The following is a 288358-nucleotide window of genomic DNA, read 5'->3' as shown; positions in this document are numbered from 1 at the left end:
TTTTTCAAGTTCCTCTCGTGGCCCTCAGGGGACACTTTTAATTTCCTCCATATAGGTCTGCCATGATCATTGTTTAATCCTAGAAAATCTATTTTTCTTGATGCTGCTAGGAACAGGATATTTTCTTTCATTATAATTTCTAATTCTTGTTGGTACAAAACAAAGCTATTTATTTTTGGATGTTTCTTTTTAACTGGTCATCCTTTCCTGATTAAAAATAAAATTTTTAAGAAAGATTTGTTCCCATGTGAAGACTCTGCCATATTCATTTTCCTCTCAGGGTATTCCATCAGGGTGAATCTGATGATACTTGATCCATTTTGGCATTAACCTGAGAGTTTTCCACACCTTTCTTCTTATTAGGATTCTTCTTCACTATGGACACTCTAATGCTAAGTTGGAAGCAAACGTGAAGGCTTTCCAACACACATTACCCAAGTGTGGACTGTTATTAGGATTTTCCTTCACTATGGACACTCTGATGCTGACTAAGTTGGAAGCTAAACCTAAAGGCTTTCCCACACACATTACACATATAGGGTTTCTTCCAAGTGTGGACTGTCTGATGTATAATACAGTCAGAACTAAAACTGAACCCTTTCCCACACTCCACACATCTGAAGGGCTTCTCCCCAGTGTGGCTTCTCTGATGTCGAATTAAATGGGCATTAACATGGAAGGCTTTTCCACACTCCTTACATTGAAAGGGCTTCTCTCCAGTATGGATTCTCTGATGCACAATATAGTCAGAACTACAGCTGAATGCCTTCTCACACTCCATACATTTGAAAGGCTTCTCCCCAGTGTGTATTCTCTGATGCCTGGTTAGTTTGGCATTGATACTGAAGGCTTTTCCACATTCCTTGCATTGATAGGGCTTTTCTCCAGTATGGATCCGGTGATGATCAAATAGGTTTCTTTTAGAAGTAAAGCATTTTCCACATTCATTACATTCAAAAGGTTTCTCCCCGGTGTGAATTCTCTGATGCTGGATTAGTTTTGCATTAACGTTGAAGGCCTTTCCACACTCATTGCACTCGTAGGGCTTCTCCCCAGTATGGATTCTTAGATGCTGCCGAAGCTGGGAGTTGCACCTAAAGGCTTTCCCACATTCACTACACTCATAGGGTTTCTCACCTGTGTGGATTCTCTGGTGCTGAATTAATTTCCCTTTGACACTGAAAGCTTTTCCACATTCAGTGCACTCATAGGGTTTCTCACCGGTGTGGATTCTCTGATGCTGTATTAATTTTGCATTAACATTGAAGGCCTTTCCACACTCTTTACACTGATAGGGCTTCTCTCCAGTGTGGATGTTCTGATGCTGCCTAAGCTGGGAGCTGCACCTGAAGCCTTTTCCACACTCATTACATGCATAAGGTTTCTCTCCAGTATGGATTCTCTGATGTTGAATTAATTTTGCATTAACATTGAAAGCTTTCCCACAGTCATTACACTCATAAGGTTTCTCCCCAGTGTGGACTCTCTGATGTGTAATATATGCAGAACTACAGCTGAAGCCACTTCCACACTCCTTGCACTGATAGGGCTTCTCTCCCGTATGGATTCTCTGATGCCTACTTAGACTCCCATTAACACTGAAGGCCTTCCCACACACCTTACACTGATAGGGCTTCTCCCCACTATGGATTGCCTGATGTGTGATATAATGCGAACTGTAGGTGAAGCTTTTCCCACACTCCACACATTTGAAGGGCTTCTCTCCACTATGAAGTCTTTGATGCCAAATTAATTTTTCATTAACACTGAAGGCTTTGCCACACTCTATACCCTGATAAGGCTTCTCCTCAGTGTGGGTTTCTTGACGCTGAACTGACTGAGCGTCACACCTAAAGTTTTCCACTAATTCTTCACATTTGAAAGGTCTTCCCACAGAATCAATTATTTCATGCTTAATAAGTTTTGTGTCAAAGCTGAAGGCTTTCCCCAGTTCTGTCCACTCAAGGGGCTGCTCACCAGTGGAGATAGTGTAACACTGATAGAAGTTTGGACTTTGACGTAAGAAACAATCCTCCACGGGGCTTGCATCATCTTTCACTGTTCCATCCATGACACTGCTCTTTTCTTTCTTCATATTTTCTGCTGAGTAGATTTCTTGTTGTTTCTCTAGAACGTAGGCTTCTGAGAAGTCTGTTTCCTGGGAAAATTCCCTTTGAAGTTCAAGTGATGTATAAACTGTTTCTTCACACATTTCCTTTGTCAAATTATTGTCAGTCTGAATATCCACTATAAAAAACAGAAAACATAAAATTTAATAACCATGTTAAAAAAAACAACTGTGCTATAAAGGATCATAATCAAGGGGCTCCTTAAAATCACTAGACTAAGTCAAAGAACCTAAGGCTTACCCATAAGGTGGAATAAATAATATGTAGCTGGTAAAAGAATAAAAACAATAAAATAAATCCATACATGCTGACATCAAGAGATATCGAAGATATAATATTAAATGGAAAAACAAGTTGAGAATGGTATGTAGGTTCCATCTGTGTAAAGAAAAAAAGAGCAGACACATTTATATATCTGTATATGTCTAGAAAACTTCTGGAAGAATACATAAGAAACTGAACAACCGGAATAGGAAGTTTGGTAGACTTATTTTTCCACTTTAACACTTTCTATACTGTTTTGAGTATGTGTCAGTATTATAAATTTTAAACTAATGATTAAAAAAGATTATCACTCTCACTCTAAGGCAAGGCCATTATAAAGGACATAATCAATAACATGAAGGTTAAAAATGACGGCAGCAGAATAAAACTCTAGGTCTTGTCCACCAGATCAGCATTCTTTCCATCACATCATGCTTTTCTACACTCTGAAGTTTCTTTTTAGTTGTCCCTATGGCACTGAGTTCCTTATTAATAAAAATAGAAAATGCTTAAGAAGCAAAAGGTACAGGATCCAACAATATGTGGCAACACTGGGGATGACAAATGTCAGCAGCACCAGGAAGAAAAGGGAAAGAATTTTGTTTCCTTCCTTAGAACTTCAACTCCAGGCTTTCCAAAATTCCTCCTTCTACTTCCTTTTTTCTCTACTTCAGAAGGCTGTATTTAAGGCCCACTTGATCCCATCCCTTCCCACCCTCCTCCAGAATACTTCTGCATTATCCTTGCCTTTTCCTCCACCTCTTCCCTCAATCCTAAAATTGATCATTCCCTAAAATTCTTTCTATAATCCCAACAGTCTTTAGAACTACTGATCTCTGCATTTGTTCCCAAATTTCTCAAAAGGTTGGCCCAAATATGATGCCTCTATTTTTTCATCTTTCATCTCTCCTTAACCACAAGTAATATGCCTCCTGCCTCAATATTTCACTTTAATTCCCCTCAATAAACCCAAGTGGTCTGGGCAAGCATTTTCATTCAAAATAATATCAGTCTTTTCCCAATTAAAAAATAACACTCATCTGTTACTGAATGTTTGTTCTCCCTCTAAATTCATATGTTGAAATCCTAATCCCCAATGTGATTGTATCAGGAGATGGGGCCTATATTGGAACATTCATGAATGGGAGTAGCGCCTTTATAAAAGAGATACCTGGAGAGCTCCCTTCCCTTCTGTGTGAGGACACTGTGAGAAGATGGCTGTCTATTAACCAGGAAGCAGGCCTTTGCCAAGAACACTGAATCTTAGAAAACTCAAAGAATTAAGCCACTTCAAAGTCACATGACTAGAAAGTAGCACAGTCAGGACTGGACTTCAGGAAAGTCTACTCTAAAGACTATGCCTTTAACCACTTTAACCATGTCTGCTTTTCGTTCCTTTTTTTTTGAGACAGGGTCTCACTCTGTTGCCTGAGCTGGAATGCAGCAGCATCATCACAGCTCACTGCAAACTCAAGCTCCTGGGTTCAAGTGATCCTCCCACCTCAGCCTCCTGAGTAGCTGGGACTGCAGGTGTGCATCACCGCGCCCAGTTCATTTTTCTATTTTTTACAGAGATGGGGTCTCATTATGCTGCCCAGGCTCACTTCTCCTTTTCTATGTGAAACGGCTGTTAATTCTGTATCCTCCACATTAAGTGGACAATGCTTAGAAAAAAGCAAGGGCCCCCAAAATTACTGAATCCATTAATTTTGTCTGGGAAAGGCAGGATTCCAAAATTAGGATTGAAAAGAGTTAGAATGAGGCATTTAAAGAAAGATCTCTTCTTCGAATTAGACACAGAAAACTGCAAAGATAGAAAGGACTGTACCTATCTCTATAAATCAACAAAACTTATTCAAACTTTACTCTGTGTGTCTGGTCAATAAATATGACATGTTTACATGTTGCTGAAGTTGGCCTTCTTCCCAAAGAGCTAAACTTTCCAATGGAGTGGGCAGTATGTTCCTTCCTTACCAGTCCAGAGGCCCTGGGGACCTGTTCCTATTCCAGCGGCCAGCAGAGATGGGCCCCCCAGCTCACCTCCTTCCTCCAGTTGTGAGATCACAGCAGGTTTGAGAAGTGGAAATCCTGGTTTAGGGGAAGTAAACAGGACAGATAAATGAATAATCTTCTGCAGGTCAGTTCCTAAGTCTCTTCTCAGATCCTCTCAGCAATAGGGAGGAAAGGTAAGAGCCCCAGCGGTCCTAGGCTGAAGGACCATGGGAAAGTGTTGGGGGGCTTGGGAAGTGTGAAAGGGTATAGGGGTGCTTGAGAAAGGCCCAGACTACGGGTCCAGGACCTCATGCAGGGCAGGCAGGGAGATTCTGCACAAAAGGTTACTATTAGATTGGTGCAAAAGTAATGGCAGTTTTAGCATCGTTGAAATTTGCTGTTTGATATTGGAATACATTCTTTTTTTTTTTTTTATTGAGACAGAGTCTCACTCTGTTGCCCAGGCTAGGGTGAGTGCCATGGCGTCAGCTTAGCTCACAGCAACCTCAAACTCCTGAGCTCAAGTGATCCTCCTGTCTCAGCCTCCCGAGTAGCTGGGACTACAGGCATGCACCACCATGCCCGGCTAATTTTTTCTATATATATTTTTAGCTGTCCATATAATTTCTTTCTATTTTTAGTAGAGATGGGGTCTCGCTCTTGCTCAGGCTGGTCTCGAACTCCTGAGCTCAAACGATCCGCCCACCTCGGCCTCCCAGAGTGCTAGGATTACAGGCGTGAGCCACCACGCCCGGCCTGGAATACATTCTTAAATAAATGTAGTTATGTTATACATCATTTTAATGTGCATTTCTCACTTTATGTTTTTTTGCTAATAACCTATTACTTGCTGTTTATTTTATATTTATTTTAGACTATGGAAATGATGTTAGACAAAAAGCAAATTAAAGCAATTTTCTTATTTGAGTTCAAGTCGTAAAGCAGCACAGACAACTCACAATATCAGCAACGCATTTGGCCCAGGAACTGCTAACCAAGGTACAGTGCAGTGGTGGTTCAAAAAGTTTTGCAAAGGAGACGAGGGTCTTGAAGATGAGGAGCACAGTGGCCAGCCGTTGGACGTTGACAACGACCAACTGAGAGCAACCATTGAAACTGATCCTCTTACAATTACATGAGAAATTGCCGAAGAACTGAAGGTCAAAACAAATAAAGATGTGTTTGAGCCTAGTTACAATGATTTCAAATTCAGTCTCAAAACGCAATTACTTTTGCACCAAACTAATACTTTTTGATCTTGGCCTGAAATATTCAGAGTCTACTGAGATCCTTAAAAAGACTCAAGATACAGGCGAGGTGATGGGGGGACCTGAAGATGCTACTGTGGAACAGGAAGTTACTGTATTCCACTCTGTGTCCAAAACACAGCTTCCGGAGGGTGGATCGAAAGTGCACACCAGTTCCAGCAAAGTCCTTTATAGGCCCACAAAGGGTGTGGGGTTTGTCTTTCCCAGCAACCCGTAAGTCTAGGGGATTAGAATAGCCCTGGGGTTGCTACTCAGTAAAGGATTACCCAAAGATCCCACCTGCAACCTGTAGGGGAGAAGGAAGCCGGGAACCCCAAATGGCAGAGTCTGGGTCCCAGGGGGAGAGAGACCTTACCCAGGGAGGCCACATTCCCATAATTCTCCAGCATCACATCCCTGTACAAGGCCCTCTGTGCAGGGGATAGGCCATCCCATTCCGTCTGAGTGAAGTACACAGCCACATCCTCGAAGGTCACCGACTTCTGAAACAACAGGTTCCTGCTGCCCTAGGGCCAATTCCATGGCTCAGGCCCTAAGTGGGGGGCAGAGGGCAGTATAAGGGTTTGGGAGGGAGCTCGTGAGAGCACAAAATTAATAACAAGGGAAAGACTTGAGAAAAAGCACCAGGAAAGTAAACCACAGAATATCCGACTTCTCCCACAGCAGAGAAACCTCATGCCTTATCTTTTACACTTATAAAAGATAACATTAAGGCGGGCTGAAAGAAAAAAAAAAAATTTCCATAAGCAAATTCTCCTAAAGCCACCCTGCTCTTTTCAATAGGCCACTCCCTCACTAGCAGACTCAGGACCCATCCATGAGCAGCCCCCACGTCATCCCCTTGAGGTCCTGGCTCTCCTGTGCCTGACCTCAGCTCCATTCCACTCTCCATACCTCACCTTCATCCTTACACCTCAAGCCACCTGCTAAGAACAGTCATGGCTTCTGTCTCAGCCGGCCCCCATCTGCCACCTGGTGTCCATCACAGGCCCACCAACAAGGGGCTGTGCGACACCTGTTTGAGCACCTCCAGCCAAGGGACTCAGTGCTGCCCAGGCTGGGGGGTTCTCCCTGAAAACCCACCATTTTTTGTTACCCTCTCCTATTCAAGCCTCATCCTTTCCAACAGCTCCCAAGACCTCACTGCTTCTCCAAGAAGGCTTGGGAAAGAAGGGAGACCAGCCCTCCCAATGGCTGGCCACTCTGCCATGCTTTTGGTTTCTCCTTTTTGTGTCATTAAGCTTTGGGATCAGCACAAGCTCTGCCACTCAGGGTTGATGCTGGGCAGCCACGGCCTCTGGATGGCTCACCTCTGCCCACTTTAGCCTTCCACGAAGACCCAGGGGAATCACTGGCAGGGACCTGCCTCTCAACTCCTCTCTGCCAGGACTTGTTTTCCTTGATGCTGCAGATCTCCACCCGTCAACAATTCTGGTCCAGCCTCTAAGTGTTTCTGTCCTCTTTGTGTGGCCTTAGATAGGTCGAGTAACTTCTCTGCACAAAATTAAATGCCTTCACTGCATGCCAACACCCTTTTCCCCAGTAAGTTGGCACTTCCTCCTGAACCTGCACCTCAGCGATGTCAGCACCATCCTCACAGGAAACCTGTTAGAAACCTGGGGCCCATTCTTGACTTCCCCTGTCCCTTATGCCTAGCCCTAATCCTTGACTCTCTTTGTCCTAAAGATTCTTGTCTTAAGCATTACTTGCATTGGATCCCTCCTCTTCAACAGCTACTTTCCTTAATGAAGCCCACATCACCTGGACCAGTGGGATTCCTTCTCAAGTGCTCACCTTGCTTTTGAATCTTCCCTAAAAATTATTCCATACATTGCAAATCTAACCAACTTAACATCACTGATTTCACAGTTGTCTTATGGCCAAGCAGTTACGAATCTCACGATAACTCTGTGACCTTGAGCGGGTTACTCTGCTACCCTTTGCCTTCATTTCTTTTTGGTAGAAAGTACAACACAGCACCTATCAAAGAGGGCGGCTGTCAGGACCGAACGATCATGCAAAGGGCTTAGTGTGGGGCCTGCAGCATAGGAAGCCTCAAACTGTGTTACTATGACTATGATTGTTCCCAACCTGTAGTCCATGGAGGTCCATGGATGAGCTTCAGGGGGTCCATGAAGTCCCTGAAAAGTGTATGGAAAATTTGGTTTGCAGGTTTCTTTTTCTGGGGGAGAGGATGGAGAGCTTTTATCAGACACCTGAAGTCTGAGGCACTGTACCCCAAGCCCTGAAAGCCTCACGAGGACAATGAGATACTCTGTCCCACAGGATTCCTTGTCTGTCCCTTCCCTTGACTCCACTCACCACCATCTTCCCCCTGCCGCTGAATTAGAGGCACAGCCATCCCTCTCTTTGATCTGGTCCTGCCACTCCTCTCCCCTGCACCGCCACCACTGAGACTCCCAGTCCTCTGCAATTCTCCTCCATTCACATCTGGGCACAGAGCATCCTATATGCACAGTTTCCACGTCCCCACTGCCCCGGAGCCCTGTGCTGGGGGTACACCTGCACAGAGGTGTGCAGAAGACCACCTGCTGCCTCCTACTCAGCACCACGCTGGTCTCTGCCGCCCTGCCTCCATGCCACCTCCTTCCCACACGTTCCAGCCCAGCAGGTGGATGCAGCTTTCAGCCCAAGGCTCAGCAGCCCCTCTTCTCACTTCTCAGTCGGAAACTGCTCAGAGCAAGAGCTGAAGGACCCACAGCTCACCTGGGGCCAGGCTGTCAGGAGCATGGCTGCCATCACCTGGTCTCCCCTTCAGAGCAGGGTTGGAGCTGAGGAGAAACAGAGAGAGGGACAAGTGTGAGGCAAGCCACCCCTACCAGGAGCAGCACAGCCCTCACAGATGTGAGACACAGGTAGCCTGCATCCGAGCAGGCATGTGAACAGGAGCTGCCACAGGAAGAAGAGTGTGATGTGTTCACTGGCTTGGTGCCTAGGACTCCTTCCGGTTGACAGTGATGTTCACTGCCAGGAACCCTATGGATTCACAATTCTGACACATATCATACAAAGAGTGTATATAAAACGTATGCAGAGCCTGAAGGACAATGAAACAAAGAGTCATGTATCAGTGATTCAGTTCAAGAGATAGGACATTACCAAGATCTTTTACTTCTCTTACTCTAAACAAGCATCGCCCTCGATGACACTGCATGAGAAGCTCGGCTGGCTGGGCTGCAGCCCCAGCACGCAGGCCTGGGAGTCAGGCCCCAGGGAGGGAGGCAGTGCCTGGAGAAGAGGGCAGCTGCTCCCCGACATCCTGCCCGGTTCCTGCAGAGCCCTGGACATTCTCAAGAATTCTAGTGCCTCTGAAGAGATCTTGGGAGGTCAGCCTCTGCACGGTCCAGGCTTACCCTGAGGAAGCTGGGCTGGAAGTGCTGCCTTTCATACTTTCCAGCCTCTGACAGCAAATAAGCCAAGGCTTGGACTTTTGCCTCAGCCCCTGAGAGAAGAGATCCTGACAGTATCTAGAGTCCCATGACCCAGCGCCTGTTGTTCATTATATTCAAGAACACATGGACTGGTTATTTTCTGAGTTTTATTGTTACTAAAGTCAGTCTTGAAATTTTACATTTTTCTAAAACCTAAGTGGGAGCTAAACTATGGCTACACAAGGGCACACAGAGTGGTATAACAGGCATTGGAGACTCACAAGAGAGAGGCTGGGAGGGGGTGAAGGATGAAAAACTACCTATGGGGTACAATGTACACCACTTGGGTGATGGGTACACCAAAAGCCCAGCCTCCACTACTATAGAAAATACATATGTAACAGAATTCAACTTGTACCTCCCCAAATTAAAAAAAAATAGAAAATTATTTAATCTTTAAAATTACATCATCCAAGTGCATTTAGAATAAAAAAATTAAATGGTATAGAACATGAAAAAAATTATGCAGGTTCACATGGCTTTATTCATTAAGAAACATATATATGTATTATAAATCTATAGAAAATCAGAAGACAGACACAAAATGATAAAATCATTGCCTGGCATTAGGGTATGGTTTTTTTAAGTTTTAATATTCTATTTTTATTATTTAAAATTTAGAGAATAAATAGTAACATTACTGTTGAAATTAAAAAAGAAGAAATTTTACATTTTCCTAAAATATCCATTTCTTCCAGGATTTCAACTTTACCAGTAAAGAGCTGTGGAAAACACTGGTTCATGATTCTTTTCATTTCTTCCCTCTCTGGAACTACTTTGCTGTTCCCACTTCTTCTTTTGAACATATGCACTTTCCAGACCTTTTCCCCAGGGTTAGTGTTATGGACTAAATTTTATATACCCCCCAAATTCATATATTGAAGCTCTAACCCCCAATGTGACTGTATTCAGAGATAGGGCTTGTGAGGAGGTAATAAAGTTAAATGAAGTCCGAAGGGTGAGGCCCTAAACCAACAGGGCTGGTGCCTTTATAAGAGGAAGAGACACTGGAACGCATGCTCACACCCACTCACTCTGCCACTCTCCACCCTGTGAGGACACAATGAGAAGGCTGCCACCTGTAAGCCAAGAAGACAGCCCTGGCAGGAACTGAAATCAGCAGCACCTTGACCTTGGACTCCAGTTTTCGGAACTGTGAGAAATAAATACGTTCTGTTTAAGCCACCCAGTCTATGGTATTTTGTCATGGGCTGCCAATAAATCCCAAGCAGACTAATATACATAGGCGGAGCAGTAGTTTATTTACTAATCTTTTAATGTGGTTTTCTTTTATTTTCAAAGAACCAGCTTTTCCATTTATTAAGTAATACTACTTTCTTCTATTTGTTTTTAATTCACTAATTCTGCTTTATTAGGTTGTTCCTTTAGCTCTGTAAGGGACAGTTTAAGCCTCACTCCAAATCCTCTTGTCCCATCCTCAGTCCAGTTTTATAAAGGCTTTGACCAACTTTGGGAAGCTTCAACTTACCAACATCTCTGCAAAAACCTACACCACATGCCTGGTTCTTGCCCTGGGGCTTCTCTGGTGTCCCGTATGGGACACCTGTGGACACCTGCTGGGTCCTAAAGTGCAAGGGAGTTAACAACTGCAGGGCCACCCTCCACCAATAGGGGACAGAAGCTAAGGGATAAATGTTAAATGTTCCCTCCCCACCCCACCCCTGTTAGTCCCCAGGTGGGCAGCCTTGAGACTCCAAGGCTCCTCAAAGACCCTGCAAGACAGAGTACCATCATCAAAGACCCTCGGAGACAGAGCCGGTTGAGGGCTGAGCCTAACAACACATCCTTGTACTGGCTGTCCCTCCTTCTCTGTTTCGCTCCCCTTGTCCTTCACGCTGCTCCTGTAACCACACTCCTAAGGAAATTCCTATGCACAAATCTTAGTTCAATGTTCTGCTTTTGGGGGAAGTTAGACTATAAAAGGTTTTTTTCCTACCTTCTTGAAGTTGCATCATTTATTCATTTATTTTCATTCTTTGCCTTGGCAATTAAAGCTTGTAAGGCCATAAATTTTCCTCTGAATATGCTACTAGACACAATCCAGGAGTTTTTATATTTCACGTCTTAATTGCTATTTTATAGCCAGTCAGCAACTCTGTTTTGTCTCTGATTTAACACTTGTTTAGGACAGTGTGTTGGTGCTCATTTCTTCTCTGTTGATAAGTTCTGGCTTTAGTGCAAGATGTTTAAATAACCTGATGTATTAAGTTCTACTTTATAGATTTTTCACGTTATTTTGTGGCTAAGTATCTATTTAAAAAAATATTATGTAGTGTTTACAAAGAAAACTTATTCTACAATGACAGTATAATTCTACTTGAATCTAATAAATCAATTCTACAAATTACATTATAAAGATTTTCTACATAATCCTTGATTATTTTTACCTAATTAAACCAAGACAGCCAGTGAAGAGCTAACACTCAGAAAACACTGAGCCCAGGTACATGATGAGAAAGTCCTTTCAGTTCTTTAAGAAATGAATAATTTTAGGGCCAGGCATGGTGGCTTTTATCTGTAATCCCAGCACTTTCGGTGGCCAAAGAGGGAGGACTGCTTGAAGCTAGGAATTTGAGACCAGCCTCAGCAGCATCGAGAGATCCTACCTCTACAAAAAATAGAAAAATTGGCCAGGTGTGGTATCCTCAGTCTATAGTCCTAAGCTACTCAGGAGGCTGAGGTAGGAGGATGGCTTGAGCCCAGGAGTCTGAGGTTGCAGTGAGCTATGATGACGCTACTGCACTCTAGTCCAGGCAAGAGTAAGACCCTGTCTCAAAAAAAAAAAAGAATAATCCTATAACACCATTTAAACTGTAGCACAGCACAGCAAAGTAAGTTTCCCAGTTCCTTTAATGATGCCAGTGCAATCTTAATACAAAAACCATAGACCAGTCTCATTTATGAATAGTGATGCAAAAATTCTAAATGTTAAGGAATAGACTCCAGTAGTTCATTAAAGTAATGTATCATGACTAAGTAGATCATCCCATGAATTCAAGTAAAGCTCAATATTACTATACAAATTAGTATCTTTTCCACATTAATAAATCAAAGAAAGATAAACATATTATCCATCTCAACAGATGCCAAAGGTGTCTGAAATAATTCAACATTCATGCCTAATTTTAAACACTCAGGCTAGGCGCGGTGGCAGTGGTTTGTGCCTGTAATCCCAGCACTTTGGGAGTCCAAGGCAGGAGGATTGCTTGAGTCCAGGAGTTTGAGATCAGGCTGGGCAATACTGCCAGACCCCGTCTCTACAAAAACTAACTAAATAAATAAACACACCTGAGAGAAACTCTCATATATAGGAGATATGTGCAAAAATATTCGTTATCGGCTGTATTTAAATAGCAAAAAACTGGAAACAACCCACAGATCCACTGAGAATACATCAATAAATTTTTATAGTTTTTACAATGGAACATCACCCAGCAGCTACACACAACATAAATGAATTTAGGAATATCATATGGAATTATGTCAATCCCAGATGATTAAACACAATGATGCCATTTATATGAAGCTCAAAAACAAAAAAGTTAAACATTGTTTACAGATATATGCATACGTTATACAAATCCTTTTAAAAAATAGTAAGGCTATGATTAACACCAAATTCAAGATAGTAGTTACCTTTAGGGGTGGGAGGCTGGGAGTTGGGTTGAGGAGAAGCACAGTACTGGCAATGTTCTCTTTCTTAATTGGGTGGTGTGTTCACGGGTGCTCATTTATATATATATGTAACATATAAACATATATATTTAATACACACACACACACACACAAACCAGCCAGGAGTGAAGGTGAGGACCCAAAATGGAATACTAACAACAGCAAAGGAGCCTCACTATACTACAACTGAATAACATAACCATACTGAAGTGGTGGGAAGGAAAAGAACTAAGTAATTTTGGAAAACAACATTTTTACTGAACACTATAAGGCTAAAGACAAAAAGACTTGTAATAGAATACTGTAGGCTAGGTAGTAAATTTGTTTTGCAAGGGGTTGAATTAGCAATGCTTAAACTATTTTACGTGTATTCAAGAACTGTGCAAATTCGTAATTACACTGCAGATGTCGTTTCCAAGTAACTGTCACCCTACAGCCCAAGAGGAGTAGGGCCGAGTTACCTTTTGGGACTGGCAACACAGTAGGAGACAGTGGCCACCAAAAGCCAGGCTTCTTCTGCTCCCGGGGGACTGGCAGGGGATCTGCTTTTCCTGCGCTCCCGGTCGGTCCTGATTCATGACCTTATGTCGCGAGACTGGGAGCCCACAGTCCAAACCTGAGATGCAAGACCTCAAAGTGTCAAAAAACTTGTGGTATCACCTCAGGCTGCTTCACTCCCGCAAATCTTCATCCCCTGGCTGCACCGACTTATCTTCCCCGAACAGATCAAGTAGTAAATACTGGGGGCCTCGTGGCTCTGACAGCAACACAGGCTTTGCATTCCACGGGAGGAAAGATATTGGGACTCCAAGACCAAAGCGGGAGCCGAGGAGGGCGGAAGAGGACCCCGGGCCGCCGCCGTGCTCCCTTCCCCCAGCCCAGGCCTCCCAGCAGCGGAGTCCACAGGAGACCCAGCTCCACCCAGACTGCAGGCGCGCCTAAACCGCGCCCAGAGCCTTGGGGCCGGGCACCGCCCACGAGGCCCGCAGGCCAGCACTCACCTTCGCAGCCCGCGGCTCCGCGGCGCTGCCGGAAATGCGTCACCAGGCCGAGTCCGCGCCTTTCTAGGAGCAGGGTCGCCCCTCTCTATGGTGCTCTCGCCGGCCCGCTGCGGCCGCAGCCCTGTCTTTCAGAGCTTTGCTCCCTTGGCCCTTCTCCCTCTGGTTTGGCCCGTGAGGGTCGTTACTCCTCCGGGGATTGGAGCAGGCAAGAATCAGCGTCGAGCACGGGGCCCAGCCTGGGGAGGCGCGCCAAGAATCTGAGTCTTGGTAAAGCTGCAGGGCAACTATGTTTGGAAGTCTCCGGACTGGACCAGTGGTTCTCACGCTGCCTGACCCAGATCCAGTGCCCCTTCCTTTAGTTCTTTTTCGTTCACTTTTTCTTTTTCGAGACAGAGTCTCACTGTGTCACCCCAGGCCGGAGGGCAGTGACACGATCATAGCTCACTGCAACCTCAAACTCCTGGGCTCAAACGATTCTCCTGTCTCAGCCTCCCAAGTAGCTGGACACACCACGTCCTGCTCCATTGCCCCCCTTTTCTAGCAAATATTCTGTAATGTCCACTTAATTCTCCTGACCTGAAACTCATAAATAATGGCCTAGAAAATAATAATATAAAGAATCTACATTTTAAACACTAATGTTATGCCTTAAGTGTAATGAAGGAGAAATAAAAGGAGCACAATTTATAATTAAAAAGCACATACTTCAATATGCAAATGTTTGGCCATGACTGCTGTAGGAGACCTAATGAAGTGGTCTGATATTTGTCTTTACACACAAAATTTGCCTGAATTGCCACAGCCACAAGCTGTGACTTATATTGGTGTTTCAAAAATCACAAAAGTGTGATCCAGAATGGTAAGCACTTTTGGATGAAGTTCTGAATGAAACACAGGACATTCTACTGATTATATACTAGTTATAGTCCTGGGACATCAGTGTATGTTAAAACTGTGCAAAAATACATTGTGTTTATCTAGAACAGTTTTAGCTTCTAGGTTCAACTAATTTACAAACAGGGTTTTCATTTACATGAATGTCCAGCAAGACACTTGAAAGTCTGAAAATGTTTTCGACAGGTGGGACTATCCTGTGCAGTGCAGGACTTGTGGCGCTCCTCGCTCCCATCCATAATGCTAGCAGTAATGCCACCACCACCACCAAATGTAACAAAGTACCTCCCATAATTTCCAAAATGAGCCCTGGTGGAGGGGAGACAGTACTAAAAGTCACTGGATTGGACCACCCTTACATTCCCACCCTCAACCCTGATCGTGTAGCCCTTTCTTCCTTCCAGCTCTGATCCCTCCAATGCTGCTGCACTGGAAGTTGGTGGTTGGCCCAACTCACCTCTCCAGCCTTTTATCACTCCCATTCTTTCCCCTCCCGATTTCAGCCCCACTTGCTGAAATGCTGTTCTCTAAACATACAATACCCTCTCCTTCCTCTGACCCTCCATTTGACTGTTACCGGAAGCGTCAGCTCAAATCCTATTTCCTGTGGGAAGCCAGCCTTCCCTGACCACCCAGAATAAGGCGGGTCCCCCATTTATGTGCCATCACGGCATTTCTCAGGACTTGGAACACCTGTACCTATTTAATGGTGATATTTTATTTAAATATCTAGGTCTTCTCCGGTAGCTCCAGAGAGCAGAGACTATTAATATACCTATCTTGTTCAACGCTGTTATCCTCAGCTAGAGCACAAAACTGAGCACAAAGAAGAGGAGCAATAAATGTTTGTTGCTGGCATGGTCCAAAGGCTCCAGCCCCAACTCCTAGGTAGAACCCTACTTTACTTTTATACCACTGGGGGTAGGATATGTCTTATACCTGGGATCATGGCATTGACCATGGCCAGCAGCCCTTCTCTGCCTAGCCCTGACCCTGATCCTCACTGTTTTCTAAAACAAGCACTTTATGTGGCTGCTCTCATTCGGATAGAGAAATAGTCCCTGTGATTGGGCAGAGTGGGATTACACTGCTCTTACCAATAAGTGCTAGTTGTCACTTCTTTCTAGACTCAGACGTCAGACCTCTAGGTAGGAGTGAGGGCTTATTGAAAGAAATAGGAAGGAATTAGGAGATCACACCATCACATAAATGCTGGCCACAAATAGTTGGATCACAAATAAGTTGCTTTATTTTACAGGTAAGAAAATAAGGCCCCCTAAAAACCCACAAAACTCCTACTCCTAAGAGTGCTCGGACAGACACAAACCGAGTTACAAAAGCTCTATGGTAGGTCTGGAGAGGCAGAGACCTCTAGTTGTCTGTCAACCTCTGTTCTTCCATTCTTATATGGTATCAGAATCTCTAGCAAGGCACAGGACAGCCTGGGGAAAAGGCACACATTTCCTAGCACTCTTTAAAGCAAAGTGTAGCCAGGTGACCCTGGCAAACGGGCTGTAAGAAAATGCGATGTTGTGTCCATAAAGACAAGGGACATGCCCTCCTTGGCCCCAGACCTCCATCAGCTGGGTGGAATGTTGACCAGCGTGAGCCTCTTGGACCATGTGGATGAAGGTGTGTCTCCTGACGATGACAGAGCAGCTAAACAGAGTCACGGAGCTGCTATATCAGCCCCAGACTGCTTACCTCCAGATGATACACAAGCAAGAGATAAACTTTCATCAGATTTAAACCACATTTATTTGGGTTCTTTAAATTAATTCCCAAGCCCATAGCCTAACTAATCCCAACAAAAATGAGGAAAGATGAAAAATCACAGAACACAATAGTTAAAAATTTAAGCTGGCTTTTATATTTCAGCATTATGCAAGTCCATCTTCATGGTGGGCCTGCAGCCATGATGCCTCAGTTTCCTCCTGCTCAGCTCGAAGACTTCTCCTGTACCCTCTGTCCCTACAGTCCCAAGGCCTCCCTAAAACCCCTCCTACCTGACCACCAGGGAAAACTGATAATCTTCTCACATTAAAATATCTTTTTTGGCATTTCCAGTTTTAATATAACAGAGTAAAGATGGTTTTACCTGGTTCTTCTCTTAAAAATTGTGATGAAACAGTAAGAGTCTGGTTGGGATTCACGCTAGGTGTTCAAGGATTCTTCACTATTATTAAAGTTTTCTTCAGTTATTGATATTGTGAATTATATTAACAGAGCATTCAGTCTACTATGTGAAGAATTATACTAGAGTACAGAGAGATCGTATTTGCAAAGCAAGCAAGCATATATAGGAATAAGTTTTAATAATGTTTAAGACATATATTAAGAAAATTTTTAATACTCAGGAACTAAACCAATGAAAAAAGCCTGTAAAAATGGAAGGGCATGGGTAATCTTTCAGTAGAAGGGTATTTTTCTTGATTTAATCAATGAGTCCAGTGCTATACCAAATAAAGCCCCAGAAGGAAAGTGTACCCAGGGACCAAAAACTAGCAAGAAACTAAAACCAGAGGGATTGGTCTGGCCTGAGGTACTGAGCTAATGCTTTGGGCAATGTGAGTTGGGCTGGTGGAGATCTGTAAGTCTGGATATCTGAGGAAGCTGAACTGTAATATTCAGGAGGCCAGCAGGAAGACAAGAGCGGGAATGGAGACTTCTCTCTTACACACATACATCCACCAAAATGCCTGGACCCATGAAAGGATAAATCAGAAAAAAATTCTCATGAGCAAATAGATGTAACAAAGAGGGTTGTGGTCCTTGCCTCAGTTTTGAAGTGGCAGGGGGAATGCTCCTAAGGACTTATAATCATAGTTTGTATCACTGCGTGCAGAGTTTAAATGAATACTACCTACTTGGACCAGTAACTCATAATCCAAGAAATTAAATTAAAAACTAATCTAGATAGACTTCTGAAATAGTCACTACAGAATTAGCAGATTATGACATTTAAAAATCTGCATCCTGTATGTTCAAAAGTTAAGTGGAGCCATGGAAGATATTTAAAAAGACCCAAATCAAACTTCTAGACATGAAAATCTGTAATGTACAAGGAAAAGTACACTGGATGGAATTTAGATAAGACATTGCAGATAAAAAAGATTAGTGAATTTAAGGACATATCAATAGAAACTATCCAAAAAGAAACAAAGAGGAAAAAACTAAAAATAAGTGTACAGGACCAGGCATGGTGACTCACGCCTGTAATCCCAACACTTTGGGAGGGCAAGGTGGGAGGATTGCTTCAGGACAGGAATTCAAAGCTATAATGAGCTATGATCACACCACTTAATTTTTCTGAAACTTCCTTCATTTATCTGAAAATGAGGTGATATTACATAGTTGTTGTAAATACTATACATATTGTTTCACTTAAAGTACAAACAACAAGGACTGCGATTCAGTAGTTACTTAAGTAATGTTAATTTTTTCCTCCTCTACCTTATTTGTGGATCTGAGCATCCTTCTGTATTTGTCAACAGGAAATAATTAATGCATAAGTTTGTAGATGTGACATTATCATAACTAGGAGAGAGAGCTATAGTGCCAAACTCCCCCAAAGTTTGATGTGCATAACCTCATGGAAACTTGCTAACAGCAACCAAGTTCAGAAGCTTTTTACCACAGAGAAATCAGACCCAATCCACTGTATGTTTCTGAAAGGAGGTTTTCTGAAAAGAGGTTAACAGTTGAGGGTTAGCAAGTAAGGAGAGCGTATGGAAAAGAATCAAGCCTTTCTCCAAATGAATACAACATACCTTCTTTCTTGCATGTGTTGCCTAACAGTTTGCTTCTTATATGTGCCTAGGAAGAGCCCTGAATATTCTTCCTTATACAGTACAATCAGGCATTAGATATTTTCCCTTAATTTGAAGGATTTGGGCCTCCAGAATAAGACAACGGTACTGGGTACCAATCCTACAGAGCCCCCAATCCTACAGAGCTCCCCCCAAGGGAGCCCAATTTTTAGATCTGATAATGAAGTCTCCTACAACTGTGGTCCCCAACCCTCAGGCTGCAGACCATTGCCAGTCCTGTTAGGAACCGGACTGCACAGCAGGAGGTGAGCAGCAGGCAGGCAAGCGAAGCTTCATCTGTATTTATAGCCACTCCCCATTGCTCACATCACTGCATAATCTCTGCCTCCTGTCAGATCAGGGGTGGCATTAGATTCTCATAGGAATGTGAACCCCATTGTAAACTGCATATGCAAGGGACCTAGGTTATGCACTCCTTATGACAATCTAATGCCTGATGATCTGAGGGGGAGCTGAGGTGGTGATGCTAGTGCTGGGGAGTGGCTGCAAATACAGATTATCATTAGCAGAGAGGTTTGCCTGCACAATAAATGAAATGTGCTTGAATCATCCCGCACCCATTCCCCCTTTCCACCCCCTACCTCCCTGCCCATGGAAAAATTGTCTTCCATGAAACCGGTTCCTGGTGCCAAAAAGGTTGGGGACCACCGCCCTAGAATAAAGAGAAAGGATCCCAACCCCCATCTTGTCATAAAGTCCCAGGAAATTAGCAATGCCCACCGCAACGTGTGTTTATTACGCTGGCGTTCAAGTAAAAGGGACTACAACAGAAAACAGGGCTACTGTGGTGCTGTCCAACGTGCTAGCTCTACGTCATTCGGGTGTCCATGGAGCTCTCCAAGGTCCTGGCTCTGGCTTCAGAACCCTTGTTCTCCAACCCGTTGCTGGTCCCTCTGATTATATTTTAAGCCTCATCTCCAGATACTTGTCTCATCCTCCCTCTCCCTTTGAACTCGTTGGCCAGAACCTGACGCATCTCACCTAGCCACCCTGTTCCTGCTTCTCTTTGCCTGTCACCCTGCCTCAAACTCCAGAGAATTCTAAGGATGAGAATTTTTTTTTGTGGACACAAATGGCCAAGAGAGGCTCTTCTAGAAAGCTTTCTTGCATCTTAAAGATTTCTATAAACATGAGTTATTGGCTTTGAAAATTTAAAAAGACAGGGACTAGATATTGTTCTTGTTGGTAACAATAAATTACCTCAACTCAATTTAAGCATAATGAAAGTATAGTAAGATTGGAAACTTCATTATGTTCCAATTGCTTTATTTAAGCACATTACACTCCCTTCCTGAGTTACCTTGCATGCAGGTCTTCTGAGCTATAAAAACATCTTTCATCTGAATTGAACTTTACTATTAGACACTTTTGTGTTTATTATGTTTTTTTCTTCACATCAGCCTGAGAAAGGTGCAGAGATATTATATCTATTTTATAGATAATGAAAAACAAAACTTACAGGTTGCAGCCTTTCTCTGAAAGACCTCAGGGGAGCCAGCTCACTGACTCAGGTATTTGATAAGAAGACACCCATTTTCAGGTGGTGTTGAAGAATAGATGTTTAACTTCCCAATGCTACACAGCTATCAAGGGTGGGGGAACCTAAGAACTGGATCCCCTGCCTCATCTATAGACATATGCTACCTCCCCCACAACAGCTATACTGGGACACTGTACTAGACAGATTTTACTACTTTAGTTCAACTCAGGCTTCCCCTTACAATGCCAATCCCCCAACTACCTCTGTGAAGCTGAGCACAGTCCTTGTCTTGTCTTGTTCCTCTTCTCCACCCCTAATGAGCTTGTTTCCCGCAACAACCCTGCTTCTGTTGCCAAGACACAAACTTTACATCCCACCTCTACAGGGCATACTATATATTGGTTAGAACATGAGCTCTGGACCCAGGCTGCCTGCGTGTGAATCCCTACTACACTTACTATGTCCTTGGACAACCTAATTAATTGGTTTCCTCAACTGTAACATGGAGCTAAGTACATCCCCTTCTTCATAGAGTTGTACTGAGTAAATGTGTGTCGTGATTAGGAAAGTGTCTGGCATATGGTAACTGTCCCCCCCAAAATTACTGCTGTTATAATTTACCAAAGGGCAGTTGTAGCTGATGAAACATGTGAAACTAACAGTTCCCCACCACAGTTACTTTAATTAGTTTCTTTTCTGGGTGACTTTTAGATTTTCTTCCCTCAAAACGATACCCCTAGAAATAACCCAAATGCTCATCAATAGTAAGCAACTTATGTAGCAGAATACTATATCATCACTAGCAGTGATAATGAATCTATACTGATGATTCCATTGCATAACAGTACAAAAACAGGCAAAATAATTTATGGTGACAGAAGTCAGAATAGAGATTATGATGAGAAGTAGTGACTGGAATGGAATACAGGGAGACATGAGGTGCTGGTATGTTCTATTTCTCTATCTTGGCAATTGTAAGACTATGTTCTTTGTAAAAATTCATGTTGTACAACTATGACTCATGCATTTTTGTGTATGTTATACTTCAATTAAAAAACGTCTACTTCAGCGACTATCCCAGCCTATTATTCATTGGTCAGTGCAAGCACCTGATACAGCTGCTCACCCAACTGCTGGCAACTAAAGAAGAGGTGGTGAAGCCCCCCAGGCGCTACACTCTGGGGCAGGTAGTTTGGAATTGGGTAGGGTGACTCCAACAGTGGCTGGCAGCAGAAAGACACATAGGAAAAGAGGGTGCAGATTATATTCATCACCCAAACAAAAGGGCTAGCTCTGTTTCCCTACCAAGATGTCTCTGCAGTATCCCTTCTGATTGAGAACCACAGCATTTCCTTGGCCCACTAACCAGATCAAAGAGCAGAGTGGGCATGTTATTGTAGGCATTAAGCTGGCAAATATTAATACCAGGCTATAATACGTACAACAGCCTGACATTTGTCAGCTTAATGCCTACAACAGCACCCATTCAAAATAAAAACTGGGTATAAACAGAAAATGAAAGCTTTAAGAGTGAAAGGTTTCAGTTTCATAGTTAAGACTTTTCTTGAGAATGGATTCACTGATGCAGACAGTTTTATAGTGACATCAAGATTTCTGTTATAGAGCTTAAGTTAGAATTCCTATTCACTGGTGGTGTTCTGATGTAGACTGCACTCTCCAGTGTTGCAATGTGTTTCCTAGTCTCATTACAATCACGGCGTCTGGGAGCTACCATGGCTATAGCTAAAGACTTTCCACATATTATACACACAAGACATTTCTCCACCATCAGGAATGTTATCCCTCAAGACTTTTCAAATAATTGTTACACCAATAATGCTCTGTATAAGTCAAAATGCTGTTCCAAGGGAAGAAAACCTAATTTAAACTTGCCTAAGCAAAAAACAAAACAAAAACGAAAGTGGAATTTATTGGCTACTGAAATCCAAAAACCCACATGTATTTCTAGCTTCAGACATGATTTAATGTAGCTGTTCAAACAATGTCTTCAACATTTGATTGCTCTTCAACTCTCAGGTATCTTTTGCTGTGCTGACTTTATTCTCAGCCTCTGTGAAAATCTAGGAGGTCTTCTCAGCTTTAAAACCAATGGAACAAAAAAGAAAAGGAGTATTTCTTCCTATTAGCTCTTGTTCTTGCCAAGTCCTGGGACTGTTACCAGACCACCTTAGGTCACCTACCGACATCTGAACCAGTAACTATGGCTTGAGGGAAGGATCTGAGGCTGAGCCTGGTCTGTGTCACACATTCTACTCCTGAGTGGAAGACAGAATCTAAAAAGAAACTGAGTGTACTATTATTACCAGTAAAAAGGAGTAAAAAATTCTGGAAGGCCAAAACGACCAATGTCTAGCATAGGCTTCTCTCCAGAATGGACATGCTCAAGATGACCTAGCTGGGAAGAAGTCCGAAAGGCTTTTGTGTACTTGCTACGCTCATAGGATTTCTCTCCAGTATGGATTTTTTGATGCTGAAGAAGATTTCTTTTGCTAGTGAAGACTTTTCCACACTCACCACATATATAGGAAGACTTTTGAATATGAATTCTTAGGTGTCTTTTTAATTGTTCTTGAGTTCTGAAGGCTTTTCCACAATCTACACAGTCAAATGGTTTCTCCTCGCTGTGAATCCTCTGGTGCCGAGTTAGTTTTGTATGAAAATTGAAGGCTTGTCCACATACTTTACAAGAATAAGGCTTTTCCCCTGTGTGAATACGCTGATGTTGGCTAAGATGGGAAGTCCTTCCGAAGCATTTGCCACACTCATTACACTCATAGGGTTTCTCTCCAGTGTGGATTTTCTGATGCCGAATTAGTGGTGAATTACCAACAAAAGCTTTTCCACACTCGTTACACTCATAAGGTTTCTCCCCAGTGTGGATTCTCTGATGTATGACAAACTCAGAACTACTGGTGAAACTGTTTCCACACTCGGCACAGTGATAGGGTCTGTCCCCGCTGTGGATTCTCTGATGCCTGATCAGATTTGCGTTGTCATTAAAGGCTCTCCCACACTCCTCACACTGATAGGGTTTCTCTCCAGTGTGGATCCTCTGGTGCCGAATTAATGAAGAATTGCCGTTAAAGGCTTTTCCACACTCATTACATTCAAAGGGTTTCTCCCCAGTATGGATTCTCTGGTGTCTAACATAGTAAGAAAAATAGCTGAAGCATTTTCCACATTCCTCACATCTGAAAGGTTTCCTTGCACAGTGGATTCTTGGAACCTTTCCTCGAATATTTTTCACTACGGGGATTTTTTGGTGCTTCTCCTCTTCGCATGTTTCTGGGAAGTCAGTTCTCTTAGGGACACTCTTCTTCAGCCCACATGACATCATCATATCATCTCTTTCTTCAGAAACTCCTTGTGTTGACACGGACTCACGGTCAATATTGGTCTCAGCACCTTACATAAGAAATAGAAAACACAAATGCCACAGGAGAATTATAGTAAAAACAACAGAACATCAAAAATTAGGTGGCTTTGAAAGACATGATTCCAATCTCCACATTAGTCTGCTGAGAAGATAAGGCTGCCAATATGAAAACGCCAAACATCACATAGGCAGAGCACAGCCAAGGCGGAACAGGCTATCAGTGTGCACAGCACATATCAGATTGCTTCCTAAGCTTTTCCACTCTAATATTAATCTGAATGCCTTCTGGTCATCCCTGGTATGATCTAGTATCTTTTGAACTTACAGGCCTACAAGACACCAAAGACAACACAGGCTTTAAGAAAAAGTAGTGACACTGGGGCTGGCAAGACTCAGAGGAAGGAAAACAAAGAGTCAGAAAGCAAAGGCAATGGATGAACTGTTGTTCTTTTTAAAAACTGATACCCTGCAGATGTCACAAAAGATTGAACACACTGAGCATTAAGGGCACTAGGTTGTGGCAAAACAGAGAGAAAGAAAGTCACAGCGGTGCTTAGAGGACATCACCACCAATATGCTACATGATTACCTAGTCCAGAGGTTCTTAACTGCAGTCCACAGATAGACTACAATTAAGGAGACAGGGAAATACCCTAAAACTGCTGGCAACTGCCACATCTTGGCATCAGACTCTCAAAGTCTGAACCTCAAACATGCAGAGAAACTAATGTCCTAGACTCCCTGCCTATTTGGAAAGGGAAGAACTTGTTTACTTAGACACACCAAGAGTACAGAGTATTCTTTCTTATATTAGCAGAAAGGAGTCAAGCAGCAGCCCATATAATGGATTTTGTGTTCCCAAAGATTGTATGACACTTGAACTAAGTTAAACACTTTATATAAAATCTATTTTATGTATAATGTTGGACTAACTTTGTTTTAACATTATTTGGATTACTGGGACTCATCTGCTGGTTAATGAAGTTCATCCTATGCATGTGAGTTAAACGAGCAAAGGCCCTCAGAAGGAGAGTGTTGGGAAAGGAGAGATCTGAGACTGAAGTAAAACACAGTAACCAACAGTCTGAAAAAGAATGATCACAGAATTGAGAACCTGGTGGCCTGTTCTCACATCCCTCCCTCTCTAGCTACTAGTTTATGCAAATATTATAAAATCAGGACCAAGTAACCCCAAAACTCTCTATTTTCCCTGCGGTCCCATACTCTGCCATTCATCTTGATCAGGATCCCTGCGGCAGATCGTCCAAGCAACCAACATTCCCTATACCCCAGCTGAGCCCCCACCTCCCTAGTTCTCTAGTCACTGTGACCTCCTTCCTGCTGAAAGAAACCAAGGCTGCCCAGGTGCAGGGCCCTGGACTTCTTTCTCTTCGATTTCCATACCCTCCCATCCCAAACTGCCCTCTCAAGTCTCACATTTTCTCAACACCTCCTCCCACATCCTCTGACATACCACCCTAGCAGCTGTACCTTCTCTTTCTTCATCTTCAAGCTCCTTTAGATCCTCAAATCCACTGGAGCTTAGTGATCACCCCATCATATCCAATTTTTTCTTAGTGTTTTTCAAACTGCCTAGCCATTAGTCATAAACTGATAAAGTGTGCCACTACTGTTGTAAAACAATTTTTGAAATGAAATACGCTAGCCTACATTAGAACAGAATATAATAGAAAATATCCACACACACTGCAAGAGTAAGGGTAAATTTTGGTTCTGGAGACCCTTTTCAAAGTACATATGACTGCACAGGGTTTTGCTGCAAAACAATGCCTACTCAGGGTCATAATGAAAAAATTGAAAAAAATTTGCTGCTGTGTCTACTATATTTTCTTTCATTCCTAAACTTATCAAAATAAGAGGCTAAAGGGCTGCTCCAACTTTGCCATCTTTCATTTACTTGCTCCCTGCAAACCACCTGCATGAAACTCCTGTCTCTGCCTTCGGTTTCACTGTTCACTCTCGGTGGCCCTCCTCTCTTCCCTTTCTCACTGAAATTAAATATCCCTTCATATTAAAGATTCAGGCCTCTTGTTTTTTTTTTAAATCTCTGGGGGTCATTTCAACCCAACTCTGGTAGAGTACCCTTTCAGACCCAACCTTTATCTTGGACTCTCCACCACCTTCTCAGTGGCCTGCTCCAGTCATCCACTCACTGCACACCCTGTGCTCATACGAATTATAAAAGCTCCAACCATGTCAAGACTTCCCAGTATTATCTGACTCAAATCACCTCTTTTATGGCCAATCTTGGTAAGATCTGGTCAATTTTACCTCCATACTTTCCTTCCCAGTCCCAATAGCACTCAAGACTTTTAGCTTTTTATATCTGTCTCCATAATTTGTATCTTCCAGAGCTTCTTACACAAAGCTTGGCACATGTTAAGTGCTCAAAAACTGTTCTTGAATAAATCTGTCCCATCCAAGGAAGGAGGACCACTGGGGTAGGCAATATTGAAACTCACAAAGGATGGATTCAAGATTGCAGATGAGATGTACATGCAGATGAGTGGTTACACGTTGATAAAAGATTGGTGGGAAAGTTTCATATTTTACATATTAGGAGAAATCATCTATTATATTTAAATCCTGCCCAGCATGACTCTTTTTAAAATACAATGCTCCAGGGCCGGGCATGGTGGCTCATGCCTGTAATCCAGCACTTCTGGATGCCAAAGTGAGAGAATCACTTGAGACCAGGAGTTCAAGACCAGCCTGGGCAACACAGTGAGACCCCCATCTCTACAAAATATTTAAAAATTAGCCAAGCGTGGTGGCACACACCTGTAGTCCTAGCTACTTGGGAAGCTGAGACAGGAGAATCAATACCCAGGAGTTCAAGGTTGCAGTAAGCTATGATTGTGCCACTATACTCCAGCCTGGGCAACAGGGCAACACTGTATCTCCGGAATAAAAAAAAAAAAAAATACAGTGCTCCATAAAACTCTACACTTGTTGGTTCTAAACCGGACTCACCTTTATAGATGTCCCTGGTCCTCTCTGTAAGGGGTTCATCCTGTGCCTCCAGGCCCCAAGGCAAATCCCCTCCCTCCAGAAGTGAGACCAGTGCAGGTTTGGGAACTCGGAATCCTAGAAAGGGTAAGAAAATGATAACCTCTCAGTCCTGTATCTGCTGTGTCAAAAGAAGGAAAACCCCAGGAGTCTCAGAAAGCATAAGACCCATAGAGGATGGCTCAGGACTGGAAAAGGCCAAAGAGATTTTTATCAATAGGAAACTGAGCATTTGTGACCTCTTTCTAAAAACCACTTAAGCGTAGATAAATTAGTGAGATTCTGCAAGGCATGTGCAAACACAGGGAAGGGCTCACACTCTTACCAGGGGACAGCAAGTCCCTTCACTGGGACCAAACTGACCCAAGACCTCTCCCTACCCTGCAATCTCTGAAGTTGGTCATTGGGCCTCAGCCTTCGAGCCACGCAGTGGAGGATATCAGAGACAACCCCGCCTTCTCCAACCGCACCCCCAGCCTATAAAAGCAAGGTAACAGGAAAGTACAGATCTGAGTCACAGAAAGAAAATGACCTTACCCACAATAGTCAAGTTCTCATAATTCTCCAGCATCACACTTCTGTACAGGGCCCTCTGGGTGGGAGAAAGGCCAGCCCATTCTGTCTGGGTGAAGTGCACAGCCACGTCCTCGAAGGTCACCACCTCCTAAAACAACAGGTTCCTGCTGCCCCAGAGCCAATCCTCTGGCTCCAGGCCAGAGTGTGGGGGAGAGGGGACAGTACTGAGGGCCCAAGGGAGGGTCCTGTGAGGGGTCAGTAATGAGAAAGGTGAAAGAACTGAATATTAGATCATTACATGACTACTACTACAACCAAAAGTCTGGAACTTCTCTACCAGAAGAGCTAACATTAGGACACAAAACTTACCATAAAACATGATTTAACATTTTTGAAAACCCCGGAAAAAAGTCTCCCATTAGTTAAACTACATACAGCAAAATTTCTTTGATTCTGCAAATACTTTTGTCTTTCATTGTTGCACCTAAAAGTGGACAATTAGCTTCAAGTGGCCTCTCAGGACCCACCTGCTCCCACTTTGCTGCTGTTTAAGTCCCAGACAATCCATCTGTCCCACAAGTGCTCAATCTGCCCCAAATGTCACTCCCACATAATAACTGATTCGTGGTTTGTCCTGATAACCTGTCTCATCCAACCCCATCCGATGCCTGAAAAAGGGGCTGTGCTGCCTGTGCTCAAGAACATCCAGCAGAGGCAACTCGGCCACCTGAGGCAGTCCATTCTGCTTCCTGATGGGTCTTCCTAGGAGAAAATGCTTCTGACATCATATTGTTGCCACTGAGTAGCTCTTGTAGGGGCTTATCTTTTTTTTGAAACAGAATCTTGCTCTGTTGCCAGGCTAAAGTGCAGTGGTGTCGCCATAGCTCACTGCAACCGCCAACTCCTGGGCTCGAACGATTCTCCTGCCTCAGCCTCACAAGTAGCTGGACTACAGGTGTGTACCACCACACCTGGCCTATTTTTCAATTTTTAGTAAAGGGGGGTGGGGTCTTGCTCTTGCACAGGCTGGTCTCGACCTCCTGACCTCAAGCAACCCTCCTGCTTTGGCCTCCCAGAGTGCTAGGACTACAGGTGTGAGCCAACGTGTTTTATACCTTCAAGACAATTGGTAACAGCTTCTGCCAATCAAGCCTCATGCTTTTTCAATAGCCACTCCTTCCCCTCCCTGATAGCCCCAACACTTCCTTCCCAGAAAGTTCTAGCATCTGGTTTAGAGTCTCTATTCACTCCTCAGACTTTCATATCAAACTTGGTTACCTGGCTGGGCGCGGTGGCTCACGCCTGTAATCCTAGCACTCTGGGAGGCCGAGGTGGGCGGATCGTTTGAGCTTAGGAGTTCGAGACCAGCCTGAGCAAGAGCGAGACCCCACCTCTACCAAAAATAGAAAGAAATTATATGGACAGCTAAAAATATATATAGAAAAAATTAGCCGGGCATGGTGGCGCAAGCCTGTAGTCCCAGCTACTCGGGAGGCTGAGACAGGAGGATCGCTTGAGCTCAGGAGTTTGAGGTTGCTGTGAGCTAGGCTGACGCCACGGCACTCACTCTAGCCTGGGCAACAGAGTGAGACTCTGTCTCAAAAAAAAAAAAAAAAAAACTTGGTTACCTGAAAGCCTCAGTGAATATCCTCCCACCTTCTGATGCCTCAATGATTCCACACATCTCCACTCGCCCCTCATCCCAGCACTGCCTCAGCCTCTGGATGACCCAACACCAAACTAATCTTCCCCCAAACTGGCTCCCTTTGTAATTCATATAAATTAATTGACACAGTGAGTGACAATTTCCCCCCCTTCTCAGTAATATCAATTTCAGCCCAGTCTCCAATGCCAGAAACTTGAGATTCATCTTAGACCATCTCACACCTGACACTGCTCATTGCTGATGAACAGTCATTTAATCAAGTCCTGCCAATTTTATCATCTAAATATTTCTGGAATCTGATTCTTCTTCACCAGTACAATCAGTACACTAGTTCAACAGCTGGGTACACTTAAAACAGCTCCAATTCCAGGCTTATCCCACACTGAATCCATCCTCTGCCCAGGTGACAACCTGATCTGGTCAACTCCTGAATGAATCACCACTAAAAGGAACAGTGGTTCTCAAAGTATGGTCCCTGACCACCACCAGTAACTGCTGCACTGCTAGGAACTTGTGAGAAAGGCAAATTCTCAGGACCCACCCTGAGAGCAATCTATGCTTTGATAAGCCCTCCAGGTGATTTTCATGCACACTAAAGGTCGAGAACCCTGGATTAGAAGATAAAATGCAAGCTCAGAAAACTGAGCTATATCAGGTGACACATACAAAGTGACGGTAGATGCATGACTATGCATAGAGAAACTATTAGTATCTGGGAAGCTCTGCAAGCAAAATCCCAGAGAAGGAATGACAAATCTTCAATGGGGGTAATATAAGATTGGACAAGTGGAAGAAATAACAGAGAAAAACAGCAAGATTTGGCTTGTCTGACAATGGTATCAAGGGAGAACGGAGTCAACAATTACTCAGCAATCTAGAAACTGAATGATCAGGACTGTGATATAGTGATGTCAGTGACTTGTAGAAAATCAGAAGACAGTCAGAGCCAAAAGGAAGATGACTTAGCAGTGAGATAGTCAGGTAGAGAAACTTGACAGGTGTTGAGAAATCTGGGATTGGGACTTGGGATATGGTTTGCGGATGCTAAGTTACTGGATGAGTAAGTCTCAGAAAGAAAGAAATGATAAAGCAACACCCAGCAACTCATCAGTCTTAAAAAGTGAAATATATTTAAGAAATAAATTTCCCTGTCCCCAAAATGCAAAGTACTTATGTTCACTTTACACGTGAAGCCAATTAAGATGCAAAGAGGTCAAGGTCACCATGCCACTGAGGTTTAATGGTATCCCTAACTTCAGGTGCCCTGGCTTAATGTAGGTTTTCCTATCGCAGCCAACTGCCTTGCACAGCCAGCAGTACGGACCTCAAGAAGAATACATGTTCCCTGATTCTGAAGCCCAAACTTCTTTCTTTTGGAGGACAAATGGCATAGGCCCCCTTTTTCTTGTCTGCTTCCTGTCATCCCTTTGCCACCACTTTCCAAGAACCTTGTGACCTTGTTGATCTCGATTACTCCCACCCTTAAGAGTTCCTACATCACCAGCCTGAGTCCCTCATCCTCACAAATCTCTCTGTGGCTAGGAGCTACTGAACCTGGGGACCTTCCAACCCACAGAGATCCTCAGCACACAGGAGGCTGTACTTCTGCTTCTAGGATACTCTCTCCTGCCTCCATCTTCACTGGCCCTGACGTCTGGCTGCTCAGCTCCTCACCATCAGCTCTTTCCCCAGCACCTGATCCTACTGGGGGGAGTCAATAGTGGTCTTCCTACTGCTTTGGTTCTAAGACCTGCCAGTGTCACCTCCGTCATCCCCCATTTTCTTCCAATCAGATCTCTGTAAGGCTGACCTGAGGGATCCACAGCTCACCTGGTGTCGGGCTTTCATGGGCATGGCTGCCATCACATGGGTTCCCTCTTAAGAGGCAGGAGCTGAAGAAAGGAAACAAAGAGAACCAAAGTGAGTCCCAACCAGTAAAAGGGTCTCCCTTAAACCAACAAACTCTCAAATAGTAGCAGCAGCAACCACTTGCTAAATGCCCACTGGGTAAGTGGTGTATAAATATTTGCTCTTTTAATCCACACCATACCATGAGGTTTGTAGTTCTGAGGAAACAGATTTTGAAAGGATAAGTAACTTGCCCTAGGTCACCAAAGCCTGTACTCATCAACATCAGGCAAAACAAAGAGTAAAACAAGCAAAAGACACCAAAAAACTTGCAGTAAAACCTAACAAGAGGAATCTCAGACCCTTATTTTTAAAAACAAAATTTTATTGAGAAACATAAAAGGTTAAAAATTAGAAAGTATCATGTTTTTGGATGAAAAATACACATTCTCTTATTCAGTTCTCACAATGATCTTCTGAACCTTTTCTTTTTCCCAAACGAGAGAACAAGGCAAAGAGATTAATTTTCTCTACCAAGATCACTCAGCTGATAAATGGATGAACTTGGATTCCACACCAGATGTGTCAGACTCCAAAGGCCTTGCTTATAATAACTACACTAAATTGCTTCCAGTTGTACCCAACAGGATTTATTTTAGAACTGGCAAAGTGATTTTAAGGTTGATATGGAAGAATAGATAAGAATATCCAAGGAAATTCAGAAAAAGAGTCTTAAGAGTTCCAATCAATGGTGTCCAGTCAAAAACAAACAAACAAAAACAAAGAATCTTAGAGTAAATCTTCCTTTACTTGGACCTGGGGGCAGGCATCTCTTTTGTTCATTGTCCCAATCTAGGACCCAGTGATAATCAGAAACAGATCAGCAAATGACCTGAAAGGCCACCTCAACATGCCAAAACATCTGGGTTATTACTTATCATCCCCTACAGACACTTTGTATTCTTGTTAAACAGTGATGTTCTACAAAAAGCCAGCAATCTTCCCTAAGAGACTCAATGCATGACTCAGTTTCCTGCAAGCCTCATCTTACGCCACCCTCCTCCTTTCTCATAGTTTAGCCACACTGGCTTTCTTTCAGTTTCCTCTACTATGTTAATTCAGGATCTCCATGCTTGCTGTTTCTTCTGTATGAACTACTCTTCTCCAACCTCAAAACCTTTGTAACTGATATTCTCTGTCTGTCATACTCTCCAGTAACCTGTCCACCCTTCACCTTCAGATCACGATCTGTCTCTACAAACCAGGTCAAGTTCCCATTAACACACTCCACTAGCACTTTATTCCTTTTCCTATATGCCACTTATCCCAGTTTGAGACTATACATTGATTTGTGCTTTCTCCATTCAACAGACATTTCTCACATACGTATTTCATGAAAAGCCATGTTTGAGACACAGGAGTGCGGTGGAGAGAGACAAAAAGGCATGATCCCTTCCCCCATGGAGCTTAGTCTAAATGAAAGACACACATTAATCAAAGATTCTCACAAATAACTTTAAGATCACAACTGTGATTAGTGCCAGGGGGGAAACTATCCTAAATGGGAAGGCTTAAGAATATAAATTAGATTAAAAAGGAAACCTTTATAAACATAACAGCATGTGCAAAAGTATGTTCTAGAAGGGAAGGATCAAGAAGGCTGTAGTAGCACAGCCAAGGGGGGTGTGCTGCAAGATGATGCTTTATAAGTCACAGAGTCAAAGCCACACCTTGCGCACGTCAAGGACTTAGTCTTCCACCTACAAGCAATAGGTCATGAAGATGTGAACCGAAATGATCAGATGTGACTAAAATGAGACTTTCCCATTAAGCTCAAAGCTGCCGGGGGCGGGGCCCGCGCCCGCTCATTCCCAGCAGCATCTCCGGAACTTAGAGCAGAAACTGGCGCTTGGCCGCTCAGGAACTAGTTGTTGGCCCGATGAGAAGGGCTTTCCGGCAGACTCGGGCACACAGGGCGTCTCGTTCCACCCAGCAGCCCACATTCTCAGCCTCCATTTTCCAAATCGTCCGGGGCGGAGGAGAACGAAGGCGCCCGAGGGGGAGCGGGACTGGCCCATAAACTGCTTCCGCTGCCCGGACCCGGAGGCGCCGCCTGCCTCGCTCCACCAGGGCCTCAGAGATGAAGCCGAAAGCCTTCTCTAGAGGACAAACGCCCGAGCCTAAGGACTCCCAGGAAACAAACCCCACCACTCACCTCAGGAAAAGCGAAAAGCGCGGCGTGACCGGAAGTGCGTCACTACATCGGCCTTGCGCCCCGCGCGTGCTTCCTCTCTAGGATGCCAGAGCGCTCCTCTCAGTGGTTCTCTGGCTTTGCTTGCCGAAGCATGGGTTTTTTTTTTTTTGTTTTTTTTTTTTTTTTGAGACAGAGTCTCACTTTGTTGCCCAGGCTAGAGTGAGTGCCGTGGCGTCAGCCTAGCTCACAGCAACCTCAAACTCCTGGGCTCAAGCGATCCTCCTGTCTCAGCCTCCCGAGTAGCTGGGACTACAGGCATGCGCCACTATGCCCGGCTAATTTTTCTATATATATATTTTTAGTTGTCCATATAATTTTTTTCTATTTTTAGTAGAGACGGGGTCTCGCTCTTGCTCAGGCTGGGGCATGGGTTTTTAAGCCGGGATTCTCAGAGACTCTAAACGGAAAATAAAGTATGTCATTCTTTTCGCTAATCTCTAATTGAAAGTCAGCATTTCCTTCAACTGAGTTTGCACAATTGCTGTACCTGTGACTTTGTCACCAGTAGAAATCATGTATTTTCATATCATATTACAGTTGATGCAGATCTCAAAATATGGCTGGTCTGATCACTAATTTGAAATTATCATAGTTGTTATTGAGCCCACCTTTAGATCTTGTCATTTCGTTTTATCACATTGGTAAGAATGCACTTCTATTTCTGTATCACAAATTCGTTTTTTAAAATTATTTAACTGTGTTTCAATTGGTTTTGAAGGGGTCCACAGTTGTCACCAGACTACCAAAGTGGTCTTTGGGCAAAAAACTTGCCCTCCTTAGAGGTAAAGATCCAGGCACAGTAAGAAAAGACCAGGACTGAAGAGGGATATATTAAGGAACTATTTAGGAAGTGAAAACAGTGGACGTTAAAAAAAATGAATATGAGGGAGCCCGAGCAATCTATGATAGCCATGAAGTTTGAATGACCTGATAAAGATGCTATTAGCTGAGATCAGGAATTCAGGAAGAGAAGCTTGTTTCAGGCAAGAAGGTTACAGAATTTGGTTTTAGAAATTCTGAATATACACACACACCCCTGCTTTATTAAAATTTAATTCACATATCATACAATTCATCCATTTAAAGTGTAAAGTTCAATAGGCTTTAGTATATTCACAGATTTGTGCAATCATCACACAATGAATTTTAGAACATTTTCATCATCCCCAAAAGATACCTCATAACCATCAGCAGTCACTCCTTATATTCCCTGTGGTAAGCAGAAAGGTGTTTCCCTTATAGATGTCTATGTACTGATTTCTGGAACATGAGAGTATGTTTGGTTACATGACAAAGAGAAATTGGGGTTTCAGATGGAATTACAGTTGCTAATCAGCTCACTTTAAGGAGAGTATCCTTGATTATCCAGGTGGGTCCAGTGTAGTCATTAGAGTTCTTAAAAGTGAAAGGGGGAAGGGGGAATTGAAAGAGATGGCAGCACAGGAAGGACACTGTCTTGGCCCAATGTTGCTGGCTTTGAAGATGGAGGAACAGGCCATGAACCAAGGAAAGTGGGTGGCCTCTAGAAGCTGGAAAAGGCAAGAAAATACATTCTCTCCTTAGCCCAGACCTTTAATTTAACCCAGTGAGATCCACTTTGGACTTCTGACCTCCAGAATTAAGAGATAATAAATTTGTGTTGTTTTAAGCCACTGTTTGTGGCAATGTGTTACAGTAGCAATAGAAAATTAATACACACACACACTCTCCCCCCAGACCTAGACAACTACTAATATAGTATACTTTCTTACTTTATGGATTTGTAATGTCGGTAGGAAATTATATAAAAATACCAGAGGTGAGAGCACACAGGAAAATTCAGTATTAATCTGAAACTTTGGTTTCAATTATATGTAGAAGTGTACATATTGGATTATGACAGAAAATGTATTACTTACTATAGGTTATAGTAAAAACAGTTTGCAAAACACTGCATTAAAGCTACTATTAACAGTCTTTCCTTTCACTCCTAAACCTCACCAAAGAAGGGTCTGCGCAGGCACATTGGCCCATGCCTGTAACATTAACACTTTGGGAAGTGAATGTGGGAGGATCGCTTGAGCCCAGGAGCTCGAGACCAGCCAGAGCAAGAGCAAGACCCTGTCTCTACAAAAAATAGAAAAATAAACCAGGGATGGCGGTGCACACCTGTAGTCCCAGCTACTTGGGAGGCTGAGGCAGGAGGATCACTTGAGCCCAGAAGTTTGAGGCTGCAGTGAGTTGTGATGACGCCACTGCACTCTAGCCTGGACAACAGAGTGAGATCCTGTCTCTAAAAACAAAACAAAACAAAAAGAAAGGACTCCAAGTGCTGCCTCAATATATGTTCACTCATCTAACCCCTCAGCTGCGTTATTTGCCACGGCACACCATCTTCCTTGAAAATCTTTCCGCACACAGCTCCATTTCACTCTCTAGTTATCACTATTTCCTCCTCCTCCCCCTCTCCTTAACCCTAAGTATTCCATAAGATTCTATTCCCCATCCTCTTCGCTTCTCTATTCAGGGGACATTTCAGCTACATAGAGTCTTTTATACAGAGCAGGGTTTCTCAACCTCAGCTCTAGGGACATTTGGGGCCAGATAATTCTTCACTGTGGGGAGATGTCCTGTGCACTGCAGGATGCTCAGCACCATCCCTGATAAAGTAGCATCCCCTTCCCCCATCTGGATAACCAAAAATATCTCCCTGGGGGCAGAACTGTTCTCGACTGAGAACCACTGACATAGAGGATGCCCAGGTATACAGGGTGACCACAGTCTGGAAACATAGGTAATATTTCTTAATAGATTGAAGATGTGTTTGACACCATTATGTATGTTTGCCTATGTATCCAGACTTTTTGACACCCTGTAAAATTCCAGACTTGAGGCACCCTAACATTACAGCAGTGTATTCTCAACAGCCTGCTATACCCAGGGAGTTCTGTGTCCCAAAAAAACCTCATCTTCACCATAAAAGCTGTTCTTAAATCATGACCTGCCTTTGTTATCAGACTCATTTACACTTTTACTGTTGAGCTTTGTCAAGGCCACACCACACTCCTCACAATCCTTTCCAGCTCTGTATTACCCAGTGCCCACCCTTGTGCAGACCTCCAGTTATTAACTGCAACATACACACAATGGGACAGGGTCTTATGCCTTCATGTTCTCCTCAGTCCAATCAAACCACACACCATGTAAACATCACAGGCCTGCACCATGATACAGTGGCAAGGTCACTGCTCCTGCTCCGTGCTGTGTGTCGTCTGCTCTCTCATTCATTTCCTGTTCCCACGCCATGAGTTCCCTAGGACAGAACGCTTCATGTCTGCCGTAGCTGTGTTCTAGATTTTCCACCTGCACTGACAATTCTTATGCATGCTTGGCTAGGTAAGGGTGCTAAAGAGCATGCTCTGTAGTAGAGCAGGGCTGTCCTAAAGAAATACAATGTGACCCTTAAATGCTATGGCATTTTAAGTTTTCTAGTAGCTACATTAAAAAAAATTAAAATGGTGACATTAATGTTAATATATTTTACTTAACCCAATATATCCAAAATAGTATAATTTACCATTTCAACAGGTAATCCATATAAAAATTATTGAGATAATTAATGAGATCATTTATATTTTTGTACTAAGTCTTCAAAAGCCGGCGTGCATTTTATACTTACTACACATCTCAATTTGAGCCAGCCTCACTTCTAGTACTGAACAGTTTAACGGGCACACATAGCTGGTGGCTACTCTATTAACAGCAGAGAAGTAGAGAAAATCAAGTCCTGCTTAGGCTTTCAGTCCTAAGACTTATGCTTTTGAACACTTACTAGGAAAGACAGGAGAAGGAATGCTTGCAGTGGGTCCCAGAAACATCCATTTTTTAATAGGTCCCTGTGATTCCCGTACACATTAAACCATAATGCTTTTCATAATGATATACGTGATACATATAATAGATGTGTAGTAGTTTCTCATTGTGGCTTTAAATCGCATTCCCCTGATGGCTAATGAAGTCGAACATCTTTTCATGTGCTTATTTGCCATCTGGTGGAAAGAAGTTGAATCAGTGAGGAGTGGACCACAATTCAGAGACCAAGAGTAAGGCGTCCAGGAAACAACCGGGACCACGTGGAGCCTGTGGTGTTTGCAATTTTATCATAAATTCTTCTTTCCTGACACATCAACTGCTCCCAGGCAGAGGTGACCCATTTCGGGCTCCACCCAATGGTAGAATTATCAGGTGTGATGTTCCTGATGAAAGAGAAAAGTGTGCAAAGGAACGAGGACGTCTTTCGGGGATGGACGATGCGATACACTAAGATGAGGACAAGCTGCACCTTAGAAAGGAAAACCAGCCACGCGCCTGATGGACTTTCCACCTTCCTTTGAAGAAGGCCGTTGTCTCTCTGGGCAGCAGTTTTCTATAAAATGAACCAGTGAGATAAAATACCATTCAAGACATCTTTAATCCCCTCTACTGTAACTTCAAGGGTTTGCCACTACTCCTGGAATCTAAATCAACATTCAAGGCCTTTCAGAATTTTGCCCTTGCTCCCCTCTAAATGATTGCTTTCATAAGCAATGTTCTCAAACCATGGATGTACTGTGTATTCATTAGCTACATCTTTCCCAAACGCTTCGTTGATATTTTGAGCTTTGTGCACTGTACTAATTCCATGATGGAACTCATATTTGAAAATCACATGAATTTTTGACTTATCCATGGTTTCACAAAAATTGCTCTATAAAAAAATTCAAAAGATAATCACAAGCCAAACTGTGCATTTGAAAGAATGAGGATGTACCTTCACAATAAAAATAAAACAAGTTTCAGAGTGAAATGTCAGAGATATTAACTGTCAAACTCAGTACTTAAGGAAATCAGACATAGTTAATAACCTAAATACTTGGTTTCTCCATGTACTTAGTAGGGTTGAATGACAATTTTAGAGAAAGAACTCCTTGGATGACTACTTGTAATATCATCTTCCTGCAAACCATTGAAGCATCCTTGTAATAAATTCTGACCATGGGTTGGTTTTAAATATGGAGGAGAAACAATTTAACAAGCTTTCTTATTTTTCAAGGAAAATGATACAATGACCATCAAGAACATCATCATGAGATCATCATCTGCCTGCTCATTTCTGCAGGCTAAACACCAAATAGGAGGAAGAGCCTTTGTTCTATTCACTTGCAGAGATTCCATTACATACCGTTCCCCTCCAAATTTCAGACCAAAGTGCCACCTTGGTTTTTAGTTCTTTGTTTTGAGCTTCAAATACATTAGCATTTTCTTTTAGAATTTCAAGTTTTTTATCTTGTTCTTTTACATTTCTTTTTCATCCTCCCATCTTGTGCAGATTTGGATGCTGGAAATAAACCACAAACTGCAAGAGAGATTGGCTCCTTGAAGATACTAGCAGTACCTGTGGAGTGAGCATGTGTGGAATCCGATTTGGGTTCCAGTGGCTTGTTTTCTAAAGACACTGTTTCTAGCACTGTTCTCTTCCCCCTTCTCATTCAGCACAAAGCTTTCCAATTCCATTGACTGATTGTGTCTTTGTTCAAGCTTTTCACCAACTTGATTGATTTTTTCAACATATCATTTCAATCTGTTTTCCCCCAAGCCTGTTGCCTTGGAGTAGTTAATTAACTGTCCTCCTGCTTTTTCTGATTTTACTTGCTTGTCTTTGATGGTGTTCTGAGCTACTTTTCTCTTGAGACTGTTCATTCCTGAGGTCTTTCCCTTTCATTTTCTTCACAAGCAGATCCAAAGTTTGCATCTAGTTTGGGTTTTGCAATGTTATGTCCTAATTCATCTTAAACATTTGATTTTGTGTCTTTTCTAATGTATCTTGAATCTTTTTTACATATTTGGTTTCTTTAATAACGTAAGCTGATATGGTCTCATACTAGGCAAAATTATCTTATTTGTTGGGAAAAATTATATGATCCCTATTAGTGCTGTCATTGTTGAATCAGACCATATTCTGACATCAAGAGGGGGAAAATTAACAGTTTTCAACCACTTGAAGAACTGACCCGGTCCTGAATATTAAACAGCATTCCTGAGCGACAACTACATTTACATAGCACAATGATGACATCTAGTGTCAGATGAATAAATTTCAGATAGCTCTGCAATTTACCTGAAATTTAAGGGTAGGATCTTAGTGCCTCAGGATCCTCACCTCAATTTCCTGCAGGGCCAAGATTTTTTTCTTCCAATTTGTAATTTGCCTTTTAATTTCCTTAAAAACTGCTCTTTAATTATTTACATTATTGAGATAAAACTAATGTACAATAGACTGGACTTTTTTAGAGCATACAATTTGATGAGTTTTGACCAGCAGAGAACTAAATAGACAAAACCTTATCCTCATAGAGCTTACATTCTTTATGGCCAAAGTTGTGTCACATGGCTACTGCTAACAGCAGAGGAATCTGGAAGGCAAGTTTTTCACTTTCTTGCTTCTATAGCAGGAACAAGATGGGAAGGGTGTTGGGTGAGTCAACCTACAGTTCCTGCCACAGTGAGACAGAGAGGCACGTACTCAAAATGTGTGAATCCTTATATATAACAGTTAGGTTTAAAATATGTTTCAGAAGTTTGGCGTGCTTGTTCTTTAAGACAGCCCTGTTTTTTATTATTATATTATTAACTTACATATCTTCTTGATGACATATAAATAGATCTTCTAGCACAGGACCTTAGTCCACACGCAACTTCCAGCCAATGGTAGATATTACCTTGCCACCAATAATGTAACCCTGTGGTCTTCTAGTGGTGTTTAGATCTTTCATTAGTTCAGGTCCCTTGTTTGCCTTAAAGGCTCTCTATAAACTACAAGCTCAGCTGGCTTTGCTAGGGTCTCAAGTTGTTCACAGGCTTTGCTTTCCAAACTGTCCTGATGGAAAGCAACAGATGCAAACTAGATAGGATGAGTGAATCTGCTCATCTGGCTCAGAATATATCCATTCTTTTTTTTTATTTCAGCATATTATGGGGGTACAAAAGTTTACATTATGTATATTGCCCTTGTCCCCCTCCCCCCAAATCAGAGCTTCAATGTCCATCCCCTAGACGGTGCGCATCGCACTCATTATGTATGTATACAACCATCCCCTCCCCCCTACATCTGCCCGACACCCGATTAATGTTATTCCTGAATGTGCTCTTAGGTGATGATCAGTGAAACCAATTTGATGGTGAGTACATGTGGTGCTTATTTTTCCATTCTTGGGATACTTCACTTAGTAAAATGGGTTCCAGCTCTATCCAGGAAAATACAAGAGGTGCTATATCACCATTGTTTCTTATAGCTGAGTGGTACTCCATGGTATACATATACCACATTTTATTAATCCACTCATGTACTGATGGGCACCTGGGTTGTTTCCACATCTTTGCAATTGTGAATTGTGCTGCTATAAACATTCGAGTGTAGATGTCTTTATTATAGAATGTCTTTTGTTCTTTTGGGTAGATGCCCAATAAATGGGCTTGCTGGATCAAATGGTAGGTCTACTGGTATCTGTTTAAGGTATCTCCATTTTTCTTCCAAGTCCTGGATTATTTTGTGATTTCTTTGTGTTGGTTATCCGTTTTTTTCTTTCATATTGTTGAGTTTTGTTACGATCCATGTTTGAAATTCTTCTGTCATTTTAGTGTTCTGAATTTGGTTAATGTCCATTGCTAGAGAGCTGGTGTTCCCCTTTGGGGGTGTGCTTTCCATTTGATTCTTCATACTTCCAGAGTTCTTTTGCTGATTCCTTCCCATCTGGATCAGCTGTTGCTTCTTACCTTTAGACTTTCGTTTGGATGATGACACACCCTGTTTAGTCTCTGAGCCAGTAGGTGGTGTTTGTGGGTGAGATTCGACCAACACCCTATATGATGAGTCAGTAGATGCAGTAAAAGGGTGTGCAGAATGACCTCCCTCTCAGAAGGTGGCGCTTTCTGGGAGGAGCAGGCTGCAGTGTTGTTTTTGGGTCCTGTAACCAGCTCTTGTTCCTCTGGAGAGACACTCTAGTGCCTCACGTGGTGGGTGGGGCCCTGGGACTTCCAGATGTGTCCTTATTCTGCACCTCAGTGGGGGCAGATCGGGGAGTGAGTCTGGGCAGAGCTGGGTTGGGTGAGCCTGCCCTCAAGCTCCGCAAATGCTATTAGCAGGAGTCAAAGTTCTGTTCTTTGCCTATAGGCAAAGCTGCCAAGGAGGGGCTAGAATGGCAGCGCTCAGCAGAAAAGTCTGAGTGTGGGGGTGGGGCTGTCTGAGATCTACAGTCTAGAGCAGGCCTTGCTCCTTTCCACCCTTCCCTATTCCACAGTTTCTCCCGGGCCTCGGCCAGCAGGCAGGACCTCAAGCCAGTGGATCTACCCTGGCTGTCATGCAGGCCAGGAGGTTCCCTGCCCAGGATCGCAGCCTGGGCTGGGCGCACAGCCTCCCCGTGAGAGAAGGGTTGCCCCTCAAGCATGCTGATCTGCCCCTGAGGGCACACACACTCAGTAGGGTTGTTCACAAATATCCCTTCTGTGCCCCAGGGCAATGCAATCAAGACCTGAGTGTATGGGATCTGGTCTGCAGGCCTGTCCCCTGGGCCCTGGAGATCAGTCCCTGACCCTTCCAGGGAGAGGAGTGCTGGTCTCAAGTCACCCACAGGGTGCCCAAGCTGGATCGATGTCTCTGCGGCTCGGGATTTGCCCCGCTCTCCTGGAGTCACCAGGCAAGCAGCACCTGGGAGGGCTGGTGGGTAGGGAGCTCACAATCTGAGTACCCCTCAGTCTGCTGTAGGTTCTCAAAAGGAGAGGTCCCATTCCCTGCAGATGCCTCCGGGTGGTGGCTAAATTGTCTCTCTCGGCAGCCGCTGTTAGGGAGAGAAGGGAGAATGAAGCAATATGGCGTCTGCCGATGGGCTCAGGTCTGCGGACCGGGAGGTGCCCCGAGGGAGCTGGGAGCCTGGTGCCCTGTCTGCAAGAGGCACACGGCTGACTGGCAGCAGGCGTCTCTGGGATGGAGTGGGCAGGTCTATTCGCTCAGCAGCCCACCTGCAGTCCAAAACCCAAGGGCGGGGAAATGGAGCTGCTCCACCTACCCTTGTTGCTGGTCTCCGAGCCTCTCGGGGGCCTTTCTCCTTCCAGTTCTCCTCCGCAACGTCTTCCTGTGGAGTCTCCTGTAGTTTCAGGCACCTTTCCTTCCGACCCTCGTCTGATCTATGTTTGTCTGCCTGTTTATTTTTTTTTCACTTTCTTCTAAAATCTGTCTTTCTTGCGGAGACACTCTGGCTGGCGGTTTTTCTCGTCCACCATCTTCTTGAAGGATTTTTAAGTGCTATTCATCCATTGCTACTGCTGGGCTCCTCGAATATATCCATTCTTACTCAACCAATATTAAATCACACTTTATGAAAACCCATTCCAAAATTCCAGGGACTTTCCACCTGGGTACACATCCCAAGGGAAACTCCATCAGAGCACTGGTTCTCAAACTTCACTTCACATTGGGATTGCCTGGGAAGTTTTTTTTTTTTGTTTGTTTGTTTTAATATAATGCCTAGGTCCCACCCCCAAGAATAGTGATTCTTAACTGGGTGATTTGCCCCATCCCCCAGGTAACACTTGCATATGCCTTTTAGTTGGTACAACTGGGAAGGGTAGAGCCCAGAGATGCTGTTAAACAACCCACAATGCACAGGACAGCCTCCCATACCAAAAAATTATCTGGTCCCAATGTCTACATTGCCAAGGTTGAGAAAACCTGTCCAAAGTTTCAACTCTCAGCATGGGTTGAGCCTGGGCATGGGATTTTTAAAAGCTTCCCAGGTGATCCTACTATGCAGCAAACTTTGAGAATCACTGCTAGAGACCTGTTGCTAGAGGATATTCAAATATGTGACTAAATTCCTTTTAACCCTGTGCCATTGGGCTTGAACTTAAAATTTTCCATATCTTCTCGTTTTTGCTTTGTAGTTAGTTTGGGAGTTGGGGATGGCTGGAAGGAGGAAGAGTTAGTTGCTTTTGTGAGAAAGCCTAGGTTTCCCACAATGTGCCAGAATGGACAACTCCACAAATATAAGTTTTGCTGCTTATTATTCACCTTAGGAATTGGACTCCCTGGTACAGTTCAGGAGGATCATTAATCACAGTCAAACAAACACATCCTGTGGGACAGGTCACTTGGAGTTACATATGGGAGAAGCTCCTCCTTTGCAAGTAAACACTCCCTGATGTGTGGGAAGGTGACAGTCTCTCCCTTCACGGGACCCCCAGGAAGGGTCACTGCAGTTGCAAAACTCCAGGGGGTACCATTCACAAAGAACGCAATGTGAACGATGTTCTCTGGCTCTGTGGCCCCAAAAGTAAATTTTGAACTCACCAGAATAACTAGACTTTTAAATCAGTCCCTTTTAAATATTTTTGCCACATGAAAATATCCAACTAGCTCTACATATTTACTCTGACATTTATATTCTCTCAGATAATGTAAAGGAAAATATATTTACATCCATATAATATATGTATAAATATGTGTATTTATATACACTATTTAAAAATTTTAATGTAAATGGTCTCATATACACCAACTTACAACTTGCTTTTTTCATTTAACCTCCTATGTTACCCACTTTACATGTTTAGATATATATTAATAGATATGCTATTCACTTAACAGCTTAAGAATATTACATTTCATGGAATTTGATTATCTTAAAGATCAGTTGCTTATTAAATATGAGTGGATTGAACACAGGCATTTCCTGACCCCTTAACATGACATTAAAAGTACAAAAAGGATGCAAATCCACAAGGACAAGAGAAGGAGAAAGGAGATGAAAACAGATGAGAGATGTCAACACAGTTTGTGAAGATGGAAAGGGATGGAGAATCGCTAACCAGAGAAAGCCTTGCAGGAGAGTGGGCTGGGGAGGAGGGTGGCTGGGACGGTGGTATTATCATACCAGGAATCAAGATGATTCACCCAGTGGAAAGGCTCATGAATTGGGTAGACAGATGTATAAGGAACAATTGGACTCACAGATCCCATTCCCACATGCAAAGCCTAGAGATCTCTTTTCCCAAACTCTGCAACACAGGAGGTTTATTTTCTGGGGGGGAGGAAATAGCAGAGGGACAGAATGAGACAGTGGATTTAAAACAAAGAGACAAAAGTCTGTATAATGAACAGAGATACATCAAAAATCCTCACCACTCCAGCCCCATTCTCCCACCTGGCTCTCAAAACACTATCAAGCAGACTTATACCTTCCACACAGGAGCCTTTAGAGGCAGTGAGTAACCCCAGATAAACCTAGAAGACATCTCAGGTAAGAGTTCATCAGCAAAATATTGGATAGTCCCATGAATTCTTGTTTACTACAGAGGATTGGATGTGATTCTAAGGTCCCAAACATAGCCATGCCTACAGGTAGTGCAAATGTAGTAGAAATAACAAGGGGATAGAGGGAAATTTCTTGAAATAATGATCAAGAATATAGGAGACACTTAATGTTAAAACCGGAGATCCAAGGTGCACAGTGATAGGAGGTAATGGGGAACTGCTGGAGAATGTTGGACTGAGATGGACAGGCATGAGCGAGGAGCAGGAGCAGCACTGGGACATGTACTTCTCAATGCCCACCAGGGAGGCAGAGTCCTCATGGGACAGAGCATCAACAGTGAGCAACCCCAGTTAGCAAACATCACGTGTGTACCTGCCTTGTGCCAGATTCTGTGTTAGGGAACATGTAAGGATATAGGACTAAGATACTGATCAATGACCTAGCAGTATATCTGAGGAGACTGCCCAGCACAGTACTCCCTGTTCTCCTAGAGTCCCAAGACTCTCCTCTTGTCACTTTCACAGCTCCCTGCCAGCCACAACTTCATTTGCCCAGAGGCTTCCTCATTCCCTCCCTTTCCTCCAGCCAGACGCTGAAGCACCTTTCCCAGAGCACTCCCACCAAAGAATATCAGTGAGAACTGCAGCTGAAGAGCCCTTCTGGTTGTCATGTCAAACCAATGAATCATTATGGAACGTGCTTACTATGTGCAAGGGGCTCAGTTTGGCATTCAAATTTCATCATAGGGGCTTGAAATCTTGGCATTTATAATAATGTCAAAACAAAAGAGGGCTAATTTACCAGGTAGGAGAAAAATGGGATGATTTTGCTCTTTAAGTTGTAATATCAGTCTCTCATGACACCCCACCAAGAGGGAAAGAAAGGGTTTGTTTTGTTTTGTTTTAATTTTTAGTTCTGCACTTCTAGAAAGGGAAAGTGTTCCTCAGACAAACTCTCCTGAAGCCTTGGGGTCACAGCATGATGCTGCTGGAGAACAGTGGGGTAGTTTGGGCAAGATCTTCCCAGTGGCTTTGACTCAGAGCCATGGTCTGCAAACATTTTTGCTTTCATACCTCCTAAAATATTAATAGTTTTGTAAAAACTAGGTAGTCATGGCTATCAAGCACATGAAAAGATGCTCAATATCATTAGTCATTAGGGAAATGCAAATCAAAACCACAATGAGATACCACTTCATACCCACTAGGTTAGCCATAATTTAACCAAAAAAGGAAGATAACAAGAGTTGTGGAGGATGTAGAGAAGTTAGAGCCCTTGTACATTACTGGTGGAAATGTAAAACCATGCAGTTACTGTGGGAAAGTTTGGCAGTTCCTCCAAAAGTTAAACATAGAATTATCAGCAATTCCACTATTAGATATACAGTAGTCCTCCCTTATCCTCAGGGAATACATTCCAAGACCCACAGTGGATGCCTAAAACAGCACATAGTACAAAACAGTATATATACTATGTTTTTTCCTATACATACATACCTATGATAAAGTTTAATTTATAAATTAGACACAGTAAGAGATTAACGATAACTAATAATAAAATAGAACAATTATAATAATATGCCAGCATCACTACTCTTGTTCTTTCAGGCCATTATTAAGTCAAATAAGGGTTACTTGAACACAAGCTCTGTGATACTCCAACAGCCGATCTGATAACCAAGAAGGCTGCTAAATGGCTAACAGGCAGGTAGCATCTACAGTGTGGATAGGGACAAAGGGTGAGTCACATCCTGGGCAGGACAGGGTGGGATGGTGAGAGATTTCATCACGCTACACAGAATGACATACAATTGAAAACCTATTAATTATTTACTTCTGGAATTTTCATTTAATATTTTAGGGCCACAGTTGACAGAAGATAACTGAAATCACAGAAAGGGGGTCTACTGTATGCCCAAAAGAACTGAAAACAGGTATTCAAACAAATAATTCATACACAAATGTCTGCAGAAGCACTCATCACCATAGCCAACAGATAGAAACAACCCAAATGTCCATCAGCTGATGAATGAATACACACAATGTGGTATATTCATACAATTGAATATTATTCAGCCATTAAAAGGAATGAAGTACTGATACATGCTATATCATGCATGAGCCTTGAAAACATTATGCCAAGTGAGAGATGCCAGGCACCTGATTCCGTTTCTATGAAACACCCAGAATAAGTAAATCCACAGAAACAGAAAACAGACAAGTGGTTGCTAGGGTCTGAGGTGAGGGGAGGATGCAGAGTGACCATTTAATGGGTACAGAACTTCCTTCTGAGGTGATAAAAATGTCTTGGCAACAGATAGATGTGATGGTTACACAACATTGTGAATGAATGAACTAAATGTCACTGAATTGAATACATCGAAATGGTTAATGGTTAATTTTACGTTATGTGAATTTTACTCAATAAAAACTCCAATAAAGAAAAAAAAAGTAGATCTCCTACAGGTTTTTAGCTAATATTTGACATTGTTAACATAAGTGTAAATAGTTGCAAAGGATGTAGTTTAAAATAAAACTATTACATCAGTCTTTTAAATATAATCATATAATCTTAATGTCCCAGTACTTTGATACTGGTCTCCTATTCTAAAAAATACATAAGCTTTTTAACTGTCAGATATTTTATATCATTCCTTTTCCTCCCTGAAATTATGTTTCCATTACACTTGCCCACAAAGTTTTATCCTTGTGTAATTTTTTAGGTTTGAAAGTCTTTTTGCAATTACCTTATCATGTACAAAATATGTATATAATTTAAATTTAAAACTTCCTGATACCAAAGACTCCAAATATTAAAAACTTGATGTGGATTGGATTGTTATAATTGGTATTAGTATACAACTGATCAAAATAGCATTACCATTACAAATTTTGATAAATAAGATAAACAATTATTAAACACAAAAATAAAAATGTTTGTTAAAGAAAAAAATTGTTAAAAATAGAAATCTCTTAATAGGTTAGATGGGGCTTTTTTTTTCCTGCTTGTTCATCCATTCATGGATAAATACTACTGCTCGATAGAATAAGATAGTTCAGCATCAACTCTATTGCTTGATTTTGTTTCTAGAGATACAAGCACTGTCTACATAAACAAGTAGATGAGAATGGAGAGTTTTGTTGTAACAATGTTAAGTCACTCAGTCCTTTCAAGATTTAAGCCCCAAATCACACAGTGGTTAATCATCAAAAAAATTATCTTTAGTGATCTATCAGCTGATGACTAGATTAGGTACTACTTCAATGCATTAATTTATTATTTAGGTTTGTTTTTATTTATCCTTACAGTATTATTGAAAATGTCAAGTCTGCACAAACACAGAAAGAGGATAAAAAATGAGTCCCCGTGTGCCCATCACCAGCTTCAACAATTTTATCACCCCACGGCCAGTTTTGTTTCACTTCCACCCTTCCCCACTAGCTGCTCTCCACCCCCTGTCACTTCATCGCCATTGGATTATTTTGAAGCAAATCCCAGGTTATCACATCACTTCATCTGCAAATACCTCTGTATATATCTCTAAAAAATAAGGATGCTTTTTGAGCATAACTATCAACCAGTGCACCTAAAAAATATAAGTCATTCAATATCTAGCCAATGTGCAGATTTCCTCCGATTGTCTCAGGCATGTTTTTCTTTTGGTTTGGTTTAGATTTTAGGGTTGTTTTTTTTAAAACTCAAAATCCTAACAAGGTCCACGAGTTGTACTTGTCTGATACTGTTCTTAAGTTTCTTTTAATCTGCAGATTCTTCCTCCCTATGTTTCTTTCCCCTTGCAATTGATTTGTTAAAAACCTGGGTCATTTGTCCTGTAGAGTTTTCCACATTCTGAATTTTGCTAATTGCTTCTCCTTGGCCTGCTTCAACATGTTCCTCTGACTCTTGTATTTTCTAAAAATTGCTATGTAGATCTCAAGGTTTGGTCAGATTCAAATGTTATACCTTGGCAAGAATCCTTCGAAGGTGGCGTGTGTACTTCCTATTTAATTAGAGGTACATAAAGTCTGTGTGTCTTTTTGTGATGGGATTGATCAGTGGGTTCAGTGTTGTCAGCTGAATCAGCTCATTGTGAAGTTCACTATCAGGTTTTCATCTAATAGTTTTAGCAGCCATTAATGATCACTGCCTGGATCCATCATTTCATTAAGAGTTCCTCCTTCAATTTTGGTGAAAATAAATATCTGGAAACCTGTAAAAGAATTTGCTGCCTAGTTAGTAGAGTCATTCATTCCTTAATTTCTGAAAATTAGCATAGTCCAAAAATTTCAAAAATACCATTATCATGCTAAATAATTATGAATTTTGAGACTTATCATGTAATTATAATCAATTATATCTGTTATTCTTTCACTGAAGATACCCCTTGTTTAATTTGATATATTCAGAAAATATTGAAAAATCAAAATATTAACATCAAAACACATCACCAATTCAATATTTTTTCAATAAAAATATTTATCTTGGCCCATGTTTTAAATACATTTTTAGTAAAAGCCTTGGAGATTTATCTCATTTCATCTATGAAAAATACCCACCATATAACCTAATTGGTAACTCAGATCCTCATTTTCAAACCAATCAAAGTAATCAGAGTTAATTTCTGACTTGTAAAATTCAAATTAAAAAATAAAAATAAGCAAATAAAATTCAAATAAATGTGTGTCTTAGTCCATTTGTGTTGCTATAAAGGAATACCTGAGGCTAGATAATTTATAAAGAAAAGGGTTTATTTGGCTCACAGTTCTACAGACTGTACAAGAAGCTTGGTGCCAGCATGTGCATCTAGTGAAGGCCTCAGACTGCTTCCACTCATGGTGGAAGGTGAAGCAGAGCTGGTGTGTGCAGAAATCACATAGAGAGAGAGGAGGCAAGAGAGAGGGGGGCCAGGCTCTTTTTAACAATCAGATCTCTCGGGAACTAGTAAAGTAAGAACTCACTCAATACAGCCAGGATGGCACCAACCCATTCATAAGGGATCCGTCCCATTCCACGACCTAAACACCTCCCATTAGGCCCCACTTCCAACACTGGGGATCAAATATCAACATATTTGTAGGGGTCAAACAAACCAAATGATAGCAATGTGTTAATAGGTATTTTTGAGGAATACTATAAAAATTACTGAGAAATAAATTATGGAACACATCTTGTAAGATACATTACTAAAAACAGACAAGATTCAAATAACGTAGCTCTTATATGATTAATTTATTCACATTTAGAATAATTTATAAAAACAAGATAATTATGTGACCTGCCATCACTTAATTATAACACTCCAATGTAATGTGCAGCTAACATAACAAGTTACTTACAAAGTAAGAAATAGGATGGGAGTAGGTTTAGAATGTGGTGTTCCTAAAAAAAACCAATATGGCAGGAGATATGATATTCCTTTGATATATGTGTGTTATCAAAATCAGATATTCAGCTTTTGACAATAAATAAAATGATGTATAAATATCAGAATCAACTTTACTAATTTTGCTAGACATCTTGTTTGAACTTTTCCTGTAAAAGAGAAAGGCATATATTGCACTAATTGGTCCAGCACTTGCATCATTAAACATTTTATAAGAAAAAAAATGAGGATTGACTGATTTTGGAATAAATATATCATGATTTGATAAAACTACCTTATTAACTACTTTATTGATCAATGCATTGAAAATCTGAAAGGAATCTCATAAAATTTTTCTTCAAGAGTTTATCCAGTATATCATGAATAATCTGTTAGTCCCAGAACACATTCCAGTTTCCTTGAAAAGAAATGGCATTGTCAACTTCTACCCTTTTGCAAGTACTTCTCTTTCCACAGAAGAGTCTTAAGAATGTACTGAATGGAATGGTTTACTTTAAATATGTAATGGGAAATACATCTTTGGGATTTGATGTTTGCCTTGCTTTCAAGAGGCTCTTGGTAGGAGAAAAGCTTTCTTCAACAACAAACTAGAGATGGAACAGGAGAAGTAACTTCTACTCCACTATCCTACTCTATAATATCCAATTCAGAATTTCCCTTTGCAGGCCAATTCCTTCTAATAGGAAAATGTACAAGACAGTTGAAGACAAATGGTAGGTGTAGGTAAGGATTTTTTTCCTCCTCCTTTGATTAATTATTAAAGGAGCCTTTTCAGAAATCCATATTTCAAAAAGTCCCTTGTTTGGTGCCCCAGAGGTTTTGACTCCCTGGAGCAATTCTGGGCAGGTTAAGAGTGTTCACTCCCTTTGTAAAGCAAGAGAAGGGCAGATTATGAATGGGCTTGCCAAAGCAGAACCTGTGTTCAGAAGACCACACATGAAGTTGAGGATCTGGGACTGGATTCTCATAGAACTGTCCGTGCTGCTGTTCCCACTCTGAAGACCACTGACTGCTGACCTCTAGCTTTGAGGATATTTCCTCAAAGGGCTGGGAAAAGACAGATGCAGCAGGCTGGACCACTGACTTGCTTAACATCTGAGAATATTCTTTAGTCTTCTTGTTCTAACCTGGAAAGTGCAACCAATACCTAGCTTTCTGGTTCCTTCTCATGGTATTGTGAGAATTAAGCATGACAAATGGTTAATAATATTACTTTGGTTTTGAATAGTACTTTCAACTTACCAAAGACTTTGCTGCCTGGATCTTGTGTTTCCCTCTTACCTTTGTGTGACAGATGTGAGTCATGGAGACTCAAGGCAAGACTTACCAAAGATCACACAGCAAGTAAGTGACCTGGCTGTAAATAACACCTACATTTACCCCCTTTCTCCAAATGTACCAGCATGGGAAAATACCAAGAAAACAGCAAAGCGTTCAGTAATTAAACACTAGCAAATAAATAGAAAGTATGAAGTATACCCAACATGCATACTATATATATAAAATAGTATTATATTTCTAAGTTTATAGTACTATATGTCTAAGTTTATAGCACACATTTTATAAAAATCTTTTTCCTAAAGTAATGGAGGCCAATTAATATTCTTAGTCTATTCCACCAAACTGTGACTAAGACATCTGAAGGGGAAAAAAAAAAGACCTGAAGTTCCTAATGGCAGTCTCCACCCTAAACTGCACATTCATTCCCTCTGTCCCTTGATCTATGACATGATTTCTACTTCTGTATCCACCCTGCAAGGTGATCCTCCTCTGAAAGGAGTGCTGCCAGCTAAACAAGAAAGTTCTTAAAAATAAGTACATTTCAGGAAATAGTTTGGTTTTGCTTCACTTGGAGCAAATAATTTTTTTTTTTTTTTTTTTTTTTGAAGCAGAGTCCCGCTCTGTCACCCTGGCTAGAGTGCCATGGCATCAGCCCAGCTCACAGCAACCTCAAACTCCTGGGCTCAAGCAATCCTTCTGCCTCAGTCTCCCGAGTCACTGGGACTACAGGTATGCGCCACCATGCCCGGCTAATTTTTTTTCTATATATATTTTTAGCTGTCCAAATCATTTATTTCTATTTTTTGTTAGTAGAGACAGGGTGTCACTCTTGCTCAGGCTGGTCTCGAACTCCTGACCTCGAACGATCTGCCCGCTTCGGCCTCCCAGAGTGCTAGGATTACAGGCGTGAGCCACCGCACCAGGCCGAAATTTTTAATTTGATTTAATTTTTGCCTAGTGATACAAAAGCTATTATAAAAGTTAAGTTTCCCTCCTATTCCTTTTCTCCTGCCACCCAGTTCCAAACCCCAGAGGTAATCAAAGAGAAATAATTTAAAATATAAACTATCTTGTAATTCTGTACTCACCAAGGACAAGATGAAATAAACCATTTGGGGGACCCATCCATAGTCTAGGAAGGGTTTAGATATTGTAAAAACCTTTGTTCTCTAACACTAAGAATAGAAAGTTGGGAGGAAGATCTATTCAAGGGTCAAGGTAAAAAGTGACACGTCACAAAAGCATAAAAGAGGGTGGCAGCCACAGGAATGGAATAATGAGTCTGGGAGTACTGAATCATAACTGGGAGCTATGTGTGAGCCCAAGACAGGAACGGGTGTTTCCAGAAGTTCACAGAGCAGTTAAGACATAATAAACCTAGGTAACCAAGACCAGTCAAGACCAGGCATGAAGACAGACCCCAGGGCTGCCCCTCCTTCTGGAGCTAATCCAGAGACTAAGAGTGATCAGTTACATATGATCTAAACTGCTCAAGAGAACTCTTAAATATCAGAGCTGGGAGGGAACTTAGATACTATCTAATCCACCTATTCTCAAGCATTTTGGTTGCAGGGCCCCTTCATACTCTGAAAGATACTAAGAACCCCACAGAGTTTTTGTTTATATGGGATTCTTTCTACCAATATTTACCATATTAGAAATTTAAACTAATATCTTAAAAATATTAATTCATTTTTTTAATATTAATTTATTTAAAAATAACAATAATCAACACATTACATGTTAAAATAAATGTTTTATAGGAAAAAAACTATTATCTAAAACAAAAAAATAAGTGAAATGATTGGCATTATTTTGCATTTTTGAAAATCTCTTTAATGTCTGGCTTCATAGAAGACAGCTGGATTCTCCTTTCTGCTTCTACATTCAAGGTGATAACACATGACACGTTGCCTTGGGAAAACCACTGCACACACATGAGAATCAAGAAGGTAAACAATGTCCTAGTACTATGATGAAAATGGTTTTGTACCTTCAGACTCCCTGAAAGCGTCTTAAAGGACCCAGTGGTTCCTGGACCACACTTTGAGAATTCTGGATCTGATATAATTTAGGGTTGCATTTTCCTAAAATGCCACTTATTAGTAATGTGACCTTGGGAGAGTTACCTAACCTCTCTAAGCCTCACATTCCTCAACTGCCACGTAGGACTAATACTAGAAGGCCCCTTTTATGACCATGTGGGTTCCTATAAATGTAGACATCCTCACAGTCACCTAAAAATATTAATATAAGTGAGGTGATACCTGTAATTGTTTAATACAGTGCTTGGCCCAAAGTAATCACTCAAACAATGGCTCTTCCTACTAGTATTTTTAATATCTATTATTACTACCTACTAGGCACTGTGCCAGGCACCACATGGGTCATATAACAACACGTAAGATGGCCTGAGCTGGTTAATGGTAGAGGAGATAAGACAAATACACACCTACAGAACAAAACAGATTTTTTCTGGAATGATGCAAAAGAGGGAGAGGTCACATCCATGCAGTCATTCAACAAATATTAATCTATTGCCTACTGTGTGCCAGGAGCAGCAGTGAGGAGGAGGCCAAGATAGCGGGGCCACATGAGTGAGGAATAGCAGATGTAAGGGGAGCAGGAAGAGCTGGGCTGCGGCGTGGCCAAATCACACAGGGCTCTGCATGCCCCTGTGCTTGGGGATATAAGGAAATACATTATGAGAAGGTGACATTTGAGTCAGAGCTTGAGAATGGGTACGATGTGGGATGGAGTGGACATACACATTCTTTTACACACTCATTCAACAAACATTTTATTTTTCTGCCAAGTTGGCTACGTGAACAAAGGATTCCTACTTCCCAAGAAGATATTTTTGCATTTAACTGTTTTTATTACATAAGAAATACATGCTTACTTTTTTAAAAAATTAGAAAATACAGGTGAGCAAAAATGAGAAGATAAAAACCACCCATGATCCTCCTGTCCAGAGAGAACCACTTTAGTGCTACGATTAGGATGAGGTGAGTGAGGCAATTTTGTATTTCTTTCAGGTGCAAAACACAGGGGGGTGCAGTATGCAAAAAATTTCAGTAATAAAGATAAATAACATTTTCATGTTATGTTTTCTAAAAATCAAAATTGTTGCAAACAATCCATGATGACACAATGCCTAAATTTTAAGTAAAAGCAAAATCCAGCCCTACACCTGCCCTGCTCAATCTCGCTCACCTCAACCTAGCCATGGCCTGACCGGGCCGGTTATTTCCCGTGGGCCCTTCTCCCCGCTCCCAACCCCAGATCCATTCTCTGCCCTTGTCTGGGTCCTGGGAGGCTGAGCCCCAGCACTGCCCCTGTGGGCTTCTCTTCCCCCTGGATTCAGTCACTAGGAAGCCCGTGTAGGAAATCAGAGGGTGGGAGGAGAGAGGTTTGGGGGCGTTTCCTTCCCCTCGCCCTTCACCTCACCTGAGTTCGGGCAGCTCCTTCCCCGTCCCTCTCCCACAGCCCTGGTGCCCACAGAGCTTCCCCTTCCTCCCTCAGGCCTTGGGGTGCTAGACCCTGGGTGCCTCCCCTTCTCTCCTTGGTTTCTTTAATGCTGCTTACACTTCTGTAAACTGTCACTTTTGACCCCACCCCTAAATTCCAACTCAGAGTGCCTTCTGTTTCTTACGGGAACCCTGACTGTGACAACCATTGTCAACATTTTGGGTCTAAGGGCGTGGGAAGGAACATTGTCACCACTTACAAGGAAACACACCTGGGGTTCAGAGGTGGAGGCCCCCTCCTGCCCCACCGCTCACGACTCCCCCGCCGTCCCGGGGGTTGGTGGGCGGAGGACGTGGCGAGGAAGGTGGATCTCCTTGGAGTAAGAAAGGCAAAGTCCAGGGCGGAGGAAGTGTGAGAAAAGGAGGACAGCGAGGAGCAGAAGGGGAGCACCCACATGAGAAACGCAACCGCACTCTGCAGGGCGGGGCCGGGGTCACGATCACGGGGGCAGGGCGCACCGCGGGGATCCACACTGCGCCGCCTAGTGAACGCCTTGAGGGGCCGCACCGCATCCCCAAGCCGCCCCCCCTGCCCCCACCGACAGCTGCGGGAGGGCTGTGAAACCTCCCCTCCCAAACATTTTAAAGAAAAAAATTAAGTGGGGAGGGTTTGAGGCGCTGCTCCTTTATCTTTTGCTTAGATTTTACAAGACTGTAGAATTTTCCTCTTTGTGTTTAGAGTATCTCCCCTTGGATCTGACATTAACTGAGCACTTACTGTGTGCCAGACATTGGTGCAGGGGACACAAAGGGAAGTTTGGAGGAGACAGGACTGAGCACAGGGAGGAGGGAAGGGTGCACAGAAAGGCTCTGCACAGGGTTTAGAAAGCCGAATTGTTGTGAAATGGAATGGGGTTGGGATGGCGAGGAGAACATTCTAGAAGAAACAGCAGGTATAAAGACACCGAGTGTGAAAAGACATGCTCTGTCACTAACATGACATAAGAGTTTGGATGAAGTTATTTATCCTTCCTGACTCTAAGCTCCTCTTGAGTAAAAAGAAATAGTGATGCCAGTGAAGCAATGGGCATCCAACTGGCAGATTATGAAAACACACTTCAAGGGAAAACTGACATCCTCACACCCAAAAGGTAAATGCTACCCTAACTCAGGTGAGCTGTGTTCTTGGAAAGGCGACTTAGAACAGTTTATCCCAATGTTGATTCTGGGTTTGGCTACACGAGTCTCATTTATTCTTACTTCTAACCTCCAACCCTGGCTATAATTACTTTTTCATAGAACTGGACCACCAGGAGCCAGGGTATCAAAAGCAAAACAAAAGAAAGTGAGGACCACCCAATATCTAGAGAAAACAAATAATTCATGGACTCCCAATGGGCAACAGATTAAATGACTATCAGGAAGAGAATATCAACCCTTATCATGTTAAAATGATTCCTTGGGCATTTGCACCTAGCATAAATCTAGACTTTAAGGAGACAAGCGAATTTCAAATAAATGGGTACATCATCTGCATAGTAGTATTTTAGTGTTATTTGACAAGACTACTAAATGTGTTTCTGCAAAAACCATCCCACCATACTGCTAGATTCTAGCAGCTAGATTGACCCAACACTTCATTTATTATGTCATTCCCTTGCTCAAAAGTCATAACTATTCCCTGCTGAGTAAAAGACAATGTTAAAATGCCCAAACCTTACACTCATGGACTTCCATAATTGAGCTCGATCCTGCCCTCCACTCTCAGTCTTTTTTCACTATTTCTCTTCAGAAACCCTCTTTTTCAGCAAAAGTAGTTTTCTCAGTACCCCAAAACATGCCATACCATGTGACCTCTGACCTTTCATAAAGATAATATTCTCACTGTCCCACCCACATACTTGACTAGGTTACTAGATATGATATTTTTCTTCTGAAGACTCCTAGTGGAAATTCTATTTTTTATATTAATGCAAATAATGTTTTTTTAAAGCAATGTAAGTTTCTTGACATTATTTAGGAAATAGCAGTTACAATGGTTTAGTATTGTGTGTACTGAAGATAATAGGAAGAATATCAAGTCTGAGTCATACTTACGTATTTACACTCTACCCTTTAAAATGCACTTGCGGGATTTAGATTATCTTTGATCTATACAACATAATAAAATATAAAATCAATTGCCTACCGTTTAAAAAAACGACCATTATACTCAAGGTGGTAAAGCACTTTAACCTGTGACGACAGTTTACTTTATGTTACTGCTTCACATAACTTACTGAACCAGGTTTTCCGTGGGTGTGTTCATTTGATTACACTGTTCGGTTATGGGGAATTTGCACCTGTTGTGCACAAAGCTGTAAGTTCCTTTCTAAAGGTTGAACAAAGGTTCATTCATTCATTCCTTTCATAGGCTTCCACTGAGCACTTCTATGTGCCAGGCACTGTGCTGGGTGCTGGATATTCACAGAAAAAGGTGAATATATTATACATAAATAAAAGGTGGCTCTCTCCCAACATTAGTTGAGACAGGGCTAAGATTACCCACATTACAGTCATATGGCCCCTGTCACTCTCCAACCCTACTTCTGGGACAGTTCTCCATGATCTCAATATCCTGATAGATGATCCTTCTAAAACATCCAGGTCTCAAATCCTTGACCCCCTCACTTCCAGATAGCTTGTTCTCCACCTTAGCTCAGCTACACCCCTTGTGTCCCTGTTTCTCCTCTTATCCAGCTTAGATTCCATAGTCCATTATTATGATCACTCCTTTGAGTAGTCTCCTTGGTTCCTTTGCCCCTCTAACACCTCACTGTACTTTTCTTAAAAAAAAAAAAAAAAAAAAAAAGCACAAGCCTTACTTAAATCTAATCTTAACCTGTGCCTTTGCAAGTGCAGCAGTGGAACATGGCTGGAAAAAATCACACACCTATGCTAACTGCTCTCACTTCAAATCTATAACCACTCCCCTTGAAAAGACCTTCAACGTCACTCATTGATCTGAATTACCCCAGCACAGTCACTAACCCATTCTCACAGATGGCCATTCCATACCATCCTCTCTCTCTTCACACTTCCCATAACACCTCCCCCATCCTCAGACTTTGCTAACAACCTTGTCCCCTAGCTCACTAGGATAATAAAAGCAATAAGAAGAGAATTTCCACAAATCCCCAGCACATCATCTCCCTACCTCCCTGCATCTGTGCTCATATACACTGCCTTCCCTCCAATTAAAATAGTTGTGCACTCCGATTTTGGACCAACTCCTCCATTACCATCAAGAGTTGGCCACCCTCCTGGTCTCTAATTCCTTTCTTCTCATCAGATTTTCATCCCATGACTCCACAGAATGCCCTCTTGTCAAGATCATTAATGATATCCATGTTGCTGTATCCAATGGTCAATATGCAGTCTCTGTCCTTCTTAATCTCTCTGAAGATTTGGGCACAGTATACTGCACCTTTCTCCTTGAAACCCTTTCTTTTCTTGGCTTCCAGGATACCACCTCTATGTTGATGACTCAAATGTCTATCTTCAGCCTCAACCTCTCTTCGAACTCTAGATTTATATACCCAACTGCCTGCCTCGAAGTCCAATAGGCATCTTAAACTTGACACGTCCAAAATTAAACTCCTGATTTCTCTCCTGAAACCTAATTCTTCCCATTTCAGAAAATGGCACCATATCCTTGAGTCAGCCTTAACTCCTCTGTTACTAACATCCCCACATCTGATCCACCTGTAAATTATTTGACTGTACCGCTAAAATGTATGTTTTAACACATATTTTAGAATCCACTACCTTCTCCACTGCTACCACCCTGATCCAAGCTACCTTGGTCTCCTGCCCAGCCTGAGCTCCCAGCTTCTGCCCTGATGCTCTTTTCGTTTATTCCCCTCACAGTATCCAGAATGATCTTTTAGAATATAAGTCATTCCTATATTCATACCCTCCAATAGCTTCCCATTTTTCCCTAAGAGCCAAACTCCCCTAATATAGAAAGCACTGCTACCCAATTTGTCCCACCCACCTGCTGTTAGCCCTCACACTCTCTTTTATTTCTCTCCCCCCTTAGTCTGGCCAGTCACACTGTTTTCCTTGTGATTCCTGGCTTAGCATCTCAGCACTTGCTGTTCTCTGCCTGGAATGGTCTTTCCTCAGACATTTTCTTCATTTTCTTGCCCTCACCTCCTTCAGGTCCTTGCCCAAATATTACTTTCCCTGGGCTCTCTATCTAAAATTAGAACCCTCATCCCCAGCTTCAATCTCTACTGTCTTCTCTCCTTATTTTTCTTCATACCACTTTCCATCATCTGATACACTACACGGTTTATGTGTCTGTCCCCCACCCAACAGAATGCAGGCTCCACAAAGGCAGAGAATTTGGTCTCTTTTGCCCACTGCTGTTTTCAGGGCCTAAAGCAGAGCCTGGTGGGTAACGGGCACCCGACAAGTATCTTTGGAATTCATTTCATGAAGGAGATCATGATGAGGAGTAGAGAGACACCAGCTCTTCAAAGATGCTTAATGGCATGTCGACGAATTTGTACTTTGTCTATAATCAGTTCCACTGTGGTATTTTCATCAGGGAAGTGATAAGGATCAGATCATACTAGATACATCATTCTAGCAGCAGGAGAAAGTGAAGGATGGAGGAGGTAGGACTAGAGATAAGGGAATAGTTTAGGAGAATTTGTTGGCAGAAATTCAAGCAAGAAACATTGAAAACCAGAGCAAAGACAATAGCTGTTGATATAAAGAGAAGGGGACAAATTTGACAGCTATTTAGAGGTAAAATACATAGACATGGGTGATCACCAGAAGACATACTGGTGCTTCGACTTTTATCTCTCTGCACAACTTTTATATCTCTGCTCATCAGAAGAAGAGAAATCTCTCTTCTCTCTACCAGAAACAGGAGGGGAAGAAGGGCCACAGAATTGAAATCAAGACAGGCAAGCACCACAGGTTCTTGTCATTTGTACCAATGCTGATGCCTTCCAGGACTCAGCTGAAGGTAATCAGCAAAGATTATCCCAGAACTCAACTAACTCCCTGTCTGTGCTCTCTTCCAAGGCCTGGGAAATGAGCCAGCAGCTGAGTTAGAAAAAAGTATTATTATTCAATAATAATTATCACTTTTTAACTCTTATTATTGTCATAATATTATATTAGGGGTTTATAGATATTAATCCTAACATTCACCCCAAAGCTATAAGGTAGATATTGTTACCCTTATTTTACACTGATGTTCTAGGACTCAAAGAGGTGAAGTGAGTTGCCCAGCTAGATCTCTGACTTGAAAGGCTGTAGCTTCTATACTACACCACAGTTTACATTTATTCATGTGCACCTATTGTTTAGACCCATGACAACCAGCTACTTAGCTCAGAGTGGGCATGTGATTTGCCCAAAGACACACAGCTAGGAATAAATCATAATCTTTAATGATGACTTATTTCTTTTTTTATTTTTTTTAATTTTTTTATTTCAAGATATTATGAGGGTACATTTTATGTCTTTGCCTCACCCAAGTGAGGTTTAGAGGCTTGCCCTTCCCCTCTACAATGCACACAGTGTCCATTAGTTGTGAGTTTACCCCCCCCAACCCCCTAATCCCTGGAGACTATTACTACCGTGTGAGCACCATAGTGTTGATCAGTTAGTGCCAATTTGATGGCGAGTATATGTGGAGGCTATTCCTCCGTATTTCTTTTTTTCTTTAGGGGGATTTTTCCACCACACCCCAAACACACACCAGTGCATTTATGTCCTCCCAGAAAATATTTATTTCCTCCTGCAAGAAGGGTGAAGATGTTGACTATGACACAGAGGCTGAGAAATGTTATCTCAGTAGAGCCAGGGTGGGGCGAGCAGGCAGGTGCAATGCAGAAATAACTTTGACATTTTCGCCTCAGACAAGAGAATAAGATTTAAGAGTCAGGTTTAAGATCTTGTGAGCATTCTAGTTATAACTGTCATGAGATTTCCCCATCAATCTCATCTCCTAGTTCTCCAAGGGTCTCTTTTTTTCCCCCACTCTGCCCTACGGGAGTTGACCTTCACAGCTGTCTTCCAGAAGTCCACATTCCAGAATATCTCCTGGTCAGGGAGGGATCACTTCCTCCTTTGCTTCTCCTGCCCACTGCGAGTAGTCTCCACACCCCTGGATTCTCCTGGGTGTAAGTGCTGCTAATGTCGCATCTTCCTGGGAGCGAGTGCTTTCTCAAGCCTGTCTTTGCAAGGTGGATCTTTTTTTTGTTTTGTTTTTGTTTTTGACAAAAAGGGGAGGACAGCGAAATATGTTCTGAGTAGAGACAGTTATGCAAAATCAAGTAGGAGGAGGGAGCCAAGAGGGAAGTTGGTGCGTCAGAGGAGAAAAGTGCAGCCGGGCTAGCAGTGAGCCTCTTAACAGCAGCAGGGAAGCCTAAGCCATAACAAGGTAAGAAGAGAATTTCTCTGTGTACACCTCCAGTGAAGAGCATTATCCTGAGGCTGCTGGAGCAAGAGTATCAGATAACCTCTGACAGCTAAGCTGGGGGTTTCCATGGCAGAGGGGTTATTGGAGGGGAGAGGAATCAGATCACCTGGGGAATCTTTGAGGGAAAACACAAGCTTATCAGCAGCATCCCCTAACCCATTTCTTTTTCTTTTTTTTTTTTTTTGAGACAGACTCTCACTCTGTTGCTTAGGCTAGAGTGCCGTGGCGTCAGCCTAGCTCACAGCAACCTCAAACTCCTGGGCTCAAGCAATCCTCCTGCCTCAGCCTCCCAAGTAGTTGGGACTACAGGCATGTGCCACCATGCCCAGCTAATTTTTCTATATATATTTTTAGCTGTCCATATAATTTCTTTCTATTTTTAGTAGAGACAGGGTCTTGCTCTTGCTCAAGCTGGTCTCGAACTCCTGAGCTCAAATGATCCACCGGCCTCGGCCTCCCAGAGTGCTAGGATTACAGGCGTGAGCCACCGCGCCCAGCCACGGCTCCATTTCTGAATGGGTCCGAAAGAGCCTGGAACACGGATAGGACTGTACTGATGTATATTTTATAGACAGTCCCTGGTGCATCTGATTTGTTCAGATCCTGGCCTGGGAGCTCAAGTCTCTGTATTTGCTGCAGCTTCTCCTCTGTTCTTTGTTGAGGGGTGGAAGACAGGAGTTGCAATGAGCTGCAGATTTTCTCTAGCTCAGGTGAGGTGTAGTGTGATCACTGAAAACTCTCAGACTTGGGACCTAATCCAGGCAAGGCTGTTATACCCAATGTGTCAATCAATTAAAGCTCTGAAAAATGAAGGAATGGCTCATCACAGTCCTAAATATCTAATTGGATAGTTTTCATGACTGCCCCTAAAAAGGCCTCGAAAAGTGTGGAACACCACGCAGATGTAAAATATGATTAAGTTATGGAGTCAACATATCAGCTAAGGTAGAGGAGATCTCTATCTTGTTTGCCCTTGGATAAGTCTGGACTTTTAAGTAGAACTGAAATTCTTTTATATGTGTAAGATAAAAATAATATTTTGCACTATCTTCCTTTCTGGGTCAACAAGGGTACCTCCCACAGTAAAAAAAAAACACTTTACAAAAGTTTGTTCACATGGCATTTGTTGATTGATGTTTCTTGAGCATCTACTATGAGGCAGGCACTGTCCTTGGCACTAGAGACACAGCACTGGCAAGGACCCTGGCCCAGTCCTTCTGGTGCTCTCAGTCCAGTTAGAGTTTGTTATGTGGACACCTTTGCCCAGGTGCTTTACTCTCCAGGTTTCCCAGGTCTATGGGCCATTCGTGAGGATGCTGGTTTCCCCAACCCAGCTCCGCATCTCTCTGTGCAAGATATCTTTTGTCATCTCTAATTTCTGGTTGCAGGGTCACAATCTCACTGGGAAATCTAAGTTAAGAATGTTCTGAGTGGCTGGAATCCAGGCTTCTTAAATTGATATGTTTGGTTTTTTCTCAGCATTTCCCGTTTTGTTTCTAAAAGGCTGCACAGTACCAATTTGGGAGACACCTACAATTCAGCCCTCTGTAAGCAGGACACTGCACAAGGTCACCCATCCTGGTGCCTTGGTGATCCCTGTGCCTAACATAGGCTCTCCCTTATCACCACCTCTTTGGTGATGTTTTCAAGATCCTCAGGTTCTCATTACTCTTCAGTAATGGACTGTTCTTTGTGCTCTAAGACAATACTACTTACCCATCACTGGGGGTAAGTATTTTAAGTTATTTTGGGGGATGGTGAAGATGGGATTTGCTGAGGGGTTTTGTTTTGTTTTGTTTGCTTTTGCTTTGTCTACCTAGTAACTGGTAACTGAGCTAATTAGAGGAAGATAGCCTGTTACCCAGCAATAGGGCTTTTATTTCTTTTTAACAAATATTTTCTAAAAATCATTTTCATAGCCTTCCCCCATCCAGTTTTAATTAATACATGCTCAATGCAGAAACTATTTTTTGAAGGTTAACTGTACCACACTGCATCAAACCTAAGCCTCTGACTTTATTAACAGCTTGCTCCCCGCAACTGAGACAGTATTGGTTATGTGCTCAATCCTCAAGAGAAGCACCTCAATTTTAATAACTGATGCTAAAGCTTGTCCCGGTGCATTTTAGAAAAGGATAAGTTTCAGATTCTTGCAGGTGCTCATTTGGTTATCTGCTTTCTAGCAATGACTATGCCTCTTCCTACATGCAATTACTTACTGACTTATTCATTTATTCAAGAGGTGTTTAATGAGCACTGATCACATGTAGAATGGTTATGTACTTGTCAGCAAGATATGAAATAGCCATTCCCTAAGTTGTAGCAGCCCAGTGGGAAGAGACATTCAAATACAGCTGTTTACTATAGAGTGGGGTGTTAATGGAAAGTCTGGGGAACAAATAAATCCTGGGAGGAAGGGAAATAAATTTGTTAGGGAAGAAGGTGACCCGTGAACAGAGTCTTGAAGGAGGAGTGGCAGTCTTGCAAATGTCTCAGGGCTTTTAAATAACAAGGCAAGTCTGAAAGAACTGAAAGTGAGGTCTGGAGCCTGAGGTGCTTAAAAAGGAAGGGACTGACACAAAATCAAAGACCAGACCATGAAGGACAATTGGTGCAAGGCCTGGGGATTTTGATTTGATACTGCGTATGTTGGAAAGTTATTGGAGGATTTTAAGCAGAGGAGGGATAAATTTGTGCTAAGATAGATTTGGGCAGCAGTGAATGGTAGAGAGACGCTGGGAGAGAGAAGAGAAAGGCTACTGTCAAAGGCCATGCTGGATAGGAACAACTGGGAGTTCTGGCAATAGGAGAGTGGGATTCAAGGATGCAATGGGAAGGGTCTCCTTCAATCGAGCACACTGGTGACTCACATCACCTCCCTTCTGCCAGGGCCTCAAGAGACTCTGCCTCTACTACTGATTATAGTCTTTGCAGAGATAAGCTTTGCCCAAGACACACCCTAAAGTATTCCCTATATGGTCAGCCCCATCACGTGTTGCCTAGTCCAGGAAGTGCTACATCCCAGTGGCAAGGGATAGGACTTGCTTTATAAGAGCATACTTTTTCTAGCTGGGGAAAGTACTCATGGAAAGAAAAAGAAGCCAGAGGGTTTCCATAGGAATTCCTGAGCACTGTGGACAGCTAAAGCCTGAGAACAACTTGGGACAGATTTAGGAGGCCCAGCTCCAGCTCAGGGAGGGAATGGGCTTGAGGCCAGAAGCAGTTGGCAGGCTAGGAGGGCACAGAGCCATGGAGACCTGCACAGGACGCAGAATTGGCTGAAAGCCAGATGGAGGGAGGAAAGGAGGGTGGGGGGAACTTTGAAAGGTCTACTTTCCTAATCCCTAGGAAATGTTAGCTTTTTCCTGAAGTGATTATAGGCCCTGTTTATAAAATTCGCCAGTTTCCTTATAATCGTACACAGGTTAAGTTCTTCTCTTATTTTCCTGTCTCTTTTGCTCCATTGCTTCCTACCTTTGTTCCCAACTTTTTCTCGTATTTGCATTGCCCTTAGGAGAAGTTCTCTTGCCTAACTCATCTCTTCAGTCTTTGAGGGAGGGTTGGGGGATATCCTTGGGCCATTATCAAGAATAGCCTAGTTTCTAATCATTTCCTCTTGGACTCAAATTTTAAGAACTAGGATCATATCTTAGCTGATCCTGTTCTAATCTACAGAGCCAAGACTACAAGGCAGGAATTACCACACATTGACGTTTCCCTGCCACACAGTGAAGTGGTTCTTGGCCAAGAAAGAGAGATGATCCTTACTGTATCTTTTTGGCACATCCAGAGGAAAAGCTTTGTTGTTACAAATGGAAGAGAAGGGGTTTTTCTGCCACTGCCACCCAAGGTTTGGCTTGAGTCATGATATACTTCCCAGAAGGTTCAGGGGACTTCCAAAGAAAGCCCACGAGCTGGCAAAGCATGCTCTACCTTCTCAGGAAGAAAGCTATCAGCTCTGAGAGTCACATTTGTGGCTGCCCAATTTCTCCTCTGAAATCCACTCTCTAATACCTCTGGAGCTCTGGACGTAGAGAATGGTTTGTGACCAGTATGGAGGCTGCCTGGGCAACAGATACCAAAGTTACATACGCACACACTCTTGGACTCAGCAATTCCACTGGGCATTTATCTTACATACATGTGCAATTGTGTGTGAACGTGAAGGTCATTACTGAAGTCTACGAAATGGCGAAAGATTGGAAACAACCCAAAAGCCTATCAATGAGAAAACTGGTTAAATGAATTGTGGTATATCGATACAATAATTCCATGAAGTAAAAAGAAATGAGGAAATGCTTTATGTACTGCCCTGGACAGCTACCCAAGACACAGTGACAGGTTAAAAAAAAAAAAAAAAAAAAAAGCAAAGTTGCAACATGGTATGGATAAATTGCTATTTTTTGTGTTTTAACAGGGAAAAAGTTAAGAATGCATATATATTTGAATTTTCTTGTGTATGCATAAAGCATAAAACAACTGAAAGGACACATAAAAAATGAACTCAGTTGCTATCTGGGACAAGTTGAGAAATGGGCAGAGGGAGGACAGGTGTTGAAGGTAGACTTTTCACTGTATGCTGAAGACAAAACACCAGCTAGTAGATAAATACTGGCTGTTAGTAAATAGAGAAGAAGTTACTGATTTAGCAGCTAGAGAAATCCTTAGGTTTTCTCCTGGAAAAAATTCTGTGACTCCTTTAAAGACAGGTCATTTACCCTGTTTACAAAGAGCTCTGTAAGTTTTCTCACTTCTGACTACAGGCCCTTCGCAGACACAACTGCTTGTCATAAGATTTACCCTTCCCTGTCATAGATGTTAAAGACCTGGGATGTGTAAGTCTGGGCTGCAGGCTGGCAAACACCCCTCCATTTTCCTCCCTGCATGTGGAATCTTAGGAAAGCCTTATTTTATTTTATTTTGCTTTTATTTGTTTATTTATTTATTTATTATTTTTGAGACAGGGTCTTGCTCTGTTGCCTAGCCTGGAATGCAGTGGCATCTATAGCTCACTGCAGCCTCAAACTCATGGGCTGAAGTGATCCTCCTGCCTCAGCCTTCCAAGTAGCTGGGACTACAGTTGTGTGCCACCGCACCTGGCTAACTTTTCTATTTTTTGTAGAGATGGGGTCTCACTCTTGCTCAGGCCAGTCTCAAACTCCTGGTATCAAGCGATCTTCCCACCTCTCCCTCCCAAAGTGCTAGGATTACAGGTGTGAGCCACTGCACCTGGCCTAAAAGCCTTATTTTAAATTCCGAGTCTATAGATACTTTTCAAAACAATTTGAACCATGTGACTATTAAAAACTTTTTGAACCATGTGACTATTAAAAATGTTGTACTTGGGTACATAGTAATATATAAATTAACATCTTGCCACTATTAATATTTAGACTATGTGTAATAGCTATTATATCTCTCAACAGTTATGCCAGGAAGTCACCCAAAATGATTCAAAGTCATGTGAGAAGGAGGGTTAACATTTATCTTGGAATAATACTGTAGCATAGCACTGGGAACTGTAGTCTTTCCACACGAAGCAAGTCCTGACTGTGAAGGGAGTAAGTTCCGGGTTGCCACCAGTCAGTATGAGCCTTAGTGTGGATTACAAAGTGGAACACCTTTCTCTAGATATTTAACATATAACAACTGGAAAACCACCTTAATATACCTATTTTATTGGGCCAAGATACTTTACTGTCACCTACAGAATTTTTTTTTATAATAAATTTCTAGGCCGGGCGTGGTGGCTCACGCCTGTAATCCTAGCACTCTGGGAGGCCGAGGTGGGCGGATCGTTTGAGCTCAGGAGTTCGAGACCAGCCTGAGCAAGAGCGAGACCCCATCTCTACTAAAAATAGAAAGAAATTATATGGACAGCTAAAAATATATATAGAAAAAATTAGCCGGGCATGGGGGTGCATGCCTGTAGTCCCAACTACTCGGGAGGCTGAGACAGGAGGATCGCTTGAGCTCAGGAGTTTGAGGTTGCTGTGAGCTAGGCTGACGCCACGGCACTCACTCTAGCCTGGGCAACAGAGTGAGACTCTGTCTCAAAAAAAAAAATAAATAAATAAATAAAATAAATTTCTAAATTCTTGATGAGATGCCATTCCCTAGGGTTGTGCTATACACAACCTGCCCAACCATACTGAGCAGCCCTGAGTAGGTTGTGTGCAGTGGCCAAGCATTCCTCAAGCAGCAGCACAGTAGCCAACAGGCCACAAGTGTCACTACTGATAGTGATGTTGCTCTGAGGCCTGAAACTCTTAGGTCGGCTTGCCACCCTTGCGTAGAGTCGGCAGGTAGGGAGACAATGATTCAGCTCAAATAGATTCCAGTTGTTTGTGACCTACACAGACACAGGCCAGCACTGGATCAGCTCCCCATGTTCCTAGTCCCACAGGATGGGACCAAATCAGAGGACACCAGACGATAGGTGCCATGAGACAATGACTCTGCCACTGGCTGTGTTTTTTAGCCTGCAGCCCTACCCTTGCGGGACTGAAGTGGAAAGTCCTGTGCTTAATTGCAAAGGGGGAGGGGATAAGAAATGGCTTTGAGGTAGTCTCCTTCAAGATGGGGGGTGCTATGAGCAATGGCCTTGAGGCAGTTCCTCACTAGGTAGCTTATCTACCTTAGTTTCTGGAGGAATCACAAGGCATTCGACGGAGACCTGGACCAGACTGAGGTTAAGCTTTGCCCACATGGCCCAAGTGCATTCATGCTCATCACCAGGGTGCCATGGTGAAGCTAGTTCCCCTATATTGATTAAATACAGCTGAATCCAATGGACAAGAAAGACCAGGAGGGAAGGAAGAATGAAAGCCCCTAAAATCAATAGAGCTTATGGACACCCTAACTATAAGGGACGGGAATTGATTTGGAGAGGGATGTGTGCAGTTAGTTGCAGGAATGTTCTGACCTTCTATCTTATTCCTTGGTGGGGGTCAGGGGGAAGGTGGCTTTGTCTAGAAAGAGAATGGAAGGCAGACACTACAACAGCAGCCTAACTCAGCCTCTTCTGCTTGTTCCTTAAAGGTTGTCTACTTTGGCACAATGACATTTCCCAAAAAAGCAAGGCTACTGCTGCTCCTGCTTTTCCAGATAGTGATCTTCGCTCTGTTCTTCCATATGTACAGCCACAGTATCAGCCACAGTGTCAGCCCCCTGCCCAGGAAGGAGGTGTCTAAGCAAATGCATGTGCTGGTCCTGTCTTCATGGCGCTCTGGCTCTTCTTTTGTGGGGCAGCTTTTTGGGCAGCACCCAGATGTCTTCTACCTGATGGAGCCTGCCTGGCACGTGTGGATGTCCTTCAGAGACAGCACTGCCCGGAGACTGCACATGGCTGTGCGGGACCTGATACGGTCAGTCTTTCTGTGTGACATGAGTGTCTTTGATGCCTACATGAAACCTGGTCCCCGGAAACAGTCCAGCCTCTTCCAGTGGGATGACAGCCGAGCCCTGTGTTCTCCGCCTGCCTGCGATGCCTTCCCACGGAACAAGATCATCTCCCAGGCTCACTGCAAACCCCTGTGCTTTCGACAGCCGTTTGAGGTGGTGGATAAGGCCTGCCACTCCTACAGCCATGTGGTGCTCAAGGAGGTGCGCTTCTTTGACCTGAATTCCCTCTACCCGCTGCTGACAGATCCTTCCCTCAAGCTACACATCGTGCACCTGGTCCGGGACCCCCGGGCTGTGTTCAGTTCCCGAGAACGAACTGAGGGAGAACTCATGATTGACAGCCGCATTGTGCTGGGGCAGAGTAGGTACACACTCAAGAGGGAGGACCAGCCCTACCACATAATGCAGGTCATCTGCCAAAGCCAGCTGAAGATCTACAAGGCCATCCAGTCCTTGCCCAAAGCCCTGCAGCAACGCTACCTGCTCATGCGCTATGAGGACCTTGCCCGGGACCCTCTGACCCAGACGTCCCGAATGTATGAATACGCCGGGTTGAAATTCTTTCCCCATCTCCAGACCTGGGTGCACAATATCACCCGAGGCAAGGGCATGGGTCAGCATGCCTTCCACACAAATGCCAGGAATGCCCTCAATGTCTCCCAGGCTTGGCGCTGGACTTTGCCTTTCGAAAAGGTTTCTAGACTTCAAAAAATCTGTGGTGATACTATGAATTTGCTGGGCTACCACCAGGTCAGCTCTGAACAAGAGCAGAGAAACCTGTCACTGGATCTTCTGTCTACCTGGACCATGTTTGAGCAAAACTACTCAGCCTCATCCACCCTCTTTGAATGAGGTCCCAGCCTCATCCACCTTCTCTGAATGCTTCTGAGCCTTTACTTTGTCTCCGCTGAGCATGAGTTGTGCCCACACACACTCAAGCAGAAGAATCTTTGTGTCTATACTCGGGCCTAGGAAAGAGACTCAGGAACCTCATGTGGGCAGCACATCCCAGTAATGTGACAGGGGTACTGCCTTTCTCCTCTTTTTGAGTTCCGATCTGTGCCTACTCGGGAGACTTTGTGGCCTGGAGGCCCGTTGGGCCCCAAGCAGTATCAGTGGAGTAAATCCATAAACCTCCCTGTCCACATCTCGCCCAGTGGAAAAGTGAAGAGACAGTAAAAATCAGGGAAATGAGTCTTTCTCCAAAGAGCTCCCCAGCACATTCCACAGAGATGTGAACTCTGAGCCCTCAGGGTTCCCAGTGGCTTTAAGGAAGGAAGCGGACACAGGGCTGGGTGCTTACCTGTGAGCCTGCCCGTTACAGCTATGGGTTATCATGAACAAACATGAAACAAAATCTCTGGACAGCAGAACAAGCTTTTAAGATGATGGGCCTGATTTGAAAATCATTTCCCCTCAGCATTTTCCTATCACATAGAAGACTTTGACCTCTGAAGCTGCTATCCATTAATATTAAAATTCCAAAATAAGATTCTGTTTGGAATGTCCCCTTTTGTGATTTCTCATTACTAGAAGTAAACACTCATGGGATCCAAACCTAAGAACTCATACAATCATCTTTATGGATTTTGTTTATACCTTTGCTATTATCTGTTATCTGCATATAAAAAAAATTGCTAAGACAATGTTTGGTATCAGGTGATGAACTGTCTATATCCTCTTAAGAATTGGTAGAAAGAAAACCAGCAACTGAACCATTTCTTTGTTGTGTGAGGCGTAATTTGTAATAATGCCGTATGTATCACCCTAGGGTCTGGGTAGAGCTCTTGTACTCTGAGCCCTCAGCCAGGGGACCTCAGTTCTAGTGTGACTGGTGCTATTTACCTCCTAATCACCTCCCTTACTAAGAAAAGTTGTTTCTCCCAGTCTTGGCAGGAGCCCCTCACTTACAGCTCCAGAGTGTAGGATCTCCCAGGCAATTGCTTCTACTGACTTTCCAAAACAGTGTGACAGTAAAATTTCCCCAGCATTGAAAACAAGGCCAGAGCAGCAGATGACGGTGTGACCAAGGGAACAGTGAGTGATAGACTCGACCATCTCTGCCCCTGCCTGAATTGTTTTAACGTTAGCAACCTCCTTAGAAACCATCTCTATGTGATGCCTGCTTGTCATTCTTCAAAATAAGAAAAGAGACTAGCCACATGGAAGTCTCGGGATCTTATTTAGGAGCCACTTTACAACAGGTTTAAGTTTCCTATATTCCAAGTCCCAGAAGTCCAAGGAAGCCCAGCATCCAGGAACTGCACTTTTAAAGGGGAGCCTGTCTGTGTTCTCCAACAGAATAGCCACTAGCCACCAGTAGCTGTTTAGAGTTAAATTAATTAAAATTAAATAAAAATTCAGTTCCTCAGTCACACTAGTCACGTTCCAAGTGCTCAGTGGCCACGTGTGCCTGGCAGCTACTGTACAGGATGGCACAGAGATAGATCCTTCCCAGGACTGCAAAAGTTCTATTGGACAGCTCTGGTCTAATTCATTTTTATTTGTGTAACGTCTTATCCCTACCTTCAACCCACCCCCACCCCCACCCCAAAAAGTTTAAATAATATATAACAATATTATTGTGGCATTTTTATATGACGTAAGACTGTGTAGTATAAAATCATGCTATATGACCTTTTTAAAAATCTGACCCAGTGTTGAACAAGACTTCAGTGAACAATGGCACAGTTTTTGACAAGTGATGTGTTCAGGTGGCTGGCACTGGGATTCAGGATGAGTGACAGTACACTCAATTGTGGGATATGGGGAGTTGGGGAACTGAGAACCAATGCAGAAGATGGTGTTCTGCTAGACATCCTTTCTGATTTGGAGACATCTGTTCCATCCCCAAGCCCCAGCAACAGAAAGGCATTTCTTTGCTTCCTTAGCCTCTTTAGTTGCAAAGGGTGGAAGAATATGTTTAAACTTAGATTATGGATGAATGTGATCTAAATTTCTCAGGGCTAATGAGCTCTCTCAAGTCTAGAGTAAACATAGCCTGAAATGCCTAATTGCAGGTCAGCAATCGATGCCTTTACAAAAAGCCAAACTGGGAACTACTCCAAGCCCGACAGTTTTGGAAGGGTGCAAAGAAAGGGGTCTCAAAATTTCAAAATAAATTTTTTGGAGGGTCAGAAAGGAATATTTTTGAAACAAAGGGGCTTCAGCTGTAATTTAACTGTGTTTCTATTTATAGTTACCATGTGGCTTCACTTTGTATATAATGAGAGAAAATGCTAAGTTTTTGATACATTTCAATTAAAACTGTATTCTTTTTCAACTTATGAATAGTTGTTAGGGAGAGGTAGAATCGACTTCTGATAATTTTGCACAAAAATGTGCCATCATTGTATTTTCTGTAATATGTTTCTCAAAAAATAGTTTCTAATTTACTATGTGATTTAAATCCAAGTTAAATATAAATTAATTTCACTATGTATATAATCATGACTCTTTTGACTTACTTCCACAGACCAATAAAGCAAAATTAAAAATGAACGTTGTGAGTGCCCCAGGCCAATTAACAATAAGCCTCTGATAGGCATTAGTCGAGGATCCCCAGTACTTTGGCCCTTCTGTGGAGGACTGTGCCCCTCTTCTGCTTAAATGTCCCTGGTCATTCAGAGAAAGGTTAGTTTTTAGATGCAGTATTGAGGAAAATGAGGAACCAAGACCAGAGTAAGGAGATTGGACTCTAGCATGCAGCTAAAGGGTGTCTTCATTCATTCCACACGTTTAACGGGCATCTACTATATGCCAAGGAATGTTGTAGGTGCTACGGATACAGCTGTGACTACAACAGCAAAGCCCCTCCTTTCATACAAAAGACATTTTAGTCTGTCGGGAGGGAGGAGCAAACAATGAACAAACATATGTCAGATGCTCACTGCTATTAATATAAGGAAGAATAAAGCAGAGGAAGGGGCTTGGGGGTGAAGGAGGGTGCTGTTCCACAGAGGTGACAAGAGATGTCTTGCCTGAGAAAGGGAGACTGGAGCAGAGACCCTTGAAGTAAGGCAGCATGCCATGCAAACATTTTTATATTTTAATTGCTAAATATTGCATGTATTTCTCTGGAGACATTTTTGATTATCACAGCTGGGGAGTAGAGGGTGTGATGCTACTAGCACCTAAACATCCTACGATTCACAGGACAGTTTCCTACAACAAAGAATTCTCTGGTCCGAAATGTCAGTAGTGCGGCTATTGAGAAACCCTACTCTACATCAACCAGGGATAAGGGTAAAGAGTTGGTGATTCAGATGGATTTCTCTTCCATCTCGTTCAGTCTCCTTCAAGTGGGTGTGCCACCAGCCCAAATGTCCTGAATGGGGAGATGTCATAACCAGGGCTTTTTGGGTGTCCACTCTTTCGGTAGCCATCTGGAGAGGAGAGTGGCAGAGTAGATGTTATCAAAACACAGAGCTGCATACCAGGAGGTGAAGAGAGAGCAGCGTGAGGACAGGAAATGAAGTGCAACCAGCCCTCCTGGGACCAGTCCCCCACTGGTCACTCTGTGCCTTCCCTGGGCATGGCCTGTGGCCACCCTAATTCAGGCACCTGGGCCAGAAGAGAAAAGGGTTTAAAAGGGCAAAACATGGTCATTTAGGACTTCAGGTAAAATGGGCAGAACAAATGAAGCCTGAAGCAATTGTGCTGGACAAACATGCCTGACGTGTCTGGGAACAGGGGGATCATTCATGAATGTCAGAAAGCTCTGTAGGCACCACAGGATCTAAGTCAGTGTTTCTCAACCTTTGTTTCATCATCACTGCCCACCACATTGCCACTCCAGCGAGCCTTTTGAGACATTTTTTTTCCCTAATCACCACCACCACCCCGTGAAATTTTAAGATCACAAATACACCGTCATTTGTTTATGTACGATGGCGCTTTGGAGGACTATAAACCATTGTAATATCTAAGGGCTTTTGCCCACCAAGAACCAAGTTTGACCCCTCAGTGGTAATGTTACCTCCACAGAGAACGAATGAGTTACTCCATTGTCCCTAATAGTTTTAGCCCCTTTCTCAGGCCCTCTTTTCTCCTCAACTTGTCTTTTCATTTTATCATCCCCTCAAACTATGTTCCTTGCTCGACAATAATTAAATGTGATTAAGTAAATCACACATATGACAACAATTTTTAAACTGTAAAGGCCTAAGAAAATGTTGGTTATTATTAGTAGTAAAAAAAAAAAAAAAAAAAAACTGTACAAGTCAGTCTGATTGCTGCCCTCCCCCACCCCCACCCCAACCCCACTACCCCAACCCTAACGGTTGGGATGGTCATTGGCCCTGCTTTCCTGGCCAGATTTCGAGCTGGCTTATTGTGGTACTGGCAGAACAATAAGGAAGCTAGTTTATTGTTTGCTTTTTAAGTTAGTGGCAGGAATTGATAAGTGCAGTTGGCGCATGGGGCTACCCTTCGTAAGGAACGAGGTGCATTTCAGAGTTAGTTATTGCTCCACTCTAAATTGGCGTGGATTTAAATGGCTAACTATAGACAATGTAAAAACGCCAAAAGAGAAGGAAAAAAGGGCCCTGTCCTTTATGATTCATCGTAAACTAAACTATGAGACCTTAACAGGTGGAACACACACATGCGCACACATGAAACAATCTGGATGCAAATAAGCTTGAAAAAGTTGATCATATTAAATTTAACTGAGGTTTCTAAATGTAAGACCCTCAGAACCTCAAGTGTGTTCGTGTCCATATTAAGAAAGGAGTAGAGTGTATAGTGGTTCTCCCAAACTTATTGGACCAGGGAAGGTATGGGGATTTTTTTTTTCTCAATATACCTGTTAAAATCTGTCAGGACAGTGTTTTGAGAAAGAGCAGTGTGGGAAATGCAGAACCAGCTCTGGCTAACAACAAAAATTGAGTTCCATGTTGCTCAGCAATCGTAAACCTGGATGGACCTCACACCCTGCTTTCTCCTCACCTGCTCCCAAGCCCTGGCAGGCCAGTGCTGAATGGGGAAGGTCACACACGAGGGAAGCTTATTTCATGTGGAATTTATGGTCACACATTTCGATGTATGAATCCCCTCAGTCCTCACCTGCAACCCTTTCCCTCTCTCCACAGAATTCCCCATCTTCTGACCACATACCTTCCTGTCCTTCCCAGAGAAAAGTCAAGCCATCAGATGTGAACTTCTCGACTTCCCAGTGCCCAATGTCTAAATCCCCTTCACACCTGTCTGCCCTGTCTGTCGTGCTCTGGTGTCGATGTCGTCCCATCTCCCATTGAAGGGCCAGTCCCGCGGTCAGAGCTTTGCATTGCATCCCCTCCCACCTTCTCAAGAACTGCACGTTTTTATTATTCACTTCCTCTCTCCAAACTTAACTTCTCTTCAACTAAATCCTTCTCTTTGGCTTTTTAACTTATTCAGTTCTCTCTCTTCTTGAAGAAACTCTCTCATTCCCATATCTTTATCCAACCACCAGGCTGTCCCTCCTCACCTTCACAGCTGGGCTGCTCTAAAGAGTCATCTGCATGCATTGGCTGTGTTTTCTCACCTTCGTCTTCCTCCTCAACCCACTCCAATCTGGCTTTCACCCCCATCTCTCCACTGAACCAGCTCTAGCTAACAACTAAAATTGACTTCTATGTTGCTCACTCACTCCGACAAACATTTCCCAGTTTTCACTTTGCCTGAACTCTCAGCAAGAATTGACCAACAATTATGGACAACTTTCTCCTTGAAACGCTACATCCCGGTTTCCCTCCTACTTCGCTGGCCACTCTCAGTTTTTTGTAGAATAGTCTCCTCTACCTACCTATTAAATGTTGGAGTTCCTCAAGCTCAGGCACAGATCTTTTTCCTCACCATATGCTTTCTCTCTAGACTACCTCATCCAGCCCCGCAATTTCAAACACCACTTATATGTAGATGACCTGCAAATGTATATCTCCAGCTCAGACATCTCTGAGTTCCAGATCTGCATATCCAATCCCTGATTTGACACCTCAGAAGACCCCCAGATTCAGTGTCCAAACACTTCACTCATGATTTTCCTCTCCTCCACCCCAGTCCATGCCAAACTTCCTTATCTATTCTGGGTCTCTTTCCCACCTTTCCACCTGTTGCCATATCAAAAACCTGGATTTTGCCCTTGACTTCTTCCACCAGCAACTGTAGGTCCTACCTGGTTGGAGTTTCTTCAGTTCATCTGCATCTCTTTTCCCCCAACCTCTTCTTCCCTGCTTTGTTCATGCCACCATCATCTCTTTCCTGAATGATGGACTGGTCTTCTTGCCTCCAACCTACCCACTTCAATCCAGTATCTACCCTATATTAAAAATTCAGGCCGGGCGCGGTGGCTCATGCCTGTAATCCTAGCACTCTGGGAGGCCGAGGTGGGTGGATCGTTTGAGCTCAGGAGTTCGAGACCAGCCTGAGCAAGAGCGAGACCCCATCTCTACTAAAAAAATAGAAAGAAATGATATGGACAGCTAAAAATATATATTTAGAAAAAATTAGCCGGGCATGGTGGTGCATGCCTGTAGTCCCAGCTACTCGGGAGGCTGAGACAGGAGGATCGCTTGAGCTCAGGAGTTTGAGGTTGCTGTGAGCTAGGCTGACGCCACGGCACTCATTCTAGCCTGGGCAACAGAGTGAGACTCTGTCTCAAAAAAAAAAAAAAAAAAAAAATTCAGACAGTTCAAATTTCTTCATGTAGTTTAGAAGCCTTTCATGATCTGACACTGGTGTCCCTTGCTTATCATCCCCTCTTAGACTCTTCTTTCCACCCACCTCATATTTGTAGTTTCACCAAGATACCACACATACATCTTCCTTTGGATCTTAGATCATGCTATTTCTCCAACCTGAAATACCCTACTCTGCCTCACACTAACTTCTCTGGCTCATTTTTTGATCCCTCAGGTCTAAACTAAAACATCTCTGGAAGCTTTTCCTGGCTTGACCTCCCAACACTTTGTTGGATGCCACTGCTGAGTTTTCCACTGTCATAGCATTCACCATACTGTAATAAACTGACCAATTTACATGTTCTTTGACTGAACTCTGTGAGGAAAGGACTGTGTTATTCACTGTGGTATAATCAACTCCTAGCACAGTTCCTGGCACATGGTAGGCACTCAATAAATATTTGTTCAATGAAGGAATACCTTGATCTCATCGCATTATATGTAAAGGGTTCATTCTTTTTATAATATTTAGCTGGGGGGGGGGGAGGCACATTTAACCAATCACAGAACCTTCTATTCTGAGAAACACAGTGACACATTTAAAGATCCAGATAAAACAGAGCCAACATTTAAAAGTTTCCTGTTTAAGAGAAATAAGGGAAGTTGAATCTTAAAGCCATAGCTCAGAAGTGCTGGGTCAAGTGGGGTGGCAAGTGGGGAGGGGTAATATAGAGGTTCAAAAAACTAAGTTGGCTTGTATTTTTAATAGTAATATTACTGAAGCAAGCAAGGCTGCAGATTATGCTGGTTCTCTGAAGAGCTGCCTATCTGCATACCATGTAGCATATGAACTAATCAATTGCCACCTACAAGCATTTGGCAAATATGTGCTGACTTATTCCTTTATAATCTGGTTTTTGGCCAAATTTCCAATAAGAAAGTTTCTGGTTTATATTTTATTGCCTCTCCACTCTCATAATGGCAAAGTATGGTTAAAGGAATGGTTTGGAGGAATAGAGTAATCTTTGATTCTTTCTCTCACCTTCCACATTCTATCCATCAGCAAGTCCTATCAGCCCAAATTCCAAACTATACCCTGAATCAGACCACCTCTCACCATCTCTACTGCTACAGTGTTAATCCAAACCAACTTCAAATGTCACCTGAACTTCTACAAGAGCCTCTTAACTGGTTTCCTGCCTGTTCTCACCTGCCCCTCCCCCCCATAGTTCACCTTCCATTTACTATTCAGAAGCTCTTTTCCAGGCAGGGGACTAGATTAGGGCTCCTTTCCAAAAGCTAGTCCGCACCCTTGTATTGCAGAGCTCTATCTAGGAACAGAAGGCTGAGAATATTGAGTCCCAACTGCCTTCCCCCTAGCTCACTCGTAGGTTCCATGGCAGGAGGAGCAAGCTGAAAAGACTAGGGGCTGCCATGTACATCCAGCGCTCCATCTGTGGAGCAAGGCAGGTGTGCCACTTCAGAAGTGGACCACAGTCCCTGCCCCCCCCACCACTCTGGCACAGTGGCACAGAGATTCTGTCCAGGAGGAGAGGGAGGCCATAAGAACAGAGAGCTCAATGGCTCTTTCTAAGGGGACTCACTTTATTTGAGAGGAAATGTGGGGAATTTCATGACTAAGTAAATCTTCATAACCTTGGGTTAGGAAAATGGTTCTTAGATATTACACCAAAATAATAAAAATTAAAAGCTTTTATGTTTCCAAGGACACTTTCAAGGAAGTGAAAAGACAACCCACAGAACTGAGAAAATATTTGCAAATCGTATATCCAATAAGGAACTTGTAGCCTGAATATATAAAGAACTGTTACAATGCAATAATAAAAAGACACATAACCCAATTTAAAAATGGGAAAAGAATATGAATAGACATTTCTCCAAAGAAGATATACAAATGGCCAACATGCACATGAAAAGACGCTCAATGTAATTAGTCATTAGGGAAATGCATATCAAAACCACAATGAGATAACCACTAGGATAGTTGAAATAAAAAAAGACGTTTAATAAGTGTTTGGCAGTTTCTCAAAAGGTTAAACATAGAATTACCATATCACATAGCAACTCCACCCCTAGGTATATTCCTAAGAGAAATGAAAACATCTATTCATACAGTGTTGTTCATGAATGTTCACAGCAACATTATTCATAATAGCCAAAAAGTGGAAACAACTCAAATGTTCACCAACTGATAAATGGATAAACAAAATGTAGTACATCTATACGATGTAATATGATTCTGCCATTTAAAAAGATGAAGTACTGATACATGCTACAACATGCATAAACTCTAAAAACATTATGCTAGATGAAAAAACCTAGCCACGAAAGACCACATATTGTTTGTATCCATTTATATGAAATGTCCAGAATAGGAAAATTCATAGAGACAGAAAATAGACTAGTGATTGCCTAGAGCTTGGGGTAAGAGCAGGAGTTAGGGTGCAAAGTGACTGCTAATAATAATAAACAAATATATTAGGTAACTCCCTGGCCAAAGCAGGACTGAGGTTGTACAGGGCAAGGAGAAGAGAAGGTTTGTGGCTACGGTGTTGTCCCAATTTGCAATTTTCGTTATCTGTAACTACTGCTGCCAAACATTGAAGTTGAAATGAGTGGGATATGTTGAGTTTTGCATTCCTCTTTCTTGTGATTGTTAGTGAGATCTTATTTTCGCAGCTGTTAAAACAGTTCTTTCAAGAGCTATCTAATGCCATTTGAAGATCAGGGAAAGGGGAGATTTTAAAAAGAAACAGGAAAGAGGAGAGACAGGAGAGAGAGAGACAAAAGGAAAAGAGGTAAAGATTGAAGCAAGGGAAACTCCAGTCTGTTCTAATTCTTTTACAATTCTTTATAGCACGACTCAGTACTTGAAATTACCTTAGTTACTTGTTTGCATGTTTATTTTGTTTCTCCTACCACTAGAATGTTTCCATCTTATTGTCCACATAGTACATGTACAATAAATATTTGATGGCTGACTGGCCAAATTCCGCACCAACATGATAACTCTAAGATTAAAGCATGAGCAAACTGTTTGAAACTTTCCAACCATTCCTCCCATTTCATAGGACTACAACTAACTTCCAAAGCAGTGATGTGCCTAGGCATCCAGCTCCTCGGATGCTTGCTAGAGTTACAAATTCCTGGGCATCACCTCCCTAGATTGGTTTCTGTGTACTTTTAACGACCATGTGCCTGCCTGGACAACTAAATATGGGGGGGAAAAAGGTAAGAACAAAGTCTATGATAGTCTGGACAGTGCTTCGGATGCATGGAACTAGACACTGGGACTGTTGATTACACAGGAGAAATGGGAACTAACCTACCACAGCTTTTTACATGGTTTCAAGTTTGTCCTTTTTTTTTTTAATTCAAGCTTGCTTTTTTTCCTTCCCAGGTGCAGGAGTGGAGTCTTTGTGCTTAGTTACTTCTGCAGCTGCTACAGGTTAGAACCAAAGGTCAAAGAATTTAAGTGCTAGAAGGGACTTCTGGTATTATTAACCTGTTTCTTCTTGTCAGATGTGTCCTTCTTATCAGATATATGCAAAATATCAAGGTTTCACTTTCCATGAACACTGTGCTACTCAGAGCATGTTCTGCAGACCAGCATCGCTGGCATTACCTAGCAGCTTTGCAGTGAATTCTTATAATTTTATGTTGCCTCGGCACCCATTTTAAATATAAGGTGGACTTTCTCACACCAGAAGCAGGGCTCAGTCACCCAAGATAACTGTTTCCTCTTCTCTGCCTTCTCCCAGTTCCTCAAGGTGGTCCCTCCAGATATCTGCCCTGTACAACTGCCGCCTGGTGACCGCCTCCCTATGGGACAGCTGGATACAACCTCCTTGACTGGCCCCACTGACACCACATGCTGCATGGACTGTGAAGAGATGCCATAGTGACCACCTCTCAGCCACAGTGTGACCCCAGGGAACTCATGTCTGCCTACTCTAAACACACCAGTTAGAACTCCCCAAGGGAAACCTTCTTAGGTAATACCCTAGACACCAATAAAAGCTTCGGCCCACAGGTCCCTTGTTCGCTCACGCGCGCGTTCTCTCTCTCCCCCCCTCCCTGCTGGTTGCATACATGTCCAGGACAATTCCCTGCTTCCCGCTGGCCCTGTAAGGCATGCCACCCTCTTCCCTGTAGGATCTGTAAGTAAGTAAAACTGCTTCTGTTATTTCATGTGTTTGGTTGCGCTGTCTCCTCTGTGTCTCCCCTGACCAACACACCTAAACCTAACTCTCCTCCTGGCCAGGGCTCTCCTGGACAGTGGCTATCTTGGTAGGAATAAACTGGACACAGGCCAGACAAGAAAGAGCCACAATGACGTCTGTCAGTATAAACAAACTTCCTGTGAGAGGGACATCTGGTCATTGGGCAGACACTTAGGCATTAGGCCACATGCCAGGACAAAGAAGCATCCTGTAAAAGGCACACTGTAAACTTCCGCAACCACCTCCCCTGGAGCCCTGTCAGGGCAGGGCTGGAGTTTATACCCACTCCCCAGGGAGACCCCAAGACCAAATTAGAGGAAAATCACAATAAGCCTGTTGGGAAATGAAGAATTTCAGATCCACTCCAGAACTATGGAATCAGAATTTGCAGTTTCACGTGACCCCCAGGTGATCTATGTGCAGTTTGAGCCAAACTACAATAATTTCTGGATTACTAAACTACTGCCTAATATCCCCAACAACATGCATCTATCACTGGCACTCATCTGCCAAATTGGACCAGCGGAATGAGCAGAACTCATAAGTAAAATGTTTTCCCAAATGCCCCCTGTAGAATTCAGGAACTTGTATGTTAGGAAAAAGAAGAGGAGCTCAAAGCATAGAACTCGAAAGTAATGAATATGGTTTGGTTATTAGATGACATTAAGGCATTATTTTTAATTTTGTTAGGTGTTAAAATTGCATTATGGTTGTATATAAAAACATAAAAAAATTAAAGTTTTGTTAATGATGCATACAAAAGTATTTATGGGTGAAATTCTATGAGATCTTGGATTTGTTTAAAATATACCAGAAAAAAAAGAAGGCCAGGAACAGTGGCTCATGCCTGTAATCCCAGAATTTGAGGAGGCCAAGGCAGGAGGATCGTTTGAGGCCAGGAATTTGAGACCAGCATGGGCAACATAGCAAGACTCCATCTCTACAAAACAAGTAAAAAATTAACCGGGCATGGTGGCAAACACCTATAGTCCCAGCTACTCAAGAGGCTGAGGCAGGAGGCTGAGTCTGGAGGATGCTCAAGGTTGCATGGAGCTGTGCTCGCACCACTGCAGTCAAACCTGGGTGACAGAGTGAGACCCTGTCTCTTAAAAAAAAAATGCTGGTAATTGTTGTTACTGGATGATGATACCTTCAGATTCATTATACTACTCTATTTTTGCGTATACTTGAAAGTTTTTATAATGAAATATTTTTTTAAGTAGTCTGAAGTCAATGATAACTACTGGTTCCACCAAGAGGCTCTTGTGGTGGGAAAGTGTAGTCGGGAACCTGTGTACCCAGCTCTGTGACTCCACCTTAACCCAGTGAGTGAATCAGCAACGCCAATCATGGGATAAACTGGTATCGGGTGCCCTCTGGTGGAATGCATTGGGAAGTACACCTTGTCATTGATATCTTTTTGGCCAAAAATGTTTAACCTGAATCTAATCAGGGGGCAACAGTCAAAGGTTGAAAGTGGGACATTCCACCAGGTGACTAGTCTGGACTCTTCAAAACTGTCAATATCATGAAAGCCAACAAGTTTTTTAAAAGTCAGGTAAACTGTGTTTAAATTAAAGGAGACTAAAGATATATGACATGGAAATGCAATGGGTGAATTTTGGATCCTAGATTCAGAAAAGAAAGACTGAAAAGGACTATTGAGGAAACAATTAGGAAATTTGAAAATGGACAGTGAATTAGATGATATGTTTGAAAGAACAGTAAAAAAAAAAAACCACAATAAATCCCTTAGGAGGTAAGTGGTAACCCTCTTTTAGAGACAGGAAAGCCAAGGTTGGAAGAGGTAAAGGGGCTAAGAAGCCACAGCTGGTAAACGGCAGAACCAAAATGGGCCCAGATCCGTCTGCGTCCAGAGCATGAGCTCTTTGCTGGTGGATGGTTCTTCCTCTGCAGAACACCCAGGAAGCAAGAGATGGGGCTGTGGTCTGCAGTGTCTCCAAGGCGATGGCAGTGGCTAAGGGTGGTAAAGAGGCACCCTCACTGTTGTCACAGCATCTTCAGTCATTCATTCATGCAAAATTAATTGCTGGGTGACAATGAGAGGCAAGAACAGGCAGTCCCTGGGCACAGGGAGTTTATAGTCTAGTGAAGGAAACAGACATTAATCGAATGTTGGAACCACTCAAAGGAATATGTACGTACAATAGCAAAGTAAGATAAAAACCAATAAAGAAAAGGAAGTAGACCAAAGCAAAAGGTCAGCAGAAGATTTCCCCGAGTTGCACTTTGAAGAATGAATAGGAGTTAACGATACAGGCGGAGTGTCTGCAAAGGCAGGAGGCAGCACAGCCTTACGGTAGGAAAGCCCCAAGAGCTGGCAGGTGCGTGGCGCAGGATGAGAATGGAAGAAAGAGGGCAGGGCCTGATCATGTAGGAACTTGGGGGCCACACTAGGGATTTTGGTCCATATAAAAAGATACATGAAGTTACTAGAGGGTCAAAGTGGGTCACAAAATCAGATTTGAGGTTTTAAAAAAAATCACTTTGTCTACAATGCTGAGAAGATGGCTCCATTGTGGGTGAGCAGAATGGATGCGGTTAGATCAGTTAATTGAGGTAGCCAGTGGTAACTTGGATTAGAGTCTGCAGTGCAAATAGAAGGGGCCAGATCCAAGGGATTTTTGTGAGGATTTGATATGGTGGAATGCAGGAGAAGGGGGTGTTAAAGATGCTTCTTAGGTTTCTAGCTTGTACAATTAGATGGAGAGGCCATTTCCCGAGACAAGGAACATTCAATGGGAGAACACCAGATTAGGCAGATAGGAATGAGATCTTGGAAATGATGAATTTGAGACCTCCAAATGAAGATGGGAGAAGGCAGTTGGATGCGCAAGTCTGAAGTTCAGAAGAGAGGTCCAGGCCAGCCACGGTGGCTTGTGCCTGTAATCCTAGCACTTTGGGAGGCCACGGCAGGAGGACTGCTTGAGCCCAGGAGTTCAAGACTGAGCAACATATTAAGTCCCTGTCTCTACAAAAAATGGAAAAATTGGCCAGCCATGGTGGTGCATGCCTGTAGTACTAGCTACTCAGGAGGCTGAGGCAGGAGGATTGCTTGAGCTCAGGAGTCTGAGGTTATAGTGAGCTATGATCATGCTACTACCTGAGCGACAAAGCAAGACCCTGTCTCAAAAAAAAAAAAAAAAGAGAGAGAGAGGTCTAGACTAGAGATGCACATTTGGGAGTCATCAACTCATGGTTACTGAAGAATGGTTAAGACGGCATCAGAAAGGGAGACATTTCATGGATGGGAACCTTTGGGACTCAATGATTCTTAAAGAGAAGGCAGCAGTTGATGCAGAAACACTAGAAATGAGCAGTGGAGGGGTTGAGTGAGGAGACAGAGGGAGAAGTGGTAAACCGGGGGAGAGCCTAGTGTCATTCTTACTGCTTCTTGCACTGCATTTCCCCCAGCAGCAGTGCCATCCCCACTAGTGTTGGAGGATGGCTCATGCTCTCACCTGGCGGGTGCTCTCCCTCTCCCTCCAGGCAGGCCTCTGCTGGGCAGCCTCCACATCTGCTGTCACTGCTTCTTGGGCAAGCTGCTCTGCCCTTGGGCTTCTCTCCTGGTGTTCTCCAAAGCTACAAAACAAAGTATACCATAATGGATTTATTAAGCAATTATCTGTTAACCAATCCTTTAATGGTGGGCAAAAATTATGGTATAACCATATCACAGAATACTATATAACTGAAGGGAGAGGTAGGAGGAGGGGGCAGAAGTTCTTTATATATTCTAGATGTTAATCCCTTATCAGATGTATATTTGCAAATATTTTCTCCCATTCCATAGGTTGGGTTTTCATTTTGTTGATCGTATCCTTTGATGCACAAAAGTTTTTAAGTTTAATGTAGTCCCATTTGTCTATTTTTGCTTTTGTTCCCTGTGCTTTTAGTATCATATCCAAGAAATCACTGCCAAATGTGTCATGAAGCTTTTCTCCTATGTTTTCTTCTAGGATTTTTATGGTTTGGGGTCTTATGTTTAAGGCTTTAATCTATTTTGAGTTAATTTTTTATATTGTGTAAAATAAGGGTCCAACTTTATTCTTTTGCATATGGATATCTACTTTTCCCAAAACCATTTGTTGAAGACATTGTCCTTTCCCCATTGAGTGGTCTTGGTACCCTTGTCAAAGACCATTTGACAATATGTATGAGGGTTTATTTCTGGGCTATTCCAGTCCATTGGTCCATTTGTCTGTCTTTATGCTAGTACCACACTGTTCTGATTACTGTGGCTTTGTAATGTCTTTTGAAATCAGAAAGTGTGGCACCTTCAACTTTCTTCTTCCTTTTCAAAATTATTTTGGCTGATTAGGGTTCCTTGAGATTCCATATGAATTTCAGGATGATTTTTTTCTATTTTGTAAAAAATGCCCTTGCTATTTTGACAGGGATTGTGTTGAATCTGTGGATTGCTTAGGGTAGCATGGACATCATTACAACATTAAGTTTTCCAATCCATGAGTGTGGGATGTCTTTCCATTTATTTTTGTCTTCTGTAATTTCTTTCAGCAATGTTTTATAGTTTTCATTGTACAAAGTTTTCCCTCTTTGATTAGGTTTATTTCTAAGTATTTTATTCTTTTTGATGCCATTGTAAATGGAATTGTTTCTTAATTTTATTTTTGGATCATTCATTGAGAGTATATAGAAAAATAACTGATTTTTGCATACCGATTTTATATCCTACAACTCTGCTGAATTCAGTTATTAGTTCTAATGAGTTTTGTGTGTGGAATCTTTAGGGTTTTTTACATATAAGATCATGTCATTTGTGAACAGAGATAATTTTACTTCTTCCTTCCAAACTCAGATGCCTTTTATTTCTTTTTCCTAATTGCTGTAGTTACCACTTCCAATACTATGTTGAATAGAAGTGGTGAGAGTGGGCATGTTTCTGATCTTAACAGAAAAGCTTTCAGTCTTTCACCATTGAGTATGATGTTAGATGTTGGCTTTCCATAGATGGCCTTTATTATGTTGAGGCAGTTTCCTTCTATTCCTAGTTTGTTGAGAGTTTCTATCACAAAAGGCTGCCAAATCTTGTCAACTAATTTTTCTGCAACAGTTAAGATGATCATGTGGTTTTTGTACTTCATTCTGTTCATGTGGTATATTGATTTTTATATGTTGAACCATCCTTGTATCTCAGAAATAGACCCCACTTGGTCATGGTGAATGATCCTTTGAATGTACCGTTGAATTTCATTTGCTAGTACCATGCTAATCTTTTTTGTATTGTTCCAGTTTTAATACATGTACTGGCAAAAGAAGCACACTTGTGGATTTACTTTTTAAATGGGACATCATGTAAAAATACATAGAATTTTGGTTATCAAATAATGAGCAAGAATTCTTTCCTGTGTTTAAACATTGACAAAAATTACGACACACACGTTAGTTTTTCTGCTGATTGTTTTCTTTGAAATACTGGGCATTGCCTCCTACATAATATACTTCAATCTGAAATGTCAGCATTGACTGCCTCCTCGGAAAGTGCTGTGAAACAATTTCGCCTATAGAGAGCATTTGGATTTGCACAGTAATGTGCAGAGCATGTAGAGTGACAAAGATTCTGTCCTTGACCAAACTCTAGCCAGGCTTCTCTGAGCTGTTTCTTGACTCGGCCTCAACATATCTGAACAAAATACTAATAGTTTCTAACAGCAAAAGTCCATATCCGTAGAATGACCCTAACCCCCTTAAAGTGCCTGCCTGAAAAGGCTCAGGCAGCCAAAGGAATTCACTGTTTGTTCCAGCCAGCACCTGAAGATGGATCCTTGCTTCCCAGCCCCTGAGGGAGGGTAGAAGGCTAACTTCCACAAGCACCACTTAACAAACCCAGATGGGTTTCACAAGGACCAACCCCTCTTTCCACTTTTTGTAAATTTTCACTTCCCTGACTCTAGTAAGCACTCCCTCACCCGTCTTCCTAATCCCTCCTTCTCCCTTTAAAAGGCTGTGTCACCTCTGTACAAAGTCGTGTGCAGTTTGTGCTGAACTCTTCCCTATCCCAATAGTATATTACCGATTAAAATCTGTCCTTACCACTTTAGTGTCTGGCTGTATCTTTGACAAGCGCGTAGGGAGAGGCGGGTTCAATTTTTTTGTTGTTGGCTGAGTAGAGATCCTAACGGCAGGCACTCAGGACCGTGAGGGACACGATTCTCTGGAGAAGAGTTCCAGGGACAGGCATACTATTGGGAACTGACACCAGCTAAAGGGATTTTCTGCTCGGCTTCACAACTCATCGGACTTGCCAGGACTGGCCTAGAGCTGGGAAAGGATTAACAGGTGTTTACAATGCCCAGGGCTGATCTGTGAACTTCCTGGGAGCCTTCCACTAGATACGGCCCAAATCCAGGCCAAAGGAGGAAAAGAAACTCGAAACCGGGAGCGAGTCTGGGAGATGACGCTGAGGGAAGAAACAAAATGGAATTCCTGAAGAAAAAGCTGGAGCCACGAGATGGACAGTCTCTCCGGTGCCTTCAGATTCGGCGCCTGGAAGCCCGCGTCCGCGCATGTGCAGCCCGCGCATACGCATGGGCCCTGAGCAGCGCAGCCCACCGCGCATCCGCGCCCGCGCAGCTGGGCGTCTCCCGGAGTCCGGGAGCTGAGGGATGCTGTGGGCTACAGTCCGACGTTCTGTGGCATCACATCGCGTCTGCGATAGTCACCAGTTACCCGGTAGGCGGTGCTCCGACATAGAAAGACGGGTGAATTCGCAGCGTTGAGCCCTCGCCTCCGACTTTTTTATGTGTTCTTTTTGTTATCTCAAGACGCTCAGACACCACCATCCGCAAAGCAGTTGGCAGTTGTCTCTCTCTTAGGAATTTTAAGTTTGTTTGGAAGCGGTCCCCGGCCGGGGGTTCCTTTTTATCTGGAGACACCCGGGACGTGATGGACACCTCAAAAATATCATGCCTCCTATGACCTCCATAGGGGGCAGAATTGTAAAGTTTAGTGGAAGCTGATTTTAAAAAAGGAAAAGTTCAGAAACAGACGCTTGCATGTGCACAGAATAATCTTGAAGTCCCAACCAGCAACTGATAACTGATTCCCTCAGGAGAGAAGAAACTGGGTGCTGAAGGGCAGGGATGAGAAAGGAGGGTGATGTTTGGTTCTGTCGTTTGAAATTTGTCCAGTGCACGCGTATTATTTTTTAAAAGTTTGTTCATTTGCCTAATTTATCAAAATGTAGATACCAAGGAAATTTGGAAACTTAAAAGATCTGAGTAGAATTCTGTCATGTGTGAAGCTAAAACGTCTTAGCTTAAACCACCAAGTATTCCTGTTTACTTCTGGATGGAAATCTTTGGGGGCTTGGATGGAAGAAAAGGAAAAGAGGAGCCAGACATTTTTGGAAAATTATCAGCAGTGGTAACATACAGGAAACTGAAATCTTTATCATCTCAATGACTGTACATTCATTTTGGATTTGCTGAGGAAAATTAAAAAGTAAATTATAGTGTCAGCTCACTGAACTCAAACTTAGACTGGAAGGGGACATTTGTTGTTTATTTTTGTAAAGGAAATTATTTGGGCGTGATTCACAGGGTTGAGACCTAAAGTTCCTCTCCTCAGTAAGGAGAACTTCCTTTGGTGAGGAATCTTCGGACTGATTATGGTGTGTTCCTGTCCCCAACCTTGCAAGATAACTTCAGGCTCCCTCCTCTAAGGGAGGTGATAAGAAAAAATTAAACAGGCAACTGGGCCGAGGAGGATTTGCACACAAAAAGCTCATGTTGAAAGAGGGTCTGGGATACCCTTCATTTGCTGGGTCAAGCTGAACCAGTGCACCTTTGTTCCCTAGTGAGTGGTAGTGGATCTAGGCAAAGGCAGGAATTTGGAACTAGAGGCTGGGGATCCAAAAAAGTTGGAAGTGTAAAGACAAAGGCCAGAGGTGGTAATTTGTTGCCTCTGAGTTTGCCTTGTTTGTAAGTAGGAAGTCAGAAGTTGAGCTCCCAAATAAAATATTTTAGGAATTGTGGTTCTTAAGTAACTCCAAATGTCAGAACATTTACAGAGAAATAAATGAAACCGAGTGGGTAATGCAGCAGTCACACTGAGCAGCGCCTGGGGATAGAAATTCCCCTGCAGAGGAGAAAAAAACACATCACAGAAGAGCATACTTAGTAAAATTTATTTAAAAAAAAAAAAAAGAAGAAAAACAATAATTTATGCCCTTGGCAAAATAAAGGACCTTGTCAGTATAAATGTTTCTTAGAAAACATATGAAAAGATAATATATTAATAAATCAATATTAACATTACAGCAAAAATAATGATTCTGTAATAGTGAGGATATTTCTGGCCCTTACACAGCAGTCTTTCTGGAAGGTTCTCTGATTCCTCCTTTTTCTAATACAGACGTGCCCTCACTTTAAGGAAGCCTGATGCACACAAATCTAAATTTAGGAAGTTGATCAGTTAAAGGATATTTATTTGTATCACAAAATAATTCTTTACAAAAACATCAGCAAAAAGGTTTCTGTCAGGGATCCTTCAAATAGCAACTTTGCCTAATATGTTTAGAATATAATTAACCAAGTATGTGTGTCCCCAACTTCTTTCCAGTTATAATTCCATTGCATAAAGTGAGGTGTACCTGAAGCGAGGCAGTAACAGAGCTGGGCTTCAGAGCTGACTGGAGAGAGTGTGTTCTTACTTAGCGTATGAGGAAATGGTGGAGGGTACAAGTTCTCTCAATCTTTTGCTTCTCTCATTCTGAGCTCTTGTTTTTCTTGTCTCAACTGCTTTCTGGTAAACTTTGTTCACCTGGTACTCTCAGGAAAAAAGGAGGAAATCACATGGGAGGGGGGCAGATTAATGAATTAGTGAGTCACTCCAGCAGAGCAAAGGGAGGAGAATCTTGGATTGAGCATGTATGTGGACATCACGGGAAAAGCAGGTGCAATCCTGAATACTTGACACGGTGCTGTTGAGGCCCCTCTCCCAGTAGGGCCACCTGACTCCCTGAGGAACAGCAAGGCACAATCCAGCCCTCCCCAGGTGGGACACATCCTCCGGAGAATGGATGAGGGCCTATTTATCACACTCCTCCTGGCTCCCTTCAGCGCAGTGGTAATGCTGCTCACAGAACTCCTGGATCCGGCTGCAAGCCTCCAACATCATCACCTCGGGGACTGTGATTACCACTCGGAAAAAATTCATGTACTCGAAGCACTGCAAAAATAAGAGCCTGTTATGTTCAGAGCAATTGAATCTACTAAGACCACCCTAAAATGGCCAGGGGTCTAATCGGCAAGAAGCAGTGATGCCATTTTGTCAGGGCCATCAGTTCATTCATTCCCCATCACTGTGGTGCTAAGTTAGTAACTGAGTTAACTCATCTTAAAAGGGACTTGTGGGACAAGCTTGATTTCCTCCCACCTAGAATGTTTGTTTACAACTCTTCTTCCCCGTATGCGTGGGATAATGATGGGAGAGAAACAAATTTTAAATAGAGGCCATGAGACCTATCAGTTTGAATCTTATCAAATGAGAATACGCTTTGTTGGAGGAGAGAAAGTCAAGCTAAAAACCAGGTAAGAGAGAACTCCCAGGGCTATAGAAACTGTTGAGACTGTCCTGAGAGAGACACAAGCACTCACTGTTGATGGGAGGCAGTGGACGGATTGCTCAGCAAGTAACTTCTCTGTGAACTCCACATCATTCTCAAATTCTGGGAAGTGTTCCATCTCAATTCCAACCTATACCAATAATAGGAGGGAGAGGCATACTGATCAGAAGGAGAGGAAACAGCCAGTTTCCTATGCTAAAAATTAAGGTATGGTCTACTTTAAGAGATACCTTGGAACTCTACCACCAATAACTAAGAGTGCTCTAGCACTTATGAACTCATGGAATTTTTCTCAGGGAAGAGAGGATATATTTATATTAATATTTTAGTTTATTGAAGAGTTCCTTCCTGGATGCCAAGAAATTAAAGCTGGAAATACAATGCCAGGGTTTCTCAAAAGAGACACTATTAGCAGTAGGGCCAGGCAATTCTTTATTGCATGGGACTGCCCCCACCCCCCGACCCATTGCAGGATACTTAGCATTCCTGGCCCACAAAATGGCAATGGCACCCACAAGTCATTCTGAAAACAAAACTCCCTAGGGAAACAGTATCACTCCTAATTGAGAACTATAATGGTATGGAAGGCCTTTTATTTATGTCTTATATATTTCCTGTATCTACATATTAAATGATTCTCTGTACTGAAGAATTAAGTCATTTTAAGAGTTTTATGAGCACCAAGGTTAAATTCAGAATAGGACAGTTCCTAACCTGGCTCAGCATCCTAGCCGGTTGTCTTTCTTAATGGTGGCAGTCCTACTGACTGGCTTCCCTTTGCTCTATAACATGCATAGATCTAGTGCCTGCCATCCACACACTTACCATGAGGTACATGGCCCCAAAAGGGCGGACTGGCCGGAGTCCGGGAATGGCAGCCAGTGCCCCATAGCAGAGATCAGCATTGGACTACAAGAGGAGGCAGAGAGAAATCAAGGATCAAAATTTAAGTAAAAGCAATACCGGAATCTTCATTTTCTGAGGGTTCCCATGTATACATGTTAAAATAAATTTGATGACTTTTCTCTTATTTAAAGAAAAGAAAGAAAGTAAAAGAAATACCAAGTTGTCAAAAATAGGTTGAAGGCCAGGAACCTAGTTTTGATCTTCTGGCACAAGGAGTCAACAAGAAAAAGCTCCATCACTTGAAGTTTTTGGCCAGGAGCAGAGTGAATTGCCAGAAGTGAGAGTAATGTATGGGTGGATAGTTACACTGATGATACCTCCTGATATGGAAGCCCCATGTTGGAACAGTGCTCCAGAAATTAGAACCAATTATTCCTAATTCCACTGGTGGCATTCTCGAACTCCCAGACTCCCCAAGTGGAAGGCCGCACATGGGCTGCCCTTACCTTGAGGAAGCTTAGAGTGTTGTGGTAGAACTCTGGGGGGGTGCGACGCAGGATGCTCTTCAGAGCTCCCTGGACAATGGTACAGGGTCCCAGTATCCGCTGACTCAGCTTCACCAGCCCAGCTCGGATCTAAAATTCACCCAAGAAATATTTAGTTTTTCTTAAGCATCCCTATTTGGGGGATTCTTGCTCTGACCTTTCTTTCTATCAGATTTTTAATCTTGGGAAGTAATGGTGCCTAGTGGCCTTCTTTGACTACCTGGGTTTATAGCCTAGCTCTGCCACACATCTGCTGTGTGACTGCCAAGAAGAAAAAAGTTGGGGGATAAGCCTACCTTGTCACTCAAAAGGAAATGCATACCCTAAATTACACCAACTATTTTGCCACGTTATTCTCACCTCACTGCCAAAAATGTCTCTTCGGTCATGGATGAGAATCCAGCCCAACCTCCAGCCTGGAACCAGCCAGCGCTTGGCCAGGCCTCCACAGGACAGGATGGGGACATTGTTGCTGAGGTTGGCCAGTGGTTCATATTTGCAATCCGCAAACACCTGAGGAGAAGAGGTGCTGGTTGCCTTCTTGTTTACTTCCCTCTGGAATCCCAAATCCCACACCTCCTTTTCCTTATATCACTAGGGACGGGGCCCCAGGTTAATGGCTCATTCCTACCCTAAAGCATGATTGGGATTCTAAGAGGCTTCAGGGGGCATTATCCAAAGACATTTAATTTGGTGTCTGGTCTAGATTAAAGGAAACCTACAGTGAGGAAACTGACCCTTGCACAGTAATATGGATAACTCCAAGAAGCTGGCTCTGTGAAATCAGTGACTATTAAAGTTACATATTTAAAAATAAAAAATGGGCCCCCAATTCCTTATCCGAAATTCCTGGCCCCAGATGTGTTGCAGAATGCAGAATGGTTTGGACTTTAGAAAGGCCATGTAGCACATTTACCATACTTTATGTAACACCCCCAGAGCAGTCTAGGGTGGTACCCATAATCAAGAATATTAACATTTCTGCCACTTCCCCTATAGTCTTAACAAATATATAGATCCATAAGTGGGATATATAAAATCTACAGATAACTTTATGTCACGTCAAATCAGGTTTTGCAACCAAATGAATTCCAAGAATCTTTGGACTTCCAGAGTGCTTTGCAAAGTGTTTTGGAAAACTGGCTAAGCAGTTTATATTTGTTAAAATTGCGGTGATGCTGATTTGCTGTACTGAAAGGAGTTATTCTGATTATTCTGGTTTCTATCTCTAAATATCCCATAAAATAATTTATAGGATTGAGAATATCATAGTGATATATCCAGACCAAGACTCACCATGTCTCCATAGATCTCATCAGCTAAGATGGGGACACACTGCCTTGCAGCCACTGAAAATAAGAGAAACATGCTGAAACTATTTTCCATGCGAATTGCCTTATCACCTAATATTCACCTGGTCTTCTTGTGCTTTGTATTTCCTGTTTGTGTGTTTTGTCTTCCTCTTTAAGAACTGTAAATTCTTCTGATAATCTGGCTGGGCGTGGTGGCTCACGCCTGTAATCCCAGCACTCTGGGAGGCCAAGGCAGGAGGATTGTTTGAGCTCAGGAGTTCGAGACCAGCCTGAGCAAAAGCAAGACTCCGTCTCTACTAAAAATAGAAAGAAATTAGTTGGACAACTAAAAATACATAGAAAACAAAATTAGCCAGGCATGGTGGCACATGCCTGTAATCCCAGCTGCTCAGGAGGCTGAGGCAGTAGGATTGCTTAATCCCAGGAGTTTGAGGTTGCTGTGAGGTAGGCTGACCCCACAGCACTCTAGCCTGGGCAACAGAGTGAGACTCTGCCTCAAAAAGAAAAAAAAAAACAAACAACAAAAAAACCACACCAAAAATTAAAAAAAAAAAAAATTCTTCCAATAATCTTCCAGGACACAGAGCCTAAATTTGCCATTTAATTAACTAGATAATTCAACCTTCTCCTTCTGGGAGTGGTGAAAAGGCAAGTATTTCTTCTTTTTCTCCTTCATTTAGGCAAGTCCTACCACTATTATGGCGCACTATTGACTGGAGATGCCGGTGGAATCCCTCTACCTCCATCACATGCTTGGAACTTAGGGAAGGGCTTTTTTTGTTGTTGTTGTCATTCCACGAAAGAGCTAAAGGATTCTGTCCCCATCTCCTCCTCTGAAGTCTGCCACACTTACCTTCTAGAATCTTCTGAAGATGACTTTTACTGAACACTGACCCACAGGGGTTTGATGGATTATTGACAACGAGACAAGCTGTCTTTTCATCAATCAGAGATTCCAGATGTTTCAGGTCAATTTCCCAAGACTTCTCTGGCTAAGGAGGAAGAAAGAGTGAGGCTAAGACAATTCTGAAACGTTTAGGGGAAATACTCACTTAACCCAAGAATGCAATGTAAATAATAAAATGTGTCTTTGACCTCAGCCACCCACTTTCAGACCTTCCTCTCCAGAGGTAGTGGTCATACATTTTTACAGGGTAGTAACTGAGCACTTGAGTCTAAAATGAAAAAGTTATTTACCAACAAGTTGTAGAGTTTGACCTCAATTCCCATAGATTCAGCCAAAGTCCTGTAGAGAGAGAAACCCGGTCTCGGAGCCAAGATGTTTTGCCCTGGGTTGGCCAGCACAGCTAAACAAAGTTCAACAGCCTGACTGCAGCCACTTGTCAGAATGACATCCTGTGAAGAAAATAAAAGGTTAATTTCATTAGAGGTTCCAACAGCAACAGGAGAAAAGAACTTGTTGGATGGATGAGTTGGGGACAATAATGAACTTACTTTAACAAGTTCTAAGTAAAATAATAGGGACTGCACTAAGCCAAATCCGAAGGAAATTAATACGTGCATATATGTCCATATCTAACTTGTTAAAAACTGTTGGCCTCTTAATAAACAAATCACTTTTAAAAGGACAGATTGGCCATGATTCATCAAACTTCCATGAGAGACCCTACTGACCTTGGACTTTTTTCACTTGGTTATTTATTTACTTTTGGCCAGAGATTTGAAGCCTGTCTCTTCTCTGAAATACATCTCTTATGTTAGAAAATAAAGGACACCTCTTATGTTAGAAAATAAATAACACCTCTAATGTTAGAAAATGTTGACCCCACACAGTAGACTATAGAGGAAAGGGCGTCATTTAAACTTGGAACTGCTATCAATCCAATATGCCATGCTACCTCTATCTTTCTGTCTGAATGACCTTAAGGTGAATGAGAAAAGCTACAAATAAGAAAAGAACCTGTTGGTAAAATTTAAAAATTTAATGGTTTGGTGTTTGTGAATTATTCTCAAATGATCCTTTGCAGGCAATCAAATATAGGTAATTTCTGGGTTCTTTGAGCCTCCTTCAGACAGACACCATGGAAGTTGTAGGTGATGTCATTATCATACCATAATGACATTAAATATAATCACTGATCAGTGACCCCCAACGGTATTAGAAGTCTTCAAATTGCTAAAGGGGAATTATCCTCCACTTTTTCTCCCTTGAAACTCTTACTCCTTGTGGAACAGAAACAAGGAAAAGGGCTATAGTTTGCCCTAAATTGCTTCAGAGCTGGTACCTTGTATAAGGCTCACCTTAGCTTCTAGGGGTGCCTCAGGGCAGTGGTAATAAGAAGCTATCTCCTCTCGACTGGCAAGGTAGCCTGAAAGAAGAGTAGAAAGTGGAAGGTGGAGTTTTCATTCCTCAACTGACAGCTGTGCCCCAGAGGGTCAACGTGGGCTTCAGTCTGCCTTCCGCCCCTGCTCAGAGGACATTCTATTTAGTTTAGCTCTCAGCCACTGTAGATAAAGGAGATTCACTTTTTATTTTACAATTTTAGTATAAACTCAAATGTATAAACAGTAAGAAGAAAGACCTCCCCAAGCTATAAAATACTCTGCACTGTCTTGACTACTGTGATTATGTTTTATTCTATGTAAAATAAAGGATCTAGATTATTTCTAAATCTCTTTTAAGGACTGTATTTTTTGAAAAGTTATAATCAATGCATTTGATACATGTGGTCTAGTTTTTTACATTATATAACATTCCTATAAGTATTTTTGTAAAAATTTTTTCTTTTGAATTATTTTCCTGTGCAGTATTTCCAAATGTTGGTTTACAAGCTTGAAGTGTTGGCACTTTCATGCCCATTATAATGTTTTTAAAAACTTTTGTCCAGAAAAACAAGTTAGCAAAGCTAGAGACACTACTTCGTAATGTTTGTTAACAGATATGAATGGATCTCTTGAAATTACGTAAATCAGCACTTCCTTAATTGTTAATGAGAAAGAACACTTTTCTAGACATATTTCCTTTGGCATAAAAATGTTTAGATCCTTTGAACATTTGTGAAATGGAGACTTGGTTTTGCTTTTTCAGGTTGAATTAGTTCCCTAATATTTTGGATATTAAAATCATTACAAACATTTTTTATAATCTAACTTTTGGTCATGATTTTGGTTTTTATTGTATGAAACTTTATAAAATGTAAGCAATCACCCTAAAAGCCGTGTCCCTGATATCTCTTTGAAGTGTTTTTAAAATACGATTTTAGCATGAAACTGAGTTTTTATTCTGCATTAAGAATATGTCTCTATGTACACATATACACAAGGGGGAAAAAATGTGCAACACTGAAACAAAGTTCAAAGAATCACTTATTTTGCCAAGATCTTTAGGGTAGAAATTTTTAATAGAAGAAAATAATTAAAGCTAAATAGGAGTAATTTCTATCAGAAACAACCTTTTATCCTTCAATATGATAGCCCGTTAGCTAGCCTCCTGGCTCAGCTTCCCAAGTAGCTGGGACTACAGGTTTTTCACCTCTTCATCTTAAACAGCTACAATTACATTTCAAAATGATCAGAATGTAATGAAGATAAGCCTTAAATAAATAGAGAAGAAATAAAGCAAACAAGCTGTTTACAAAGAGCAATAAGTAAATTAATTTAGGACCTAGAGGACCCAGTAAGCAAGCAGCTCCAGCCAGACTCAAGTCCTTCATACTAGAATTTGTAAGGATAGGATAGGAGCATTGTTTAAGAAATAGGTATATTTGGGAGCCTTAAGGGGAAGTGCCAGTATGCCAAAGGAAGCCAGGAAAGAAGTTGGACTTTGATGTCTTATGATTAAGCCTCCTGAGACTCCTTTCCCAAAACCCAAAGTGCCATTTAATCTTAGCCTCTCCTTAGGAATTATGCATCAGGAAAGTGAACAGAATTGCTAGAAGTTTAGTCCCATTATAAGAACACTAAAGATTTGGAAGCCACCAGGTATATAGAGTCTCACCAATGGAAGAACTTACCAATGGCTGGGCCATAACCATTATATTTCCCTGAGTCCAGGGCATCTTTCATTGCTTGAGTAACTTCAGGGTCTGCAGGCAGGTTTCCAAACACAGTTGGATCCCCTTTTCATGGGAGGAAAAGAACAAAAAGAACCACCAAGAGGTTACCCTCCAATATCCAGCACTAGACTCACCCTCCACTCCCATCTTCTCCAACCAGCCCGGGAGGATGGGAGTGGCATGGGGACAATGACAGCCCTTCAGTCTTGTGTCCCCAACTCACCAATTGACAGAGAAATCATGGTTTTGTTTGGATTTGGCTTCACCTTCATGCTGTCTACAATGGCCCGGATGGGATTAAAAGTTTTGTTGGACATGTCTGATGGCCTCACGCACCATCTGGCCTTCCTGCTTTTCATTTTTTCTGACACGGAGCTTCTCCCGCTGAAGTTGACATGCACATCTCGAACTGAGGGGAGGTTGCCGTTGCCGTTGCCGTTGCCGTTCATCTGAATCACATATGGGTCCATCATTAGCAAAGCCTACAGAGCAAAGAAGGAGGTCTCCATGATGTTGGGAACAGGGCGCTATGCTACATTTGGACCTAAACATCAAGGTGACTTCAGTAGGTATCTCTTCCACACTCTTCCTTTCTTCCCCGCCCCTACTTTCTCTTGTAAAGTAGCTTTACTATGAATGAGGGGAATTTTAAGACTTTTTGCTGAGATGAAAAGTAAAGCAAGAACCAAATCCACTCTACAATGTTAGCAGAGCGCATTCATTTGAGTCCTTATCTATGGTAAGTAGGATTGGCTATGAGCAACTGTGATCCCTGTTAAAGCTTAACCATGCTCTAAGTGAAACCAAGGAGAAATAACATGAAAATCATTAAAACAATCAAAGCATAGCTGCTCCCTCCTTTCCATGCTGACCCTCTCCAAGAAAGAGTCTCCCTAATGCTTCAGCATTCTGCGTCTTGCTCTCTGCAGAGAACTGGGAAGAACCACTCCACTTTGTTAGAAATTTAGTGTTAATATTATTGTTAATAAAAGTAAAGCCCTATCCCATATGCATCTTACGGCCCTGGGCTGAAAAGAAGTCAATAGACCAAAATGAAAAAAGCAAACATCCCACCCAATCGCAACTCCCAGATCAGCTGAGGCTTGAGGTCTTTACCTGCTGAGTGGAGGAGAAGCAGCCTCCAAGCAGCCAAACCTAGAAGCCCACTTCGTCCTTCTTTGACAAATTGCAGTGACAATGAACCCAGATGCAAAGGCTGACTCCTGAAATAGTCTCCACAACTGGGCGTTGGGCCTGAGACTTTCATGCTATTGGCTGGGTGTGAGAGCTGAGCAGCAACCAGCCCTTCCGTGGCCTCCTCCTCTCCCCTCCCAGCTCCTTGCTGCTTCTTAGCCCCAAACCCCGCCCACCATCCTCAAATCAGGAATTTGTCCTCACTTCAAACACCTGGAAGTCTCTGTGTTAACACTTTCTGGGCACTTTGTGCGATGTTATGAGGACTGCCGGGGGGTAGTTCTGACAACAGTTGGTCATTTGTATTAAATCTTTTTTTGTTACAACACAATCTATTAAAATTTTAACAGTACAGAGATATATAAAGTAAAAAGTGAGGGTCCTTCCTTGCGTCCTACTGCCTGCACACCCCATTCTCACTCCCAGGGGCAGGCATGGATGGATGGAGGTAGATAGGTAATAGATAAGACATACATACATAATTTTACAGATTTTCAAAACACAGATGAGATCGTGCTCTACCCCTTATTTGGCAACATTTTTTTTTTCACTGTCTACATCTTGCACCCCCCCCCCTTTTTTTTTTGTTAGTCCACAAAGTTTTACTCCACCCAGAACAAATTGGGCAGTTAAAGTAAATTAAGTTCTATTCAACAAATATCTTAAAAAGTACAGGGTCTCCAAGACAGCCGACACCTGTGCAGTTTTATCCTTCTACTGTGTGTGAATTCTTCATTTACCTGCTGTGGAGTTATTGGAAGAATAAAATGTCAGACAGGATCCACACAAAACAACTTTGCTAAGCAAAGCACAAAGTCCACAGGAGAAATCCCAACATTCCTGTGTGCCTATGGAAAAAAACACCTATTCAAGGGTTAAGAGAAGCCTCAGTGACCCCCAGCCCTCAGATCCTATGTTTATTTATTGGAAGACAAAGAGTTATTACATAAGTTCTTTCTTCTCCATCTACGTTTCAGTGATTTAAGTCTCTGGTAGGGTTGAACACAGTTGCCCTTGCTTATCCTGGAGGGATACGTCCAAGACCCCCAGTGGCTGTCTGAAACTTTGGACAGTACTGAACCCTATAACTACGTTTATTCCTATACAGTAATGGCAGGTAGTGTCTACAACATGGATATGCTAAACAAAGGATGACTCATGTCCTAGGTGGCATGGAGCAGGATGACACAAGATTTTCTCAAGCTGCTCAGAATGGCACACAATTTAAAACTTATGAATTATTTCCTTCTGGAATTTTCCATTTAATATTATCAGACCATGGTTGACCACACGGGACTAAAACCTCAGAAAATGAAACTGTGACTAAGGGGGAACTACCATATGCTGCCAAGGACATCCTTGTCATAAATGTTGGTTCACATATTTTATTATTTCCTTAAAATAAATTACTGTACATTCACTGACTGTATTGAAAAGAATAAGCCTTCTTTCTTTTATTTTTTTGGTAAAGTATGACATATCCTTATATAATAAATTCAAATAGGGATGTTCATAAACTAAATCCTGATCACCTTCCCTCCCCACGATCACTGTTCCATGGAAATGACTACCTTTAGTCATTTCTCGTGTACCCTTCGAAATGTTTTCTATGTTTATACTATACTTATATAGCTGGTTTGGGGGTTGCATAAAAAATAAATACTATACATTTGTTCTATAATTGCACTATCTAATATTGTAGCTACTAGACATAAATGGCTTTTGAGTACTTGAAATGTGGCTTGTCTGAATGGAAATGTGTTGTAAAATACACATTGTAAGGTTTTAAGACTGGAGTCCACAGGAGAGGGGCGGCATAGCTGAAAGTTAAAGTACCCTCCCGGGTTTTGGCACCAAATGTAAGGTTTTTTGGATTGGCCGGCGCCAGAGAAAGAAAAACGAGCAGAGTTGAAAGGGATAAGTAAAGAGGCTTTATTGGGGCTCTCCTGGGTGAGGGTAACGAGTTCCAAGAGAGGGACCTGGGTGAGATTTTCGGGTCTCTGGAGAGAGAGAGAGAGAGAGAGAGATCCGAAAAGTCGCATCGCCCAGAAGTCTGAATGGGTTTATATATGTTTTTAGGGCAGGGGGTAGGGGTGTTTCTGTCAGGAAGATTTATGGTGAGGGAGAGCAAGGAATTTTCCATTGTAGTTTTAGGGCAGGTATTGAGAAATAGGAGGGGCCGGTCGTATGTGTGGACTCCAGGAACCGAGACTCTTATCAGCATAACCATCCAGGTGAGATCGTCCTTTAACTTAGCTGGGCTCTGCAGGCATTGTCCTTGGCAGGTCGTGGGCTGCTTCTTTTTCCATTAGGGAGGGGAGGGGTGTCCACCACCAGCCTTACACACATCAGGTTTCAAAGACTTAGTATATAAAAAAAGAATGTAAAATATCTCATAATAACTTTATATGATTGCATGTTTAAAGAGTATTTTAGATATATCAAGTTAAAATATTAATACATTATAAAAGTAACTTCATCTATTTCTTTTTATATCTTAAAATATTTCTACTAGGAGATTTGAAATTACGATGTAGTTTACATTCTATTTCTATTGAACAGGGCTGTCCTATAGCTTGGTGTTTAAAAAAAATCATAATACTGTGTGGACAGTTTTTCTATTTTCATACATACAGATGAACTTCATTCTTTTTAATGGCTACATAATGTTTAACTATTATACTCTCATAGGACATGGGGCAGCTTCCAGTTGTTTTTCTATTACAAATAAAGCATATTGAATTGAATGTCCTTGTACATTTATGATTGATTGGGAAGTTTCATAGGTACCCTGTTATTTGAGGGACAGTTTCCCAGAAGTGGAATAACATTCCAAATACTGATAAATCTACCAAATTGATCATTGATAGACTATACAAAGAAGAGACAATACAAATACATCTTATTTTGATAACCTCTTGGAGTTCAGACTACCCGTCAGGACAAGATATCCTGCTTGAGCGATGACACAGGGAACCAACTAAGTGTTCCTATAAGGGTTCTCCAGGTGGACAGGGACTCAGAGGTGTTAAAGAAAAGTCATTCAATGATATATGTTAAACAATAGTGAGGCAGACTTTATTCAGGACCACTGCGCTAGGTAGAGGGACCACTACAATGGGATTTTGCAGTGAGGGAGAGAGATTGGGCTCAACTCCAAATCCAGCGTGGGCAAGTGGAGATCTATAGCCATGGAGCAGGCTGGGGGTGGTCAGTGGATGGAAAATGACTAAGAAGAAACATCCAGAGTCAGGGGGATTCTGCTAACTTGACCTAACATGAAGACCTTGCTAAAGAAGGTCAGGATGATTAGACATCATTTAGAGGATGGTGGAGGATGAGGAACCCAATCAGACGTCAAGAGTAGAAGGTTCTTGCTAAAATGACTCATCAGGGTTCTTTGCTAAAACTGGATTTTATTTAATAAATAAATAAATAATTTAAAATTAAAAAAATTTTTTTTAAAAACTGGATTTTTTAAGGAAGTGCACATATGGGCCTAAAGGAGGGTCTAGGAGCCTGACAAAAGTTTGGCCAATCAGAGAATCTCTGTCAGAGGTTAAGATAGTTCTTGATGTTGACCTTCAAATGAGTTAGATCAAGCAAGGATGGGATTGTCTCAAAGTCAGAAGGCTATTGTGACTGATTGCTGTCACTCAAGGTCTACATTTTCAAGGGTTCCAGCTATCCATGACACTCAGCCTGTAACTCACTCCTCCTACAACCTATAACAGTGGTGTCCTGTCTCTACCTGGGCATTAAAACAAGACCCTTAGATTATTCAATTGTTAATCCCTCCTAAACCAGAGCAGCATCAGCCCATCTATGTCTCTATTTTCAGTTCTTCCTCATTGTTTGGCCCCTGGGGTGTTCCCTTTTTATCTTTGGGTCGTAGGCATTTTGTTGCATTTTATCCAATATTTCTAGATATTTTTGTAACTAAAGATTTTCCAGGTTATCCTGTCCTCAATATTGTCAGAAATGGAAGTCTCTCTTCTTACTAATTTGAAATGTTACTTTTACCTTGCACTAAATTCCTGTATCTCCCTGAATTTGTTTATGGCATACTTTATTCTAGAATATTCTCGAGTATTCTATTCCAGAATTAACATTTTTACAGTTCTTCATACACACTGCCAGGTTGCTTTAAGAAAGGCCAATTATCTTCTATCAGTCATTGTTTGCAAACCCTGGGAATCATTTTCTAAAAAAAATCTTTGCCAAATTGATTGATGGGGGGAAATGGTATTAAAGTGGTAGTGTTATTTCTGTCCAGTCTATATCAGGGAGGGTGGTCATTTCTCGTGTTTATTAGCTCTTTGCATTTGTGAATTGTCTATTCGTGTCCCTCACCTGTCTCTCTCTATGGCAGGATTCATCTTTTTCTTAGCTGAGACTTCAGCCTAGGAAGCAACTGCAAGGCAACAAAACAGCTGCTCTGAGATCACTGGCGCAGTCTCCTCTGACTCAACCCGCCTGGCTCAGATGCAGGCTTACAGGTCAAAGAACAGCAAGCAGCACAGGATTTTGGCAGGGAGTCCTGCAAATAGTGCCACTGACGCAGAATCTGTGGGGCCGAGGGGGTGTGCGGAGGGGGCAAGGGCTGCTGTGTCAGAAGGTCGTCCGCAAGGACATACTCTCATCGCTGCTTCAGCAGGCGACAACTGAACCTAAATCAGAAGGAAAAACAGACAGAGCAAACAAGTTTTGATAACACCCCTCTTCTGTAGCTAATGTTTTCCCTCAAGAGAAACTGGACAGAGGACAAACGACAGGATCCAACTCTACTTAGGAATCTTTCCTGACACCCAGGTGAATTTCACCGGGCAGACAGAGCCCAATGAACTGTAGAAACATGCACAAAAGGCTACACCAACCAGCCATGGTTAAGATTTTTCATTCAGAAACCAAACAACAACTTTCATTAACTTTTTTCTTAAGTATTGAACTATCCTTTGCTATTTTAAAAAGTATTTTTAGAATTGTAAAAAATGCATTAACATTAAATTTATCATCTTAACCATTTTATTTATTTATTTATTTATTTATTGACTTTGAGACAGGGTCTCACTGTTGGCCAAGCTAGAGTGCAGTGGCATGACCATAGCATGATTGGACACCCTGTGCCTGCATCGAGTCATATAATCTTCACATTGATCCTAAAAGCAGAGCCTGTTTCATCCCCACTTCACAGGTGAACGCTAAGTCACACAGGTAATTAGCGGAGAGTTGGCGTTCAAGCATCTCAATCTGGCTCTAGATCTCACTACACAAGGCTACTTCTCTTTAGAGGACAAAGTGAGTTGGGAAGCACAGTCCTTTCCTCCCTAAGGAATATAAAAAAAAGAAAACATGAAGAGAGAGCCAGCTAGGGAAACCATAAGAAAATAATGAATTAACTACGTGGATTAAGCATGGACCATTCACTTGCCTTCCATTGCTCATTTTCTTATTAGTTATTTTGTATCTTCCATCCTGAATCATCATCAGTCATTAGTCATCTATAGGGAACAGAGGAATGGATATGTTCTAACTTCCTGAGTCGACTGTAAACTCCCTCAAAAGTGCACAATAGGAAACATTCTGTATGCTCTCAATGTCCCCCTTTATGGGTGGCACAGCACTTTATACAAACCATGCTCCAAACTTGTTGCCCACTTGGCAATGAATAGCACAGAAACCAAAGGATAGAAGAAGTGGCAATTATAGGGAAACCAAAGTCCTTGCATATTTACAGTATATATAGATGGTAGGATGAGAAATTTAGGAGGGATCAGGAAGCTAGGTTGGACTTGGATAAGTTATAATGTCTTATATTTATAGAGAGTTTGGGGTCTGATCCCACATTCATTAATTATCTCAATTATCTCATGATAATTGTCTTTCTCTCTCTTTCTCTCTCTCACACACACACACACAAACCCTGTGAGCTAGAGGACTGTCAGAACAGAGAAGTAAGCCTGGTTGAGCTTTCATTTTTTTAATTAAACTTTTTATTTAAAAGAGTTTTAGATTTACAGAAAAGTTGCAAAGATAGCACAGAGCTCCCACATACCCCTCACCCAGTTTCTCCCTTTTTAAACATATTATATTACCATGGTACATTCTTAGTCACAACTAGAAAACAAACACTGGCCTGGTAATATTAACTAAACTCCACACTTTATTCATATCTCCTGAGTTTTTCCACTAACATCCTTTTTCTGTTCCAGGATCACATCCACGATACCACATTATATTCAGGGGTCCTGTCCCCTTAGTCTCCTCTGGTCTGTTACAGTTTCTCAGACTTCCCTTGTTTTTCATGACCTTGACAGTTTTGATGTAGAATGTTTCTCAATTTAGATTTTTCACATTGTCAGAAGGGGCCATGGATTTTAGAAATACCCGTTGAGCTTTTAAAGTTATGGCCATTCACTGCACATCAGAGCTCTAAAGGTTAAAAAAGAAATAGAATCTCCATCTGTTTGCTGATTGAGGTACTTGCTGGCTACCTCTCTCAGGGAGCTTAGCAAATAGCCCCATCCTGTTTGTTTTGTGCTTTGCACAACCATTTAAACCATGCTCATTAACTCAGCCATTTTTATGTTGCTGGAACTTGGTGTTCCTTCATTTGCATTCCTTCAGTTCTTACCATTCATCAAGAAAGAGTATCATTGGTACTCCCCGAAGGCACCACTAAGCAAATACACCTAGATACTTGGGAAATGGTTCTGTCTGCGTTCTTGCCATTCTGACAATCAGAATAATCTAGAGTCTAAACCATGCTGCAACCCATCATCCTACCTCTTGACCATGATACCCCATTATTTTTGTAGTAATACATTAGTTGATTGTGGTTTTTAAAATCGAGATATAATTCACATGCCATAAAATTCATCCTTTTCAAGAGTACAGTCCTCTGGATTTTAGTATATTCACAAAGTGGTACAACCATCACCACTACCTAATTTCAGAACATTGTTATAACCTCAAAAGGAAACCCTGTACCCTGTGCCCATTAGGAGTTACTCCCATTCCTCCTTCTCCTCAGCCCCTGGCAACCACTAATCTACTTTTCTCCTCTATGGATTTGTCTATTCTGGACATTTCATAAAAAATGGAATCATACAATATGTGGTCTTTTGTGTCTGACTTCTTTCACTTAGCACGATGTCCTCAAGGTTCACCCATGTTGTGGCATGTATCAGTACTTCATTCTTTTTTATGACTGAATAGTTTCCATTATTCACATTGGACATACCACATTTTGTTTATAACCAAACAGTGGCTATAGCTAAAAACAGACACACGAAAACACCAAGAGACCACCTTTATAGAAACCGTTGCTGAGTTTTCCACCACAAGCAGGCAGTAATTGACTCACACCTGTGTTTAGCATTGCTGTGTGTCCTACAGACACAGGGGTCAAGGGGACAGATACAGACTCTGCTGCCACAGAACTTTAGAGTCCAGTGACAGAGATAGACATGAAGCCAATCACCATGCAAATAAATATAAATTGCCATTAGAACAAGTGCCATGGGAGAGAAGAGCTTGGGTGAGGGTAGGGGTTAAGGAAATCATCACTGAGGAAGTAGCATTATTTGAGGTGGAAAGATGAGGATTTGGCCAGAAGAGGGGAGGGAGAGAGATTGCAAGCTGTGAAAATAGTGATGGGCTAGGGGCTTGCAGAAAGTGGGGCTGCGCTACACGTAAGTGGGGAGTAGTGGACATTGAAGCTAGAGATGTGGCAGAGAAGGTGGGGACTGGCCAGATTGTGCTTATGGATAAAGTGATCAGTAGCTATAGCAGCATTTTCTCACCAAAGGACAAGGTTTGAACTGTTTTCTGACACACCGGAGCATTTAGAAATCCTTCAAGCTGCTCAAAATTAGGCAATTTGTCTTCCAGTCCAGTAACGAGCAATTTGGGTACTGAACCTTGTTCTTGCCCACTCGTAACATAGCCTAGACATGTCGTTATTGGCTGTTACGCTGGATGTCTCGTGTTTGCCTCTTTAAGCCCATTCTTTGCCCTTCCCCACCCTCCTCCTTGCTCCTGGGGGCTGACCTGCCTGAAATGTGTGCAAAGTTGCGCGATTAATCCTCTTGCTCCCTTCTCTCTTTCTTTTCAATTGAGTGATTAATGCTTTACCTCCGGCTCCCTTCTTGTCGGATTGCATCTTCTGAAGGCCACAGCTGCTATCATGAGACTGTCTCCATACAGCCGCCCTCTCTAGGTTCTTGGAATCAGTTCCTCCCCTTATTCCATGAGGCCTCACTGGGGCCAACTCCCCTGTTGGTTGCTCTAATTCATGCTCACACCTTTTCTGGCAGACTTTAGTCTCCAAATATAGTTGCAACAATACATCCATCCCACGTGTTCTTCAGCAGTACAAACTTGCCAGGACTCCACTGAGAGGTAGAGTCTGTTTCTCTACTCTCTTGAATCTGGGTGTGCCCTGTGACTGCTTTGGCCAGTGGAAGTTGGGGTAAGTGTTGCTGTGACAGTTCTGGACATAGGTTGGTTTCTTGCTCTTGGGACCCTGAGCCACCATGTCAGAAACCCAGTTTACTATGCTGGAGAGAGAGGACACAGAGAGAAGCACTAAGGTGCCAGAAAGGTAAGTGACGGAGCTACCTTGGATGTCCAGCCCATCTGAACCTTCAGATGACACCAGACCAAGATGACTGTCACTACATGAGAAATATCCCAAGCAAGATCCACTCAGCTATTCCCAGTCAACACTTGGAACCACAAGTAAATTATTTTATGCCAGAATACCTTTGCATATGGTCCCTTTATTAAACTCTCTTCAAATTGCCTAGTGTGCGTGCACTGTCTGTTTCCTTCCGGGACCGCATAGACCACAAGCAAAACTGTCTGACAACCAAAATCTCACCCCTAACTTCTACTGTGAATCACAGAATCCTATAAGGGTTAGAATAACCCTGGAAAGCCATCAGCTTGAAGTCACCCTGCATACATGGGTCTCCACCCATCCTGTTCTAAACACAAGACCTCAGTTACCTATTTCAGGACTTCCTTTTACCGGTCACTTTCAAGAGCAGATGTAGCAGATGTGGTAGGACAGGCCATTCTGCTGCACATTAAACTATTCATACTCTCAAAAAAGCATCATTTTTTTTCTTTTTCAGGCTAAACGAATCAGTTTTTTGTAGCTTTCTCAAAGGCCCTGTAATTGGTCAACTCTTGTGTTTTATTCCTTGTCCTTCTTGGAAAGATTTCATGCATGGTGGTACCCAAAACAGAGTCCAGCTCCTCTTATAAAGATCTAACCTTTCTCTCTCTTACTGACCTTTCTGGGGTCTCTGGGCTCAGGAGTCCTGTCCTTTAGCTTTTTATTCCGGGCCTACATTTCCCCCTGCAGTGAGAGTTGTGAGCTACAAGACAGGACTTTCCCTGAGGAAGAGTAGCTGGGGTAGCACAGCACAGTTAAGCATCCCCTGCCCTGTGCCTCAGTGGGCACAGGGTCTGCCTTCCACACAAGGCAGGGGCTGAACCCAGCTTCTCTGCTCCAGGAAGTTCTAAGTAGATCCCCATGGTTCTGAAGAATTCTCTCAGCCAAGAAGCACAGAGTGCTCCAAAGGTTAAAAGGTCTTGCCACCCACCATCCCCCAGAGAGGTCTCAAGGTCAACCCTTCCCTACTCTGCCTGAAAACAAGCACCAGAGATGACGCAACTGAGCAAACTTTTCCCAGATGCACTGCTGGGATCTGCGGAGGGGAGAGGACCATCTCTGGGGGCCAAATCACAGGGAATTACCCAAGTCTGGGAACATCGCGTTCCCTCAGGACCACAGGCAAAACAGAGAAGAGATGCAGCGGGGTCTCCAGGCTTGAGAAGAGGCCCACGGAGTATAGATCCCTGTCAGTGGGAGAAGTGGTGAGGAGAGCGTGAGAAAGAGAAAGGTAGAGTATGAGGATTCAGGTGTGAACCAAGCCAAGCCTGGAGGGGTGGAACAATATGTCTACTTGTCACTGAAAGCTCTTCCACAGCCAGAGTTCTGTGTCCACATTTCATTAACATACTCGTGCAATAAGCATTCATGAGCCAGGCTCTGTTGTAAGTGCTGGGGACACAGCTGAGAAGGAAGTAAATGAAGCCCTGCTTTCATGGAGCGGATGTTCTTGTGGGAGAGAGAAGAAATGAATTAACAGAAAGCTATTAATTTATTAATTAATTTTTTACCATCCCACTACTTTTTTAGAAATTATTTCTAGCCTAGCTGGCTGCTGGATTATAGGACTTCCCTCCTAAGCAAGTGCAGCGAGAGTGAACTGGGCCGCCGTAGCGTGTCACAGCGCAGGAGGAAGTCATCTTGGGCGTGTTGCTTGGTCTGGGCTTCTCCCATTCAAGCGGAGGCAGCCTCCTTTCTCCTCCTCCCTCTCCACCCCATGTTCTGGGCCCACTTCTGTATCCTGGGCTTAGTGAGTGTCATTGGCTGTTGAACAGCTGGTTGTCCACATCGGGCAGTTTAATGAGTCTCCAAGTCTGATCTCTAAGGTGGGAAGTCATGCTCGGGTTCGGGAAGGATGGGAGAGCAACAGGTTCCCGGCTCCTCCGTCCCCTCCCCACCTCCCAGCCTCAGCCCCCAACTTAGCCAGGGTGGTTCCAGTTTTTCCTCTTGTCTGTCTTTTCAATCCATTGCATATACACTGTGCCCTGTCGGTCCATTGATTTGCCAAAAGCCTTTTTCCTTCCTTTCCCAAAGCAAAGAGAATCAAAAGCTCTGACTTTCACAACTATTATCTGTAAAATGGACTTCTCGAATCCTCTTTGGAAGGCAAATGCTGAGCATAGAGTCCTCCTGTGCTGTAACAGTCCTCAACTTCCCTGTGAAGTGAGCACCCCTGGGGTACCTCTGGCAGAGCAGGGTCACAGATGAAGGAAAAAGAAAAGCACTTTAATGTCCCTTCAGGTAATAGTTGATGATCCTTTACAACCAAATTTGTTCATCATTGTGATGCTGGTGGCTTTCTTGAGAGTTCCACAAAGATAACAGCTTTCTGTTTTCTCCTTTAAGATACGTTCTCTGGATTAGAAAACAATTTGCAAGTTTCTTATAAGGTTACCCATACACTAACCATGCAACCCATTCCCAAGAAAAGAATCCCACTCCTAGGAAAAGAGCTAAAAACTTACATTCACACAAAAACCTGTATGTGAATGTTTATAGTGGCTTTATTCAGAATTGTCAAAAACTGGAAAGAGGCCAGGCGCGGTGGCTCACGCCTGTAATCCTAGCACTCTGGGAGGCCGAGGCGGGTGGATCGCTCGAGGTCAGGAGTTCAAGACCAGCCTGAACAAGAGTGAGACCCCGTCTCTACTAAAAATAGAAAGAAATTATATGGACAACTAAAATATATATATACAAAAAATTAGCCGGGCATGGTGGCACATGCCTGTAGTCCCAGCTACTCGGGAGGCTGAGGCAGTAGGATCGCTTAAGCCCAGGAGTTTGAGGTTGCTGTGAGCTAGGCTGACGCCACGGCACTCACTCTAGCCCGGGCAACAGAGTAAGACTCTGTCTCAAAAAAAAAAAAAAAAACTGGAAAGAACCTAAATGTACTTCAACTGGTGAATGAATAAACAAATTTTGGTACATTCATAAAATGGAATACTATACAGCAATAAAAAGGAACAAGCTACCAACGCACCCATCAACATGAGAGAACCTCAAATGCTTTCGGCTAAGTAAAAGAAGCCAGGCTCAAAAGGCTACAGACAGTATTATTTCATTTACAGGATATTCTAGAGAAGGCAAAATTATTGGGCTAGAAAACAGATCAGTGGTTTCTCAGTGACTGGGGTGTGTGTGGCTCTAAGGAGGCATGGGGCAATTTTGGAGGATGAAGGAACTGTTGTATATCTTGATTGTGGTGCTGGTTATACGACTATATACACTATACACACTTGACAAGAACTGCAGAACTGTACACGAAAATAGTGAATTTTATGATTTGTAAATTATACCTTAATTTTTAAAAATAAAGAATAGAACAGCACCTCACATGAAAGCCAAAACAAAACACCTGTGCTGAGACAGGTGCCCCTGAATCTCAGTCCCGTATCTGACCCTTCAAACTAACTTTGCAGAAACTGGGGAATGCCATCAGTTGGAGAGTGGCTTGTTGCTCCTTTTAGGTAATTATCCTTTGTGAACAAAACCTATTCAGTATCAGCAAGACACCAGGTTGGCGTGGTTTTGCCTTTAAGAGTCTAGTGATCGGGGAATGTTTGCAAGCAGCATGGAACAGAACCAAGTTAGGGGACACAAAATCCCTGTCCTCATCGCCATTGCAGTGTAACTCAGCTGGGCTGCCAGCCCCTGAGCCCGTTCTCTGTGTTTCATACCCAGAAAGATCTCAAACTTCACACTCCTCCTTCAAACCTTCACATGGCTTCTCCTTGGACTTGGAATAAAATCCAAGCTTTCCACAGGACTCTGTGTGACCTGGCCCCCAACAACTGCTTGCACATCATATCCTATCGTTTTCCCCCAACTCTCCAAGCTCAGCCACACCAGCCTTTTGGATCCTTGAACAAGTCAAGTTCATCTCCCCTTGAAGGCCATTGCTCCAGCTAAATATGGATCACAGTTCTCTCATTTCCTAGCTGCGTAAATTGGGTAAATTACTTAATCTCTCTGTGCTTCAGTTTCCTAGCTGGTAAAAACAGGGATAATGATAGTATTGACTTCATAGGGTTATTGTGAGATTTGGTAAGTTAACACACATGAAGCATTTTAAACAATGCAGGGCATGTTGTAAGTGTTTAATAAATGGTAGCTGATGTTATTTCTAGTTCAGGAAACTCTTATTTTCTCTCCTCTCTGGGCCTGACGTCCAGAACTATTTGCTTGCATGACTGTACCTACTGGCTAAAATATCTTACAAAGAAACTGTAACCAAACCAGTCAGTTATTTCTTGGTTAAGAGAGTGGATTAAGTATCTTAGTAACATTTTTTTCTTAAACTTTTTATTTGGGGAGAAACTTAGATAAACAGAAAAGTTGTAAAGATAGTACAGACAATTTTTGTATACCCTTCACCCATCTCCCACTAATGTTAATGTCTTTTATAACCATAGAAATTAAGAAATTAACATTGGCACAGCACTATTAATTAAACCACAGACTCCATTCAGATTTCACCAGTTTTTCCACTAATGTCCTTTTCTGTTCCAGGATACCACACTGTATTTAGCACTAATAATGTTTTTAAATTATGATTTTATAATTTTGGCCTTTGATTTCTAAAATGCATAACATAAAAAGAGGCAGGGGTATACCACATTCAAGTTTCAAACCTCCTCAAGTTCCCTATCTTCTTTTCTGCCTTATTTTTCCATATCACTGAATATGTCTAACAGGCTATCATAGTACATCGAATCTAGGATGTTACCGATTGACACATGGAACATCATTTTCTGTACAAAAGAATAATGCCAACAATAATAACTATAAAATGCTACCAATTATAAGATGCATCCCAACTTATGAGATAATAACCTGAAAATGCATGTCTTACAATCAGTAAAATACAGTATGCATTTTACGTACTCAATATATAGATTGTCTATTTGCCCATTAGAATGTTGATTCCATGAGGACAGGATTTTTGTCTTTGTTCCCTGGTATATCCTTGGTGCCTAGCATATAAAAGATGCTCAAAAAATATTTGCTGAATGAACAAATGAATGATAATATAATACTAGCTAATATTTATCAGCACTTGTTCAAAACTCTTTACTTGTGTTAACTCTTCAATTCGTGTTTAAGAATGAGAACCTATCATAAACTGGCAATAATAACCCAGAAAGTGATACTTTTCAATACCTAGCCTAACCAGAACATAAAAGTAGGAAATTGAAAGAAGAAAAAAGAAGGGTGTTTAAATATCACCTTTAATAATGAACTGAAAATTTTAAAGTAATAATTTTACTCATCAAAAAAGATGGATTGAGCACCTCTCTATTCTTCGCACTTTCACAAGTTCTTAACACTTTATATACATGAATTCATCTAATTCTCACACCACCAGGAGGCAGGTAAGCCTGTTTTGCAAATGAGGAAACTCAGACACAGAAAGGTTAAGGAACTTGCTCAAGGTCACACAGCTACTAAATGGCAGAGTCAAAACTCGGGCCAAGGCAGCCTACTCTAGCCTCCAGTGGGTTACACTGCCTCGTAGCTGCTAAAATATCCTGTCCTCTGTTGATGGTACAGTAGTCGTTAAATGGTATTTCAGAAATTAATAAAGCAACAAAAACCCTTAACTTTTGTGACCAAAAAGTGACCCTCCTTCAGCCCCAGTGAATTAGGCTGTTCTATTTTCTGATCTATGCATATTAAGAGTCAAAAGTAAGGCAGAGCCAACCTGCTCTGGTTGGCTTTTGTTTTATTGACGCATGACATGACAAGTGCTGTTCTAGGTGCTGGGGAGACCTACCTAAGACACAGGTGCTCCCAGTGCAGAGGTGAGAGGCTGGTAATCCAATGATGTCACCATGGAGGTCTGCAAGAGCTTCAGAATGAGCCTGGGGGAAGAGAAGGGATTTGGTTGAGCCTTGAGTTGAAACTTGCAGGAAGAGTTGCAATTTGCCAAGTGGATGAGCAAAGGAAGCCTGAACTTACTGCCCTGCAAACCTCCTGCCCTCTAGACCTGTGGGTGGGTGTAGTCAATTTCATTCCCCTCCCTTTTTAAGTTTTTTTTTTATTTATTCAGGATATTAGGGGGGTTCCCCTTCCATTAGTTGTGGGTTTACCTCCCCCCTACCCTACCCCTGACCAGCACCCAGTGAGTATTACTACCATGTGAACACCTTAGTGTTGGTCAGTTAGTACCAATTTGATGGCAAGTATATGTGGTGCATGTTTTTCCACCCTTGTGGTACCTCGCTTTGGAGGATAGGTTCAATCTCTATCCAGGATAACATGAGAGGTGCTAGATCACCATTGTTTTTTGTAGTTGAGTAGTAGTCCATGGTGTATATATGCCACATTTTGTTAATCCTCTCATGTATTGATGGGCACTTGGGTTGTTTCCACATCTTTGCAATTGTGAATTGTGCTGCTGTAAACATCTGAGTGCAGATGTCTTTATCATAGAATGCGTTTTTTTCCTTTGGATAGATGCCTAGTAGTGGGATTGCTGGATCAAATGGTATTTCTATTTTTAGGTCTTTGAGGTATCTCCAAATTACTTTCCACAGGGGCTGTACTAATTTGCAGTCCCACTAGCAGTATAAGAGTGTTCTAATCTCTCCACATCTATACCAGCATTTATTGTTTTGGGACTTTTTGATAAGGGCCATTCTCACTGGAGTTAAGTGATATGTCATTGTGGTTTTGATTTGCATTTCCCTAATGATTAGAGATGTTGAGCACTTTTTTATATGTTTGCTGGCCATTAGTCTGTCTTTTGAAAATTTTCTGTTCATGTCCTTTGCCCATTTGTTGATGGGGTTGTTTGATTTTTTCTCGCTGATTTTCTTAAGTTCTATATAGATTCAGGTTATCAGCCCTTTATCGGATGTGTAGAAAGCAAATATTTTCTCCCATTCTGTAGGTTGTTTGTTCACTCTAATGATAGTTTCACTGGCTGTGCAGAAGCTTTTTAATTTGATCAGGTCCCACTGTTTATTTTTGTTGTTGCTGTGATTGCTTTGGGGGTCTTGTTCATAAATTCTTTGCCTAGGCCGATGTTTGAAAGAGTCTTCCTGACATTTTCTTCCAGAATTCTTAAGGTTTCACGTCCTAGGTTTAAGTCTATTATCCATCATGAGTTGATTTTTGTGTGAGGTGAGAGGTGGGGATCTAGTTTCAATCTTCTGCATGTGGATATCCAGTTTTGCCTTATCCCAGAGATGCAAGGCTGGTTCAACATACACAAATCTATAAATGCAATTCACCACATAAATAAAAGCAAGAACAAAGACCATATTATTCTCTCAATAGATGCAGAAAAAGCATTTGACAAAATCACACTTTTATGATTAAAAACCCATTCCCCTCTCTTTACAACATGATTTTCGGTTCCCTGAAACAAGAGATCAGCTCCAGTTCCCTATCTCTGCCAGAACAAATATTGAGAAATGTTGGGCTCGATGACTTCAGTGTTGCACATTATTGCGTGTGCCACAGACTTAGATCTAGTCTCTCCCACCCTGTCCCCATGCCCCTGCAAATGAGAATCAGGTGGCCAAGTCAAGGCTAAACCCTGGTAAATGAGATGGGGAAGAACTATGGGCCATCCAGGGACATGCAAAGTGAGGAAAGAGCCAAAAAAGAGTGACCAGAGTTTGATCCTGCAAAGTTCCCCATACACAAGCCCACAGAATGTGCAGCAGAATAGTACCTGATGTCAGAGCAATAATCAATAACTATGAGGAATGTGAATGCCAGCTCTTCTGCAGTCTCCCAGGAGCCCTTGTCTACGTTTCTTTAAAAAATAAATAAATGGGTATTTATATGTACACACATGTACATATATCAGTGTTTTCTCAAGAAGGTTTATACATGACCAATCTACCAATGCAACCAATATACTTGCTTAGAAAAGTTACTGACTTCTGTTGCTCTATTAATTTTTGGCCACCAGCATGTCCCCACTCTTATAACAATAAGAATCATTAGCTGTAATGCATATAGTTCTTAAAAATATTTGATCAGGGTGTTCCCAGCTTGTGCTTTTGCCAATGTGTAGACTCTGGGAAAGTGAATATCTCTGTATCTTTTCGTAATGCATACTCCTGAGGGCAGGGGCCATATTTGTTTAACTTGTTTTATACAGTGTTGAACAGTTCCATGCACAAGGGAGTACTTAAACAGTCCAATTTAAGCAAGAGGTGGATGTTTATTTCTGACGGGGTTAAAATATGAACACATTCACATGCCACAAATTTTTAATCATAAAAAAGTATGTATAAATGTGTACAACATGTACAAATATGTTGTAAAATTGATTTACAAGTATCAAATAATCATACCAAAATACACACCCCAACTGATGAAAATGACAATTTGGGCAAACTCACATATTTTGTCTTGTTAGCACTGAGTGACCATGACTTGGGTCTGATGGAGGCAGGGTCAGAAGAAAATTCCAGCACAGCAGTAGAGCTTCAACTTCCAGTTGTCTTTCTCCATGCATCTTTCAGCCACGTCCATCATGATTTTTGCTTCTGTTAAAAAAAAAAAAAAAAAGATAATTTTCATGCTTGTGTTTTCTCCTCCCATGCAAAAATGGGAAGGTTTGAGATGTAAAATGATACAAGATAAAATAAAAATGACAGCTAACACTTACATAGAATTATATGCCAGTCCCAATTCTAGGTGTTTTATATATAAGTCATTTAATTCTTACAACCACCCTATGAGTCAGTTGTATGATTATGCCCATTTTCAATGGAGGAAAACTTTTCATTTTACTGGAGGAAACTTAGGTTCAGAAAGACTAACTAGCCTGCTCAAGTTCACAAATCTATCAGGTCTGAGATGCAAACCCAGTCAGTCTGGCTCCAGATCTATCTTAACCACTAATATGTGAGCAGAAACCCTCAGGAAGTCACCTTTATTGTGAGTGATGTTGACCTGGGCACTTAGTAAATTGTATTACACAATAGCTCTCAAATGTCTTAAAAGCCATGCAAAACCATAGGCTGAAACAGTAAACAGCAACTAAAACTCCAAAGTATTAATATATAAAACTTACTTTAAATTATTGGATGTGTTGATGTATATGTCATGTGCATTTCAGTAACACGATAGCTAAGAATGTCAGCTCCCAAAAGCTTGGGGACCTCTGATGATGTTCAAGGTATTTTTCCAGCTTCTTCCAACCATCTAGTACTTACAACTGCCTCCTCTATGACTGATAGTCCAAAGGTAACTCAAAACTTGGCAGTCTTATTAGTCAAGACAATTAGCACTAGTTGCTGTAACAATCTCCAGTCTGGCGGCTTAATGAGATTAATGTTTATTTCTCAATCACACAAAGTCGAAAGCAGGTGCTCATAATTGGACATTCTCCTGATCAGCTTTCTTCCAAGTGGTGATTCAGAATCCAGGCTCCTTCCATAACGTGTTCTTCCATTTTCAATACACAGTCTCAACGATGTCTTGTTTTGGGGACAGGGGAGGCAGAGAAGGCAGAATGTGAACACAGAGAAGACACAATCATTCTTAATGGTCTCAAACTGAAAGTGACACATATCACTTCCTCTTAGATTTTATTGGCAATAACTAGTTATCTGGTCCTACCTAAGTAAAAAGGGGCTGGGAAAAGTAGTTTGCTAAGGTCCCAAGAGAAGCATCCCACTTGTCTGTGCTGTGGTGTCCAAAACCACATTCATTATATTCTTCCATGAAACCTAGTTCTCCCCCAGAATTCACTTACTCAGTGAATAATGTCTCCATTTGGGTTAGTTATCTATTGCTGCAAAACAAATGTCCTCCAAACTTAAAGGCTTGCAACAACAATAAATATTTATCATCTCTCACACTTTCTGTAGGTCAGGAACTCAGGTGTAGTGTAGTTGGATGGCTGTGGCAGTCTCTCACAAGTTTATAGTCAAGATGTCATCTGGGACTACAGTTACTTGAGACTTGGCTGGGGCTGGAGGACCCACTTCCAAGATGTCTTACTCACATGGCTGTCGGCAGGAAGCTTCAATTTCTTGGCTGCTGACAGAAGACCTAAGTCATTCTCCATGTGTACCTTTGCAGAGGGCTGCTTGAGCATCCTCACAACATGGCAGCTGGATTCCCCAACAGTGAGTGATCCCAGACCAAGGCAGAAGCTCAATGTCTTTTTTGACCTATTCTCAGAAGCCACTTCTGTCATTTTCACAATATTCTACAGGCTACACAGATCAAACCTATTAATATATATTCATAAGTAATTTTTTTACTGGCCTCAAAACCATTCAAGATACATATCCTCCCATAAAACAATGATGTGTCAATTGTAACTTTAGGTCTAAGTCCAGCTCCTAAAACTAAAGTCTGTTAGATTTCATGCTGATAATGACCACGACAAGCTTATCTTCCCAGGTGCAGAACACAGACAAGAAGAGATCAACCATTCCTCCACCTATCCTGAGATGACTACATAATTGATTCTTCCTTTACTCCTTTTTTCTTCAAAGAGTCACCTTATCTTGTGTAAAATCCCTGGGCACTAACTAGAGTCTCACAAAAATGTAATCATTTGCCTCACCACCAACACTCCCCTTCCTACATGCCTCCACCCTTTTAAGGAAATATGTAAATACTAAGCCTCCTAAAAACCTCTTTAGAGAGCACAAAACACAGACATTTCTGGGACTCGTGTTTTTCCTGGGCACACCCTCAAGCTCTGGCTCAACAAACCTCGATTGATTGCGACTCTTGCCTCAGTCTCTCGTGTTGGTGAACAATGCAAACATTTGAATTATATACATGTGCCACTCTGCTCACATCGTATTTACATTATAAATCAGATAAGAAAGAGACAATCCAAAAAGGATATCATTTACAGATTAAATAGAAGTTCTAATATTTTTTCCCTATGCCATAGTGGAGGTTGTGTGCACTTGCTTGGAGACCACAGACCCACAGTGGTAAGGTCAGGCTTGTTATGATCTGGCCCCCACCTACCCCTTCTGTCTTTTTTCCCTTCACTTCTTCCCTTGCTCCCAGTGCTCCCAGGTTCAAATGGAAGGATTTGAATTTGAAGTTCCTCAAACCTACCTGCTTTCTCTCTCTTTGTTTGGAATGTTCTTGATCTTGGCTCCCCAAGCCTCAAGTCTCTCTGTTTTACTCATTTCAAAAAGCCCTTCTTAACCACTCCCTTTTCTGGAAGCTGCTGAAGGAAAAGGCTAGAAATATAAGAATCGCTGAAAAACTGTTTTTGTTTTTGTTTTGTTTTGTTTTGTGTGGTGTGACTCACACCTGTGATCCCAGAGCTTTGGGAGGCTGAGGCAGGAGGATCCCTTGAGGCTGGGAGCTTGAGACCAGGCTGGGCAACATCACAATACCCCATCTCTACAAGAAATTTTTAAAATTAGCCAGGCATGGTGGCATGTGCCTGTGGTTCCAGCTATTGGTAGACTGAGGCAGGAGGATTGCTTGAGCCCAGGAGTTCAAGGTTGCAGTAAACTATGATAATGACACTGCACTCCAGCCTGGGTGATGGAGTGAGACCCTGTTTCTAAAAAAAACAAAGAAAAGAAAGCAATAAAAGAATGAAAGAAAAAACATTTACTATCTATTCCTGTTACTGAAAGTTTGGTAATTGTCCCCAAGGCCAAATCAGTGAGAGTGAAGAATGAGGACAAGTGATTTGAGGAAAAGGAAAGAGACATTTATATTAATTTGCCAGCAAATGAGGAGGGTGGTAGACTAGCATCTCAAAAGACCAGCATCCTACCTTTAAGCATAAAAACAGGACTTTTTAAAGGGGGATTTTCAGTAGTTGGGCTTGGGTTTACATGACCACTGTCACATGTCATAGCTTTGGGCTATTGTTGTTTAACTATAATTGGTGTTCCGGTTGACCTTATCTCCACTGCCTATGGTCTTGTGACAATTCTGCTGAGTCATCACCTGTGGTTTAAGAAAACAGAAAACAAACAGCAAAGAACATTTTTCTTCCCCTTTGATTACTGGCCTCCGGAAAAAATGCAGGTTTTAAGTCCCCGAAAGCGTGGGGAGTTTTAAAGAAACAACTCAGAAAACATTTTGTTGCCCTTTTTCAGACCTTTACCTCTGTGAAATTCTCTGAGGGCTGATACCTGTGTTACAGCCTTACAGGTTCATTGTCCGCTGCTCAAGAGGAAGCCAATACCCCGAGACAGCAGGTATTATAGCAGAGAAAGAGTTTAATGTTGCAGGCACCATGTGAGGAGATGGGAGGAAGTTCTCAAATATATCTGCCCAAAAACTAGGGAGAAAGGGTTTTTAAAAATAGTTTGGTGGGCAAATGGATAGGCAATTGGGTCTGCTAACCAGCTGGGTTTGGGGCAGAACTGTAGGGGTGTAGAAATTTTCTCCTTTGCTGAGTCAGTTCTTGGGTATGGGTCACAATACCACTTGAATCGGTTCCTTGGTCTGGGCCACTGGTCTGGGTGAGTCAGCTGTTCCACCAGAGCGCCTTAAGTTCTATTCAAAAACTAGCCTTAGGTTTCACAAGGGTGAAGTTATCTATGGAAGCAATGAAGAAAGCTAAGAATCTTTATGACCATCAGCTATCTGACTGCTGAGTGGTAAGCAATTATAGGAAAGCAAGCTAGGGAACAATGGCTGGTTATACATATACATTTCCCATTTTGTGGGAAATATACAGTTCCCACTTTGTGGCCCTTTATTAATTTTATAAAGAGTGGTTTCACCTGTGAGATTTCATCTACATAACAAGACCACCTTTCCTAGCCAGACCTCCTCTTCTCCCCCTCCCATAACCTGTGTTGCCATGACTCTTATCCTCTCTGTAACCTCAAGATGGTTACATCTTTTGTCAACCATCTTCCCTTTGAGATCTTATATTTTGTAAGACTCTGGTATGCGTTAATAAATTTGTATGCCTTTTCTTCTATTAATCTGGCTTTTGTCAGTTAATTTTCAGTGATCCTTCAGAGGGTGGACCACGGTAAAGCTTCAGAAAGCTCTCCTTTTCTGAGACGTAGGTACAATTATCCCTAGTTTACAAGCCAGACATTTGGGCACAGAGAGGTTGAGAAACTTCCCAAGCTCACCTATGTATTGTATGCAAAGTTCAGGAAATATTGAACTTGAACTCCAGGCATTCTATCACAGCTGTGATGAGAATTCTAATCACCCAGACTGAGATGGGCGAGGAGATACTCAGACTGAGGAAGACGGGCATCATGTGGGTCCTGGCGCCTGCCAGAGCTGCTGGGTGGTCCCAGCCTGAGCCTGTGCTGCCCCCTGCTGGCCAGAGCTTTCCTCCCTGCAGGCTTCCTTTCCAGTCCAGAGCCCCTGCACCTGAACTAACTCCACCCAGCCAGAAGTCCCTTTCGCCACCAGAGCTGGAGTCTGGGGACTGACAACAAACAAAGGATGTTCCAGACAGCGTGGAGAGTCAGGAGATCACACAGGTAATATGCAAGGATTTCCCCTTGATCCACATACCTGAAGGCCTGTCTCCTTCACAAGGGCAGGCTGAGTGAAACCACTGGACGAACCAGATGGGGAAAGTAAACTCTCTGCCCCCAAATGCCATTGCATGTAACCAAAACCATCCACCCACCCATCCACCCATCCATCTAGCCATATATTCACCCATTCATCCAGCCAGCCACTCACTTGCCCACACATCCACCTATCCATCCACCATTCATCCACCCATCCACCCATTCACCCATCCACCCACCCATCCACCACATATCCATCCATTCATCCATCCAGCCACCCACCATCCATCCATCTACTCACCCACCCATCCACCCATCCACCCACCCACATATCTACCCATTCATTCATCCAGACACCCACTTGCCCACACATCCACCCATCCATCCACCACCCATCCACCCACACATCTACCCATCCACTGTCCCTTTCTCTCTCTCTCTCCTGCTATCCTTACACAGCTATACTGTAGGAAGCTTGATGCCAGTTCATCTATTGTGACAATTTGGTGACTTACAACATGAAGTCCCAAAACTGACAGGCATATCAGGACGACTCTGATGTCAAAAGAACACAGGCAGCTCAAAGGGATTCCCACTTTCCAAGTTTGGGCAATTTTAATATCAGAAAAATAAACAAAAACATTAGTAGATTATAACACATTATTAGGAAAAAATGATGAGTCTACAGAGATAATGTAATAGTTTGCCTCCATTTTTGATGCCTAACTGCTGACAGCCCTGAAGTCCCATGCTCCCCTTCCCTTTTTATCCCACATATGGGTGAGCTAATAAGACAGGCCAGGTGTGCCAGGTATGTCCTTGGCACGGACAGGAAGTTCACACCATGCAGGCCCCAGACCACATACAGGAACTCCAGTGCTATTCTAACTGCAGTAAAACCCCAAAGCCAATCACCCCTCCTGCTTTCTCAAGCCACTTTCAGACCTACTGGGGAGCCTGCCCTGCTATCCCCACAAAGTCTCATTATGGCAGTAATAAACATTTTTATGCCCCCTTGGTGCTTTTTTGGCATCAGTCTCAGTATTGGAACCAAATTTTGGGTGGGGACGTCCAAACTATTTCTGTGGGATGATCACAATAAACAGAAGGGAAAACTATTCTTTATAGAAAAATGTCAATGAATTTATAAAACAGAAGGATTGGTAGAATTAGAAACTACAGTTTTGAAACCAACATTGTAATAATTGATTTAGGCAAGAAAGGTTGTGGGGAAACATAGAGTCTGGAAGTTATTAAACACAAAAATGGGAAACGGTGCTTTTAAAAGGGAGAATGTGGGAGATACCACCCTGTCCAAGTGATCAAATTTCATATCACATCACATAATGAGATAAACACAGCCTGTGTCTCATGATAGGAGGTACCAAGAAGGATACAACATCACTTATTTTAGTTTGCCTTTCAAAAATGTTGAACCTGAATTTAATCATAAGAAAACAATCAGACAAGTTCAAGTTGACAGTCTGAAAAAAAAATTGTGTCAATGCTGTGAAAAAAGAAAAAAAGATTGAGAAACTGTTATAGGTTGAAGGAGACTACAGACACATTATGATGACATTATTCATATGCCATGAATAATCCTTCATTGAATCCTTGGACTTAAAGGTGGGAAGTAAACATAAAGGACATTACTGAGACAATAGGGGAATTTAGATGTACAGTGTATATTTGATAATATGGTATCAATGCTAAATTTCGGGATTGTGATCATTGTAATGTGACTATGCAGGAGAACATTGTTCTTTGGAGATACATGTCGAAGTATTTAGGGGGAAGAGTCATGTGTCTGGAAATTACACTTAAATGTTTCATTTATTAAAAAGTTTATATCTAGGCCGGGCGCGGTGGCTCACGCCTGTAATCCTAGCACTCTGGGAGGCCGAGGCGGGTGGATCGCTCGAGGTCAGGAGTTTGAGACCAGCCTGAGCAAGAGTGAGACCCCATCTCTACTAAAAATAGAAAGACATTATATGGACAACTAAAAATCTATATAGAAAAAAAAAATTAGCCGGGCATGGTGGCACATGCCTGTAGTCCCAGCTACTCGGGAGGCTGAGGCAGTAGGATCGCTTAAGCCGAGGAGTCTGAGGTTGCTGTGAGCTAAGCTGACGCCACGGCACTCACTCTAGCCTGGGCAACAAAGTGAGACTCTGTCTCAACCAAAAAAAAAAAAAAAAAAAAAAGTTTATACAGAGAGAGACAAGGAATAAATGTGGCAAAATGATAATTTATATTTCAAGATAAAGATACAAAACAAAGAGAAATGAAACAAAAAGGTGAGCTGATAGGAGGGTTTGTTTATTCAGAAAGAGGGTTCCAGAGGCGCAGAGGGAAGGTCTGGGAGAAGGACTGTGCCACCTCCCAAACCACCCTGCTTGTTCACCAGGCGTCCTCTACAGCCAGCATTGTCAGGCATCAGAACAGCGCTTTGCTCAATAATACCTGTGGAAGGTCCTAGAATTTGGCCCCATCCTCTCCGCCCTGGGAAGACCGTCTGTGGAGCCCACAGCAGCACTTCTGTGGGATGCAGGTTGGTGTCAGGTCGCTCCCACTCTGCCGGTTTCCCTCCACCTCACTCATCATTTCTTCTTAGTCCTCTTTGGTCTGAGCTCTAAATGGTAGAGTCTCCCAGGGATTCTGCCCAGAGTCTTCTCCAACCTACCTCCCTCCTGCCTCTGGTGAGCTCCTTTATGCCCACAGAGTGTCTCCAGCCCAGCCCTCTCCCTGCACCCTGGATTCACAGGTCCGCCTGCAACTAGACACCCACACTTGGATGAATCGTAGCCATCTCAAATTTAACATGTCACAATGGAACTCTCCGGTTTCCCCCTGAACCCAGTTTTCTCCAGTCTTCCCCATCTCAGTAACAATCTCACCACCCACCCAGCTGCTTCTCCCTTCCCCCTATTCCTCACATGATTTCCTCTCCAAAACAACAACCTGGATCTGTCCACTTCTCACTAACTCCATGGCTGCCACCACCACTGCTTAGCTGTTCCTTCAGTAGCTTCCTAACTCGTCTCTTCCCTTCATTCCTGGCCCCTCTGGTCCATCCTCCTCAGATGCCAGAATGATCTTTTTAAAATGTAAATCAGAGCAAGTCACTCCCCTGCTCAAAACCCTTCAATGTCCTGATTGGTCTTAGAATAAAACTGCAGACTCCCCACCATGGAGACCCTACTCCATCTGCCTGTTCCACTCACTCAGCCTCATCTCCTGCCCTGCCACTCACTATGGCTTCTGTATGACTCAGGCTTCTCTCTTTCTGGAATGTGTTCTCAGCCATTCCTAAGGCTGCCTCTTTATCATCCGGGACTCAGTTCTAATGTCATCTTCTCAGATTTCTATAAAGAAACCTGCCCTTCCCGTTATATTTTACACATTGTCCTCTTTCCTTGGTCATTCTTTGTTTTCCCTTTTCCCCACACACCAGAGCAGAAGCACCGTGCAGGGAGAGTTCCCACTGTATCTCCAGCACTGCTAAAATGTGCTCCTACATATTTGTTGAAAGAATTAAACAACAGATGGCAATTTTATAAGTTTTTAAATATCCTCACTTGGCAAAATAAAAAGCTGCTAATTCTGTGTGGTTCCCCACTTTAAAAAACATTTTTTAAGTTCTGGACTGTTGCAATAGATGAATTGGCCTCAAGCTCCCTACAGTATAGCTGTGTAAGGATAGCGGGAGAGGGAGGGAGAGAGGGACAGTGGATGGGTGGATGGATGAGTAGATGAACAGGTAGACGTGTGGGTGGACGAATGGGTGGATGTGTGGGTGGATGGTGAATATGTGGTCCAGTGGGTGGCTGGGTGGATATGTGGGTGGATGGATGGGGTGGATAGGTGGGTGGATGGATGGGTGGATGTGTGGGTGGATGGGTGAGCGAGTGGATGGGGGTACGCTCTGGAAAAGCCAGCCCAAGGTGCTGCATAAATCGAGCCACAGCAGGTGGCCAGAGTTGGCTTCCCCAGGCCACCCACCTTGTGGTGTCACCAAGGGGATACTTCGGGGCGGATGGGCCACGACGGTCGGTTGTCCCCGTCCCTGGTTTAGAGCAGCGATACCCCAATCCCCGCCCCAACACACCTACCCCCCGGCCCCCGGCCCGCCGGACCTCCAGCTGCGCACAGGGGCGCCCCCTGCCGGTGCGCTCAGGTGCGCACTCCCCAGGCTGGCCGCCCGGCTAGCGCGCGTGCGCACAGGTGAGCGGCCCGTCCTGCCCCGCCCGCCCCCGGGGCTCGGCCACCTGCCTGGGAAACTTGTGGTTGGTTGTTGCCCTCCGGTCGTTCCCGGGCGAAACCGGGCCATGGAAGATACGTCGGGGACTAGCGAATCCCGCGCCCGGCCGAGAGAGCGGGACCCGGACCGGCGCACCCACGCAGACCGAGACCGCCACCCTGAGCGACGGCGGGACAGACCCCGGGACCCGCACAGGGAAAGAAACAGGGACGGGCGGAGGGACGCGAACCGGCGAGAGGACCGGGACAGAGAGAGGGACCGAAACCCGCGCCAGGACAGACGCAGGGACGCGGGCCACCGTGCAGGTGAACAAAGAGTTTGGGAAGAGTCCCGCCAAAGCCGGACGCGGGACGCACCCCGGGGCCGGACCTGGGACGCAGCCCCGCAGCCCTGGCCCGCGCCAGGGGCAGCCCCGGAGCCGCCGCCCCTGTGGAAGGAGGACCTCGGGCGCCACCGACCCGAAAGGTGAGGCTGGGCTGGGGGCTCGGCACCGGGGGCCTGGGTGGAAGGCCAGCCTGCGCTGCTTGTCCTAGGAAACCGGTGTAAAGAAAGAGATGCCATTTCCCCCTTGTGCGCTCTCAGGGGGGGACCTGGCAGGGAGGGAAAACTCTGTGGTGACCCGAACCCGATTAACAAAGCAAGACCCACCCCTGTTAGCAGTGGCAGGGCGGGGGCAGGTGAAGAGGAAGACAAGTCTCGGTCCGGGAAACACAGGGCGTGGGAAGGAGGTTAGGTAGGTGGGGGTAACCCAAGGCTCCTCCCTGACCCTCCCTCCTGGTCACTGGACTGCCCCTTGGAGCTTTAGACCTTGTCCTGTGTTCCAAAATCAGCCCTCCGCGACTTCAAAGTCCTCTTCCCTGGTGGCCAGGACCTATAGTTGAACGTGTCGCCCTCCCCGGGGGTGGGTGCATTTCCCACGCAGACAGGTGGGAGAAACTACACGTTTAGCCAAAGAACTAACTAAGTCCATCTAAAATGCCCCACGGAAGGGCGCGGATTGGTTTCCCCTTTGTCGGTGAGGTCTTTCTAGGCAGCCTCATTGAAATCCCAGGATTGTTTGAGACCCCACCCTCCCGAATGAGCAAACTTTGCCACCCCTGCCTCGTAGAGCACAAAGAATTCCCATATGCCCTTGGGAGGAGAAGCATCGAATGCTCTGGAAGACTGTGTGAGCTGGGAGTGGAAGGGGAGATAAGAGGGGCCTGGTACTCACCCCCCCACACACACACACACCAGGAAGGTGGTCTTTTTTCCATCTACTGAATGCACAGGTGACACTCAGGGCGCTGTGAAATGTGAATAGATGGGATATTGCCCCTGCTGGCTCCAACAAGGAGACAGACAGGTCCTGGGGTGATGACTGCTTCTGGCTTTTGAAACCTGGCTTCTTTTCTGAGGAGGAGTCAGGCTCCCCTCTGCTATGGGACTTGGTGGCTGAGCCCAGTCTCTCTCCCTGTTGTGTCCACACAACGGGAAAGCCACTATCCTGAGTTTATGTTACATTATCTAAAACCAACTAGCAGGACAAAGGGTGCGCCAAGATACAGTCATGGGCAGTAGCTATTGTTCCCAGACTAAAGCCGTGTTGCACTGCAACTGCGTGACCCATGGGTGTCCAGAGCTGCATTTTTAGGTTTCCTTATAAACCAGTGTCCCACTTCCCCCCACCCCAAAGTAAGTGTAGGAAATACTCTTGCATTTGCTTCTTTTGCTCACAGCCCATTGGTGGTTTGAAACCAAAGGGCAATTTATTTCTGGTTTTCCTCCACTTAAGCATTTATTTAATGGATGGGATGCAGGGGTGTGGGCCAGAGAGATCCACTTTCAGGGTGTTCACAGTGTGGTGTAGGAGACCAGCAGATAAATTGGCCAGTTGTAGCACCGCTGTAAGCTGGGCTTCTGACCAGGCCCAGGAAAATTTTCTAGAGGGGATAACCTCAAAGCTCAGTTCTGGAGAAGAAGGGGACAGCTGGGGGAGGAGGAGGAAAGGTGTTCCAAGCAGAGGACTAACTTCTGCAGTGACTCTGAGGCATGGGAGAGAGCAGGTCATCTTTTGGGTGCAAGGGGACAGTTCACTATGGCTGGGTCTGTGAGGTGGTGAGTGCAGAGAAATGAGCAAGGCCTCCAGTGCGTGCTAAAAATTTTAAGAATTTCAGTCCTAAGAGACATGATGTTCTTGAAAGATCTCTGGAGCCCAGCCAGTAGAATGCAGCTCCCTGTTGAATCTTAGACAAAGCCCAGGATGTGCTGCATAAAGGTGAGAAAGAAGGAACAGAAAATGCCAGGGTTGGCAGAGGAAGAAATGATAGGAAAATGCCAGAAGCTGCCTACAGCACCCACACACCTGGAGAATTATTGTTGACTGAGCACTTTCCAAAGGAAGGGCAGGAAGAGAATGCCAGCCTGGGCATCAGAGCCATGTGCATGCCAACTATTTTGGAAGAGCCTGGTCCATGCTGAATTGGGAACTTAAGCTCACAAGGAAGGCAGCCCACAGCTACCTGGCTAGCCAGCTCCCATAGGAGCACCGACCAGCGTGAAAGGTGGTGCTCCCGTGGGCGGGATTACAGGATCCATCACATGGTTAGTTAGCAGAGTTGGGCCAAGTATTTGGATGCCCTGTGGGGTCACTAAACCAGAGAATTCTCTGGAGTATACAATACTGCGGCAAATTTTGTTCCTGTTCTGCGAGTTCTTTAATGTTTGGCTGCAGCGTGAGGAGTGGAGAGTTCTGATACTGAACGAGCTATTGGGTTGGAAGCCCCCTAATGGCCGTGTATGCTTTTTGGTTATAGTGAACCCACTTCAGGGAGATATCTGCCCTCGAACCCCAGGCCTGGACTAGAAGAAGTGGAATTTTATCAGTCAGAGGCGGAAGGACTCCTGGAATGCCATAAATGCAAATACTTGTGCACGGGGAGAGGTGAGCCATTTTAGAGGCAGTTTGACCTGTGCTGTCGCTGGTGGTTCTAGAAGGGGTGGTCTGAGCTGGAACCCCTTTTGGGTTCTCAGCGCTTTGGGTTTCTTACCTGCACGAGGCTCCTGTTTCCTGAAAACAAGAAAGGCAGGAAGGTTCTTGTGCTTCTCCTCAAACATGCCCCGGGACCGGAGAGGAAGGCGGCCTCGTGTTCACATTTCAGGTTCCGGGTGGAACCGCGGCGTCTGCAGGTGCACGTGGCCGGGGGCTATCGGAGGCCGCTCCTCTGGCAGGGTGGCCTGAGTTAGCAGAAAGGGAAAGTCACCTGGAGCAGCAGCCAGGTTGCAGCTCAAGCCACACGGACAGGAGCAAACCAGATGCCCAAACACTCAGTCAATGGCTTTTAAACTTTATTAACTGAGATTCACAGTAAGAAATATATTTTACATTAAGGCCAACTTCACACACACATACAGAAAGACAAAAATGAAACTATACTTACCCTATTACATACTAAGTGCTCTGTTATTTTCTCTTCTGTTTCATCAAAAACAAACAAACAAAACATACTCATTCAGGATCTGCAGTCTGAAAAATACTTAGATATTATCATGTGTGCACTTCAAATGTGGCTTCCCGGGCTCCCTTCCGTGCCGCAATGAAGAAAATCTGGTTTGTCAGGGTGAGCCCTTACAGCTCACATGATTCAGTGAGAAATTTTCTTAGGCTCCGTGTGACTAAGGGAGAAAACGTCCCAGCCTCAGGGAGAGAAATCCTGGCGTTCATACCTGCGAATGTCTCTTAGGATGATTACAAAGATGTACATGATTATGGGATTCTAGGAAACCTGCTGAAAGGGCTCTAGGCAATCTAGGTACAAGGATCATCACTCTAGGTTACATATGTTGGCCCAACCTCATTGCCTTTAATTCTCCCAACAACTCCTGAGGCTCAGAGAAGTACAGTAAGTTTCTCAAAGTCACACAGCTGTTAAGTGAAAGAGCCGAGATTGAAACTTGGAGTCTGACTCTAAGGCCTCAGATGGTTTACTGGAAACCAACCGTCCTTCCTTTCTTGTTGATATAAATAACAGGAATAAGCCAGAGGCTACTTAACACGTTTCTCCAGAGTGATGTTTTTTTCTTCTGTGGCTGGTTTACCTTGAGGAGAGGGCAGGGCTTGAGGCTTCTTACGAAAACACACCTTGATTTAGCCTGATTGTTTCTGGCTGTCTGGCTTTGAGCCTGGAGGTTGGGTTTCGAAGTTAAGGTAGTGAAAGTCTGGTTCAGCAGTCGGAAGCTCACAAATGAGGGTTTATAAAGAACCCTGGATGTGAAAGAACCCGTATAAATGCACAGTGCAGTATTGTGTTGAAAGAAACAGGCATTAACACCAGGAACTTGTCTCAAGCAGGAAATAAACGCCTGGATAAAGGTCATCCGAAGATTTTTTTTTTTTTTTTTTTTTTTGAGACAGAGTCTCGCTCTGTCGCTCTGGCTAGAGTGCCGTGACATCAGCCTAGCTTCATAGCAACCTCAAACTCCTAGGCTCAAACGATCCTTCTGTCTCAGCCTCCCAAGTAGCCTGGATAATTTTTTCTGTTTTTAGTAGAGACAGGGTCTTGCAGTGGCTCACACCTGTAATCCCAGCACTTTGGGAGGCTGAGGTGGGAGGATCACAACCTGGGCAACATGGTGAGACACTCACTCTACAAAAAGTAAAACAATTAGGAAGGTATGGTGGCACGCACCTGTAGTCCCAGCCACTTGGGAGGCTGAGGCAGGAAGATCACTTGAGCCCAGGAGTTTGAGGCTGCAGTGAGCTATGATTGTGCAAGTGCACTCCAGACAGAATGAGACTGTCTCTTTAAAAAAAAAAACAAAGAAAGAAAGAAATTCTCCCACATAGCAAAACACTGGAAACACCTGTATGTCCTTTACAGTGGAATGACTGATATAAATTGTGGTAATCTATAAATCCTTTAAACTTGTAAAGTAGATTTATATTTACTGAGATAGAAAAGTATTTGTATTTTCCGAGTTAGAAAAACATTCACACCATATTCATAGTGAAAGAATAAGTTACACAATAGTAGATATAGTAGGACCCTGTTCTTACTTAAAAGCAAACAAACAACAAAAATTACAAATATATGGTAGAAAAGTTCAGAAAAAATATATAATGTTCTCAGTTTTTTTAATTGGTTGGATTATAGACAATTTTTACATTATATTTTTTATCTACATTTTCTTTTTAAACAATAAATGTAACTTTTGTAAGTAAAGGAAACAAACACTATTTGCATTTTGGGAGAAAATTATAGAATATAAAAATAATGCTTAAAAGAGCATCTTTTCAATTAGAGAATGTGTAGACGGAGCACAGCTTAAATAGCCCAAGTGGAACCAGGCGTAAAAGCTGGTTATCTAAAAATCAGGGAGATGTTGACAGATCAATCCCATAGCGTCAACGAAGACAGCACTGTTCCAGCACATACAGTTTGTGGCTCAGAAACACCCACTTGTGTATCGTGCTGAGCAAAAGTAGCCAGACACAGAAGGTCCCTCCACATAACTGTGGGATTCCATTTGCATGACATCCTAGAAAAGGCAAAACTAATTTCCAATGAGAGGAAGTAGACCGGGGTTGGCTGAGAAGGCAGGTGAGGAATTGACTACAAAGCATTACCAGGGAAGTTTCTGGGTTAACGATGCATGTTCTATGTCTAGATGATGGTTGCATGGTATATGCATTTGTCAAAACTCTTCAGGCTGTATGCTTAACGTGGGTCATTTTGTTGTGGCTAAGTTATATTTCAGTAAATATAAATATAAACTGAAAGCAGCCAGTTGTCCCATCCACAATAAAGAAGCCAAAGGTCCCAAAAGAACCCAGCTCTGGGAAAATATCACAGCCCAGACATACTCTTTAGGGAAACCAAAGAAAACAGCATTAAACTTTATGACATATTTATTAAGTTAAAGTCTAAAAACGATAAGACAAATAAGTTTTTTTAAACTTGGTAAGCATTATGGCTTTACTTAATTTTTCCTCTTTCTAATACCTGCAAACCATCATTAACCTTTTGATGTATAACTTCCATGCTTTTTTCTAACATTACATTTTTTAAGCTCTGTGATTTCCTTCAAACTCGAGAACTCTCCTCTTACAAATTAGAATAGCCACAAAACATATATAAAGAGGTGGTAACTTTTTTAGTCTTTTTGGTGGTGAGAGGCAGGGGCTGGGATGTTCTCACCTTCTGTATAGGATGCCCTTCTTTCTGCTCACTGGCCTGGTTTCTCCCACCACCTTCCTGCACCTCTCCTGAGGCAGGCTGCTTTGCTCTTTTGATAGTGACTCCTCTTGGCCCGTAGTATTTCTAACACCATTTCTGGAACCCACGGTTCCCTGCTACCGTCTAATGCTACTGCGCTGCCGTGGCTGCTCAGGCCGTGCACAGGGGCAGAGCCCGCAGGATGAGCTACTGCGGGGAAGGTGACCCTCCAGGTGGAAGAGTCTCCGAGTACAAAAGAGCATCTCTCAACATGGTAACACGCCCTTTTTTTGCAGCCTGCTGCCAAATGCTGGAGGTTCTCCTGAACTTGCTGATCCTGGCCTGCAGCGCTGTGTCTTACAATTCCACGGGGGGCTACACGGGCATCACCAGCCTGGGGGGCATTTACTACTACCAATACGGAGGGGCTTACAGTGGTTTCGATGGTGCGGACGGAGAGAAAGCCCAGCGGCTGGATGTCCAGTTCTACCAGCTCAAGCTGCCCACGGTCACCGGGGCAATGGCCTACAGCGGAGCCCTCATGGCCTTTTCCTGCCTCCTGGTCCTCACAGGTGTCCTGCGCGTCCCGTGGCATTGTCCACTGTGGCTGGTGATCGAAGGCTTGCTGGACGTGCTCATCGCTGGGGGGTACATCCCAGCCTTGTACTTCTACTTCCGGTACCTCTCCGACGCCTATAGCTCCCCTGTGTGCACGGAGCGGGAGGCGCTATACCAGAGCAAAGGCTACAGCGGCTTCAGCTGCAGTTTCCACGGGGGAGATATAGGAGCTGGCATCTTTGCTGCCCTGGGCATTGGGGTCTTTGCCCTGGGGGCTGTCCTGGCCATCAAGGGTTACCGAAAAGTCAGGAAGCTAAAAAAGAAGCCAGCAGAAATGTTCGCGTTTTAGGCTTCTTAAAATGTTCTGCCAAATGTGATGGAAGTTACACCGAACCACCGTCTTTCCCAAGAACGCTTCTTGGGGGAACTTGCCGACGCTGGAGAAGTCACGAGCCAACGCTGGCGTGGCGGGGCGGCGCCCAGCTGCGTGGAGTTGCGTTCTCTGATGGAATCCTCTGTTAGTGGGGGACTAGCCGAAGTTATTTAAAAAAAAAAAAACGAAAACAAAAACAAAAACAAAAAACTGGAGCCCAAGACTCACAGGGAAAAGGCACAAGCCGCAGCAAAGTGCACTTCTTGATTAAATAAAGGGAGATAACCAAGTGAATTGGAAGAACTTTATCTTCAAAGTTCACGAAAAGCCACACATTTCAGCCTGAACTTTTCTAAGCACGGCTGCCTTAAGCAGATTAGCCCACAAGTTTTTCCACACTGAAGTCTCCATTTCTTCCACCTCCTTAATTCTGTGGACGGAGAGTGTTGGGATTTGGGGGTGGGGGGCGGGGGGACTACTCCTGTAAAATTTAAGTCCAAGGTAGGCGTGGGCTGAGGAAAGAGGAATCAGATTAATTCGTTGGGTTGCAAAGAAGCTATTCTGCAAGCCCCCCGACAGTGGCCCTGAAAGCTCAATAAGTGTTTTGTACCTCTTGTAAATGTACCATTGTATGAAGAATTAACCCTAACATCTGGAATTCAGGATCCATCCAGGATAAAAGAATGTAAAATCTCTCCCAGCTTCGGCTGGGAATGTCAGTTTTGGCCAGAGAACTTCATGGATTCTCATTGCATATTAAATTATGACTTATAGAACAGTACAGTGTATTCTGGGTACAAGTGAATGTTCTTTATGTGAATCCAATAAAAATCGAAAGAACAATTTTAATTCGGAGATGATGGTTCTCTTTACAGTACATTTATATTATTCCCTTAAATACAGACAATTTGTTGCATTTAAAAGGTTCCATTTGGTTTTAGGAAAGGAAATACATACATATGCTTGTATATGATCAGAAAAATTCTTGTAGAATACTTAAAGGCTTAACAGTTTTGCTTCTGGAGAGAAGAGGATTTTAATTTTTCACTTTTTTTGTTTTTTAGTTTGGGTTTTTTTTTTGAGACAGAGTCCCGCTCTGTCACCCTGGGTAGAGTGCAGTGGTGTCATCGTAGTTCACTGCAACCTCAAACTCCTAGACTCAAGCAATCCTCTGGCCTCAGCCTCCTGAGTAGCTGGGACTACAGACGTGTGCCATGATCGCCTAATTTTTTCTATTTTTAGTGCAGATGAGGTCTCACTCTTGCTGAGGCTGGTCTTAAACTCCTGAGCTCAAGCAATCCTCCCGCCTTGGCCTCCCAGAGTGCTAGGATTACAGGCGTGAGCCACCCAGCCCAGCCTAATTTTTCACTTTATGCGTGGCTTGACTGCACATGTATTCGTTTTATTTTAGAAAAATAAAAAATAAAATTGACTTTTTTTCCTCAGTTTTTTTCAGGTCCACATTTACAGTTCAAAGGCAGAAAAGGTGTATAATTAAGCAGAGTATTAAATGATCAGCCCCAAAAAGAGCTTCACCCAGAATGACGCTACTTGCAACAAAGATCTCCTGTCTGTTTCAGGGGGCTCTATTTCCTTCTCTTTCTGGAGACTTGCTCTACCCCACCCAGAGACAAACCACTGCTAGCTCTAGTTGTAACCCTTGTTCTCTTCCCTTGATGCGTGTGCGTGTCTTTCTTCTCTGACAGCACTCTTGGAAACACGTGAGCCTGTTTGATAATTGACAGCTAAGCCAGGTCAGGCCTGACGGGTTCCTGGGATAACATTCCGTGGCCATATTCCTTCAACAGAACCAATACCAGTGGACACAGCAGATGACCATTACTTCTCGCAGTTGTCGCAGTCAGTGGGTGATTGACAGGATCTAGATGTATCCCATTGCAGCCTATGTGCTATATGGATGGTACACCCATCCCAGAAGGAAAACATTCCGGCTTTCTGTGTCTTTAGTGCAGTATTCCTATTTCCCTTCAGGGGCTGAGATATGCACATGCATGCAGGAGGTAAACCAAGGCAGAGAAGGTGTTGGGTGTTGGGGGGCTGGCCACCCCTATGAGCTAGAACAACGTCTGGGTCAATTCACTAGCTCTGCTGTAGGGAGAGAGTGTAAACCAGTAGCCTACAGTGCTTGGGTGAAGAGTGGGCAGTTTGGGTCTGATGTGATTTTCAGTTTTAAATTAGAGGAATGTAGCTTCTCGACTAGCAGAGCCTTTGACTGCTGTGTCCCTGAGGACTGCGAGGAATTTGTGTGGGCTGGGCAGGAGATAGGATCAGGGAGTGCAGTAGCTGTTGCCTACGTACTTTAGGGACACTGGTCTTGAAATGCGTCCTAGTATATTAGAGGAGTTGTCATGATTCGTGGGAAACCACGACTTTCCTAAATTCGTCCCGTTTCTTCTTAAGCTTCTCACTAATCCTCTTCCATTTTATAAATGTTACTGGGTAGCATCACCATCCATTTGTTGTATAACATTTTATGATTTTTCAAAGTATTTTCATATACTCGCTTTCATTTGAGCCTCACCACAGCGCGTGGGATAAGACAGGCAGGTGTTATCTTCGTCTGTCGATAAGAGTCCGAGGGTTAGACTGGATTATGACCTGGGCAGGGTCACACGCAGTGGAGAGCAGGTTTGTGTGTGTCCTTTTCCTTGTCATCTCTGAGCCCTGAGGGAATGGCAGGAGACCCTCTCCCCGAAGTACTCCTGAGAAGAGTCTGGGCCTTCTGTCGGTAACAAATGAAAGCTGACCTTGGACAAGAAGATATTCAGTCTCGTTAACCTGTTGGCTCCCACTGCCTTTTGGCATTTTGGGGTCCTTGAACTTGTAAGAAACTCCCAAGCGAACAGCCCAAGTATCCACCGGCAGATCCTGGGTGAATAGACTGGTCCATCCGTACCATGGAGCTGTAGGAACTGATCTGAAAACATCTCTAGGACATGGTACATGACAAAATCGAGGTGGAGAACAGTGCACGTGGCACACTTACTTTTGCGACAAAAATAGGGAAGGGGGAGGAAATGCAGATTTGAATGTGCTTTTATTTGCATAAAGGAACACTGGAAAGTTATATTCAAAACCAATGAAAGTAGTTAGGGATAGAGAACAGAGGGGACGTGGTGAAATTTCTCAGTTTAGACCTTATGTCACTTCAATTTTTTAAAAACTTTTCATTTTGAAATCTAGATTCACAAGAAGTCCCAAAAATAGTACAGAGAAATCTCGTGTACCCTTAACCAGTTTTCTCCAGTGATAACATCCTGCATTACTATAGTACAATAGCAAAACCAGGAAAGTGCCAATCCATAGAGCTTACTGGGATATCACCAGTTACATGCACTCATTTGTGTGTGTGTGTGTGTGTGTGTGTGTGTGTGATTCTATGCAGTTTTATCTCATGTGTATTTGTGTGAGCAGCACCACAATCAAATCCAGAACTGTCCCATCATCCTCGATACCCCTGTGCTAACCCTTTATAGTCACACCCATCCCCGTTCCTCTCCCCAACCTCATCTCTTGCCCCCAGTGACCACCAATCTGTGCTCCATCTCTATAACTTTGTCCCTTTGAGACTGTTACAGAAACAGACTCCTACATTATGTAACTTTTTGAGACTGGTTCTTTTTCATTCATCATAGCTCCCTCGAGATCCACCCAACTTGTTGCATGTACCAAGGGTTCATTCCTTTCATTGCTAATAGAGTATTCCATGGTGCGGGTATACTGGTTTAACCATCCACTCACTGGAGGACATCTGGGTTTTTTCCAATATTTGGCTTTCATAAATAGAGCTACTGTGAATAATCATGCACACATTTTCGTGTGCATGTAAATTTTCATTGGGATAAATACCCAGAAGTACAGTTGCAGGGTCGTATGGTGTCTGCTTAGTTTTTAAGAATCTGACAAAATTTTTTCCAGAGTGGCATTTTGAGTTTTCAAACATATATAAAAACAAAACAACAACAAAAAAGAAATCAAGGATGTTCAAGTTCAATATGACAATGTTTTTAAAATCAGGTCACAAGTGGCAGCTCTCTAAGTTTGATCTGGGTGAGTGAGGTTAAATCCTGAATCTCTCCTTCCAGGTGTGGTGCAGATAGTGGAGGTGATACTGAACGCGATGGTGCTCATGTGCATCGTGGCCTCCTACTTTGTCCTTGCCGGATTCAGCGCCAGCTTCACCAGCGGCGGCCTGGGGACCAACTATTACTCACCGTTTGAGGGCACGGAACTGGAGCAGGTGCGGCAGCTGGACCAGCAGTACACGGTCCTGCGGGCGCCCCTGATATATGGCGGCGTGGCTGTGTCTCTGGGGCTGGGTGTCCTCACCATGAGCGTTCTACTCCAAGGAGCCAAAAGACTAACAAAACTGTCGGGGAAGTGGCTCCTCACAGAGGCCACCTTCAGCCTCCTAGCCGCCGTGGGCTACTGTGCAGGCATCGGCGTCTACCTCCACGTGGCCTTGCAGATCAATTCCACCAACACCTGCAAGGCGAGAGAGAGGCTCTACGCCAGCAGGGGTCTCACCTGGATGAACTGCCAGCTGTCGGGCACCGACGGAGCCGCAGCCACCTTTGCCTGTCTGCTGGTGATCTTGTACTGCGTCAGCGTGGTGCTGGCCCTGCGGGGCTACCGAGAACAGAAGCACTACAAAGGCAGCCGAGGACAGCCCCGAAGTGGCAGTGATGCACCAGAATACCTGTGGTCTGGAACACTCTGAGACGATCTTCTGTAACCTCAATGTCAACCCACCCCGACTGTTTCTCCCAAAAAGACAGGGCCTTTCAAACCACACAGGAGACAACTGCGGTTTTCACATACTTGATTTTAGAAATGCTCCCTTTGGTTCAATACAAAGTTAAATAATTGACTCATTTTTTTCTATTGTAAAAGATTAATAAGTCTTTTTGGCCGATTTGATGAGAGCTTGAAAAAAACATCACCTTGGCTACAAAGCGCAACATTAGGCATCTGGGGGACCCTTACGCTGTGGCTCTCACCACATGCCGAGGTCACAGGGGCAGAGCTAACTAGCCAGAGAAATTCTGTGAGATGAGAACCACAGGTCACGTGGCACAGTAGAACTATCTTACCTGTCAGAACTATTTAAAGTCATCAAAAAAAACATGCCATTCCCATCCCACCCGGTCCCCCTGGATTTTGTCCCAGGGGAATGATTTTAAAGCAATTGTATTCTTGAATTTATTGAATTCTAAACAAGTAATTACATTCAGATGTGCTCCCCTAGAGGCAAGGTATTCTGTTCAGAGAGAGGGGCCACGCAGCCTTCTCCCACTGGAGATGGGAGGCTGGATTCCGGATACGTAAGAGGAGATGTTTTTCATAAGCATGTTTTTCCCCAAGGCTCCTGCCTTAGGTTCCAGAGAAAATGTTTTCTACCAGCTATTCCAAATTAGTTTCTTTTTTCGTGGCAAGTTGTTAATTGGAATTCACTTTCCCGAAATGTTTTGTAGTTTTCCTAAACAGAGAGATTCCAAATAGTGAGAAAATTCCCAAACTTCATATACACGTTATTCAACTGATTTCAAAGATAAAGCCGTTAATTTTACTAGACGACGAAGGCTTATTGGAGGCTTTTTCACTTCTGCGTTCCCCGACAGTGCCACACAGAATGGGCCTTCAGATACATAGTAACCTCTCCTTACCCTGAACTGGCTTCACAATGTTAACATTACTACCACTGGATCTTAAAAATAAAGCTCTTTCATTAATTTTAATCGGGCGTGCGATTTTTTTTTTTTTAGAGACAGGTCCTCACTCTGTCATGCGGGCTGCAGTGTAGTGGCACAATCATAGCTCACTGTAACCTGGAATTCCTGGGCTCAGGTGGTCCCCTGATCTCAGCCTCCCAAGGAGCTGGGACTACTACAAGTGTGTGCCACCACACCCAGCTAATTACAAAAAATTTTTTTGTAGAGATGGGGTCTTTACCAATTCCATTGTACTAATGAAAAAAAAAAAAAAGAGATGGGGTCTTCCTACATTGCCCAGGCTGGTGAAGTGTTTTATAAAGTCTCAACTGTATCAGTTCATGTCAGCTGCAACTAGAAATATAGTCTCATTATATAGTCTAATTGTCCTCTTGCTTTTTAACAGCTAATTCTTACGGAACCTATCCAAAATGAAGGATCAAAACTAAACCTCAGATAGAAATGGGACAATATCTAGATTTCATTTTTATAAAAAAAAAATAAAGCTTGGAGGGAAATAATTAACTAGAAATCTACATTGCTAGGTTAAAATGAAAAGTTTGTGGTGCCATTGAAAGGCGCTGCCAATCCATCTCCCTCAGCCTGAGGCAGTGGCTAGAAGCCCACGATTTTCACTGAGTGGCAGGCACGTTTAACAGCAGTGAAAACCAAACCACCCACTCTCCACCCACCTCCCTGAGAAAATATACCGCCCCCCACACTGTTCTCACCTGGCATTTATTCCCTGGAACGTGTCTGTTAGATCTTTGCCCCTGTCTGGGTCTTGTGGTTGATAAAGTGGGGACTTTGGCCCACCTGACCCCAACTTTGTGCCCAAGCCCAGCTACGATACTGCTCCAGAGAGGCAGCTCCTCCCAGGTGACTGGAGCCATCGGTGACCAGCCACACTCCCATGAGTCTGTGCGGTTTTATAAGGTTCAAAATGCTTCAGCGAATCTTATCTTTTTCACTACCGCTTGGCAGCGAGGCAGGCCGAGATGTAGTACTCACATTTTATAGAGGAGGAGACGAGGTTCAAGGTCAGGTGGTTTCCCCGTTAATATTTCGTTGAAGGCTAACTAGGTGCCAAGTTCAAACAGAGCTGCTCCTAAGAAGCACTTTGTTCGCATCACCTCATTTAGTTCACCACCGCTCGACTGACCAGATACCATGATTTCCTTGTAACAAACGAAGAGAAACAGCCTTAGAGAGGCCACGTTAACTTGCCTAAAGTCACAAACTTTTTTAAGAAGCAGAGGCAAAATGCATACCCATGGAATCACACACTGTACCGTGATCTGAGTGACTTGTGGCCTTTGGCATACGAGGGAATTAATAATGCATGAAGCAGAGAACATACGAGAATTCCATCTCTGCCACCCAGGATCAGGGAGGTGTGTCTCATGGAACTGAGGTATTAGGGTAAAGGGTGGCATAGTGCCCACTACAGGGAAGGAGCTCAGTAACATTTTTGAACTAAGTTTTTAAAATGTTCATTCTGCTAGATGAAGGGGAAACCTGCAAAATGACTTTATCTTGCTTGGCCTTTAGCTGGAGAGAGGTAGCTAATCTCACCTGCAGCCCAGATGTTATGGGAGACGCCCAGTGGTGGGAGGCGGGGAGGCAACAGTTTAGAGGCTCAGCTGGATCCCAGCTGTATCTTGTGAGCCAACATGCACCACTGCGTCTGGAGGTCCTTCTTACGCCAAAGCCATCCCATTATGACAAACGTGACGGCCAGCCTACCCACTGACCTCCTCTGTGTCATTGGCTCTGTGATTTACTTAAGAAGAGCTGTAGATTTTTTACAACCGAGTTTCCTCTAGTTAGCTAATAACTTGCACATAAATAAGGGCCAGGTTTCCTGTCTTTGGGATTTCTTTAAACATACAAACCACATCAGAATATAGTATTTCTTAAAGTAAAAATTTTTTATTGCTACTTCAGCTGAAAAGATGATCAACAATATTTAATTCTTGTTTTAACTCATAGCTCTGTGGAACGTCATGGAACGTGGGTTCATGTGTTTGTTCTTACTTCTCTTCCCCTGAAATGAAAGCAGAAAAATCCTAAAGGTGCCTTCGGTTAAGAATCTAATTCTACATATAAGTTAGGAGAGAAAATTATAACTTCCTGCTAAAATATTTATGAAATAACAGGCATTCCATTTTAAAACAAAGCCATGAAAAAGATAATTCCATTTTATTTTATTTATTATTGTTATTTTTTTACAAACAATAGATTTGCTGCAACATGCTCTGGCTCATATTATTGAATTAAAAAATTTAACACATTTCAAAAATATCAAAAATACACTATAATGAGTCTTAGGACTACAATACAACAATGATTGCACAAACCATAAGATATGAACCCACTGTCTGGATGACATCCATTGGCCAACAGTGAGAGAAAACCCTACAGCGACTGGGAGAAGGGCATGAAATTTAGAGTACAAGGAGCGTATGTGTGATTGATCACCAAATGAGGGAAACAGCAGGATTTACTGTAGCTGCTTTTCTCGATCTAGGAAGTGCTCACCCAACTATGGGGCAAAAGTCACCAACTGGAGAGAAATATTAACTCGCCTCCATGGCTGGGGAGTCTGAAGGGCTCCACCCGAGGGAAGTAAAAAGTGACACAAGACAGTTCTACAGTGATGCTGCAGACATCACCGAATGGCTTGGAGACTAATTATTTAATAATTGGTACGTGTATCGATGATAGCCAGTGATCCCTTATGGAGGTCTCTTCATTAATAATTATTGAATAGAAATAAGGTGAGCCTGTGGCTTCCAAGTACCTGCTTCCGCTGAATCTGGAAAGAGCATCACTTGCTATTCAGTAGATCGGCCGAGCCTACCTGGCTCCATCTCCTGGAGAACAGCACTCGCTATAAGCAACTGGAATAGCACCCGGGATTTCCAAGCTGCTCCTGTTGGCTCTTCTGCACTCCAGCAAACGACTCTGCCCATTTACTGTACGCAGACATCTACAGTAGTATAATAAAGCCCTCACCTGTATCAGGAGCGGTAATTCAATGACTTGACTCTGTAGTAGCACTGTAGCTTTAGGTCATACCAACACTCAGATTTTCAAACGCATTTCCAATCCATTTGGATAACAGAAAGAATACCATGGCTGCCAAGACACATCGTTTTCTCTTCCATGGGCCTCCTGAACTGCTCCCATAATCAAGACTGTTCTTCTTTCAGAATTCACTTAAACTTCTCTATTAAAAAGGAGGTCCACACAGAGACCTGAGAACCCTGCAGAGGCCAGAATCTCTGTGCCAGAGATCAGCTGTGCTCTCCCCTCCTGGGGAGCACACACTCTGGGTAAAGTCATGGGAAGTAGATTTCATTCCCCTGGAGACAGATGACTGGATCTCAACAACTGACAGCCTACTCAGGTAACACAATGTCTGAAAATTATCTTGTAGGTCAAGAGAGTTTTGTACTATATTTTTGGTAATGGGCTATGGCCTTTTTACCCTCTGTTTTGATACAGAGCAACTGGAGAAGGACATGAATTAAAAGAGATTGCAGAAAAGAAGAATCAGTTTTGATATAGCCTATATTAAAGGTTTTCAATACAACCTAATGGTTCCTAAAAATAACTCTACCACATAAAAGAACATTTGGAATTTCAGAGTTCTGCTCACTAAAAAGTAAACATTTACTTTTAGTACGGTCTTTTCAGAACCGGTTTTGAGGTGTTTCCAATAAGTAGGGTGAAAAACAAATAGAAGACAAGAAAGGGGTTCACATATAATGAATAATTTTTATAAGACTATAGTATTAAAGTGGTATATTCCCAAAATAACTTTCATTTTTAGATAATATCACTATTCTATAACCCAAAGTTCCTGTTGTCTGAGTAGAAAGATGTTTTCCAGCACCCAACACTATCATCTTGGATTTTTCCATTTTTTCTTCATTTTTGAAAATTTTCCATATAAAAATAAGGTGGCAACATACCATTGTTCCCATTTTTCTAACAGCACCTATGCTTTGTATAAGCCACTGTGCTCCCCACTTCAAATCAAAGACCTGAGCTCTAAACTTTGTCAAATAGCTGACCAGTAGTTTGACACAGGGAAGTCAAGTGTTCCTGACAATTTAGGGACTGAAGTTCAGACTCTTGAGGGGTCTGATAGCCATCAGAGTGGCACAGAATCCCCCAAGAGTGTACCCCACTGACAATACACACATGGGCACGGGGCCTCTAAGAAGATGAAGACACACAACCATTTGTGGACAGGTCATCTGGTTTTTGACTATTGCTCTGAACAAAAAATTCCCAAAAAACACAAATGAAAAATATATATATATATTCAACCTTCTCTTTAACATTTTGTTTTTGATGAAACAAATTAAAAATGGTTCCACTCTATTTTCTTTTTAATTCTGCAAGTGTTCCAAAAATTCAAAGCACATTCCCCATTGGGTAAAGTCAAGCAATACCAAAATTTTGTAGGAATAAGTGGGAATTAATTTTCCTAAGTAAATCTTCTAATGGAAAAAGTGACAGACATGTAGAAGGAAACTGCATTTTGCTAGGGGTACATGGAATGTGCAAAACATACAGGTTTTCTGTAAGCTTAAGAATTTCTCAATTAAGTGTCTTTCTTATATTAGTATTGAGCCCAGTATTCTGAAACCACATAAGGTGAATAAGCAGTTTTCAGAAGAGTACACTGTTTAACATTCAAGAGGTGAGCTCTCAACTCACTTTCAACATTCTAGGAAACCATCCCTCTGCTCTAGAGTAAGAGAAGGAACAAGTCTAACCTGTGAGCTCCATCCATCTGTTCTCTTTTGGCCTCAGTCTGTTTCACAGTCACCTGCCATAAGTCAAGGTTACCTGGACTCGGGCAGTGTCAGTCTTGGCCCTCCCTGTTGGGAGGCTGACTGCCAGCCCTTCCTACCGCACGTCAGGGACAGAGGCCAATCCCCAAATGCCCCCCTTGTGATTTGCTGGGAAATTCCTAGCAGGTTTCACATTTGTCAAGGGGTAATTCTCTTTCTGATTTGGGGGGGATGTGGTCTTAGTCCTCACTTCTCCCCCATCTTCATCCCCCAAAGAAGATCCTGCTACCCCAAGTTTCTCAGGAGCTTTCACAGTCTGACATCCGACAGTGAAACCAGTTCCCAGGGCCCTGCCGAGTGAGTACCCTCCGAGAAGGCTACAACACCCGACTAGCTCTCTGCCTGTGGACAGAGGTGCCGGGCTGCCTCTAAGAAGATTGGCTCGAGTGCAGATTCAAAAATAAAAAGTTCACAGTCAATGAAAAGTGCTCTCATTACATTACATACATAAATTAACTGTTTGATTGGTTCTACATTTCCAATAGACATCATTTTGATAGGCTGTATTCTCGTAGAGAAGAAGGAAAAGCCATGTGACTAGTCACATCATATCCCATTAGTTAGTTTGAGAGATAAGGTGATTTCTCTGTCACAGAGATCCATCAGCAGCAATTAGTAAAGGGAATCAACCTTCAGTTATTTCCTCCACAGAAATAGTCCCTTTCCTGCCCAGGCAGGCAAATTCTCAAAATGATCCTAGGAAAGAAAGGGTTAATGGCAGGTGGTAGGACTGATACAGAACAGCTGCTTCCTTCCCAGCAACCCTGGGAATTCCAACGCAGGTTCCACGTGAAACTTAACACTGATGGTGGCTACTAGCTTATCCAGAGCCAGACCTGATCCCTCTCGCCCTTTGGCTCCGAGTTCTGCCCCGCGCATCTGTGGTTTAGAAATGCAGAGGCAAATGCCGCTGGCAGGGTCCCACAGCGACAGCGCACAGCATTCTCCCACATGGTGCCCACTGTGGGGGCGGGGTCACAGCGCCGTGTCAAACTCCTCTGGGGGCTCGGTCCGATCCTCGTCGTTGGGCTCGGGCTCGAGCCTGCTTTCCTGGTGCTGTTTCATTTGTTCCTTCACTTCTTCTTCCAGGTCACGAGGTACAACAAACTGATCCTCTGGTTCCAGCTGAGTGGGGGCAGCAAAATAGCCAGTTTTCCTCTTGGGTGCTTCTGTGGCCACTTCGATGAGGTTCAGGCTGTCTTCCAGGGGCACGATAGAGCCGTTGGAGAGCTTCTTTCCATAGAGACAGGAAGTGGAGGGAGACTTCTGTAACTCCATCTTGTCCTTACTCACTGGCAGAAGTATGCCACTAGTCACACTGTTCTGTCTTCGGATCCCAAAACCCAACCCTCTAGCATGCTCCTCAGGACACAGGGCGGGAGGATTCCCTGCAAGAGCAGGAGAGCTCTCGAGATCTCTTCCTCTGCAGCAGTGGATATCCACTTCGACTTCCACCCTGCTGCCATTGGTTATGACCCCTTCAACAGGCTGGTCATCATCGCTGTCCAGGCCGTTGTCAGACTGATTGCTGGAAAAGGTGGCACAGGAAGGCTGGCGCTGAAAAACCCCTGAGGTGGGCGCGGGATGAAGGCTGCAGCGCCTCTCTGGCCGTGGCAGCAAGGCGGCGTCCAGGCCCGCGGCGTTATGCTCGTCGGAAGCGGTGGAGCCCACTTCACTGCTCACCTCCGAGGTGGACATCTCACTGCTGAACTCAGAGGCGATCCCACTGCTGGAGGAGGGAGTGGTTGGCTTGGGGCCGTCCTTGATGGTGGTGGTCGAAGCAAATCCCACAGGACCCGGGAGGGTGAGCCCATTCATGTCGCACGTGCAGCCTTCCTCACCAATGTTCAAATAAACCACCATCGCCCCTACGTTGTCCTGACAACCGTAGCTCTGTGCTAACGTGCACAGCTTCTTGGCAGCTGCTAATGGGTCTTGTACATGACGCACTGCGTTGACAGCTTCTGTATAGGACAAGTGTTCCCACAATGCTTTGTTGCCTAGAATCAGCAACTCATCCTGAATGGTAAGTGGAGTGGAAGAAATGTGGGGCTTGGGGAGGATCCAGGGGTAGAGGTAGGTACAGCCCAGCATCCGGGTACAGCAGGTGACCCCATTCACTTTGTTGTCCTAGAGATGAGCAGAACGCAGACCGTGAGAAACAAGCAACGGTGATGTGCCACTTTATATCTTTCTAGACCACAGTGCTTAGGATCTTCAATAAAATACAATTTATATGATTTTTCCTATGGAACAGTATAATTTTAAGTGTACTTTAAAAATGAATGTGGAGAAGTCTCAAAACACAAAATACTACACGGTTATTATACCAAATAGTTCAAAGGACTGAAATTCAATTCAATTCAATTAAGCGACTAAAGGTACCACCATGTCAAAAGATATTCGCTCTAACATGAAGGTCAGGCCTTGGCATAACCTTAAATAGAAAAACGTGTGTTAGGAAAACAATACACAGAATTGCCATTAATTCTCCATGACTAGTACTCCCAGAGAGGCCAAAACTCAGATGGGTCACCAAAAATGATTTCTCATTTAAAGGCACAGTTGGGACTGAAAAGATATCAAATGGCTAAGAAAATCCTGGTAGCTAAAGCATCGAATAGTCTCTAAGGTTATTCAGCCTAGAGAAGGAGCGTGTGAAACCTGCAGCACGATTTACCTACTCTGTGAGGACTGTGCCAAGAATAACCAGCACATCGAATCAGAACCCAGGTCATTGGACACTTAGGGGAAAAGGCTTGCAGGTTGGGAATGTTCATATGCCAGACACTTTGTATTCATTTCTCCTCAAGAAAACAACAACAAAAAAACCAAATAAAAACTCCATAAAGTTTGGCAAATAATAGGCAAACAATTAATGTTTGTGGTTAAAATAACATTTATAAAAAGATTTCCTACTTGTCTAAGACCCCCTAAGAAAAATGTAAGCAACATTATCTAAATTCTATAAAAACAGTGTATTAAAAAAAAAAGTTATCTTAAGCCAGGTGTGGTGGCACACACCTATAGTCCCAGCTAACTCGGAAGGCTAAGGAGGAAAGATCACTTGAGCCCAGAAGTTTGAGTTCAGCCGGGGTAACATCTCTTAAAAAAAATAAATAAATCTTTAAATTTAAAAAGTCATCTTTTATTCTTTCATTTGTTTTGACTGACAGACCCTCCTAAAACTAATGCCACATACTTCCAGAATCCTAACAGTATCACCCACATTGTAATGATACTTTTCGGTTTTGTGTTTCCTCAGATGGAATCTAAGATGGAAAGTCCTTATACAGAATTCCGACAAAATAGAGAGCCCACAAGGAGGGGGCCCATACAAATACAGTCAACTGATCTCTGACAAAGAAGCAAAGGCAATTCAATGGAGAAAGGACAGTCTTTGAACAAATGGTGCTGGAACAACTGGACATCCACATGCAAAAACATGACTCAGACACAACTTACTTTTCACAAAAATTAACTCAAAATGGACCACAGACCTAAATATTAATATAAAACACAAAACTATAAAACTTCTACAAGGTAACATAGAAGAAAATCTAGGTGACCTTGGTTTTGGCAATGAGTTCTTAAACACACCAAAAGCACGATCTATGAAAGAAAAAAAATTGACAAGTGGGCCTTTATTAAAACCAAAAACTTCTGTTCCGCAGAAAACATAAAGAATGGACAAGCCCCAGACTGGGAAAATATCTGCAAAACACATTTCTGATAAAGGACTTCTTTACAAATTATACAAAGAACTCTTGAAACTCAACAATAAAGAAATAAACAATCCAATTTAAAATGGGCAAAAGACCTGAATAGAATACTGCTTTGCAATAAACAATGTTCACATGTAATTGCTAAAGTTTTTTTGATAGCGAAAGTGTTATGCTAATTTCTAAAAAAGAAGAAAAGCTATAATATAGTAGAAATATTGATGCTTCATTATTAAAAAAGAACACTAGAGCATAGTAAGCTATACACAGTATAAACAGGAAAAATACTTCAAAACGTTGCATTTCAGAATGGGGATGTCAAACTATAAAACACTTCTGTTTAGAAAAACAAATCAGATGAGTTGGAAATTAGCTAAGGGGGACACTCAACATACACTTTACACATTGGCTACTCATTTAAAGGATCACAAACTAGGATTTTTCATATCTAATTCGTTTTGCTTTTTCTTTTTGCTAGTTACAGCTCAGTAACTGAGCTGTAACTCTTCTAGTACTATTACTGAATATTACTATTACTATTATTTTCTTCTAGTACTATTACTGAAACCATCTGAATTGAACTTTTATCTGGATTGGACACTGTTTACAAGGCATAACAGGAAGAAAGTGGGCTTTCATCACGTCTGTGCACGGCACAAGTGATCTCTAGATCTGGGGTGGAGGTGACTGGCAGAGAGGGAGACACACCTCTGTAATGATGGCTTTTTGTTCCTTCACCCTTTGTGCCTCCTCTGGGTCCTGCTCCAGGCTGAAGACTTTAGAGAGGGGCAGTGGCTTCCCACTGCGGCACAGGACTGCCTGGCATGTGCCAACGTTGGCCACAGTCAAGCTAAAACTGCTGGCTGGGTCGGCAGTGTCGGGGCGGATGTAGCACAGGAGAGCAGAGGAGCCCAGCTTCTGGCCGGCCATTCCTAGTTTCCTGTTTAGAAAGAAAAGAAAATGAAGGCATGGTAGCTAGTTTCAGAAGGAAGTGGTAGTCCTTCACGTCTGTCCTTTCCTTGGTTTTCTGCCCTGTGATCGTGAACCAGCCTCACCCTTACCCACCTGACGGCAGACTCTTACTGTGGGTGATGCTGGCAGAGAGCTTTGCCTTTCACTCTCAGCTGACTGAGAAAAGAGTAATTTTACAAAAGGTGGAGAGGGGGTGGGGGTGGGGATGGGGGGCAGGGTTGGGGAGACAGTGAAGGTGCATCTTTCTCTACTGCTTCCGTATCTGATCATAGACTTCCTAATTCAGAGGGTCTCACACTTTAGCACGTCAGAACCACCTGGAGGGCTTGTAAGAGCAGGGACTGCTGGGCCCCACCCCGGTTTCTGATTTAGCGAGTATAAGCGGCTGGCCCAATAATCCACATTTCTCACAAGTGCTGGTGATGCTGAGGCTGCTGGTCCTAGAACACCACTTTGAGAACCACTCAGTTGTAAGTTTCTTGAAAACGACCATAATTTTCCTTGTATTTTCCCCATACACGTGGCGTCCACACCTGCACTTAGTGCACAATGCCAACAAGGAGGAGACACTATTAGATCTAATTTAAAATTCCAGCTCTGCCATTTCCTGGCTGTAGATCCTCAGCTAGTTATTTCTCTAAGAAATGTCTCGTATAAAATACCTACCCCTCTGGCTTGTTTTGAAAATTAAAAATATAGTATGAAAAAAATCCTTGGTACAGTGCCTAGCTCTTGAGAGGTGCTTCACAGATTGAGTTCCCATTCATGAACTCTTTATTTTGCCAAGTCTCTTGCTCAATTGTACTACTGAAAAATAGATACTTTCCCAACACCTTGCTTTGTGTTATAATGGCAGATAAAACCAGTTCAAGCTCCAGGCTGTTCCATTCCAACCTTGATTATACAAGTTGCCAACCTCTCAGTTGTTCACATCCTCCGTACAGCCCACCTGATGTGCACGATGCTCCCTTACTGTTTGCTTATCCATATGGTCCCTGACTTACAGAAGTATGACTGACAATTTTTCGACTTCATGATGGTGCAAAAGCAACACTATATGCATTCAGTAGAAACTGTACTTTCAATTTTGATCTTTTCCTGGGCTAGTGACATGCAGTATGACCCTCTCACACCATACTGGGCAGCAGCAGTGAGCCATAGCTCCCAGTCAGCCTTGCAATCACAGGGGGAAAACAACTGATATTCTACAGTGTAGTATTGCCAGTATTGATTTTGCCCAACTGTAGGCTATTGTAAGTGTTCCGAGTACATTTAAGGTGGGTTAGGCTGAGCTATTATGTTTGGTAGGTTAGGTATGTTAAGTGCATTTTTTTCACCTTACAATATTTTCAACTTACAAGAGTTTATCAGCACATAGCAACATTGTAACCCCATCTGTATAGCGTTTGCTCTTAAGTGGTTTAGACTTTAATTAGAAGATTAGTTGGGTAAAGCCCTGATAACAAGTATTCTAAACACATGAATCTGATGAATGCTTGTTAACCTTTTTGTAGATTACTGACTCTTTGGACAATCTTAGGAAAGCTTACCATCTTCCTTCCCTAGAGGTACAGCCACATATACACACAGACAACATTTTGCACATAACTTCCAGGCTTCCCAGATCCTCAGCAGCCTTTGGGTTCAACAGAGAAAACAGATGACTCCACAGGCTCTTCAAAGAGCCAAATCCCCACACTCCATGCTGACGTATGGAAAGGATGATCATGGAGGAAGCAGTGAGCTCTCTCCTTGACCTTGTATTCATAACGTGAACACTGACCCGGTTTAGAGAGATTTATTTTGCAAAAGTAGAAGTGAGTTAGGGATTATTCAACCCACCTGCTTACCTGTGAGACACCAAGAAGGTGTTAGCCATGAAAACCATGTCATTTGTTGACTGCTGCACCTCTTCCAAAAGCACATCTGCCATCGTACACTGGAGCAGGCGAGGGAGCTCCTCATTTCGGTCCCCATCAAACATGCCGTACACAGCTCCCACTCCCTCCGCAAAGTTATCCATGGCGAGTGCAGAAACACACAGCCTAGGGCAGAAATAGGAGAAAGACAATCATTAAAGAAAGTTATCAGTAAAAGATTATTGATCAGAGAGCATTCTTTTAAAAAGTAGCTATTAACTGAAAGTGTAGAAGAATAGTAGTAAATCTAATCTACACACACAAAAAGTCCCTAGATATGATCCTTAAGCAGCATCTGGAAGAGCTGATATCCTAAGGAAAGCGGAAATTCAGCCACATTCATGGGCAGTACTTATTAGCTTTGCGATGCTGCCACAGGCTGGAAAGATAAAATGTTTTCTCTTAGTAGTAATTAAGGACTAGTTTTGTCAAGAACCTTCAGCGGAAGACCACCAAAGCACACCACGTGTGGTTCAACAAGTTGAATTTATTACTCCTTAAAATAAGGTAATGCTCATCATGGAACCCTGAGTGTATAGGTAAGAGAGTGCTGGAAAGAACCTAGTATAGGTTTTGGGCTTTGGCTTAGTCATTCTGCAGAGGGTCTAAGGAGGTGGAGGATCATACTAGATTGGGAGCCATCAGAAAGCGGGGCCATTCTTTGGTTGGGCATCTCAATATATCTTATCTATATGGTACAAAGATTGGCAGAAGGATAAAGCTATAATTGGCAAAGAAAGCAGCATTCACCCATTTTAGCCATGAAAGCGGGTGTTTGGTGTTCTGTTGACTGCACAGTCATCTTCTTTTTGTCTCCCTTTATCATGGTCTCAGAGGGATTTTATTCAACACTGACATTCTGTGATTTTTTTATGTGCAAAAGGAGAACAACATGGCCTAACTGTGGGCCTCAGACCAACTGCCACAAGCCAGGGGCTGCCTTTTTTCTTTCTCAGTCTCCACTGCCAACGTACTCACTTATTTCTCTGCCCTGCCATTTCAGCCAGTCCATGGCTCCAGAAGGTTGATGTAACTGTAGAATCTGTGGTTGGCAAAGGTTTCTGATCAATTTTCAGGGTTGTGATATGGCTGTGGGAAGTGGAGGAAGGGAAGATTAAACCATATATTCTTCTGTATTTTACAAAAATTATTCCAACGATAATATAACTTTTTATAAAATAATCTGTTGATAGACTAAGATGCATTTCCAGAGAGACTGAATGAAAGCAGTATACTGAACTCCTGGCCAAGGAGGAGAAGAGAGAAAGAAAAAGATAGGAGGAAGAAATAGGAGCCAATATTGTTATAATTAATGCTATTTGTTGCAGTAAAAAACTAAGCACAAAAATGATTTCTAAGTTTCAGCCAACTGACAAAATGAAGTCTTGGTACAATGAATGAACTTGTATTGTCTCTAAGATGCTGTGATGTGACCTGTGCCACCTCAAACATCTATGCCTGTCATGTGAAAATATTCAGTGTGTGGGTGGCTAGTGGCTATGTCTACTAAAATTAGACTGACTACTGGATAGAATATCCATCATAACTGAATCAAAGAAGAGAACCGAGGGGCATTATGGTCTAATTCATTCTATTCGTTTAATTAATCGAGGTCCCCACAGTCCTAGAGAAGACCTGCACGTGGCTGGAAGACCTAAGAGCAAAAGCAGATTTAATTACAAATTTTTTCCTACCTAAATATGTCCAGAGTCTTGTGTTCCAGAACCAGATTTGTATTTCCAGTCAGGTCAAGGTCTTGTAACGTCACGGGCAATGCCTCCGGAATCAGGATTTCTGTCAAGTCGTTGCAACTCAGGTCTACAAACTAAGAAGAAACGGAGAAATCAAAAGAAAATACATCATAGTGAGTTAGTTCTTTACTCCCAAATGTTCAATCTCCTACTATATCCCCAAAGCGGAACTTAATTTCTTTTCAGGAATCAATTATGTACACTCGTCCCAAACTGAGTATATGAGAAGAGAAATGATATTTCTTCCTTATGAGAATAATCTCATTCACACTCCTGCCATTTCATCATCATTCCAGCACACAGAAGTACCTGGATCTGAGGCAACTGCAGTATTTCCGGGAAAATGCTGATGTTGTTGGAGTGTGCGACAAGGGTGTGCAGCCTTTTGCAGTTCGCTATGGTTGTGGGAATGGTTTTAAGCTTATTGCCACTTAGGTTCAGTTCCTCCAATTGCTCCAATTTATTTAGTTTGCTGAAAAAGAAAAATCAAAATACTACACTGTACCAAAACTGAGCAGCTACCAAGCAGGTGCTATTTTATAACAACCACAGAGTGCAGACAGCTGACCTGGTCCACTGCCAGATGACTGCTGAGAATTAAGTAGATACCAGTGAAGGCAGTGGCCCACCAAGATGACCGCTCCTGCTCTTTCTCAGCCTACTCTGTCTGTCTCTCAGTGTGTTTCAAGGGCTAAAGCATCCCTTGCTTTTCTTACAGTTGTTGGATCTTGTGGGCATGATCATCTCCCTGCTATCTAACTTACAGGGAGCGGGTAAAAAAGGATTGGCCTAGAACTGGGAGATTAGTCCTGATGCTTGGTTCCCCACTATCTAGCTAGAATATACTGGGCAAGTTAAGGTCAGGGGACCTCAATAATCTCAGCTATATAAGAAAAAAAAGTTGCACTAAATCATCACTAAGGTTCCTTATGTTTAAATTTCTACAGTTACCTGTTCGTAACATAATTCATCTCCATCAAACATTTATCAAGTTCCCATTTTACAGACAGCAGTTTGCTCAGGCCTGTGCAGCAAATGATTCCCATTGTTCCACTGACTAAGCAACGCTTTCTACATGGTAAGCAAAATACTTACAGTCGGCTTAACACCATTATCCAGATTATTGCAAATTGCTCTTATTTCTTTTGATTTATTGGTTTAAAAAATTATAAAAATAAACTGCTGTAACATGGAGAGAAAGTTTGGAAAATAAAGAAAATAAGTCACTAATGATACCAGCAATTTGAAAGAATTACTATGATTATTTTCCTGAATTTTCTACCAAATTTTTCACATGAATATTTGTTTTACATAAATTTGATCCTATCTTTTTCATATAACATATTTTTATTGCTAGAAAATTCAAAAATACTTTTTAATAAGTAGGCTTAGTAAATTAAAATCATTTTTCTTATAGTAATATATACACATAGAAAAAAATGGAAAAATAGAGACAAATAGAAAAAAAAAAATCTTTTCATTCCACAATCAGAATCTCTGAAAACATTTTGGTGAAAAGTATTCTTGTCTTTTTTAGGGTATGAAACTATATTTTCAAATTAAAAAATGGTGCTATATTAAACATATTGTTTTATAACTTGCTTTTTACTTAATAAATAAAGGATTTTAAAATGTTCCAATGTCCAAATCTCATGTTTTCCCCTTATACTACTCCCTGCCTAGATTTTTCTGACTTATAAATAAAAATGCAGCACCCATATCTCAATCAGTTTCTTACTGAGTACCCAGAACTGTGCTAGATCCTGAAAATAGTCCAAAAGAAACAAGATCTATAGTGTGCCTGTACAATTATAACACTGCTCAGGAAATGATCTCATGGTGGATTTATTATTCAGTACAGAATATACATTTTCTTCAATATGCTGCTCCTAAATTCCATTTAGCTTTATTATGTATATTCAGATTACTGTTAATTCTTGTCTTTACCACTAACTTATTATTTTCATTTTAATGTTTTAAGTTTTATATCAACCTGCTTTTGACTCCTTCAATAATAAAAGTGTCATCAAATTAGGTGAGATTCATTAGTTTCAGAGTATTATACCTGGTACCATAAACTAGTATAACTTGTGAGTGGTCTGTTATTTTCACTTTATATGAACATATTTGAGGTCAACTAAACTAATCTGATAAGATTTCAAGGGATCTACACTTCCTGAAATTAAGATTTTCCATTCATTTTAAAAGCCATTATTTGAATTCTTTCAAGGAAGCAATCAAGTTTATCCTGCTTGTCGTCTGAAGCTCTCTCATTTTATTAATGCTTACAAAAATTATAATTTTATATAATTTCACTCAAATTACATCAAATGTCATTTCCTTGTGTTCTTAGTTTTTAAAAATATGATTTTTAATGACTATTTGCATGGTATAGATGGATTTTTTTGGTGGTAAATTTTCCAAATATTAGCCAGTGCAGTGGTGAACATCTGTAATCTCAGCTACTTGGGAGGCTGATGCAGGAGGACCACTTGAGCCCAAGAGTTCAAGGCCAGCCTGGGCAAGACTCTGTCTCTTTAAAAGAAAAATTCCATATTTATTTTATCAGATGTATTTTGAAAGATATTTACTCTTCCACTGACACTGTCTAAAACTTTGATAGCATTAAACATCTTTTATAGATGTAGCCTGGCTAACTACTAATCATCTCTTCTTTGAGGAAGCCTAACCACACCCCCCAGGCTCTGTGCAGTGCAGCTAGCAACCTGTGCTTATCTTCTTTAAAATCCTGCCTTTATTAGACTGCACTACAATTGCCTAGTTACTTGTCTGTTTCCTCTGTTTGACTGTATTTCCTCTATTTCCTTAAATTTCCTGAGGTCACAGGCTATAACTCTTACACAGTACTTGGCATATAGCAGGCATTCAAAGTATGTATTATGAATAAATTAACAGACTCAACAATATTTTATAAAACAGTGCTGAGAAGGGAAAAGAAATAATTGTCTTCAGAATTCTTTATTTCATAAGCCTGTATTATTCTAGGTTAAGTATTCTCATACCATTATTAAATAATTAGAACTAAAAATTAAACATATTTTTTGGCCGGGCATGGTGGCTCTTGCCTGTAATCCTAGCACTCTGGGAGGCCGAGGTGGGAGGATTACTTGAGCTCAGGAGTTGGAGACCAGCCTTGGCAAGAGTGAGATCCTGTCTCTACTAAAAATAGAAAAAATTAGCCCAGCATGGCGGCATGTGCCTGTAGCCCCAGTTATTTAGGAGGCTGAGGCAAGAGGATCACTTGAGCCCAGGAGTTTTAGGTTGCAGTGAGCCATGACAATGCCACTGCAGTCTAGCCCAGGTGACAGAGTAAGACTGTTTCAAAAATTTTTTTTTTAATTTTAAAAAATAAAAATTAAATACATTTTAACCACGATTTCTCTTATTACTGATACTTAACTGGGTATAAACTATTAAGATTTTCCCACTCAACTAGTGAAATCACAGCACTACTAAGTCAAGTCAACCAAAAGCAATAGTCATAGTGAGATAGCTGTAATTTAGTCTGACAAATGTAGAGTTAATGTTACATTATCTGAAACAAAGTTTGCATTCATTTACCTTGCAGGAAAGGTCTGTAGCTGGTTGTTTGCAAGGTGCAAGATTCGCAGGTGAGGGTGTCCGACCAGGATAGGTATACACTGATCTGTCAGGAGATTGTTGGTCAAATAAAGCAGCTGCAGCATACTCAGGCTCTCCTCTCCGGTGCACGCAGGTGGTAAAGACTCCAGACTATTTGCAGATGCATTCAAGTATCTGAGACTGACAGAACACACACAGAGAGTGTACTTGTTGCCTTCCTTCACAGAAACCATCATGCCACCTCTGTATGGTGTGCTACCATTCCAAGCTCCCACGTTTAAAAAAAAAAAAAAAAAAAGTAATTTTCTTCAGGTAGTTTTCTCTAATTGATTTTAACCAACTCAAAGCTCCTTCTACTAATTTACGCAAGCCAAGTAGAGAGGAAAGAATACAGGCTTGGTTGTTTACCCAGGCTTCCGTAGTGGCCAGATTCTAACTTAGCTTTATCTTTTACTATTATTGCCATCTGTATGTCTACTGAAAGGACATTGTTGAGTGTCATGTTCACATAAAATAAACTATGAAGACACCCTTCAGAAAAATTTTTGTCTGGTTTTAATAACCTCATTATTTATTTAGCCAATCCCATAATAGTCCCCTAATAATGAACATATAGCCTATTCATTTCCATACATATGCTATGACAGATGTTGTAATGAGCATGTTTGTGTCCTTATCCAATTATTTCTTTACAGAACCTTCTGAGGAACAGAATTCATGAGATCAAAGGATATCTATTTTTTAAGGATTTTTCAATATATTGCCAAACTAAGCTCTAGAAAGGCTATACAAAATTATACTTGCACAAGAAGAATATAAAAACGCCAGTTTGCCCACACCTTTGTCAACACTGAGTATTACAATTCATTTTAATCTTTGCCAATCTAATAGCCAAAACACAGTATAATTTTAAAATTTGCCTAGTACAGTATTTGGTACATACAGAACATTCTCAATAAAAGGCAACTAATATTATGAAACTTATGTGTTCTTAAATCTCCATGTTGTGTGATCCACATCCCTAATTAGATTTTCTAAATTGATACATAACAGTTATACATACCTAAGTAGCTTTTAAGTTTATTAAGGGTATCATGTCACTTGTGTCTTTGTCCCAAAAATGCTCTGGGCAGGGTTAGTATTAAATACCACTGACAGTTTGCCACAGCTAAATAACTTCCTTACTACAGATACTAAGGTTGTAAACTAATTTAATTCATACTATCAGTAGGACTAAGGGAGGTGTTTTGCATTGCTTACAAGTACTTGTTAATTAACAACTGCATTAAGACTCCATATAAACTTTACAAAAAGAAAATTTTCTTCAAACATTTTGTAGAATTTCAAAAGATTTTATTTTGAGGAGTACCCAACCAATTGTATTATATATTAAGAGCTGAACAAGCCGGATACTTGTTCTTTGACATAATCGCTTTTGGCATGTCTCCTGTTAATTTACTATTGCTTATCTCTGTTTTCTCCATTTCAAAATTGAAGACAATATTGCCCTCTCCATATTGCAGAAGACTATAATTAAAAACTAGTTTTCATTTAGAGATGACATACACAATAGGTAAACCCTTCCCCTAAAATGAGAAGATATGGCCATGTATGTGCTAATTACAGTGAGAAGGCAAATAACACCTTTTGGAAGGATACTACCTTTAAATACACAGTTTTCAAATTAAGTAGCAAAAAAGCTTTCCTAATAAAGAATGTAACTCAAACATAGTTTGGTAAAGCTAGAAGCAAAAACCAAATCAACTTTTGTGGTATATCCTTGCTGTCCCCAACGCCTGGGCCACAGGGTTGCTAGCGAAGCCTCACCTGCCCCCACAGCCGCTCCCCGTTGTGCACATCACTGCCAGATCCCCACCCCCATCAGATCAACAGCAGCATCAGACCCCCAGAGGAGCATGAAACTACACATGGGAGGGATCCGGCTTGCAGTGATCCTCATGAGAATCCAACCCTGATGATCTGAGGTGGAGCCGAGGCAGCAACTCAACCCTCCCCTCTCCATCCATGGAAGAACTGTCTTCCACAAAACCGGGCCCTGGTGTCAAAAAGGTTGGGCACCACTGGCATACCCTTTTCTCTCCAATGCAAAAGCTGAGAACTGCCGAAGGAAGCTATATCAGAATGTTATAATTTCTCTTTAAATGTCATAACTATGTTTATTTTCTGAGATGAAAGCCTGAACCTTCCCAAACTGTCTGAAATTGTTTACAACACAAAAACTTCTTAAGTATTTGATGGTCATTTCAACTTTGAGTTAAAGATTACTGCCTCATGAAGTAGTGTCATACATTCTTTCATAAAACTTGCAACTATGTTTCCACCCATAGTTGGACTATCAGGTAAAGTCTCTCTAAATATAGTTCCAAAGGTCATTCCAATGACAAGTCGCTGCAGTTTGTCTAGGTGATGATTCTGCTTTTCTGAAAAAATAAAAATAAAAATAAAAATAAAAATCCAATGGTACTTACTTTAAGGCCTTGGAGAAGAGAGTGTCTGGCAGCCTGGTGAGCACATTATGCTGAATATCCAACACCTCCAGGGGGATGTGCTCCACCAGCGCTGGGAGGTTCTGCACATGATTGTGCCCCACCATCAGTTTCCTGAGGCTCAAGCTACTCAGAATTCTAAGAGGGAACACAACAAAGACACAAATAAACTTACTTAAATCTTTCTGAGTCTGTTCCAGGCTATTTAATTGAAATCAGTAAGCTAACAGAAATATATTCTTCTAGACTGTATAATCACCGACAAGTGCTTGAGCCTGCTTGAGCCAAGAAAGCAACCATGACCATCTGTTTACCCACCACCCACCAGGAAGTCATTAAGGTCATTCTGAGAAAAGGTGAATCCGTGACACCAAACAGCACAGAGGAGAGCTAAACTAAAAAAGCAATTTCTAGAATTAATTTAGATTTTAGTTCTAAACAGCACCAAAAATTTAGTGTATGTATTACTATTAATATAATAAATTCACAACAAATTTCATTACAATAAAAACTATTATTTACTGAGTGCTTAAAATGTGCTAAACCATTTACAATAAAGTTCAGAAAGGTCAAGTGACCTTGATTTGCCAAAGATCTCACACTGAATAGGAAAGGATACAGTCTGGATTTGAACTAAGGTCTGCGACCAAAGGTTGTTTTCATACCTACTATGCTACAAAGCCTCTAGAGTTTCATTTTAAAGACTCCATTAGGTAATAACTACACATTTCACATCTCAGTGCTTTTGAATATCATTCCCCCTGGCCTCAAACACCACTGTTTCCCCCTCCACTTGGAGAAATCTCACCATCTGGTGAAGGTCAATTCAAATGCCATCTTTTCCATGAAACATTCTCTAATTCTCAAAGTACTTCTGAATTTCTAAAACATCTAATTTATACAGTGTAGTGATTAAAAGTGAAGGCTCTGGAGTAAAAATGACTACATCCAAATGCCAGCTCCCATCACCTCCTAGTTAAGTGCAACCTTGGACAAGTTACCTAACAGCTCTAAGCCTTAGTTTCCTGGTTTTGTTTTTGTTTTTTTTGAGACAGGGCGTTGCTCTGTTGCCTGAGCTAGAGTGCACTGAACTCCTGGGCTCAAGCAATCCTCCCACCTCGGCCTCCCAAAGTGCTAGGAGGGGGGCCACCATGCCTGGCCTAGGATGACAGCACCCATATAGTAAGGTTTTTAAAAGATTAGGTAAGATAATAAAAGTGAAGTTCTTAGGACATTGCCCAGCTCATAATAACTCATCCTATAAAAATTAACTATTACCACCAACCTATGCCAGCACCTCTTGGAACATTTTATCACAGTTATCTGTGTATACGCCACACTATCCTCTTATTAAGTTCCTTGCAGTCCAGAACCATGCGTTAGCCATTACTATATTCCTTACGGCACATCACACCACCTCAGACTTGGCAGACGTCCATATTCACTCAACAAATGAAAGACAACACAAATCTAGAAAAATGATTAAATACAGACATACATATGTATTCACACACACATACCTCATAGGAACCTCTGTGAGAAGATTATAGCTCATATCTAATATTTCTATCTTCTTTGAGTCACAGGCCCAGTCAGGAACACATTCTAGCAGGTTTCTGCAGAAAATACATAATTGAAAGGCATCATTTAAGATGACAAATGGGACTCATTTCACTAGACTATAATGTCTCTGTTAACCAGCCTGTGAGCCCCTGTGAGGGCAGGGACACTATCTCCAGGGCATCCCTTGGTATATTACCTGGAACATAGTAGGTGCTCAGTGAATGCTGTTGGATTAGAAGGGTGGGCAGTCTACGGCCATACCACCCTGCATGCACCCAATCTCGTGTGATCTTGGAAGCTAAGCAGGGTCAGGCCTGGTTAGTACTTGGATGGGAGAAGGGTGGGCAGAGACAAGTACATGAATATGTATAATACTGGATCAATTATGCTATACGCTCAAAAAAGTACAAAGGCTTTCGGCAGTAGGAAAGCACACATATGGTGGGATGGGATGAGGGCGAGAAGAGGAAAGACTTACTGGAAGTGGCATTTTAAACGAAATTTTGATGATGAGGAGGAGTTTCACAGGGAATGGCTGGGGGAGACAAGAAGCAAATTCCAGGGAAAATGAACAGAATGAATAAAAGTGACGAAGTAGGAAGAAAAGATAACTAGCGGATGAAAAAGTTTCAAACCACTTAGAATTTGAGCTCAAATATTTAGAAGAGCGCTGAGCAGAAACTTAGTAAAAGGAATTTTATTTTCAGATGTGACTTAGCTTCTCTAGGCCTCAAGGTATCTATTGATTAATCAAAGGGTAAGATGAGGCAGGATGAAGTAAGTGCTACACGAGAGAAACACAGATACTGCTACGTTAGCCTAGCGAAGAAAACACTGAGCTTGCAATGGATCAAGGCAAGCTCCCTATGAAATAAGACATCTGGGTTAGAATTTGAAGAATACTGTACAGTGACCTGAGGTAAGGTGAGGAGCCCGTTCCAAGCACAGAGTGGCAACATGAACTAGAACACAGAAGCAAGAAAGACCACGGTGCGATACATGTGGGGAAACAGGCAGCTGGGGACGCCGCAGCAGCTGGGGGAAGAGCTGGGTTGGGGAGCTGGGTGTCACTGACACTGGCGTGCAGCTGAAATCACTGGAGTGAATGAGGTCATGGGCAGTGAGGTAGAGTGGACCACAGACAGAACCCTGGGGATATCTGACCTTTAAAGGGCTAGCTGAGGAGGAGGAGTATGCAAAAGGGACAGCAGGAATGGCCAGAAGGGCATGAGGAAAATCAGATCATATTAGCCGGCCAAGGAAATAGCGTGTTTGAAGAAAAGAGAGCAAGGTTAACTGTGTCAACGCAGAGAAGTTCCAGTAAGAGAAGGTCTAAATCACACTGCTGCTGGGATCAGCAAATGGGAACTGAGGAAACTAAGTTAACAAATGCAAATAATTCTTGAGAAATTTGGACAAAAAGCGGATGAGCCAGATTAGACAGTAGCTAGAGGAGCCGTGAGGTCAAGGGAAATTTTTTTGTTTGTTATGACGGAATTGATTATCAGTGTGTGTACAGACTGAGAAAAAGGAAGACACTGAACACACCCAAGAGAGAGGAGGAGGGCTCACTGAGCAGGCAGAGCAGTGGGAGCAGGGGGTGCCACAGGCACACACAGCTGGACCAGCCTTGGATAGAGGAGAGAAGCTGAGGATGAGTATGAGTCCACAGAAACTCAAGCAAGGTGACAGGAAGCTGAGAGAAATCACCCACAATGGCCTCTGTTTTCTCAATCCAGTAGGAAGCTAAGCTCCAGCCTGGAGGAGATGGGGTGGGGGCGGGGAAGTAGAGCAATTTGGAACAGATGCTGAGGATACTGGAAGGAGCTGGCAAGAGAAAGGGCCAATAAGCTCCAGAAGAGGCTGTATATTATGAATTTGTAGTGATGTCCATCTGGATGTGATTTTCTTCAGCAATAATCAATCTCAATAGAAAAGGTAAAATCTTAGTATTTATCCATGTTGGGGTTTTGCTGGGAAGATAAGACAGCAAGAAATGGCTAGAAGGAAATCTAAAACAATAGCTTAATAATAATGACAAAGTAACAATAACAACAAAAAGAAATATAACAGCTAATATTTCTGCAGAGACTACTGGATGTCAGACACTATGCTATGTATTTTGCATTTATTTTCTCATTTAATCTTCACAACAACCCTGGCCACAGAGTATAGAATGCTTTGGGCATTCTATACTCATAGCACGTATGCTGTTGCCCCCTAACTCCTTGTTAGACTGCTGATCTCAACACTAGACTGTAAAACCCAACTGCTGAATCTGGAATGCCTAACACAGGAGTTAAAAGTGAAGGAATAAAAGAAAAGCAAACACATTTATGTTTGTTCCTGGCCACCAACAGAAGTAATAAAGTCCTGAATATAATTAATGTCTCTCCAAAAATCAGAACAACATGAATCTCTAGAGTATCAAAAAAATAGAATAATTTTTTTAAAGCCACTAACTAAAAATCAAGAATTATCTGATTTCGGTCAAAAAGGAAATCACTGAAATGAAGATAACAGGTCTTCTTTGTTTGCATCTCATCCTAAATACACAGTCTTTAAAGACTGAGTAGTTCATAGGTACTTCTCCATTTCAAGAGGATCCTTCCTTTAACTATTAATATACAGTATGGCTATTAAACCTATTCTTCCACTCATCCTTTCTCTCGGTTATCCAAATATTTCAATGTTTAGATTTCTCTGTACCTCAAAACTGCCAAAGTACTTGCATGTATCTTATAATAGTAAGAATTAAACGAGCACCACCCTCAAGAGAGACACTCACCGGGAGAGTTCTAGGGAAGTGAGTAGACTGGGTACTGGATAGACATTCACTGCTGTCAGCCCTAATCAGAAAACAAGCAGGTGTTAGTGGCATCATATAAAGAAGAAAATAACTGAGAGTAAACAAGGGAAAAGCAGCTTAGTGAAATCACCAGAGAGAAAACTGATGTCCTCTACTGAGATGAACTAAAGATAAAAATCACTGGGTAACTTGCTCTGACTGCTTGATCCCAATTTGCCTTGAAAAACAAATGCAACAGCTAATTGAAGGATCCTGTGTATTGACTGGATTTACACTAGGATCAGACAGTTGTTAAATGTTAACAGTAACTACTTAGCTTTCCAACTTGAAAAAATTAATAATTGGATTTTTACTGGCAATATTTTAACTTTTAATTAAAATATAACATACATACAGAAAAGTAGGCTGGGCACCATGGCTCACGCCTATAATCTTAGCACCCTGGGAGGCTGAGGCAGGAGGATCGCTCGAGCTCAGGAGTTTGAGACCAGCCTGCACAAGAGTGAGACCTCATCTCTACTAAAAATAGGAAAAAAAAATTAGCCAGGTGCGGTGGTGTGCACCTGTAGTCCCAGCTACTGGGGAGGCTGAGGCAGGAGCCCAGGAGTTTGAGGTTGCTGTGAGCTAGGCTGACGCCAGGGCACTATAGCCTAGGCAACAGAGTGAGACTCTGTCTCAAAAAAAAAAAATAAAAACAAAAAAAAATAAAATACAGAAAAGAAAAATTATTCAGTGAGTTTTCACAAACTGAACACACTAGGAACCAATACTCAGATCAAGAAACATTACCAGCTCCCCAGAAACTTGCCCTTGTCTCCTTTTTCCAGTCACTACCCCGCCACAAAGGCAACACTATCCTGACTCCGAATACCACAGACTAATTTTGCCTATTTAAATAAATATACACATAAAGTATGTAATTTTTTGTCTGGTTTCATTCACTCCACAATATGCTTGCAGGATTTGTTCATATTGTTGCATATGGTTATAGTTCATTCATTCTCATGCCTGTATAAAATTCTTTTATGTGAATATACCACAATTTATTTACCCCCATTTTAGAGTTAATGGGCATTTAAGTCTCTTCCAAGTTGAGGTTACTATGAACAGCATTTCTATGAACATATTCATCCATGTCTTTTGCAGACTAATACTAGCACTTCTGTTGAGTATAAGCCTAAGAGAAGAACTGCTGGGTACAGGGAATGTTTATGTTTACCTTTAGTAGATACTACTGACAATTTTCCAAAGTGGTTGTACCAATTTATACTCCAACAGCTGCCACTGGGATTTTCAGTCTTTTCCATTACAGTCATTCTGGGAGGTGTGTAGTGGTGCCATATAGGAGTTCCAATTTGCATATCCCTGAAGACTAGTAGGGCGCCTTTCCCCATATTAACTGATCATTTGGATAACCTCTTTTGTGAAGCTGAGTTCTTTACTTTGAGGCATCAGAACTTCAAGTGTTTATGTGAATTCCCCCAGGCTGAAGAATTTAAGGATTCCGTGAACAGAGTAGCTAAGCTCAAGCAAGCCCTATTTATCAGCACATTGCTATGATAGAATCTTGGTGACTAAGAAGGAATGCATGTGTGTCAATGAGGTCTTTTCCAGTAGGGCCAGGCATCCAGACTCTCTAGACACATTAAGGATAGAGAAAGGCCTGGTAACAAACACCTTCATGGCAAGGACTTACTACTGCATCACAGCATCTACAGGCAGCACAAGTCAACACTCACCAGTTTTAACACTCTTCTGATCAAGCTAATAACCTAAGCTACAATTTGAAGCTTAGATTAATTGCTAATTGATAAAAGGCAATGCAAACGGAAGTCTTTAACTTTCTTTTATCCTAATAATATATTTTACAGAAAAGTAAACAGAATAAAATAATAAACACTCTAGCTTTTAAGCAAATCTACATTCTGCCTTACATGCTTCAGACTTTTTAAGAAGCAAAATACTACACATACCACGAGGTAAACATCATCCTGAATATGGTTTTTATCATTCCCATGGATTCTTCCATATTGTTATGCATACTTACAGCTAAGAAAACAATATTTCTGTATATTCTAAATTTGAATATGATTATCGTAGTATATATATGATGTACTTTCTTTTCTTGCTCAAAAAGTGTTTCTGAGATTTACCCATATTAACACACAAAGCTTTACTACATTCATTCCCACTGCTGTGCAATATTATATTGTGTAAATATATCACTAATGATTTATATATTTTCCTATTAATACTCCTAGTTTTTCCTATTTCTTCACTTTCACAAACAGTGCTGTGATAAACATTCTTGTACACATCTTGTGCACATGTAAGTGTCTCTGGGATGTATCCAAGCAGGGAACTGCTAGAATGTGGTGTATGTGTGTCCTCCACTTCCCTAACACAGGCACGTTGATCTCTGAGGTTCTATGCCTCTCACTGGCAGTGTGTGAGTGCTCAGGAAGATCCTTCTCCTCACCTTTGGTAACATTCAGCATTACATATACATATATTTTTTTTAATTTGCTAAGTATAAAATGTTATTTAAATTTGCATTTTTTCTGACAAAACTTGAACATCTTTTCCTTTCTACTTTTAAACACAGAAGTAATTAAACAATGGCCTCTGTGTACCCACAAACTGTTAGTAAAACTAAATACTTCTTCAGCTGAGAAAAAAAAAATGGCCTCAATAAACATGAGGCCCTTTACATTAAAAAATATTTTTGGAACAAATCCTCATTGAAATGAGGGGCTTCTCATTCTAGCACTGAGGCAGCACAAGCTTTCAGATCGGGCATTGGCAAACTTTTTCTGTAAAAGGCTAAACAGTAGATATTTTAGACTATGCAGACCATAATACGGTCTCTCTTACTACTACTCAATTTTGTCACTATAGCATGAAATCAGTAATGTGAAAACAATGTGTAAACCAATCAGTGTGGCCATATTCCAATAAAACTTTATGAACATAGAAACCTGAATTTCATATAATTTTCACATATCACAAAATTCTTCTTCTTTTTTTTTTTTTTACCCAATCATTAAAAAACCATTTCTTATGGGCCATACAAAAAGAGGTAGTAGGCCTGATTCAGTCCCAGGGCTCATCCTTGGTTTATATATTGATATTCTGTTTTGAATATGCTTGCCCACCTCCCCACACCTTTTTATTTTGAGAAGGAGAAAAGAGGAGTTTATTCATTTGCCGGAAAATGAAGAGGCTGGCAGACTCCCATCTCAAAGTACCAATGTCCTCCACACATGCCATTATTTTGCGAAATGCCTGTTATTACGCTAAGTAAATCTCGAAGTATTCATGTCTTTTCATGCATGTGACAACCACTTAAGTGTTGACACCAAAGTGAAAAGATAAAGCTAGGCCTCAGGGAACTACAAACTCCATCTGCAGAGAGGCTGAGAAGTACCACAGATGTCATTTTTCCTAGAAAGCTCCGACTAGAACTGAAAGAAAAAACAAGAGGCTGGACAGAGAACTCACTGTTGGTACTAGCGTAGAGAGTGCGCAGGGAGAAGCCGCTGAGGGTCAGCTCTCTCAGCTGGTTCCGCTCACAGTGCAGCTGCTCCAAGCCACACAGGGAGCTGAGATCCAAGTCAGTCAGCTGATTGTCCCGGAGATCCATGTGGGTGATGTATTTATTTCCCTCTAGATTTTCAATAACCACCATTTTCAAATGGTTCATCCTTAATAGTAAGAAACAAGGAAATAACCAGAAATAAACTCTATTAAATGTGCTTATCAAAAGAAACATAGGAGAAGTATGATCCCTTTCTCTATTTCCTAAACAACTTAAGAATTTCTTACTTACCTTATTTTGCAAGGTACTATATAAATAACCACAGATAGTTTATAAACAAAGACCTCAAGGTACAGCTAAGTTAAACAATCCAGACTAGCAAATGCATATGCAAATTAAAGAAAGAGAAAGAAAAAGGGGGCCATATCCACAAACAGTTAAATACCTAATAAGGTTAGGTAGGGACTAAGGAGTAGGACAAAGGAGCAAGAAGATGAACTTAACCTTTTGGGTTAGTGAGTAGCAAAGCAGTCATAAGAGTACCATGCCAAGAGTCTGAGGAGCAGCCACACTTCCTCCTGTTGCTATGCCTATTCCACCTCTAGGGCTGAGACTCGTATAACATTAATTAATGTATAAGAAAATAATCTGTATGTATACTGGATAATTCAATGGCAAATTACAGAAAATGACTTTTTGGTTCTTTCTACACAAGTATATGTAGGCCTGTTCTGATTTTTCTGTACTTCAATAAATCTCTCTCTTACTATGTCTTTATAAGGTACATCAATGGCTTACTGTAAATGACAGAACACCCAATAAGTGTCTTCCTTTGGGAAAAGATTATGACTAGAAAATAAAACTCTTAAAAATTTCTTAGTAGTGACACCTTTAACATTTTAATTATAATACGATGGGTATCAAGAAGAAACCCAAAGACTCAACAGAGAAATGGTCAAGTTTATGGAAAACAACAAACTACTAATATGTATATAAAAGGATGCTCAACCTCACTCCCGTGTAAATAAACATTGATTAAAACAAGGAAATAGTATTTTCCACCTAGTAGACTGACAGTAAGGAAAAATACTGCTAAAATCCAACATTAATAAGGATGTGAGGAAATGTGAATGCTCATAAAATGCTGCTGGGAGGGTAAGTCAGAACGCCCTTGTCCAAGGCAATGAGATGGTCTCTGTCACGTGGTGCACCTACCTGGTCCTTCATCTCTCTGCTATTGGATGGCAAATGAAGTTGTACTACAGCTTTGAAAATAGCTATTTCTACGCTATTCTAAAATCTTAAAGTTTTAAAGAAGTCTTTGTAAGACAAAAAGGCCCATCAGAGTGAACCGAAGGAAGAGATGGTAAAGAATGGCCTTACCTCAAATCTACCTGCTTGATGTGGCTCATCCTGCTCAGCAGCCCTAGGTTGAGGACTTCCAGGCAATTTCCTGCCATAACCACTTTATCTAACATAGTGAGCTTCTCATAAACCTCAGGAATTTGACTAAAGTTGTTGAAAGAAATTCCCAGGGAGGAAAGCTGTTGTAGATTTCCCAATTCTTCAGGTAAAGTAGTCAGAAAGTTGCCATCAAGACAGAGAGTTTGAAGACTGTTGGAACAAAACAAAACTACTTTGTGAAAGTTACATTGGAATGGATAGAACTGGGGTTATGGATTCTGATTTATGTCAGTAATTTATTACTAATAATTACTAGTAATTATTACTAATCCAAAAATGATAAAATGTCTTAACTCGCCATCTGTAGATACTTAATAGATAACCTACACATAACGTGCATGGATGGTCCCTCTCAAAGAGAATCAGGACCTCTGCTGTTGAAGCTGAAGGATTAGTCATTGCAGTAGACACGTAGATCTCTGATGTCTAAAACCGTTGCTGACCAGAATCTTACTAATTACATGATTTATATCACTGCAAGAGCTCATGGTACTACCTTCATTCCAAATGCCAGACAAGTTTCTTATTCTGCAAGGGAAAAAAGGAATGTAGTAGAAGTCAGTTACTTACTTTAGCAGATTGCCAATCTGACTCGGTAGGTCGTGAAATCCATTGCAGGAAAGGTTGAGTTCAGTCAGGGTGGAGATCTCACACAACAACACAGGAAACGACCCCAGTTTATTATGGGACAAGTTCAGGCCCTTCAGCTGAGAAAATCTAAAGAGCAAAGGCAAAAGTTCATACTGCATTTCAATAAATCTGTTACTGTAACTTTTTAAGAGACATCAATGGCCTTTGATGATCTATCTTAAATGATCTATGTCATCTCTTTGTTATTTATTTTTTAGAGACAAGGTCTTTCTGTTGCCCACGCTGGAATACAGTGGCACAATCATTAACTTGTTGTAGCCCAGAACTCCTGGGCTCAAGTGATTCTTCCACCGCAGCCTCCGAAGTAGCTGGGACTATAGGCACGAGCCACCATGCCTGGCTAATTTTTTACTTTTTGTAGAGGTGAGGTCTTGCTATGTTACCCAGGCTGGTCTTTTTTTAAAATTCCATTACAAGCAACTTCTTTTTTCATACTGAAATTATGTTGGCTCAAACTGTCACTTGAAACAAATGGACCAGGTGGAGCTTGAAAATATGACCATGATATAGCGTTTTACTGAGATGAGATCTAACATACAACATGAAATAGTAATTTTTTTTTTTTTTTTTTTGACACAGAGTCTCACTTTGTTGCCCAGGCTAGAGTGAGTGCCGTGGCATCAGCCTAGCTCACAGCAACCTCAAACTCCTGGGCTTAAGCGATCCTACTGCCTCAGCCTCCCGAGTAGCTGGGACTACAGGCATGCGCCACCATGCCCGGCTAATTTTTTTCTATATATATTTTTAGTTGGCCAGATAATTTCTTTCTATTTTTAGTAGAGACGAGGTCTCACTCTTGCTCAGGCTGGTCTCGAACTCCTGACCTCGAGCGATCCACCCGTCTCGGCCTCCTAGAGTGCTAGGATTACAGGCGTGAGACACCGCGCCCAGCCTGAAATAGTAATTTTTAATGCTTCTATTTTATTTATAAGTAAAAGTATCTATATTGTCTTATCCAGAGATAGTATTGTCATAAAATGGATCCATAAGATTAACTCTGATAATTCTACTTCTAGCTAATTTCTTATTCTTTGTAGAGACAGGATCTCGCTATGTTGCCCAGGCTGGTCTCAAACTCCTCAGCCTCCAAAAGTGCTGGGATTATGGGCATGAGCCACAGTGCCTGGCCTTAAATGATCTGTTTTAAATGTTTATCATAGAATTTATTCCAAAAATATTTACTGAGCAATTACTATGTGATACCCAACACTGTGTGGGCACAAGTGCAAGATAAGGTACTGTGCTCCATGACGGTGGTCTGTATCACCTGCTTCTAGACTGGAATACTTGCCACCTCACTCTAATGCTCCTCTTCCAAATTCTCAACTGTTGATTTCCAGATGACTTGGCCTTGATACTGATTATGCCTTTGGCTTGGTGCCTCGACTTCAGAATTTATGATCCAGCCCTCAGACTGGTTTAATCCTATTTTCATAGCAACTCAGACAGAAATGCTACAAACCAACTTCCCTAAATTATAGCTTGTTTACACTTTCACATGCCAATGTTATTAAAATAACCATATTATAACTAGAGGCTTATACTTGAAAAACTTTCTAAAACATAGTATGAGATAAAAATCATAATTTTTCTGGAAATTACTCCAGAATCATTAGTTATCAAGGTAGTAAGATATGTCATTTTAATGTATATTATCTTTTTAATCACCACATAATTTAAATCACTTTGAATGCTTTAATTTCTAATTTCTCCCTTCCCTACCAGAAGCCCAGACAATTACTCACACCATGCATTTATTCACTGCTATCCATTTTTTGAGTAGAGGAGTGAGGTGGGATGGACAGAAGGTAGGAATGGGAAATATATTTTAACAAAGGAGATGGAAAAATATGTAGGGCACAGTGTGGTAGGTATAAACGGTTCCTTTATTAGAAGAGAGAAGTTTCATAGCTGACAAAAGGCTCAAGAGTTGGCAGTAGAAGGTACAAAGGAAAGATGAAGCCCTGCCTCTGGAAGTAAAATCCTTGAAATTAGGCCTATCTCCTGTAGGTCATTTAAACTTAATACTTCTCATTCAAAAATTTCCATATCCTGAATCTCTTGATTCACCTTGGCTGCATTATCACTGTCAATGATTTATATAAAAAGATTATCCAGATCAATGGCAGCTCACTGTTGCCTCCATAACAGATCATTTGCATCAATATTCTGTTTTATGGAGGGTGGAAGGGCAGCTGGAAGAATTGTGTAAATAAAAAAATTTCACTTCCCCATCAAAAAGGAGAGGGAATTTTAGAATACATGCACCACGGGAGCATGCTCACTTACAGCTCGCTTACAGACACAAACCACTAAGATATTCGGTACAATTTGGTTTTAACACATCAGTCTGGAAACCTATTCTCCACATACTTGTAGAGCGTGTCAAGGCCCCCGGGTCTTTCTAGCTGCATGAAGTTGTGTCGCAGGTTGAGGTAGGTGATATCTTGACTGTAGAAGAGATGCTCAGGAACCTCCTCGAGGCCGTAACACGAGAGATCCACAGTACTGATTCGCTGGGACACCACCTGAAAAGGCCAAAGAGCAGAGCCTTCTGAGCTAGCACTGAGTGTCTATAACCCACCTTACAATGGAATGGCATTTATTTATTTATTTTTCTAACAGTTCTAGTCAGAGAACATGGAATGGCATTTACACAAAAGGGTATTAGATAAAAACACAGGAAAGAGGCAGATGAGGGGATGGGTATATACACACATAATGAGTGCGAAGCACATGGTCTGGGGGATGGACGCGCTTGAAGCTCAGACTCAGGTGGGGCAAGGGCAATATACATAACCTAAACATTTGTACCCCCGTAATGTGCTGAAATAAAAAAAAAAAAAAAAGAAAGAAAAGAATAATATTACTCATTAGTCTAGCCCTAGGTATCTTTATTATTTTGTATATATCTATATATATGTGTGTGTGTGTATATATGTGTACAGACATATATACACATGTAAACATGCATATATATATATATACATGCACACATGTATGAACACATTTTAAATGGCTAGTTAAATATAAGCTGCTTAGAAAATTTCATTAATTTTTCTTGCTTAAAATAAATTCTGTATGATGTACCTAGTCTCTTTTTGAACACACTAATGATGTAAATGAAACAATAGACTTACTCATCAAAAAAAACCCCCCACATGAAAGAAAAAAAGGTAATGAGATGCAATTATTCATTTATAAAAGCAACTTAATTTTTACTTTTCCCTAAAACCATAAGCTTCTTGAAAAACAAAAGTATAAACCATAAAGGCTCTATAAGGAAAAGATTTAAAAAAATACAAATCATAAAGATGGAAAGGTCACATTTCATGTAAGAAATAATCTTAAGATGATTCAAAATAACTGTAAAAAACTAAGAGTTTTTTGTCGTATCAAGAGTGTGATATGAAAAGACACGGCCTTTTGTATTCACACTGGCTCTGCTACTTATTAGCACAGTTTCTTCATCTGTTATGAAGCTTAAAATTAAATAACCAAGCACATACAGCACGCTACAGAGCATGCAAAAGATGTTCAAAAAATATTAACTTCTCTTTACAAAGGCAGAAGAAGAACAGAATAGCTACTTAAAATTGAAACTAGTGTAATTCAGAGCACATTTTTATAGCCAATACAACATAACCAAAAAAATTCAGGCTGGGCGTGGTGGCTCACACCTATAATCCTAGCATTTTGGGAGGCCAACGCAGGTGGATCACTCGAGGTCAGGAGTTGGAGACCAGCCTGAGCAAGAGCGAGACCCTGTCTCTACTAAAAATAGAAAGAAATTAGCTGGACAGCTAAAAATATATAGAAAAAATTAGCTGGGCATGGTGGCGCATGCCTGTAGTCCCAGCTACTCAGGAGGCTGAGGCAGAAGGATTGCTTGAGCCCAGGAGTTTGAGGTTGCTGTGAGTGAGGGTGACAGAATGGCACTCTAGTCCAGGCAACAGAGTAAGACTCTGTCTCAAAAAAAATAAATAAATAAAATAAAAAATAAAATAATTCAATAAAACCAAAACAAGGTTTATATTTCTATAACAGTATGCTAACAAAATATGGGCTGCGAAAATGGATCTAAAAAACCAAAATTGTATCACTGGAAAAGTCATTTGTATTTTGATGACATGTCATTATAACAATCCCTTATGCAAAATTCTGCAAAGATGGCTTACAAGAACAAGAGAATTTGGAAATCACAATGCATTTTTACAACAGCTTATCCTTAAAGCTAAACAGCAGAAATTATGCTGAGAAGCTAATCATCCTCAGCATATAGGAATAATGATTTGTGAAGAATTACGGGCACTGTTGCATCAATAAGTTCATATGTGAAGTGGTTTATCAAGCCTGTTCTAAGTTTATACAGACCAAGAAGCACTGGGCTACAAGTCAGAAAATGGACCCATCTATCACTGACTACTGAGGTCACAGGAAAGTCATTTAAATCTCACTGTGTCTCAATTCCTTTAAGGGTCCTCTCAAAATCCACCCAAGGCCCTACACCTCAAAGAAATGGTACAGAGGTAAATGCACCTGAAAACACTTTTGACAGCATTTTGTGCTATGCAAATATAAATAATAAGTTAAGGAGTTTGTGGTGTTCCATGATTTTACTCATTATATACTCAGAAAGGTCTAGAAAGGAAATTAAAAATTATAATTCACTCTCTTGGGAGTAAGTTCAGTTTCAAAATACATTTCTGATGGGCTTTCCATTCTTATCTCCACATCAGGATACGTGAGCACTTTTCACCTTGGATGCTTGCCGCTGCCATCTCTGGTACTCCGCCAAAGTCTCAAAGCTGACATGATAGGTCTGAGCTTGGGCTCCAGCTGAGCTGAATGCCAAGGAGTACTGCCGTCGCTTCATTTCTTCTATCTGCAGAAGAGGAGGGGAGAAAACCAGAACAACTAAAAAAAAAAAAAATCCTAGTCAAAAAGCAAAAGGTAATGACAAGACAAATAACCCAATTAAAAAAATAGGCAGTGGGGGAGGGGAGAAGAGGGAGGAGAATAAGCCAACCTAATGGGGACTATGAACACTATTTGAGTGACGGGCACACCTGTGGTCAGGACTCAAGCATTACAAAAATGATCCAAGTAACCTAAAACATTTGTAGCCCCTTAATATTCTGAAACAAAAAAAAAGGCAACAGATCTAAATAGATATTTCTCCAAAGAAGATAAACAAATAAGCACACGAAACATTGTTCAACATCATTAACCGTAAGGAAAATGCAAATCAAAACCACAATGAGATGCCAATACATCCACTAGGATAGCAAAAATTAAAAACGTAGATCATAACAAGTGTTGTATAGTAAGTATTGGCAAGGATATGAACAAACTGGAACCCTCATATACTGCTGGTGGAAATGTAAAATTGTCCAGCCACTTTGGAAAACAGTCTGGCAGTTCCTCAAAAGGTTAAACACAGAGCCACTATACAACCAGCAATTCCACTCCTACGTTTATATCCAAGAGAACTGAAAATATGACCACCACACAGACTTGTACTTGAATGTTCATAGCAGCATTACTCACAATAGCGCCAAGAAAGCAGAAACAACCTGAATGTCCATCAACAGGTGAACGCATAAACAAAATGTGGTATATCCATACAATAGAATACTATTTGGCATAAACAAAACAAAGTAGTGATACATACTACAACATGGCTGACCATCTTAAGTGAAAGAAGCCAGTCACAGAGAACTATACATTTTATGATTCCACTTATATGAAATGTCCAGAATTGGCAAATCAAACTAGAGACAAAAAGTAGATTAGTAGTTGCCTAGGGCTCGGCAGGGAATTGGGAGATAATGGCTAAGGGATGCACGGTTTCCTTTTAGGGTCTAAAAATGTTCTAAAATTGATTATATGGATAGTTGCACAATTCTGAATATCTAAGAGAATGCACACACCCCCACACACGCACACAATGGCCTGCACTCATGTGCACCTGCTCTCCCTTTCCTGCTCTTTTCTCTTCTCTCTCTCTCCCTTTTCTCCCTTCTCGCTCCGTCTCCTCCCTTCCCACCCACCTCAACCCATCTGCCAATGGATCACACACTAACAAACTAAACTCAAGGAGTACACAATGATCCCAACACATTAGCTGTGCTTTTGTTCTGTCACCAGCAGCTAGGTAGCATCTCTCTTATCCTCAAGATTTCCTGATCAGAAGGCAAGACACTAGTCTACTATGTCCCACTTACTGCACAGGACCCTCATCAAGCTCTCTTAAGTCACCGTAAAACCTCTTTCACTGGGCTTAAGAAAGGAGGCAAAAACCTCCTCCATTACTATTTGGAGTGGTGGCAGGGATTCAAAGCACAAAAACAGCTCTTGAAAGAAATTCTCCCCCAAACTCCAAGAACCCAACCTTTGATAAGGATGCAGTCTTTTTTTTTTTTTTGAAACAGTCTTGCTCTGTTGCCCAGGAACGAGGGCAATGGCATCATCATAGCTCACAGCAACCTCAAACTCCTGGGCTCAAGCAATTCTCCAGCCTCTGCCTCCTGAGTATCTGGGACTACAGGCATGTGCCACTATGCCTGGCTAATTTTTCTATTTTTTGTAGAGATGGGGTCTTGCTCTTGCTCAGGCTGGTCTCGAACTCCTGGCCTCAATTGATCCTCCTGCCTCAGCCTCCCAAAGTGCTGGGATTACAAGTGTGAGCCACTGTGCCCAGTCAATGTTTTCTTAATTAAGATCATCAAATGAATAATTCATCTCTGTGAGTCTTACCTTTCCCCCAACCAGAGGCAAAATGTGCATCTTTCCAGTTTGACAATCCTTCACCGAGGAAACGATAAGGCAGGTACCACAGAGAACCACCAGGCGCTCAGCCCACTTATGCAGCTGAGTCTTGCCCTTGCGTACATTATAGATCCCAGACAGGAGGATTCGATCCAGGTGGTCCGTCTGGCATGGTTTTTCTGAAAAGAAGACAATACTTCAGAATTCACCATTAAAGTAGTATAAGAATACTGAAAGGGGAAAAAAAAGTATTATGTGTCAACATTCAACAACCTTATTTACAGATATAAGTAACCTAGCAATATAGGTATTACAAAATAAGATCTCGGTCCTAAAATATTATCCATCACTGAACTTGTATATAGTGCCAATACCTATAAATTTTGGTTTACAGAGCAAGATTTTACTTGAATGCCATTGTTAACCTTTCTTCCAGCAGTTATATTTCCTATGTATGCAGAGAAAGGCAGGATAATAAAGTGGTTAAGATCATGAACTTTGGAGTCAGATATCCTTGAGTTTGAATCCTTGTTCTGCTTACTTTGCTTAAACTACTTAATCTCACTGAGCTTTACTTTGTTCATTTATATACTTTGGATCTTAGTACTACCTACCTTCAGGGGGTTCTGATAAAAATTAAGAAAGATAATAAAGTACTAAAAATAGTTTTAGGTACAAAAGAAGTGTGGAATAAATGAGAGCCACTATTGTTGTTAGTCTATTCATGAAGGAAGAAAATAATAACTATAGGAGTACTAGTACTCTAATTCTGTATGTAATCTTCTATCCCTCTGCCTCTCACAGGGGAAAGCTTATGGGTGACATTTCAATCAACTACCCCAACAATTATGGCAGAAGCTGATATGTGCCCACAAGAGCTTCTCTTTCTTTAAGCATCCTCCTTTCCATTAGAAGTCTTCATATGACAGAGATACAGTGAAGAGACGTGAAGTTTTTGGTAACAACACTACTAAAAACAGACAAGTATCTATACACAGAAATGAGCATGAGCAGCAACAGCATGAGGCGGTACAAACAGTAACCCAGGAGTTGGGAAGACTGGGTTGTACTCCAGATATTATCACACAATTGATTATGCAACCTTGGGCATTACTTTAGTCACAAACATAGTATCCAAAGGATGTATATTCAGAATGAGGAAATGGGTAGATTATTTGAAAGCCTTAAAATTGTATTATTCAATAAAGTTTTGTACGTTAACATTAGCTATATGGGATAGCCATTTATCTACTATTCTAGGCCAATCCTTTCATCTATACAGTCTTTCTCCGGTATTTACAGGGGACTGGTTCCAGGACCCTTCCACAGATCCCAAAATCCACAGATGCTGAAGTCCCTCGTGTAATATGGCATCAGCCAGGCACGGAGGCTCATACCTGCAATCCCAGCACTTTGGGAAGCTGAGGAAGGAGGATCACTTAAGGCCAGGAGTTTGAGGTTGCAGTGAGCTATGATGATGCCACTGCACTCTAGCCTAGGTGACAGAGCAAGACGGTGTCTCAAAGAAAAAAAAAAAAAAAAAAGCCATAGTATTTGCATATAATCTATGTATATCTTCCTGTATACTTTGAATCATCTCTAATTACTTATAATATCTGATATAATATGAATGCTACATAGTTGCTGTATTTTTAAAATTTATCTTTTTTATTGTACTGCTGTTTTTTTTAAATGTTTTTGATTCTCAGTAGATACGGAGGGCCACCTATATTCCAAATTCTACCTTCCGCAGAGAGTTAGGCTCTCCCAGATCTGCATTTCCTAAGCTCTGGTTTCATATTTCCAACTGTTTGCCAGGCACCTCCAACTGGACATTCACCAACACTGAAAATTAACCACGCCTAAACCAAGTCCTCAACATCCCTGAAACCAGCTCGTTCTCACAACTCAAGCTCTGTCACCTCCTGAAGTCACCCAGGCTCCAAACCTCAGTCAGCTTTAACTCTTAGGTTCACTTCCTCAACTCCCTTTATTAGTCAACCATCAATGTTTACTGATTATTCCGCTGAAAAGTCTCTCATAGGAATGACTCCTTCACATTCCCTAGTTCAGGTCCCTATTAATCCACATCTGATTTATTAACCACACCAGCACAAGATTCATCTTCCTCTGGCTCACTTGGATCCCATCATTTCCTGCTACCATCTGCCAGATGAAGGCTGAACTCCTGATAGTACACTCATGGCCCAAAACAATCTGGACTCAAATTATCTGTGATTCACAGAACATGTGATGAAATTTCTAATCTACCCTGTCATCTTTCATTTCTGCTTGTTGAAATTCTGTCAATTTTTAAAGAACTAACTCAAATACTACTACTTCACGAAGACTTCCCCAATTTCTAGAGCTCTCCCTGATTTTCCGAGAAGGACAGCGATAGGGAACTTCCCTGTGAGCTATCAAAATAAATCATATATGTGTATTAGTTAAAATAGTTTTGGTATTGATACAAGAAAAGACAAATAGATCAATGTAACAGGACAGAGTCCCAAAACAGACTCTTGTTTATATAGAAACTTAATAAAGATGGTATTTCAAATAACTAGGGAAAGAATGAGCTAATTTCATTAATTTTGTTGGGCAACTGGCTAAGAAAAAAGTTAAGTTAGATTCCTCCTTCCTATCATATTTTAAAAATATAAAAGTATAAGAATAAAATATAGACTATGTTTATGACCTAGGATAGGGATGAAATATAAATGCATTTAAAAGAAAAAACTGACTACATAAAAAGCTTAAACTCTGCAAAACAAAAAACAATAAATAGGCTGGGCGCGGTGGCTCATGCCTGTAATCCTAGTATTCTGTGAGGCCAAGGCGGCAGGATTGTACGACGTCAGGAGTTCGAGACCAGCCTGAGCAAGAGCGAGACCCCATCTCTACTAAAAATAGAAAGAAATTATATGGACAACTGAAAAAATATATATAGAAAAAATTAGCCGGGCATGGTGGTGCATGCCTATAGTCCCAGCTACTCGGGAGGCTGAGGCAGGAGGATCGCTTGACACCAGGAGTTTGAGGTTGCTGTGAGCTAGGCTGATGCCACGGCACTCTAGCCTGGGCAACAGAGTAAGACTCTGCCTCAAAAAAATAAATAAATAAATAAATAAATAAATAAAATTAAAATTTACAGGCTGAAAAAATTTAGTCACTAATATAGTATCCAAAGGATATATATTCAGAACATATACAGAAGTTCTTTAATCAATAAGAAAACTGACAGAAGTATGTACAAAAATATCAATAGGTAATTCAAAGGAGAAGAAATCTAAAGATCCAATAAAAATATAAAACAATTCTCAACCACACTAGTAGTAGCAATCAGGGAAACAAAAATTTAAACAATGAAGACCATTATTTTATCCATCAGATTAGTAAAAAATTTAGAAGCCTAATACTATTGAAAGGTCATACTGTGGGCAAAGGGTACTCTGATACACCAATGGGATATAAAATGTTCTGCAGTAGTAATTAATATTTTAAATGTGAATATCCTAGGATCCAATAATTTCATGCTTAGAGACTGACTCTGAAGAAACACAGGTGCACAAAGAGGCAAACAATGTAATGTTCATCACTAGGGAAATGGTTACATGGACTATAACACATACATGATATTCAATACTATGCAACTTAAAGAAATGCACACAGAAGATGGTTCTACAAATGCCAATAAGGAAAGAGCTTCAAGACATACTGCTGAGTGAAAAAAAGCATGGAGACCAATACCATTTACGTAAACAAATAATACCGCTTATATAAACAAAATCCATATATTTCTACAAAGATATATATATATATATATATTTTTTTTTTTTTTTTTTTTTTTTGAGACAGAGTCTCGCTTTGTTGCCCAGGCTAGAGTGAGTGCCGTGGCGTCAGCCTAGCTCACAGCAACCTCAAACTCCTGAGCTCAAGGGATCCTCCTGTCTCAGCCTCCCGAGTAGCTGGGACTACAGGCATGCACCACCATGCCCGGCTAATTTTTTCTATACATATTTTTAGCTGTCCATATAATTTCTTTCTATTTTTAGTAGAGATGGGGTCTCGCTCTTGCTCAGGCTGGTCTCGAACTCCTGAGCTCAAACGATCCGCCCACCTCGGCCTCCCAGAGTGCTAGGATTACAGGCGTGAAAGAACCACGCCCGGCCTACAAAGATATATTGCACAGGAATAAAAGTTAGAAAATTATCAATAGGTACACACCAAATCGAGAGTAGTGGTCACCTATAAAGCAGTTAAAGGACTTGAGAGGTGATTATAAGAAATTAAAGCACTACAGATTATAACAGTATATTCATATTTACCTTGTATAATTAAAAGCAAAATGTTTTAAAAGAAAAAATGTATGACCACAATAATTAAAAATATCTTGAGAGTAAGAAAATACACAATCATAAATGCAATTGTATTAGGGTGGTACAATACTTTTCTACAATATTATTCCTACATTTTAACAAAGACGTTTAAAATATGCAAAATTAACATGAGATAGTATTCTCTGCAGTTTGAGCAAGATTAATTTTAACAATGATACCTGATATTGGCAAAGGTGTAGGGAAATGAGTGCTCTCAAATTCTACCGAAGAAAGTGCACCCTGGTACCACCTATTTGTGCAATTTAGGAATACTGAGTCAAAATTTAAAATGTATATATGTATTAACTCAAAAATTCTACCGGTAAGATTCACACCCTCCTCCCTCCACCCTAGAGGTCCTCCACTCCCTTGACTTTTATAATAATCATATCTTTGTTCTCTTTACATTTTTGCCACTTTTGTATACATCCTGTATTAATTACGGTAAGTTTACTGCTATAGCACACAGAATATAATGGCTCAACCACAAGAGAAATTTAATTCTGATCAGGTGAGCATTCCCTGTTGCCAGGGGTCAACACTGTCATTCAGAAACTCAGGCTGACGGCTCTGCCATTTTCAACACTTTACAACAAATATTTCTCTGATGATTACCATCCCAGCCCACACAAGAGGAAAAGAACACCGAGAGGCATACGTGGCAGGTTCTAGGAACCAGGTGCAGAGGCAGCACACATCCATTTCACTATGTACCATCGAAGAAAACTGTGTCATGTGTGCACACCTAACTGTAAGAAGGGCTGGGAAATTCACAATGAAATGAAAAAAAAAAAAAAAAAGAAAGGCTGGGAAATGAGGTATTGCCAGGAAATCATATACTCCACTATGGTTTTGTTATCATGGAAGAAGGAAAGAACAGATTTTGATAGACAGCAGTACTGCACACATCTCTAAACAATATGGCTGTGATCTGCCTGGTTTTGAACTTGAATGGAATGAAAACATACTATGTGATTCTTTTGTGTCTGTCTTCTTTTGTTTGTTTTTATGCTCTTTGGACAAAATTGTTTGAAACAATGTGTGCAGGGAATGTGGTACAGAAAGCAATGCCCAGGCAGGAATACCTGAGCTAGGCAGTCCCAGAACTATAACTTCACGAGCAAATCACACCCTCTAGACTCTGTTTCCTCAAACACAAATAAGGGGATTGATGAATGTGCTCCTGTAATCCCCATGACTGATCATGCTACCCACGCACCATTAGTAAAATACGTTATTTCCATAGCTTTTAGATCATGACTTTGCACTGAGACTGTCATTCCACTCACGTCTCCCCCAGCACTCCCTCCCCAGCAAGACTGGTAACTCGCACTTGCTGCCTGGGACACTGGGTATGTTTTAAACCAGAGAACATAACATTAACTGGTTTGAACTTAGGCCCTTTATGACCTTGGCCTCATTAACACTGTATTCTAACAAAGCTGACTCACCACAGGTTCTACACACGAAATATTTAAAGCTGATTACTAAGCTATTTGCTTCAAAGGAAAACTTCAAATCTTCTGTTAACAGTGGTTATCTTTGGACCAGGCGCGGTGGCTCACGCCTGTAATCCTAGCACTCTCGGAGGCCGAGACGTGAGGATCGTTTGAGCTCATGAGTTCAAGACTAGCCTGAAGAAGAGAGAGACCCCATCTCTACCAAAAGAAAGGAAAAAAAAATAACCCAGCCAGGCATTGAGGCATGCACCTGTAGTCCCAGCTACCCAGGAGGCTGAGGCAGGGGATCACTGGGGCCCAGGAGTTTAAGGGTGTAGTGTGCTATGACTGTGCCTGTGAATAGCCCTGAATTCCAGCCTGGGCAACATAGTGAGACCCCGTCTCAAAAAAAAAAAAAAAAAAAAGGTAATATACACAAACTAAGTCAATGAAAGCAGGGAATCTTAGTACACGGTTATGCCTAGATATACTAATAATTTAACCATTCTGGTTCAACTGTTTGGTAAGTGGGTCATATTAATTCAAAACTGTTAGGTGTTAAACGGCTCTGTCATTTTTATATGACCTTGAACAAGTTATTTAAGTTCTCTCTGCCTCAGTTTTCTCATCTATAAAATGGGATAGTAGTTCCTACAGCATAGGATTATTATAATGAGTAAATTAGGTAATTCATAAGCATAAAAGCACATAGTAACCACTCCATGAATGTTACTTAGTAGTAGTATTAGTAAGCTAAGTAATATTTAGAAAGAGTATCTGATTTAATAAGTCTAACTTCATTGTTGAAGTGATCAGGTGAAAAAGTCTACAGGAGGAAAACTACACAAAAGAGAAGAGAGTGTCAAAAATCCTAGATTTAAAGCCTACTAAATTCACCAATACACAAATCTGACAGACGTATTCATCAAATGTCAAGTCAAACATTATACTGACTACTTATTTCTCGCAACATTATTTAACTATCCAGAAGTTCATAGACTTTACCAGGAGCTTGAAAAAAATAACTGATACTAAAGCATGATCTGATCAAGATTCTGGCCAAGGTAAAAAAATAATTCTATTGCAGGAAATTAGCAGAACACAAGAACAAAAAGAGCAAAAATTAAAAGGGAAGATATTTTTGGCTCATACTTTTAAGTCTTCCCCTAACCCCGATCTCTTCTTTTTGTTGTTGTTTGGTTGTTTTTACTACATGAGTTGATTGGCTTAAAATTAGCTTTTGATACAATATTTTTAAAAAGCTGAATGCAGATGAAGGCATATATGACCAACTTAAAAGTTGCTAACGTGTTCATAAAGCCATTGATAAATACTTACCACCATAAAATCGAATCATACAGCCGAGGTCAGGGTTTGTAGCCTCCTCCTGTATGCGCACAGGATCATCAAATCCCAGTCTGGACAAGTAATCATAAACAATCTGAAGAGGTCGTTCAGTAGGTTCCAGTCTCCTGCTTGCACAATTAGAAATATATATTTTAAATAATAAAAATGCTTCATTTAATTTTTTTAATCTTTCAATATATAGCCTTGATTTTTATTTCTAGATCAAGATTTTCTTTAGTAGTATATGCTACAACTAAACAAGTGGTTTTCAAAGTTTCTGATCTCAGGACGCCTATATGCTCTTTGAGGACCACAGAGCTTTTGGTTATAACTGGTATCATATAAGCTACACAAACAATTATAGATGTAGACTTTCGGGTTGCCTACTATATCCCAAATACTATATATTTCCACCAGCCTCATAGATGATTCTTCCATAAAAACTAGAATGAATGGTCCAAAAGGCCCCAAAAAATCATTCTACTACATGGTCCTAATTGAAAGCTAAGGTAAAACTAGAATGTCTAGCAATGATTTATGGCCTCTATTGACACCATATTTTAAGACACACAGACTTAAAATACTTAAAAATATATATAAAACCAAAGTGATCAATGTGGATTTTGACAGAAAGAGTTACGCCAGTCATAACAACAAGACGGCTCTTTTACAATGCTTTCATGAGAAAGCTTACAGTTATAAATACAGTGGCTAAGAGTATGGGCTCCAAAAGTCACATTGCCTGGGTTGGAGACTTAGTTCTGCCATTTATCAACTACATGTCCCTGTACAAGTTATTTAACCTCATTTTCTTAAATTCTTCATCAATAAAGTGGGAATAACATAGTACATAACTCATAAGATTGTTAATAGATTTATTTATTTACTTATAAGATATCATGAAGTGTGTAAAGTGCTTAGCAAACTATCTCACTGATAGTAAACATTCAGTAACATGTTGACAATTATTCAAAAGAATTTTAGTACTGGAATCAAATTTTAATTATAATAAAAATAGAATATCTCTCCCACCTGAAACAACCAAAAAGCAAAAATGGGATAGTCAATGTGTATGCAAAAGGTCTTAAAGAACATTAAAAGGACTCTGTTTAGAAAACTTAAGAATTATATTATTTAGAGGAAACAAGATACACTTCCCATCATGGCAAAAAGATATGAAGGATGTCTGTGTTTTGTGGTTGAAGAGCTAGAAAATGCTGTTAGCAACGAGAATTAAGTAAAAAATACAATAAAATGGGAACATTACAAAGATGAACATAAACACCTGTATCAAAATGATAATTTAAGAATAGTAACCATACTGATGTACAAAAAAGATAAAAATAAACAACTACCTGGCCCCTCCCTCAGTTCAGTCTTGTAGCTTCTAGAAGCTATGAAACAAACTCAGAATGAACTATTACATGGGGAATGACCAAAGAAACAAAAAGTCTATAAAGACCAATAAGGACTGAATTTAAAAGAAATGGAAAATAAACTTTTCATAATAAAAACACCAGTTACAATTAATCCCTAGCCAAAGAAAATCAACTTCACAAAGGTCTTTGACAATGCTAAGCATTTTCCCAGCACAATGGCAGAATTTTTCTGAAAAAGATGCATTTTAAGAGGTACTTCTAATGAACTGCATCCTGGAGATGTCAACTATTAATAACTACACAATATGAAGAATGATTAAAGGAGGATTAACTTGAATACAAGGAGACTTAGGGCATAAAGAGCTGTATCTTCACATGTCAGGAAGGATTAGACTTACTCTGTATTGCTCCAAAGAACAGGACTAGGAACAATGAGAAGTTGCATAGGTAGATTTGGACTAAAGTACTAAATATAAGGAAGAATCTTAATAATTAGAGATGCCCAATAATGAAATACACTGCCCCTCAAAATTGCTCAGAGAGAACTAGGGAGCCATCTGTCTCAGATATTTTAGAAGAGATTCCTGTAAGAATCAAATTGGACCAGATGATCTTTAGGCTCTTTTAGAACTCAAGAGTCTGTGAGGTATCTAAGACACCTTCCTAAAAATATAATACAAATTCTACCTGAACCTTACTATTATTTTAGAATATAGAGTTCAATGTATTTAAATACCATAATTCCATCTAATGATCACATATTCAGGACCAAAAAAATTATAATTTTTCAGACTAAATCTCACTTAGTGTTTCTATTTCTCTCTAGAAAACCGAAAGAAATGGAAGCATCTTAATTCCAACATATTTTACATGATCAAATTTCCTAGCCTAAAAAGGCTCTGTAGACTTTAGCAACTCTCTGTATGTGTTTCTACCTAAAGAAAGTATTTTCCCTGGCGGGAGAAAAAGAAAAAAAAATCAAGAGAACCTCAACATCTGCTTTCATTGATTTAGCATAAATAAGTAAACAAGTAATATTTTAAGAAGTACAAAAACAAGCAAAATGAGGAACTAATTCCATTTACTCATTAAACTCATCTGCTTAAGAGAGTAGAAAGTATGGGGGAGGGAAATGTTGTAATATGCTTACAGCTCAATTTTATGTTTCAAAGTTCCAAAAGTTTAACAGACTGGTAATTAGCTATTTGTTAAATCTCTCACAAATCAAAGGGAAATTATATACTGCAAAACAGATGTAGGAGAAACTAATGCTGGGGGGAAAAGTTTTATTCAGCATTTGAACTACTTCTATTACTGCTTTAGTGAGACAGTAAGACTACTATAATAGTTTTGGTTTGCTTCTAATGCTTCTAAGAACTACCATAGCCCACTTAAATTTAAATACATGTGCATATGGTAATTTCTCTCCAAACCAGCCAACAGATAAAGCAGTGCTATCAACAAGAGATTATATCTCTCAGTCAAGAGTAGTATCTTTCTATATTAGTTATCCTAAACAGTGCCCATAGCTAAGGCACCTGTAAGAGAAGAGTACATTTCACTCTAGGTATCATTTCATAAGAGTTCTAGTTAATAGCGGATGATAGGCCAATGATTCAATCAATCATGCCCCTGCAATGAAACCCCAATAAAAACTCTGTACTGAAGTGGAGCTTCCTGGTTGGTGAACACTTGGAAGTGCTGGGAGGGTGACAGGTCTTGATTCCACCAGGAGAGGGCACAGAAGTTCTGCATTCTGGACCCTCCCAGACCTCACCCTGTGTGTCTCTTCAGTTGGCTGGTTCTGATTTATTCTGATTTACATCCTTTATACTAAACTGTAATTGTAATTGTAAGTACAGTGCCTTCTAGAGTTGTGTGAATCATTCTGGTGAATTCCTGAACCTCAGTGGGTCATGGAACCTCTCAAATTTGTAGCCAGTTGGTCAGAAGTACAGCTGGAATCTCGGGTAAGGGTAATCTTACTAGGGACCACGCTCTTTAACCTGTGAAGTCTGCACTAACTCTGGTGATGAGTGTCAAAACTGTATTGCAGTAAAGCACACAATGTCAGAATAACCATTAATAAAAAACACTGCCTATTAAACTGTGACCTACCATCAACTGTACAATACATGCTGATTTCAGAAGTTTTAAAATAAAACCTTTCAAGATAAAATTATTTATATTCCAATTTTTAATGTATAATGTACTTTTAAAATGTTAAAATGGTTCAGAAATATGAAGCACAAAATGAAAAACCCTTTTCCCCTCCTCAGTGGTAATCTGTTCAATATGTTTCCTGAAATAAGATTTTTCAATCCACTTTCATGACTTCAAAATATGGTAAACAAAATTTTAATGACTTGCAAAAAAGGTCACCCAACAAGCCAGTGCCAGAAAAGGAATTAGAACTAAGGATTCCAAATCCCAAGGGTGTTATTTTCTGTTATACACATCTTGTTGGCTCTCATCTAATCTTAAAAGATAACTACCAAACACTCTGAAATCTTCGTCATTTTGATGACAAAGAAAAAAAGCAACTATATGACCATGAGCCAAAGGGCAATCCATTTTATCACATACAATCTTGTTATAACTTTTCAGACAGTAGGCAAGGATCACACTAAGCTTCACTAGTGAGTCATTTATCACTTAAACAGTTTAGTAAAAAAAAAAAAAAAAAAAAAAGGCCAAACATTATAATGTAAGGAGCAGGAGACTGGGAGGTAAGACACTTGCGTCCAACCTGCAGCTCCATGACCAGCCAGCTGCAGGAATATACTTTCAACCTGAACTCTGTGGGCCTGTTTCACATTGAGAAAACAAAGGGAAATGGTCTCAGGGATTCCCAATGAGAAAGTTCCTGGTTTGGTGGTAGGACAATCCTTTGCTGAACAGAAATGTCCCACACACTGAAGACATTAAGCCTCTCTGGCCTTTGCCTTCTAAATGCTGGTAACTATTCCCAGCAGTGTGACAGCCGAAAACAGCCTGCCCTCACACATACTTCCAAATGGAAAGGTGGGGGGTTGTTGGGTTGGGTAGACTTAGTTTCACTAGTAGATCTAAGGTTCCTTCAAGTACTAAAATTCTATAAATTAGTAATCCTTGAGTTATACTCAAGTGACAAGTCCATGATTGAAAAAAAGTAAAGAGAGAAGGAAGTAATCCATGATTTAGAGAAAACATGGTATAACTTTAGTTGTAGTAATCCCATTTCCTGGACCTACCCTAGGGAAATCACCAATGAAAAGATTCATGGGCAATGGTTTAGTCAACATAACACCACTTCTAAGAGTTGAATGATCTGAAAGAACCCAAATAGGTAACATTTACTGAGCACTTATTAAGTACTTTACTTTCCTTGCAATTTAAGCTCCTAGCACATCACTCAGAAGCTTAATAGAAAGACACAACCATCTCAAGCCCCACCCTAGACCTACTGAATCAGAATCTATTTTTGCTGTTTTTTGGGGTTTTTTTTTTGAGACAGAGTCTTGCTCTGTCGCCCTGGGTAGAGCGCAGGGGTGTCATCACAGCTCACTGCAACGTCAAACTCCTGGGCTGAAGTGATCCTCTTGCCTCAGCCTCCCGAGTAGCTGGGACTACAGGCACATGCCATCACACCTGGCTAATTTTTCTATTTTTAGTAGAGGACGGGGTCTCCCTCTTGCTCAGGCTGTCTGGAACTCCTGATCTCAAGTGATCCTCCCACCTTGGCCTCCCAGAGTGCTAGGATTACAGGCATGAGCCATCACGCCCGGCCAGAATCTGTATTTTAACAAACTCCCCAGATGGACAGTTTAAGAAGCACTACTTTACAAGTATTAATTCATTTAATCTTCATAACATGTGTAATTAATTCTCAGGACTTTACAAATATTAACTCATTTAATCTTCATAACACGTACAATTAATTCTCAGGACAACTCAACAATGTAAATACTATCATCCTCCATTTTAGAGATTAGTAAACTAAGACACAGAGCACTATGTAACTTGCATAGTAACTGTCAGAGCCAGGATTTGAACCCACACAATCTCATTCTAGAATCCAACCTCTAAATCATACTGAATACTGTGTCTCAACTTATAGTATATCCATAAAGAGGACTATTCTATAGCTATAAAAATTGGTATCTAAAGAATTTTTAACAACATGATAAAATTAAGATGATCCATTAAGTAAAGTAGGCAGGATATAAAGTTGAATATATGATATGAGCCCAAAAATGTAATTATTAAACAGTGTGTGTGAGTGAAAAAAGATCTCGGGAAAAAATGTTACTACATAGGTTAAGAGGATGGTATCTGGTGTCAGAATGCCAAGATTCAAACTCCAGCTCTAACATTCATTAGCTGATTGCTCTTCGGTAAGATGTTTAACCCTCTCAAGCCTCACTTTCCTCATCTATAAAATGGGGATGGTATTTACCTCAGAGGATTGTGTGAGGATTAAACGAGGTAACCTACATAAAGCATAAACATTAAATATTATTATTCCTCTTCATACTTTTTCCTTTCCCAAAATTTCTTCAGGGAACACATATTACACTTCAGTAATCAGCAGAAAGTTCCTTAAAAAAAATAATGTCTTAGATTGTCAACTATCTTATAAGGGGCTATTACAAAGAAAGCACCTACTCCTCTCATTAGACAATTTAAGACTGAACTTAATTAACAGCTGAGTAAGAGATTTAAAAAGATCTTGAAATAAGCATGATTAAATAGTGAAACTCAGTAAGGTACGCTGTAGTGCCAGTTCCTCTCAGGGAGGGCCTTTACTGGGATCAAAGTCCATCATCTATCTTGAATGATGCCCTGACAGTCCCTGCCTGACCTTGAGTAGGTTACTGAACCTCTCTCAAAGCCTCAGTTTTCGTCATCTGAAAAGAATGATACTACTTCCCTTGGAGTTACTGAGAAGACTTAATGAGAAAATGTGCATAAAGCACTAAGCACACTGACTAGCACAGAAAGCACTAATCTTAGTTGAAATCTACCATCATCATCATCGTCCTTAACTGGATAAAAGTTTCTTTGTTTTTTTTTTTTTTTTTTTTGAGACAGAGTCTCACTACCCAGGTAGAGTGCAGTGTCATCACAGCTCACTGCAACCTCAAACTCCTAGGCTCAAGAGCTCCTCCTGCCTCAGCCTCCAGAGTAGCTGGGACTACAGGTGCACACCACCATGGCTGGCTAATTTTTTCTATTTTTAGTAGAGACGGGGGTCTAACTCTTGCTCAGGCTAGTCCTGAACTCGTGATCTCAAGCAATCCTCCCACCTCGGCCTCCCAGAGTGCTAGAATTACAGGCTTGAGCCACCTCGCCCAGCCTGGATAAGAGTTCTGGAGCACCTACTCCAGCAATGGAAATATATTCATTCTTTCAAACCACAGTTTGTGTTTTCATTATTTTCTAATCAATTATATGAGCAAAGAGCTATTTCATTACAAATGATCAAGACTACAGGACTGGTCGGGCGTGGTGGCTCACGCCTGTAATCCTAGCACTCTGGGAGGCCGAGGCGGGAGGATCGCTTGAGTTTAGGAGTTGGAGACCAGCCTGAGCAAGAGCGAGACCCCATCTCTACTAAAAATAGAAAGAAATGATCTGGACAGCTAAAAATATATATAGAAAAAAATTAGCTGGGCATGGTGGCACATGCCTGTAGTCCCAGCTACTCGGGAGGCTGAGGCAGGAGGATCGCTTGAGCCTAGGTGTTTGAGGTTGCTGTGAGCTAGGCTGATGCCAGGGCACTCTAGCCTGTGCAACAGAGTGAGACTCTGTCTCAAAAAAAAAAAAAAAAAAAAAAAAAAGACTACAGGACTAAAAAGAGACAAACCCCTCACTTTAAGTACAGTATAGATTCACGTAAGTAAATAAACTGTAACATTTGTATTCTTAACTAATTATACAACCAATCGTAACAAGCTAATTCCAGTGGGGTTTTCTCCACATTTCTAGTATCTTCGTAAACATAAACATTACTATACAAATGAGTACATCATATGCTTAGGTAAGTGAACTCAATCACTACCAGCTACAATCTAGGTCAAGGCTTTCCACCTGATAAAATTAGATCGGAATCAGTGCTAAGATTTAGAAAAGCCTAAGGATCACCCGGTCTGATCCTTTCGTTTCACAAATGGATTTAGGAAATGTAGTTAACTGGTGAACAAGGAAAACATTCAAATGCTAATCTATTTTTTCAGGAATTAGTCCAAATCCTAAAAGCAACACACAGGAGACCTCAGTTTAGATTTTCAAAATGACATCAATTTTTAGCTTAGCAAAAGGTGTTACTATTATTACCACACTTTAAGGTGTAAGTGGGAGCTTCCCTTCTCACTTTCAACAGTACTGAATCCAAAGCTTTGAAGTATGTTTCAAGGTATTTCTTTATTATGGAAAATGAGGAGCAGAGGAAAAGGATGACCGGTCAAGCATTTAAAGTACTCCTATTTAACATCTAATTCAAAGAACTAATAGTGATTTAAAAAAATAAAGCTGAGTCAAAGTTTATATGCATACTATAAGGCTACTATAAGAATACTCTCTTCATATATAAAAAATTTTCAAGACACTGATGGCTTTTAAACCTATGAAAAATATGGTCAACTTCACTAATTAAGAGAAATGAGAATTAAAACAACAAAATAAAATTCCTACCAGATTTGCAAAACTCTGAGTCACGAGGCATGGGAAAAGATTTGTCCTTGGAATGCCAATTTTATGATTTTCTAATTTAAAAACTGTCATCAATAATTTCTATTTACATGCAGGTATGTACTCACACATGCATGTGTCTGTATTTATATATAAAATTTAATACTAATATGTTTTGGAGAAAGTGGGGAAATAAATATACTTTACACACATACACACACCCATATATATATACATTTCCTTTTTTCTCTCTTTTTAGAGACAGGGTCTCAGTCTGTTGCCCAGGGTTGGAATGCAGTGGTGCAATCATAGCTCACTGCAGCCTTGAATTCCTGGGCTCAAGTAATCCTCCCACCTCAGCCTTCTTAGTAGCTAGGACTACAGGCATGCACCACCATGCCCAACTAACTTTTTAACTTTTTGTAGAGATGAGGGCTCACTATGTTGCCCAGGCTGGTCTTGAACTCCTGGACTCAAGAGATATTCTCCCCTCGGCCTCACCAAGTGCTGGGATTACAGGTGTAAGCCACCATGCCCAGCCCTACTTTTACATTTTTGATGAAAATATAACTTCTATAAAGAGAAATCCGACAATATCTATCAAAATTGACCCAGCAATAATTCCACTTCTAGGAGTTTATCATACAGATAGACTCCCACATATGACAGACATCATATTCACTGCAGCACTGTTTGTAGTGCTAAAGAACTGGTAACAATCTCCATTTATAGGAGATTGGCTAAAATTATGATAGACTCATAAAATGGAATACTACTACAGCCATTAAATAACTATATAAATATTAACATGGAACAATCTCTAAGAGATACTAAGTCAACAATGTGTTGCATATCGTAGTATTACCTTTAAAATTTATATATGAATAGAGATACATACTCATGCATGAGCATATAAATGCTTATAATTGCACAGAATGTCCCTAGGATGCATAAGAAACTGATAACAAGGGCCCTCATGAAAAGGTCTGAGTAGTAGGGAATGGGGGAGAGAAAAGGAATTCTCACTCTATACACTTTTATACATTTCAATTTCATTCTATTTATACTTTTCAAAACAATTAACTTTTAAAATAGTTATTTTAAATTTAGATATCTGACCTATGGTATATTCCAAATGAAAGAACTCTCATATGTTCCTTTGCTGATAGTTTTTAAATTCAGGAATCATAAAGCCAGCATTCCAAGGACAAATCTTTTTTCAAACCAAGCAACTCCCATAATCAACAGCAGATCCAGCACGATTAAAATCCTAAAGTCCACTTCTAAGCAGAAACATTTATCATTTACACTGCAGTAGAATTAGAGTGGTAAAACTCAGACTCACCTGACCAGGTCTCCATGAAGCTGTAAATAAAGACTTTCTCTTCCTTCTCCAGCACATATTTCTGATGCTGGTGTCTCCACTGTGCAAAGGACAAGATGTACGTCAGAGGAGGACGAGGAAGAGGAGGAGGTGGTGGTGGTGGTGGTTGTAGTGGCAGTGGTAGTGTCTGCTCCATAAAGGTAAACACAGCCTCTCTTCACATCTTCTCTCAGCCAGTCTCTTTCTCGAGAACCAAACCTGCTTCTCCTATTCAAACAATTTCTGCTTCCATTGCGTTTCATATTTCTCTAAAAAAAAAATTAAGAGAAAGAAACCATTAGCTAGAATGTCTGACTGAATGAGATATGTTCAGTCCTCACCTCACCTCTCTTTACTTTATATTCACCAACACTCTACTCAAGTATCCCCCCCCACCCTGTCTTGTGGAGCAGTTTGCATCTGCCATGCCCATTCTTAACCTGGAAAAACTTAATTTTCTTTATTGCAAGCTTTCACGTCTCCACCCGTCAACTTCCCTGACTTTCTCTTTTGTTTACGTTTTCAGAAAAATGTCAAAAATAATAAAATACCTAGGTACCTACTACCCAACTTTCACAAATTTTAACATTTTGCCATATTTAGTTCAGATCATTATTCTGAAGAACGTATAATCAGGTGAGACATACCTCACCTGATTATATCTCACCTGATTTAAAACTCTCTCTAAATTTTAAGATACTTACATTTATTTCACCCTGCAATTTTATTTGGTCCAACATTGGTTTAGAGATATAACTATGTTAATATACCCAGTTTGTTCATTTGAATACTATCCCATTATATGAATACATTGCACTTTTTCTATTCTCCTATTGATGGCATTTAGTTTGTTTCCAATTTTTCACTGCTGGAAACAATGCTGCAATAAACATTTCTGTACATGTCTCTTTATGCAAATGTGTATGTTTCCCTAGGGTCCTAAGCCTCTGCCTCATATCCCAAATAAACAAGTTCAGTATCTGCATAATACTGCACAAATATTCTTTCAATTCCCTGGCACATTTCAAAAAAAAAAAACAAAAAACTGCAGCTGGTAACTTACGTATGTGAAACTCATATATTACGAAGTTATCTCAAAGCAAAAACAATTGCTACACCCAATACAACAAGTTTCTAATGATCAACATTTGCCTGCTCTATTTTTATGATGGGCTATTTCTGTTCTTTTTAATAAAAAAGAAATTTCCACTGACCTACCTCTCCAGTTTCATTCCCCACTGCCCTTCACTTTGTTTCAGTCACATCCAACTACTTGGAGCTCCCCAAACACACCAACTATTCCAAAATTTTGCGACTTGTCTGAAATGTCCTTCTCCATCTTGCTCATATGACAAGTTACGCTTCAAAACTCTACTCAGGCATAACCCTCTCTATGGAGCCTCCCATATGTCCCATCCCCATTCTCCCTTCCTACCTAGAGAGAATGACTCTATTCTCTCCTCAGCAGAACTTCTTCACCTTGAGTATGTTTCTAATACTACAAGTAGGCCAATGGGTTTTATTTATTTGACATTTCTTCCTCTCTTCTCCACTGAGAACCCATTATAGTATCTTAACATCTGGGTGGCACAGAGACATTTCCAGAATTTAGCTGACATTTATTCCCAGTCTGTGCTTTAGCACAATTAGGTCTGGCAAGAAGTTAAACAAACTTGGGGGGGGGGGGGAATCTTCATTTCTATAAAGAACTCTACATCTTTGTATCAACTGCAAAGTGAAAGGAAGTAAATAAAATACTTTCACTAGCACTCCACATTGGAAAACAGAAATATCTCTAAATAAAGCAAACGTTATTTTTCTAATTACTGAGGTTAAATATTTGAGGGTAATTTTAGCACTTAAATTAAATTTCTAAAGATGGTAAAGAAAGGGGAAGGGAAAGGTAGCAGGTATTCCCATGTGAGAGAGAAAAAAGCAAGACTGAGAAGGGCTTCACCGTTTAAATTTAAGATAACTCAAGTAAATTGATCATTTTGCACATCTTGGGGATCTAGGTTTGGTTATTCAAAACCATGAAAGGCCAGGTGTGGTGGCTCATGCCTTTAATCCTGATGCTTTGGGAGGCCCAGGCAGGAGGATCACTTCAGGCCAGGAGTTTGAGAGCAGCCTGGGCAACATAGGGAACCCCCATGCCTACAAAAATATTTAAAAATTAGCCAGAGCGATATGGTGGCATGAGCCTATAGTCCCAGCTACTTGGGAGGCTGAAGCAGGAGAGTTGCTTGAGCCCAGGAGTTCGAGGTTAAGTAAGCTATGATCATGTCACTGCACTCCACCCTGGGTGACAGAATAGGACCCTGTGTCCAAAAAAAACAAACCATGAGGACATGAGGATTACTATTGATTCTAACTTTAAAGAAGTAGGATAACCCCTGCCACAAGTGGGAACTAGATCTCTCTTTTCTCATCAAGTACATTTTCTCAAAGCTCAACATCTCAGAATTAAAGGGCTTTCAAGTGCTTATTGTATAAACACAGGGACCATCACACTTGTACCACTAAATAATTATGTTCCTTATTTTTTTAACCTTTGAGAAAGATTAACTGGTCCATCTGAAAGATATTTTATATGGTACAATAATATTTATATAAAGAAGTTCTGCATTCAGCACTCAGTGGAAAGAACAAGCAGACACTATTCCACACAAGCACCCAAAGTCTTCTTTAAAAAGAACTTTCTGAGGTCAAATAATGGCCCGCTGACATTCTCAATCTTAGAAAAGTCAAGAAAGATTCCAGGAAGTACTATATTAGTTCATACATAATTTTTCTTCCATGAGAATTTACAGTCATTTTTAGTGCATATATATAATATTTCCCTTAGGATTATAAATTTTTTAATGAACTTTGTATTATCAAAACATCTATGTTGTTAGTCATCATTTACTTCAAAGGATCTGTCTCCTATCTGATAAACTCCACCCTATGAAGATAAACTGCTGAGTTAGAACTTTACTAGATATCATTTTCTTAGACCTGATCAATGGGTATTTAAAAGGCCTGGGTACTAAGCAAAGCAAAGTCTTGTAGCAACAATTAAATGAACTATTTAGCTATTATTAGCCACTGCTGAAATATCTAGTGTTTCCTTCTCAAGAATGTCCACTGCCTAACTAACACATTAGGTAACTGCTGGAAAGGCCTTCTTAGCAGCCAGTACTGACGATGACACTGTCCTCTGAGCTGCTTTCAGCTTTTAGAATCACCAACCCACTGGAATTGCCAGACTAAGAAAACTTCATTTTCTCCCTTACACTTATATAAGAACTGTTATCACATATTTATCTAAGAGGAAACACAACTACAATCACCTCCCACATCAAACAAGCATATAGAGCATATTTAAGATTTAAAGATCTTTCTAGAAAGCAAAAGTCTTGAGACTATGCCACAAATTAAGCACCGTTTCAGTTTCACACTTTTAACTCTCTAAAAATAAAGATGATATATGAGGGCTATGATCAGATCAAAGGTGATAAACTATTAAACACTCATATATGATAACTAAGATATTCGTGGTAAAGTAACTCTCCATATTTATTTAGTTCTATTAAAATGTGGAATTCCAGCCTGAGCAAGAGCGAGACCCCATCTCTACTAAAAATAGAAAGAAATTATATGGACAGCTAAAAATATATAGAAAAAATTAGCCGGGCATGGTGGTGCATGCCTGTAGTCCCAGCTACTCGGGAGGCTGAGGCAGGAGGATCGCTTGAGCCCAGGAGTCTGAGGTTGCTGTGAGCTAGGCTGACGCCACGGCACTCACTCTAGCCTGGGCAACAGAGTGAGACTCTGTCTCAAAAAAAAAAAAATAAATAAAAAAAAAATAAAAAAAAAAATAAAATGTGGAATACTCCCAGGTAGAAGATATGTTTCTGCATTTGAAACTTAAAAACAATATAGGCTCATCTCTGGAAATACATATGTTATGAAATATTTTGAAAGGAGTGGGGAGGGGTGGGAGAGAGATGTTTCAGTTAATTAAAAATTTTCTGGAATTGCTTAAAAAAACATATATTTTGATAAAAAAATTATTCTTGAAAAAAACGAAGCCCAGGGAATTAACTGACCACATTAGTTGTAACTTCATATCTTCTATAGACTGAGTTAAAAAAAAAAACATAATCCCAAAATTGTAGGAAACATCTGGAAAACTTATAACCCATGTTTCAGCAATTCATTAAATAAATCTACGGGGGTATTTTGAATGAAATTTTCCAATACCTCATATAGATGGACCTAGATCTAGTCTGGCTAAGTTATACTGGCCTTTTTATGAAGATCTATATTATTTCACAATAATGATGTTCACAATTTGTTATTAAGAGAGTTACAAAAAAATAATGAAAAGTCTTTTTTGAAGTTATCTTCAGAGAAAAATGTGTAGCAGATCATGACTTTCTTTCCAATTCAGAAAGTCTTCAATTCTACTTATATATTCTTTTCCAGTTTCACTCTTGGCACAAAACTCAACCACTTAAGAGAACAGTATGTGGAACAGAGCATCTATTCTCCATAACAGATACCAGTTATTTGCAAGGATTATTTAAAGTCTTGAGCATATGCAATACAGCAAGGAATGCAAAGGCCTTTGAGGCCTCAAAGGACTGTCAGCCTCCCACAGCATTAGCTCAGCACTGTAATCAAGGTCAACTTCTTGAATCTTTTTAATGGTCCCTAGATTGGAAACTCAGGGAACCAGTGGTAGCTGTCTTCAACAGAGGTCCGCATTGCTCAATTCCTTTCCTCTCACAACTCACTCCTTCACCACTAAAAGAAAGTTAACAAGAAAGCCAAAGTTGTTTACCTTCTAGGCCTGACCGCATTATCCATCTCTCAGACCTGCCATTTCCTGATAAGCCTGGCCAGTTGATGTTTGGTTTATATTCATTCACAGTTCACATTTTTGTGACCATATCATTTTTAATTAATATCTACAAGCCTTTGGGTAATTATATTTGCAATTTATAAAGTCCAATAAATAGTATAAAGTTTATGCAGAGTCAGAGGTAAACTATGAAGCTATTTCTTCCAGTCTCTGCGTTAAGATTGAGAAGTAGTATCAAAAAAAACTTTTACATTTTACAGAGTTCTAGTTTATGTTGCTGCACAGATTCACTAGTTCATTCAAATCTATTATTGTTTTTGTTGTTCCCATCTTTGTGATATCCTTACTAATAATCTTAATAACGTAAATACTGCTCAACCTCAATCCCAATGAACAGCTATTATTTAATGTATTTAACATTATGCTTTTCCACTGTCTTTTAAAGTATTTTGAAACACATCAAATCTTCTAATTTTTTCTCTCTGTCTTCTTTCTTCCTGATAACTTCTAAATCCTGCCGTTTCCTCTCCTACAACTCTAGAAGGAATTCCATTCCACCTCCGGCAGGACGGCAGGACACCTAGTTTGCATACTTGACCTACAGAAAAATTTCTCTGCAACTATTTCAAACACTAGTAGAAAACTCCACCCAGTTAGCCTCCCACAATCCCTCCCTTCAACCATCCTCAAAGTCCCCTCCCCACCTTGTGCATTCCTGTGCATTTAAACTTCTTGTCATCACCTTCAAGGCTCCACTTCCCCCCTCGCCTGCATCTGTTTTCTTATCCTCCCATTCCTGCCCAAAAGCCCCGCTAGCTGCCTGTTGCATAACGGCTCCCCCAACACCGTCTCCCCGGATTGTCAGCCCCGCTCCCGCGGGCAGGAGTGCCCCTTTTTGCCCAGCCCCTCCTCCCTTCTGCAACACGCCCAGCGAGTCCCCGTGATGAAGCTCCTCCGGGGATTCTCTCCCCAGGCGGGGCGGGTCCTCCTTCCCCGCCGGCGTCTCCGAGCGGGGCGCCGGGTCGTGAGTTGGGTGCAAGCCCTCGGGGCAGAGCGCGCCCGCTCCACCGGCGCAGCCCCGAGCACACCGCAGCTCCGGCCAATAGCCGCCGCCATCCTCCCGCTGGGGTGATGTCTTCAGGTGTCCGGGGAGAAAGCCCTGCGTACTTCCAGCCCCGCTCCCGGGCCGGGAGCCGGCGGCCCTCGGAGACCCCCGGAGCCGGCCCCAGGCCCCGAGCGCGGCCGAGGGAGGGCGGGCTCCCGGGGTGGCCAAGCACCGGTGGGCGGCGGCGGCCAGCGGCCCGAAGGCGTGGGCCTGCGAGGCGGCTGGCGCGCGGCCAGGGATGGGCAGCGGTGGGGACGGCGGCGGCCGAGGCCTCGGCGGGGGAGCGGCGCGGAGGCCTCGGCGGGGGCCGGGGCGCCCCCCGCTGCCTGTGCAGCGGCCGAGCCGCGAAGCCGACAGACTGACGCTGGGCGGGGGTCGCCGGCAGCCTCGGCCACCGGGCGGGGCGGGGGCGGCAGCAGCCTCTGCCCCACCTCGCTCCCTCCCCAGCCCGCCCGCTCGCTCGCCCGCCTCACCTTCAGGACCCGGATCCCTCCCGGCTGGCGGCTCGCGGGCGCTTCGGGCGCCTCCGGGGGCTCCAGCGGGCCCGCGGGCCCGGGCTCCACCTCCCCCATCGGCGGCTGAGGCGGCTCAGGGACACCCGGCCGGCGCGACGGCGCGCGGAGCCTCGGCCGCGCGCGCGAGCAGCCGGCGGCCCCGCCCCCCGCGGCCTCAGGCCCCGCCCCCCGCGGCCCCGCCGGACCTGCGTAGCTGCGGGCGCGGCGGGGTCGGGGCGCCGCATCCTGGCCCGCTGGAGGCGAAGACGCGGCGGGGGAATCTGGTGCCGCCGCAGGGCGTCGGGCCTCGGCCGCCCGCCACCACCGTAGGTTTGGAGGACTGGGGCGCAGTGAGGGTTATTTCCTGCTATCCCCGCCCTCGAAGTCCAGCTGGAGGAAGGGGCAGGTGGGGCCTGCACCTGTCAATTGTGACAGGACGCTGCCCTCTGCCAAGGGTGGCTCTTGTAACTTCCCTCTCCCAGACACTTTCCTCTTTCTACTTCAAAACTGGCCTGTCGGCCTCACTTGCAAAGCCGCTGAGGATACTCACCGCAGTAAGGCCCTTTCTCTTCCTTATTACAGGTGCGTGCCCACGACCTTCTTCAACAAGTTCAACCCAACCTCGTACAAAACGTCAGCTCACCTCCCAGCCATATTTTAATTCGCTTTCTCCTCGTGTAGCAAAGTGATCAGAATTCTGTTCTCCGCCTCGAGCAGATTTAATATAGTAAAATGGTCTGTGAGCCATTTTATTATTTGCAAGGCTAAGTCAGAAAAACTTAAAAAAGTTAGCATATTTTTTTAAGTTCTTACAGTGATGGTAGTTTTGTGGCCAGTGGGCCAAATGTGGAGTCAGACAGCCTGCTTCCAAATCTCTGCTCTACCCCTTATGAAATCTATCCCCCTGTGCAAGTTACTTGATCTAAGGCTTTGGTTCTTAAACTGTGAAGTAGAGATTAATACCTACCTAGTAGTTATTAAGAAAATATGGTGAATAATGCATACAAAGTGCCTCACATCTAGTAGGGACTCACAGTAGCCACTATATTCTGAAATTTTAAATTTAAGATTCACTCAATTTCTCAAAAAATACTCTCCTTGTAAATTCCTCCTAAATTTTCCTAGGAAGCCTTCCCCTCTTACACAGGTATTGTACATTCAAGTAACTTGTAAGGAATTAAACAGCAAAAACCAATAATTTCTTGACCTTTGAAGAATTGGTAAAGATAGTATTACCCATTATCCATTGCTTTAGCTTACCTAGTCCAGAGCAACTGTCTAGAATACATTAATTGTAGGCTTAGTACAAGAGAGTTTGAGATCTAAAAGGGCAGGCAGTCTGTGTCCATCTCTAAGATATGTATCCATTTGGAGATATTTTAAATGTCAAGACAAAATTTGGCTCTTGCAGCCAGGTGCCATGGCTAATCATGTAGATGCAGCTACTCCAGAGGCTGAGGTGAGAGGATCACTTGAGCCCGAGTTTGACATTGCAGTGAGCTCTGATAACACCACTGCACTCTAGCCTGGGCAACAAAGCAAGACCCCATGTCAAAAACAAAAACAAAATTCAAAATTCAATCTCTAGTAATCTTCATTTCTTGGTGTCTCTCTCTTTTTCTTTTCTTTTTTTTTTTTTTTTTTTGAGACAGAGTCTCACTCTGTTGCCCAGGCTAGAGTGCCGTGGCGTCAGCCTAGCTCACAGCAACCTCAGACTCCTGGGCTCAAGCGATCCTCCTGCCTCAGCTTCCCGAGTAGCTGGCACTACAGGCATGCACCACCATGCCCGGCTAATTTTTTCTATATATATTTTTAGTTGTCCATGTAATTTTTATTTTTAGTAGAGACGGGGTCTCGGTCTTGCTCAGGCTGGTCTCAAACTCCTGAGCTCAAACAATCCACCAGCCTCGGCCTCCCAGAGTGCTAGGATTACAGGCGTGAGCCACCGTGCCCAGCCTTCTTGGCCTGATTTTAATGCATTAAAAATCATTTGACTCTATGAGTCTGGTTTAAGGTGAAAAAAGCTCTTAGGCTGTCCACCTCCTGGGTTTTCCATCCACGCTAATATTATTTTCAAGAAGGCTATTCAGGGCAGGCATGGTGGCTCTAATCCCAGCACTCTGGGAGGTAGGAGGATCGATTGAGGCCAGGAGTTCAAGCCCAGCCTGAGCAACACAGTGCGACCCCATCTCTACAAAATTAAAAAAAAAAAAAGCTATCAAAGTAGCTGGATTCCCATTTCAGTGCTTACTTGGTAATTTCTTCCAGCAAGAACATTGGAATATAAGGAATAGGCACTAATATGGAGACAGAAGTGGACTTAATTAAGGGCAGATAGGCAATGATAAGGAAAAAAATAAGTGTAAAAGCCTTTTTTTTTTTGAGACAGGGTCTCCTTCTGTCACCCAGGCTTGAGTGAAGTGGCATCCTCATAGCTCACTGCAGTCTCAAACTCCTGGGCTCAAACAATCCTCCTGGCTCAGCCTACCCAGGAGCTGGGACTACAGGCACTCACCACCACGCCCAGCTAATTTTTCTATTTTTCTTTTTTTAGAGACAGGGTCTTGCCCTTATTCAGGCTACAAAGCCTGTTTCTTGAGGTATTACACATTATCTTTTCCAGAGCTCCTGAGTAGATCCTCTTTATTGACTGATCACCCAAAACAGTAAGGTCTTGTTCCAGAACCAAAGTCTGAGTCCATACTAGGGAACAGCAGTGGTAGATGGTTGTTGTTTTAATTAATTGAATAGTGAGCTAAAGCACCTATTCAGAATAAAAGCATATGCTAAAAGTTATTTATGTACCACTTCCTCCTACTGGCAACAGTAGTACCTCTTTCAAAAGGGGGAGGAGGGTGGTGAGAAAGCCACCAGCCCAAATGTTCCAGGGGATGATTTATGATGTAGCTACTACCTTTAATGGTCCCCATGATTTAAGATCCAATTCAGTAGTGACAACCAGTTGAGTTTTCTTTTCAAATATTGTACTGTCATTAACATTGCATACTTCATTTCAAAGGTCACATATTCACGCTCTCCCCTAGTTCAAGGCAGTGTGTATTATGTATGCCAAGGGTTATGTAACTACGATTTCTGGAAATGGTAAACAGCTGAGACTAACCCTAAAAATAAATTCCTCTGGGATTTTTTTTTTGTGTGTAAAAATCCATCTGCCCTCACTGCAGGTTCATCATTACAAAAATCACTGTTTGGATCAAGCCAAGAAACAGAAGTCATTAGAATCTCTCCTGTCTGTATCCTTCCTATAGCAGCTGTGCATACCCTTTCTACCTCCCTAGAATGTACACACACACACACACACACACACACTCTTCATGCCAGGAGCTTTTCCAAATCTTCACTACAAAATGGGAAGACAGTCTGAAGAAGGAAAGCCCCTGTCTGTCAGATTTTGGTAGAGGAACCATAAAAGACATATTTACTTATTTATATCGAATTCTTACTCCTTCAGTGATCCACAAAGTCATCTTTAAGCCTAAATCCCTTGTTGTGCTACCATAGGTTGAGCAGCTTTGGATATTCCTTATTTTGGTTCCAAATAAATAGGCAGTATTTACTTTGTTTCAAGATTTGAAGAAATTTTTTCCTTGAACATTTGTTTTTCCAAATATGGGGACAATTGAACTGGGGGGAGGACACAGTATAGAGAACCCTTAAAATTAATTTAGTCCTTCTGGATTAAAGTTCAAATCTGAATACTATTTCTTGTATTGCTGAGTACACATCTGAAATCTATCATTGGTTCAACTTTTCCATGGTAGCTTTTATTATATATTTTCATCTAATTACATTACATGAAGGTGACAACTAAATTCATATCAGAAACAAAGATGAATTTTAACTAAGCTATATATAAGGAAAGATTATAGAAATGTTGCTTATCAAACAGTGCCAAAGGGCACTTCTGCATAAACTAGATAATTGCCAAGGCCTATACCCTTCTCCTTTTCAATCAGGGGATTATCACAGCCTCCCCCTTCTCAAAGGGACTGTTAGGGATCATCAAAGTAATAGATAACCTAAAGCTTCCAATCTCCAAAAAATTATTTATGTAAGAAAGAGTTCATATAAAATAGACCATGAAATAGAACACTCATTTTGTCTGGTCAAGCCTTCCTTTTCCCAGTCACAGATATGCTTGACCAATTCACAAAAAGAAACTCATATGTTTCATCTTTGCCTTGTTTGAGAATTCAACTATATAGAAAAGATAAGCATGGAAGTAATCATATTTTGGTTAAAATGTATGATTGAGCTTAAGACTTTTTCACTGTTTGTAACACCTAAAAGTTTTTAAGTTGTTCAGATTCCTCTCTTGGTGAGATTTCTGTGCAAAAGTAACATTAACACATTAATGAGTTTAGTTCAAAGCTCTAGAATAAAATTCATCCAAGGCTTCTAATCCACTTGTAAGAAGCAAGGAAGCAAATTTTAAATCATTGAGTATTGACTTTTTATTATTAGTCACTGTTCATAATTTGTTTCAACCAAAAGACAATACACACAGCAGAATTCTAATGCATCCCATGTAAATGTTTACATCCATTTTATTCCTCACTCGCCTCTAAGACTTATCATTTAATTTTAAATTTTTTTTACATCTCAAAAATATGTCTGCAATAATTAGAACTTCATTAGCCGTCCCATTTGGAAACAGCCTTTTAATATTTTTACAGTAAAGAAGATGTGATGGGGCTTAATGAAAATGTAACTTACAACATTAGGAAAGAAAAGGGACTTTACAGGAACACAATGGGAGTTCACACAGGAAAGAGTTCAGAAGCTCTTTCCCATGTAGCCCCCAAATAGAAAACAAAAACAAAACACAAAGCTCAACTGCAGGTTCTTTAAAAAAACATACAAACAAAAAAGAAAACTCCAATGCTCCATCTTGAAGCCAGAATCAGCCTCTTGGAAGTTTGGAAGCAACTGTACAAGCTGCTTCAGCATTTTCTTCTGTTGAAGTGTTCCAGGTCCTGGAACCTTGTTGATGGGACCCACTCACTACTATTGCTTGATAAAGTTATTCATTTTCCAGTTCTACAAGCAGCCCCACCCTCCCAAGTCAAAGCTGGTCAAAAGTGTTTTAAACTTCAGGACTTTCTGAACAATCCTCTCTTCAATGATCCTCCCCACTCCCAAATTCATGAATACACAGACATGTAAAACCACTCTCCCAACCACAAAGTTTGTGAGTGCTCTCTCTCAGTTTAGGACACTGTGGTTAAAATACATTCACTAGAAAAAAATTATACACATTCAAACTCCTTTCCCCTAGTTCTCATGGCCCAAATATTTTCCAATGCAGAAATTAATGAAGTTGAACCTCAAGAGCAGTACTTCCTAACTTCCAATTTCTAAAAGGACAAAAAAATGGAAAGCATGCTATATAGTAGATGGAAATATTCAAACCAATCATGTTGGACGGTTTTAAAAGTCTATTTTCATATATGAATGGGAGAAACATGGGGCACAAACCACACCTTTAACCTAGCAAGAGGTTAAGAATCCCCTCCCAAATGTTACATTGAGGAATGTTTCTTTAAATAAGAAAAACCTTAAAATTAACAGATGATCACTGTACACAGCAGGAAACTTCCATGACTGTCCAAACCACCTCAAGGTAACAGCACCAAAACATTGTGGGAGAATCTTCTCAGGGAGAACACCCTTCCTACAGTTTCTTGAGATTACTTAGATGAATTCTCCCTTAGGATTACCAGGGGTGGGAAGAAGATAGGATACAAATTATCATCGAAGAGGAAAATAATGAGGTACAAGTACATGTGAAATTGTGAAAGTATGGTCCAAGTGTGAGGGCTCACTGCTTATCACTCTGGGCTTATTAAAACAGCCATGGAAATTGCTCTTTTCTCATAATGGCTCCTAAGTGTAAATCCATCTAAATTTGCTCCTCCTTGAGTGGTTATCCTTGGGAAAGAAATTACTGAAATGTGCAAGTGTTCACAGAAATTAAGAGAATTCTCCTTTTAGCTGCAAGGCCAAGTGAGAGAGAACTAATTCTGATCCTAGAAACTAAGGCACGCTGAAGCTTTCAAAGATCCTATCATTTGAAACAGTCTTCACAACCATCAGTATCCTAGGCAGGTATTTGGCTGCTAGCCTTTCAGTATGGTACTCAGGTTCAGTTTCCAAAATCAATTCATATTATACACAGCACCCTTTGTGTTAAGGCCATGATATTTTACTCCTTCTAGCCAAAGCTATGGATGATCATAAACTCTACCTCAAAACCATGATCACCCAAGGAGATGCTTTTGCCAGAGGAGTAGACCCTTCCCACTCCATTAGCTAGCACTACTATCTTATAGCACGGTCTTGAGCAGATTTCTTCAGAGATTCAACTCAGTTCAAATAAAAAAACTGAGCTGGTTAACTACAAATGTAAGAAAGAAAATAAAGCCTCTACACAAAGAGGAATGTTAAGACAAATTCTATTCAAGAAGTCCACCAACATTACGTTAATCTCATCATGTTTCACAGCATTAAGTGTTCATCCAATGAAATCAGTCTGCAAAGAAACCTTTAAAGGCTATTTTGCATTGCACAGGCAGAGCAGTTGTCTGAAATATGCACTAGTCCACATTTACTTTACTGAAAACTACGCAGAGGATAATATTCTGTTTTTAACTCAGTCAACCATTTAACCAGTGGAGTAAGTTTTAGCAGATCTTGCTCTTATATACTAGTAAAACCAAAAAAATTCCCCTTTGGAGCCTTTAGTTCAACTCCAGTTTGTCAAATGTTAGGAATAGTCTAGCATCTGATACAGAGCTAGATTTGACAAGACACTGAAGATTTTAAGTAAAGGCTTGGTGAAATAAAGGGGGGGGGAAAAGGACATCTGTATCCAGGTTTAAGACTGAAGCCAAAGTAGTAATTATACTGTACTCAATACAGTAACAATTGCAAATATTTTAAGACCATTTTAAGGGCCTCATTCTTTCTTTCTTCTTCAGTATATAAGACACGGTGCCTGTATACTTGAACGTACACAGTACATTCAACATGTACCACAGGAGAGTCACCTCTACCTCATTCTAGCAACTCAATTTTAAGGTATGAGAACACATGGGTCCTTTAAGCACTGGGCACTCTCACTAGTTTAAAAAGCTCAAGTCTTTGATGTGGATATTCATGAGATTGGTCTCTTTCAAAAGACCAATTTCTCAGACTCGGGAAAGGACATTCCTACCCTAGGGTGTCCATAAGACTTCCTCTGACATAAGGGGCAAGGAAGCTCCAAGGCTTCATTCCAACACCATAAAGTACAATATAGGAAAGACTTCTTTAACCGTGTGGTCTTTATTTCAGTGCCAGTGTTACAGATACAACACAAATGTTCCAGTTAGAAGAAGGAATTCAAACGGAATGCCAAGGTCCAAGCCAGGCTCAAGAAATAAAAAGGGAAGTTTGGAGTAATAGATAAGATGACTCCAATATGCTCCAGGATGAGTCTTATACTCACTCTTCCTATGGGCAAAGGTGCTTTTGTTAAGGAGTCTGAACTTTAAAACTGGTGAACTCTTCTTTCCACCCATTTACCACAGTTCAAACAGGCAAGTTACAGGTTTAGGAGAAACTTTAAAATTTGTGGTGGGGATAGGGCCATTAATAATTCTTAATGTATCTTTTAGAAGGTGTTCACTTTGCACTTTAGGAGGAATCAATTTCGAAAATGATGGAGAGTATTCATGACTACAGCTAAAGAATGGAGAGAAAGGGGAGCTGGAAGAGCCTTGGTAGTTTCTATTACAAATAGAGCACCATATCCTTCATGCCAAATCTCAACAAAAGCTCTTTTAACTGCATCTGTCCAGTGTTTACAAATAACCTCTCAAGGTCTGACCAGTTCTTGATAACAAACATACATACATGTGTGTGTCTGTGTGTATACAGCAATGCACAGAAAAGGCTACCAGGAGCCTAATGCCTCTTTCACACATTGGGGGAACCAGTAGAAAAAGGCAGGGCTCCCTAATGTCCACTGTTACATTTCCATTCCAAATACCAGATGTAAAAAGCGCCTGAAGATGGTAACCCAGCTAGTGAGGAATAAATACCCCACCTTGCCCAGTCCACAGAGAAACAACAGTAGAAAGAAGGGGCAACTCTTTGCTGCAGAGACAAAGTGAGTGTTTTCTCGCCATGAATTCCAGTCCTCTCCTCCAGACCAGCTGTTTATTTCCTCGGGGGCCCAGGGAATGTTGATTCTGGCTGTAAATGTGGGAGGGGTGGAGAAGTGCGGAAAAGGGAGAAGAGGAAGAAGAGTGCAAAGTAGCCTCCAGAAGCAGCCAGCCTCAACAGTGGAGGAGAGGACATTAGTCTTTAACAATGCTTCAAGGTCAGCAATAACTTTAGGAGAATCCTCCTCAGCAGTTCTCTTCAGCTCCTCATGCCCATGGTACAATTGGGGGGACTTGCCAGCAATCACAACCTCCTTCCCAGAGTTCCTTTGATTGAGTGGGATAAGAATGAGAATGGTGCCAGACCCTCATTGCCAGGACTGAGGGGGAAAGTTGTTGACTTCTGCTAGATCTTGCATTGCTGAGCCCTTGTGATTATATGTGAGCTTGATCCGCATTCGCAGCTGTTGCTATAAGAGAAAAAGAGAATCACAAATTATATATTGAAATAAAATCTCCAGAATCTGTCCAGTCTACAAATAGACTTTTAATCTTAGGAGTCAACAACTTACTTTAAAGCAAAGCTGTCTCTTAAAAATGACTCACAGGCAAACAACAACGAGAAAACACCTAAGACTCTAGCTTTAAGCCAAGGGGCCAACGTCATGCTGTCAAGTAAAGAAAGTGCATATCCAGGACATGTGGTTGGCTTCAACCCCACAACTGCATTAAAAGGACAGAACCACTTGGGAACACTTTACTAGTAACATTTGCTGAGTGCTTTTCAAAAAGATTCAACCCTCGTATGCAAGTCTCTTGAAAAATGAGGTAAACACATACTCATCTTATGCCATACATTCAAGTATACTATTACTTTATTGCAAAACCTATAGTAAATGTGAACATAAACTTGTTTTGTTCCCAAAGCATAAAAGAAAAGTTAAATCACAGGTAAAACCAGTAGTTTTAAGAGAACTCAATTATTAAGTACTTTTTACTTTTATGAGGCAGATTTCAAATATTAATGCACTAAGAAAATTTTTACTCTATGTATCAGATGGTCAAAGGAATTTGTGCTTGTGGTATAGACAGATGGTCAAAATACAGTGACTAGCAGAGGAAAGGTAGTGTTACAAGAGGAAGAAATTATACTGGTATTTACAAGGAACTAGTAGAGATATTACAAGGTGAAGAAATTCTTTGAACCATTTTCAGAAGCTGTTTGAAAATCAGTCAATTGATTACTATTAGGTAGAGTCCATTTACTTCTTTGAGAAGATAAAATATTGCTTAATTTCAGTTTCTAAAGCTATTTTTCATTTGGCTGCTTCATTTAAAATCCTTCCACTTTTGCAATCCACATTTAATAATTACAGCAGTACATGTAGATATATGGCTCAACAAATGCCCTTACCTCAGATTTCAACTTTATAGATTAAATGTCTAAGCTTCTCCTTCCCAGCCCCCCTCCACACCCCCTGCAGCAAAAAAACTAGACCTTTAATCCTCAGCAGTACCCAACCTTTTTGGCACCAGGGACCAGTTTCATGGAAGACAATTTTTCCAGGGACTGGGGTTGGGAGGGTGGGGTGTCACTGGTGGGGGGAGGGTGGCGCGAAACTCAGGTGGTGATGTGCAGCCCATTTTCTAACAGGCCATGGACCAATACCAGACCGCAGCCTGGGGGCTGGGGACCACAGCTCTAAATAGAGAATTTTTTTAAGCTGCATTTTAATAACACACCACTAAGTCATTTGATGTCTCTGGGTTCCATCTACAAAAGAACAAGGAAGTCAGACCAGGCATTTTCATTGATCTCTTCTCTATGAGTCAGAAAAACCCCGAGAAACAAAGCAGAATTTTATTTCAGGAAATACGCTTACACCTTGCTCAGATATTGGCTACAAATGTGCTACTCACCTTCTGTGGGTTCAGAACTTTAATGACTTGTGTGATGGTCCCCGTATTAAATGCTGGGACAATGCTGCTGCTAGGAGACAAAAGCTGCAGCTGGAATGTCTAGGGGGAATAAAAGGCACTCTTCAGAAGAAGTAATACACAATGCTATGTCAGAGATGCCAACAAACAAAACAGTTAGACACCCAGATGATGGTTCAAATAACAGATTTATCTACTACTAAGTTTTGCCTACGATTTGTTTTCTAGATATCAGCAATTCATAGTGGGCTGTCACTCATGCTATTTGTAAAAACCCATTGTTAGGTCTTTGATCATGAAAACCAGCAATGAGCGATACTCCTCTTTCTGGCAGAAGAAATTTTAGTCTACCTCTTTTCAAAAGCTGACCAATTCTTTTTCTGATAACTTTACTGAATAGAACTGACCAACTATGCAAGTAAAAAATGGGCGCCTGTGGCTTAAAAAAAAACAGAAGGAAACCAAAAGAGAAGTTTTCCAAAAATAAAATACCAAAATACTGGTCAGCAACTATAAGCCTTTATGCTTTTGTGTAATAAGATGACTGGGACCCAGAGACTTGAACTTTTGTTTTTTAAATCCTGCATAATCTGGACCACGTCAAGGCCTCCCCCTACAGGACAGAGGTGAAGAAAAGGCTTGAAAGAGCCAGCCCATTAATATTTAAGTGGAACACATTAGGGTCACACCATTAGGGACACAAGGTCCACATACAGAAAAAGTACGTGCAGAACTAGCCTGTACAGCAAAAGATCAAGATAAGCCAAACACCATGACATTTTGAATGCTGGTGGGTTTTGCTTGTTTATAGGATGAGAGATGAAAGTGCTGTAGGCAAGCAAGGTAAACCATACTGTATTATGTAGCTAGTCTACATAATAGAATGTTAAAAATCTTTCCTTAAAATAGATTAGACTTCTAAAATATTTAAGGGAGAGAAAGAGAAAGAGAGAGAGAGAGCAGATAGGTTAGTCTTCTCTAAGGCCAAAAATTACAAGAGGAAAGATTCAGTCTCAATGTACAGATTTAGTATATTGGGTCTGATTCATAATTCTACTGTCAAGATAAATTATGTAAGCTAAAATACTATTTTTCATTAAATATAAGATACTATCAACTGTAATTCACACCATTATTTTATGTACCACTAAGAAGGAAAATAGGCTGCCCATTAAACTATGAGAAGGTATCAATTTAAAAATGTACCTCAATTTCAGAAATATTAAAAAGTGAAATACTACATAGTGAAATCTATGAAATATGACATTTTGAAGTTCAAGCTACATCATCATGTTGCATCATATAGTACACCACGAAGAATAAGGCCATGCTTTAATAGTAGAGGTGGTAAGCTGCTAGAAAAACAGCCTAAAGTAACAAGTGTAAAACCTAAGTTGCAGCAGCTAACATTTACTGAGCACTGAACACATGAAAAGTGCTTGAAACAGTGCCTGGCACAAAAAACTCATCTATTCCTCAAAGCAACCCTATGAAGAAGTAGCTATCACCGCCCCCTTTGCAAGTGAAGCAACTCAGCTACAGAGGTTAAATAACTTTCTTCATGTCATACAACTAATATTAAAGTCCAAACAGGTCTAGAGTTCATTAGTGGTTCTTAACCATTTGACACTACTGTTTCTAAAACATCTACATTACTCTGGGTTCTAAAAATGTAAACAAAGAAGGATGCAATGTCAGCAGTAACCACAAATAAAAGAAAACATCTTCAATTTCCAAATGTGTGTTGTCTGAATGCCATATTTCACATGTCACCACAAAGATTAGGTTAGCTTAGTCCAAACCAGCAGTTGGCAAACTATGGCCCATAGGCCAAGAATGGTCCAACACCTGTTTTAGTAAATAACATTTTACTGGAACAAAGCTATCCTCATTCATTTACATACTGTCTATAGCTGTTTCTGTACTATAATAACAGAACTGAGTAGCAACAGAGACTGCATAGCCTAAAATACACACTGCTCTTGTACAGAAAAACTTGGTTCAATCCTTAGTCTAAACTTTTCTTTATTTAAAACTTTTCGTTATTCAAAAATGGATATAGGCCGGGCGTGGTGGCTCACGCCTGTAATCCTAGCACTCTGGGAGGCCGAGGTGGGTGGATCGTTTGAGCTCAGGAGTTCGAGACCAGCCTGAGCAAGAGCGAGACCCCATCTCTACTAAAAATAGAAAGAAATTATATGGACAGCTAAAAATATATATAGAAAAAATTAGCCGGGCATGGTGGTGTATGCCTGTAGTCCCAGCTACTCGGGAGGCTGAGACAGGAGGATCGCTTGAGCTCAGGAGTTTGAGGTTGCTGTGAGCTAGGCTGACGCCACGGCACTTACTCTAGCCTGGGCAACAAAGTGAGACTCTGTCTCAAAAAAAAAAAAAAAAAAAAAAAAAAAGGATATAAATACCCCTTAAACTAAGATTTGGTATAAACAAAACTTCAACTCCCCAAGACAGTCACCATATCAATAGTAAACTGGATGTTAATTAAGGAAAGAGGAAAGTTTCTCTCTTACATCAAGAGATGAAAAAAAAATTTACCTCGGATCTAGTGACTAGAAGATAATACTAAATAGACAAAATCCCTCATCTTAATTAACATTAATTCTATATCAGATTTTGTGTTTTTAGGTTTTTACTATTATATTACTGAAGGTTGAATTATCCTCAATGCCCTGAGCAATAACTGACCAATTTGTAGAATTCTGCTCTCACTACTCTTCTTATTTTTTCTTAATTTTTTCAATGAACTCCGTAGCTATTGGATCTCAATACTATTAGAATTTCCTTTCTTTTTCATATAATACTAATTGTAAGAGTATCTGTGACCAAGTCTTATTCACTAAAAATGACAGGCTTCAATGAATCATAATAGTTATATTATTGTTAGGTTTGAGTTAAATAGGCAAATTTAGTTTAATCTCCAAACATTATGATATATCCTTTACCAAATTCATGATTCTTTAACTCAGCCAATCTTTAAGGCAAAAGGCAAAGAAGACATTATAGTACCTTTGGTACTGCAGCCTGGAAAACAAAGTCCGTCATGTCTAGCTCTGTGCTATTAGAGGCCTGTATCGTTATCACTGTGACACTGGGGTTGGTATTTGAACGTTCAAAGGTGAATTCTATCTTCAAGCCATTCTTACTGTATGCTGTGATGGAGGGGATGCCTGGAAAAGTATGGGAAGATCAGTCTTATTGTAGTCAGCCTAATGCTTGCAGAATTATTACTTCCTTTCCCCAATAACCACCTCTCATGGCTCAGGGCTCCATGCAATGATGGTAACAATAGCAAACATACCTGCAGCAATGTCATTGAAGAGAGGCTGTGATGAAAGCCCATCCAATAAGAAGGGGGGCTGGGATATCTGTGGGACTGGGGCAGGGGTAGGAGCAGTGGCTGGAGCACCTAAAAGAAATATTCCAACAGAAAGTCAACCTTAGCCAGCATGACAAAGCTTACCAAGAAAACATAGGAGAAAATTACTATGATCTCAGGTTAAGGAAAGGATTCCTTAAACAAGATGCAAAAAGCACAGACCATAAAAGGAAAGAACTAAAATTTCATAAACTTTAAAATGAGCAACTTCCATTCAGTATTAAAAAAATATTGTGAAGGAAAAAAGGAAAAAGATACCACAGGCAGGAGAAAATGTTTGCTATTAATACATAATGATAAATGGATAAGTATCCAAACTATAAATATCTTCAAAAATCAGCAAGAAAAAGATAACCTAATTAAAAAGTAGCAAGATACATGAACAAGTAATGCACAGAAGAGGAAACCTTTTATAAGGGAATCTTATAAAAAGATGTTCAATCTTACCAGTAATGATGGAAATGGAATTTAAAACCACAGTGAGATACCACTTCATATCTATCAGAATGGTGAAAATTTCAAAGTCTGATAATTCCAGATATTGGTAAGAATATGGAACAACGGGGACTTTTAAGCTCTGCTGTACGAACATAAACTGGTACAACCAAACTAGTGAATAATTTGACAATAGTAGAGTTGAACATCAGTATATCCTTAAAGGTTCCTCAATCTTAACACTAATGATATTTTTGGCTTTCTAATTCTTTGTTGTACAGGGCTGTCGTTTGAATTGTAGCATGTTAAGAAGCACCCCTGGCTTTTATGCATTAGTTGACAGCATTCTCCCAGTTGTGACAACCAAAAATATCTTCAGACACCACCAATCTTTGGAGAGCAAAATCTTCCCCAGGTGAGAAACTACCTTTCTTATTAATGCTTTTAATTAATTCTTACATATGTAGAAAGGGAGACACAGGCAAAAAGCATTCATAGCAAGATGATTTGCAACAGAGAACTATTAGAACAATCAAAATGTGCATCATCAAGATAATGGACAAGTTGTGATATACTGATACAATAAAATACTGTACATTTACAATAGTAAAAATGTGAATTCACTAGAAATACACTTAACATGGGTTATTCGTGAATTATCCTCATAAAAATAACATTTAGCAAAAAAGCAAGGTGCCAGAAAGAACACATTCAGTTAAATACCATTTCTAAAAAGGTAAAAAACTGCCAAAACAATACACACTGTTTCAAGAAACACACAGAAATGGTAAACAATGTTAAACACTGCTTTAGGACAGACAGCAGTTACTTCTGAAATCAAGAGAAAGTGAGATGAAAGGGAAATACACAGAGAACATCAACCCTCTTAATGATATTTTATTTTACAAATTAGGTAGATGAAGACATTTGTTAAATTTTGTAGATGTTAAATATTGCATGATAAAATGTAAACACATACACACCCTGGGAGGGGTGGTATGAAATGGGGTGGGGGAAAAATCGTCAGATTACCATTTTTATTTGATCCTTCCAAATGAGAACAAGTTGAGAGTCATATAATAAGGCAATTCATAGAGCATGAGAGAACTCAAGATTCTAAGCAGCAGCATGACAAGATTCAGGAAAATTAAGACGAAGCATTTTATATTGAAGATTTCAAATCACTTATGAAATTAACTGATAATATGCCATTTTAAAAAAGAATTAACACAATGAAGTAAAGGAAGGCTGGTATATATATTTTTAAAAGATACTAAAGGATACTAGAAAAAAATGATATACTAAAAATTAGCAAAGAAAGCAGAAACACAGGCGGCTAAGCAAAGCAAAAGAAGCTAAAACAAATGCAAACACCACAGAATGTGCAGTCAAGCAGATTACCAATGAAGTATACAGAGACATATTCATATAGTTCTCCTAGTTTTTATAAATCTAATCTAGAAATTTTTGCAACAATTCACATTTTCAAAACAAGCTTAGAAATATGTTCTCATGAAGAATCAGAGGCTACCCAAGATACATAGGCAGTGTATGGGTCCCCAACTCCCTCAAATATTAGCTTTTGTATTCTGTAAAAGTACAGTATAGTAGTTTTGGGGAACAGGAACTCACTGCTCCAAACCCTCTAAAAACACATGCTAAATCTAATTCTAAATTTCCACTGAATTACTATACAATAGGATAAAACTGTAATGATGAATTAAAGAATCTAGAATTTTTAAGCATAATGTAAAGAAAATGGAAAAACATGTTTAAAATACATTATGAAGAAGCAAAGAAAATCTAGGCTTTTAAACACTTTACCATTTTGCTTTTACATGTAACACTAGGGAAACAAGAAAGTAAGAACAAAAACCAAATCAAACTTTAAGACCCCATGATACGTGAGTTAATGATACAAAAAGAATGTTCAAAAAGGAAATTCATCTAAAATACAAATATGTAGATAGATATTAAACATTCTCCGTGATCGAAAAAATAAAAAACAAAACAGTAGGGCCAATTTTTTACCTAACAGGGCTTTTAAAAAATTATAATACACAATGCTTATGCTTATGACTGTACAATGAAACTAGTGCCCATATAAATTGAGGGAAAGGTAAATAACATTTGCCAAGTGTCATGCATGGGGTGGGTCCGCAGTTCTCACAAATACCCTATGAAGTAAGTGTTCAATCACCCTAATTTTAACCAGACTCAGAAAGACTAGCTTAGTCTATGGAAAAATCTAAAATAAGGACAAGTTGATGTAATGGTATTTGTTGAGGCAACTAAGAAAAATCTAGAAACAAATAAAATGCCCAACAGTAAAAAACTGAGTAAATAATAATGCAAACTTCTTGATAAAATATTAGACATCATCTAAAACTGAATTATGAAGACTGTGTACTAACATGAAAATGCTAACATGTTAAGTGAAGCATACACTATATTTTAATTATGGGGTTGTTTTTGATTTTCTAGTTATCCAGCATAACTTTGGCATCTGAGGATTTGTAAATGACTCACAAGTACATGACAAGGAACATGTTGAAATTTTGTTAAGACACAGACATAAATCCTAAACTCTGGGAGCCTGCTGTGAAAAAGCCTGTGAGAGTCTAGCTAACCAACCAACATCTTTATCCCACTGCTGCTTTCAACTCAAGATCATGTATGCTCTAACTCTCCATTATGCTTTTAAGGAAGACACTTTAACTTTTAAGCTATGCTTTACACTCCAACTTAGAATAGAGGTTATACGCTACAGTGACACTCCTGAACTCAGAGGTTCACAATATTGCCAAACACATCAATTACAAATGTCTAGTACATATGAACAGAAACAAGAAAAAATATTCCCAAATGAAGTTATGTTTGAATATTATGAGTGATTTCTCCTTCAATTGCTTTAATTATAGGAAGGGTAGGAGGGGAAGAAGGACAAAAGGTAGACAGTAGGTTAATTATCTCTCCACAAATGGCCATAGCTATTGAAAACTAATCTTGAGTAGAAAAGAACCTAGAGAAAGTCATGTCTTAGGACACTAAAAGCAGAGGTTCCATGGGATATATTCTTTTCGAGCCTAAAAGAGAAAATCTTTTCTATCTTAAAATACTATGAATAATATATTATCCCAAAATTAAAAATTAGGCTTTAAGGAATCCCTATGAATTATATTTAGAGCCTCAGCATGGCAGCTTACATCCCAGATGTTGTGAAGATTCGACTCTTGCTTCTCACTTAGCCTAGCCCATCTTCAAATGATTCATGTGCTGGAGGGTCTGTTAAGTGTGGTTTTTTCCCCCGATGCCCCATCCCTATCCAGGCATTACGTAGCTCCAGACTGGCCTCACCTGTAAGGTTGATGTCACCCAGCAAATCAAGAAGTTCTCCACCAGCAGAAGCTGGTTTGCTTGTAGGTGCAGTTGGAATAACAGGTGTTATGTCATTTCCTCCCAACAAATCCAATAAATCATTGGCCTAAACAAGGAAATAAGACCTCAACTGATTAGTTTTCTAGTCTGCTATCTAATGCAAAGCTCTTTCAATACTTAAAAATAAGGAGGAGAATCAAAAACCAATCCAGGAACAAAAGGAATCAACTAAGAGATAAGCTATAAGGGACCATAAGATCATCAGAAGCCCCAGTAAGTGAGTGGAAGGCTACCTGGCTGGTGGGCTGTGGCCCAGAGGGTGGTGGTTTGGTCTCTAGTGGAGCTGGTTCTGTCTCTCCATTTGTCTGCACAATCTCAGTGGGGCCATTTGTGGTCACTTTTTCCATGACAGGCATTCTCTCAAGTAGGGCAGACCTAGAAGAATCTGAAGTGGTTAAATTCTAGGCAGTTAACCTAGATTCCCTACCAAAAACAACCACAAACCTATGTTGAAGCCAAACGTGGAGAGCCCTCTCCCATCGCCACCCAACACACACACAAAAACAGAAGGTGGATTACAAGAATACATGACCTAAATTCTTGGCTGGATTAAGGGCAAGCAAGAAACCTTGAATAAACAAACTGTACACCAAAATCCTGAAGCATATATTTCAGTGGCAGAGAAACTGGGATGAAAGAGAGGTAAATCAGTAGGTATTAACAGTCTCCAATCAAGAAGATACTGCATAACAGAAGAAAAAAGATGACAAACACCAAAACGTTGATGGTGATGGGATACAAATGAGATTATTTCTCTTGAAAAAACATAACTCCCACATCTTAATCAAATAAAATGGGAAATGAAACAAACTTTCCATAACAAAGCATTAGAAAGGGGGAGGGGAGTTGAATGAAAAAATAGTTATTTTCTTTCTTTTTTTAAAGAGACAAGGTCTCATTCTGTCACTCAGGCTGGAGCGCAGCAGCATCCTAATAGCTCACTGCAGCCTTCAACTCCTGGGCTCAAGCAATCTTCCTGCCTCAGCCTCCCAAGTAACTGGGACTACAGGTGTGTGTGCCACCACGCCACCACACCCGGCTAATATTTCTTCTTCTTCTTCTTTTTTTTTTTAAGAGATGGGATCTAGCTATGTTACCCAGGGTGGTCAAACTCCTGGCCTCAAGCAATGCCCCCTCTTCAGTCTCCTGAGTCACTGGGATTACAGGCCACTGCACCTGGCATAGTTATTTTATTTAGAAGCTGGGAAAAATAGAAGATCAACAAAACCGAAGCAGCCATGCAATTAGAACTAAATAGGGTTGTGAGGTCCAGTTAAGAAAGCCCAAGGAATGAGTGTCCTTTATGGATAATCATGATAATTCAGGATGCTAAGAGGTACTACATGAATTGCTTCGTTTCTCTTTCACTCACCTCATGTGGTCATATTTCTTAAAAAGTGCATTATATTCTACTGCCCTCTGCTGGAGTTCCACATCAATGCTGCTTCCATAGATGGAAACCACTTTCTTAATTCGGCTACGGGATAAAACAACAAAGTCAAATACTTAATTCAGCTACGGGATAAAACAACAAAGTCAAATACCCAAAAGAAAATTCATAAAGAAGCAGAGAGAATGTTTAAACCAGAGTTTTCTAGTTAAAAATTTTGAAACACACATCTTCATCTTTTCTTACTTTCCATAATTTTTAAAAACAAAATACTTATCTTCATTCATCCATTCATCTACTATTCACCATTATACTATTCTCATTGTAACACCAGATTTTTGTCTGTTAAATATCTCATACCTTAAAATTTGCCTGACAAAGTAGCACTTATTACTTTGCCACAAAAGAAATCTGTACTGTTCAATCTCTTCTTTAATAATTTTAAAATAAGTTTTTATCAACAAAAAGGTAACAGCATCAAAATCCTGACCCCAAATTCTTCTAGGTCACAATTTAAAGACTAAGTAAAAAATACGATTTTCACAAGACTTTATATTAAAAAGTGAAGAAAAAGTCTAAGAGAACTAAGTTTACCCTTAATATGCTTGGCTGAGAAACTGACTCAAGAATTGACTTTTATTCAAAATAGGAAAAAGACTTAAAGATTTATTCACCAAAACATGATTTTATTCCTATTCAGACATTTCAAAATACTATAATAAACCAAAACCCTTACGTAACTACAGAACCAGTTGACTTGGTTTGACTTAGTCAATAACAGAATGTCCAGCTGTTTTTCAGTTGCAATGGCCCCTCAGGTTGCAAATCATGTAACATGAGTTTGCACAGATGCACCGTGTGTACCTGATTAGTGACCCTGGAGCCCACAAGGTGAAAAAGTCAATCGTATAAATACTCAGATTAACACACTGACTGCTCACAACAGAAAAATGATTTTTTCCTTGAGGCCCCAGTGTTTTATTACAAAAATGGAATAAAAACTTTGAAAATAAAACAATCCTTTCTAATTTAATGAAAAAATTACTTTTTATTGTTTTCTGTGCATGAGTTATATGCAACTTGAAAAATAGTTCTGGTGGCTCCCAAGGAGAAGAGATGTGAGAGTTTCATATGCTTCATGAGGCCCCCGGGCTCAAAACTAGTGTGAGTTAAATACAGTCACATGACAGTTAATGTGTTAAGGAGTACAGAATGAATTAAGCAGGGAGTGTCATGTTTTGTTGCAGTCGTAATTGTTTTTCGCCTATAAAACTCTTCCCCAGACCCCAGCTTAGGGAGAAGGATTTGAGCATTGCCACCTGTCTCTCTGCCAGTCAACCTTGCAATAAAACCATTTCTTTTCTCAAGAGCTGGTACCATGGATCAGGCAGCGAGCCCACTGCTTGGTAACACTTACATGGAGACTAACTTCTCCACTTAATAATAATAATAAGAAGCATCATCATCATCATCATCATCATCCATGGTGGAGTGGGAGAATGAGAGGGAGCAAAGTATCAATGAAATAAAGATGAACCATGAATGGAAAATCATGATTGTGGGGCAATAAGTAAATGCATATTTGTTTTACTATTCTCTCTGCTTTTGTCTATGCTTGAAATTTGCAATAAAAAGTTTTTTAAAATTACAAAACAGCCTGTTCCCCCTACTTTTCTTCAATACTCACTTTACAGTACAAGTGAATCGAGTAGAAAGCTTCATAATGGCAGTGAGGGCATAACCTCGTGTCACAGAGGTGGACATATTAGAGATTAGGACACTTTCTAAAATATCCAACACTTCATCCTCTGTTACCTGGGGAGGAAGGAGAAAAAGTAAAAAAACCATGTGTACAATGAATGGCAAGATTAAACATCTAAAGCTGATATCAAGCCAGAGGATGCCACCAGAAAGACAATCCTACCATTGCAAAATCCCCTAACATAACCTGTGCTTTGCCAGGGTAACTAACCAAGCTGTTCCATCAACCAAAGCAGGTAGGAGGGAGGTAAAAGGAGTAGAAAATGACTACTGGGGGCTGAGAGGCGTATTACAGTTTGAAGTGGCAGAAGTACAGGAAGAAAAGAAAAAGATACAGAGAGGTTAGGTGTTGTTGCCACAATTTTCCCTAAAGCCAATCTCTTAACAAGCAAATGAAACATAGATATGTCTCATTTCTTTTTGTTTATCAGCCAGAGGATAAGAGAAACAATAATTCAGTCTACTAGGGTAGGGAATAGGGCCTAAAGCAGTTTTAAAATCTCAAAATGGTTCAGTAAGTTCCATCTCAAAAAATGGCATGTTTCTCAATAAAATTCTAGTATTAATTCTCTAAAAAGTTTTTAAGGAATCAACCTCAACTCCCCATTAGACACATACTCTCTTATAACCAAAAACACTATTTCCCCCCTCCTTAACCAAAAGTGACAAGGGGTACCTGAATAGGCTCTTCCTCTTCACATTGGCCAGATACAAGAAGATCACCATATTCACCTATACACCACGCAGCCACTTGTACCAAAGGTTGCTGTCAAAAGAAAGCCACTGTTAGTCAAGGACTTCAGTCCTTCCAAAGATACTAAGGCAAATCATAAGTCATCCAATCATCAAAGTCAAAACTGAGCACATCGAGTGTGTTAGTAATAAGGACGTACTAGGAAATTAAAGGGTAATTTCCCCACTAACGTAGAAAGGCAAATGAAGACTTACTTGAGAATAATCACCAAGAATTGCTTTGTACAAGCGCTGGACAGTATAGGCATGCATCTCCACACTATTGGTTATTAACTGGATCAAATTGGGAACTGCATCATCACGAACATAACTTCCTGCCTAAAAGGAAATGCAAACAGTTACCCCTAGAAACACATAACAATGAAAACAAGTGTTAGCTATTATTACTGTTGTTGTTAAACGATTAAGACAAACGTGGTTCCACTTTTCAGGTTCACAGCAGCTCAAACTTCAAAGTCTTAGATATTTTAAGTTTTTAAATTTTATCAAAAAATCCTTTGTCCAAATTAAAGGTAAAATACCGAGATTTAAAATTTCAAGAAAGACCTTTTCTACTGAGAACAGATGAGGCCTAAAATTTCAAAATTTAAGAAGTACATTCACTAGAACTTAATTACAAACACCTCTCCCTTCCCACAACTTCCCAGCACTGGTATTAAAATCAGATGGTCTTGATCTCATGCAGACAGAGTAAAAATGATGGTTACCAGAGGCTGGGAAGGGTAGCTAGCGCGGAGGGAGGAATAAAGTTGGGATAGTTAATGGGTGCAAAGTATAGTTAGATAGAATGAACAATATTTGATAGCACAATAAAGTGGCTATAATCAACAGCAAGTTAGGGTATACTTTAAAATAACTAAAAGAGTGGAATTGGAATGTTCCTAACAAAAAGAAATGATAAATGCCTGAGGTGATGGACACCCAATTACCCTGATTTGATTAATTCACATTATATGCCTGTATCAAAACATCAGATGTACCCTATAAAAATACAGGGTACAAATATTATGTACCCATAATAATTTTTTTTAAAAGTCAGATGGTCTCACATGTCATGAGTTATTCTAAGAAAAGAAAAAAAATCAGATGGGTGAGCTACAGTAGTCATGTTACTCTAGTGGATGGAGAGTGGAGGGATGTACATAAACAGTTCAAAAGGGCATATTAAATAAGAGATTAAATAAATAATAACTTTTTAGAAGCAAGTTTATTAAAACATCACACTGTTCTTTAAAAACTAGTGTTTACAAATATTATGGAACCAACATTAGCCTCAGGAATGGGAGATATTTTGTATTGAATTATCCATGCTTTGATCTGATTTACAATACTGAAACCAGGCATAACCATGTGTATTTTGGAAAGGTTGAAAAGAAATAAGAATAAAAAAAAAAGAAAGAAAAATTCCTAGGTGATTGAGATGCTCACTCCTGTTAAGAAACACAAAGACAGAAGTAGAAGTTTGCCAAAATGGTCAAAAGGAAATGTAAGATGCTAAAACGTAGGTAAGGTGTGGGATGACTTATTTACATTCTTCACTATCCAGAGAAAGTAGAGTGCTTAAAGTAGGAGAAAGCATCAGCATGATCTCATTGACATTTATAGCTTGTTTCATCCAACAATAGCAGAATATACAGTTTCTTCTCAAACTCACTGAACCAAGAGAGACCACATTCTGCATCATAAAAAATATCTTAACAAATTGAAAAGAATAGAAATCATACAAAGTATGTTCTTAGATCACAATGAAAGTAAACTAGAAATAAGTAATGCAAAGATAGCCAGAAAAAAAAAAACAATCCCCAAATATTTGGAGATTAAATCAGCATACTTCCAAATAGCAAATGGGTCAAAGATGACATTACAAGAAAAGTATAGACCAGTATCTCTCATGGACATAGATGCAAAAATCCTCAACAAAACATTAACAAATCAAATCTGACAACGTATAAAAAGAATCATACATCACAACCATGTGGGATATAAATCCAGGAAAGAATTAACATTCAAAAAAAAAAAAAAAAAGAATAACATTCAACATTCAAAATTAAAGCAATGTAATTCAGCACATCAACAGGCTAAAGAAGAAAAATCACATGATTATATTAAGAGAACATAAGTCAGTTGGAAAAATGGAAAGTAGGAGCATTTATAAAAATGGTTTTTGATAAAACATTTTCCTTCAGGAGCTCTAATTTTTCCCTTCTTTTGGGCCTCACGAAAATAAGAAAATATGTCCTAATTCATCATGTCTTTTGTCAGAATATAATTTTCACCATTAATCATATTCATTAACTTTTAACCTTTTACAAAATATTAATTCATTGTAAGTAAACTAGAAAACTACTATGCCCCAGACAGAATTCCATAGCAACAAATACATGCAAATCATAATTTTAATGCATCATTCCCTCCCTAGAGATGTTTCATAATTTACTTAATCCCCATTTGCGGACTACCAGTTGTTTCCAGTTTTCCTCTATTATAAACAAGATTGGGATGAACATTTCTATTTATACATTTTTGTACACTTGTCTTTTTATTTTTCCAAAGTCCTAAAAATTTAATTAACGAATCAAAAGGTGTAATTTAAGATTTCAGCTACGTTCTATCAAACTACACACTGCAAAGGTGGCATCATCTTATAGCCACATAAACTGGAGAGTACTGCCTGTTTCTCTATTTTCTAACACTAGGAATTAGATTAAAAAGTATGATATGTGAAAAAAATGATACCTCACTTTTATTTTACTATTTCTTTACTAGTAAGAGTATTTTTTCAAAGGTTAATTAGCCATTTCCTCCTTCTTTTGTAAATTGCTTGTTCAATTGCCAATTATTCCATTTTCCCATTAGTTGTAAATTATTTCACAGATTAAAAATAATAAGCTAGGCACAGCTGTCATACCTGTTATCCCAGCACTCATGAGAGGCCAAGGCGGGAGGATCATTTGAAGCCAAAGAGTTCAAAACCAGCCCAGGCAAGATAGTGAGACCCTGTCTCCACAAAAAAACTTTAAAATTTAGCTAGGCATAGTGGTGCACACCTATAGTCCCAGCTACTCAGGAGGCTGAGGCAGGATCACTTGAACCAAGGATGCAGTGAGCTATGATCACACCACTGCACTCTAGCCTGAGTGACAGAGTGAGACCATGTCTCAAAAATACAAATAATAATAACATACTGTCACATGTTACAATGTTTTCCCCTAGTTGTCATGTGCCTTTTAAATTTACAGATTTTTTTCCCTTTTGCTATACAAGTTTTTTATTTTAATGCAATCAAATTTGTAAGTGTTTTCCTCTATGGTATCTACTCCTGGTGACATTATTAGATACAGTTATGTTTTCTTTGTATGCCACACTTTCATTTTTACTCCTGAATTTCTACTCCCTGTTTATTATTGAATGAAAAACAGAGAAGCCCCCAAATTCTGGAAGAATACCAAAGAAAGAATACCTTCTAACACAGGAATTGGAAATCCTGAAAAATTTACTCATTCAAAACCCTGCAATAGCTTCCTATCATATTCAAAATAAAACTCAAACCATGAGACCTTACATAACCTGGCCCCTGCTTGTCTCTCTGACCTCCAACCTGCCTCTCACTTTATTGGCTTCATTTGCCTTCCTGTTGCTCTCCAAGCAGGCCAAGCTTGTGGTTACCTCAGATCTTTGTACTTTCTGCTCCCTCTGACTAGTACACTCTCTCTCAAGATCCCTGCAAGGCTTGGTCCTCACTTCACTGAGGCCTCTACTCCGTTATCTCCTCTGAGAGATCTCCCTGGCTACACTACCTAAAACACTTAGCCAGTTGTCTCACATTCCACCCTACCCTGCCATCACTGTGTGCCTTCATGCTGCTTTAGTTTTAGTCATAGTGCACTTAGTATATGCTGACTGAGAAAAGCTACTTACCGTTGTCAAAACACGCATAATTGTGTCTATATGCCACCGTTTGGAAGGTGCATACCTGAGAAAAAAATGGCACAGGGTGAAAAAACTGGAACCTGTAAAGTATACTATATTCAGTGACTTTCAAAAATCCTGTCAAGAAGTCTTTTCTAGGTTCTCTGGATAAGTAAGTATATATGGAGACATTTCATCTTCAAACCTAGCAGCAAATGCCGTTTCAAAGAATGATAAAATGGTATATAGTCAAACTCAGATATTTCCCATTTTATTGTAATAGGAGTTGCTGAACTGAGAAATGGAACTTCAGTTTCACAGAAAACAAATCATACAGTCAGGGCAGAAAATAAAGAACAAAGAAGAAAAGGGACTATTCTCAGATCCAGACAACACCAAGACTAGAAACTCATTTCCTTAAATTAAGAATGGAAAAAAGAGACAGAATAGCCATACTTCTAAAATCCTGAGGTACTTCCTTAAGTTTTACAAAGAACTACAATTCAGATGCTGTAACTTTTCTACTTTTCTTTCTTTCTTTCTTTTTTTTTAGAGACAGGGTCTTGCACCCAGGCTAGAGTGCAGCAGTGTGACCATAGCTCACTGCAACTTCAAACTTCTGGGCTCAAGTGATCCTCCCCCCTCAGCCTTCCCAGTAGTTGGGACTACAGGCATGCACCACCATGCCCAGCTAATTTTTCTTACTTTTTGTAGAGACGGGGTCTCGCTATGTTGCCCAGGCTGGTCTTAAACTCCTGGCCTCAAGTAATCTTCCTGCCTCAGCCTCCCAAAGTGCTAGGATTACAGGCGAGAGCCATGGCACCTGGCCCAGATGCTCTAACTTTTCTATTCCCTTCATTAAAACTGCATCATAGATGAGAAGTTAAAGAACAGATAAAGGAGGAGATTTCATAAAAGTGGGAATTTTTTTTAGTCTTAACATATTTAAATGCTGGCTATAATGGCCTTCTAAAGCAAACTTATAATTGGGAGCTTGGAATAAATGTTATGTTTTAAACATATTTACAGCATTTTCCCCATGTTTTAAAGATGCTCCCCCAAGTTCCAAGCATCTTTTACCAATAAAATAAAAATTAAATCTTACTTTTCTGCAGCAAGAAAGATTCCAGATGCACAGTCTGCTTTAAATTCTGGCTCACATGAATCCAGAAAATAAAGTAATTCCTTCATCATGCCTCGGATATTATTCCCATTTACCAGGGCAAAACTCAACTCCATTGCACGCCTTGCAGAGAGGAAAAATTTAAAAAGTTACAGATACTTACAGCAGGAATGAAACAAAGACCGAGGTATGCTCTCTCTGGGCACCAAGCACTGGCAGATGTGTTAATGTCCTTACACAATCCTGTGATCCCAATTTTTACACTCAAGATAACCAAAGAGATTTATTCTTATGTAATCAAAGTTAGCTCTGATATTTTGAATCTACATTCAATACTTTTCTTCAAAAATCCCTAAGAGACACTACTAATAACCAAATATGTGGTTTGGGTTCAACAGTCTATTCCATGAAGCTGAAATTTAGAATTATTTAACAGCCTCAAAAGGAGGGGCAACAAAATCATTACCCAATGATAATACCTCTCTGCATTATTCCTTAAAAATGTGACACATTAAGTCACCATACTCCACATCTATTGTACCCCACTTCTGTGCAAAGATGAGGTAACATAGTTTACATCAAAAGGTATACAGAAAATCAGACTAAAACCAAACTCAGAGGGAAAATGAGGGCCATGAAAAGGAAAAAAATGGCATGTGCTTTGAGGGCAAATAGCAGTTTCTGTAACTACCTATTAAATTTGGCAAGAAAGCAAAAATGAATATGGTTAACATATAAAACTATATGTATCTTTCTGTATTTGGTCAATAATTTCAAACACTGTATGTACACTGACTTTCAGAAATACCAATTTAATACAAAAAAGTTATTAAGGTTCTTAGCTAATATAAAAGCAACAAAAATTCAATCCCTAGAGAGATAATAGCTAACTGTTATATAGTGTTTACATAATTTACATATACTAATTCAATTAATCCTGCATAACCCCGTGAAGTGGGTGCTCTTCTATCTGCATTTCATATATGAGGGAACTGAGGCACTGAAAGTTTAAGTAATTTGACCCCATCTATAAAAGACAGAGCTAGGATTTGAAATGAGGCAGTTTGGCCCCAGAATCTGAGTTTTTACTTTGAATCTCCAGAATCTCTGAAATTCAAAGCCCAGTAATGAGCCACAGAGAAACAAAACAATAGGAGTCAGAAGGCTAACATCTGTTCCCAGGACTGCCCCTTACAAGGATTAAGGTTTAGGGTAAGTCCTTTGATCCCTTTGGGACCATATTTTAACTGATTTGTGAATTGGTGATAGAAATAATTGCCTAGCCTAGGCTCTCCCATTGGCTTGCTCTGAGAACCAACCGACAGAGTGCTTATAAAACCCCTTTGAAAAGCACTACATAAAAGTTGATGTTACTAAGTCCAGGACTTATCTTTAGATTGCCCAAACCCTTAGCACCTCTTCTGTGCAAATAAAAGGAACTCAATAACAATAAATCTTTGTAACTGAAGGGTTTCAGAGATCATTTTAAATCTACTTTGTTCTCAATGAACCAAAAGTTCATTGAGGCCAATTATAGCTAGGGTTTACAAACATCTGAATTCTAAGAGGAGAACTAGTAGAATTGCTCCAGTGGGGGAAGAGATGTATGCTTTCTAAGTGCTATCTGCTGCCTAATAGTCATCTCAGGATACACTGTTCTAAGAAACACGGGCTGCCTTCTGGATCCTGGGGCATAAGTACTGTAAAAAATGTGCGTTGTCAGCAATTTGAGTTTCAGCATTGTGATAAGACACTTAGCCGATGGATCACTCCTTATTTTCATCCTCCAACACACAAAGCACAGTACCTCTGTTAAGTAAACTTCTGCCCAGCTTATCTGTACCTGTTATATTTATTAAAGAACCAAGGACAACTTTAGTGTGTACTTAAGTATTTCTTATTGGCCCCCTTAATTGACCTAAACTTCTCTCTGCCAATCCTTGCTAAAAAAAACTCACTCTGCACTCACTCTGCAGAGAGTTCATCTGTGAACACAATGACTAAATACAGAAATGTCAACACCTTTGCTCTCAAAAATATTACAAAGTATGGGGGGGGAGGGCACAAAATCATTAATACTCTGTTTCTGTCACTTAATTTACCAAAACCACTAGACTGATAAAGATTCTCAGTTTGTTACCGTTTTATTGAGACATCCAAATCTTTAAGACAGTCCACGATTGTGCTTCTGTGTCTCTGTACTGCATTATGATCTGTCTGCACCGTCTTCAACAAAGATGTCAGAGCTACATATCTGAATGAAACAAAGTTGCAGATTAACAAAGTTAAGATGTAAAATTCAGGAAAGTTTTCCTCTGCCTAAATAATGAAAAGAAGGATGTCTAATAGATTAGGGAAAGCACACAGTTTTAAATACTTAAAGACAGAGTTAGCTGAATATAAAGATAAAATTTTAAAGGTATAAGAGGCCAGGTGCAGTGGCTCATGCCTATAGTCCCAATGCTTTGGGAGGCTGAGGTGGGAGGATTCCTTGTGGCCAGGAGCTCTAGACCAGCCTGGGCAACATAGCTAAGACCCGTCTCCACAAAAAAAAAAATTTTTTTAAATTAGGAAACGTGGTGGTATGTGCCTACAGTCCCAGCTACTCAGAAAGTTGAGGCGTGAAGATCGCCTAAGCCCAGCAGTTCAAGAACAGCCTGGGTAACACAGCAAGAACCTGTCTCTACAACAACAACAAAAGAGGTCTAAAAGATACCATAATTTAAAATAGTGGCAACTAAGAGAAGATTTGGATTTAGATTTGCATTCATGGTCAAGTCCATTTAATCTTCTAAAAGTAATTGGCTCAATTCTTTCAAAATTTTCAAAATAATAAAACAAAACAAGTATATAATATGCCTTTTCAGATTGTCTTAGCCCCCGCCCCACTGCAAGAGGAAATTATTTTAATTTAACCATTGCACTTTCTCTGCTTTTGACTACCTCTATAAAAACTGAGTTTAAGATCTAAGTGTTGAAAAATTCTTTTAGAAAGAGAAGATAATTCAGAATGCCACAATGATTATATTTCCACATCTTCTCTTAACATTACAAAAAAAATTCTTCCTGATTAGAACAGGCAAACAAGACATACTACAAATAGGAAAGTAACAAAATAAAAGATAACACTGATCGATTAATTCATCTATCTAAAAAAACTAGCCTGAATTCCAAAGACATTCCAGATTTGCTACCTGAAATGTTGTATTTTTCTCCTTAATTTAGAGCAGAGGTCAATAAACTACAGTCAACTGCAAAATCCAGCCCTCTCCTGTTTTTGTAAATCAATTTTTATTGAACAAAGCCACACTCCTCATTTGCATATTGTCTGTGGTTGATTTTTATACTAAGGTGCAAAGCTGAGTAGTTGCCACAGAGACCTTGTGGCCCACAAAGCCTAAAATTTACTATTTGGGCTTTTATAGAAAAATTTTGTTGACCTCTGATTTACAGAACAAATTGGAGTAAAAGTTAAGCCATGAGGCAAATGCTCAAATTCTTTATAAAACAGTAGTCTGGGCCAGACTAAACAAAAAATTCTGAGTTGAAGTTCTAGATGGGTCACTTAATACATGTGTAAACTTGATCAAAGTCACTCATGAAAATACTGGTTTTATATACCCAAGACAAGATATTTTTTAGTTGACTTACCTAATATTTTTGTCATTGTTCAGTAAGAAACGACCCAGGATATTTATGGCTAGGACCTAGAGAGATTTCACAAGCATAGGTTAAAAAATTAAATATTTATGTTGTTTCCTGACTCTGAGGACCACTTCCCGGTCTCTGACCAGACAAAACTATTTAAAGACAATGACTGGTATTTTATAGACTGTTAGCAAAAGGAACACAAAAAAACCAAACCAAACAAACAAAACGCTAAAAAATCTAAAAAGCAAACTCTTAAAATCATGTTATATTTCAACAGTAAGTGAAGGAAGATTATGTTTTAAGGTTTTGATATTGTTAGTAAAAGAACAATATTGGTATAGCCTCTTTAGAGGAAAATCTAGCCATAACCATAAATTTACTTAAAATAAAAATATATTCTCTGCTTTAACAATTTTACTCTAGAAATTTATCTGACAAACATAATTGTATATATGCACAAAAGTCTATTGTAGCAGTACTGCAAATCACAAATAATAGGAGATAACCTAAAAGTTCATGAATAGCAAATTTACTAAATATACTAGCGCATACCCATACGATGGAATACCATGCAGCCATTAAAACAGAATAAATTCTGATACAACATGGATCAACCCTGAAGACATTATGATAAATAAGACAATCTGTTTATCAAAAGGATAGATATTGCATGATTCCATTTATATGAGGTACTGGGATACTGTGAAATATGTATTTGCTCTTTGTCTTCCCTGGCATGCAACTCCTAAATCCCTTGGAATTTCCTGGCTGATAGCATCTTTATTTAGTTCTAATGAGGTGACTCTAGATGGGCTCCTGGATAGCCTAAGGATGGGGGCTGGTTGCCAGGGGAATCAGTCAAGTGATTAGAGGGTTGGAACTTTAAGCCCCACCCATCAATCTCCCAGAGGAAAGAGGTACAGAAGGTTAAGCCAATCAACAATGGCCAATGGTTTGATCAATCATGCCTATATAATGTGGCCTCCATAAAGACCCAAAAGAACACGGTATGGAGGATCTTCTAGATAGCTGAACACGTTTCCTGGAGGGTGGAGCACGTGGAGAGGGCATGGCTCCCTCACTCCTTCCTGTATGCCTTGCCCTATGTATCTCTCCCATCTGGCTATTCCTCTGCGTCCTTTGTAATACCCTTTATATTAACAAACTAGTAAGCATAAGTAAAGTGTTTCCCCTGAGTTCTGGAAGCCACTCTAGCAAATTAATCAAACCCCAGAAGGGATTGATCTAGCTGGCTGGTTAGAAGCATAGGTCACAATCTACACTTACCACTAGCATCTGAAGTGGGGGTTAGTCTTGTGGGACTGAGCCCTCAACCTGTGGGACGTAACACTACCTCCAGGTAGACAGTGTCAGAACTGAATTAGAGGACACCCAGCTGGTATCCACTAGAGAACTGTTTGATGTGTGAGTATTGAAATAGCCCGACACATTTAGTGTCAAAAGTGAAATACTGAGTGGCTGTGTGAGAGTCTAGAGAGTAAAGAGTAGGAAAAACACTTTGGTTTTGGGTGGTTTTTTCCTATATCTCTTCAGCGGTACCTGAAAGTAGTCAAATTCACAGAGACAGAAAGAACTGTGGTCTCCAGGGGCTGGGGGTAGTAGGGCATGGAGAGTTACTGTTTAATGGATACAGAGTTTGGGAAGACAAAAAAGTTCTGAGATAAATGATGGTATTGGTTACATAACAATGTAAATATACTAATGCCATTAAACTGTACACTTAAAATGGTTAAAATAGTAAAATCTGTGTTATGTACATTTTATCACAATTAAAAAAAAATTTAAAAGGAGATGGTTATATGTGAATATGGAACTAGCTACAAGATAATGTTAGGTGAACAAGGTAAGGTGCAGAACAATACATATGGTATGTTACCATTTTGTTTGAAAGGTAGGAAGAGGAAAAGAACTTAACCTACGTTACTTTGGTTACTTGACTGGATACTGTAATGCTAAAGACAAAAAAAATTATACACAAACAATATACTCTAGTTAGTAAATTTGTTTCTTACAAGGTTATGGGTTACCAATTCTAATATTAATAAATGATTGATGAATGAATAAATTCATGGAGGAGAAGGGTCAACTCCTTTTACAAAACAATTCCAATTATTTAATGAGAAAAAAATGAGAGAAACAGAAAATTATCATTAGAACACCATACCATAGGCAAGATCTTCCAGTAGATACTAAAATTGGTGGCCAAAAGTCTGAAGAGAACAGGATATTTCTCCAGCCAAATATTTTTAATTACAAAGAGGAAAAAAACAACTTTACAGTGGAGAAAACCACAGACACCACCTCAATCAAATGATCAAGGTTAATATCACCCGTGATGAGACACATAAGATAGGTAGCATGCACCTCCTAATGTGATAAACTGTGCAGGGTACATAATTTCTGTGGTAGTTTTGCCAAAAAAGCATAACCTTAATCTATAAAATTGTAAGAAAATATCAGATAGACCCAAATTGAAGTATATTCTACAAAGTAACTGATCAATACTTCAAAAGTGTCAAAGTTATAAAAGACAAAGAAAGGAAAGACTGAGGAACTGTTAAAGATTAAAGGAGACTAAGGAGATATGACAATTAAATGCAATGTGGGGTCGTGGATTGGCTTCTGGAACAGAATAATGACATCAATAGAAAAACTGGCAAAATATGAATAAAATCTATAATTTAGCTAATAGTATAGTACCAATATCACTTTCTTAGTTTTGATAATTACACTATAATTATGCAAGATGTTAACATTAGGGGAATCTGGGTGAAGGACATAGGGTGTATGAGAACTTTAAACTATTTTTACAACTTTTCTTTGAGTCTGAAATGATTTCAAATAAAGAGTTTTTTTAAAGTAGAGAAAATAATAAATATGCATGTACATACATTTGAATATGGATAAAACATCTCAAAAAATATGTTAGAAAATGGTAACAGTATTTCCCTCTAGAAGGAGAAGTGCAGGCTACATGTGAAAACTACAAGGCTGACATTTTCTTACCTGCTTACCTTTGGTATTGCTTCAGTTTCTTATTCCATCTTTATTTGTTAAAATAAAAACAAATTAACTCAAATATGATATCTTGTTTTGTCTGAAGTGATGAGTACAGCCCAAACTGTGGCTCTAGTAAAAGCTTTTCTAAAATGTTTACTTGACTCAACAATATCTACTATAAACCTAACTACATCTAAGATCTTCCAAACTTTATTATAATCAATGTTAAACCTTAAGCCTTCAATGGGAGGGAATAACACTTCAGATACCAAAACCAAAGCATTATACATTTTGCATCATTCCTTCCTAAACTCAAGTTCCAAGTGGAATCCAATTCCAAAGTACTAAAGACCAAGTCAATTATCCTAAATGAAAAGTTCAGGGGAAGAAAAAATTAAAAATGACTTACTCGAAGTCCACTCTCTGACTTAATATCCATGATAGTCAAAACTGTTTCATAAAGAATAGCATTTCCTACATTTTTACTAGTCTCTGTATTAGTAGCAACCTGAAAAGACAGAGAGGGCAGGACATAAGTGAGAAAATAATGCTCCCAAAAATATCCAGAGGTAAAAAGAGATATTTTGTGATTACAGCCACCAATGAGGAAACACAAATAAAAACTGCTCCATATAACCACAATCATTCTATGCTCTGCTGAACTAAAATAAATATTTAATATAATGCAAGTTTGGTCTACTCACCTGTGCTAATATATCATTCATAGCTTCACTTGAGTCATCATCATTTCGTCCTAAAATTCTTAATAACCGCAAAATTCGTACCTAAGGTGCAAAATATGAGAAGTGTCAACAAATTACAGCTCACACAAAGGAAACTTGCTTGGTACAAAATTCAAATAACTTAAGTTTTAAATCCTATCAGAAATGGTCAAAAATCAAACAGAAGAATTTTAAACATTATCTTTAAGAGAAGCTATATATAATTCTATATCTAATGAAGTTATTAGGTCCCTCACACTTTATCCTTTCACAACTAAAGAATACTACTACCTGCAGAGCTCTATTATATTGAAAATTCAAGTGGTAAATAAATTGGAATATTAAAACTGTCATTTTAACCTATTAATCTAATAAAATATAGAATCATATCACTGGTCATTTATTAATATAATTAAGTACACAATGTTTACCCAATATAGTCTTAAGAGAAAGGAAATAGCCTACTCAAAAGTTATTACATTCATATGACATTTAATCAAAACTTTCTTTCAACCTCACCTGCAAAAAGGGGTCACTGATACCAGAAACATCATGTTCTGGTGAATATCCGGACATGATGAGATTCTTTAAAATACGAACTAATTGGGGCACAAGCTGCAGAGAAGAAAGATGCATCAAAAACCAGTGATTATCAAAGAATGTCTCATGAACAAGCAGGTCCTTTGGTTTAGAAAAACAGTACGAGGGTCCGAGTTCAAGCAAATTCTTCTATTGATATACTACAGGGCGTCCAGAAAGTCCCCATTTATAGGGAAAATGGGAAATTGTAGCTAAATGTACCTTTATTTACAAAACATTCATTACAAAACTTTGCAAAACTTTTCCTTTGTGCCAAATGAATATTTTGTTTAAAAAAAAAAAAGGTACATTTAGTTACAATTTCCCATTTTCCTCATGTATGGTGACTTTTCAGGCACCCTATAGTACACTGTAGATGTTTGATAAATATAACTTAGGATACCTAGGCCAAGATCTCCAGAAGTAATATATATTTTATCTGGATTAAAAACAAATCAGACTTTTTTACTCCAGAGTCATATATGCAAAGATATTACAAATAACAGTAGGTCAGAAAGCCTATGGGAACCAAGTAAAACAGATGCATTTCTACTTCTGTAGAACTTGACATTCCTAGGTGACAAGAACATGTTCAGTTTTTATCCATTCAAACGTCTGCATACAAGACATTATCACACCAAAATATAACTGGTGATCTTATTAAAATTATAGCTTTAAAACATACGACCTCAAATGGAGGAAAAACTTCTCTCCTCTTAAGATAGGGCAGTTATGTCCTTTTCCAACAAACAAGGAATACCAAAGCTGACAATATTAAACAAGTAGAAAAGACACATGAAATATCTTTCACCTTAAGAAGATACCAAGGCCATGAATAATTTCCCTCTCTCTATTCTTAACTAACATGACACAAATTTTATTGAAATTTAATTCCAGCACTTAATTATACATACTGTTTTCTTGTTTTATCTTACCAATAGGACTATACATTCCTTATAGTCAGGAATTTCCTTCTTGTCCTTCCTTTACTTTATCCACTAGAGTTATAACACATGGTAGAGGCAATTTTGTTGCCAAGCTGAACTTACAAATGCTTTAAATATTAGCACTCATTTCTGCTGATCAGATACTTGATCTTAAAACCCTATTCCAAAATGTTTGCCACAAGAGGAACTTTTCCAGTCTCTAACTAAAACTCAATTTAGTTAGATAAACAACTTTAATGATCTAAAATTAAGTAAAGAAATATCCTAAGGGAACACATCGCATCTCTTTTGTAAGCAATCTGAACAGCCCCAACTCTGCTGCCACTCAATTATTTTTTTCTCATTGTATTTAGACTCTGTGCCTTCCCCACTCCCCAAGCCTAAAATGGGATCAGGACTGAAATGAAAAGCCAAGCTATACCCAAGGCATGCACTCAAAACATTCAAAACACTTGGGCTACTTCTAAAGAACACAATCTGTACGAATTTAAGTAAATTTGGTCACAAGAGGTGGGAATTAAGCGACTTATAAGTCAAATAAACAAAAACCTAATTTGGACAACTTCAAGAATAAGACAAATCTAAGCCATGAATATCTATAAATTCTAAACAAAATCCTCATTAAATCTGTCAACTGTGGGCAAACTTATATGAGAAATAAGAATATAATTTTATTGCTTTAAATAAATATTTTAAAAATAAAACCAGGGCCATCTAGTTACTAAGCTCACCTTGCATGCTTCCCAATGGTCTGCTTTTTCGTACTATACATAACCCCAATTATTTTTTTAAATCAGGTTTATTTCTTGGAAAAGTCCTTTTTCTTGGGCTACTACATTCTGAAGTTGTTTTATTCACTGTGAAAAGCCCAGCACATCACGTAAGATTATCCTGGGACAGAAAGCTCAAATGTCTAAGTGTTTAGCATACAAATTCTTGGAACCCAGCTTTATTTTTCAGACAAAAATGCAAGTAACTAAAACTGATGACAGGACAAACAAAATAAGATGACAAAGGGAAAGGCTGCAGCCATGAAAATCAGTTGGTGCCAACCTACTGCACCTCAAAATCCTTTTAATATTCTAAAACTTCTCGGCAAGATGAAGTACAGGTGAGGGGGAAATAAAAGCTCTAAATCTGAACTGAAAGCTCAGAAGTAAACAAGGAGCTTTTTAAAGTATGAGGTTACCTATTTACGACTCTAAAATATCTACTTCAAAAAGAAGCAATGTTTTGTGTCAAAGCTCTATACTGATCTGGAATTGCCGTCACCAAAGCCCTGGGAAACTGCTCCAAGTTTCTCAAGCGAAGATAAAGGAAAGGCAGAGGAGGAGGTTTACAATTCAAGAAAGGCTGCAACTGAAATCCAAGGCTGACTTTGGAGTCAGGAGTTTAAGTGACAAGACAGAAACTGGACTAGGAAGTTAGCCAAAAATGCTAGAAGAAATAACTCACAGTATTAAGCACAGCTTCAGCATTAGTATTATTTTAAAAGCCACATTTGTGGACGGATACACAAAAGCTACTAAGGACCTAATGCCAGCATGCACCATCTAAAAGAGGGTTAATGCTTACCTTTTCATTCTAACATACAGCAGGATTCCAAACAGACAACAGGAACAAAACATACAAAGCAAGCATTAGGGACAGATACGGGTCTCATACTATATTACAATAATTTAATCAAGACATGAACATCTAAGGGTGGAAAAAAGCCAAAAAAGAACTGCTGTTAGAGCCTCATTAGATCTAAAATATGAAGTGAGTCCTATTTATGGAGTGATCAGCATCCTATAAAAGGAATTAAATGCATGTCATTACCCAAAGAACAGTGTTTCTCTGATTTCTCCTTACTACTGCCTTCTAAAAGTGAAGAAATAGAAATGTACACTTTAAAAATGCTAGTAAAAAAGGCAAGAGGGGGGACTTAAGAAAGCTAGGACTTCCATCAGAGAAGTCAATGGCTTAAAATGAACAGTGGGGTAAAAGGAAAAGAAATCAAATTTCAGTTTGCAGTTTTCACCTTAAAAAAAAAGGAAAAGAAATTACCTGTCTTAAAAAAAAAAACAAAAAACAAAAAAAAAACCACACACACACACACAAAATCACTATTTGTGATTTTACCTCAGGTTACATTTCCTGACTCAAATGTGAAAACAGCAGATAAAACATGTGAGATTGGTGTGTCTGCCAACAATGAGAGAAGACTTCTATTATGAAAGGGAAAACACTATACTAGTGCCAGTTCTTACATGCCTAAATCTGGCTTCTAGCCCTACCACACAGCAGGGCTGGTTAAATCCTTTATTTGGCTCCACAACTTGCTTTCAAACGAAAATCATAAGTGAGAAAATCATGTACTTTTCAGGAAAATCATTTTTCAATCAAGAAAGACTCCGGCATACAGAATGGCACCTACCTTTCTGAAATGCGCAAGCATATCTGGGCTTCGCTCACACATTTCTGTGAGGAGAACTACAGATGTGTGAAGGACACCTGAAAGAAAAGATCAAATAAAAACTAAAAATGAGACTAAATTATTCAACTTCATAGAACAGGACTTTGAGTTCCCGAAGGTCAATTACAAAAAGATAGTTGCTACTTTTGGTTTTTAATCCCTCAAAGAATCTAGGCATTGAGGTGAATACAAAGGAGGAATTTAATAGATGACTGCTGATTTAATACTGGTCAAGCCAATCAAATCACAATGTTTTCAACAATTATGTGACCAAAATAATTAAAATATGACAACAAATACATGTGTCTCTCCATCTGAGAATATTCGTAAAGACATATAGTCAATGTTAGCTAGGTATCATCTGCTCCATATTAATCAATAGCTATTAGGTAACTTTTGACACATAATCCAAGAGGCAAAAATTAATCAGATTTTAAATTTCAAGATAAAATGTATCAATAATTTAGGTTAACCATGGATGACAAAATGAATTTGCTTGTTCCAGAGTCAGTAAAAAGAATCTCATAACACTTCTAACTAATAAATAAGTGCCCTAAACACTCATGTGTTCAACAGGTATATTTAGAGCATTCTGGGAACAGCATTGAATTAATCAAATTAAATATACCATACCACTTTTTCTCTTAGTATTTCCATACGAATTTTCTTTACTCAGAATTTATTTCACGGACTTCAAAATAAGAATAAAATGTTTGGGGCCGGGCACAGTGGCTCACGCCTGTAATCCTAGCACTCTGGGAGGCCAAGGCGGGTGGATCGCTCAAGGTCAGGAGTTCGAGACCAGCCTGAGCAAGAGCGAGACCCCGTCTCTACTAAAAATAGAAAGAAATTATCTGGCCAACTAAAATATATATAGGAAAAAAATTAGCCGGGCATGGTGGCGCATGCCTGTAGTCCCAGCTACTCGGGAGGCTGAGGCAGTAGGATCGCTTAAGCCCAGGAGTTTGAGGTTGCTGTGAGCTAGGCTGATGCCACGGCACTCACTCTAGCCAGGGCAACAAAGAGACACTCTGTCTCAAAAAAAAAAAAAAAAAAAGAAAAGAAAGAATAAAATGGGAAAAGAACAGCCACATCTCATTTAATTCCTCAAATGTTTTATATAAAGACATCTGAGTACCAATTACAAATTCCTGTCAGAAGTAATACAAAAGACGTTTCATAAACGTTATACTACTATCACATGACAATGAAGGAAAATTTTTTATTATAAAATAGCCAAGAAATAAAAGGGTTTTACACATAAAAATCAAGGGTAGGGCTGGGTGAGGTGGCTCATGCCTGCAATACTAGCACTTTGGGAGACTGAGGTGGGAGGATGGCTTGAGCTCAGGAGTTGGAGACCAGCCTGAGCAAGCGTGAGACCTCGTCTCTATTAAAAATAGAAAAATTAGTCAGGCATCGTGGCACACGATGTAGTCCCAGCTACTCGGGAGGCTGAAGCAGGAAGATGGCTTGAGCCCAGGAGCTTGAGGTTGCAGTGAGCTGTGATGACACCACTGCACTCTACCCACAGCAACAGAGTGAGACTATTTCAAAAAAAAAAAGAAAAAGAAAAGAAAACCAAGGATAGGATCATTTACACATTACACTCCATATTAGTAACTTAATATAGTACTTTTTCTTAAAGATGGGATCTTGCTATGTTGCCCAGACCAGAGTGCAGTGGCTATTCATAGGCACAATCATAGCAAACTACAGACTCGAACTCCTGGCCACAAGCAATCCTCCCGCCACCTCAGCCTCCAAAGTAGCTAGGACTAGAGGAGTGTACCACCATGGCTGGCTTTAATACAGTACTTTTAATATCATAAAAGATGATCAGAGATGAAAGACAAGTTTACTATGAAGGAATCAATCCCTGATTATAAAACTAGTATATGTGAGTAGAAAGATTTGCCAGAACAGACCTTCCTGGAGAAGTGTCTAAGCACAGTTGAAAGGCAACTCCACCGCACTCAGACACACGGCTAACATAGCCTTAAGCCTTTTCTCTTTCCCTTTCTCCTTCAATACTTTATTAGTGCATCCAAATTACATTACCATGGTTCTTCTCATTCAATAAATTTTTTGTTGCTGGTAAAAACATCTCCATAAGTTCAGGAACTTTCCTGATGACATGAACAGCACATAGTGCTGCCTATAAAAAATAAAAGGACAAAGGATTTATTTCAATTATGTCCAGACAACCAACCTTATAAAAAACCACCACCACAAAAACCTAACTAGCTCATCTACTAGAAAAATAAAGAAGAATGAAGTTAGATATGAGTTTATTATTTATTGACTGGTTGGGGATTTCCAGTTTATACTATTGCATTAATGAGAACTTCTAGCTCACTTGTCCCTTTGTTCATATATTGCTAGACAAGTGAGCAAATACTTTCTAGACTAGACCATGATTAATATGAATTTATCAAACAAATTAAACATGACTTAAGTGGAGTTTTGGGTAAGTAAAAAAGAGGTAAGATCCTCCATCCTTGATAAACATTCCTCTGAGTAAGATGACCAATAGGTATAAAAATATCATACAAATAAAAGATATACACCACAGATGGTATAATATAAATCTGTTATGTTTAATAGTATTTACACTGCCCCCAACTGACTCTCTGCTGACATTAAGAAAATCATCTGAAAGATACTTAATTAGTCTCTACTAAAGAAAAGATGGTCTTATTAGCTTGTTCACTGGAAAGAAAAGTCCATTTAAAAACTGATTTTGGTTATCCCCCAAAGTAACCATAACTACTATGTGTTTGAGTCAAATACCATAAAAATTTAGAAAGATTAACAAGAAAAGATTTCTAACTTCACCCATGTTACATTAAGGGGAAAACATGGGTTTTTTTCCTAACCTGCAGGAATGTTTCATTTAATGCAATAATGCGGCTCTGAACAAGAGCAGCTCACATATTCTTTAAGAAAATGGACTGGCTTACAAACTAAGGAAAGACTTTAACTTTGAAGCCATCATGGGAAATGGTTTGGCCCTTTCAACACCTCTCTCTCGCACCATTAATACGGAGGCACAGTAAATGCCAACCAGACAGATGTGTGTTCATTTCTTGGATTTCTAAATTCTACACACTTGTTTATAGAGGTTTTAGGGTTCAATCACAATTTTTAAAAACTCAATAATGTATTTAGATTAACAAACAAAACCAGGTAAGAGAATAAGATAATTCTCTTCCACCACTATCCCACTCAGACATACAAATGTTAGAAAGTGGGCTCTACATCATTCCCTAATAATTATCTAGGTTCCAACAGAACTACCCTTCCAGAGAAACAAAGGCATTAATAAAATGACATGGGCACTAATTATTAGGATAAAAGTAAATTCATAAAGATTTATTCATAATCCACTTTATTTTAATACTGTTTAGAATCAGACAATTTTAGGAAGTAATTAGGTACACCACCTAGAATATATCCAGTAACATTTGTTTGTTTATAAATCATTTCCTTGAAAAATAAGAATCAAGATTCATATGTAACCATTTAAAAATATATTTAACTACACAGAGAAAAAGACTTTATATTATCATTAGAGCTTTCAAAAATAAGCAATCTACTTTCTCATCTCCATAATACCCCCTAATCCAAACAGATATTTGTTTTCATTAATAGTTACCTTTTTTCTTAAATAAGAGTTGGAGGTTTTCAGGAGCTTCTCTACCTCTCCTGCAAGATCTCTGCACATCTCTGAGGAGCCCATGCAGCCCAGGGTACAAAGTGCTAGCCCTTGTACGAATTGCGTGCTATGATTGAGATCACTGCAAAAAAAAAGGTAGAAGGTAGAAACAAACATGTTCTCCCTGATGCTCCCCATGAAGAAACGTCACAATTTAACAAACTAGTTCAGAATGACTCAAGATTTCTCCAATCATGAAAATAATAGGATTATTTGCTGCAGAAAATGTTTATTCCAACTTTATTACAAATTATCAATACATCAATGTGCCGTGAGAAGGGTATAAAAAAAATTATCAATACAGTGAATGGATTGACAGTCCATCCTCCAGGCTCACAAGCCAATGCTTCCAAAAACCAAAGTGGCAGAAACTGGACAACATGTTATCTGTTGAATGTTAAAAGACACCCACTTCAGAAATTCCACAAACGGTTGAAAGTAAAAGCTGGCAATGATAAAAATATGAAGGAAAACTCTGTCTTTATTTTTTTTTTTTTTTTTTTTTTTTTTTTTTGAGACAGAGTCTCACTTTGTTGCCCGGGCTAGAGTGAGTGCCGTGGCGTCAGCCTAGCTCACAGCAACCTCAAACTCCTGGGCTCAAGTGATCCTCCTGTCTCAGCCTCCCGAGTAGCTGGGACTACAGGCATGCACCACCATGCCCGGCTAATTTTTTCTCTATATATTTTTAGCTGTCCATATAATTTCTTTCTATTTTTAGTAGAGATGGGGTCTCGCTCTTGCTCAGGCTGGTCTCGAACTCCTGAGCTCAAACGATCCGCCCACCTCGGCCTCCCAGAGAGCTAGGATTACAGGCGTGAGCCACCGCGCCCGGCCGGAAAACTCTGTCTTTAAAAGATTTTTAACAGCTCGACTACTCACCACAAAAAAAAAAAGGTAAGGATACACATTTACCAAAATCCTTTTTTTAAAAAAATCGGAAAATACTATCTATGCTAGCTTATTTAAGATGACATAAACATCATGACAGAAATTTAGTTATCTGTTAAAACCTGTAGTCTTATGCTTTGGGTTTTGTTTTGGGTTTTTTTGTTTTTTTTTTTAACAGGGTCTCACTCTGTTGCCTGGGTTAGATTGCAGTGGCGTCATCACAGCTCACTGCAACCTCCAACTCCTGGGCTCAAGCAATCCTGATTCAGCCTCCCAAGGAGCTGGGACTACAGGCACATGCCACCACATCCGGCTAAGTTTTTTTAATCTTTTGTAGAGACAGGGTCTCACTATTGCCCAAGCTGGTGTTGAACTCCTGGCCTCAAGGGATCTTCCCGTCTCAGCCTCCCAAAATGGTAGGATTATAGGCGTGAGCCACCACCACATTCAGCCTTATGCTTTAGCTTGATGTTACATTAAATAATTTTTACACTTTTATTTATTCAAAAGAAGAAAAATTAGTAACTGTCCATTACTAATGATAACAATGAGTCAATAAAACCACCTTTAACAAACTAAGCTAGACATTTATAGTGAACCCCCATATCCAGTGGTATACATACACAAAAATCTTTCTAACAGGCATTGATTACTGTATAAAATTACTTCCAAAACGGCCAGGAAGCATACTTTCAGAAAAGGTGAAGTATTAAAATCTTGAACCATTAAACTCATCTATGTATTATAATCAACTCTTGCTATTCAGAAACTGAATTATTATGTTAAGTTACACTACCTTCACTAGCTTTCAGAGCATTTTAGAATCCTTTAGTCCAGTGGTTCTCAAAGTGTGGTTCACGAGTCTCTGGAAGTCCCCAAGACTGTTTCAGAGAGTCCATGCAATTCAAGCTCTTTTCATAATCCTCACATATTATTTGTCAACTGTGTTGACATTTGCACTGATGGTGCAAAAGAAGTGGTGAGAAAAACTGCTGGTGCATTAACACAAATCAAGGCACGGACACGAAAGTGTACTAGTCACTGTATCCACTACCATATTCTCGTAATTAAAACAAAAGAAGAAAAAAATGCAGTTTCATTTATGACTGCCCATAGCAAAGCAGTAAAAATTATTAGTTTTGTTAAATCTCAACTCTTGAGTGTACATTTTCTCAATATTCTGTGTGACAAAATGGGAAGTATGCATAAATCACTTCTGCTGCATAATGAAGTAAAATGGCAGTCTGAGAGAAAAGTACTTGTGAACTTGTTTCACCTGCAAGCTGAGCTAATGCTGCTTTAAAATGAACATCAGTTTTATTTGAAAAATAACCAAGACAACTATGGTTATGAAGATTTGGGCCAGGCGTGGTGGCTCACGCCTGTAATCCTAGCACTCTGGGAGGCCGAGGCGGATGGATCGCTCGAGTTCAAGAGTTTGAGACCAGCCTGAACAAGAGCGAGACCCCCCGTCTCCACTAAAAATAGAAAGAAATTATTTGGACAGCTAAAAATATATATATATAAAAAAAAATTAGCTGGGCATGGTGGCGCATACCTGTAGTCCCAGCTACTCGGGAGGCTGAGACAGAAGGATTGCTTAAGCCCAGGAGTTTGAGGTTGCTGTGAGCTAAGCTGATGCCACGGAACTCTAGCCAGGGCAACAGAGTAAGACTCTGTCTTAAAAAAAAAAAAAAAAAAAAAATTGGGGTATTTGGCAGACATCTTCTAGACAAAAAGCCAAGTAAACCTAATACTTCAAGAGCAACAACTCACAGAATTTATTACTTCGGGTTTTGAAGTGAAAACTAGAATTTTGGAAAACTTGTATTGCCAACATGAGCTTGACAGTTTACCTTACTTAATACTTAAAGACTTTTCTGATGAGATCAGTGGCAATATTAAGCAATGTGATTTTATAATATTCTATAATGAAATGTATTAACATTTGGAAGATCTCCATAACTCAGTAAACCAGCTTCTTCCAAATGACCTAGGCAGGATGATACAAAATAATGCATGATTAAAAGATTCACTCAAGGTCCAAGAAAGACCAAAGGGTTTTAATGTAACAAAGTACCAAAACTTCCCTGATACAGTTTCAGATTCCACATTGTACCTAACCTTTAAGGAACTATCATTTGTTAAGTTTTAGTATAGTATCAAAGAAGAATATCCATAATTATGTGAAAAGGCTATTAAAATACCCTTCTCTAATTATATTATCTGTAAGAGGCTGGACTTTCTTCATCTACTTCAATCAGAACAACATAACACAAGAAATTGAATGTAGAAGCAGATACCAGCATCCAACTACCTTCCAACAGATTTACAAAAACATAAAATAATGCCACTCTTCACATTGAATATTTGTTTTAGAAAATAGCTTACTTTTCATAAAGAATGTTATATATTTTAACATGTAATGAACTCATTATTAGTATTTTTAAATGAATTAATAAATGGTTTTAATCTTCACCGTAGAATGAAGAAAGAAGGTAAAGTGTAAATTAGCCAGGTTTGCTACTTTTCACCAACTTAAATAATTTAACATAAAAATTACTGGTAAGGCTGGGAGTGGTGGCTCACACCTGTAATCCTAGCACTCTGGGAGACTGAAGTGGAAGGATTGCTTGAGCCCAGTAGTTCCATGTTGGGGTAGCGTAGAAATGTTGGGGTGACCCAAGGAGATTGCTGGCATAGAAACGTCTTGTTCTTAAATAAATACAAGTGAGAAATTACTCTCGGGACTCTTAGTCTAGAAAGCCTTGAGTGCCCTGACCCCACTCTTTCTCCTCTATTATCTCGTTTCTTATTCCTACACAACACCCTGTTTTCAGCCCTGTCGGCTGCAGAAACTCTGGACAGTTCCAGACCAGCCTGAGCAAGAGCAAGACCCCATCTCTACTAAAAATAAAAAAATTAGCAGAGCATCATGACACGCGCCTGTAGTCCCAGCTACTTGGGAGGCTGAGGCAGGAGGATCGCTTGAGCCCAGGAGTTTGAGGTTGCAGTGAGCTATGATGATGCCACTGCACTCTAGCCTGGGTGACAGAGTGAGACTCTGTATCAAAAAAATAAAATAAAATAAAAAATTATTACTGGCAAAACAAAGCTTGAGTACTAACTATGGCTTTATCATCTAGGCTCCCAGCTTCCAAAAATATTTAGTTAACTTTTCATTCATCGTTCAATGATTATAGATATTTTAATAAAAGTTCTTAAAATAACAGATCCCTTTTTTTTTTTTTTTTGAGATAGGGTCTCATTCTGTCACCCAAGCTATTAATAGAACGCAATGGTGCAATCATACCTCACTGTAACCTCAAACTCCTGGGCTCAAGCAACCCTCCTGCCTCACACTCCTGAGTAGCAGGGGGGCTACAGGCACGTGCCAGAACACCCGGCTAATCAGATCCAATTTTTTAAGGATTTAATTCCAAGATCTTTAGTATCTTAAATAGTTGTTTTAAGCCAATGAACAATGAGACAAACATTTGTAATTAAGCATAAAAACTATTAGTACACTATGATGCCCTATAATACAAAGAAATAAACCCCCCAAAACCAAAAAACAAAACAGAAAAAGACCACATTCATTAACAGATTGAAAAAGAAAAAACAAAAAAACTGAAAGATACAAAACTTGGAATGAAGTGCTAGATCATTTCCCAACTACCTGAAAAAGTATCTAACTCCTAAATTCACTTGGGGCTTGGCTGGGTCTCCTTAAAATTAAACACAAAGATATCTTCTCTACCTATGTGCCTCATTCTTCAATTTTTATCAAGGTACAAACCTATATTTAAGTTTGGTATTAACTCTCTAACATGAACTTGCTGCCAGGCAGAACTGCCAAATTATCAGCATGTGACTGAAAGCTTAAGTAATAGGGGCAACAGAGCATGCAAGAACTAAAATTAAAGAAAACTCTCTTAAAGGCCTATCCAGAGTAAAGTATCCAAGAATCATGCTGAACATCTAGAATATACCCTCCATTACATCAAGGATTTCTGCCCATTTTTCTCCACTCTCCAAACATAAGGAGTACTTGCAAACAACTCCTGGCATATAGCAGACATGCAATAAGTATTTGTTAAAAAAATGAATCAAGTTCATAATTTCATTATTAATATTTCTTTCAAGGCCAAACACCAAAAATTCTTCCAAATTACGTTCACAGACTCACTGTCATATTTAAATGCTACACTTTATCATTACAACCAAATCACAACTGTCATTTTGGAATTTTTCAATACCCATTGGAAAAATTTAAAGTAAGGCATTATTTACCACAGAAAAGTATAAATTTTAATTTCCACAAATTTGATCTCCTCTATCCCCGGGCTTCAACTTTCTGTCAAATACAGAAATATCGCAAATAAAAAAGAAGTCTGAAAAGGAGATTAAACTTATAGTAAACCATTTAAAGGCCATCAGAACTCCTATAGTCTTCTAACAGAAAATTCTTCTAAGAAGGACACTGGGAAGAACAGCAAATTCTCTGCTCAGGTCCTCTCATTTCTCTATACAGCAAGTATTCCTTGATTTGTAAAGCGAGTTAAACAAACAAAGTAGTGCATCAGTAAATCAGCCATTAGAAAAAAAGACTATACATAAAAATTCACAGGGCTAAGATATAAATCCATGAACCTAAATCTCAGATGGATTAGATCACCAACAAGCAAGACCTTTCCTTTTATTTTTTTAAATGGTATTTACTCAGAATATACATTGATAATTTTTAAGTAAATGTAAAGTTTCATAATTTACAGTAGTCAAAGTCCTGGAAACAAACAAACAAAAAGCCCAGACTTTATCAATACTTCTCTTTTCTATGAATGCCCAAATGTCTATTTTATCAGTAATGTGTGTTTTTATGCCTGAAGATACACAGCAATACCTACATTTAATAAGATTATCCCCTATAGAAGTTTTAATCCTTTGCTCAGCTTCTTTGCCTACAAGCTACTGAACCAAGAGCAATTCAAATACATTCTGGACAGTAAATATCAAATCAGCAAATAGAAGGTATTGATGTCATTAGAAGACCTAAGAGAACAAAGCTGTTGTTAGAAGAAAAAAAAGTAAAAGACTTACTTCTTGATACAGTTGGTCATGAGAAGATGAACATCTTGTCTTTCATCTAATAGCAGCATTGCCCCTAAATAGCCAATGCGTTTGTCTGTGAATTTTTGAGAAGCGATAAGCTTGAGGCACTCCAACTGCAAAAAAGAAAAAAAAAAAAGAAAAAGACATTAAGAACTTGCTACACAATCTAGAAAAGCAATCTTTTTAACCCAGAATATACAGATGACTAAAGTAAAGTACAAACCTGTATCATCAAGCTGCCTAAATAAAAGGCAAAGAATTAAGACCTTCGGCTATCTTGATAATAGTAATCAAGTTCTGGAACAGATTGTTTTGTCAAGGTCCCATGATATTTGCCATCCAAATCATCTGTGAGTTTTACTTTAGTTCTCTACAGATTCATACAAATACAAACTAGTCAAGTATTACAATAAGATACTAATAAACCTATCCCTATGTTACATTAAATAGGCACCTAACTCATGTATTTAAGGTCTGGTTCCTACTTTGGAAATCAAAAAACTCAGTATGTGGAAATACATCAAAGTATCAAAAACTGTCCTAAACATGGAATGTATAATTAATTAAACAAGACAGAGAATAATTAACTTTAATATAATACGGAAAGTGTTTCAACCAAGTACATTTAGGGCTTGATCCAAGTACTATAGGAGAGGCGAGTGATTAGGAATCAAACAAAGAAAGGAAAAAATATTCAGAGGAAAACTCAGTAGCAGAATTAAGCTAAAATGTTTTATATGATTTCTTCTTTACCTAATTGTTATTAATAGAAATAGTTTCTTAGGGCTTAAGAGTCCTTGTAAATAGTTTGTCTCTCTCCTTGGCCTTTCTTAAATAACCTTCACAATCACTTTGATATACTTTATCATTCCATCTTGACAAACATGAAAAAGGCCAAACATTCCTTCTGGAGTAGTGGTTTTCAAAGGTCATACAAAAGTCAGACTATCTAAAAAGAGTTTTCAAAAACATGTTCTCCTTTAAAATCACACATTTAAAAAAAAAAAAGAGGCTCAAATGGAGACCTGTGTACACAGGAAGTGAAAGTTACATCAGACTACTTCCATTATGAATTTATCTAATAAGTTTGAATGTGAAATTGAGGAAAGTAAAACAGTTCTACAAATATAATTTTTTCAAGCTATTTAAGAATTGCTCTCTCAATATACCTGCACTAAAAAACACGTAAAGCCAGGTGCAGTGACTCATGCCTATAATACCAGCACTTTGGGAGGCTGAGTGCCGGAGAATCACTTGAGACCAGGAGTTCAAGACTAGCCTGGTAAACAGAGTGAGAACCCACCTCTACAAAAAATTTAAAAAATTAGCTGGCCATGGTGGCACAAGCCTACAGCCCCAGCTACTGGGGAGGCTGAGGTAAGAGGATCCCTTGAGCCCAGGAATTCAAGGCTGCAGTGAACTGTGATCATGCCACTGCACTCTAGCCTGGATGACAGTGTGAGACCCCATCTCTCTAAAAATATAAAATAAAACAAAAAATTTTTAAAAATTAAAAATATAGGCCAGGCATGGTGGCTCACACCTTGTAATCCCAGCATTTCAGGAAGCTGAGGTGGAAGGATAGCTTGAGGCCAGGAATTCGAGACCAGCGACACCCCATCTCTACAAAAAATAAGAAAAATTAGCTGGTCATGGTGGTGAGCACCTATAATCCTAGCTACTCGGGAGGCTTAGGCAGGAGGATCACTTGAGCCCAGGAGTTCAAGGTTGCAGTGAGCTATGATTACGCCACTGCACTCTAGCCCAGGTGACAAAGGAAGACCCTATGTCTTAAAAAACAAAAACAACAACAACAAAAAAAAACACACCTAAAGTTAGCTGATTAACTACACTATCATAAGCATTTCAAAGAAGTCTCCAAGGATCAAACAAGAAAGCTTAAATGCCATGGGAGATTGAAAAACGATTATCTAAGTAACAACCCTTTCCTTTTGTCTATATATTCAATTTAAATTAAAAACAATTTCTGAAACAGAAGTTAATGAAAGTCATTTTTACAATTTCAGCAGAAAATTTACCGAGAGGGGCTGGGCATGGTGGCTCACACCTATAATCAATCTTAGCACTCTGGGAGGCCGAGGCGGGCGGATAGTTTGAACTCAGGAGTTCAAGACCAGCCTGAGCAAGAGTGAGACCCCATCTCTAATGAAAAAAAGGAAAAAGGAAAGAAAAAAAGAAATTAGCCAGACAACTAAAAATAAAAAAAAGTAGCTGGGCATGGTGGCACGTGCCTGTAGTCCCAGCTACTCGGGAGGCTGAGGCAGGAGGATTGCTTGAGCCCAGGAGTTTGAGGTTGCTGTGAGCTAGGCTGACGCAACAGCACTCTAGCCTGGACAACAGAGTGAGACTGTCTCAAAAAAAAAAAAAAAAAATTTACTGCTAGGGTGAATGAGAAAATCAGGAGTTAAAATATTATCGGAAAAAGCTTACTCTTTTTCAAACTGAAGCTTTTTTCCAATCTTCCCATTTAATAATTCTATAAATAAATATTTTAATAATGAAAGAAGATGCTCCAAGAATCAGATAATCACAGAAGTTTTCAACATCCTTACTGAATCAATCTTGCTTCTGGCAAACCCCAGGCCATACACAAATAAATTATCCAGAAATATTTTATTAAGATCACCTAATGGGTAGGGCATACTCTCAGGCATTAATATTACTTATGTATTTTTAGGGCCAAGTTTTAAGATAGTCACACTAAAAGTCACCAGTGACTGGTGAACAAAATTTGCTGTTTCTGGTGACATTTGTGTAAAACTTACCTAAAAACTAAACAGCAAAAAGAAAAACTAAAACTTAAAGAGATAAATATTAAATTAATTCTTTATAATATTCACCATTTGTACAGCAACTTTGCTTAAAAAACAAGCTGTAGTTTTCTGAAGGACAAATTTGAGGGACAACATAAGGTTTTATGACTGGAAATGGCACCTAAAATATACCCTCCAGTGAAGGATCAATTCTGATCACACTTTATACTTAAGAGCCCAGTAACAGTGCCAAGAATATACCATGTTTAATAATGTTATCAAAGTTTTTAAATGTTGAAAAACAAAGATAAAATTTGGGGTGGAAAGTACAATGATGGGGGGTGCATCTGAGGAAAAGGCAGCCATTTTTGAACAGCAATTTCTAAAAACACAACTCGACGCTACTACATTAAAGAACAAAAGGAAAAAAGAAATCATTTAATATATCTGCCCCTTAGGTAACAAACTCAAATTTACCCAGTACTGCTATTCCACTTAAAGCTACCTGGAAAACCCACCTGAAACATTTCTAACCACAAATCTAGCAGATGCTTTAAGACTACAGTAAACAGTCCAGCTTTTATATCCACACCCCATACAGTTAACAGAAAACTTTTACTTTTATTCTAAACTCTTCTCAGCAGAAGGTTCTAGTAAGCCATTATAGCAACGAGCCTAAGAGACTGAAGTTATCAGCACCCTTTTGGAGCAAATGCAGTGCCTAAGAAGTGGTTTCCAAACCTGACTGGTCAGATCACCTGGGAGAGTTTTGAAAAATATAGGTCATCCCCAGGATATTCTCATGGAGAAGATTTGAGGTAGGGGCTGACAATTTAATTTTTATAAAATTTTTCTAAGTGACTCTTAATGTTCCAATTTTCTTTGAATTTCAAAGCAATTTTTTAAAAGACAACTTTACTAGGTTTCTGGCCTTTTTACACTTTCCTAAAGCAAGTACAAAAGTTGCCTTTTATCAATGTTTAATCTAGCTGCCCTTAGAAAAAAAGGTGCACTCATTTTGTTATGTTTTAGAACAGTTTCCCACAAGGTCAAATGCACATCTGCATTTGCTTTTAAATTTAACACTGGAGCTTTATGATGTGAATATTCACCTTGATGAAAAGATACAACTAAAATTTTATAAACATTAATGGACCTGCAACTGATTGGTCTTTTAAAAAGTTACCTTTATTTCATTTTAATATTCAGAAACAACTGCCTAGTTCATACAAATACATACATACACACACAAACATACATTTCTGAAAAACAAGCTTGTTATAACTGCTTTACCACTATGTAGCCTGGTAACATAAAACCTATATAGAACAGAGCCTATTTTTTCATTCTTTTATCAGAGGAAAAAAAAAAATGCCCCAAAACCTGATACTCCTATTGAATCCCATTTTTCTCAAGAAAATTTATTATACAATATTTAACTCAAAATACATAAAAATCATATAATACTCATTGACTCACCAATCAGCTTTATCAAATCTTAACATTTCACCCTACTTATTTATTTATTTATTTATTTTGAGACAATCTCCTCTGTCACTCCAGCTAGAGTGCAGTGGCATCATCATAGCTTACTACAACCTCAAACACCTGGGAACAAGTGAACCTCCCGCCTCAGTTTTCTGAGTAGCTGGGACTACAGGCACACACCACCACACCTGGCTAATCTTTCTGTTTTTTTGTAGAGATGGGGTTTTGCTCTTGCTCAGGCTGGTCTCGAACTCCTGAGCTCCAGCGATCCTCCCACCTCGGCTTCCCAGAGTGCTAGGACTACAGGCATGAGCCACCAGGCCCAGTCTGTTTTAAATTTTTTAATACTACAAATTCAACTGAAGCTCTTTCCATACTGTGCCTCAATCTCATGTCCCTTCTTCTCTTCAGCCCAGAAGTAACCAAAATCCCAAACTACTGCTCGTTATTGCCATGCCTTATGTTTTTACTATACATGTAGAGACAAGTGGTTTTGAATGTTTTAAACTTTATATAAGTATCATACTGTATTCCTGCTCTTTTCACTCAACATCTTTGAGTATTACATTAAGACAAGATGCTCTAATTCAGTCACATTCATTGGTATATAGTATCCCACTTGTGAATATAAACTAACCTACTCTTTTTGAGGACAAGCAGACTGCTCCCAATGTTTTACTATTAGACACACTGTTGCAATGAACACTCTTATCCATGTGTCTTTGTATACTGGACAAGAATTTCTCTAGGTTATAAACCTAAGGAGCCTTGTTCAGATTCAAGTTTTTCAGTTTTTGATTTTTGTTTTGTTTTGATTTGATTTTGCAAATATATACCACTTTATCCTAGGTGGTGGTATGAATTTTCATCAGGAAGCACATAATATTTATTTCTGGTCATTGCTTCTCTTTTGTGACGTTAGCTGCACTGATAATCATCACGGATTGAAAATGGTAATATTATAATTACTGCTCTAAGAATCAACTTCTCTGTATACATCATTGAGCCTTTAGAAGAAATTATAGGTAGGAAAAGGCAAGATAAATCTTTATTTCTTTCCTTTTGTTGACCAGTTTTCAAAATAATGAGTTAGTTCTATAGTATCCTCCAAAGATGACCAATGAAGTTTTTGAAGTTTTTTATTTAAATATTATTATCATCTCATGGATATAGACTTACTTGGTATGTTTCAATTGATTACAACTATTCTTATTATTGCATGAATTGCCTCATTTGGGGGCATGATAATCTCTTCTCATAATTAATGAAACCTTTTGACAGGACCTTCATAGTCTTTCTTGCTTTCTGGCATAGTAAAATGGTTCAAGATTATTTTGCAAATTTCCTACCCTGGATTTGGGATCAGCCATCTTTCCAAAGGGCCCTGACTATTTTAGAGTAAAATGGCATTTGGAGACCATAATCTAGACTTAAGAGTGCTCACTGCTACTGCTTTGGTCATTGTTTCCAAGTCTTTTTAAGGAACAGTACTAGCTTAAGTACTTTTTAAAGATAAAACATAACTTAAAATATTAGCAAGGCAAATCCAGCAATGTAAAAGAAAAAACCATCATGACCAAGTAAAGTTTATTTCAGACATGCAAGGAGTATATCATTAGAATACCTATTTATATAATTCACCACACTAACAGTTCAAAAGAAGAAAGCCCATGATTACTTCAGCAGGTACTTAAAAAGCATCTCATAAAATTTTCTTTAAATTCCTTAATGTGTCCTCATACAGAATTCACAGAAAAAATAAATAAATTCCTTAATGTGATAATGAGTGTCTTCCTAAAATGTATGATAGTCACCATATCTATCCATAATAATGTAGAGCATTTAAGGTTTAACAAGACAAGGATACATACTATTTTTTTAATACTGTACTACCTATACAGCATAGTAAGAAAACATATATAAGGATGGAAAAGGAAGAACTGCCAATGTTTGCAGACAATAGTTTTCATTATATGGAAACAATGGAGTCTACCGAGACTCTTAGAACCAAGTTCAGTAATGTTGCTAGGTAGGATAGGCATATTTAAAAATCAATTATATTTTCATATATCTACAACTTTTTTTGTTTTGTTTTGTTTTTTTGAGACAAGATCTCATTGTGTCACCCAGGCTAGAGTGCAGTGGCATCATCAAAGTTCTGCAACCTCAAACTCCTGGGGTTCAAGTGATCCTCCAACCCTACCCTCCCGAGTAGCTGGGACTGCAGGCATGTGCCACCATGCCCGGCTACTTTTTCTATTTTTTGCACAGGCAGAGTCTCGCTATGTTGCTCAGGCTGGTCTCAAACTCCTGGCTTCAAGCGATCCTCCACTTCCTCTTCCCAAAGTGCCAGGATTTTACAGGTGTGAGCCAGCGTGCCTGGCTATTAAAATTTTTAAAGGATATTATTTGCAATATGAACAAGAGCTCTAAGGAACCTATGAATAAATTTCTCCAAAGAAGTAAAACTTCAAGGAACCTACAACGATGGAAGGGAAGACACAAGTAATAGTCATATATGGGTAATTGCCTATAGCAGGCCATGTTGGAAACAGGGAGAAAAAGACAATGCATGCCTAGCCTGCAGACAGTCTACTACTGCTATGCAGAAATGTAGATCCAGTGTTGCCATATCTGATTTTTCTAAGAGAAACTAGAAATCCACATTTCTACAAGGAGTCCCTTGATTTTCATATGTTGGTAGCAAATTCAAAGTAATTTTAAACACTGTACAGGACAAATAAAACACATCTGTGAAAGAACCTGGTCCGTGGGTTTTCTACTCCTGCAACTAACCACCACTTCTTTAGATACTCAACTTTATTTCTGGATTTTGTTTAAGCCAGATATGTGAAAGGTTATAAAAGTGTTGAAGATACTGTCTCTTACATTACTAAGAGACCCCTAGATAAGAAACCCACATAAGAAAATCTCTTTCAGAATTCAAGGCTACAAAAAGCTTTGTCTGAGCCTGGACAATAGCAAGACCCTGTCTCCACAAAAAATAGAAAAATTAGCCTGTAGTCCCAGCTACTCAGGAGGCTAAGACATGAGGATAGCTTGAGCCCTGGCGTTTGAAGTTGCAGTGAACTATGATGATGCCACTGCACTCTAGCCCAGGCAACAGAGCAAGACCTTGTCTCAAAAAAAAAAAAAAAATTTTTTTATTTGCTGTTCTTGAGGAAATGGTAAAATGGGTAATATCTGAAATATCTGAAGGTTTTTAATGTATAAAACATGAATGTCTAGCATTAATTAACTTAATCTTCATTATAATCCTATAAAGTAGACATTAGGACTGTCCCCATTTTACCAACAAGGAAGCTGAGACACAGAGAGTTAAAGATCTTGATCAAAGTCACACAGATAGTAAAATTACAGAGCCAAAATTCACACCCAGGTAGCTTAGTTTCTACAGTTTTGCTCTTCGATTCTGGCAATAACCACAAAACTGAATGTCTCTTTTCTTGTCTTAGCTGCCTCACCAACCACAACTACACTGGCCTTATGTTCTGAATTATTATAGTCCCTCTCCCAACTATTCCTACTATTTTTTTTCTTTTTTAAAGTAGATGCTGGTAGTTCATGCCATCTCACATCCTCTGCACAGCAAGGCAGGGCTAAAATAATTAATTAATTAACTCAATAGGAATAACTATTTATAGATTTGAGTTCAGCCCAAAGAATGAACAAGTTTTCAAGTTATGCAAGGCTGAGCTCTAGTCCCCTTACTAGCTGTGTGAATTTAAACAAGTCACTCCAGAATTTCAGCTTTCTCATCTGTAATATGAGGTTATTACCTCTTCTTTCAGTTTTACTATAAAACTTAAATGAGAGTTTTTAAATCCACTAGAAATTTTAAAATTTATATGTGGCTCATATTTTATTTCTACTGACAGCATCATACTAAATCCGGCAGTAAAAAGTAAAAAATAAAGGTGAAATTAGTTTTAATAATATATTTAACCAATATATCTAAATTATCATTTCAACATATGATCAACATAAAATTTATTATGTATTTTATACTCTTTTTTTTGTACTATGGCTTCCAAACACACTATGTACTTTTATACTTATAACAGCATGTCTCAATTTGTACACTACATTTTCATCAGAAATACCTGAATTGTATTTAGATTTCATAAAATTTATCACTGATAAAGTAGACTCATATTCAAGTTGTTTAAAACATATTTAAAAGTTTTCCAATAATTGAATCAAGTACCAAAAAAAATTTGTTTTCCTCAGTTGAAATAGCCACATTTCAAGAAGCCAATGGCCACATGCAGCTACTAGTTACTGTAATGAACAGTGCATCTAACAAATAAAATGCCATTAAAGGGTGACTGTTGTTATAAATTAAATGAAAATGGCACTGTGATTCACACACACAGGTGAGAGAATGCAGATATGAATCATTTTGTGGGCATACGATAAAGGTAATTCCAACAGGTGGGGTACCAAATTACTGATATGGACAGGATGGTGACTCATTCAAACAGAGGAAACAGAATAAGAAACTTAAAATTATGATTCCTACCTAGTCCCACTCAGAAAAATCTTTATTTTTTTGAACCAAAATTTTAGAACAGTTTGAGTATTCACATTTTCCACATAAGAATTAAATGTTTTATCAAATAATTACGTCTCAAAACACCCCCCCCAAATGCCACCCAGATAGGCCTAGGAAGCATATGCTATCTAAACATATTATAGAAATGAATCTTAGGAAATATATATAGAGATCTTTTACAAAATGAAATATCCTCCAAAGTCTTAAATCTACTCTAGGATTTAAAATTCAAGAGTTTGTCTTTAAAGAACTCCTTGGGAATATGTAAATGTACTGTTTCCAAGATGTTAATAGTGGTTACTTCTGAGTGGAGACATTAAGAGTCTTCCCCCAACTAGACTATCTTTTATTTTTATAGCCCAATTCCCAATATATCAGATTTCTGTAAATCTAGCCCAATACTTAAAATCAACCAACAAGAATGTATGGGCAACTATTTGCTTTATACTATGTCACTACACCAACAGTCCTCAACCTTTCTGGCACCAGGGACCAGTTTCATGGAAGACAATTTTTCCACAGACCAGTGGTGGGGATAGTTCCACGATGATTCAAGCACATTACATTTATTATGAAGTCAAACCTCTCTGCTAATGATAATCTGTATTTGCAGCCACTCCCCAGTACTACCATCACCGCCTCAGCTCCACCTCAAACCAGGCATTAGATTCTCAGAAGGAGCGTGTAACCTAGATCCCTCACATGCACAGTTTACAGTAGGGTTCACGCTCCTATGAGAATCTAATGCCGCTGCCGATCTGACAGGAGGCGGAGCTTATGCGGTGATGTGAGCGATGGGGAGCAGCTGTAAATATAGATGAAGCTTCACTGGCCTACAACTCACCTCCTGCTATGTGGCCTGGTTCCTGATAGGCCACGGACCAGCACCGGTCTGCAGCCCGGGATTGGGGACCACCGTCATACATTATATGGATAACCACTTTAATCAATTTTTGATGTGGTAAAAGCTTTTAACTTGAAATATTAGTGCCTCAGGATGTAATGCCCCTCCTATCTGTATATGAATGAAATACGAAATACATTTCAAAGAATGTACTAGTTGCATTTTTAAAAACCGTTTGTGATATATGTGAAAGAGAAGAATGCTATTACTACACTAATTCTATTCAAAACCAAGTATGAATATATTGATTAAATAGCTCTAGTTTTTACCTGCCCCCCTTCTTCTGATCCACTCTCCCTTTCTTCTGATATTAATACCTCAATTTTTCTTTGGGGAACTAATACTCTCCAACTCTCAGTCACATATTTCCAAAGAGGCTGACCCCACTTCCGATCTCAAAATAAGCATAAAACTAACCCAAGTGAACCTGAAAAGATTCAATCCAGTACTTTTTTGTTTTAACTTGAGGGCAGGAGATCTCTTGCCACGGAAGTTACTGAGCTAAACAGAAAATAAACCGAAGGCCAGCTTTCCTGACAAATTAAATATATCAGCCAAGCTTGGACTCACACCTTTAATCCTAGCACTCTAGGAGGCTAAGGCAAGAGGATTGCTTAAAGTCAGGAGTTCGAGACCAGCCTGAGCAACAGCGAGACTCCGTCTCTATTAAAAATAGAAAAATTAGCTGGGTGTGGTGGCGTGCACCTGTAGTCCCTACAGGGAGGCTGAGGCAGGAGGATCTCATGAACCCAGGAGTTTGAGGCTGCAGTGAGCTATGATGATGCCACTGTACCCCTGACTGGGCAAAAAAGCAATACCCTGTTTCAAAATAAATAAATACATCAAAATATTAACAATAGTTATCTTTAAATAAAGGAAATATCAATATTTTTCTCCTTCTACCTAGTGTTGCACATTCTTTCAATTTTGTAGTCTTTTTCTTTAAAAGACTTTTAGCATATAATACGTTAAGTGAAATAAAATTTAACAGCATTAATATGAAATAAAAATCCACTATTCCCTTTTCTGTGACTAAATCCCCCTTATAAAGAAAAGCACTTGTCACTAAGAATATCATCCTCAAAGCCCAGACTGGATATATCGAATAGCATACATTTGTTTATCAGGAGGCAGACCTGCACAGAAGTTGTAGCAACCAAGGCATGAGGTAATTAGGACAAAATAGATGCAACTAATTGGCAACTATCTAATTTCTTTAATTTAAGAACATCTGTTATGAATTTTTCCATGTAACATCATGCACAGAAAAAATAATTAAGAAAACATTTAGCAAACATTTCTTAAATACTCATTATAGTCCAGGCCTTCTGGCAGAACAATCACAACCTACTGGTTAATACTGGTCAATCTTTAAACAAGCTAGCTGCCACCATCAAAACACTCTCTGATCCACATAATGAGAGATTCCCAATGGAAAGCATAACTGATGGCAATATCATACCTTCCAAGGCTGCAGCTTGCTCTCTCAATCCTCCCCTCAATTCCTCAATGATCAGACTACAAGATTATCAAAAGTACTTCCCCACCAGAAAACGATTGACACTCCCTGAGCTACAGTGTCATTCAAAGAAGAGTGCCCTTAAGCAGGAGGATCACTCCAGTTCAGGAGTTCAAGGCTGTATTGCCTTATGCACCTGTGAACAGTCACTGCACCCCATCCTGGGCAACACAGGGAGATCTTGTCACTATTAAAAAAAAAAAAAAAAAAAAAAAAAAAAGACAAAGAAGAGTACCCTTGCTAGATGTGGTCTCAGCTCAGCCTACCTGTCCAAAGTGAGCAGGGTAGCCCAGCATGTGCATATATAGTAATTTTGCCACATTGCGACATCGGTATGTGTTGTCTTCTTCTCTAAAAGATGACCGGATTGCAGCACATTCTTTCTGGATCATTTCTCGTTCTTCGGCTTGGGTTCGGGCTGTCCGGATGGTCCGGATCAGCTCCCGCAATCTGATGGGGGCTGGCATCCTCTGGATATGGAAAGACATTAAATAGAGATATTCACATTTTTCACTACCAAAACCATTCATACAACTTATTTAAATTGACTAATTTTTAAGAATTCAAGACTCGCTAAATTCAGTTTAGCTAAGTTAAGCAAAGCTTGTTGAGCTTCAGCAAAGCTATTAAACACAAACTCCTCAAACTCAGTAAATTTCTAGGAAAGGCTACAAACAAAAACATCAAATGAAGCCAGGTGCAGTGGCTCATACCTGTAATACCAGCTACTGGGGATGCTGAAGCAGGTGAGGATTGCTTGAGGCCAGAAGATCAAGACCAGCCTGGGCAACATAGGGAGACCTCATGCGTGTGTGTGTGTGTGTGTGTGTGTGTGTGTGTGTCATTTTCTTTCTCTCTCTCTCTGTGTATGTGTGTGTGTGTTTGTGTGTTATTTTTTTTTTAAGCCAGGCGCAGTGGCATACACCTATAGTCCCAACTACTTGAGAGGCTGAGGCAGGACGATCACCGGAGCCCTGAAGTGCAAGACCAGCCTGGGCAACATAGTGAGACCCCATTAAAAAAAAAAAAAAAAAAGAGTTAAGTATTAAATTAAGCAAAATAAGACACAGAATACACTAATATATCAAGTCCATCACTAATATCAAAATACTTCAGGAACTAAATCAACCCAAATCTTTACTCAACTCTTAAAGAAATAAGGAAAGGCCTATGCTTAACCTTAGAAAATACAGCTATTATATTTTCTGCTAACCTGCTGTTAAATGCTTAAACACAACATAGCTCAACAAAGTATCAGATAAATATAATCACAATCATACTTCAACTCCACAAAATATGAGAGATTAAGAGAGAAGACCCGGCCGGGCGTGGTGGCTCACGCCTGTAATCCTAGCACTCTGGGAGGCCGAGGTGGGCGGATCGTTTGAGCTCAGGAGTTCGAGACCAGCCTGAGCAAGAGCGAGACCCCACCTCTACTAAAAATAGAAAGAAATTATATGGACAGCTAAAAATATATATAGAAAAAATTAGCCGGGCATGGTGGCGCATGCCTGTAGTCCCAGCTACTCGGGAGGCTGAGACAGGAGGATCGCTTGAGCTCAGGAGTTTGAGGTTGCTGTGAGCTAGGCTGACGCCACGGCACTCACTCTAGCCTGGGCAACAGAGTGAGACTCTGTCTCAAAAAAAAAAAAAAAAAAAAAAAAAGAGAGAAGACCCATTTACAGATTAAAACACATCTAACAAACAGTAATCATCTTTGTACATTGGATATATAATACTTTGAAAATGTGATGAGGAAAAATAATAATAAACCCACCTCAGAGAAAAAGGTGTTAGTGTCATGAATAGCATTTAAAAATAAAACACATACCAGGCCCTGTGGCTCACACCTGTAATCCTAGCACTCTGGGAGGCCGAGGCAGGATGATTGCTTTAGCCCAGGAGTTTGAGACTAACTTGAGCAAGAGTGAAGCCCTGTCTCTACTAAAAATACAATAATTAGCCGGCTGTCATAGCACTTGCCTATAGTTGCAGCTACCAGGGAGTCTGAGGCCCTTAGAGGATCACTGAATCCAGGAGTTTGAGGTTGCAGTGAGCTATGATGACACCACTGCATTCTACCCGGGGCAACAGAGTGAGAGTCTGTCTCTATAAAAAATAATGATAAAATTTTAAAAAGCAAAAGATATACACTAATAAAGGACCTGTAGACAGCCAAAACAGTCGTGGAAAAAAAAGAACAAAGGTGGAGAATTTGTACTAATTTCAAGAATGACTACAAACCTACAGTAATCAAGACAATGTGGAACTGAATTTAAGGACAAACTAAGAGAATAATGGAACAAAATGGAAAATTTAGGAAAAGACACACACATATGTTCAAATGATTTTCAACAAAGAAGCCAAAGTTATTAAATAGGAGAAAGATATCTATATGGGGGACAAAAAATTGACCTCAAACCTAACTTCACACTTTACACAAAAATTAACTCAAAATGAATCATAGACATAAAAGTCAAAGCTAAAACTAAAATTAACCCAGAAAAAAATACAGGAGAAAAATCTTTGCAAACTTCGGTTAAACAGAAACTTTGCACACAAGCATAAAGTATTAAAAAAAAAAACACTTAATAAACTAGACTTTATAAAAATGTAAAACTTTTGCTCTTCAAAAGATGCCATTATGAAAATAAGGCAAGCCATGGAAAGAGTAAAAATATTCACAATATATATCTATCAAGGGACTTATACTCAGGATATATGTTTTACAACTCAACAATAAGCCAACTGTATTTAAAAATGGATAAAAGAAAAATATTAAAAATGAGTAAAAGATTTGAATAGACACTTATCAAAAAAAGATATATAAATGGCCATAAGCACATGAAAAGATGCTTAACATCATTAATTAGCAAGGAAAGGCAAATTAAAACCATAATGAGATTCTGCTCCATACCAGTAGCATGGCTAAAATTAAAGACTGGCCATACCAAGTGTTCATGGGACTAAAAATGGTTCAACTATTTTTGGAAAACAGTTTGGAGGTTTCCTATAAACTTAAACGTACATTTAGCATATGATTCAGCAAATGTACTCAGTGTTTACCCAGAAGTATTTACCCACGAGTAATGAAAATATACATCCTCACCAAGACGTGTACATAAATGTTCACAGAAGCTTCATTTATAATTGCCAAAAACTGTAAATAACCCAAATGTCCACAAACAGGTGAATGGATAATGGTGTATCCATATAATGGAATACTTCTCAGAATAAAACAGAACCAGTGTTACACAACATGGGTAAACCTCTGGCCAGACTAGACTACAAAAGAAAAAAAGAAACAACACAAATTACCAATATCAGGAATGAAAGAGGGGATTATCACTAGAGATATGGAAAGGATAATTAGGTAATACTATGAACTACTCAATGCACATCACAACTGGGTATCCATATACAAAAGTGAAACATAACCTAAACCTAACTCAAAATGGATCATAGTTCTAAATGTAAAATGTACAACTATAAAACTTTTGGAAGACAACATACGTGAAAACCTTCATGACCTGGAGTTAGGGAAAGAGTTCCTGGATATTTGTTACACCAAAGACACAATCCATAAAAGAAAAAAAATGAGGGCCAGGCGCAGTGGCTCGCCCCCGTAATCCTAGCACTCTAGGAGACCAAAGCGGGCGATTGCTTGAGCCCAGGAGTTGAGGTTGCAGTGACTGACCTACGATGATACCACTGCACTCTAGCCAAGGCAACAAAACAAGAGCCTGTCTCACAAAAAAAAAAAAAAGTCACCTAATGGCAAGGGAAGAAACAAAAATAGCATCAAAAACAAACAAACTAATTAAAACCCATATATAGAGGAAACAAGTAGTTAAAAAACATAGAGGCATGTATTCTCCATACCTGTAAGAGTAGGAAATTGATAAGTATTGCATTTATTGAATCTTAAATGTGAAAAAAGGTCTTATCTAAAAAAATGACTTGTCCTTTCCAAAGTACACAAAATAAAGGCTGCTCACCATCAGCTATGGGGAATACGCAGTCAGGACTTAACCCAGTCTGCTCTTTTACCTTGCACAAATAACTTTCTCTCTACTTCAGAACCCACACTACCCACTGTGAGCTCTGAGCTACAGACAGCCAACAACAGAACATGTAACCAAAAAGCTGGAGCTCCTGCTGCTGCTATATAGTCATTCTTCCCCCAGAGCTAAGGGCATCTGGCCTCTAAATCTAAAAAAAAACCCTAAATTTTAATTTTTCAATAATAAAAATCTCCCCCTTTTCTATCCAACACAAAGATTGTACTTGAAGAAGGCTTTCTTGCTGAACAATGAGACTTTAAAGATTCAAGTAAAGGAATTAGATTTCAATTAACTTTCTAACACATTTTTTTGCTTTCTAACATATCTTAGAGATACTCACTGTCATTAAACTGACTTAAGCTGGTTTTTCACTGCCTTTGTGTTTTTGTAGTTTTCTTTCTTTTGGGGGAGGGAGGGACCGGGAAAATACACATCTATTTCCCCCATATGAAGACATGTGTTCAAAGAAGGGAAATGGCCTACGAAGTGAAAAAAAGGGGAGACCAATGTTAGCACATCACTGTTTGAATAGCAGAGTAAATCAGAGGGTGGGTATTTTGATCACTGGAGAAGCAAGCACCATTGTGGGACAAGGACTGCTTTTTCATCAGGTTTCACCATGGCCTAGAATGATGAAACACTCAAGATTATCCAACTTGTCATGGGTCACACTTCACAAAAAAATTTAAAAAAAGAATATCTAACTTTCTATGCTTTTTGTTTCAGGCTCACAATGCAACTTCCTGATCATTACATGTCCTCCCAAGGAAATCAATTCCCAAGTACCTCCATACAAGGAACATTGTGCTATGGAATGCAGACACAGATAGACACAAGAAGAAAACCATATCCCCCTTGTGAATTACTACATCTAACTTACAAACCACTACAAGTGATCGATCTGAATCACCTGTAAGTGAACTACTAAAATGCAGTTTCTGTATCTTCAAGGCTAAGGAACAGGCAGTGGAACGTGTGACCACATGGAGTTACCAACACACTCTGTCTAGGCAGCCAGCGGGCATCCCCCTAAGAGGTCTTAAGTTCATTTCTCCCTAAATTGACACAGTAATTACACTAATCTTTATGCTTAATTACCCATAACCAAAATTCACCAAAACTCAAATTTTAAAAAAATAGATGTATGTAAATGCAAACATGCCTACTGAACAATTCAATAGCATTAAGATGCATGAAAAGCAATAAAGCCCAAGTAAACAATGATAGGTAAACAAGAGAAATATCTATTAATAATTTGACACTAATAAAATAAAAAGCAATTTTTCACTCTCCCAACCCTAATGCTATTAACAAAAACATACTAAGGTGTCCTCAATTCAAGAAATGTCATCAAATTCCCAAAGCAAAATTTTAGAGTTTTTGTTTTGGAGGGGTTTTTTGTTTGTTTGGTTGGTTGGTTGGTTTTTTGAGACAGGGTCTCACTTTCACTGCGACTTCAAACTCCTGGGCTCAAGCAATCCTCCTGCTTCATCCTCCCAAGTAGCTGGAACTAAAGGCTCCCACCACCACATCCGGCTAATTTTTTGTGTTTTTGGTAGAGCCTGGGTCTCGCTCTTGCTCAGGCTGGTCTCGAACTCCTGAGATCAACTCCAGAGCTCAAGCAATCCTCCCACCTCAGCCTCCCAGAGCGCTAGGATTACAGATGTGAGCTATCATGCCCAGCCCAAAATTTTAGTTTTTTAAAGACATGTCCCAAAGGGTATAATTAATGTTCAGGGAAGTTATCTGTGCTGTTGTAAACCATATGCCTTTTCAACTTCTATATATTTTCTGACATCTTTCATGTAACAGATATGTACAACTTCAATAATAAAACTTGCTTTGGGCTGGGTGCGGTGGCTCACACCTGTAATCCTAGCACTCTGGGAGGCCAAGGCAGGAGGACTGCTCGAGGTCAGGAGTTCGAGACCAGCCTGAGCAAGACCGAGACCCCATCTCTACTAAAAATAGAAAGAAATTAGCTGGACAACTAAAGATATATAGAAAAAATTAGCCAGGCATGGTGGCGCATGCCTGTAGTCCCAGCTACTCGGGAGGCTGAGGCAGTAGGATTGCTTAAGCTTAGGAGTTGGAGGTTGCTGTGAGCTAGGCTGACGCCACGGCACTCTAGCCCAGGCAACAGAGCGAGACTCTGTCTCAAAAAAAAAAAAAAAATTGCTTTGAAAATTTGAACAAATTAACAAAAACTACAAAAATGAATAAAGCAAAATTAAAACTTTCAAACTCATCTCAAAAAGACTTACCTAAGGGCATTTTTCTACAGAATAACAAGTAGAAATATTAGAAAGTTATGTAATACTATATTAAATTTTCCCTAGCATATTCTTCATCCAAGTTCTATTAATTCTGGATACAAAAGGGGGGGGGGTAAGAGGGTGTCCACAGATAATTAAAGGTCGTACAACACTCATTTATACAAGTTTCTGGTACTAATTAGTTAGAAATGGAGGGTAGAAAGTCCCACTGATAACAGTGTCAAAATAAAATACCTAGCAATAAATTTAGTAAAAAAGGTACAGGAACTACGTGAAGAAAACTATCAAATCTATAAAACATCTATTGAAAAACCTAAAATTAATTTGAACAAATGGAGACACATCATAACAACAAAAAATTATCATTAACAAATGTCAGGCCTCCAAAATTAATATATCAATCAATACAATGTAATTCCAAGCAGTGGGCTTTTTTTGAGTTTTTTTCTGAACTCAAAAGTATTTTCAATCCATACAGATAAAAGAATAAATACTTAAGAATAGTAAAAAAATGAAAAACTATAGTGATAGGAACTTTTCTTCATAGAAAGTAACTTTCTAGCTATCAGTTACCCAAAACAGTAAAAAAAATGGTAAAGGAAGAAAAAAACAGAACATGTGAAACTGGAGAAAATATGGGACCTTAACATATAACAAGGTGCCTTTTAATTCATTGAGGAAAGAATGGTTTACTTGGTCCTGGCATAAGTGGCTCGCTATACAAAGGAAAATCACATACCCCCCACCTCACACATCATGTAAATGTTAACTCCAGATGAATAACTATATTAATGGTTAATTTTTTTAAACCACAATATTAAAAAGAATATTTAGGAGAACATTTCCATATTCTTAGTACGGAAGGAACTTGTCTAAGACAGTTTCAGAAGCCATAGAGGAAAAGAGGGACATTTATGACTATTTAAAAATGTCTGTGACACAAATGAGGTTAAAAGAAAAATGAAAGACAAGAAAAATACATGTGCTATATGACAAAGAATTAATATTCCATAAAGTGCTCCTACAAGATAAGAAAAGGAGAAAAACAACTTAAGAGAGAAATGAAAAGGAAATCCAAATGGTCATTAAGCATATCAAGTAAATCTAAACCCAGTAATAGGAAAACTAAAATTAAGACAAAACTGAGACACCATTTATCATCCAGCAGACTAGTAAAAATTAGGTATTTACATCCAGCGGTTTAATGATATGGTTACTGCTAATAGGGGTGAAAATTATGACAACCTATTTAGAGAGTAATCTGTCAATAACATTTAAAACACATTCCTCTTAACCCAGAAATCCCACTTTGGAGACTCTAGTCTGTAGAAATAAAAGCACCAGCAAATACGGTGACATGTACATGGATATTTATTGTAGCACTGTTTACAGTAGCAAAAATCTAGACACAAGCTAAATGTCTATAAGAAAATAGCTGAATAAATTATGGTACATTCATGCTACAAGACACAACAGCTATTTAAAAGTTGCTCTCTCAATGTACACCTTAAGGCCGGGCTGGGTGGCTCACACCTGTAATCCTAGCACTCTGGGAGGCTGAGGCATGAGTGCTTGAGGTCAGGAGGCCAGCCTGAGCAAGAGCAAGACCCCTGTCTCTTCTAAAAATAGGAAAAATTAGCCGGGCATGGTGGCGTGCACCTGTAGTCCCAGCTACTCAGGAGGCTGAGGCAGGAGGACTGTTTGAGCCCAGGAGTCTGAGGTTGCTGTGAGCTAGGCTAATGCCAAAGTACTCTAGTGTGGGTGACAGAGCTAGACTAGTCTAAAAAAAAAAAAAAAGAAAGAAAGAAAAATAAACCCTTAAAGCCAGGTGTGGTGGCCTACCCCTGTAATCCCAGGACTTTTGGACCACAAGGCAGGAGGATCACTTGAGGCCAGTAGTTTGAGGTTGCAATGAGCTATGATGAGGCCATTGCACTGTAGCCTGGGCAAGAGAATGAGACCCTGTCTTAAAAAAAAAAGAACAAGATAGAATTATATTTACTGAAGATGATAATGTTAAGAAACGCTTTTTATAGAGTAATATAAACAATATGATCTCTCTTTTGTAAAGGCAAAGATTTCCCATATATGCACATTTATGTTAATATATAAAGTCCTAAGTATGGAGAGAAATACTGAAGATACTCACAATCTGGTAAAATGGTTGAGGAGTAATAATGCAAAGGGTTGTGGAAATTAGCAGCTTTCTTAAAAGAATATCTTTCCATTTTTTCACTTATTACAATGGACAATTACAAAAAAATCTCACAAGGATAAAAGTATATCATTCAAACACAAAGCCAGGTGTAGTGGTGTGTACCTGTAGTCTCAGCTATTTGGGAGGCTGAGGCAGAAAGAGCGCTTGAGCCCATGACTTCAAGGCTGTAGTGTGCTATGATCATGACTATGAACAGCCACTGCATTCCAGCCTGGGCAACATAGTGAGATCGTGTATCTTAACACACGCACGCACGCACATAAAATGGGGGAAAATCAGTAATAAATCACTGAACTATCAACATATGTCCATTGTTGGGAAAAAGACTGAAGTTCCCAACTTACTCTTAGTTCCTCAGTATAATGAATTATATAACAGATATTCGAAATAAAGAAAAGATGGTAGGAAAAGCAGATTTCTTTGCTGTCACTTGACGCTCTTGCTGAGTAAATCACAAACAGAAAAAGGTTAATGTCTATTTTGGAATTAAATATTTAAATACTCTAATGCTTTCAAAGATAGGAGACAAGATTTTACATGTTTTCTAAAACTGAAAATAAACTTCAGTGACATTAACGCTACCAGCCACAAGTAAATGGCTTGCAGTAGAATCCTGTAACTCAATCAAGGACCCTGACTGCTTTTGGCTCTAGCATTGACTAAATTACCATATGTCAGAGTACCTGAACAATTTTCCCAAATTCCTATCTTTCATCTACTCTACCCAGTAACTACTAAGTGCCAGGCACAGTGCTGTGTGCCACAGATACCATAAATTAGATAGTTCTCAGAAGCTCAAGGAAAAAGAGACTATTCAACAAGTACTAAAAGGTGCTACACCCCTATGCCTGTGGGTAGAGAATATGCCCGCAGGTAGAGAAGAAGGAAGAATGGGTTCACTAGATAGAACAGAGAAAGAAAAGCTTTCCAGATATAGGCAGAACATGTACAAAAAGAATGAACGGTACAGTTCAAGCCATGGGGGGGGAAAAAAATAGAAAGATCAAAAAAAACAAAGAATAAATAAAAAAATTATATAAAAAAAAGAATGAATGGGTATGGAGTATTCAAGGAACAGCAGAAAGTTCAGTGTGTGTGTAAACGAAAATGATACAAACAAATGCTAGGAAAATCAAGGTGTAAGCTACTTCCTCATTCTACTTTCTTTAATAATCAACATCATTTATTAAGCTTTTATCATGCAAAGTTTCTAAAGAAAACACAGAGCCCATGCTCTCACTGGTGGAGAAAAATACACATTTTAAAACATCAAATATATTGAGTACTACCACAATAGTAGGTTCTTTTTTCTTACAATAAAGATTTTTCTCCTTCAATAACAATACCAAAAACCTAATATCTACAAAGATTCAATTAATTTTATGCAGTGTGCCTAATTATTTTCAGCTAGTTTTCCCAACCAGTCATCTCAAACCAATATTTTCATCATATTTTAAAAGTATAACGATTTCAAATTTTTCAAAAAATGGAAGGGAATCAATCTTTCATGCAGATTTGTTAACAAAAAGAAATTTTTAAAAATCTTTCCTTTTCTTCAGCTTAAAAGTGAACAATTTCTCAATAGTGAGGTTTAGGTTCACTAACTTGAACTGTGAAACCAATAATGGAACTCCTTTTACTTTGAGTTGTACAACTGTATTATCCTTTACAAAAGTTACCTCTTACAACCAAACACAATTTGAGTATCCCTTATCTGAAATGCTCGGGATCAGAAGTGTTTCAGATTTCAGAGTTTTTCACATTTTGGAATATTTGCATTACAACAGATGAGCATCCCCAATCTGAAAATCCAAAACGTAAAATGCTCCATGTCAGTGCTCAAAAAGTTTCAGATTTTGAAGCATTTTGGATTTCAGATTAAAGATGTTCAACCTATAGTGCACATCATCTATTCTATGACAGTCTTAATTTTTTTTTCTCCACATCAGTTCCTAAGCAGACAGTCTTAATTTAACCCAAAGGATTACAAAAAGGGGAGTGCAAAAAGTTATTTCACAGTTCCAAACATCTAAGACCACGTTTTTCTCATATTTGATACTCCCAGGAATCTGTAACTTTAACCTCAAAACCAGACAAACTGAAAAGTCTAGGATGCTCAGTGTAACACACACAAGCTGGAGTTTGCAAAGCAACTGCCTATCAAGTTACACTGCGACTATTGTACTCTATCCGAGAAACGGGGAGAAAAACCACTTGTCTTTAAGATGTCTTTAATTATTCATAAAGTACAAAGGTCACATGTATTTTCCTCAGCTTTTAAAAAACTTTTTCCTTCTAAACCTTAATTTTTCACTAACATTTATAACTTACTAATTTTATCTCTCCAATGGTATGAGTAGGTTTTTAAAAAAAGTTAAACTTCCAAGTACCTAGTGAAAAAAGCATTTCTTATTTCAACCGTTTTATCCTAAACCTTGTCCGTTTATACTAAAGTGTCAGCTAATGCTGACTCAACAAGTTTTCCAAGTGTGGGGTTCCCCCCGCCACTCAGGACACTTCAAACTTTGACAGGTTTCTTCTAGTAACCAGAATGCAGAATTAAGTGCTTTATGTTACTCTTTCAGTTAAGAAAAAAAAAACTTACATGTATTTTCAAGATAAAAATGACATCTCTTTTCCCTTTTCTCTTTTCTGGCTTCACTGAAATAGAATTTTCTACACAAAAAGGCAACCAGAAAAATCCTAATATGTTCTGACAGAGATATGATTTTCAAAATCTATAAGCCAAGAAATACAAGAGGTTATATAAATATGTATGTTCTCTTAATTTTAAAATTACTTGCTACTTTAAAAACATTATCCTGCATTAGAAAGCGAATAAAAGTAACAGATGAAAGAAAGCCAAAATCAAGAACCAAAAACAATTCATAAAGCAAAGAAAGACTAAATTACAAGCACCTAGCCAGGCAGGTGGCTCACAATTGTAATCCTAACACTTTGGTAGGCTGAGGCAGGAGGATCAACTAAACCCAAAAGTTTGAGACCAGCCTGGGGAACACAGTGAGATGCCATTTCTACAAAAAATAGAAAAATTAGCCAGGCATGGTAGCATGGGCATGTAGTCCCAGCTACTCAGGAAGCTGAGGCAAGAGGAGCCCAGGAGTTTGAGGTTGCAGTGAGCTATGATGACGTCACTGCACTCTAGCCCCAGCAACAGAGACTCTGTCTCAATAAATAAATAAATAAATAAATAAATTACAACAGCTAAACAAGTTGCTGCTATTTAAAGCAAGGTAATAATTTATATTTTTCTGAAATTAAACCTAAATAAGAGTTTTAAAGTTTTGGTATCAATTAAGTCCTGCTGCACACATTAAATTTAAAAATCCTCATCAAATGCAAATAAGGAGATTAAGCATTGTGAAAATCTGTTCTGGTATGTAGATTCCCAATTCATTTTTAATTAAAAATAATCTTTGGAAAATATTCAACTTTTGATATTTGTATGATTTAGTTTTTATAAGTCATAAAAAACTTGGGTTTTTGCTTTTGTTTGCATACCACTGACTTTTAAAACTTTAAAGTAAATACTGGGGTGAAATATCACCAAGGTGTTTCCAGCAATTTCTGTATTTTATAGTTTCACTCTAAAATTTGCCCTCAAATCTAGAAATATCAGTGACAGACCAGATCGGAGAACAAGCAAATGCTCCCAAAAGAAAATGAATGGAGGCCGGGCACAGTGGCTCACACACCTATAACCCTAGCAATCTGGGAGGCTGAGGCAGGAAGATTGCTTGATCTCAGGAGTTCGAGACCAGCTTGAGCAAGAGTGAGACCCAGTCTCTATGAAAAATAGAAAAATCAGCCAGGTGTGTTGGCCTGCACTTATAGTCCCAGCTACTTGGGAGGCTGAGGCAGGAGGATTGCTTGGGTCCAGGAGTTGGAGGTTGCTGCGAGTTAGGCTGATGCCACTGCACTCTAGCCCCGGCAACAGAGCAACACTCTGTCAAAAGAAAGAAAGGAAAGAAAGAGAGAGAGGGAGGGAGGGAGGGAGGGAAAGGAAAGGAGGTTTCCTGAAGACTAATGTTAATTAATTCAAGTGTAATGCTCAACAACCATAGACAAAGTAGACATTTGTATATGTGCTGATCAATCCACTAAACAGTACTTTGCCAGTAATTTGTTAAACCAAAAGGACACTTTCCACAAGTGAATGCAAACTACTTAAGAATGAATGACATTTAAATATCAGCACATTATAATATGAAATGAACTGCACTGAATAAAACCTATCTGATAGCTCTTCCAGAAACTGTAAGGGGCTACTTAGTAAATCACTGAGCATTCCATAGGTGTCCATTGTTTGACAGCCCTTAAACCAAAAGAGAAAATTCCATAGCTTCAGAGTAATACACACTCAAAGAACTAATATCTAATAATAACCAATATATTTTTGAAAAAATGTCCTTAAAACAAATAACAAGAACACTGAGTATTTACACTGAAAATATTCCGTCTTCTCCTGAGACAGCACATGACCTGTACAGAAATTTACCTACAGACTCATTTCAACAGCCAGATAAGAATAATACATCTATACGTGCTTAGCAATATTAAAAGATTTGACTCAGTTCTAGTAATTAAATTTCAGCAGTCACTATACTGTGATTTCAAAAAAGTTATTTCTCTTTTGCTGATGTAAAAACCCAGGCTGAAATGAATAGGGGTGATTCAATCATACTCACCCAACTTGAAATGCAGGAGATAACCAGTGCATGATTGTGAAATGCTTTTTATTCAAGCACAGTAGATTGCAAGCATACTTTAAGAGTAGAACAAAAGCGAGGAGATTACGGGTACCTCCAAGGTCCGTATTTTTCAAACTGAAAGTTAAGGCGTATATAGTCCAACAAATATTACGGGGAACAGTGGAAGTGAATACTTAAAATCCACCTATCCCCAGAAAAACCCAATACATTAAGTCAATACACGTATTTTTTAGAATCAGTCAGCACAGATCACTACCGTACAAACACCTGAAAGTTAAGATCACTAAGGAATCATTCCTCTCTTCTGTTAACTAATCACTATAGCAGCCAAACTCTCCTTTCTACCTACGTCAAATTAATATTCTCCACAGGCAAATTTCCATGCTCAGGGATGTATAATACCAAGAAAAATACACCAGTGACAATAAGTACCAAAAAGCTAAATGTACAGCACAGGGCAGGAATCTACAAATGAGAAAACATTTGACAGCTCCCGCCCCCTAAAAGTCATTTAATGTGCTTTATAGACATTTACCGCTGAAGTACACTCTGAGCGAACGGTTCGACGGATCTCCCACACCAAGCCCTAACACGGAAACACAACCAACCGTCCCGACTCCTTCAGGCAATCAGGAAGATCCAGAAGAATTATTAGAAACTGATGTCCGCAGGAGCAGGAGTTTGGGAAGGGTAAACAGTGTACTCGCAGGTAAGTTTAAAAAAAAAAAAAAAAAAAGAACACGGAAAATTGGTAAAGAAGTTGGTCGGAAGGTTAGAGGGAGGCGAGGCCGATGTCCGGTTCTGAGAGGACGGCATTGCAGGGGCAGGCAGCGATTAACTGGGCATTTGGAAATACTGAGTCCTCTGAGAGACTTGACCCGGGTACAAGATACAAGAACGCTGATACGTGGCTCAGAGAAGACACGCGGGGGTGGGGCCCGCCCCGCTAAATCCCAGGCTCCCTGAATGAGCCCTCAAAGGAGGATCACAGCCTGAGAAAGTCAATGGGTTCAAGGAGGCCCGCACCGGCCGGGCAAAGCCACCGCACGGAACGCCGCTGTACGCGGAACCTGCCGGTCCGAGGCCTCGAGGTCGGCCCTCAAGAAGTCGGAGCAGCCCCTGGGGCTCCGGGCCCCTCCTGGCCCAGCCTCTCAGTCCTCTCTCCTCACCCCCCACAGCCTGAGACCAGACCCCTGGGACTGACAGGAAGCTTCCGGCCGAGCGCCCGCGGCAGCGGCGGGGCAAAAGCAGCAATATGCTCTCAGTGCCGCCAGTGACACTCACCGGCCCGAAACCTCGAATGAAACCAGCAGCTCCGGGGGCGGCGGCAGCAGTGGCAGCAGGAACCGAACATCCAAAATGGCGGCTCCCTCGGCCTCACCACCGCTACTGCAGGCGGAGGGATCCTTAGGAAGGAAGGAGTTTTTAACTAACTTCACACACTATTGCAGAAACTTCGGTCCCTGTGTTCACCTCCTGGTTGTTTCAGCGTTGCCACACTGCAACTTCTCGTGCCTCCCCTCTCGGGTTATCCAAGAACTCGGACCCTGCCGAGGACTATTTGCCAAGGGGGAAGCGACTTCTCCTGGCAGAGCGACGCAAAGCGTAGCAAGAATCGGGGCTGTCACTGATGACGCGAGACGCTGCTGCCGAGTCACCGCTGCGATGAGTCTGAGCGAGAAAGATCCGGCCGACCCCGGAGCGGACGGACATTGGTTCCGCTTGGAGGTGTGGGGGGTGGGGCTAGGTTACCAGGAAGCGGTGAGGCCACCTGAAGAGGGCGGGACTAGGTAAGGTAGCCAAGGAAGTGGGAGAGGCGAGGCAAGGTGGGGGCGGAGAACCCAGCCAGGCTAAAAGGTCTTGATCCAGGAGAATCCCAAACTCTTTCTCTGTCGCCTTTGAAACTTTAACTTTCCCTTCACTTTAATTTCAGAAGAATGCTCCGAATAGTCTGGGATTCTATGGTTTTATGGTATCTTTGCAACATATTTTATGAAAAGAGAGGAGGACTCAGAAGAATGGGTTGCAAGCCCAGTACCAATGCTTATTTATTGGACAAGTCACGAACTCTCCAAGACTTCGGTTTCCTCACATACAAAAAGAGAAGATTTCTGTATCCCCCATAACAATAAGATGAAATAAAAAAAAAAAAAAGAGAGAGAGAGAGAAGATTCGGACTGATGATACAAAACCGCTTCCAGAATGGACTCTCTGTCTATGTCTCCATGAACTAACGGCCAGAGCGAAAGAAAGTCTAACCAGACAGTTCCTGGCTAGATAAACATCTGACACAAATATTTTCCATGCCAATGTAAAGAGGGCCCTGGTATCTTGGTCCATTTAAAGGAAAGGTGACCTACCTAGACTAAAATCCTTCAGATAGATTAGCAACAACACGATAAAACACAGCACCAAGCTGGATGCCAAAGAGAACCAAACTAACCACAAATCTTGAGTTTAGGACCTGAGTGTCACAGCCAGGAGTTTGCACTTTCTTCCTTAAACAGTCACTTTCATGCAGGGATGTCAAAACACTTTACAAAAATTGAACTAGATAGGCCCACCTGTACAGTTTTGTCCTTGAACTAATGGGGCTTGCCAAGTGGCTGAAAAGAAAGGAGGGCGAGGGCTAGATAATAATTATCACTTTTATTGTTAAATATTGCTATCACATTATTCACAAAGCACTTTCATTTGTATAAATCTAATTTGACCCGCTGGACAACCTTCTGAGTCAGAATAGGTAAGCATAAGTAACTTAGTTTTACAAATAAGGAGACAGGTTCAGAGAAACTGGCTTGCTAAAAGACCCATGTACTCTCCCCTACCCCACTGGGGTTCTGCTGTAGGGTGCCCATCTTACAAATTAAAAAATAGTACCCACCATCTACCCCTACCCCACCACTCTACACACACACACACACACACACACACACACAGTGAAGTCAACCCAGAGCAAATGGTTTGGAGAGCACAATGCTCATGGAATTCATTCCCTCCGCCATACGACTGTGCGGCGCAGCCCAGGATCACGTGGCTAATAAATAGTGGTTTCATGCCATAATGCAGATTATATACTCTGAGGTATAGCTATGAATGGAACACATGCAAACTCAGTTTGGGATTTCCATAAAAGTAAGAAGTTTGCAGGTTGCAAAGCAAAGCAGAGTTAGCTGCAGCACTCCATTTGGAACGTCATAAAAATTGCTTAGAGGTCAAATTTAAATGTTTGTGAACCACAGAAGAAAAATTAAACCGTTATCTTGAAGAGGAGGAAAGAGCTTTTTCCTACAGTGCCAAGTGGCAGAACACTAAAGAGAAAATGGCAACATTAAAAAATGTAAACCCCCTCCTGGTATTTTTTTTACTCCTGTTTCTCTTTGTTTATAATTACCAACCCCCTCCCCCAGGAATTGAAAATTAAAAGCAATTGCTCCAATATATAACGTAGTCACATTATCTTGGGATTTTTGGTTTCTGTGGCTAGTGATTAAAGTTTAGGAAGGCTTATTCTCCATCTTCTCAAACATAATCTCTATTTCCAGATAAATAAATTATGGCACATTCATAAAAAGAAATACTATGCAGCCAGTAAAATGAGATTACTACCTCTATCTTTATTGTCATGGGATGGCAGACTTAAAAACAATCTTATATAAAACAATGTCATAAAATGCAGTTGTAAAAATTATATATATATATATATATATAGAAAAAAGTTGAAGGACAAAATTAAAACACAAAAATGGTTATCTTTGAATGGTGGGATTATAGAGAATTTTTACTTTCATTGTGCTTTGTTTGGCAATGAGCATACTGTACTTTTATTTGAAAAAAAAAATCTGGATAAGACAATGCATGTTAGGTCCGGAGCCAAGGGAGAGACACACGAAGTCTCATGTGTAGCAAAATGCTGTTTATTTTTGAGCATCTGGGTGCAGATGAGTGTAGGCGAAAAAGCGTCCACCCCGAGGGAGGGAAAGCCTTGGGTTTTATAGAGGGTTTTTCTGGGGGGAGTGAGTACCACTTGCAGAGTAGGGGAGGAGGGTAGCTTCGTCTGAGTCCTTATCAGGGGGTATAGGAATGCCAGCGTGGCTGCAGCTTTCTGTGGTCAAAGTTAGATTTATAACTTGGACTCTCCAGACTCCTGTGGCTTTTGTTTCACAGGCTTTAATGATATTTTTCGAGTTTCCACCCGGAACAAACCTAACAATGCAGTTTAATGGATTTTTGTTTTTAAAACAGCAACAACCTGAGAGGATTAAACAAACTTCTACGAAGAGATAATGCCTGGGAGAAAAGATCATTATTTTAATGGTTTTGTTTATTATTGATAACTTGCGTGCTTCAATTTAACAAACAATAACAACAAGAAACTAAACAGAAGGAGGCATTGGCCAGGAATCAAACCACTTACATTCCAGTTCCGGCTTGATTGAACTCACTGTGTGCCCTGAGCAAGATGTTTAGCATCTCTAGGCCTGTTTACTCAGCTTTCCAGTATTTATTTATGTCTTTCCTGTTCCAAAGTGGATTTAAAGTGACTTGTTGTCTAGAAGGCATCAGATACATGAAAGCACTTTGAAAAATATAAAGCATCATAAGAATAGAAGTATAAAAACTTTTTGTGCCACTTCACAATTCAACTAAAGCATTTATTGACTGCCCACTATAAGTAACAGTAGTACATTGTGTCTTACAATTTACAAAAGCATTTTCATATCCATTGATTCATTTGCTCCTTACACACCATGAGCTTATAAACCATGTAGATGTTACAGCACGACACTTAAGAGTGTAGGTTTCTGGTGTAGACTACTTGAGTTTAAAACCCAGCTCTTCCTTTATTATGTGACCTGAAGCAAGTTACTTAACATCTCTGAACACATCTGAACCTCAGTGTCCCCATCTGTAAAATGGGGCTAATAGCAACAATGCCATCTTAGGGCTGGTGTGATAATTAAATGAGCTGATACATTTAAAACTTTTAAAACAGTGACTGACACATGGCAAGTGTTCAATAAATATTAGGTCTCTTTAGGATTAATGTTATCATCCTCATTTTAGAGATAAGGAAACAAGGGCTCAGAACAATTAAATGATTTGTCTCACTTTCCTATAGCAGAGACTGGACTCAAATCTAAATCTTCCAACTCTGAATTTGTCTTCCAGCCCATATAGCAATCATTCAGTAAATATGCTCCCTAATTCTTTCCACTATGAGACACTGTCCCGGGTATACCAGAATCTGTAACAGACATTGCAAAACTGACTCCCCTCAACCCCAAGCCAGGCCTGGTGGCACATGCCTGTAGTCTCAGCTACTCAGGAGGCTGAAGCAGGAGGATCATTTGAGCCCAAGAGTCCAGGAGTTCAAGTCCAGTCTGGGCAACATAGTCAGATCCCATTATTTAAAAAAAAAAAAAAAGGGACTGCCCCTACCCTCCAGATAATTATAATCTCATTGAGGATAACTAGATTTTTTTTAAAAAAATCCACAAACATTAAAAAGCCAGTGACATTATTATTCAGCAGATAAATCCTAGCTCAAGAAAAGCAAAAGCAGAAAAATGAGAGGCCACTGGGAGCCAGAGCAGTGCAAGAGGGCTTTTTGGAAGACATGATGTATCTGCTGGAATCTGTGGTACTAGAATGGACCCCCTCTTTTGGGCTTAGGGATGCAGTGGGTTTCTTAAATGACTTGATTAGTATCAGCAGCTAAAGTCCATATGACCTTTAGAGCAGATGGGGAAAGCTCTCTCTAAAGAAATTCGGTCAGCACCTTTCACAAGGAACTCTTCCTGCCCCTCCGTGAGCCAGAGATTCCAGCCAAGGAGAGTGAAGAGGGCACAGCCCTGTAGGAAATACAGTGACGTGAGTCAGAGGCGACTCCACTGGCCTCTTTTGTTATCGTTTGAGTCACACGAATCTATAAATAAGCCTGAAAGAGAGAAATTAGTCTCTCTGCTGTTGTTTGTGTAATGTTTTCACAAAAATCATTTTTCACTATTCTTTTAAGCACAGTTCCTGATCACAATTTATCCTGGACTGAGATAAGGGTTTAGGAATTAATCCTTCAGGGATGACAAAAGCTAGAAATGATGTAAAAATTAAAATTCCAACAGCCAACTCCATACACTCTTTGACCTCCTACGAGGAGCATTAGGAAATCTACGATGTATTCCCTCAAAGTTATTCTTGGACTGTAAATGATTCTATATTATGTTGGCACCTTTGGAGAGAAAACCTTGCCCGGTATGAGACTACAATCAACTCAAACCCCAAATTGAGGAAATGAGAAGACAAAACTGAGATCACCAGAGGAGGATGCACTATCCAGAAACAGAACAGGACTCATTTTTTTCTACTTAAGTAATTTTATTTTTTTAATATGGGCACCACTGAGCCAGGTGAGGTGGTACACACCTGTAGTCCCAGGTACTCAGGAGGATCCCTTGAGCCCAGGAGTTTGAGACCAACCTGGGCAACGTAGTGAGACTTTGTCTCAAAAAACAAACAAACAAAAAATGCGGGCACTATAATTTGCCTAGAAGAATCTATAGTAAATTGTTTTTGTTTTCCTGTAGGTACACAGCATCATCTTTTTTTCTCTAAAATCAGCCCTACACTCCATTGTGCAATGCATAGTGTACTGGACTTCTAAAATCAGCCCTACAAGTGCTTAAAATTAGCCTGGAAAGTCCAAGAAGCGTTGGGATATCCACAGTAACTGGGGCAGCCAGTTCCTGGTGCCCAGCTCAGGGAATGCCAAACTCCTTCTCCACCAAGCCGTTCACACATGCCAAAGGATGGCTTAGGATTCTAGCAGGTGCCAGTGTGCGGCGCCTAACTTCTGAGGAGAGGCAGCCAGCTTGTTATGCAAGTAGGTCTCTGGTCTTGGACTTGAAAATCCTCCCTCTAATTCCATATTCCTTGAATAAACTTTTTTTATGAGAAGTGGAAATTTTTTTTTTTGTTTTTTAGAGATGAGGTCTTGCTATGTTGCCCAGGCTGGACTTGAACGCTAAGCAATCCTTGCACCTCACTCTCCTGAGTAGCTGGATCTACAGGTTTCCCCAATGTGCACAGCTAAAGTGGAAAATATTAGACTGAAACATTCAAGACCAAACTGATGTTTTATAGAGAGACATTAATTTATAGGTATCACTTTCTCACATGCAGTAAGGGGACTGTAGAGTCCCCTGGACACATAAAATAGGATTCTGAAATAAAAATTCTGCATAACCAAGAATTGCATTTAAAAATTAATTTGGCTTTTTGCTGTGAGCCTACCCTAAAACTGCTCTTAAAAACAAAGCCTATTAAAAAGGAAAACAAACAAAAGCCAGTTAATTTACATAAGAAACCAAAGAAAAATTAACTTGGCCATCTTGTTTTCTCAGCCTCTCTTTTATCCAGTCTCACAGAATCACTACTATTTAGTCCACTAGAACGTAGAAAATTATAGAAACTGAAAAGTAAACTACTATTATTGAACACCTACTAAATGCTAACGACCTTTACAAATATTTCTGTTAATCCTCATTATTATACCCATTTTACAGATGAGTAAGAAGAGACTCATAGCTAGTAAGTGGCAGAGTCTAAATTTTGAATCCAGGCCCACAGGATTACAGTGATTGCCTGGCAACACTCCTCTCCTCCACTCTGTATTTGTACATTCATTTTTAAGATACTCATTTTTTTAAAGATACTTATTTCTCTAGTTTCTTAGCTTTCTCACAAACATTTGACAGGAGGTACCATTTGCCAAAAGTCTTATAGCTAGTAAGTATAGCGGTGGGATTTAAATTCACACCATTCTGCCTCCCTGGAAAAAGAGATAACCACAAGACACATAGGATCCAGAGAAAACTAAAGTTTATTGACTACAATTAATAAAATTCTGTAGGTCAAGAATTCTCATCAAAGAAATATAGAATTTTTAGGAACAGGAATAATTATATGTGTGTGCATAGACACACAGAGTAGGCAGAGAACCACAGAAATTTAAGAAATGAATGAGAAAATTTGAGACCCACACACAGTTGGGCATGTTAAAATTCATGCCCGGGATCCCCAATTCCCAAGCAAATGCTCAACCCAGGACTAAGGAATTATTTCATTTTCTTCAGCATTTCCAGTCTCCAGTGAAGATCTTCAACGTCACCCTCTTCAGAACCATGAGGGTCAACGGACAGAGTTGCATGAGGTTTTACATCAGGTAAATTGGGCAGCATAAAATTATCAAAACCAATCTTGGCTCTTGATTCTGGCTTTGGAGAAATTTGAGGGTTGAATCCTAGACCTGTGCATTTCAATAAACGTATTAATAATTAAAAGTCACAAGGCAGCCCTCCAGAAAGAAACCCCAGCCTCAAAGAAAGTCAACCACTATTGTTTTTGAGAGTTCAGAATATGCTCTGACTGGAAAACTGGACAATTCCCCCGTCATGGAAATGGTGGTATTGGTTATGATTTGTTGGCAAGCTTCTTCAAGGGCAATCTGAACTTTTAATTTTTATTTTTGTATTTTTTTTAGAGATGGGGTCTCGCTGTGTTGCCCAGACTGATCTCAAACTCCTGGCCTCAAGCAGTCCTCCCGCCTTGGGTCTCCTAAAGTCCTCATGGAGCTCACATTCCAGTAGGGGAGATAGTGAATTATACAGGATGTCAGATAGAGATAAGTCCTAGAGAGAAAAAGAGAGAGAGCAGAGAAGAGGGAGGGGGTTGACATTTTAGAGAAAATAGCCAGGAAGGGCTTCACAGAGAACAGAACATATTTAAGTACAGACTTCAAGGAAATGAGGGACAGAGCAGGCAGATATCTAGAGAATACAGAGCACCAGAAGGAAGTGCAAAGGTCCTGAGGCAGGAATGTGCCTGGTAGGGCAGAGGCAGAGTAAACAAGGGGGAGCGTGGAGGAATGAGGTCAGAGAGAGCATAGGGGTGGGTGGCCTCATCAATTATGGGGAAGATTTTGTTATTCTAAGTGAAATAAAAAGCGATTGGAGGGCTTTAAAAGCAGAGGAGTGACATGATCTCACTTAGATATTAATAGGATCTCTGATGCCAGAGCATCAATTAATGGGGATGAATGGGGGAGCAGGAACAGAAACAGAAAAACCAGTCGAGAGTCTACTGCAATAGTCCAGGCAGGAGATGATCACGGGTTGGACCAGGGTACTGATAGTAGAGAGAGAGGTAAGAAGTGGCATAATTCTGGATATATTTAAAAGTTAAAGTAACCAGGCTTCACTGAAAGATTGGCTGAGGGGTAGGGGTTGAGAGAAATGTACAAGTCAAGAAAGATATCAAGCTTTTTGCCCTCGCATGGAATTTCCATGAACCGTAGAAGTGGTAGGCTTTTCAAAGAGGTGAGAGTACTCATGAACATGTTAGGTTGGAGATGTCTCTGAAACATTCAAGTGAAAGAGTCAAGAAGGCAGTTGCATTTGTGAACCTGGAGTTCGTATAAGCCTAGAAGTCTATGCATGTGGAAGTCCTGTCCCCCATGAAGATGGTGTTAAAAACCATGAGGTTGGATGAAATCACTTAGAGTGTAGGGCAGAATGAGAAGAGTTCTGAAGACTAAGTCTTTGGGCACATCTCTAGATGTGGCACGTGGCATTTTTATATGTCTTTTACTTCTTCGAAGTCCCTCTTTGTATTGTTTAAAGTTTTATAATGTGTCGGTTTTTTTTCAACAAGCTATATAACACTTTGGAAGATAAAAAAAAAAAAGAGTAAAAGTGTCCCTATAAGGAACCCATCAGGAGCAAAACATCAGAAAAGATAAATGGGCCACTTAACCGCAATCAGACATGTACATGCTGCACGTGCACTTTGAGGAAGAGCAGGGGGAACACCAAGGACGGAACAGACTTCCCTTATTGCTTCATGCCCACACTAAGCAGAAGTTTGGCACCGAGTATGAGGCCATCCTTTTTATAAGGAAGTCACCAGAGGCAGCCTAATCAACCGCTTAAACCAGAAGCTCCCCACATGATTTGAGAAGCATTAGGCAAAAATTTCTCTTGCCCTAAGATAGTCCATAGCCCAACTTTTGGAGGTCCACTCTCTATAAGAATGATGACAATGATAAAAAGCAAAACTTGATTACATTTGTTATGTGCTAGACATTGCCTTTAAATTCTGTATACACACTAGCTTATGTAATCATTTCAACAAACTCACGAGATAGGAACTATTATCACCCCGTTTTTATAGTCCAGAGAACTGAGTGTCTGACTTGCCTGAGGTCTCACGGTTAATAAACGGTGAAATTAGGATCTGAATATGGATCATTTCACCACCGAACTCATACTTTTAACCAAAACTAAATGATTCTGCTTTGTGCCTTTGGATCTTGTTGCCTTCACTCCGAGATCTCCTTATTAAAATGGAAAATATCCCCAGGACAAAGTGGAGATCTTAAGAACTAAAAATGTTTTACACACTTCTGGATATAATCCCTTAGGTATCTTCATTTGTGTTTTTCCCTCTATTGTTAACAACTAATAAGGGTCTGTTAGGTATAGTATGTGGGCAGAGAAAAAGAACAAATTTCACCTCCTTTATAATTTTTCTGCAGCTACTCTAGAAGCCACATCCCTAAGTAGAAAAAAATCTTGGGGTGCACAATAAAAATCTCAGCTTTAAGTAAATTTTCACTTCTTCACATACTCACCATGATTGCCTTGGATTTATTGGGCATATTATAATTCTTAGCAATTTGTATCAGGTACTGTTCCACTAGAACATTGGTCCCCAACCTTTTTGGCACCAGGAACCAGTTTCATGGAAGACAATTTTTCCACGAACTGGGGGTGGGGGGTATGGTTTCAGGATGATTCAAGGAAATTACATTTATTGTGCACTTTATTTCTATTATTACATTGAAAAACATATTGCACAAAAACATTATTGCCTTGTCAACATTGGTAGACTCGTCAACCTGGAATGCATACCACACTGAATCATTAATCCTCTCTAACAATTGTACCTCAAGATCCTCTGCTATTTCATCAGTTCATCTAGTTATGGTTCTAGCAGAAAGAGGAACACATGCCACCTTTTGAACTGCAGCCTCTCCTAAAAGGTCACAGCAAACGTGCTTAGCAGCAGGCAGGATCAACGCTTCACCAATAGTAAAGGGCTTCTTAGCTTTGGCAAAGTGTTAGCCACTAGGAATGATGCTGTTAGTGCAGACACATTTGATGAAGTGGTGGCCTTTAATAATTGCTTCTGTTCTTCACATTCATGTTTTTTTTTTTCTTTTGAAAAACTCCAAAGGCTTTTCTTTGGATGCAGGGTGCTTGGTCTCCATGTGGCAAAGCAGTTTTGAAGGTTTCATGCCTTCATTAGATGGCCAGTCACCACATCATATACAAAGCAGGCTCGGAGAATGTGAATCGCCTATTGCAATGAACCTGTAATTTAAGTAGGACTCTTGGATTTTCTTTTAAATGCAGCTTTCATTTTGTTGACAGTCTTAGAGTCTTCTGCTGTCTCAACATTGGGTCTTTCCCCCCTTTCAAAGAAGCTCTCCAGCGACATTTGTTTTCTAGTCATTTTTGCTACGGTTAGCTTGTGGGCTTACCAAAACTGCAAGTGGGGGAAAGAGGCATGGATGGAATTGGTAAATTAACTAATGGGCAGGCCTATTAATGCAACTAATGCTGCACGTACTATAGTAAGTGTCATATTCTGACTTGAAGCTGCCACCAGACGCAGCTGCACTATTGAAGTACATCAACTCACTTGCCACTGTAAAGCCTGCCACCAGATTCAGCTTGTCACTCGCCACTCACTGATAGGGGTTTGATATGAGTCTGCAAGCAATTGATTTATTATTGTCTCTGTGCAGTCAAACCTCTCTGTTAATGATAATCTGTATTTGCAGCCGCTCTCCAGCGCTAGCCTCACCACCTCAGTTCCACCTCGGATCATCGGGCATTAGATTCTCATAAGGATGGTGCAACCTAGATCCCTCACATGTGCAGTTTACGGTAGGGTTCAGGCTCCTATGATACTCTAAGGCCGCCACTGACCTGATAGGAGGCAGAGCTCAGGCTGTGATGCTGGTGATGGGGAGTGGCTGTAAATACAGATGAAGCTCCCCTTGCTCACTAGCTGCTCACTTCTTGCTGTGCGGCCCAGTTCTGGGGATTGGGGACTGAAGCACTAGAACCTGGGATAGAGTGTTCATATTTAATTTACACATTAGCTGCAAAATAAAGAACACAACAGATTTGGTCACATATATATTTACAAAATAAGAAACAAGAAGAGTTTAAGGGGTCTTTCAACTCTGAGTTGTTCTTCATCTTTCTATTCTCTGCTGTCTGAGATGTACAATAATAGCCCTCCCTTCTCCATGGTTTCAGTTACCCATAGACAAGCACAGTCTGAAAATATTAAATGGAAGATTCTAAAAATAAACAATTCCTAAGTTTTAAATTGTGCACCATTCTGAGTAGTGTGATGAAATCTCACTCCGTCCTACCTGGGATATGAATCATCTTCTTCCCTGGCGTATCCATGCTGTACACTAACCTACCTGTTCATCACTTAGTAGCTGTGGGTTAACAGATTGACTGTCAAGGCATTCCTTGAGTTCTAGTAACTTATTTTACTTAATAATGACCCCAAAGCACAAGAGTAGTGATATTGGCAATTCAATATGCCAAAGAGAAGCTATAAAGTGCTTCCTTTCAGTGAAAAGGTTAATGTTTGTAATTTAAGGAAAGAAAAATAAAAGCGCATGCTGAGATTGCAAAGATCTATGGTGAAAATGAAACTTCTATCTCTGAAATTGTGAACAAGGAAACAGAAATTCATGCTAGTTTTGCTGTAGCACCTCAAATGGCAAAAGTTACAGCCATAGTACATGATAAATGCTTCACTAGGATGGAAAAGGCATTAAATTTGCAGGTAGAAGACATGAACAGAAACATATTTCGGTTCAGTACTATCTGCTGTTTCAGGCATTCACTGGGGATCTTGGTAGTGTAGTATCCTCTGAATAAGGAGGAACTACTGAATAATTTTTTTAAAGATGTATAATTCAGCAACAAGGAGAGGCCCTACTTGTGAATGTATCGTAAGGCAGCCCTATTCTAGAATTAAGGAACTTCAAACCGAGTGGAATAATAAGAAGAAAATAAATATAAAAATATTTTGTATCAAGAATTCTGATTTTGTGGTATTTGAATTATGTCAGAGGTGACATTCAATGTATTGAATAACCGGTACAACATGGCACTAACCAATCACAATGGACACCCTGAATTATAAGAATGTCCACCGGCCTTAAACAACTGCTACAGCCAGATCTCTGTGTTCCAGCTCAATGTCAATCCTGAATTACATGTGTGGTCATGATGTCACATGTTCAAAAGTTGAAACTTCTAAGTTTCATTAGCTTCCTTCATATTACGAGGCCAGTTACTTTGAGGAAAATGGGTGCTTTCTTAAAATTGTTCTGCCACCAATGCAAAATTTATTTCTAAACAACTTTAGGTCTGCACAAAATTATGTAGTCTCAGTTTGCTCAGCTTTTCCCAGACTTTTTGGTTTAGAAAAAGGTGTGTCTCTGGAAATGGTATTACCTGAGAGGTGACAGTTCCAACCTCATTGGCTCAACACACTTGACCATATTCTTGGCTATATGTTGCACACAGCTGATTAGATACCTGCAGCAAACCATCATCAAGAAAGAAAGGCAAAATTCATCAAATTAAGGCAAATTTGCTTTAGATGAATAGCAACCAAAAGAGCAAATGTCACTTTCATGTTACCTCATTGGAATTATGTTCTTTTAGCATCAAAACAACAAAAACAATAAAACACTTTTTGCTTTGCTTTAAGTATCTGATAAATGTGCAACTTAAATGCTCTAATTCTAAACACCTTATAAATTATGACACTCCTCCCCAAAAGAAACCCAGTTTTTAAGTTTTGTTTTAGTTAAGCCTTATTTCTTTTTTCTACCGTTGCCATGAAAAAAAGTATTTATTTTTCACTTAAGAAGACTAACAAAAGCAAATACTTCTTTGGTTATCCCTTAAGAGAAGAAAGAATTCCCCCAATAATTCTACAATTTCAAATAAGTAACACCAGTGATAGCCTCACTTACAATTATGTCACAGGCAGTTAGAGCTGGTCAAACTTACTATTTTCAACTCAGGGACTTGTGACTGCAATTGAGGAGCTGCCCAGATGAGTGTAGATACAGGTTTAGCCAGACCAGAATCTAGTTCCCTAAGAAAAGCACAAAATTATGAAACTTTATGTTTCCCTCTTTTTTACCTACTTCAAAGGTAGCCCATGGGCAATGTTCATAACACAATGTTAAATAATAAAAAAACTAAAATTGTAATATAAACCTATATGTAAATATATATGTGTATGCACTTTCTGTGTATACACACATAGCTACATATAGATATACATATATAAACTGCAAGGAAAGCTACCACAATTCTTGTCTCTAGACCTGGGGATAAATCTGATCCCTATGCCCTGGGAGGTAGCAATCCTGCTGAATACACTTGCTGGTAAGGGACAAAGTATGTGATGGAACTACTGAAAGATCTCATGTGCCCAGTTTGTTCCAATCTGTTTGATGGTCCTTGGGTTTTGCCTTGCTTGAACAACTTCTGCAAAAAAAAAAAAAAAAAAAAGAAAAGAAAAAGTTTAGAAAGTATCTTAGAGGGGAATGTGTGGAATTTGTTGTGGAGATCAACTCCATTCAAGTGCCCCGGGTGCTGTACTGTACTCAGCTACCGGAGACAACAGTCTGCAGGTTAATTACTCCCTGAAGGGTACTCTGCAAAATATAGCAGGATCAAGATCTCTCCCATAATGCAAGCGTGCAAAAGACACTCATACCTCTCAACATGCTCTGCCTGACTGATAGGCAGCCGATTTGTGGAATCTATGCCACTTGGGGTGATCACACCAAGCATGTCTTCTGTTCTATTGGAGATGCCTATGCCCTGGAAAGGGATCCCTTTAATGAGCTTCTCCAGAGCTTTGAGACTTGGCATCAAGGAGATGCCCTTTCTTGCTTGGGCACCTTGGAAACTAACAAGAGGAAATCCCTATAGTTACTGACTAAAGATTTAAATAAAGTGCAGGAGTTTTCTGAGAAGTTACAACACATTGGATCAAAAAAAGAATGAAATCCTGTCTGATTTTGAGACCAGGAAACTTGCAGTTAGGCAAACTTCTGACCCAGAGATCAACAAACTCCACACCATCTTGCACAAGCAGTGAATGGCCTTAAACATTGCTGAGGCTTTCAAAGATGTGTCAGAACTTGTCATATACTGCAACAGATGCAGGATTTCTGGGCGGGCGGTGGGGTGGAGGGGACCAAAGTAATCCAGGAAATTCCTTTACCTCTCTCTCATTTGCCCACAAGTCCTTTAATGAAGAACTCAGATGTTCCTTTTATGTCCTCCCGATCAGCGGGAGGACATAAGACTAGTAGACGTGCATAAACTTTCTTTGCCTCGACACACTGGCACATTCATTAGCAAGATTCCCTGCAGCTTTTATCAATTATTTTTGGTAGTCCTTCTGCTTGGTCTTCTTGTTTTCTTTGGTCCTACCATATTCCTAAAATGGTCTTTATTTGATGAATTCGCAACTTGGAAAGACCGTCTTTCAAACCTCACATCCTATCTGACTACATCAGCCAACATATAAAATAATTAGTTTTTTCCAGGGAAGCGGTGACAGATGGGTTTTTCATTTTTAGTGAAAGATTCAAGACTTGGGCTTTGGTGGCACTGAAGAATGTGGCAGGATTTGTAGGCAAATATAAAATACTTCCAAGGTAGCCCATGGACAATGTTCACAATACAACGAATCATTAAATCTTTCAAAAGAGATTTTTTTAAAAATTGAAATTGGAATATAAACCTATATGTACATATACATATATATTTGTATACACACATGCATGTTTATACTCACAGTTACATATAGCTATACATACACAGACTGAAAGAAAATATACCAAAATTCTTATCTCCAGATTTTGCCTGTATTTTCTGACTTTTCTACCATAACTTTATATTATTATATATCCTTACAGCTCGAGAGGAAAACACAATTATTTGGTTTAAAAAAAAAAAAACCCAGCTCTTTGGACCAACACAGTCTCTTCAAGCAGGGGTAGTTGTCCCTATAAAAGAGACAAAGTTCTTTAACGGTCCCAATAAGTTAGAGCCCACCCCCTCCCTCACCAGGTGGGAGGAACGCCTTGTCACCCCTTTGAGCCTGGGAAATGATGCATTCACTTTGTGGGCTGAATTAGGCTAAACCGAGCCAGCAGCAAGTCACAGTACAGCCCCAGGATCTCCGTGGCCTCCATGAGGTGGTCTTCCTGGACAACGTGCTCTGCACGGATCTGAGCTCCTTCATCCCTCCCAGCAGCCAGAAGGTCGGCAACCTCCTCCCTTGCTTTCTGGGCCGGCTCAGCTGCAGCACAAAGCACATACAGGAAAAAAATGTGCAAAGAGGAATTTGTTGAATAAAAAAATCGAGTTATATAATAGTGTAAAACAATTTTTTTATAAAAACATATACACACTTAAAATACACTATATATACATAAAGTTATGTGTCACTGGTTCTCAGTGTCATCCCCAGATTGGCAGTATAACCATCACCTGGGAACTTGTTAGAAATGCAAATTCTTGGGCTACCCCAGAGACACTGAATCAGAAATTCTGAAAGTGGAACCCAGGAATCTGGGTTGTAACAAGCTTGCCCAAGGATTCTGACATCTGTTAAAGATTCAGAACCCTGTAGTTTTATAGGTGATCTTTATTTTCTTCTTTAGGTTTACTTTTATTTTCTAAAATATTCCATAGTGAACAATTATTACTTTTATAATAAAAAAGATTAATTATTTAAAAAAGAAAATGCATGTAGTGCTTTGCTTTCTAAAAAATGTTTTCAAAGGCCAGGTGCGGTGGCTCATGCCTATAATCCTAGCACTCTGGAAGGCCAAGGTGGGAGGATCACTTGAGGTCAGGAGTTTGAGACCAGCCTGAGCAAAAGCCTCTGTTTTCTACTGAAAATAGAAAGAAATTAGCTGGTCAACTAAAAATAGAAAAAAATTAGCTGGGCATGGAGGCACACTCCTGTAGTCCCAGCTACTAGGGAGGCTGAGACAGGAGGATCGCTTGAGCTCAGGAGTTTCAGGTTGCTGTGACCTAGGCTGATGCCATGGCACTCTAGCCAGGGCAAAGAGAGCAAAAAACAAAAACAATAACAACAAAATGTTTTCATAGGTACAGTTCCATTTTATCCCAGCATCTGTGAGTTTTAAATTGTTATTTGCATTTTACAGCTGAGAGAATTGAGACTCTGAGAGGTTAAATGGCTTGCCCATGGTCACATCATTAGGAGTAATTGGTTGAATTGGAACTCAAGGCCAAATTTCAGGCTGCAAATTCCTGTGCTTTCTTCTTTCTCTATCTTTCTCCCTCCTTCCTTCCTTCCTTCCTTCCTTCCTTCCTTCCTTCCTTTCTTTTCTTTCACCATATTATGCCATAGAATGAACATGTATAGTCATGCTAGAGAGGTAACAAATGTAACCTGTCCCAGGCAATCCCCTGGGACAAGTCAAGTCATATTACTTTGTGTTATGAATTGATGAACTGATGACTGGGCCTGGGAAAATAGTCTTTTCACAAGCCAGGAAAACCTCTGAGCCTCCAAATTATATACCCTGCTCACCATACCCTAAAAGTGATGTTTATCATCTAAATCATGAACAGAAAGAGTCACTCTGTCACTGCAAAACATGTTGACATAACACTGCATTTATTTATTTTTTATTATTATTTTTTGAGACAGAGTCTTGTTGTCATCCCAAGGTCTTGCACTTGCTCAGGCTGGTCTCAAACTCCTGACTTAAGGAGATCCTCCTGCCTCAGCCTCTCAGAGTGCTAGGGTTACAGGCGTGAGCCACTGAGCCCCACCTGAGACAGCATTTGAATCATTGCTTGGAAGGGAGCAGAGCTAAATCCACAGTAGGGAAATACTCTTTGCTCTAGTCTAGACATCTCAGGGAAAAGAAATCATGGTGGTACCAGGCTTGTTTCAGATAAATGCTGAACTGCTGCTATATAAACACCAGTATCAGTAAACAATTGTTGTGTGCCCAGATAATAGTTTGTGTTACAAATAGAACTCTGGAGTGATAGAAGGTCAAGATTATTGTCTTCTTTCAAAAAGGAATAAACTGAGGTCTAACACAGGGCTAATTTGTTTTAGTTATCTCAAATCACTCAGGCACTCCATGTCTAAATTTCATCATTTGTAAAAAGGATACAAGCCGGGTGTGGTGGCTCACGCCTGCAATCCTAGCACTCTGGGAGGTAGAGGTGGAAGGATCACTTGAGGTCAGGAGTTCAAGACCAGCCTGAGCAAGAGTGAGACCTGTCTCTACTAAAAATAGAAAAAAATTAGCTGGGTGTGATGGCATGCGCCTGTAATCCCAGCTACTTGGGAGGCTAAGGCAGGAGGATTGCTTGAGCTGTGATCATGCAGCTACACTAGGATACTATTTATCTGGATAATAATATGTATCACTGGATTGTGAGGATCAAATAAAAGAACACGTGATGTGTGCAGTGGCACAAACCTGTAGTACCAGCTACTGTGGAGGCTGAGGCAGAAGGGTCACTTGAGCACAGGAGTTTGAGTCCAGCATGGGCAACATAGCACAACACACACCCCCATCCTATGTTAAAATAAAAAAATAAAGAAAGAATATGTGGTCATGAGGTTTCAAATGTACAAGGGCTGTTTACACCATCGACATCATCCTTATTGCTCATGGTAACAATAATGGGTACCACTGGGTTTGCATAAATTTCATTTATTTTAGGTACTTTCCTTAGGCCCTTATGTAAATAATGCCCAAACATCAGCAAGATCTTGGTAAAGAATGCCTAAAAATCAATTTGTAAGTTCGAGTAACAATTGCCTTCCTACCAATACGTTATAGTAATTCAATAGGGCTATTAACTGAGCACGCAGAGAATTGCATTTATGTGTAATGCTTATCTCACCTGAACCTTCCTCATAATCAGAGTCCATCAGTTTTTCAGTTTGCTGAGGGGTTAATGGCTCATGTGACCCACTGGAATGAGGAAAGAGCAAAAAAGGCAACAGAAAATATGTCATACTTAAGAAGACAGCACTCATTAGCACTGTCCGGCTCACCAGTGTAATACTACCTGAACTGTTTGAACTGTCACCTGATAGAAGGAATGGCATTTTGTGTGTGTTTGAAAAAAGGTAAAGAAGCTCTTCAAGAAAAATTTGCCCAGAGGTCTCAATCTCAGTAGCTACTGAACATTTAAAAAGACTGACTAGATAAAGTTCTCTGCCTTAGTGGAGAGCAGTCCAGTGATCTAGACATTGTTTTATAGTTTCAACTTTTGGAAACTTTTTTAAATTAATCTTTTTATTTTGAGATAATTGTAGATTCACACGCAATTCACATGTTGTAAGAAACAGTACAGAAATATCCGCAGTAACTTATACCCAGTTTTCCCCAACTTGCAAAACCGTAGTAGAATATTACAATCAGGATCTTGGTATTGATACAGTCAAGATACAGAACAGTCTTTTTTTTTTTTTTTTTTTTTTTTTGAGACAGAGTCTCACTCTGTTGCCCAGGCTAGAGTGAGTGCCGTGGCGTCAGCCTAGCTCACAGCAACCTCAAACTCCTGAGCTCAAGCGATCCTCCTGTCTCAGCCTCCCAAGTAGCTGGGACTACAGGCATGCGCCACCATGCCCGGCTAATTTTTTTCTATATATATTTTTAGCTGTCCATATAATTTCTTTCTATTTTTAGTAGAGGTGGGGTCTCGCTCTTGCTCAGGCTGGTCTCGAACTCCTGAGCTCAAACGATCCGCCCACCTCGGCCTCCCAGAGTGCTAGGATTACAGGCGTGAGCCACCGCGCCCGGCCCAGAACAGTCTTTGGAAACTTTTAAAATGTGTTGATCACTATAATAATCATTACCATTTTCCCACAAGTCAAAAACATTCCTTTAAATTCCAAAATTGCTAAGTGAGGTCTTAGGCAATATATCACCTTGGGGATCGTACAGTGATCTGAGAGGCACCTTGCTATGGAGTATTTACTCACTGTCCTTTTCTTTTTCCAGGACTTTCAGGTGATGGATAAACAGTTGCAAGTTAATCCAAAGGCGATCAACTTTGGAGGTAGAGCTGAACATTATTTCACCCCAAGATACAGCAACTCACAAATCACCTTGCTAAGCAAGCTTCCCAGAGAAAAAAGACAGTTATCAGTATTATAAGGGGCTCCAATTTTTTCACACCCACTTTACTCATTCAACAAGCCCCATGGAATTCCTGGTCACTCAGCAATGGCCTGAATGTACTTGCTTCTCTGTGGACCGATCCCCCAGATATGAC

The 288358-nt window shown here is 40.5% G+C and overlaps 8 protein-coding genes, 1 non-coding gene and 1 pseudogene across 13 annotated transcripts; 3 read left to right on the top strand and 7 right to left on the bottom strand.

Moving 5' to 3' along the window:
* Window positions 1-136: 136 nt before the first annotated feature.
* On the bottom strand, window positions 137-13646 carry ZNF23 (zinc finger protein 23). Of its 2 annotated transcripts, XM_069497968.1 has the most exons (5): window positions 13263-13646; window positions 8381-8445; window positions 6009-6135; window positions 4368-4481; window positions 137-2247 (listed from the first exon to the last, which is right to left on the bottom strand). In XM_069497968.1, the coding sequence occupies exons 2-5, from the start codon at window positions 8411-8413 to the stop codon at window positions 452-454; spliced, it is 2070 nt and encodes a 689-aa protein (XP_069354069.1). In that variant the 5' UTR covers window positions 8414-8445; window positions 13263-13646; the 3' UTR covers window positions 137-451. The 2 variants fall into 2 exon arrangements, with proteins under 2 accessions (XP_069354069.1, XP_069354070.1); XM_069497969.1 differs by lacking the exon at window positions 13263-13646 and having other exon boundaries at window positions 4434-4481; window positions 6009-6185; window positions 8381-8443.
* Window positions 13647-21922: 8276 nt separating this feature from the next.
* On the bottom strand, window positions 21923-32696 carry ZNF19 (zinc finger protein 19). The gene is made up of 5 exons (XM_069456368.1): window positions 32679-32696; window positions 30446-30507; window positions 26971-27097; window positions 26398-26511; window positions 21923-23432 (listed from the first exon to the last, which is right to left on the bottom strand). The coding sequence occupies exons 2-5, from the start codon at window positions 30476-30478 to the stop codon at window positions 22327-22329; spliced, it is 1380 nt and encodes a 459-aa protein (XP_069312469.1). The 5' UTR covers window positions 30479-30507; window positions 32679-32696; the 3' UTR covers window positions 21923-22326.
* A 35025-nt stretch (window positions 32697-67721) lies between these two features.
* On the top strand, window positions 67722-69191 carry CHST4 (carbohydrate sulfotransferase 4). Its single transcript, XM_069456540.1, has one exon. The coding sequence runs from the start codon at window positions 67722-67724 to the stop codon at window positions 68916-68918; it is 1197 nt and encodes a 398-aa protein (XP_069312641.1). The 3' UTR covers window positions 68919-69191.
* Window positions 69192-88189: 18998 nt separating this feature from the next.
* Window positions 88190-97503, bottom strand: TAT (tyrosine aminotransferase). The gene is made up of 12 exons (XM_069456613.1): window positions 97418-97503; window positions 96525-96783; window positions 96260-96364; window positions 94548-94615; window positions 93483-93641; window positions 93139-93277; window positions 92269-92321; window positions 91333-91485; window positions 90934-91062; window positions 90407-90490; window positions 89613-89711; window positions 88190-89184 (listed from the first exon to the last, which is right to left on the bottom strand). The coding sequence occupies exons 2-12, from the start codon at window positions 96772-96774 to the stop codon at window positions 89044-89046; spliced, it is 1380 nt and encodes a 459-aa protein (XP_069312714.1). The 5' UTR covers window positions 96775-96783; window positions 97418-97503; the 3' UTR covers window positions 88190-89043.
* A 24619-nt stretch (window positions 97504-122122) lies between these two features.
* On the top strand, window positions 122123-135867 carry MARVELD3 (MARVEL domain containing 3). 2 transcript variants are annotated; one of them, XM_069456366.1, is made up of 3 exons: window positions 122123-124361; window positions 126692-126819; window positions 135128-135867. In XM_069456366.1, exons 1-3 carry the CDS (start codon window positions 123424-123426, stop codon window positions 135760-135762), a joined length of 1701 nt encoding a protein of 566 aa, XP_069312467.1. In that variant the 5' UTR covers window positions 122123-123423; the 3' UTR covers window positions 135763-135867. The 2 variants fall into 2 exon arrangements, with proteins under 2 accessions (XP_069312467.1, XP_069312468.1); XM_069456367.1 differs by lacking the exon at window positions 135128-135867 and adding an exon at window positions 130387-131350.
* Window positions 135868-142567: 6700 nt separating this feature from the next.
* On the bottom strand, window positions 142568-189742 carry PHLPP2 (PH domain and leucine rich repeat protein phosphatase 2). Of its 2 annotated transcripts, XM_069456363.1 has the most exons (18): window positions 189456-189742; window positions 180051-180184; window positions 172883-173073; window positions 170883-171008; window positions 168497-168651; window positions 166043-166189; window positions 165392-165622; window positions 163972-164174; window positions 160450-160510; window positions 157619-157714; window positions 156081-156236; window positions 153571-153771; window positions 150298-150460; window positions 149932-150062; window positions 149216-149326; window positions 148169-148363; window positions 146055-146286; window positions 142568-143754 (listed from the first exon to the last, which is right to left on the bottom strand). In XM_069456363.1, exons 1-18 carry the CDS (start codon window positions 189734-189736, stop codon window positions 142600-142602), a joined length of 3969 nt encoding a protein of 1322 aa, XP_069312464.1. In that variant the 5' UTR covers window positions 189737-189742; the 3' UTR covers window positions 142568-142599. The 2 variants fall into 2 exon arrangements, with proteins under 2 accessions (XP_069312464.1, XP_069312466.1); XM_069456365.1 differs by lacking the exon at window positions 153571-153771 and having other exon boundaries at window positions 189456-189736.
* Window positions 189743-200371: 10629 nt separating this feature from the next.
* On the bottom strand, window positions 200372-269631 carry AP1G1 (adaptor related protein complex 1 subunit gamma 1). 2 transcript variants are annotated; one of them, XM_069456727.1, is made up of 24 exons: window positions 269163-269631; window positions 254854-255057; window positions 243315-243439; window positions 237267-237408; window positions 235670-235766; window positions 233570-233646; window positions 232726-232734; window positions 230144-230239; window positions 229607-229687; window positions 229312-229410; window positions 225882-225937; window positions 224371-224484; window positions 222213-222353; window positions 221117-221171; window positions 217394-217516; window positions 217122-217211; window positions 216372-216499; window positions 214667-214771; window positions 213528-213669; window positions 213214-213340; window positions 209344-209451; window positions 209052-209212; window positions 206010-206108; window positions 200372-204559 (listed from the first exon to the last, which is right to left on the bottom strand). In XM_069456727.1, the coding sequence occupies exons 2-24, from the start codon at window positions 255052-255054 to the stop codon at window positions 204458-204460; spliced, it is 2478 nt and encodes an 825-aa protein (XP_069312828.1). In that variant the 5' UTR covers window positions 255055-255057; window positions 269163-269631; the 3' UTR covers window positions 200372-204457. The 2 variants fall into 2 exon arrangements, with proteins under 2 accessions (XP_069312828.1, XP_069312829.1); XM_069456728.1 differs by lacking the exon at window positions 232726-232734.
* On the bottom strand, window positions 223941-224026 carry LOC138374035 (small nucleolar RNA SNORD71). The gene has a single exon (XR_011231319.1). It is a non-coding gene; the product is annotated as a small nucleolar RNA SNORD71 (small nucleolar RNA).
* An 11890-nt stretch (window positions 269632-281521) lies between the features above and the next one.
* Window positions 281522-288156, bottom strand: LOC138373809 (IST1 homolog). The gene is made up of 4 exons (XM_069456410.1): window positions 288066-288156; window positions 284192-284372; window positions 282056-282143; window positions 281522-281575 (listed from the first exon to the last, which is right to left on the bottom strand). The coding sequence occupies exons 1-4, from the start codon at window positions 288154-288156 to the stop codon at window positions 281522-281524; spliced, it is 414 nt and encodes a 137-aa protein (XP_069312511.1).
* On the top strand, window positions 282459-282991 carry LOC138373891 (E3 ubiquitin-protein ligase TRIM13-like; annotated as a pseudogene).
* Window positions 288157-288358: the final 202 nt, after the last annotated feature.

The sequence above is a fragment of the Eulemur rufifrons genome, chromosome 23 (genome assembly GCF_041146395.1).
Source record: "Eulemur rufifrons isolate Redbay chromosome 23, OSU_ERuf_1, whole genome shotgun sequence".
Taxonomy (NCBI): Eukaryota; Metazoa; Chordata; class Mammalia; order Primates; family Lemuridae; genus Eulemur; species Eulemur rufifrons.
Note: the sequence above shows the minus strand (reverse complement) of the source record. Positions and strands in the feature narration are given on the sequence as shown.

Coding starts and splice junctions, on each gene's coding strand:
- LOC138373809 (XM_069456410.1), bottom strand. CDS start 288,156: ATGTTCAGCTCTACCTCCAAAGTTGATCGCCTTTGGATTAACTTGCAA. Junction 282,144..284,191: donor AGCCTAATTCAGCCCACAAA/GTGAATGCATCA, acceptor TGCTTTTCTTAG/GGAACTAGATTCTGGTCTGG. Junction 281,576..282,055: donor AAGTCCCTGAGTTGAAAATA/GTAAGTTTGACC, acceptor GGTTTGCTGCAG/GTATCTAATCAGCTGTGTGC.
- CHST4 (XM_069456540.1), top strand. CDS start 67,722: ATGACATTTCCCAAAAAAGCAAGGCTACTGCTGCTCCTGCTTTTCCAG.
- TAT (XM_069456613.1), bottom strand. CDS start 96,774: ATGATGGACCCATATGTGATTCAGATGAACGGCAACGGCAACGGCAAC. Junction 90,491..90,933: donor ACACTCTAAGCTTCCTCAAG/GTAAGGGCAGCC, acceptor CTCCTCTTGTAG/TCCAATGCTGATCTCTGCTA. Junction 89,185..89,612: donor TCCACTGCCTCCCATCAACA/GTGAGTGCTTGT, acceptor TTATTTTTGCAG/TGCTTCGAGTACATGAATTT.
- MARVELD3 (XM_069456366.1), top strand. CDS start 123,424: ATGTGTGGGTGGATGGTGAATATGTGGTCCAGTGGGTGGCTGGGTGGA. Junction 124,362..126,691: donor GGGCGCCACCGACCCGAAAG/GTGAGGCTGGGC, acceptor TTTTGGTTATAG/TGAACCCACTTCAGGGAGAT. Junction 126,820..135,127: donor ATACTTGTGCACGGGGAGAG/GTGAGCCATTTT, acceptor CTCTCCTTCCAG/GTGTGGTGCAGATAGTGGAG.
- ZNF23 (XM_069497968.1), bottom strand. CDS start 8,413: ATGGCAGCCATGCTCCTGACAGCCTGGCCCCAG. Junction 4,482..6,008: donor TGGGAATGTGGCCTCCCTGG/GTAAGGTCTCTC, acceptor CCCCTAAACCAG/GATTTCCACTTCTCAAACCT. Junction 2,248..4,367: donor TCCCCAGGGCCTCTGGACTG/GTAAGGAAGGAA, acceptor TGTTTTTTATAG/TGGATATTCAGACTGACAAT.
- ZNF19 (XM_069456368.1), bottom strand. CDS start 30,478: ATGGCAGCCATGCCCATGAAAGCCCGACACCAG. Junction 26,512..26,970: donor TGAGAACTTGACTATTGTGG/GTAAGGTCATTT, acceptor TACCCTTTCTAG/GATTCCGAGTTCCCAAACCT. Junction 23,433..26,397: donor GACCAGGGACATCTATAAAG/GTGAGTCCGGTT, acceptor TTCTTATGTAAG/GTGCTGAGACCAATATTGAC.
- PHLPP2 (XM_069456363.1), bottom strand. CDS start 189,736: ATGAAACGCAATGGAAGCAGAAATTGTTTGAATAGGAGAAGCAGGTTT. Junction 157,715..160,449: donor ACTTCCCTAGAACTCTCCCG/GTGAGTGTCTCT, acceptor TATTTTCTGCAG/AAACCTGCTAGAATGTGTTC. Junction 150,461..153,570: donor CTACAGACCTTTCCTGCAAG/GTAAATGAATGC, acceptor TTTCTTTTTCAG/CAAACTAAATAAATTGGAGC.
- AP1G1 (XM_069456727.1), bottom strand. CDS start 255,054: ATGCCAGCCCCCATCAGATTGCGGGAGCTGATCCGGACCATCCGGACA. Junction 221,172..222,212: donor ATCTTTCTTGCTGCAGAAAA/GTAAGATTTAAT, acceptor TTTTTTTCTCAG/GTATGCACCTTCCAAACGGT. Junction 213,341..213,527: donor GGCCACAGCCCACCAGCCAG/GTAGCCTTCCAC, acceptor TTCCTTGTTTAG/GCCAATGATTTATTGGATTT.